At 42.2% G+C, this 243,910-nt stretch overlaps 2 protein-coding genes across 2 annotated transcripts; both read left to right on the top strand.

Annotated features, from left to right (window-relative positions):
• Positions 1-14,373: 14,373 nt before the first annotated feature.
• On the top strand, positions 14,374-43,022 carry CERS3 (ceramide synthase 3; the record flags this gene model as incomplete). Its single annotated transcript, XM_080351350.1, has 10 exons — positions 14,374-14,570; positions 16,153-16,270; positions 18,651-18,769; positions 22,449-22,506; positions 23,382-23,432; positions 24,599-24,691; positions 24,975-25,103; positions 26,838-26,944; positions 28,357-28,513; positions 42,891-43,022. Exons 1-10 carry the CDS (start codon positions 14,389-14,391, stop codon positions 43,020-43,022), a joined length of 1,146 nt encoding a protein of 381 aa, XP_080207476.1. The 5' UTR covers positions 14,374-14,388.
• Positions 43,023-59,324: 16,302 nt separating this feature from the next.
• Positions 59,325-232,778, top strand: ADAMTS17 (ADAM metallopeptidase with thrombospondin type 1 motif 17; the record flags this gene model as incomplete). The annotated part of the gene is made up of 24 exons (XM_080350967.1): positions 59,325-59,394; positions 60,070-60,434; positions 69,091-69,256; positions 85,332-85,504; positions 95,827-95,910; positions 96,489-96,646; positions 103,580-103,623; positions 128,664-128,769; positions 147,262-147,402; positions 148,694-148,844; positions 160,606-160,707; positions 162,395-162,540; positions 167,601-167,767; positions 168,186-168,313; positions 177,756-177,876; positions 180,363-180,437; positions 185,879-185,959; positions 192,168-192,325; positions 196,480-196,639; positions 198,548-198,683; positions 210,608-210,812; positions 214,804-214,956; positions 229,390-229,567; positions 232,533-232,778. 24 exons carry the CDS (start codon positions 59,325-59,327, stop codon positions 232,682-232,684), a joined length of 3,420 nt encoding a protein of 1,139 aa, XP_080207093.1. The 3' UTR covers positions 232,685-232,778.
• Positions 232,779-243,910: the final 11,132 nt, after the last annotated feature.

The raw sequence follows: 243,910 nt of genomic DNA, 5'->3' as shown, positions 1-243,910 counted from the left end.
TGTCGGTGAAATCCTTTCCATTTTCCTCAATTTTCTCATCTAGCCTTTGCTGACTGGTTTATTTTGAGTAACTTCATTGTTTTCACTGAACAGAGTACTTAGCATTTCTTGGTCTATGCTTTGCCAGTTGGAAATATCTAATTTGCAACAGTATTTCTGAGACAGTGATGTTTCCAACCAGGGTTAGAAAGGTAGAATGGGGAGATAGTTTGGGTTTTCTTAAGTGCTAGTCATCTTGTTTGTCAGTGATTACTGCAACTAGAAAAAAACAGCTTTGTTAAAGTAATAGTTTAGACATCTCAGTGTGTAGAATTTATCAAGAAATGTAGAAGCCATAACTTTTGATTTTTGAATACAGCAAATCCAATTGCAGTCCAACCGTATTTAATTCTTACAGGCATGAAGTTGATTGTGCGCCCAGCTGGTTATTAGTAGTGATCATTCCCACATGTTTCACTTCTCAGAAAGCCATTGTTTTAATTTTCAGAATGTTTTAGTGGTAAAAATGGGTAAATGTGGTTTGTATCTGGCAACTAGATACCTTAATGTGTTGATATTTTACTATTTATGAACTGTAGGACCTCAGATGAAGTAAAACTGATGTGAATCAACTGGGTTTTTTTGGACACAAAATGAGTGTGAGCAGTGAAGGTAGGTGGTAGTTCTATGGCTATATTCAAAAATACTGGCACAAAGAAAACACCTTACAAAAGACTTCGGATTTTAATCCATTGGCTTGTTTGATTTTGAGTAGTTTTTGGCTTGAATTTTTACTATCTAAAATTTTTAGGTAGAGCTGTTATTCTATTTAACGTGCTAGAGCAAATTAACTCAGCTGCAGAGAGGTTTATGTGCCTCTCCTTTTGATATTGATATCTAACAGCTTTGCTTGCATTATTTCAAAGCAAGACACAACAAATTAGGTGACCTGTCTTGAGACGATTTTCAGTCTGAGGACTTATCCTCAAAGGTCTGCAGTCTCCATTTTCTGTCTGTGCAGTTGTTTTGAGGAGTTTACCTTCAACATCAGTAGAATAAATTATGCTTTAATGAGGTAAGCAGTTAGCACTACAAGTTGCTTGCAGGATTTGCTTTTTAAAAAGAATATGTTTGACCTTGCATATTTGTAGAGCTCAATTGCAGTTACAGCTGAATCCAGGTGCTTCCATGCTTGTGGTTCTTCAGACTGGATTTCCTCCAGTATTTTTATGACTGCTTTCCATTCAAGTTTTAATACTTGCAATACGAGTTTTAATCCTGTAATACAACAATAAAAAACAACCTTGAGAATTTCTATGCATATGGTACTCTTGTAAAGCTGGGAATAAGGAGCCTTGGTTGTTCCCTGGTTTATCACTGTGGGATAATTATTGTTTGTACTTCCAAAGTCAATGTGGGATGGTATCTGAAGTCAGTATCAAGTATTTATCACTGGTTCTCAGTGTCAGTAGGAGTGAAAATACTGTGGTCGTTAGTTTTACTTCCATGTATTTTCCTTTAGAGAGTTGTCGAAACTAATTCATAAATTCTTGTTGTATTTTGTACAACTGTTTTAGGCTACCTGGTTCACTATGAAATCTTGTTAGAAGCCAATTGCATGTGTCAGAATGAACGATCGACAATCTTTAACTGTCACTAGCCCAACAGCAGGTGTGGACTTGGACTTGGTTGAGAAACATCTGGGGATTTAAGCTTTTCCAAGTCATTATCTCTTTAAATGTTGTGCAAATGAGTTTTTTGCTGATAACTGTCAGAGAAACTCTTTAGTAGACAAGCTAGCTTGCTGCTGGTTTACATACAGCAAGGAGGGAAGGAATACAACAACATAAGTAATAGCCATGCAAAAAACAATGGGTAAGATTGTGAAGCCTATTTTGCAAAATGTGTACTGATTAAGTAAAAAATATTTCCTGTTAAATGACAAAATCCTTTGTGCTTATGTCTACATTCACAATGTTAATCCTTTGCCTGCTAGCTTTACTGTCAAATGTAATCCTAAAGTAACTTTGTTGCTACAGACCTTTTATAGCTATTTCATGTAGGGATTTAACTGAAACAGAAATTATTGCTTTCTGGAAACTTAGCTCCAGTACTTGGCGTCTTTGGTAGTATTTATATTCTTCAAGAAAATCATGTGTCAGATGGTGTTCTCTTTCTGCTGATACCACTACAGCTGCTGTGAGAATTAGGCAAAGATCCATTATGCAGCACATGTAAAACGAACCTGTTGGGGCTTTTAAAAATGATTTATCTCCTCAAGGGAGAACCTAGTACTTGGTCATCTTGAAGAGAACATCAGTTCATCTACAGGAGTGTTTCTTCACCTAAGCTAAAAATATTGACTAGTGTGATATCAGTGTTTTTGATAAGTATGGACAAGGTGATGCTAAATCCAGGGGAAACAAATCTCACCAAGGCGAACTTAAAGACAAAACAGCCTGGGCTGCATAAAGAATGCTGAGCAAACTAATAAACTAATTCTTCACTAAGTCACCCCATATCTCTGTGCCTCTGGATATAAGAACATTCTTAATTGCTGTCCTGGAGGCTTATTGATACACTGTATGTTCAGTATTTAAATGAAATACAGCCCAGAGTTTGTGACAACTTGAAAGAGATAACAATTGAGGGATATAAATACCACAATCATGCTAAGTGTGCGAGAGAAATTGGTTGGAAAGTGGTCCCCAGGTAGCGTCAATGTCTTTTCCTGGAGCCTTTCTCCTAATATATATTTGAAGCCTGTTAATAATCCTGTTCTCTGCATTGTAGTGAAGCAATGGCAGTTTGGGTCAGCAGTAGAGCATATTAGTGTTCCCTCATTTCTCTCCACTCTCTTTTATTCTTCCTGTATTGCTACTGACATCCCCTTTTTATCCAATTGTTATTTCCTTCTTGTTATTAAGGCCCAGATTGTCAAAGTATTGAGTTTTAAAATTCTTATTAAAATTCACAGGAACCAACTTCTGAAGCAATAAGGTTTCAGGCTGTGTGTTGAAATTGTGTGTATTCCTGATTTAGTCCTGCAGTAGCATTCATGTATGATAAGTGCTTATTATGTTAATGCTTGCTTTGATCAAAATGAGGTATCTAGTCTTCAGTTATGACAGATGGCATCATCAATTAATTAGAAATTAATTTCTCCCTGCTTAAACCCCTGTATGGATTATGAATGAGGTCACACTTCCTAGTAAGAAAGGCCATGAGGAGAAAGATTTCAAGAGATTGTAAATGGACAACTTCATCCTTTCTGTAGGGGAAGGTTGGTATATTAGAAGACAGGAATACATGCGAAGAAGAGGAGCATGGCTTTTAAACTACAGATTGTAAGATGATGAGTTATGATATTTATGTCCTTGAATATGTGACTCAGAATGATTAATTTTCAGATATTTGTTGATTCTTGAGAAGCAGGAAGTATAGGAATATAAATTTTACCTTATTCTTGAAGGAGAGCCAGATGGCAAGCAGGTGGATTTCACTGGTGGTGAAAAGATAATTCAGAGTCCAAATTATTATTACTAGATCAAATTGATCATATTGATTCCTACTTTTTCTCAGCTCTGATTTTAGAAGTTTAAGATTTAATACAGTCTTAAAGATTTGCCGAGAGGGTTTTCTGTACTGAGAAAGTTAACTAATACTACAGTCTTTCTTATGTAACTGCTTAGAAGCTCAGATGACAGCTCACATACAACTCACTGTAGTTTAATCTGTATACTTAAGTGTCTAGAAAATGGAAATAAGTGATTTTTTTTTTTTTACTACTTCTTGTTTTGCTCTATTTTTTTTTTCACTGAAGACTTATACATAATTTTCAGTGATATGTGAAATAATTATTTGAGTCACATACATGCCTCCATTATCTAGTTATGTTTAATTGTCATATGATTGAGTAGGTGTTATGCTGCAAGTAAGGAGTAGTAACACTTAGTTGTGTATTTTGTTTTTTCTTTCTCAGTGAGACCTACAGACTAAGGTGGGGGTTTTTTGTTTAGCTTTCTCTTTTCCAGCATTCAAGTTTAAGATACCTAAAGGATAAGTACCATGAAAGTGCAGCAATAACTGAAAGGTCAGTGGGCAGCTTTGATGAAGAGGGCACGGTGAGCTTGTTATTTACCACGCAATATCTTTAATCTTTTAATAGAGTCCTGTGTAGGTGGTGAGTGCTACCGAACAAACACTCCTCAAAAAACATGTTAAAAGTATTTTCCCATTTTATTGTTTGTAGCAGCCCCACATCAGCTCCAGTCAAGTAAATGTGTTTTTTGCAATTTAGTGTAACAGTGAAGAAATCATGGATTGAGGCATAAAAAACAGGTGTTTCTGCCCAATTACTTATTACGTTACTGGCACAGTATTAGCCAAGTGATATATGAATCAGCTTGCCCTGGGCTTTCCTAATTGGCAAAGCATTCCTAAATTTTCTTCTTGGTTCATATTGGTTCAGATGTGGGAAAGTACGGAGATAATTGAAAGCAACAGCAAAGCCCTAACACTACCTTTCTGAAAAAGTCCTTTGTGTTTAATATTTCTTGGGTGCATCAGTTTACTGAATACTGCTCCTAGTTTTATGGAAGGATTGAAGACTTGAAATAGCTTCAAAATACAATACCTTAAAGCTGTATGAACAAAACCGAACTTTTCAGTCAGAATCACTTCAGGGAGGAATAAATGAACAGAATCCAAATACTGCCTGGTTCATATGTTTTATTGCAGTCTTATGGATTATGATGAAAGGTTTAATACACTCAGAAGGAGTTGTGGAAATGAAGATGGGGGAGGAAAAACCATACCAGTATTATTTATATAGACACCATCTGGGGTTTAGGAAATCTATGAGCCCCAAACTACTGAAGGCTGGGGTGTCATCAGTTACTATTTTGTGTTTATTCTGTTCTCGTATTCTTCCGTAGCCATCTGCTATTAGCTTCCTTCAGAGCCAGTACACCGGGTGAGGTGAAATGTCGCTTCCATTTTGACATGTCTGTTCCTATTTTGTGGGCTGCTGTTTGCTGGCTGCAGGCAGGCAGAGGGCTAATGAGAGGTTGTCTCCTTCCCTTCCAACAACATTAGGGTGTCCTGCCCACCAGAATGCCAAGTAATTGCCAACACTTGTGAATGCTGTTACTTATTACTTGAAACTGGGGAAAGCCAGCGAGGAATGACTTTCAGCCTTCTTCCTTAGTCATGGGATTGAAAACAAAAATCAGGTAGGGTTAAGTCAAATTGACATGTTTGTATGGTATGTCTAACAAAACATACATTCAATGTATGTTTCCTTCTGCTTGAGGAATTTCAAAAATTCCACTTTATATCTTCTGCAGAACTACAATGTAAAACATTTAATTCATTGAGGTTGGAAGTATTCCTGAGGCTGGTCAAAAGGAGCAGGCACCTTTCTCTAACTTTATTTTAAAACCCACAGCTCATCTAATAAGACAACTAAAAATGTCAGTGTGAGGTGATGTATTTGGGGGCTCCTTTTCTGCACAATCAGCAGGTGCAGCATCCTCTGTGCATGTACGGACCCATATAAATTGAGACAAATTCTCATTGTACAACAAAATACCATGTGACTTTGAACATTTCTTCATCTGCGATGTTGAAACAAGCGCAAGGAAGGCACTTGGCATTGCTGCTCCCGAGTTTCAGCAGGTAGATACATATGACATCAGGATTGCCTTCAGTCAGAAATCTTGAAGTGCAGCTTTGCTGGGTGGGTCTCTGAAGAATTTGAAAGGGTTCTCTAGATAGGGCGTGTTTACCTGTGTCAAAGTAGGGAGCGTGATGCCTCTTCCCTGCTAATGTGCTTATGTTCCCTTTGACAGCAACATCGTAAAGGTAAGAATTTATTTTTCTTTCTATTTTTTTTTTACCTCCCTACATCAGACTACGGTGTGAATCGTTAACATGTGATCACGTTGTTATCATGTGCCATATTGTCTCTTTTGTAAGGGAAAATTAGAGTAACACGATACTCTTTAGATAAAGAATAGAATAGGTCTTAATGAGATTTTATATGTTGTCACTAAGTATTCCAACCTATAAGAGCTGCTTTTTATTTTAGAGAAAAGTAGTACAGGTGACAGTAGTAGTTTTGCTTTTCTACATCTTGTATCATTATAAGTGCTTATAAAAGCACTTATTTCTGAACTGGAAGGGAGGAAAATTTATTAACAGGAAAAATAATGTTAGCTAATGCTGTAAATATGATTGGACAAAAAATGTTGATTTTAAGTTGATTGAAAAAAGCTAGTTGTAATTTTATTGTGTAAAATGTTAAGAAAAATGTCTTCTGTAAGAAATTTAGTTTAACAGATTTTTGTAAGACTTACCTATTGAAGATCTGAAGAAGCTAGTGCATAAATAACACATTTAAAGAAGCTACCGGAAAGAGTTCTTCCATAGTAATACTGTAACATTCAGATGGAGGAACCACGTGCATTTTCCCCCTCTCAGTTTTTGTAATGTACACCTATTTTTAGCCAGCTTCCCAGCTGGGGTCAGATCTTCAGCTGGAGTGCCGCTGTAGCTGAAGAGGCTTTGCTGGTGCACGTTCAGCTGAAAATCTCTCTTGCATTTGTTAGGACATGAAGAGGATGACGAAGAGTGGCTGGAATAATGAAATACCAGTCATGGTCTGGCTCCTCCTCCCGTTGGCTTTGTGGGTGGAGGATGTCTGGGCAGGTTAAACTGCAAAGGAGGGGGTAACCAACAGCAGAACAGTGCAGCGCAACAGACTTGGTTTAGTTGCTGGTTCAGGGTGGTGTCAGAGATCATTAAAGCCAACAGACAAACTTGAGCTACGTGTGCACCTGATGGTTACAGACCCTGTTTCAGGGAGCTGCAAATAGAACAGTTTTCCAGAGTGCAAAGGCGCCAGCCCTGTCCCTTTCCCTGCCTCCCAAGGGCTCATTTAAAACCTTGAGTCATCCACTGCAAAGGTGGAGAAGCTGACACATTTCGCCTCTGCACGCTCAGGTCCTCCCTCGAGTTCTTTACTTTTCTGCTGTCCTCACATATTTTGTGGTGCTGTTGTGCTTCCCATAACATGCTTATCGTGACCACTGTGTACCCCATGCTGCTCTGTTCTCTGCCCTTAACCCTTATGTTCAATAAGTGACCAAGAAGGCTCACAACTCAGGGAAAATCTCCATTGCATAACTTAGCATTTTAAGTTAGACTTCAGGTTTTTTATTTCAAATGAAATTTTGGTAACCTACAAAAAAAAAAAAAAAATTGCATCTTTCCCCAATAGTAACAATTTGAAGAGAAGTGGCATAGTTAAAGATTTTTCCTTACATTCTGACAAGTGTTACTAACATTCTTGAAGCAACTGGTTTTGTCCCTGTAGATCTGTTCAAACTTTTTATGAATTAAGCATCTACTAAGAGCCTGTAGGTTGGATAGGGCCCCCCCCCCTTTTTTTTTGTCCAGATAACTATTTTTTTACCTCAAAATTATTGCAGATATTTGAGTGATTCCGTAGCTCTTTATCCGCCGCTATCAATGTTATTAATTTTTAAAGCTTAAAAGCAGACATAGTTTGCACTGTAACTGTACAGTGTGAGAACTTTCCTCAGCTGCCTGTGATCAGCTAAAACCGTTTTAGCTGCTCAAAAATTATTTACCTCTAAGTAGAGAGAGCACGGTAATGTTCACCTAGGAAATTAATTCTTTCAAATAGTTCTGGTTCTCTTTTTCTCCAGAGAACAGGGAAAAACATAATAAAACTCACTTGACACCTTAATTGAGATTTATTCAAAGTGCTATTTTAACCTGATACAATATAGTAACTGAGTTACAAGGCAATGTGATAGAATAGTTAAAGAAGTAAATACTCTAATTGCCCTATAACCAGGCATTTGAACTGTTTACAGTTGAAATTTGTACAAGCTAGGGAGTAAATTTGAAGTTAAAGGTCTCATAGCAATCTTAAGTCATCTGGTTTATGTGTACAGAGTATTTCAGTGTTTCACCATAAGAACCTCTAAGTCTGACAGCTCTTTGTTCTGTACTGCCACTGGTTTTGGTAAGATGTCATTCATGCCGTGGCTCAGGTTGTGTGGAATTTAGCTGGAATTATATTTTCCCATTTGGACAAACAAAATGAGAAAATGCAAGATGCAAAGGGATGGTAGCATTAACCTAATACCTATCATTCAGTTCATTCCTCCACAAACCATCATTTAAACCCTTTATGCCAATTAGGGACAAAACACTAATCAAATGCAAAAGACTGTGCTAAGAAGCAGGAACAAACAAAGTCTCCAACTAGCAGATACCATCAACTGATGCCCGAACGAATGTGTTTGTGTGGAAGAAAGAGTGGAGGTCAGGGTTGCTCTTACTGCCTTGTGGACTAATAGGTTTTTCAGCATAAAAATGATCAGTGGAGAAGCTGATTTGGCATCACATCCTGTGATTTCTCAAATTTAGAAGTTGCAGCTGAGTCCAGAAGATGTACGAAGCAGCTGCTGTACATCTGAAAGGCTGTATGGCGCAATAGCCACTATCAACATTTGCACGAATACTGAATGTAGTGAGTTTTAATAAAATAACCTGCACAAGTACAAACAATAACTGGTGGAGGTTTTTTTAATTAAAACTCACTGTTCTGTGCTACTGGGATTTTTGTAAAAGTACCTGTCTTAGGTACCTCCATACTGTCCTTCAGTAGGAAAAAGGCTACATAACTGTAGGCAACAAAATGCAGGTCCTGTATTTTTTCACCCTTAATGGTGGTGATTGCAGTTGGGATTCTTTAAGCAGCGTGCTGGTTTTAGCAGAACACAAATCTGTTGTTGAAATGTGTGTGCTATTGGTTGCATGTATTGCGTAGTCTTAAGCAAAAACAAAACCGGTGGTATAGTGGATCCTATATATTTTTTTTCCTTTAGACCACTTTAAGCCTGGAACAGCTTTTCTATCTCTTTTGATATCTGGGAGATTTGATTTTTCCCAAAAGTCACTGCAGCAGTTTTATCAGTTCTACGAAATGATGAGAGAAATAGGAGAATTATGTTATTCTTGCTTTTTGCTGATTCTTTCCCTGTTACACCTTCAAATTCACACTGAGTAGACAGTCTAATAAGATGCGTAGTGAAATTAAGGCTTCTTCCACTTGAGTGTTTGTGTTAGTGAATTTTGGGTTTTCTAGTTTATCTGGTAAATAAAAATATGAAATCCTCCCAACACGTCCTTCAAACCTGGATACCCCCTTCTCTTCGTTCTGATCTTGGAAATTCAACTTCTGCAAGCAAGAGCTTTTGTGCAGAGAACACAAAGCTTTGCCTCTGTTTTCTTTTTATTCATTCCCCAGACTGCAGCAGACAGAAATTCCACTTCAAAGCAGCTCCTGAATTTGTTTTGCAAAATGTAGCCACACAGCTTTTGTCAAACCAAAATTTGCCCCTTTTTTAATTTTTTGCTTAATGACATTAAAAATGAGAGATTTTTTAAATTGAGTATATCAAGGATCCAAGGCACAGAGCTTTGACAGGAATTTCACATTGGTACTTCCCTACTGTGTAGGCTTTCCTTTAATTATAAAGATGCAGTTCCTGAAGTAATCATTCCTGATTTTCCTGTTTTGCACAAGCCCATTTAAAACCAGATTAGGCTACAGAGGAGATCCTTCCTTAGCAAGGACGTGATTAGATGTCTTTATTTGGAGTATTTCATTTCCAAGATGCAGGGGAAGTTTCCAGTTTTCTAAAATACTTTTCTTGTTAAACTGACTTTTAGGTCCTTCTAGAGCAAGGGCAATGATGCCATTTTTGTCAATGAAAATAATATTGATGGTGCTGGTGTATGGGTAGGAATCTGGGAAGAAGAGGAAGTTTTGTCACCCTAGGTTGGGCAGAATTTGGGTCGCTCAGCTGTTGTCATTTCTCATTCCTGCTTGCTTGGTGCTGTTAGAAGCTGTAAGGAAAAAAATAATCTCAGAGGTCAGCACTCTTAGCAATAAGAGGTTCAGGCTGGGTAGGCTTTAAAGTTTCTTATCAGAGCTGGTCCTAAATCAGGATGAGCTTGGCTTTTACATCTTCTGCCCGTTCTTTGGAAGCCGTATGTGTGTGATGGGAGAATAGCAACTTGTGACAGTTTATACTACCTAGAAACATGAGCTGCCTTTGAAATTCAGGACCCATAGCCTGATCCCAGCACTGGGACTGGTTACCACTGCTTGTGGTTATACTGGAACACATGCGTTTGTGTGGTAACAAGCTCCTGACAAAATAAGTGTCCTCTGGTTTTATGCTGATGTACCAGGGAAACAGACCTGATTATTGAGAACTGCAAAATGCACTCCACTCACCCAAATGATAAGAAACTGGTTCTTCTGTTTTCCCACCTGGATTTTGGGCACTATGTGAGGGAATGCCCATCACTGTTCATAGCCCCTGGGTGGCAGAAGGGACATCTTAAAGTCTTCTACACGTTTACTAGTCCAACAAGAGGACCTGTGGTGGGTGCCTTCCCTTTCCCAGCACTTGGGAGAGGTGTTTTCAGTGTAAGATTGTAAGGCCAAAGCATTACTGGTATTCCTGACCTGTCAGGGTTTAAGAAGCTGCCAAAAATCTTTGGGTTAGAACCAAAACTAAACAGTATAGACAATATAGTTTGAAATACATGCAAATACTTGAGGTTGGTCTACATGTAATATGCTAGAACAATAGCCCTTGTGGGGAAAACCCCTTTTTTTCCCCTGAAAAAGTAGCATGCAAACAATAATGGGAAATTTTCTTTCCTATGGCACTGGGAATGTGGCTGTAACCTGATGTGGCCTGAAAGCAGAGTTTGCTCTCTGGCCATTCCATTTCTGCCTGGTGAATTGACCCAGATGTGGGATTAAGGGCTCTGAGAAGTCCCTCAGCCACAATTGTCCCAGGCAGCTGGTAATTGGAAGCAGCAGAGGTGAGCAAATGGCAGCTCTGGTTTTTCTAAGAGATGAATGACCTGTGTGCTTTCTGTCTGTCTCCTCCATCCTCTGGCCTCTTCTTTCACAATTTACGTAGTCTTTGTTTAGGGTCAAAAGGATTCAAAGTAAATAATTTAGAATGAAGTGGTCAAGTCATAATGTGGAGAAAGCTGGTAATGAGGATTAACATTTGGGACCGTGGTTGCTGTAGATATGGTGAGTAAACCACAGAGCTGGATTGTTTGTATCTGTGGTGCTGTGGGACTATTGAAAGAACAGTTTTGGCAGAGGGGATGGGAAAATAGATGGGTTCATCTTTAAGAGTGTAATTGGGTTCCGATACTAATTTTAGTTGCGGTTTCTTAGGACATTCTATGATTCTAGGAAGTAATAAGTATGTATTTGTGGAGAAGGAGATGATAAATAAAGCTGTTTATTCCTGGTTAGATGGCTTTGACTGGTGCTTCCTGAGATGGAGATTCCTGTCAGGTGGCAGCTTACTTTTCCTACAGAAAAACATACAAAGTACATGAGGGTTTCATGAGAGATTTCTCAGCAAGCTGAAAGGGCTACAGCTTGTTTTTAGCACAGGAGAGGAGAACCTTGCTTGTATATGATGTATGCCACAAAGCAGTATTTATGGAGTTCCTATGTGTTTCAGGATCTCCATGATTTAAGGAGAGATAAAACTACTTAAGCACATAGCCACAGCTGTCAGCCATTAAAGAGCAAAGAGGGCACAAAGAGACACTAAAATGCTCAGGTCCCTGCTGCCCAGGTGTGTTTGGAAGCACTTCCTCACCTTCCAGGTGCTCCAGGCACATCATGATGAGAACTGAACCTGAAGGAGACAGGAAAACAGCCCAGCTGCTTAAGCACATGCTATTAGGAAGATGGAAATCTTCAAGCCTGCCCAGGGAATGGCCTGATTTGCTGAGGTGAAAACATAGGTTGGATGTGGGGTGAACATCCAATTTAAGGCTAATGAAATGTAAGAATAGGCTGCGGACATGTGGAAATCTCATCAACAGTTTTCTAAGAATTACTTAGACAACATTCATCAGGATGGTCAAATCCCCTGTGTGCCAGGCAAGACCTGGTACAAGTACAGGGGACTACAGAAGAAAGTTGCAGTGAACCCACCTTTCTATGACTCTATTTTGTGTTTGTGGGGAAGAATTTCCACTGTAATTTGACCTCAAATCCCAGAATTCTCTTAAGTTTTGAGATTAAGCCTGTGCTTATGAGCTTAGTTTAGTGGAGGTGTATTAACTAGTTTAAGCCCTGAAAAAGTGATCATATGGTGAGGCATCCACGTGTGGAAGGAAAACAAGAATTAGCGAGATCTGAAAAATCCACTATGAAAATGTGCACTACCGGGTTTTCCAAGGGTTTAAGTGTTTTGGGTGCCTATTCAGTCACAACCTGTCTTGCTATAATCCAACTGTTAGGGCTCTTTCCACTGTGTTATAGTAGACTGACCTGTTTTTATTACAGTTAGTTTGTGATAGTTTGCAGTACACAATCTAGTTTAAAAATATATTGGGAAGCAGAACTGTGTAATGAGTCTCTGCCTTGGTCTAGGGCAGTTTGCCTGCAAGCCTTTCTGTCTGACCTAAAATGTCGTGTTTCAAAGCCCTGCTTCATTATCATGGCGCCTGGTAGCTGTAGTTAAGGGTCTGTTAGCAGCCCCGTTATAAATCCCTACTTCCAGGAGTTTATAATTCAGCAGTAAAAAAATTGCTCTAGGCTGAAAGTTGGCATATAAAGTCTCAGCACAGGAACAATTGTGATTTCTCCCTCCTTTATTTTTGCCTTTGCTTATACACACACAATTCATTCAGCAGGTTTTTACTGTCCCCTTTCGGCATTTAAAAAGATTAAGTGGCTGGGTTATTAATATTTCAATACTGGCTACTGTGCCTGGTCAGTAAATAGATTCACAGTGTCTGTTAACCCCGCTCTGCTTGATGGAGACAAGTCGCTGTTTCATAAACCTGCTGCAAGGCTTGAGCTTAGTCAGAACAGCCCAGTGTGCATCATAGAACCATGGAATGGGTTGGGTTGGAAGAGATCTTAAAGATCATCCAGTTCCAACCACTTTCCACCAGACCAGGTTGTTCAAAGCCCCATCCAGCCCGGCCTTGAACACTGCCAGGGATGGGGCATCCACAGCTTCTCTGTCTCAGCACCTCGTCCTATACAAACGTGTCCCTGTGAGATCTTCAGATGGGATGTCTGATGCCATGAGGAGACTTGGCTGAAATTCTCCCAGCTCAACTGTTTCCTCATCAAAACTATGACTCAGTGAAATCAGCTCTTTCCTCATTTTTTACTCAGGTTTACAGGAAATTTTAGAATGGAAGAAGTTATTTAAATTTATCACTCCTAAAAATTATAGAAAAAAAAAAACTTATTTCAGCCTTATGGAAAACATCATAGTAAGTTACGGTTTTAATCTATTTTAGGATGTTTTAATAGGATATATAGCATATTTGTGCTGTAAAGTCTTTACAACTAAATGAGGGATAACAGAAATTTCAAAATATAGAATGCAGAATGCAAAGCTTGAAAATTAGACTTCTAAACGAATGAAATGTTTTGGTTTAAGTGTTTTGTTGGTTGATTGGGGTTGTCGTCAAGAACTGATTTTAGGCATTTTGTTCTGATCTAGGATTTGGTCACAATTAAATCATTTCTTGCAAATCCCCAAGCTTGCTGTGCACTGTAATTTTTATACTTAGCCCTGTGCACAGGTGTTTGCAAAATCGTGATCAAGGCATATATTGCCATTAGCGTATTAAGCAGCAGTAATTCAGTAGCGAAATGTCTTCATTATTACAGAACTGAGTCACCCCCTGGACTTTCTCATTTCTTTTTCCACCCTTTTACCCACTTACGTTTGATTTACGAAAGCAGACTAGGTAAGATCGGTTGTCTGTACTATCGTTTGTGAATTGCTACAATAGAATATAAATTATTATTGTAAAAGATTTGACCAGGTACTAAACAATCTGGTGTGAATGATTGAAGTGAGACAGCAGATTAACACACTGCTCCACCTTGCAGGTGTCAAAGGCTTTGCACTGATTTATACCAGCTCAAAATTTATTTCATCTTCTGATGGATTATAATTTCACCTGCATGTTCTAAACCAAGGGGTTTTCAACTGGTTGTAACTGACTTTTTTCCTTTTTTATTCTGAGAAAACTGACACAATTTCACACTTGACTGACCAGGTCTGTTCGCTGTAGATTTGCCTGGTGCAGGCTCTGCAGAGTGTCTCTGTTAGACAGCAGATTCTTCCAGGCCTCATCTGCTATTTTCTTGTACCTTAATTTTAGGAAATGTCCTGCCAGCTGGGCACCACTCTTCTATGCAACAAGGTTTAATATGTTTTATTTCATGCATTTTCTTTTTAATACATCAGGAATAGTTTTTAATTCTCTCTTTATTTGCTTAGCATGGCACACATATTGAAGACACTCAACAGCTGGTTCTGGTGGGAAAATATCTGGATGCCTATTAATTGCACGTGGGCAGATTTTGTAGACCGTGATGGACTTGTCTTTCCAAAACCACAACAATTATATGCTACAATACCATATGCTTTTGTATTGCTGTTTATCCGATTCTTCAGTGAAAGGTAAGAAATATAAACGCAATTTTATACTAATGTTGATCTTCATTAATGCTAAAAATGTTTGAAAAATATGTTTTTAGATCAATGTTCTTTCTGTGTTTATAAAAGAAGATTAGTTAGTGGTTGACTAGAAAGATCTAGTCCAGATAATATGGCAGGTGAAAAACTGGGAAATATTTTCACTCTGAGGAACATGCAGCTGTGGTCCCATGTAGAAGGAAAATATCTCTTATCTAGCTTTTCTAGAGCAGCGTTTAGATAACTCTTATCTCTTTTCGCTAGAGATAAAACTAATCCAAACCCATTTGGGTTTCTTTTTGCTTTGTCCTCTTTGGTGGAGAGGTAGATGTATTTGTCCGCCAAACCAAATCTCTCCTTTCGTTTGGTCCTTCTCCAGAACGTTTGTGTGAGGCCGATAGATCCCGGGTGTCTTGCTGTAGCAAAATTAAGCAGACTGGAGGGATCTCGAGCTCACACGTCAACATTTTATGCAGATCTAGTAATGCTGATTCCTTTTTTTCCCTCACTTTGGCACTGAAGGTGAATTGCTCCTGCAGCTGGAATCTTATGGGACAGGCAGAGGTTGGCTCCACAGAGGAAATCTACAAATGAATTAAGATTTGCAGTGCTTTGACTTATTTATGCGGGTTTTTTTTTTTGCTTGACTTTCTTTTTTTGCTCTGAAGAATGTGATTAGTAGGTTTTTATGATTATTTCAGGCTAGAATGAGGAAATTTGGGATGTCGTAAGTTGGATAGACTTAAAACAGAGCCAGATAAGATCATTCGTGTTAAGAGATCAAAAGTAATTTGGATCATATGTTTATAACCATTCACAGTGTCTCCTGAGTAAATACTTGCCCAACTGTCTCTCACTATTGGAAATCGCTTGTGTGAATAATTAGCCCACACATCTGGCCTGCGGTGAATCTGCCCATGAATGAGGAGAAGTGACCGCTGCTATGAGTAATGAGGAATCAATTGCTGATATCAGCAGGAGCAAGGGATATTTTTCAGTAAAGCCTACCCAAGTAGAAGAGCGAAGCATTTAGCGTGCTCTGCAGCAGTTTGTATTGGAGAATGGAAGAGAAAGAGAAGCCTTTAGTCTGTGGGGGAGTTTCTGTGCGCCACAAGCTACAGACCATGAGGACAACCCAGTGTCTTGGGCAGTGGTGGAGCGATGTGCTAACTGACCATCTGCCGCTGGAAGTATCGCAGGAGCAATCTTTCAAACCACATTGGGAGAGCATCTCTTGTTGTTTCACTCTCCCTTAACTGTTGCTTAACTCAAATATGCCTCCGAAAAACACAAGGACACAAAAAATCAGGTTCTTTCCTCTAGTTTCGTATTATTTCACAACCACAAACTTCAGCCCGTGGGTCTGCTCTTTTGCGTAACTGCTAATATGCTGTGGTTCTCCCTTGGGATTAGCTAGAGGGAGGTTTGTTTTTCTCACAGTGCACTGTTGTATTTTATGGCAGATTAAATTGCTTCAGACTGATTTTCTTCATATCCTGGCATGAGAAGAGCCATGGTCTTGTAACTGTGCTGTATTTTTAAAGTTTTTCACGGTATGTCTTTTCAGATACATTGCTATACCTCTAGCAAAAGCCTTAGGTATAAAGAATGTAAGACGTGTGAAGCCACAACCTAATCCTGTTTTAGAGAGTTATTTCCGGGAGTGCTCAAAACATCCATCCCAAGTAAGGATTCTCATTCTTTTAAACAAGTTTTGGGTTTGGAAAATCCCAAGTCTTACTGTTTCAATCAGCTATCAGCAATGACATCATGGGATGAGTTCCAGCTGATTGACAGATGACTTAATTTATTTGGGTTTTTGTTGCTGTTCTGCTGACAAGGGTGTATGGCATCCAAAACAGAAAATATGTTTAAGATGTTTAATTTTCTAGCATGCTGTTCTAGGTTAGGCTGTTAATAACATTTCCAGTGAAGATCAGTGTTCCATCTTTAACTCATTCTGCCTGGAGAAAACATCAGCTGACATCTGTTATTGGAAAGTGGTATCATATTTATTGCAAGCAATAATATTGGAACGCTGGCATGGAAGCTTTTTGATCCGTTATATTGCTGCATACTTAACCCTGGCTTATGTGAGAAAGAAAAGCAATCTTTCTGTTGCTTTGCTGTTTGTTTTTAAAATTGAACAAGAAAAAAATAATAACCAATGTTTACCATCTCAAAAAGGCAACTTTATGGGAAACAGGCACTTTGCTGTGAATGCAGCCTCAGAAAGTTCACTTAACTAGAGTTACCAAACAATTGCATTGTTCCTACACTGGGTTTTGAAAAGAAATATGTGCTTTCTTGTAATGAGGGATATTGATAATTACTGATGCATGGAACTTCACTTTTTGATCCCTAACTCTGCTATTTTCTTACTGTGTGTTTTGCCTGATATCATCAGGAATAGATGTATTTGTGTTCACATCTGAGCTCTTCTCTATCTGGGCAAGTATCCTGATCTCTGTGTTTCATACCTTCCTTCTGCATGAGTACAGTTTGATTAATCTCTGAAAGGAAGCACAGCATTTTTATACTTGTGAGGACACAGGAAAGATTCAGGCTCCTTCCTTTAGGTGTCCAGCTTGGGGACCAGTCCTGGCTGTGAAATGCAGGCTCCTGGGCTCTGTTGTCAAAGCCAAGTGGCTATTCCTGTGTGGCAGGCAGGAGCTCCCCAGCCAGCCCGGCGGGCCGGACACAGAGGCTGTTTGCACCCCTGCCCTCCCGGCAGCCGAGCTGCCTTCAGAGCTTTCTCCAGGGGGTGAGACCAACTGAACTGGACTTACCTTGGGTGGAGGCAGCATGAGTGCTACCCACTATTTGCATACCAGCCCTGCAGGGAAGGAGCTTCCCGAGGGATGAGTGGAATGCTGCTGTCTTTTCTGCAGCAGCCCCAGGAGAGGTCATAGAATCATAGAATGTCCTGAATTGGAAGGGACCCACAAGAATCATCGAGTCCAAGCCCTGTCCCTGCACAGGACAACCCCACAGTTCACACTGTGTGTCTGGGGACATTGTCTGGTCCCTTCTTGAACGCTGTCAGGCTTGGGGATGTGACACCTCCCTGGGGAGCCTGTTCCAGTGTCCACCACCCTCTGAGTGAAGAACCTTTTCCTAATGTCCGACCTGAACCTCCCCTGGCACATCTTCCTGCCATTCCCTTGGGTCCTGTCACTGATCACCAAGGAGTTTGGCACCTTCCCTTCCTCCTCCCCTTGTGAGGAAGCTGTAACCGCGATGAGGTCTCCCCTTAGTCTCCTCTTTTCCAGGCTGAGCCAGCCAAGTGACTTTAGCCATTCCTCATACAGCTTCCTCTCCAAACCCTTCACACACCTTCATGCTTTGGCACAGAGGAGAGGGAAGAAGCCTACAGGCTGCTGCATGTGGGGCACGGAGCACCCAAAAATGGAAGATTCACCCTGCCTTGTTCTTAGCACACCACTAGTGTGGCTGCCCCTTCAGAACATGCATAAAGCAGAGACCTGACCCTTGCACTTGAATGTCTGGATGCACTTCTAGGCACCGCTCTAGTCATAATTGACTTTTAGGTGTCAAAAGGCAGTCTGAATTTTGCTCAGTAAGATTAACTGACTTGCCCTGTACCACAGTACATTGGATTTGAGAACAGAGCTCAGGTCACCTTAATTCCAGGCCTGCATCTCACCTGTGAGACTCGATTATCATCTAATAGTTATAGTTACATAAGATATTAGATACAACATCCACATGTGTTCATTCATGGCACCAGCCCAACCTCTTGTTTAGCAGTAGAAGTTGCATCTTTGAAACTATCTGAAGCCACTAGAAAGACAATAACACAGTTTGTGGATGTGTGTTTCATGCCAGCTTTATTTATGTAAATTACTGTCTTGAAAATCCAAGGTTTCTGTGAACATCACTCAAACCGGGAAGCCTGCAAGGTAAACTGCCGTAGACAGTTAATGTTAGTAATATTTTTAAGTTAAGACCTTACAATCACGGAAAGCCAATCTGTGAACTACAAAATAAATTAAAATGACATTGGAGTATACCTTGTTTCTAACGTTATTCTGGTTTTTACAGTCAGAGGTTCAAGGCCTTGCCAAAAAGTGCAACTGTACAGTCCGTTTGGTGGAAAAGTGGTTTAGGAGACGGCGAAACCTTGAGATCCCAACAGTGCTTCGGAAATTCCAGGAAGCTTTGTAAGAAAAGACAATGCTTTTGATTATTATGGCTTTTACTCTTTTGAAAAGAAACAGTTGAGGTCCTTAGGTACTCTTTTGGGGGGACTAATTAACAGAAAGCTGGGTCTGTCTGATCAGGGTTTTGGTTTGTGCATACACAAACAATTTGAAAGGATCTGGTAGCATTTCTCCAAATGGTGTGACTTTAAAAGATTAGGTTAACAGTTTGTCCTGAAAAAAGAAATCTCAAAAATATTTTACACTTTTCTTCATTGTGTAATAATGGATTTATTTGTGGGCTCCTGCTACCTGCTGCTTAATGAAAACATGCAGCGAACAGGAAAATATTTTTTCCATCTGCCAGTAATCATAGGGGAGCACAAATGTTTTCTGTCTTGTGTATGAATGTACCCGTGCTGTCATTTTTGGGATGCTATTTTGTGTACAGAGCCAGTTCAAGAGCAGGAATCACAGCATCCTACTGAAATGAGAAGTGTCACAGCTTGAACGTGGGGTACTGTGTAAAACATGAGCTCAGATACGCTGATGAGTGACAGTAATGAACATCTAAAAAGTTTGAAACCTCCTGCATATGATTGAAAACTAGAAAAGCATTAGAGAGTCTGATTTTTCACAAATGCGTGAGAACTTCCCCATACCAAAACATTTTACTATTTAACTATTCCGGTGTTATCCAAAATCTCATACAAATTGCAAATCCCCAAATGGGCATGGCTTTACTTACAGAGCTCGTTCCTTTTGGATACTGAAATCACTTGCACCAGTGTAAAACACTTTCCTAATGTCTCATGTATTTGAATTTTGACTAGCATACACATTGGCAAAAATTCACATGATTATAATACCTAACCCCTTTTAGTGTATATTAGCTTAAGGAGTAGGGGTTAAAAGTACAGCTACAAAGTTCAAAGCTGAGTACTTTATCAAGGTTATTTTCAGTGTGAATCAATATGATAACAATTTGATGTTCTCTGTTGGGCATAAATCCAGTTGATAGACAGATGTTTTGTTCTGAAGCCTGAATTGAGGAAACTGTCCTGTCAAACTGACATCCGTGGTTTATTTCTGCTGTTGTTTTGTGGATCAGTTAACTTTGTTTTACAAGTGACAAAGAATTTTCCTGCTATTGATAAAAGACCTACTTGCCATGGGTGCACATCTCAAGTAATACCCAGCCACAGGCTGAAATTAAAACTTGGCAGCTTGAGTGAGAATGAAGCAAACAGGTTTCTCTTGTGCAATTTTGTGAACCTTGTTCTGCTCTTTGTCAGTGAATTTAATTTGATATAATTCTCAAGACAACAAATGAGGAACAGGGTTATTCCATGTTAACAGTCGGTGTTACGAGCATTATGAAATTTTTGAAAGTGTGAGATGTCCGGGCTCATTTTTCTGAATCACAGGAAAAATCCGATGAGCCAGATCTAAACCATACTTAAGCTATTAATGCTCTCAGTTAAGCAACACTGGAGTTTGGAAAGCCCTTTGCACGAAACCTTCTCTGCCTTAAGAGACTTACCAGCCTTCAACTTTACCTACTAAATTCTTTTTTGTTAGACTCAATTGAAGAGAAAAGAAAGAGAAGAGGAAATTCTTGAAGTTAAATAAGAAAATCCCTCTGCACCGCCGTTGTTCGGTGTTTTCTCTGGTGGCCAGGTTCAGAGCTTAAAAAGCACGTGTTGGGTAAAATTTGGTGAATTTGGATAAATTTTGCTTTAGGTTTTGTTCACCAAATTCATAACAAGGCTTGGCTAGATGCAAAATGAGGTAGTGCTCTGGCAATCTTGCGTGTATCATGAGTTCATCTGAAGCACTGAGTGTTTATTGCCAAGTGCATTCAATATATATTTGTAGGGCTGGGGACTAATGGCACAGCCTTGTTAGGTGCTCTGTGCTTTGGATCCGGTTCAGAAAACCGCTCACACTTTACACTCAGCGCAGAATCAGCCCCGCTATATCCACTGTCCCATGGCACAGTGGTGTTTTTCATAGTTATCTCTTGGTTAACTCTGAGCCAGGTATTACTGTCAGTTCCACCCTCTTCCATTTGCTCTCCTAATTTCCACCATGTACCTTTAAATTTTTCTGCCTGCTCAGTGGGTGTTCTGAAGTATTATTTTCAAACCACCCGAGGAAAGATGATTTAAATTTGAAAAGTGGAACAATGGTTTATTACCAGTGGCAATTTTATAACTGTTTCCTTCACTTCTTCCGCAGGCATGAGACTTATTATCTTGTCTAATCTCCACCATTGCACGTCCTCATCTCTTGTTTGTTTGTGTTTCTTGTGAAATGCTGGCTCAGGCTTTGAACTCATTCTTTCAGCTGTAGTATCAGCTTCCAGGTACCACAGGGCTCAGAAAGGAGGGGCTGCTTTAACCAGAGAGCTTCCCATCATCTTCTCTCATATGGCACTTTGTTAATGTTTGCCAAAGAGCGCAATCTCTTTTTTTATACATTTCTCAATCCATTGGTACTGTGTTCTTCTTGAGTTTCTCTCTCTTTTTAGCAAATTCAGGATTTCTGGGAGGATGTTTGCTGCTCTCCTCCAGGATACCTCTTGTTCTATAAAACGTTCTCACCGGGTTTGGGGCCCTGTGCCTGTCTGTGATCTTGACTTTTCTCAGCACGTGAAGTCCTGCGATGTTTTCCTGCTGAACTTGGCAAGCTGCTCTGGGAAAGGTCAGGCTTATTCCTGCCAAGGAGGAGCGTGGAAAGGAAGTACTTTTCCATCACCTGTGGAGGTGGGAGTGGGAATGCTCAGGCTGGGCCTCCAGCCGCACCCGTCCCAGGGACAACACCTCCCACGCAGGCTCCAGGGTCATTACCACGCTGATTGCTGGCTCCAAATCACAGCATCCTCTGACATATATAAGCAAGAGCATAAGTTTAGTTTGCTAAGATAAACAGGAACTTCTTTTTTTTCCCCCTTTGTTGACTTACCAGATCAGTGATGAAAACCTGCAAGTTTTTCTGCCTTGATGGATATCCATTTAAGCCACAAAGAAGCTTAGATCAGGCTAAATGCTGGCAAACCTAGTAGAAGATTGAGGTTTATAGTTAATTCAGATCTCTTTAGTAAGACACAGCATAATCCAGTAGTTGTTGTTAAAGTTTCATAGGGCTCCCCTGTTTTCAACAACTGGTATTAAGAGAGATCAAAAGAAATTAACTCAGCAATTAAAAAAAGTCACTCTTGGTGCTTACAGCATCTGATCAGATTGAAGAGTAAGTGCCATGCGGCTGGAAAACCTTCTGAAGTCAGGGAGCTGGAGATGTTCTTAGTCTAGTGTGAATATTCTAGAGGGATTGATGCAGCAGGAAACATTGATGTTATCAAACAGTTTTTAGGGAATTCATTACATTTGCTGTGACTGTTCTCTTGATCAGCTCCTGCCTGTCTGGGTAATTACTGCTCTAATCACAATCAATATATATATATATATATATATAGTGATAATGTAAAATAATACACTGCTTTAGCAATTGGTCAAAGCATAAGTATTTAAATATTAATAATTCACATATAGTTAATACGTGACAACTGTTAATATAGAGTGAGGGCATGTTTATGGGAAGATTATCTGTAATACACAATTATTTGCAGTAATTCTTGCTCAGGATATCTATAAATATGTAATTCTTTGTTCTCATTTTTTTCATTTTAATTTTGCAGCTGGCGATTTTCATTCTATCTTACGTCCTCCATTGTTGGATTTATATTTCTGTACGATGTAAGTTGATTTTTTGAAGGACTGATATTCTTTTTACAAAATAAAGACTGATTTCTAGAGCTTTTTGAAGCCCATTGTAAGACTCGCTTTGGGTTCAGATTTTTGATGTATGTAATCTAGACGATAGGCTACAATGTGCACTGAGGTTTTATTTAATTTTTAAATTATCTTTTGAACTTTTATGATAAAATACTTCTTGAGCAATCAGTACTTTTAAGGAGAGTTTTAAGAAGTCCCGCAGGTGATTTTACAACCTGCCTTGTTAACACCTACAAATGCATCCCATAGCCATGGTTTTCTCAAAGGAGGCCATAAGCCTTTTCTGGCAGCACTTTTGGGGGTCACAACAATGGTGTATTGCACGGCTATTTATTGAGGGGTTGCTGCCAAGTCAGAAGTTGGGAATAACAGTGGAGAGGGCTGCTTGTAACTAGATGAGCACTTCCTGGGGTGTCATTGATGCTTCTCCTGAGCAGCAGAACAGTTCTTACCATGTCTACGTTCATCTGGCTCTTCTCCCCAAACAATGTTTATTGTCATGAACCAGTGATGCGTGTGGCTGGTAAACACAACAAAATCTAATCACTGTGGCAACATATCTTGAGTAATTGCAGTAATGAAATACACACCCACTGCTTTGGATGATGAAATGATGAACTGGAACGTTTCAGGTGTCCTGAAAAGAAACCAAAGAGCTGGGACCAATATAATAAATTAGAGATGTAAGATCACTTTAGAAATTGGTGGAAAATAGTTATTGAGACTGTAGCATCTTAGCCTGCTACTCTTGGAGAAATTTTAAGTATTTAAGATATTGCATTAAGACAGCTTATTGTTGCTCAGCTGATCAGTCTCTGAATCATCTGTCTTCCCAGAAACCTTGGTTTTACGACATATGGCAGACGTGGGTTGGCTACCCGTTTCAGGTGAGCTTTTTGGCTTTGGGCCATCGGCCCAGGTATTTCCCGATGGGAAGGGCTAATCTGCAGAAGCTCTTCTCCCTCCCAATGGGCACCACCTTGAGAGGTGCGGCACCAAAGAGCCTTTTGCCCTTCCACGGTACCTCTGGGTGGCTGTTGCAGGATTCCCCTGTGATCTGCCCATGCTGCAGCTCAGCCCTCCAGCCAGACTGCTGGGATTTCCACCCATCCCAGGTTACCAGTTGCGCCTGGTAGATTCTATCTGCATCACAGGTTTCAGTGCCGAACCTTTCAGCTTGCATCAGCGCTGATGGTGCTTCAAGGCGCTGCAGAACAGTGTTACACCAAGTGCTGTGTGTCTCCTGGGCCCGATTGCTCCGTGGAGGGAGTGCTGTGGTGATTTGGTTTGGCGCAATCAAGTCCCTCCTCCGGGGATCTCTGCTTAACACTCTGGTTGTTCCCAAGTGTCACAATGCTCTTATTTCTTCCGAAAATATTTTACTAACAGTCCCATAACAGATGACTCCAAGCAAACTGCCTTCTTGCCCACCTGCCAGAGGTTCTTTTTCGCCCCCCACTCCTATTTTTATAAATCTGTGGCCCATCACACTGCTTTCTTGTTCTTGTCCTTCTCAGGGATCAACACAAAAAGAATTCCCAGCTTCTCTTACTTGTGGGACCTGATGACCACATCTGCTTCCTGCCACCTGGGAAATGATTGAACCAAGGGAGCAGCCAAGCCCAGCATTGAGCCTTAAGCAGATGCATAGGATTTTAGCATAAATAGCTGACATTTTAGTCATGGGATGTGTGAATGTTTAAAATGCTAATTGTTCACCAAGATGGAAGGCTTCATTTATTTGCAGTTGTTTGTAATTAAAGGCAGAAGCGTGGAGTTCTCTGACAAAAACATAGGAAAAAAATATGCTAAAATTTGGAGGTAGGGGAGGAACTGCAGAAACTGAGAGTATGGTCTGAGTAAAGGTTAAAATATTTGGCTCTCAGAACATCCTTCTTAATGAAGCCCAGAACAGGGATTTAGCTTAGTTCAATTTTTTTAAGCAAGACTCAGCAGAGGAGCAAAAGAAGCGAGGAAAGGAAAAAAGTAGTAATTTCACTTGGCATTCACTTTTTGCTATTCTCAGAGTTAACTGTGTTTTTCTTTGTTACAGACTGTGCTGCCATCCCAGTATTGGTACTACATGATGGAGATTGGTTTTTACTGGTCTCTCTTATTTACACTCGGGATTGACAACAGAAGGAAGGCGAGTGATGGTGCTTGTTTGTAGCTAGAACCTGTATTTCTGTGAGCTGGGGGGTGGGACTGGGGGAAGTATTTATAAGGAAAAGCACTGTCCTGATAGTGGATTTGGTGCAGCCACATGAGGGCAGCATCAGTCCATCCCTGGCACACCTGCACACGTCTGTGCTCTGGCTGCCAGGGCATCTCTGTGTGTGTGACAAGTGTGGCTTGTCACCTCATCTGCACAGAGACCCTCAGGGGCTGCACTGACTTGGCTCTACCTTTGTTTCTTCTCTCCTTCACAGGATTTTCTAGCTCACGTCGTTCATCACTTGGCAGCCATTGGGTTGATGAGCGGCTCTTGGTGTGGCAATTACGTGCGTGTTGGAACGCTGGTGATGTTTGTGCACGACACTGCAGATTTCTGGCTTGAGGTAACCCTGATCTCCATCTCTGGCTTTTGTTTTGGCTTTTTTTGTTGGTGTTTTTGGAGTTTGTGGTTTTGGAGGGTTTTCTGTTTCAGTTTGGTTTTTTTTTTGATTGTTGCCCAGGTTATGTTCAGTGACACTTTAATCTTTTTGCCACGAGTTTCATATGATCCCTTCCTGTCCACACAGAGACATGGCTTCACAGATTCATAAACTGTAAGATAATAAGAAGCATCTAGATAATCTAAGCTGATAGTCTGTTACAGAATCCATTATGAGAAAAGAACAGAAGAAAAATTCTTCAGTACAGTGCAGGGACTGAGAATACAGCTGCCACTGTGGATTATTCTTGGTTTGCTGTTAAAATTAGGCCAAGTTGGCTAGCCTCTGAACAGCTTGTAATGATACCAATTCTCGAGCAAATTTAGCAGCCAAAATTTTGGCTACTTCTCCAAAATTCTTAATTTTGTTGTCATTCACACCCCTGTGTTGATTCAAGAGTACATCTACATTATACATGTTTGGCTGGAGACATTCAGGCTGGCCCTGAACAAGATATCACAGGTATCTCCTGGCAGAAGAAAGGTTTCTCTCCCTGGGCTGAAGGGGAAATCCCTTCCCTGAACTAAATCACAATGTTTAGAAACGTTTAAGGTTAAGAAGTGTCTGGTTCTGCACTGTGGTCATGGACACTTACTACTGGGTTTCCTGGAAAACAAGTGTACACTGGATTTCTTTCCATGGGGTTATCCTGGTTTTCTAACGCCAAGATTCAGAGAATAGTTTCATCACCTCTTTTGGTGGCAGTGCCAGTGTAAGCAGTGCTTACAGGCTGCTGTTTGTCACCGTCCTGATACTCTGTTGTATTCAAACAACTAATTGTAGGCAGTTGGGATTGGCGCACATTAAACTCACACATACAGGTTTTGCTGGGTTACTTTTAATCCTGAACTGCTCTGTGGTCCAGTTAGCTGTGTGACCTTACCAAGAGTTGAGCTGACAACTGGTAGGACAGCACTGAGATGGAAACTGGAGTTGGGTACCAGAGTAACTTCATTTAGCCCTGCTGCTCAGAAGTTCATCAAACTGCTGTTTCAAACTTCACCTTGGGACCTGAAGCTTTGCTCACACTTGAGAACGGCCATTTCATTCAATGGTGCCCAGGGTGATTCCTAAATGGAGCACAGAGAGTTGTGCAGGTCAGCTAGAGGAGAAGCAGTAACTATAATCTTTATTAGTGAGATAGAGAACAACAGTAGAATCTCCAGCACTCGAAAAGGAGAAAACGGCAGCTGTGTTTGGTGCAGAGAGGTGCCATTAACACTCATACCTCAGAATGCCTGTGTATAAGGGGTCGCTGCCGTTCTGAGCATGCAGATATGGCCAGCAGCTTGTCTTGGATTCAGCCTGTTTTGAATCTGGTACAGGAATGAGGGATTACCTCTGTTTTTTAGAGCACATTTTGATTTCGTAAGACTTTTATATTCTGATCAGAGAGCTGTTCTTTTAGGTCTTTGATACTGAGTCCTTTCCTTTGAGATGAAAGGAGAAATATAAACAAAGAATCTGTTTTTACGTTGCTTTATTAGGTATCAGTAAAATGACTGGTTTACGTGTCAAACAGCGAGGAAATTTTTCTTCCTGCTTAGGTGGAAGATGAGTCTTTGTTTATGAAAATGCAGAAAGGAACTTATCTCGGAGAATATTTGTAATATATTTGATGGTTTTTATTCAATGCAGGCAGCCAAAATGTTTAATTACGCTCACTGGGAGAAAACCTGCAATACGCTCTTTATCATCTTTTCTATCGCATTCTTCATCACAAGAATCATCCTGTTCCCCCTCTGGTAAGCGCTATTTAATGTACTCATAGGCTTTTATTTCATTCCCCTTCCCATTGAGAGGTCAGTATTGGTTATGATGGAAAAAGGAAAGGAATGGATTGTACTTCGAAGAGCAGCAGCAGAACTTTCATTATTGTTTTATACTAATGGTCAGGAAAAACTGTTGACAAAAACTGTCATTTTCTTTAAAAATTGAATTTAATTAAATAGTGTTTTTTAATGAACCTCTTGAAAATATGCTAACCTACATAAAGGCTTTTACCTATTACTTATTTTCATAAATTGTAGTTAAATGCTATGAGCGCCTACATTTTTGAGAGGGTTGAGCTATTTAAATAGGACAAATAATTTTCCCATTCATTCCATCTCTCCGTTTGTAGCTGCAAAGTCAGAGTACAGTGTAATTCCTGTACGACTGTAGTTAATTTTTGTAGAGCCTTCTTTTTGCTACCTAGTTCTTGGGTAGTACCTCACTCACATGAGGAGCATTCAATGAAGTTAAGGGGAACCGATTAGTTTACAAAGTCAGTGCAAATAAATCATAACTTGCTAAATACTCAGGTGACTTCAGGGCGCTGTGATTTAACCTGCTTTGGGGTATCCACACGGGTGCTTAGTGTGCTTAATGCTTAACATGTTTAGCTTTTAAAAAGCGTTTAATGTGTTTCACATTCACGGTTTCGTTAACTTGCTCTAGTTTGCCTTCATGCCCCTCCCTGCATGTGGACAAACCCTTAGAGACTCAAGCTGGTTAAATTAATAGTTCTGAATGTTGATCAACACGAGGTTTTAATTTCCTGGAGTATTTTCTTACAGAAATGCTGATGTCTCTCTCTTGTTATTTTTTGATTAACTGTACAAGTGATCTCCAATCATTTTGTTTTGCTGAATTTCTCGTTCTTGAGTTTGGAAGCAAAACAGGGTGAGATTAAAGGAAGAAAGCCCCAAATGATATAGAAGTAGTGAAGTCTCAAGATGGACAAAACATATGTTAATTAACAAAAAGCCCTGTTGTAAAGCCTGTAGGATTTGCTCTGGAGTGTGGATTTCAGATTAGAAAGATTTTTGCATTAAAAAAAGGCACAGACAAGCTCTGTGTTTCATAGTATCTAGACCACACAGAGCTCAAGATTTAGAATAATGGGATTTTTTTTCTACTAACTTTATTTATAATACTTACGTGCAAGACTCAAATTTCTCATCTTCTGAAGTCTGTATTTCAATGGAGATGCATAATCTAGTTAAGACAGGGCTTGTTAATTAATCTGTCATCTTTGCAGAGCTTTTTAATATTTTGTGGAAATACTTAATCAGTTTGGAATGTGAAATTAGAAATAGTTGTAAATAGTGTAGAGAAGAAATCTTGTACCATAACAGTCACCTTTCTTTTTTGTTTGTTTGGTTTTTGTTTTTAGGATTCTGCGTGCCACGTTGTATCAGCCCACATACTACTCCACGACTCCTGTCATAGCATATTTTTTTTTCAATGGGCAGCTATTGATCCTTCAAGGCTTGCATTTATATTGGGGTTCCTTAATTTTCAAGATTTTGAAAAGGTTCATTTTCTTAAAGGTAAGCAATTTTGTTTCTCCAACAAGACGTGTGAAGTATCAAACAGATGCTAATACCTCCAATAGATTTACTTGGAATTTTATCTTGTTTTCCTGAACTTCATTTTAGAACTTTTGATAGGAATCTACCAAGTATAGAGATGTTCAAATGTGGTTTCTTACTTTTATTGTCACACCTAAGGTCTGAGATCAGAATATCAAAGCTTCAGCTAAAACCTTTTCTTTTGCCTGTGTATGGTGATTTGTTCAGATAGCAAATGAGAAATGTGCTCTCCAAAAAACTGAAGCCCTAAGATTACTCAGAACTCTTTAGAAATTCCTGTGTTCCAAGTGAAGGCAAACTTTTCTCATTGGGCTTTTTAGGAACATACCAAAAAATGAGAGGAGAGGTGAGTGGTGAGATGTTTAAATACTGCTGAAAACTTGTAGTCAAAGTTCTATGAGTTTGTCTGAATCTGAGGTCAGCTATACTTGAACACCACGTTTGGATTCAGAAAACCGTATGAAGCTGGTCTGGTATTAGAATATGCCGCAGTGAAATACTGTGATATTCAACTGGAGTAGAGAAACAGAGCAAGGCTGGTGCTGCCATAATCTGCTTTTGCCTTGCAGAGAAAACTCTTATGGGAAAAACTTATGAAGAAAACTTTGCTGCCATGTAGGTCTTGTTTGGTTGCCTGAAGTAGGAACATTTTTACAAGGTCTCTTGTCATGAAGTCTGCAGTGTAGATAAAACATTTAGCAAAAAGCATTTAGAAAAAGACTTTGGAGAACATGTGTCTAGTTTTGGCATGAGCATTGACAGGTGTGTTTTGCTCATGGAGGTGAAACTGAAGTTGTGCTATTGAAAAATGGTATTTATTTTGAGAATCAGGATGCAAAAACTTAATTGAGCTGATTCTGCCCTTTTATCTGAAGCAGTTAATGCTGTGAAGCATCTTAAGGAAATAGAAATATTCATTTCTACCCATATTGAGTTGCTGTTTGATAACAAGAATCATCCTATGACTATTGGATTCCTTCAAATCTTACACAGATAGACAGCTGGATATCATTGGCAGACCCAGTGTTTTCCCTGGAAGAAAAGTGCAGTTACAAACTCAACCCTTGTTAGGCAGCAAACAGCTGTACATAAGGGACAAATCTGTGGAAGAAATGGCTTGTGTTGTTCTGCCTCTAAAACATGCTTCTGTGTTCCCTTAGACGCTGAAAAGCTTGTCTGTCTTGCCTGTCACTTACCTCTGTTAGATTAATTACAACATTATTTATGGCCTGGCTTACTGAGTGTTAAAGTGGTTGAGTTCTTCTCACTTTCTTTTCGATTTTGGCCTGGTCTCTGTGCTGTTCTCACATAACTCCTCTGATGAAATCAATAGAGACATCCCTCTGCTGTCCAGCCGAGGAAGAGGAAGGCTTTGGCATAGTTGTCCATCTGCATTGGTGGAGTTTATGGGAGTACAATGCAAGGTCTTCAGATACAGTTGTGAAGAGGACATTCCTAGGCCAGCTATATTAGGCCATTCTGCCCTGCCTGCTTATATGCCTTTGTAAGGGGCAGAAATGTTTTATTTTGAGATAAGAGCCTTTTTTTTTTTTGTATTAGTCATTGCTTAAAAATGAGAAAACATCGAGCCTTCATCCCTCCTATGAATTTTTGATTCCTTATACAGCTCTCTGAGAAGACGGTTTCCAAATAACATTTTTACGGTGGTAGCAGCAGCAGCCCTTGCCCTTTTCGGTCGCTATGACTTCAGCTGGCTTGCATGTGCGGCCTGTTTTCCATAGCGGTGGCAAACTTGGCTGTGAAAGCAGCCAGGGCCTCCAGAGCTGGAAAGGCAACGTTGAAAAGAATGGTGTTTGCAAGGCAGCATTTTTATACTGACATATTTGTTATAGACATACTCCACACAAATAGCCGTTGCTATTTTAGTGAAATACCAGTAAACCATTATCCTTGTATTAGAAGAATCGTGTTTCTCTGCCCAAGGCTTTTAAGTTTTCATTCAGAAAACAGGCGATTTTTGACATTTTTCTTGAAGCAGCAGTTAGCTACTTCAGATGGAAAAATGAAGTCATGGTGTAACTGGGAACAGGGACTGATGTTGTCGTTTAACTGAAGGAAGCTCTGAGCATTGCGAGGGTGTAAGGAATTTTTTCGGTGCACTCTGTGCCTTGAGCCACCCCATGTTGGTGGGAGCAGCAATGAAAACCACTGTAATGCAGCAGTTAGCAGCTCCTCGCATCTGGCCAGGGCAGGTGGGTACCTTCCTTGTACCCTTCAGGACCATGTCATTGCACCATCTGAAAGTCAGTGGGCTTGAATGTATTTATTCTTACTGGGAAGTGCTGTTGTCTCTTGTTAAAGGACTTGTCTGGGTCAGACATGAAAGGTGGGAACATGAACAGGAGGGCGCAGGTTGCCAGGATGTCACCTAGCCATCGAGTCCCCTTTGCTGTTATTTGAAGGGTCACACTTTGCCGTGTCACATCATGCTTAGAGCTGTGGATCCAGAGTCAATACTCGTATCTCCAGGCTGTGGCAGGAGGGTTTGTTAAAGACAGGAATGAATACAGAGTTGATATTGAGTACTGCAGCCTGGTGAGCTGGTAGCTTCTTCTGTGCTTTACTCTTCAAATCCAAGACTGTTCTTCCTGCTGGAAAATATAAAAATACCCAAAAGGAACCCAAACATTCTTTCTTAGAGGACATTTTATAACCCATGCGTAAGGCATACACATGTGAGAAAAGCCCTTCGAGGCCAGACCTGTACCATGTATCTTAGATCAGTTCTGTGAGGGAAAGAGGGACATTCTCCGGTGTGATTTCTTTTCAGGTTAGGTCAGACAATTGCAATGTTCGCTGCTGACTGCCATCTTGATGTCCAAGGCCTTTTGTTGCTAGGAAACTCCGTGTGTTTCTGTAATATTGTTCAATTACATGGTTAAATTACCCACTTGTATCAAGTTTCAAGCACCACTGAAACATGTCTAGTCATCATGTCTGCACATATGAGAATATTTTAGGAAAATTGAAAAAACATATAGAGAAGTATGTACATATGCACTGATTTAAAATATCTCGCCAGGAAAGTCCCGTGGAGATTAAACATTTTATTTCCAAGGTCAGAAAAAGGGAGCGAATGACAGCAGCTTATAGCCACATTATTATGGCAAATTAAGACGTAAAATATATGTTAAAACCATTACACGCCAAGTTAAGGTTTTGAGACTACAGTGCTTTAAATCTTGAAAGAGATGTGTAAGTTGTAGGAAACGAGCATGATGTCCACATGACTCAGATACTTCAGGGCTGATGCAAAGTCCATCAATGGCAGAAGGTTTTTAACAGACTGTAATGTGACCAGAAATATGTTTTCTTTCTCTTTTCATTGTTTTGTCACCATCAGATTGCCTTCAAGTAACACATTGAGCTTCTTACTAATGGTCATTATTATTTAGGAGTCATTGGCTGCAGTTTTATTTGATTCACTGCAGTACTTTCCTGTTCCTGAGGCAGAGAAGCCCCCGTACCGCTGTGCAACAGGCTTTTGGACTTGCCGCTCTTTAAAAAAACTAGCTGGTACCACATATGTATCTTCACTATTCCTTTGGTATTTTGGACTCAGTAAGCAGGCTTTTTAATGATTTTGCTTGGCTGTATCCTTTTCCATGTTTTTGTGTTGTTCTTTTTAATTCTTTATTTGGTCCAAATTCCCCAGGGAACAGTGAGAGTTAGTGTTCAAAGAATGACTAATGACAGAGTAGCAGTAGCTGGAAATTATAAGAAAATATCATTTTGGGGTTGAAATGAGAGCTGTGAAATACTCGTTAGGATATTTTTGCTGTTTCCAGCAATCGTTCTTCTACTTCAGCATTTTGTTTAGCCCGACGATTGCGCCCCTATTGAGAAAACTCTGCCAGTTTGAGTCAGCATTCTTTCTTATATACAGATACTGGGATACCAGTAGAGTCCTTGCCATGAAAAGTGATTAACCATATAAAAACTCCTTAAATCAGTCACTCCCTTATCTGTACTACGAAAATTATATCCCTAAAAACATGACCATGGACTCAAATACTTAATATGTTTTAATACTTATGTGTCAGCAAGGCCTGAAAGTCCTTTGGAACACAGATGTAATATGATTGTATAAATGTGCCCTTGCTACTTCTATTGAAGAATAATGATTCTTTACCCCAGCAGAGGTGCTGGCCTATATTACTTTCTGTCTTTCTTGTTGTGAGTTTATCTCTTTAGAGACTTGCTATAACCCTTTGTGTAAGTTTTTAAATTAAACCGTACAGTTCCCAGAGGCCGTTCTACCTGCTCCTGGCAAACACCTTCAGCTGAGTTTAGTCTGAGGCTATTCAGACTTTCCTCAGCCTCTGCACAACTTTCCTTCCCTGAGATCCTTTTATTATTTTTCCTCCTTTTTTTTTGTACCTGATCTGTCTGCATCAAATATAACTATTATTTTTAATAATTCATTTCAATCTTGTATTTATTTTGCAACCACATGGGTCCTGGGAATATGGAATTTCAGTGCTGAACTTGGGTGAGAATTTTCTTGTTCATGAAACACAGTCCCACAGCACGTTCTTTAAAGCAATGGTGGGGCTTTTTTTATTTGCAAGTCCTTGAACATTTACCCATGGAAGTACAGACTTCTGTATGACAAATTTAAACCCCTAGCACTTGCTTTGCTTTCCTTACTGTTACCTTTAGAATCAGGCCTATGTCCTCTAGAATTAGACCACAGTGGTTAAAAACTACTGGGTTAGCTTTATTAAGCAAGAGTCGCTCCTCAGCCCCTGCTCACCCCAGAGTGCAGTGGCTGTGAACACTTAAGCTGAGGCAGCATTGACTTTCTCATCGAACATTGCACAATATGAGATACTTAACCCTAAAGAGAAATGTTATTTTTAAAATTACAGAGAGGAAAAAGCTCTATGTAATGTGAAATTAGAAATGGCCTCTAAAGAGATTACATTTAAAATCTCTATTGTGGCAAATAGAATGGGATCCGATGTTCACGTGCTGAAGCTGCTCGGGGTGCACCAGCCACATGGTGGGTGAGCTGAGCCCAACTGCTCCCAGCTAATAAACCCGGACTTTGAACCTGAGCTGCGAAGGGTCGTCACATGCGCAACAGTGCTGCACTGCTGCACTCCCTGCAATTACTGGGAGGTGAAAATGAAGCATGACATGAAACATATATTCAGTTTGGGCACGCACAGCAGTTTATTGGTCTCCTAAAGAGTCAGATTTTCAGCCCATTGTTTTTTTTCTTCTTACTGAAGCAGTAAAAAAAATTAAAAAAAAAAAAAATCTATCTATTTTCAGGACATTTATAATAGGAAAATGAAATTTAATGAGAATTAACACATTCAGTGAGAAGTAATTTATTTCAGGAAAATGTTATTCTGCAGGAGTTAAACAGAGGACAGAGTTTAGTTTCCTAAGTGAGAGGCATATAAGTTTTATTTACTTTACTTTTGTATTTTGTTAAGGCTGTACTGTGCCAGTGGCTATCAGGGTGCTGATTAAAGGGACCAAGAAGTGTGTTTGCCTTAATTCCAAGTAGTCATTTGAAAAGCAGTAATGTATATATGTGTATATATATGTGTATATATATATGTGTATTTATATAAAATATATGATAATCTCGTTAGTTACAATTTCATGACTCTGTGGGATTGGGAAGCTGTGGAAATGCTTTCACTGGAGATATTGTGGTTACTTTCTAGACTGAGAAGGGCCAGTACACACTGATGCCCCCATATGGATTTTGAGGTCCGTGAGTGAAGGTTTAGCACAAGCACAAGACAGATGGAAGTAGATTAGTAGGGGCTGACTTCTCCCCATTTTAAGGGAAAATGTGTTATGGCGAAGTTGAATTTGTTGATTCTCCACAGATATGTATTTATAGCAGGTTTTCTCAAGAGGATAGCTTATTAGGGGCAAAAATAGAACAAGTGAAGGTTTTCCCTCTTCTAGATGAAAACCAGTCTATCTGGGAACCTTCCCGGTTGATTTAAACGATTGCCTTTGGGACATGGGGTTTTTACTAGCCTGGAGAGGGGAGGTAGCCAGCCAGGTCAGCAGCGTGAAGCCTCGTACCCCAGTAAAGGGAAATTGCTTCCTGTTCTGACTTTCTTTCATCTGCATATTTCCCATTCTGCTACAGCGATCTCGTTAAGCCCAAAGCCTGGCTACATGTCTCACTTCATGCTGCCAAATTCATTGGAGGGAGGAGGGGGGAGAGGCAGGCAGAAGACAGCATAAAAGAGTGAGGAGTTTGCTGGCTGGTATTTACGATGATAGGCAAAAAGGAGAAAAGCCGCTGTGTGCACACTGAGGAGCTCTGGGGTCCTGTCCTTGCTGGGGATTTGAAGTCAGGGCTGACCTCAGTAGTGTGTGTTGTCGAAGTGTGTAACTCAGCAGAGCCCGTGGAAGAGGAAAAGCCACCAGATCTTTAACACGCAAATGCTACGTGTCGATCCCAGGGCGCTGTCTGGTCTCCTTTGCTTCATCCGGTGCATCGCCTGGCACTGTGAGTTAAAAGGCAGGTTGCTATTTAAGCCTCTGCTTTTTACTCCAGACTATGAAAGGGGATCAGCAGCTGAGCAATGACTTTCCAGGGAAGTCTGTTACACTATATGCTCAAACACACTTCTCAGATTTCAAAACAGCAACAATGGTCTTTGCTGAAATGTTGATTTTAAATAAATAAATAAATAAGCTCTGTTTAGAATGCCCATAATTCCACACCACCTTTCACTTGAATATTATATAAAAATCAGGTAAAGTTTAGAAAGCATAAGGACTCTTAGGACCATTATGGAGGAATGAACTAACAAGAAACTGAAGAAAATCACTTCTTATTGTTTGATTGGAATAGATAGGCTGTGAAGGTGCGCTGGGGTGGGACTGTTAGGACAAAGTACCCGTCCACAGCCCTGCTGTGCACACAGGAGACTGTGCAAGGGCAGAGTCAGACCCGTGGCCACAGTCCAACAAAAACTGGGTGTGTGGGTGCTCCCTGTGCCCCTCCTGCATGAGCTGGGCTGTAAATGGGGCCATGCAAGTCCCTTCTGTGCTGCAATAAAAGTCAAATGGTTCCAGAGTCACTGAGTTTGACATGAGGAGGAGCTGCAGATGACCGCAGCCTCTAAGAACAGAAAATCACAGCTATTAATGTGTGTAATTCTGAAAGCAGAGCTGCCTGCCCAGGCGCTGCAGCAGAAGTTGTTGATCCAGAGCCAGGTTCTCAGCTGGTAGAAATGAGTTTGACTTGAAGTCAGTGGGATCGTGTTTGTTTTCACCAGCAACGGATCTGGCCAAACAAGCACCCCCGCCCCTCTCTCTGCACGTATGTCTGGCACAAGGCAGCTCCACTTCTAGCAGATTCCCTCATCTAAATGACTCTTTTTTTTTATGCAAAAGTTCCCAATTCAGATTAGAGACAAATGTTGGTGAAGTTTTTGCTTTATAATTTATTGATTTACCTTGTTGTTCACAGAAGGGCATTTGCTGACAGTTGTTCTGACTTCCCTTGTTAACTGCTCATATCTTTTAGCTTTCTAGCAGGATATTTATTGAATGTTCCATTTGTTGCTAGTTTTATACATGTGCACCTACATAAAAACTATACATGTGTAATAGCGTGCATATGTATTTATTTTTTCAATTGCCAAAAACCAATTCACAGAGCAAACCTAGGCCTTCTGCAGAACTTCTGATGCCTTCATTTACTATTTTTAATATATGCTGCAGAGGTTTGAATTGTGACTTTGTTATGAGGTGAGTAATTCTCATACTTTCAGAGGGGTTCACAGTACTGCTGAACTGATTTAAAAAAAAATACCTTGAAAAAAAAGCTAGTTAGTGATAGAGCGATTTCCTTTCTTAATTGATATTACTCTGCTATTTGAAGAAAGTGTTTTCCTAGGAGTGCTCCATAATCCTTATTACATGCAAAGGAGGGAGGAAATCTGAACAGGAGCAGTCTCACCTCCAAGACACAATTCTAAGAACAGCACACGCCAAGTTCACACATTATCCAGGGACACCCTTTTCTCTTTCTGTTCATTATAGAGCTGTCAGAGATGAAAAAATCAGAGCAGATGCCCCACTCTCAGAATGCGGAACTTCAGAGGAGTAAATCCCCCACCGGGCCTCTTAAGCACGGAAGTCTTAGGGACTTTTAATGCTATTTAAGAAACTTTGTTCCTTAGGTACTTCTTAAAGTATTCTATATCCAGCCTGGAGCTCAGGGTGTTTAGAAATACTGTATTGAAATGATTTTAGGTATTGCGATATGAATGTCAAATGAAAAGATATTACTTGTTAGGCATGTGACTTGAAAAGTAGATTGATAATGTTTAAGTATGAAGATAACCTTTAGATCCATCCCGAAAGGAACAGAATGCATCCTAACAATGAAAATAGAGAAATTAGCACCTTATAGCACCCATTAGGTAGAAGTGCCCATCAGTTACATGGTTGGACACTGTGGTTTCAGGTTAGTTTAACAGAGCTAGAAGGCTTCTGTAGGAATAATCTTTAGCAGCTGTGTTATTTCAAAACATTCATCTTAAGCGCAGTATCATACCTCACCGAGAAAAGCGTGAGTGTCTGATCAGCTGTTTTGAAGCCAAAAAGGCATTTATAAGGAATAAAAGTGCATGTTCTGATACAAGTTCGTACCACTGAACTGCTTGGCTTAATGCAAGTTCTGTCCTAGGGTAAAAAAAAGTTCACTATAGAGAACAGCATCAAATGCCTATTATATTGTTCTTTGTTTCTTTGCCAACTGTGGATTTAAAATTGGAATAATTCAAAAAGCAGTGGGACATTATGACTCACTCAGTACCTCCTGGGCTTTTGACATTATCGTAAAGCCACATACACTTGAGCGCAAGGTTTAGTTAGTGGATTTCAATAACACAGCCAGCAGACCTTATGTGAAACCACAGAGTACCTGATTAACTGTAAACAGTGATTTATTTCTTCTGCACAGTCAGGGTATTACAGCTCCAGTTACAGGTGTGTTATGCTGAGTGACAACTCAAAGGGTATTTTTCTGAGGTTAAATGTATTCCTTCAGTCAAAATCAGGGACATATTCTAGTAGTAACATCCAGTTTTATGAGACTATTCTTTTTGATATTTGTTGAATTGGTGTAACTTTTAGTTTGTTTTTAACACGTTGTCTTTGATTTCTCTCTGTAATCCCCCAGTGTGAAGCTTGGGGAATGGGTATTACATGGAAGAGAGAGTTTTAATAAGGGGAGTTTGGGCCACACGGTGTCCAGTACAATTAATCTAGAAAGTCTGTATCTTCATTTAAAAACTGTAGAAAGCGGAGTCCAACAGTGCATCTTCCATGGAACATCAACGTTATTTACATTGCCTAGTGTGTATAAGCTGAAAAGGGAAATATATTTTCCAATAAAATCTTCCAGGCTGGAAATATAGAACAGTTTGTTTGAATCCAAATGTATATTGCTTAGTCTCTGCAGGAAAGTAAAGGCATATTAAGTCATATGTCAGCTGAGTTGAATTATTGATGTTGAATTAAACATGTTGAACTCAGAAATTCATCAACTTTATAGTATTATTTGTTAGAAAAGTACCCCCTTCTATCTGTTTGGACTGACTTTTTATTCTCTCTCTTGTTTATTATCTCTTTTATTTGAGTCAGTGGTTGCTGACCTGACTAATAGCTTTCATCTTTGTACTGCAAGCTATTTCCATATGTGCAGGTGCTGTGGAATTTATTGTCTTTACATTGAAAAATCAAGATCTAGTCAATATGTTTGTAGATATTTAGATGAAAATGCTCTTAAGGTAGAATTAAGGTATAAGATTTAGGGCATTCTGATTTCAATATAAGATACATTTAAGAGTCAGGAAATTCCAACTGAAGGGTAAGAATAAATACTTGAAAATCCAAAAAAAGTTCTAAATTTCACCAAATTGGAAAACACGTAATTAAAATTCTGGAATTAGCTGTGAATTGCTTTTATATATCTGTACTTGGTAGAAGAAATCCAGTTAACTGCATGGACATAAATTATGCTTAACCTTAAAAACCAATTGGTTGTAGTCTTGTCCAGTCAGGGCCAAAACTGGAATCCCTTTATGCTGCTGAGAAACCTCGAGCCAGTGTTGATCCCCTCAGTCTGTTAGACCTGAGAGCTCTCTCAGCCCCACACGGCCACGGCCACACCAGCGAGGAGGAGGATGAACCCTCTGGACTGATCTCGGCCGCTTTGTGCTGCGGTGAGGCACAGCAAGCCTGCATCATCCTCCAGGGTTCCTCACTGTTGATGGGATCAATCCATGTTGCTACAATATTCTTTGGTCTTTTTTTTCTTTTTACACTGCTCAGCAATGTCTTTCCCTCTGCTCTTACACTTCCCGCTGTAACCACCGTGTCCTTCTCCCCATGGAGCGCCAAGAGCTTCTCAACAGGGAAGAGATTTCCCAGCGCTTTATCAAGATACAAACTTGCTCAATTAGGAGGAAATTCTCTGTTAGTTTAGGTGAAGGTTTGACCAATGTCTGCTTACGAGAGGCTGGGAAGTGGCCCATGGAGTTTGCTAATTTCTTAATTTTCAGAAGTCTTTTCCCTCAGTGAAGTCTCTTGGAAGGTCCTTTCCTATTCATATAATCAGATGCAGCACTTGAATGATATGTGTTCTAACAGCAGCGAAACACAAGAAGCCAAAACAACCTTAATAAATACGGTTCATTTAACTGAAAGAGGCAGACTGAGCAGCAGGTGGAAGGGTTAAACAAAAGGAAAAAAAGATTATAAAAGTTTGCGGCTTTGGCTTCACTACAAATGGTTCTTTTGCAGACTTTATAGCATTAGTGTTGCTTCTCATAAACCTTGAAACCATTCATCCATTTAGAAAGATTAAATTGGTTAGTCATCCAGAACATAAAATACACACATCCATTTTGTCTGTTACCCTAAACCATCTGAAGTATAATAAATGCAGCTGATGCCATTAAACCAAAGCTTTGAGTATTAATGATGGTCTCAGTTGCGGTATTTACAGTTTGCCAGCTCGTGTTTCTGATAGTACATTCATCTGTTGTTGCTCAGGGACAGTAAGAGCAGAGTCTTTGAGTTGGAAAACACAATTATAATATATGATGTGAGGGGCTCAGAGAAAACATCTTGGTATTAAAGCAGGGGAAATCCAAGAAACGTTATATTTTTTGTTATTCTCAGAAGGTCAAAGTTCAGAGGCACAAACTTCACTTATGATATCTTAATATATTTATAATGGTCTGTTAAACAGTTTGCCAAGACAGGATTGTTTGGTTTTCTAGTTACAGATGAAGGTATTACTATTTAAAGTTCTGTTCTGTCACTTAAGCTACCCAAGAACGGCCAGACTCTGCTAAAGCCAGAATTTGTAGGGTCACTCAGTCAGGATGCAGGTTCATGATTAAAAATATCATAAGATTTCAGATTTGATTTGGCAGCATTCTTTCTTGGTTAGTATCAGGATTTTTTAAGTGGTATTCTTTCCCAGAATTAAGAAAACTTGCGATAGTTGCTTCAGACTACATAGAAATTTAATTCCTGGTGCTTGGAAATTTGTAGGACTATCTCAAACACAGGGATCTGCAGTGCGCTGGAAAAAAAACACAACACATTTACATGTTTTTTAATTACTACATATAGTGCCTTTAATCAAAGCATCTGGCTTGACAGCATTAAAGCTGAGAAGCAAATGGTGTTTCCAGTTCAACACTGGAAATGCCAGCCCGTTCCTATAGGAGACAGGAGCGGATGTCACATATCAGCTGTCAGTGAGGGCAGAGCAGGTTGCCAGCTATTCCGAAGCCTGTGCCTGAGTAACAGCAGCATCTCTACTTAAGTTTAGTTTCTATTTTTTCCTGAAACTTTTCAGGTGGCAAAAAAAGCAACAAGGCTCCCCCCACACCCTCAACATTTGTCTTTTACTGCAGATACAAGTTGCAAAACTGCCAGGAGCGAGAGAGGTGATCTGAAGGAGGCAGAACCTCATAAATTGTTTGTGTGGGAAAGGCTGTCTTTCCTTTTCTCTAACTGATGGCATGCCAAGTTTATTTTACAGTATTTACAGTAAGATTTGTTTGTTTTGATGCCCTTTATATGTTGTTAGGGAAAAGGCAAAAGAAAATCTCCAGGAAGTTTATAGTTTTGGATGAGACAGAGTTTAGGCTTTAATTTTCTTTCTAGTCCAATACATTTTTCTGGAAGTGTAATATATAAAGGGATATGAGATTACAATTGGATGAGTTATTACTGAGCTGTCATTGATTTTTCTCTGTATGCATTAGGTGCTTAAGAAAGACCTCAGAGGAGCAAGCTGAGAAAGTGAAATTGTTCGTTCATTCCAAGAGCAGACACAGGTTGGGCAGGAATTTCTGTATCTCATCTCTGCCCCTGGCACATCACTCCAGGAGCAGGAAGAATGTGCAGTCTGTGCCTGTTTAGTTGAGGTGCCGACAGGTGACAAGGAGACCAGATTTAGGAGAGAAGCCTCAGGTCTCCTTCACCAGAGTCCTGCAGGCCAAACACCCACATGTTACAAAAAGACCCCATGACACCTGCAGTCCTCAATACTTGAACATTGATGCCACCGATCAGCTGGCTGTTAAATCTGGGGAGTTCCCATTAACAAACTAGATACCCTGGTGCTAGTAGGTCACAGCCACAGCGTGAGGAGCCACGTTTTGATCCTCAGCTACAAGGAAATTGGGTTTAAGTGGTCCATTAGATCATACGATGCTGGAGAGGGGATGACTTCCCCATCTCTTCCAATACAAGAACTAGAAGGTCTACCAGGCACCTTCCAAGTAACTGGAAGAGACAACTGGTGGCAGCTGCTAATCACACAGGAAACTGCTGGAGATGGAAGAAATTTCGTAGGTGCCTACTTTGATCTCCTTTCCATTCTTAGTCAGTGCTGAGGCACAAGGAGGAGTTTACCTGGTTTACAGCATCTTGAATGAGAGCATCCTGCCCTGGGTCCGCAGACCAGGGCCGCGCTTGGTGTGGAAGGTCCTTCCAGGGAGGCAGGTGCTGCTCTTGAGAGCTTCTTGCACTGAATGCGAAATAAAGGTGTTTGGTTTTAATGCCAAAGCCTTCATTGTTTGAACCAAACTTCTAAACACGTTGTAGAATCTTGGGTTATAGTAGGACTTGAGAAACAGGAGACTAATGGTATATTTTATGTGCTGTGACAAATAGCACGGAAGTGTCTTACCTCTAACCTTTGCTGTGAAATGCTGGGCAGACACAATGTCTTTTCTCTGCGTGGCAGAAACATTAAGCAGCAAGTGCCATGTTTGACTGTCTGGGGACGAAGCGTGATTGCCAAAGGGTAGAAGTTGTTCCTATAGCACTGGGAAGGGATTTTTGTAAGGGCAGATTCTCTCACTGACCCCCTTTCATCCCTGCTAACGGAGCAGCCGCCTCCTCCTCCCTGGCAACTCCCTGAGCAGGGTGATATACCCGAGGTGTATATGATAGCTGTGTATAGACGTGACCTTTGCAATTGTTGATGTGATGTATACACCATCAAGCAGGGGAGAATATTTTAGGGTCAGTAAGTCTCTCTGGGTAAAGTTAATACCAGGAGATGCTGGCACAAGTGGTCACTGTTTAGTTTACACCTGTCAGAAGCAGGCAGCCTCTCGACTCCTGTGTTTGGGTGAGTGTATTCACTATATTAAGCTTTTATACAATATTCTTTTCATCTTCACTGCACTTCATGATGGTTAATTAATCCCATGGCACCCAGGGATTACTAGTAACACTTTACAAAGGAAAGCGAAAACAAGCAAGAAAAGGTCAAATGACTGGGCCAAGGTCACGGAAGAAATTTTGTCAGAAGAACATTAGGTTCTGCAAGATTAAAGTGTTGTTAGCTGGCCTCTCCTTGGATATCAGCTTCCATGTTGGGGGAAGGGGTGTTTCTGGGAGTAGTTTTGATACTGTCTAGTGTATGTAGAGATCCCCTTTCATTTGTTCCATGTAGCACATTTTCTTTTGCTGAGGCGAATGGAAGGGAGGAGAAGGGGAAATTCAAAGAAAGGAGTTCATTTTCTGTAACTTCTGTGCATCATCTTTTCATCTTGCAATTACAAATGAGGGCATCTAACTAATGACATTAACTGGCTGTTTTTTCAGAGCAATTGCAAAAGTCCAGATACCCACTTCACATTAAAAATAAATGACTTGCCTGTCTAGGACCTGTAGGTATTTTTGGAGGGTCCATACTGCACTGATAATAGCAAACTAGTAACTTATTAGACAGTAAACACTGCAAGTATGGAATATGCTCACAGTGCTTTCTTCTCCCTAGGACTTGAAAGATGACCGGAGTGATGAAGAAGAGGAAGATTCTGTTACAGATAATGAAGAGGAGTCCGTAAAGAATGTCAGCAAGAATGGCTGTGGGTCAAGCAAACATCTCCTAAACAGCAGTCACCACTAGCCCCCTCCTGCCTCGCCTCCTGCAGTGATTTCTGCTGGTTTTTACCCAACCTACAGGATAGAATTCAAGTCAAAAGGCTTATGAGAGACTGTGATTGATTTATTGTTGGCTACCGGACCTGGAAAAAAGCCCAGTTTAGCGGGGAAGGGAATATTGCATAACATGACAAAATGTGTTAATGACCCACTTTCTGGATCATTGCGAAGTGTTTGGACACACTGGCTGTTCCACTCTGACAGTGCTCAACAAGGTCAAAGCTCAAGAGTGTCTGATCATTTAGTGTCCCATTGATTCTAATATTGGTTTTCAATCTGATATAAGATATATTTCACCAAGCAGTTTAACTTTGTGGTAGGTAAATAGTGTGAACTCAATTAGGAACCAGAATCGCTCAATGTGGGAAAAAATTGACAGTGATGCACAGTGACTGGCGTTTTAGTCTTTACTTGGCAGTTTAAACCTTCATCAAAATGGCTGGTTTCGTGAGTTAGGTTCCGTGTCCTGGTGGCCAATGGAAGGTAAAATGAAGGAAGTCAAATTATTTGCATGTGAAGAGCCGACTTCACTGCAGAAATCGTCTTTCTCCAAAATACGCTGTATGATAAGTAGCTCATATATTGTGTTCTCAGATATACCTGACAAGAGAGTCACTGTTCAAAGAGCAGAACTCAGCCCAAATTCTCTGTTGAGCTTCAGGTTTCACAGACATCTTTCCTCTCAGTCATTGTGGCCCAGTGTTAGAACAGAAGGCACAATGGGAAGGGAAGATGGTGAAGTAAAATTGGGTCTTCTCACAGTTCTTTCACACTTCTTATTTGTCTTCAAAACTGCTGAACACCCCTTGCTCCTGGCACGTCTACAGCCCAGCAGATTAAAAATAAATGTCATCCATTCCTTTCTTGTGAGCTTGTCTCCCACAGCACTGTTGGGTGACCGTCTTCTCAGGTGGGGCCCTGCTCAATTCTGTTCTCTGGTTCCTGTGTGTTCGCTGCACGTACCTGAGCACTGGGAGAGCATGGGGCGAACCAGGAATGTCACATCCTTAGTGCTGTGTATTCATTTGAGATCAAGACCTGTATCTCCATCTCTGCTCGTATTGAAAATAAGGAATCGCATCAGCTGGAGCCAAACTCAAATGTGAGTGTGTGAGTTAAGCAACACAGTTCTTTGTGCTGTAACAAATGGAAGAACCGTGGTGGTTTTATCAGCTCTTCTTGCCAAAAGTGCCTCTCCTGAATTTGCACTTATTTTTTCTAATGCCCATGCAATGTGCTGCGGTGTTTTCAGTCCCAGGGCTTTCCAGAGAGAGCCTGAGCCTTTTAAACAGGGTGGTACCAGTCTCATTTCCAGATGCCTTTAGCTCACAAGGCCGTAAATGATTTGTGTCACATGTTTTAGAGGTGAGAGGCTCTCCATGTGCTTCTACAGTAGCTGAGATCATCTGGTGAACTAAAACCAGTAGCTTGACAGAGACCAGGAGAGCACTGCTGAAACAGCCCCAGGGCTGAGCTTTTGGGTCGAGAAGGCTTTTTTCCCTTTAAAGCTGCTCCGGCAGGAACCTGGTGACCTACAGGAAGTGCTATGTGACTTGACTTGTTTTCTCAAGATTTCCTTGGCAAAGGGGGATACAGTTCGTTGACTAAAGCATTTGAAAGAATGGGAAATGTTTGGGAGCTTAGATATGAAGGAAGAATTGTTTTTCTGTGCAGTTACAAGAAACTGTAGGAGTAGTTTGTTCTAGAGACTGGTAACATGAAAATATCTAGGTATGGTCTGTGCTTTATTTTTACTCGTATCTTGTACTGTGTAATATCCTGAATGTTTGTGTTTTGCCACAAAGACAATTACACTGAGACAGGAGCGTGGCCTACAGCTTCTGGGAAGGATGGAAACGCACGGTGGTGGGACAGGACTCCTGAGCCCATAGTTGCACTCGGTGAAGCTGAAGGCAGAATTCCCTCCATAGTTGTTGTACAGCAGCGGGTTTCCTTACACAGCTGTGGAGAATACCTTAAATACTGCACTGTGGGTTTATTGGAAGTGTAAGTACTTATTACATCATCTAAAGCAACTAGTGAGTTTGGCAGGGTCACAGTTGCTTATCAGGGCCTGTTTATTGCCTACATGAAAAGAACTGGCCTTTCCTAACAAAATGTAGGAACCCGCCGTCTGGGAGGCTTTACACTCCCTTTGAGAGCAGTGGAGACAACGATGCTTTCTACAAGCCATAATGGGGTTTTGGGAGTTGGCCAGGGTATTATCATTTAATTTTGGTGCCAGAAAGCTTTCCTTCTATGACTAGGAAAGGAATTTGGGAAAGGAAGCGCAAGGAATGATGTTGTCAGAGGAACGAGCCTCTTAACGGCTACTGAGTTTTAAACTGGAATTTATAGTCTCGAGGCCAACTCTTGCCCTTCCTACTCGGACAAGTCTCCCACTGAAGCCAATTAAGTCCGTTGGAGTTTTGCCTAGGAACAATTTTGGATTGCAGTTATCCAACCTAATTACCAGACCTGTTGTTTTAAATCAGTGTGAAACCAGGGTCTTAAAGGAAGCGAACAAGGTAGATAAATACATTCAAACATTAAAATGTTGAGGCAAATTTGAGGTGAGCACAGTAGAATATGGAAGAAAATAAAGTCCTGAAGGTGAAGATTAAATCCAAGCACAGTAAACAACCAAATAACTACATCACCTGGCAGTCAGGGGGTGGAATCAGCGGGACCATGAAGGCCATTCCAAGGCCAAAGTGATGAAACCTAAAAATTCTGAAGGTAAACCAGTAGGTATTGGGAACAAATAACCACAGCACAGGGAGAAGTGGGAATGGATTTTCACAGTGGGACTGGACACTTGTCCTGTTAACATCAGGTGTGTCATTCCTGAGGTGACACGTGTTGCATTTTCCACTTTTTACTGATAGAAACTTGGAAACAAGAAGCTAAAGTAATGTGGAACACAATTCATGCTAAAGAAATTCATGTCATGGTGCTTCCAGATTTTCAGACTATTCAATGCACTTAACCTTTTTATTTTTGTTCATGTTATCCTAAAGGTCTCAAAATGCAAGAGCAGAACAATCGCAGGTGATGGGTATGAGCACAGATGACAGATTCTAATGTCTTATTTTGACCAGTTCACAAAATGGGTCCTGGTTTAATGCTTGGGACTGTGCATCTGGTTTTGCTGTGTCACTTTGACCATGAAAAAGTATAGTAGAATAAAAATGAAATTTAGTTCATTAGGATCAGTAGAAACTCTTCTGTTCCATTTAATTCCTCTGAGTTTTGTTCAGGTCCTTCTGTCTGTGTGTACTCTGCTGTTCCTGTGCTTATTTACTACATAGAGTTATCAGTTTACTATGGATTTGATATACAGACCTCATTTACTCCACAGAATTCATTTTGTCAATTTGTATTATTGAGTATCATCATCTGTTTTTTGTTCTTAATGCCACTGAATTTGTCTGGTCAGTTGTGCTACACACTATGAATAAATATTTTTTGAAAACAGGTATTGATGGAAGGATTTCCTTGGTTTCCCTGCCGTGCAGTATCCTCCTCTCTGCCTTCCGTTCCCTCCCAGCTTCCCAGTGAAGGCCCATTCTGGAACTAATTCCTGACTCTTCCAAGTTCTTCCCTCACCTGGAGAAGGCTGGATGACCCACCCCCTTCTTAAGAGGTAACAGCAGTTGTTGTAAATGAACTTTTCTTTTCCTGGACAATTCATGAATGGAGAGGAAGCAAATTTAATGGGTGCATCATCTATCATTTGTGTTATTCAAGATTTATGCATTGACTAAAGTACCTGACAGTGATGCTATGTACCCTAGGAGCTACTCACTCTAGAATGCCAACGCGGTTTTGTATCTTTACTCAGTTGTTTTTTGTTGTGCGTATTACGGCTGCTGTCACGTGTATTTGAGGAATGTTAGAATAATGTGCAAATACAGGGAATATTTCTTATTCTTTCCATTTCTGCTTCCCTAGTCGGGAAGCTCACAGAGGTTCTGACTTACTGTCTCTTCCTGTGGGCAAACAAACATAAGGGAAGGTGTTTAGCCCAAATAATGAACTGCAGCAGAATACTTTGGTTTTATTATCTGAACTCATGTTTTTAAGCTTATGACTGAGAATAGAGTAGGTGGAAAACAGATCAAATAGGAATATGTGAGTTCTGGCTACAACCAACTTGCAAACTGTGAAGAATTAAAAAAAAAAAACCAAAATAAATCTTGCTGATTTAGAAATAAAAACACATCTCTGCAGGCACTTCCCCCAGCTGTGAGTTTGAAGAACAACAGATAACCAGTGGGCAGAAATGAAAGTCTGTGCTGAGAATAAGAACACAGCGCAGCTGTGAAGTCGCTGAGGAGCTGGTTTGGTGGCTGTGAGCTGCCCAAGAGCCGAGGAGCCTTTTGTGTGGGGCAGTGAAGGAGCCAGGAATGCACCTCTGAGCTGGTGCTGGTCTATCCAAAATTACTGAAAACCTCTATTCCCAGAGTCTCGCAGTTGGTTTTATGGGCTCCCTCCTGCTCTGGCTGTGCCACACAGAGTTGGGGTTTTGTTTCTTAAGAAGTTTGAACTTTGGCTGCCCAAGGTGTGGACCAGGTATCGAGATAGAATACCGCTGATTTGTTGAAGGTCACACAGAACATCCGTATTCCCACTGAAAATGTGATTTCTGCTTACAAAATTCATTAATTCTACCTGATGCCCACACTTGGGAGACAGAAAGTAACCAAGGTGTGTCAGTAATGTGGCACTGAGTGACCAGCACCATAGCAAGGGAGTTGACCTTCCCTGAGCGGAGCTTCATGAGTGAGGAGAAGAAAAGTCAGCAGAGGGCTTGGCCAACTCATCACACAGGTTTTTCTTGCGGATGTAGGTGTCAAAGACTCATTTAAAGGCTGCTTCCTCCAGCTCTTTAGAGGGGAGTGTTTTCTCTCTGTCTCCATATTTCTGCGTGATGCTACTTGGTTTATAGAAGTTGCCGAAGAAGGTCAGAGCCTCATCAGCAGAGGTTCCCTATGCCCCTTCTCTGCTCCAACCTGTAGTAGCAGCAGTGTTTGCACGTGCTGCTAAGGTAGCACACCTGCCCACTGAAGTGAGAGCTGTTTGGTATATTACACCAGAGAGGAAACTTCACAAAGGTTTGGGACATAAGGTAGGAGGGGGGAAGTCACTGGCCAGAAAACCAGGACTCCTGCAGGAATGACTCCTGTCATCCATGTGTGTTAAGATCTTCAACAGCAGCGAGGAGTTAAAGCCCTGATGTTAATCCCTTGTCAAAGAATGGGAATTCCCAGTTGAGGAGTTAGAGGTGATCAAAGCAATGTAATCTTCACCCGAGCTGACTGCAGAGAACTTCAAGTTGGGCTCTGACAGTTTATTTAACTGAAGTACCCTCTGTGGGATTACTTGGAGTTTCTAGCTAATAGAAGACAAGGCTGAAAGCACAGGTGTAAGCTTCAACATGTGACTCTGCAAATACAAAGTCATAACAACCCATGTAGGATAATGTTGATATTCCAATAGCCCAAAGATTTATGAAAATATCTTCTATTTACTCAGCTGGAAAGAGTACTGTTCTTCTGGAGTTTTGTTACCCCATAAAGCATTCAAAGGAGACCCCATAATCATTTCAAAGTCAGAAACATTAAGTGGAATTACAAGTATAAACCAAATCCTCAGTGACTTTAAAGTACAAGAAGCTTGTCCTTGGAGCCATTGAATATTACTCTGCTGTGAGCTGAGGTAGGACCAAACAGCTCCCGGGCAGTTGTTTCAGGTAGTGAAAAGTCCATATTTTTCCTACCACAAAAGAAGCTGCTCTAAAAAATAAGTTGTGAAAGAGGTGATTAAGTTCCCACTGAAATTCACAGGAGCTTTTCCTGTGATGCTGATGAGAACTGGATCCAGATCTGAAGCGACTAGATAAAATGAGGAGGGCAGTGTGGCACTGGAGCAGGACACAGCTCTGGTGTTTCCTCCTCCTATAGCCCAGGACAAAATCTCCCTGGAAAACGAAATGTTCTGTCTGCAGGACACTCAGCTGAACACAGCTCTGCCCAAACTGGGCACGTATCTCTTGAAAGATGTCCTGGGTAAGCAATCCCTCCCTTTTCAAGCAAAAAACTTCCCTTCCAGCCAGCAGTCTGCCTCCTGTTCTCCATGCTGTCCAAATCTCTGCAAAGACGGGGTCGCTGATGTTAAAACCTGCAATCCAGGGCCAAATTTATCAGCAAGAGGCAAATGAGGAGTTGTGGTTATCACAGCCACCTTTGGGTGTGAGGGGGCTGCTGAGCCAGAGGAGAAGAGGGAACAGAGAAAGAAACTGGAGCAAAATGGCCTGGGACAGCACAGCAGCAGTTTAAACACAGAACTGACATCACCAAGAATCACAAAGTGGTAACAAGGCTGGGAAGAAAAGAAGCCCCAAGAGAAGAAGGAGGAGGGAAAACACCGTAGTTCGGTAATAGTGAGGATGAGCGCTGTCCAAGCAGCGCGGCCGGCTCTGCCTGGGCTCCGAGGTGAACTCTGCAGCCACGACAACTCCTTTTCCCCGAGCACCAGACGTTCCAGATTGAGCCCAGCTGATGAGTTCCCAAGGCAAAGGCAGCAGGATCTGGGAAATGCTCCTTTAGAAAGTTCCCAGTATGTGTGTGAGGGGACTGGGCTGGGGCTGGGCTGGGGCTGGGCCAGGGTAGCCACAAGCAGAGGCCAGTGGCCCTGCAGCTGTGGCAATGATCCTGAGGTTCACCTCCAGTTGCCGGGCAAGACCGACTGCCCCCTGAATATCAGCGCTGGTTTTGTGCTTTTCCTGGCCAAGACACCTGGAGAGTCCTAGAAGAGCTCCTAGAAGATTTGTATGTTTCCTACAACAAAGAGCAGAAGAGAGCTGCTAAAAGGCCTTTCCAGTGCTGGCACGTATGGGTAGTTTCTTGGTTATGTCATGGGCTCCATACAATGCAGGAGAAGTCCTAGTATTTCAGGAGAAGAATCTGTGGGAAGCGGGACCTAAATTGTATCAGGTTCTGCTAAATTTTATCAGGCTATGCAAATCATACCTAGTTCCTTTGCTATTTTAAAGGAGGAATTATTCAGCAACCAAAGAAAGTTTCATATATTTCCCTATTGCAAGGGGCAGTGAGGTCAGATAGCGCTGTATGTTTGGAGGTTGTTTTTTTTCCCCCCTTTGAATGCTTTGGATCCTGCACGAATGGCACAACGGCACATGAGCAGAGAACAGGACACTGTAGCAACAGCCCCTGGTCTGTACGTGCTGCTGGGCTGTACGTGCTGCTGGGCTGTACGTGCTGCGCGCAGTGACGGGCAAGAAAGCTCGGGCACCTGTGCCATTAAAACCCATGTATTGTTACCTGGTCATTGCTGCAAGGGCCCACGAGGTGGCAATAGCAGGACACCGTGGCTCCCATGGAGCATTTCTGACCATCTTTTTGCCCTTTAAAACAAAGAGTTTCTATTGCAGATTGGGATGCAAAAGTGTTTCTTGCAACTGGTAATTTCCACTTGATTGGTCTCCCAATTTCACAAGTGTGAAACAAGTGTCTGGTACATTGCTGGTAAAGAAACATGGACATTTTTACCAAGAATGAGTGCTTGATACCAGCCCAGAGGACGAGTGTGCTGGTGTACCAAGGGTTGGCATCTGTCTGGGTGTCACCAGTGACCCTTTTCCTGCTCTATTGCTGCCCCCCTGGCACCAGAGCTGTACCTGGTGTATCTGGGGGTAAGGGCTGGGGAAGAAAGGACATTAAATCTTCTCTGACTCTGCTTTACTGCTCGTACTTTTTTTTTGGTATTGTCTGTTTAAACAACGTATTTGTCAAGCCACAGAGTCTGCAGCCACTAGTAAGTGAAGCTCCATTCTTACCTAGATCTTTAATGTCTGTAGTGCAATAAGGATGATAAATGTCTCAGAATAACCAGGGTTATGCTGCCATTCCACCTTAGGAGACACTCTCCACCTCAAGTGTATGAGGTGCTCTGTGTTTTGCAGCATTGCCAACAATAACGCGAAGCTCTAAGGATAGAAGGGTTTAGGCCAGGCTCAGTGTGTGCATGTGCAAGGGAGGGAGCAGGGGGACATCACCTCCCAAACACAAAAGGAGATGGAGACTGAGGAACAGATGCGTCTCCAACCTCTTTAATCCATCAGGGGCTGAGCATTCTGGCTAGAGCAACCTAAGGATTTGGGAATGCCAAGAAGTATCTTTGTATAAGAAAAAAACCCCTGTGAGCTGAGTAGGTTGGCTGGAGAGAGGGGGAATGGCTGGGGATCCTCAGCTGAGGCTGTGAACAGCCCACCTGGCATCACCTGGCACCATCTCCCCACCAACAGCTTTTACAAGGGTAGAAGGATGAATTAATTGCGTGCTGGCTGTGTGGTGGAAAGGGTACAAGGCAAGCTGCTCAGTGAACAGGGGCTACATTGCCCTGACGGCTTTGGGTTTTGTGCTCCAAGGACATTGTCCTAAAACATCCCAAAAAATGCCACAGTGCACTGGCAGGAGGCACCATGGAAAGTACTCCCTATAGAAAGCCTTTCCGAAACTTCTTTAATGAGGCTTTCTATAAATGCAAAGCAGAGACACAAACAACTGAGCCCGAAATCTAGCAGCTCTAGGAGTTTTTCCCCTAGACCCCAGGGCGGAGAGGCACAGTGCCTTCCTTCTCCCTTATGCTGCTGTGGCTGGTTCCTGCCAGGAGGATGGCTTGGGCTCCACTAAAGGTTTCCCTCAAGTGTCAGCAGGAAAAAGGGATCTGTTGGTGTAAACAAGCTTTTTTAATCCTTGTGGTCAGGCTGCTCTCAGCTATGACTGCGTAGAGAGCTGGGAAGTGATTTGTTTTGATAGTGGGGTGAAGTGTTTCCTTCATCTCTCACCGCGCGTGGCTGTGGATGAGCAGGAGGTGCTCGGAAGCTGCAGACTGTGGGTGGCAGCTTCCGTGGTTCCCATCTGACCCCAGCTCTTCTCTAGGCTTCTCTTTCGGAGCCAGGAGGCAGCTGGATTTGATTTGACTGTCCCGGCAGAGGTCGAAGCTCCAAGGTTGCCTCTCTGGCACTCGTCGTGCGTGGGCTTTGCCATGGGCTGGTACCCAGCTGTTGGCGCGGTTTCCCCATCGCAGCCGGTGCCGGTGAGACTCCTCGTTGCCAGCAGGTTCACTGAAACGCATCTCCTCTTATTCCTTGTGAGTGTCCAGCCCAGAAAGCCTGAAAGCAGGCAGTTACGAGTCCTAGAGTGACACTCATATTTTGCTTTTATGAACAAATACTTGCAATTGAGCCAAAGTCAATTGCCAGCTCTGTTGGGAGAGAGGATCCAGCATGAGAGGAGGATCCCGATTCTGTTCTTGGTTCACTGTACAACCTTGCAAATAATGACAATATTGGCCCCAAATGGATGCGGATGAGGTATTGGTGGCTGTTGCTGATTAAAGAGCAGGATGTGTTTCAGACTCCAGAAGGGTTGCTCCCTCCAGACCTCTCACTGGCCCTGCGTCTGGCCGCTTCTTACCTAGTGACTCCGAGCATACTTTGCTGATGTGGGCAGTTGGGTTTCCTCGCTGGCTCTGGAGGAAAAGGCAGCCCTTGCTGTCGCTGAGCAGAGTCTGACCCGCACAAGTTCTATCGAAGTGTCCGGCATTACAGACGTGGCCATGCAATGGTCACAGCACGTCCCGCATGCCCTCCTCCTTTGTCCACTGAGAACACAGATGCTTTTGCTGCTTCAGGTCAGCTCAAGAGCCTGAAATATGGGGGTCTTTCCCCAAGTCGGTGCTCCAAGTGACCCCTAGACTAGACAACTTGCATAGATATGTATCATCAGTTGACCAAATGTCCCAGTTTGCATCTCCAGGCTGTGGAGCTCATCCTAAAGGCTGTGGGATGGCAAGTGTTGGAGCTCAGTGCCCACAGCTCCGTCCCTGCCGGGGGTGTTTGTCCTCCTGGGACGGCGCTGGGGAATTTGCTGACTGAGTTGGGGTGACGGGTGGGGGGCAAAGGCTGGGTGGTCCGGAGGAAGGGAACTGCAGAGCAGCGGAGGCTGGGGAGAAGGCTGGCAAAACTGCACTGTTAGTTTTTAAAAGCTCCAGGCATTCAGAGTTGGGCTGTGAACTCTGCGCAGCTTCTGACAGCAGCATTATAGTAACGCTGCTGCACGTTTCCGCATCCAAAATGGGAGCAACCAGGAAAATTTGCACAAACTTGAGTAAAGGGTTGGTCCTGGAGGGGAAAGTAACTGAATGCTGTTGTGGTGTTAGTCCTGTCACTGCTCATGGATAAGAGGGGGAGGTTTTTGATTTGTGAATTTGTGCAAAACTTAGTTCAAACTGTTTGACAAAGCTTTGAGGGCAACTTGGGAGCAGTTTGAATGTGCGATAAAAGAAGAAGGGTTAGACAACAAAAGCCCAGAGAAACGATTACCTGAGCATGTGTGCCTGGGGCTATTTCACTTCCAGAAGAGAAAAGGGATGTTTTACAGACCCATGCAGGGGAGCCAGCAGGGCTTGGCCTGGGGACACGGTCCTTCCTCAGCTCTGTGCCACCTTCCAGTGGTGCTTGTGCTCCAAGGGCAGCTCTGGCCACCTCGGCGTATCCCCCAGCTCCTGGCCCTGCGGCTCTGGTGGGGCGTGAGGGGGGGACCCCGGTCTTGCAGGGCCTGGTTGTGGGGTCTCCCCCCTATCTGGGGATGGGAAAGGGCCTTGCTGGCTGGAGGGGAGCAGGATCTAGTGCCATGACCACCTTGTCACAGCACTTGGCGAGGGTCCCTGACTCCCGGTAATCCCTGCTTGTGGGGGTATTGAGTTTTCTGTTTGCTTTGCAAGTGTAATTGGCCAAGACGCTGTGAAGGGAGGAGAGAGTGCTCAAGGGAGAGGTGTTAAAGAAATAGGAAAACATTATTAAGAGTGTTTTAAGTTGGCAGTTTTCCTTATTAGTGCATTCATGATGGGAAGAAGTCACTTAGGTCTGTGCAGTTGCACTGGACCACCATGTCCAGGTCCCTGCGGACATCCACGCAGAGGCTGTGCTGGCTTGTGCATCTCCTCAGCATCACCTCTGCCCCTGTTCTGAGCTCCACACCACCTCTTGGATTACAAACCTCCTCCTCTGGATTCTTGTGCCTTCCTGGAAGGATAATGCAGAGGAGGAGCCTTGTATGAAATATTATCTTTGGGGGGGAATGATCATTATCCACAGCAGGTGCTGGTCACAAAGGGAGATGTTTGAGAGGAGAACAACACCAAGTGTGGGATATGACCAGGTGAAGGACAGTGCCAGGCAAAGAGGGCGGTGGTGCCTCCATGAGGGCTCTGCTCTTGTCAGAAAATCTGCCTCCACACCAAAAAAGAAATCAATAGCACAGTTTTTTGAGAAAGGGTTGTTTTAAACAATCCTATGGTTGGGAACCTCCTCATTTGCTCCCAGGTAATAAATCTCTCTGCTACTTGCAGTTCACATTTCCCAGCCTGTCATGAGGTCAAACATGGACTGATGGAGTTAAATGAGAAATCAGTCTCGTGATTGCAGGAGCCCAAGGCTGGAGAGGAAAAACTCAAACAAACCATATAACAGAACAAAAGAAAGTGCCAGCTATTCCCAGGTTCCTGATAACATCATCAGAGGTGGCAACACTGGACTTCATAAAAAGCCTGGCTGAACTTTAGGGTCAGGCTCAAACAACGGCAGCTCTTTCCTTTGTCCATTTGTTCCCGCATGCCTGGGGAGTGACGTGTGGCTGGTGATTATTGATGGCTATCTCTGCGCAGCCCTCAGATGCCAAACAGATCCTCGACCAGCCTTGTCTGTGTTTAAAAATCACGGCAGGAACTGGATAGAGGTGGTGACACGCTTCGATTTCTGATCTCTCAACACGAAGTGATGCCTGTACTGGAGAGAGCGGGTTCTCCTGGCACCTCACAGCTGTCTTATTCAATTGGGAGCGTGTTCTTTTATATTCCTGGCTTTTCTTGCCCACAGTGCCATGTGTGCAATGTTATTTTCTGCTCCCAACAGTGTTGCACCCTGATCCTTCCAAACCAAGGTAGCAAGACGCCCTGGAGGGTTTTGTGCAGACAGGGGTGGCACCAGCGTGGGGATGTAGCCAGATCTCCACTCCCATGGGGGCAGTTGTGAAGCAACCTGAGATTTCAGGACTTCATTTCTCAGCCTCTGTCCCACAAGAGCATTTTTCACTCTTTTCTCTGTATTCCATGGAAATAGGATGTTTTTCCCCATTGCAGCTGAGCAAAGCTGTGAGGCCCCTGGAGACGGGCGGAAGGGAAGTGGAGGGAAGATCTCCAGGGAAAACCTCATGCAATGCACACACTGTTTGTGAGACAGATGCATCTCAACCAAAGCAAACTCCCTCTGACAAAAGAGAACCCTTGTCAGCTCAGGAATAAAGCTCCCTGCTAGGAGAAAGAATGGGACAGGTCTCCTGCCGTGGACTTACTGTAACTGAAGGAGGGTTCGTGGTCCCGTGAAGACACAGATGCCAGGGGCTCAGCTCTGTCCATGGACGTCTCCAGTATCACAGTCGCTTTTCTTTCTGCTCCTTATACCCAGGAGCTCAGGAACTGGCTGTCTGTTTTCAGCCAGACTTGACAGAGGTGTCCCAGAAGGAGTTCTTCTCTCGCAGGCTTGGGAGAATTCAAGCTGCTGGAAGGAAAAACCTCGTAAGCGCCTCTGCTGAAGGCCACCTCAATGGTTCTAGATGCTGGAGATTCCATGTGAAGGAGCAAACCCTTAAACACCCTCTATCCAGAGAAGAAGCTTTTGTCAAAGCTCTGGCTCACTGCAAAAGACCAGTCGGTAGGGAACCCGCTTTTGGCACCTATAGAAATACCTATATATTTGATTGTTTTTAATCACAAAAGACCTTTTCTTGGTTCCTACCTGTCGTTACACTATCTCTGTGTTCTTTGGGAGGCATTTGCATGGGTAACAGCAGATCCGCTGGGTCTGCACCCAACCAGTCCGGCCGAACTCCGCAGTGTGAGGGCAGGTGCAGCCGCAGCAGGAATGGAAATCCCGCTGCCCAGGGGTGGCTGAGGAGCTGTGGGGAGAGCGGGACAGACATCAGAGTGTCCTGGACAGGGAAGCATTGCCCATGATGTCGGGACTGCCCACTGAGGACCAGGACAGAAAGGGTTTGGAGAAGGGTGGCTGGAGAGAAGGCTGAGTAATGGCCAAGTTAACCCCTTGCATGCTGGCATTTTCCAGGCAGCAAGCCAAATGACTGCTCGGGAAGATGTATATAACATATGTCTGCAGTCTCCAAAGGGTTATTAACCGTGCAATAATGGCCATGAAACTTGGCTTTCTTGACGTACATTTAAAATTGCAAAAAAATAAAACAGGAGTTTCAGAGGGAGAGAGGGCTTGTTTCCTAGAAACTGCGGGGCCAAATCCACTCTCGCTGGTGGTGAGAGGAGGAGAAACACCAACCCCCCCCAGCCCCGGGCTGGTGGCAGGGGAGAAAATGCAATCACCACCACAGGACCACAGCCCCCTCCTGCCACACACATTATCCTTATCAATAACAATTTAAAGACATTTCTGAAAAGCTTGTGGTGTTAAATTAATAAAGCAAGTCTGTGTCTCGCTGGAGCTTTGGGATTTGGATTCAATAAAATCACCGCTGCTCCTAAGACAGTTTCCTATTTTATTGTGGGGGTACCTCTGCGGGGGTTGTGCACTTGCTTCTGGCCAACACCAAGGCCTGTCTGTGATATTGTCCCTGTTGGGGGGTGTTGCAGCCTCTTTGGCCCCTGCCTAGACACTCTGCAACCCTATGATGCTCGGAGGGCACTGGCTGTACCCCAATGCGGTCTGTGCCGCCAGCCCATCCGCTGAGCAAGTCCTTCCATGCAGTAAGTTACAGACTCCTCTTTATTAGTGACCTTCTTCCCCTGCACTGTTACATTTATTCTTTCTCTGTATTGTTGTTATTATTTTGGCAGAGGACTTTGGAAGGTGGGAGAAAGGAACTTCTAAAAACCCAAGCAAATCTAAGCCCCCTCATCAAACCCTTGTGAGGGAAGAGACGAGGCACTAGCATCGGTCCCGTAGCAAATGAAGACGGCTGGTGGTCTGGGTTTAAACATGACTATTTGGGGCTCAGGCCAGATTTGGCAGCTCACAAATCACTTGGTTCTCGGGAGGGGAGCATTGCCACGGGTGGAAGAGCTGCGGGCTCTGCTGCCCAGAGCTGCTGTGCCAGCCGGGGCCTGGGTCTTGAAAGGAGGAATTGAAATTGTTGGTTCACAATGGGTCAGGAGAGAAATTCAGTCTCTGAGGTTTTGTTTTAACCTTGTTACATTACACTATTGACATACAGCAAGGCAGCCCCAAACCGAGCTTTTGTCTCACTCGAATGGGTCCTGAGGCAGTAATTTGCTTTGGTAATTTCTTGTTACAGAGCAGAATGAGCCTTGAAAGAGACAGGAAAACGCAGAGCTATTAAATCTCACCTGACCTCATGTTTAGAAAGTAAATTTGGGCCATGGGTCCTGGCTGTGTGCAGCTTTTGTCTGCTGGGAGCTGGTTGCAGGCCCTCAGTTTCGCTCCTGCTGCTGATGGCTGGTGATGTCCTCCAAGTGCCACCGTGCTGGGGAGACGAGGAGCTTCCTGAGACAGCAGCAGGAGGTGGGACATCAGTGTGCACCCGTGTCCGTATGGTGCTGCAGAGGCCCCACACGGGCATGTCTTGCCGGGGTGCTGTGCCAGCCCCTTGTGTGCTGCCGCGTGTCCCTGGGCGCTCAGGAGAGCATCTTTAGGATTGCAGGTCCCAAACAGCCTCTCTGCTCATCACAGGGGCAGATCTCAAAGAAAACATGGTTTTCTTATGGTCCAATATCTGAAAGAGAGAAAACAGCGTTAACCTGCTCACCTCACTTACCAGTCCTTTTCCTAGATTCACGCAGCCCTGTTAGCGCTGCCCCAGCTGCCTGCCCTCGCAGGGATGAGCATCCAAATCGAATTCCCTTCCCTCGTGACTCAGAGCCATTACCACTGTCAGTACAACTCTGGACAGTTCTTGTGTAACTGCTGCACAGAGATCTGCCAGAGTCATTCGCACTCTTTTATGGGTCTTCCTTCGAATTCTTCTACGATTTCAGTAACAAAGTTGCATATTTTTGCAGAAGTTTAAACTCCAGGAGGCTTCTCTGCTGGGCCACAGCAGTTTAAAGCTGCTAACATGTTGGGTCTTTAACGCTTTCCGTGACTCGGCCATGCCAGGAGCACAGAACCCGATCCAAAGCCCACCGAACGCGGCGGAAATCTTTTTACTCTTGGAAATCAGCGCAGTGCTTTCAGCAGCCCCTGGACCAAGTTGACTTCTCCTGCCCCTGGGCAGCTGAGGACACGCAGGACATGGCCCAACCATCAGGTAGAAAGGAGCTCTTGTGGCTGCAGGGTCTCAGCAAAAACAGGAATTGATGTAACTGGGTGAGGATGTGAATGTCCCCCACATGGAGTGATGAAGGGAGCTGGCAGGTGGTTTCCTCCTCTTCTTCCTCTCCCAAACTGTCCTCTTAACCACCTCGAAGAACACGAGCTCCTTGGTTTGAATTAGTGACCCCTTCTTCTCCACTACTCCAGAAGTTAATCTTGTATCACCTGAGCTTTGTACATTATGTTTCTTATTTTCTTCCAGGAGTGTGTAAGATCACCACCTAAAATCTTTGTGTGCTCATTTATTGCCAGCCTCATTTTCTCCTGGTTTCCTAGAGTCCTGGGATCAATATTTCAGATGGTGGTGGACAAGGCTGCAGAAATGAAAGAGCAGGTGAATTTTTCAAGAGTGCTTCTATATCAGTGTCTAAATTATTTTAACAATGAAGGAAAGGACATGCAGAAAACGTGACAGAGGAAACCTCTTCGTGCCTCTTGCGAGGGTGTCCCCAGCGGCCCAACGGGCACCAGACCAGTTTCAGGACTGGGAGCACTGGAGGGGCGACACGACACCCGCGGGTCCTGGGGCAGGAGAGGGCGCCCCCTGCCGGCCGCCCCCACCCACGTGCACCCCCCTCCCCACTCAGCCCGCCCCTCCGCCCAGCGCCTTCAGCCCGCAGCCAATGGGGGAGCGCGGGGCGTGGCCCAGGGGGCACCCGCGCCAATGAGAGCGCGGGGCCGCGGGGAGGGGCGTGGCCGGGCGCCCACCACGCCGGGGCTGTCGGCGCCGATTACTTTTTCCGAGGGCGGGGAGGGCTCAGTCCGCCCGGGCTCCCGCCGCCGCCGCCTCCGCTCCGCGCTGGGCCCCGCCGCTGCCATAAAATGTTTGACGGCTGCTTCTTGCCTCTCGTGTTTCCCTGCCTGCTGCTTTGGGGACTGGACGCCGGCACAGGTAGCGCTACCCTCCCTTGGCTCCCCGCGCCGGCATCCCCTTCCCCGGCGGCGCTGACGCCCTGGCCCGCGGGGCCGGTGGGGCGGGCGGTGGGCGCCGGCCCCGGGCGGCAGCGGGCAGGCGCGAACCGCAGGGCATGCACCGGATCCCCTGCGTGGCGGCGGTCCCAGTCTGCAGGATGAATTGCTCCAGGCTTTTGTATTTTCTTTTCCTGTCCTCTCGCTGCTGCTGCTGTAACGTTTCATGTGGAAAGCTGCTGACTGTCCTTGGCTGCGGCTTCGGCTTGCTCTGCTTTTCCCCTTCTCCCTGCAGATTTTTATTGGGGTTGGTGAAATGCGATGCTTGTGTCTGAGCTATATATTTCTTTTTTAATGATACAAGTAGCCTTAGCATTTGCTTTATTTCTCTCTTCCTTGCACATTTTTGTCTCTAATATATGTGTGTGTATATATATATAGAGAGAGAAATAAATGTCTTTCCTCCGCTGGCTCCATTGTCTCTGCAGCCTGTTCACACTTTGCAGTGCATGAGACTCGAGTACAGGGCTGTCCTCGCCCCGGCAGGACGGGGTGTTCCCGCGGGGAGGTGGGGGGGACACCGGCGGGGCACGGAGCCCTGGGCCGCCCCGTCGGGCCGCGGGATCAGCGCCTGAGCCTCTCTCCTTCTCGCCTGCAGCTGGCGGAGCGGAGCTGGAAGTGGTGATCCCGGAGCGAGTGGCGCTGGAGAAGATCCACCTGCTGCCGCCCGCCGTGCGAGGGGATCGCGGCGGCCCCCGGCGCCGGCGGGCGCTGCCGCGGCCACGGGCGGCGGAGGAGGGGGCTCTGCTGCTCCGCCTGCCCGCCGCCGGCGCCGAGCTCTACCTGCACCTCCGCCGCGACCTGCGCTTCCTCGCCCGGGGCTTCGTGGTGGAGCAGCGGCCCGGGCAGGCGCGGCGGGCGCCCGGCCCCCGGCGGCCCCCGGAGGAGCGGCTCTGCTTCTACACGGGACGCGTGCTGAACCGCAGCGACTCCTTCGCCTCCCTCAGCACCTGCGCCGGGCTGGTACTGCCCCCGACCCACCTCTCCTCAGCGCGGGCTGCCCTTCCGACCGCCCCTGCTCCGGGCTGCGGGGAGCCCCTCCGCCGTCCCGGAGAGGCTTTTCCTGCCAGCCCGGGGGCAGCCCGAGCCCCCACCCCGCGCCCGGCGAGGGCGGGAAGCGGCCGTTGGGCCAGGCCCGCACCTCACCTCAGTACCGTGCACCTCACCTCAGTACCGTGCACCTCACCTCAGTACCGTGCACGTCCTGCCCGCCCCCTCACCTCCCCCGGCCCTGGCGAGCATGGCCACTGGCCCACTGTGGGTTTTCTGCCTTCTCGGGCTCTCTGCTGTGGGAGCTGCCTCACCTTCACCCGTGTCTGGGAGGCTGAGGACCTCAGCCGCAGCGTGGGTAGCCTGGGGTGCTGTAGAGGAGCATCCTGGCTGATGGACACTCCTCTTGTCACTATACCCCTGCACTCTGGGTCCCGCTATGGGGGACTGGGTCGCCTTGCCAGCAGCACAGCCTGGGATAACACACTCAGCTCTTCATCCAGCCCCTTCCACCTGCTCGTGTAATCGGTGCTGGTGTGGGAGGTGTGGTGTAGAGACACCAGGTACTCTGGCATGGTCGGGAGGAACCATCCTGCTCAGGGTTGCTTTTCCCACCTCAAGTGTTAGGATTTCTCTACCTGAGGCTATAGTGTTTTCAGGTTCTCTCTCACTGGGTTCTCCTCCGAGTGTCCTGATAAGAAGGGGTGATCTTGTGTGGGATGGCCTTTTTGTTTATCAGTAGTGAAGACTTAGATACTTAAGACAATTGCTAGTGTGCAATTACTGGTGCTAGTGTAAAAGTACTTCAGAAAGTCACCGGGTTGTTAAGTATAGATTCCTAGTACATGGTCCAGGGAGGTGTGCTTAACTTCTCAGTATGGACCTGTTGATGGAGATTCAGTCTTAAACTTTGCAGTATTAAGTACTTCGTGTGTTCTGCACTTGAGGTTTGGGCCTTTGGTCCTGAACCATATGAGGGCGCTGTGCCTCAGGGCTAAAAAAAAATAATAAAGTGCCTCTGAGATGCTGAGTATTTGAGTGACACTGTAAATTGAGCTCTATACAACTGAGAGCTTTCTCAGAGTTTAAAACTAATATCTCTAGTTCAAGCTTTAAATCACGAACAGCTCTTTTGTCACCAGGCACGTTTTGTTAACCCTGTTCATGAAGTGCTGGGCTTCCAAAGCTACCTGTTCTAGCAGAGCTGAAAAGCACAGACAAGCAGAGAAGGAACCTTTTTAAAAAGAGGAATGTAGTTGTAGGCAGAGTATTAACTGCCTGAGATCAGGGAATGGAGGAGGGGGAGTGAAAAAGATTGGCAATATTCCCAGTAGAAAAGTTGGAAATAGAACAAGACTAGTTAGTCTTTGTTCATTACTCTGCAAATATGAGCTATGATATTGCAATATCTGTTTGTATCATGAATTCTAAACAATTACTTAGCTGACATAACTGAGCTAGATGAGCTTGGCATCAAAATGTGATCGTTGTCAAAGGTGCCCATTTGTGGATACTCCTTTCTGCTGAGAAGAATTCAAATTCAGGTGATCCAAATTCAGGTGATCACCAGGAGCTGGAGAAGGGCTAAAACCAGGTGTGTGATAACATGAGTGAGTTAAGGTTTATAACACCCTTGTGAACTGAAAACTAGAGAACAGAAAACTCAAGTATCTTAAGGGTGAACCTAAACTGAAGGTTAATGTCATTAACTTTTGAAATGGTTTCATTAAATTGATGCACATTGCCGGGTAGATATACCTTATTCTAGCTAAATGGACCTTATTGCTTCTTAAGTCTATTCTCAATCATGAAACATGTCAGATTTTAGCCTGCTTTTAGTGTTTATGCAGCCTTTTGCAATGGCCACACTAAATGAGTGTACCTGCAGTGAAAGCTGTGCCATTTAGTATTAAGATGTTTTCTGGGATCAGAGGAATTAAGAGTTTTTCTCAAATTATCTAGGAAGTGTTGAATCTGCCACGAGTGGAACTGAGATCAGGTGACTCTAGAGCTCAACATTTTTTTGCCTCCTAGTTCAACAATTGGAAATACCAAGAGCATCACTACAGTGGTTTGTGAATTTTCCCTTGCTTCCTTAAGCCCTCTTTGCAGCAGAAGGAATGAAACTTTGCCCTCGGCAGCAGCGCGGCCGCACAGGTTGGGGTATGGACAGGGCCTGCAGGCTGGGATAGAAGAAAGACCTTGGTGGTGGAAACCTCGCAGACTGTTGATCCTGGTATTTGCCTTCTAAGCATTGCTACTGCTGCAATGGGAGATTTCCTGAAAACTCCACTGTTGGACTTGAATCAAGTGATCAGGGCATCTCATTCAGAAAAGCTGGTTGCTGAGAAGCAGAGTGGGTAATAATACTGTATCCTGATCTCCAGCTGGCTCAGACGTTGTAATCTTATTCTTCAACCATGCCATAAATCACACGAAAAGTGATATAAAATGATCAGGGCAAGTGGAGTTCTAATAAAAACAAAATCGTTGACACAGTGACATGAAACTGAGTTCCCTGGTAATGATATCAGATTGCCAGTGTGGCATCTAAGAGTCGTGTTTTGGTTTTTAAACACTGCTTGCAGATGCTGCTGCTAACCAGGATGTGATGTGTTGTAGTTTCCTGGTACAGCTTGCAACTTTTCAAGAAGGGTGGCTGTACTATTGCAGCTGTGTTAGGCTATAGCATGCTTAGGACTGCTGTACCTAAGGTCTCATCTGTGTGGTTAAAGTACTGTATGCAAGGATACTTCAGCACTCCTGTTCATCTTGGCAAGCTCGTAACTGTGGCATAGACAAGAGGTACTATGTTCCTGAAAAGCACCTTAACTTGGCAGGACTGCGTCCTGTCTGGGGAATGCAGTTGTGGCATGGGCAGAGTCCAACTGTTTACACAGGACTGAACTGCATTTCCCTGGTGCTGGGGAGATGCCGGCAGGAGCAAAGTTCTGCAGCTCGTCTGACCAGCAACAGCAGGCAGTACAGCGAATTGCCTTTCTTTTGGGAAGTTCTAGCTGTGTAAGGTCACGGTGCATGTTACCTTGAGTTGAGTTGTGCAGTGGCAGTGGATTAAAGTCTCTGCTTCTGAGCTCAGTTCCTAGAGGATGTATGTTTGGTCTCTCCAGCAAGGAGATTCCAGTTTGCTCGATACATCTCTGGACTTCTCATCCACTGCTTTCAGGTGCAATTTCACAGTTACGTTTTGACTGTTGCTCTCTGTGTGCTGCCCTTACCCTCTCTAGCAATGTTTGGCAGATCAGTGTTACCTTCTGTGGAGCTTTTTTGATTGAAGCCTGGAGAGCACAGTAGAGAAGGCCCTTTCAACACCACATATTTGTACTGCAGTGAGTCCCAGCAGGGCTTACCAGTCGTGCGACCCAAGGTAAGAGAGATAGGCAGGCTCCTCTGCCTTTTGGAGAGACTTATTCTCCAGCTGTACATTGCAGAGTGCTGCCTCAAGCTATCTGCAAATGTGGGATTCCCAAAGACTTCATTTGATATATTTATTTTTTACTGTTTTTTCACACTAGGGTCGCTTTCAGATGCTGAGGTACTGGACTGCTGTGCAGTGTGTTGGGCTGCAGTGTCTGTACCAGTACATCTGGTGTACCAAGTTGTACTAGTGTTACAAGTACTGTTTGGATGCATGGCTTCTTCTAGGGTCTCTGAACTCCCATGGGTTTACAAGTGGGTGTAAGTGCCCATGCAGGAACTGGATGTCTCAGTGTGGTTTTGGATGTGATATGGAAGGCCAGTCAGGGAAAAGAGAACTGAATAGGCTGGACTGCAGGCTCCAGGTAATGAGCAGTAACTCAAAGGACTCCTGATGAAATGGTAAATTGTCTATATCCTTGTGAAGCAGAGGAAGAAGAATACAGAAGAAGCCGCAGTCTGTTGGCTTTAAGCCTGACTTTGGTTATCAAGGGGAGAGTGAGTGATAAAGACATTTGGCATTTCCAAAGAGCACTTAAGAAACAGGACAAACTGTTCTGTTAGGTACTTTAGGTTGGTGAATTGTCACTTTGGAGGTGTTTGCTGTTCTTTATTGACTTTGGAGCAGAAGTCTGAAGCTCGGTGAGCTCAGTCCTTGTCTGGTGGTGTGTGGTGCTGCCCTTCAGGTGATGCAGGAGCCTCTGCTGTTGTGAGGAGCAGGGCAGCACAGGCGAGCCAGGATCATAGCATGATACAATTTCCCCTGAGGAAACACATTCAGCTCTGCTGAATTCTCTTGTCTGGGAGAGGAGCTGTCTGGCGTTCATCCATAGCTGGTCCACAAGCTGAAAAGTTAAACCTCTTAAAATTACAATGCTGGGATTTTTATTTTTTCCTCCCTTCCACTGTGGACAAAAGGGAGAGCATGTTGTGGTTTCCTTGTTTAGCAGACCTGGAGTCTGGAACAGAGGAGCTATCAGGTATTCCTGGGTATTATCTGCTCTTGTGACTGTGTGTAAAGCTGAAGTGACTCTCGAGCAAGACCTAATTTAAAGCTCTTGTTTTAAATTTGCTTGAATTGCACTTGTAAACAACAACTAACCTAAAGCTGAAGCATGGTTATTGAGGACAGGGCTAAAAGCCAGTGAAGTTTATTAAACTGTATTTGTGTTGTATTTTTTTGTTCTTAACTTTAAATATTAACTTCCTTTTAACTTTAAGGAAATGGTTAAACTAAGATTTACAGTGTAGCAGTTGAGAAATTGAGAAGGGGATGGAATTTGTCAGATGTTTAGAACTGTTCTCTTTTCAGCATGTTCATATGTATGTAACTAATGAACACTAAGGAGCGAAAGAAAAATCTGTTAAAGATTCAGCATTTCACAGATCTTGTTCAAAGATGCTGTGAAAATAAAAAGGGCTGCAAAACCAGTCTAACTGCTGGAGAGTATTGATGTATGAGAAGGTCCAGAACCATGTGCAGAGAACACGGAAGGCTTGGATTCCTGTCCCGAGTTAACCCTCGAGCTGTTGTAGCACCACGAGAGCTGCCAAGGGACAGAGACAGAACAGGGAAGCCCGTGAAGTGGGGCGATGTGGTTGCAAATACTATTTGAGTGCCAACACTAACAGTCCTGTTGTAATTTCAGTGATACGGTGTGAGGACCTTCCTGCTTTCCCTGCTGTCATTTAGCCTGGGAAAAGCTCCAGTGGCAAGGAAGATAATGAGTAGAAGAGTGAACTACTGGTAGTATAAGAGTAGAGAGTGAGTAGATTGCTTGAGTGACCAATGTATTTATAAAACTCCGGATCAGAACATCGGAGAATATTTTGGTGGTTTAGAGAACAGAACCTCTTTTACTAGTGAGCAATGTGGAGCTGACTTCTAAATTAAGGATATGAAATATCCTTAATATGAAAGGTGTAGCCACTGTTAAGCACAGTGCTGAGTGGGGCCATACTGCTAAGTGTGGATTATTGTTTATTTTAATCAACTCGCCAGTTTGGTTGCCTGCTTTTTTGAGGCTGAAATAATCCCAGCCCTTCCTGTCAGCTGAGCTGCCTGATCCTGTCAGCTGCATGGTCTTGTCCTACTAACTGCAAAATCCAGGTTAAATTAATAACACAGATGATGATGAACTTCTGTACCTGTCTTAATTTTGGGGCTCCTGACGGCTCCTGTGTCTCGGGTGCTCTGGGATGGTGCGACTGGGCAGCAGCTGCTTTCCCAGGCACTGGGCGATACTGGGGCAGATCCTGCTCATATGGGCTCTCACAGCGGAGGACGAGAGGGAGCATCCCAGCTTTTGATACACATCTCCCCAGGCAAACAGGAATTGGGAGATCCAAAGCATCTTATTTAATTGGAATGATTTCCAGAGATGTAGGAAAAATAGCTCAGACAGTTATGTGGTCTTCTGTTTTACTTCTTTATCTTCAAAATCCAGCTTTCTACACTCTGAACATCACACAGCCTAGAGAAGAAAAGCCATGAGTATTTGTCTAGTTCTGATATCTGATATCTCATGCTGAGATTAGCGCAGTATAATATTTGGTAGTTGGACGATTTGAGGAAGGCAACATGAGGAATGCATTTCTTATGGAAAAAGCAAAATAATGACCAGAGTATTCAAGTTACCGGGTCCAAAAGATCTCATGTGGGCCAACAGGTTTGAGGACTCTTTAGAACCCAACTGGCAAGTTTGGGGAAAATTTTAACTCCCTAGGAGTACTTTACAGGCCTGATCCTGCAAATGCTTCCTACTCGAAACTCTATTTGGCTTGTCAGATTAAACTTGAGATTGCTTCTTAACCTATTCCAGGGTGAAGACACATGGCTCTTTCCCTCCATAGGTTTCATAATTCCAAAGCAAATGTGAAACATAAGTCCTTTCCAATGGTTTAAATTATTTTCACACTTGATGCCAGAAAGTTGGGATAATGTCGGGTGGTGATGAAACTGACTTCTTCTTACATATTTTTGGCACCAACAAAAATGGTTGGCAGCCTTTCAGGAGCTCTGGTGTGGCTTTTAGTACCATGGCACCAGATTTACAACTCTTCTTCTAAATAATTAAAACCTATATTAAAAAAAAGGAGGCTGGGGCTGCCTCCCAGCTGGAAGATTGGAACAAGGAGGGGAAGTAGTGGAGGGCATTGTAAAGGAGGCTGGAAGAATAAGTCACCAGAGCTTTTGCTGCCTCTGAAACAATTCTGACAAACCAAGTTCAGCTTGTAATTTAAATGAAGAGGCAGCCCCTTTGAAAACTCCAGGGCAGAGTGGGTATTGTAAACTGGTGTGCATTCTGTAGGGCCAAGAAATAATGTCAATTTTTCTTTGTAAATGGGAGCCCTTCTGGGAGGTGTCAAGGCATTTTATACTTAATAAGTGACCTTGTCCTTGGGTCAAGGTCTCTTTTGAAAGACCATCTCCTTTATCTTTTGAGGCAGGGGACTAATTGTTACCACCGTGCTTTGCAGCTGTGGCAAATAGAGACACTGATTTTTATTATGTGTTTTTCTTTTTCGCCAAGTGCACTTTTGAAATTAGCGACCCTTTTTGGGAGATCCTGGTTTGCCCTGAGAGCTCTTCACTTAGCACTGCTGTCAAAAGAGGAGAGCTCTCATTTCTGCTAGCAGAAAATTCCTCTTGCTGGAAACACTAGGCCAAAGGGATTTCCTGGGTGTACGTGAGGACTGAATTTGGCAGGGCGGTGTGGAAATGTACAATATACAGTATGTATGTAATGTATATTATAAATCATATTAGTACAGTCAGCTGTTGAATATATAATATTCGCATGTACGTGCAGAGCATTTATTTGGATGGTTGCCTGGCTGGCACAGAATGCAGTGGGGAGGCAAAAAAAAAGTCTGGTGTCTCTGTATGTATAGGATGGGTGTTATAGGCATGTGGCCTAGCAGGACCCCTTTGTAAGCTTTTCTACCCTATGCAGTTGTACCGTATGCAAAATCTGATGTCTCCTGGCAGGCCAGATGAAACCTTCTGTTGCAAGCAGGAGAGGTTGGCTCTGGCCTAGAAATTTCTCTCAAAGGGTAGATGGCAAAGACCTGTATTTCGAGAGTTTTAATTGCAATACAAATAATCTTTGGATTAGTATAATGAAAAGTAAGTAGGAAACCCACAGTGTACATATTCACTTTCTCCAATGTGTTATAACCTCAGCGTTGATTACTAAACCCAGAGGCTTTGTAAAGTTTTAAGGTGATCTCTTTGCTTTCACTCTGTCCTTTTTATGCCAGAAAAAGAGTGGAAAAGGCACAAAAGAACCTTACAAACTCGGGGTTGCAAGTGGAGGAGGGGTCTCCTGGGGTAGAAGCCGCCTTCCAAAGACGTTCTTGCCAGCCCTGGTGTAAGGTCTGGACTTGGTGCAAGGAAGGCAGAGGTTTAGTGCTCTGACCTGTAGCCTATGGAGCCTGCTGCTGTTTAGACGTGGTCTTTGCCTTCCTTATGTCACTTATTCCAGGGACGGTGGAAGATCTTGTAATTGGGAAGGTACAACAGTCTGTTCCTGGTTTGACCCCTGAAACCCAACCCCAGACTTGCAGGGGCAGCAGTGCTCGCTGTGTGGCCATTCTTGTAGTCAAGAACAGGTATTTGGTTCCCATACAAAAAAGTGTGGGAGGCTCTGCAAGTCATAATTAGGACATCACTTCATTACACCCAGTGTTGTCTCTAAGAGTGACATTTGCAGGTGGTCTCCCCTTTGCAGCCAACCTTACCTCTTTGCTCTGCTGAGATGGTAAATGCCATTTATTAGCAGTGCAATTCTAGCTGGCGATTAGGTGCTTATGAAAGGATTCCTGTTAATAGGATTTATTTGTCCTCACGTGAGCTGAGCATCTCACAGGACATAGATATTTGTGCTTCCAGCTAGAGTGGTGTGCCAGCTGGAGGCAGAACGGGAAGGAAAGGTGTTGACAAGAACCCTACATCTTTTTTGAGCATGTACAGCATCTTGCATGATGATGTTTTTAAATAGTGCCCAGTGATATAAAAAGTAGATGAAGTTCTTTAGTCCGTATTACGCAGGCCGAACACAATCATAATAACTTTTCATTTCCCTGCCTTGTAAATAACAACTGCAGTGAAATAGTCTTGGTTCAGACTGTGGCAGACAAGGCTAGGAGACCAAACTGTCTGATGAGGTTCTGTGTTCTCTTTTGTGGGCAGGTTGGCTATATCCAGATTGGATCAGAGCAAATGCTAATACAACCAGTGAACACATCAGAGACCTCCTTTAGTGGAAAAGAACACTTCATCAGGCGCAGGCGATCCACAAAATCAAGTCATCCCGTGAAGTCACGCATTCCTGATGAGCACTGCAAGGTTGTAGCAGGTGAGCATGAAGTGGCTCAAGTATGCATGGCCATGAGTATGCAATTATGTTTTTAACTGTTGTTCTGCCATATATGTCTGTATTTTGTAATTCAAGTGTTCAGGCAGCTGGAGCTAGTGAGAAATGGTATGAGTTAATGAATCCTGTTGCTACCGCAGGCAGGAGTCACATCACAAATGTAAAAATTGTTAGGACATATGCTGTAGCATTCAGTTGGTGAGAAGATAAACTTTATGATGGATCAGAGTAAACTTGTGCTTTAACCATGCAAGATGACCACCGCTCAGAAAGGTATTCACAATGTTTTTAGCAAAGTCCCAAGTTCTGAAATTAAAGTCTGTGGTGAGGGGTGCTCTTTTGCCTCATCTTTCCGCCGCAGTTGTGCCAAGTAGCATGGGTAGAGTGGTGATCCTTGCATTTCAGAATGCGGAAAGCGTCACTTCAGATACTTTAATTTAATTTGATAGGAAGTATCATCTGTGGAGTCCAGCTCCAGGAATCCAGCTCATAACAGGACGAAAAGATGTATGGAGAGGGGAAGAGATGCACAGTTTCATTTGTAAAACAATCATCTACTTTCTTTTTCATCTTCTCACACATAATAATTTTTAATTGTGTCTAGCAGAGCACACCATCCATAATAATGTATATCAGGGTACATGGTCAACTGGGCAGCCTTAATTTTGTTTTGTTTTTTATTGTTTCTATATAGGCTGCATTTGAAGCTGCCTGATGTAGAGAACAAGGTATTTTTTCTAACTAGGAACTTGATTTTGCTTTTTCTTTCTGGTGTTTGACTCTTCAGACAAGGTCTGGCTCTCGTGCTATAGGACTTTTTATTTCTTTGAGTGGCAACGTTTAAATTGTTTGCTTTAAGATTTTGTGAGAAACCTTTTTTTTCCCCCCCTCTTGCCTTGTGTTTGAGGGAATGAGCTTATAGAGACAGCAAATAAACTTTTAAGGTCTTTAGCTTTCCTTGGGGATCTGTGAACCCAGACTTGAGGTCTGAGAGTCCAAAATGTAGTAACAGCTCATACAGATATCCCTGGGCTGATGTTAATCTAGTCAGATTGAGTATTGAAGGAGCTAGAGCTGTGACAGCAGGGATGCTGGTGGCAGGGTGCTTGAGCAGTTTTTGTCTGCCATCCTGCTATGCTGGCTGCAGACACAGTAGCAGCCGAAATGCAGATGTGTCTCTTGTGTGTGAAGCTGTTCTGGCCCAAACAACCTCCCAAGCAATTTTTAGTGCTTTTCTCCTTAAATAGTTTAGCAATGTGAGGTATATTGTTTCACAGAATCACAGAGTGGTTGGGGTTGGAAGGGACCTCTGGAGATCATCTTGTCCAACCCACCTGCTAACACAGGGTCACCAGAGCAGATCGCACAGGAATGTGTCCAGGTGGGTCTGAACATCTCCAGAGAAGGCGACTCCACACCCGCTCTGAGCAGCCTCTTCCAGGGCTCTGGCACACCCAAAATAAAGAAGTTTCTCCTCATGTTCAGACGGAACCTCCTGTGCTTCAGTCTGTGCCTATTGCCCCTCATCCTGTCATTGGGCACCACTGAATGGAGCCTGGTCCACCCACCCGTCAGATATTTATAAACATAGATGAGGTCACTCTCAGCTTCTGTTCTCCAGGCTGAGCAGACTCAGTGAGGTTTCTGTAGTATAACAAGGATTGGAAGGTGAAACAGCTTCCTGAGAAATGGCAGTGATTTAGATTTTAGTTGTGTGTCTAGCAGTTAATAAACATTCTGTAATGCTCCGGATTCAGTTTCCAGTGTCATGCTGATACACCTTACCCTTGTTAGGATCCTGGACTTAAACTCTGTGGGTCTCCATGGGTATGTGAAGTGCTGGTCAGGTGTTCCAAATCATCAGTCTTCAGTTGTGACCCAGTGTGACATTGTTAAAGTTGTTTCTTAAATTAAAAAAAAAAGTGATGATGTTGATCTGATTTTTAAGCCCCAGAGTCTGTATTGGAATGGGAAACTAATAGTAAGGAGATCCATTTTTTTTGTTGACAATCCTCCTGCCAATATCTTTCTCCTGTTCTTCACCTTCTTCCAGTCAAGGCACCACAGAAGGTCAGTGCTTTACCATAGTTCTGTGCTTAAAAGTGTGTGCCTGTGAGCTGCTGGTGTTCTAATGCTTAGCAGCTGAAACCCTGAAAAGTTGCAGCTGTTTTGCACCCTTTTAATTTGGGTGGGTTTCCTTTGTTTGGTGTTAATAATAAACCAGCTGTTGATGTTATTATTTCCTTTAATTTTTCAAGAGAAAATAGCTAACTCTATTCACTGATTATATCCTGTCTTCTCCCATTTTTAAAGCCAAACAGTCAGATTGTCAGCTAGTATAAACTGATCCAGTTTTTGGCTTCTAAAAGTATAAATTCTATTGAATTTTATACTTTCCGGAAATCTGTCTGGGTGGGTTGCTTAGAGGGTATTTTTTACGAACTCTGCGAAATCTCTTTAGGTTTCAGTATGTGCCTATATATTCTGTTCCTTTTATTCCTCTCCTGCCTCATTACCTCTCCAATATTTCAGCCTCTGCCTTCTACGACTGGGCTGCAGTGGGTCAGGACATCTGTGCCGTCTTCTACTGCATTCTCAAAGGGACAAAATGGGAAACAGGACTGGAAGGTTTAATGGGTACAGGAGTGAGACCCACTGGTACAGGAACAGTGGTCAGGAACAAGTGCTGGTTTTGGACACAAAGGGACATGGCAGCAGCCAGAGGCACAACATTTTTCCTTGTTGGGAACAGTGGTGGAAGGTCTGAAGGAACTGACTGAAACAGGCAACCGTGAATTTAGTTTGCCTGTATCTCTTGGGTTTTGTGTTTCACCAAGCCTGTTCACCAGCAGAGATGACCTGTGCTTGCTCATAAGATTGCCTCCTAGCTGGCACTGCTTTTTGGTAAATCCTGTGGCCAGGAACTTTATTTGGTCAGGCGTGGAGTTGAAATCTTAGTAGTTCAGTAGGTTTATCATTCTCATGGGTTCAGACTAAGCCAGTCTTCTTTTTGATTGTCTGAATATAAGGTCTTGGTTCTGGTTAGAGTTACAGATCTCTTATGTCTCTTTTTAGAGGAATCACCAGAATTCAGAACCACTCTGATTTCCCAGCCAAGTATGTAGGTGCTGCAGCACTGTATTCATAGAAAATGCATTATAAAATTCTTACACTGTAAAATAAGACGGCCATTAGTTGAAAACTGAACTGAACTAAAATCAGTCCAGGAAATTTGCCTCCTCCTTCTGCCACTGAACCTTCTGACCTCCTGCCCAGGGCCAGGGTGCTGCGGGTCCCTAGCAGAACTGAGATTTCTTCCCTGAGAAGAGAGAAAGGAGACAGGGGAGGCACTGGGTAAATATACAGGATAAAAAATAGAAAGAGTGAGTGAGAACCAAGGTATCAGAACTGTGAAAATAAGACACTAAAAGGGGACACGAAAACATTTGTTCCCAGTAGCACCCACTGTTTCCTGAAGGCTTCTGGGGACCCACCACATGATGTTGTTCTCTGTTTTGTCCAAAAGGGAATGTGAAGAGATCCCAGAGTTGCTGGGACCCTTCCTGCAAGCTTTGTCCTCTTCACGTTGGCCCAGGGTGACTGAGAGGCAGGTCCTGAGCTTGGGAGACCTCATGGCATGGGCTGGGGGGACCCTTGGTCTGACATGATGTAATAACATAATGATTGCACTTAATTCTGTGTGTCAGCAAAATTAATTACATAGGATCATAGGATGTCCTGAGTTGGAAGGGACCCACAAGGATCATTGAGTCCAACTCCTGTCCCATATCTGCTGGTTTCTAATTCATAGGCAGCCTGAGGAACTAGAATTCTCTACTGCAAGCAAAATTGTTGAAGTTGTTCCTATTTGTTGGGCTAAGAGCACACATGAGCTGGTGGCCAGGCCCCATGGCCTGAGTGTGTGTCTGAGTTCTGAGACAGAGGGAGATTGATAGTCTGATGTAAAATTTATTTAAGGCAATGGATCTTGTGCTGTGACTGGATTTTTTTTTTCCCTACCTGGTGCTGATTAAGGGGCTGATCTAGGACTGGATTTGGGGAGAGCGTGAGCTTCTCTGACTCTCGTATGATACCAGGATAGTGTTAGTCCTTCCCTCAGCATCTAGGTGAGGAAAATCTGGGACTGTGCGATTCCCTGCCCCAGCATCACACAAGGGTTTGCAAAACAGCTGGGAACAGAATTCATAAGCTTTGGATGCTGGTTCTTTGACTGCAGGCTGGCTGTGCAAAAAAGGGAGCAAAGCACCCGGCTGCTGCACAGTGCAAACAGCACCGCTTCAAGTAGCCGTGTCATAAAATAATGGAATTGCTCATGGGTTTTGCCACTTAAAGGCAGACTCCTGAATGCTTTTCATTGTTGCGGGAAAGAAATGTAAGTCATGGCTGTTAATAGGCTTAGCACCTTAATGACCTAATTGACTCCTGTCTGGTTTGGATTAACTTTTGTGTGCAAGGAGTTTAGAAACAAAAAAATTAATCCTCTCTGTCACACAAAAGGTCCATTCCTAATGAAATTGTGTGAAAATGATGATCTAGGGGCATGCTTCCAGAGTCTCTCCTGGGAAAAGGCCTCTTTACTATGGCACCAACATTGGCAGAGTGAAGGACTCAGATTTGTACTAGAGGGTTTTTTTCACTGGCTTATGATTTGGCTCACCCAGGCTAAAACTTGGCAGGAAAGAATGGAGGTTGTAAATACTTAGGAATTATTCACATGCTAGACATTTAACATACATGTCCTGTATTGTGGAACAACATAGACAGAAAACTGCATGTTTGTGTAAACACAATATAAAACAAGTATTTTTTTCAAAGCTACAGAATTGCCATGCTTGAGTGTTTTCCAGTCCTTTGCTATTCTTGTGTTTTCTGAACAGACAAGAATGACTTCTAAAGAAATTTTCTTCTCAAAATTTTGTAATTCAGCAGTACCTGGGCTTCAAATTTGGCTTCAAATACAATACAAAGCATTAGATGCTGAGTTTTTAATGGTATTTATTGATCATGTCATAAGAATTCAAACAATTGATTCAATGGTGATGTAATGACTTGTGTGAGTGTTTGTAGGGGGAGGAGAAAAACATTTTAAGAAAGCAAAATGAACTTATTCAGAAGTGTCAGTGCTACTGAGGGGATAGAGAGCACAGGGTATTTATTTCACTTGTACCAGATTCCTGGGTGAAACACTTTCCTTGCAGACTCTAGCCATGGGAGAGGGAAACTGAGCTGAACAGATCCTAAAAGTCTGGTTTGATAAGTAGTTGTTAAAATCTCTAAAACAACTCCTTTAGTCTAAGTGGCACAACATGTCATACAGCACTCCAAATTATTTTTAGAGCTACAGGAGAACTTTGTGGGAGCTAAATTTCTCTTAGAATAATCTGCATAAGAGGATTAATCTGGCTGTAGTTGGGAGTGGGAGAGCACTTAGGGTCGTGCATGACTGGATCTTGAAGCCTTGAATCTGGAAGTGCCTCCTAATGGGTTAAAAAAAAAAAAATCCCAGGTCTGTGGGTTCAGGGCTGATGTTTTAATTCTTTTGTTTAAATTCTCCAGCAGCAAAGGGCTGATCCCATCACCATGGGCCAGGTGCTATTGTTAGTCATATGATATGTGTATATGTATTATTTTTATCACCTGTCATCCACCAGGAGAAAGAGTTCAAGTCAGAATGCACATTTCTGCTCAGGCATGAACATGAGCCCCTGTGAGGCAAACAGAAAACCTATTAAAAGGTTTCCAGGTGCATATGTGTGAGGGGGAAGGAAGGAAAGGTTGGGTTTCATTTTCTCTGAAGCATGGCGTCATTAGGAACATGGGAAATAGCTTCACACCAGTGATGTGAAACCCTTCTTTGGTTCTTGTCTCTAGACACTGGGCTGCATCTGGGGTACTAATCTGCCATCACAGTGTTCTGATCTTAAAGAAGTTGTTTGACAACTCTCTTGTCAAAGGTCCTGGACTAGCCTTTCTGGAGAGAGAATGGACTCATAGAGAGGTTTTTTGTAGGTATTAATACAAATAAGTAAGAATTTACCTACAGATGAGGCAGGTGGGGAGAGAAAGTGGTCTCTTTTAATGCATCATTTTTGCAGTGCCTTCTGATTCAGCCTAGATCCCCACAAATAGACTTCTTGATTTATTTGTGGGGATGAAAGGTTGCTGGAGGGCTGATATGTGGGTGCTGGAGGGCTGTTGTGTGTTTTGGCAGTATCTGTGATTCTCACTGACCCCTGACCATGTATGAAGAGCTCATGGCAGAGGGGAAATGATTAGACCAGAGATGACTACAGGGAGCTGTACCATCTCCTGTAGCTAAGAATGGGGGTAGAAAACACCTGAGATAAGGCTTCTTCCATTGCCCTGTCTCTCTGTGACCTTGTAATATATACAATAAAGTTGCTTCCACGTGACAATACACATCATACCCTCAGCTGCAGTAAATGGATATAGTTATATTAACTACAATAGTAGTTTAACTAATTTGCTAAGATCTGGTCACATATTTTGCATGTTTGCTAAGCCAAAGTCTTCAGATGGGAAAAATGTTTAATTTTTTCTTGGTGAGAGAAAATATCAATGTTTAAGACAGAATCAAGCTATGTTATGAAAGCACAGGGATCTCTTCTAACCATGTCATAAACCTTTCTGTTCTTTTGGAAGAGCTAAGTTCTGTTACAACTTTGACAAAGGTCTCCAGTGGTGTATTAAAGTCTCCTTACATAGAAGGGATTTGATATAAAGTACAGTCCAGAAGCATGAGAGAGAGCAGCTTGTCTTTGGAGGGAAGGTTGTTATTTCATGTTTATGATATAGACCTCATAAATCACTCTTAAATGCGGGTTTGCTTTAAACCCTTTTGTCAGTTTAAATGAACCACTTTTCATTTAATGCAGAAAAAAAAGCAGATAGTGAAAAAACAGGAAGGTCAACATTTTAATTCACAAAATAACTATGCGTTGCTTCTCTACTCAGTTACTTCTCAACCTGTTTTAACAATTGATCAAATCTGGTAATAATTTAAAGAAGCGCTAGCATGCAGGTATCGAATGCAGGGAATGCTTTCCCTGAACAGGTATAAATCCTACACACATGTTACTGCTACATTGGACTTCCCCATTTCTAATCATTGTCTCTTAGCTGCATTTTCTCTGTAGGTTTGACTTGGCCTGAAGTAGCAGTTGTTATGGCCAAAAAACATGTGCACTAAAAATAGAGAGATGTAATGCAACCTGTATTAGTCCATATTAGGAAGCATCTGTTGAAGAATTAAAGCAAGGATTTCAACAATGAGCTATACAGAAGATGTAACGTGATTAAGTGTTTGCAAGCACAGAATATTCCCTGTTCCTGAAATTCAGCACTTTGCCCATGGGAATGTGTCTCACTTGTGTGGATAAATCCCTTGGTTTCTCCAGGTCCCTGGTCTTCCGAACAGGGAGTCTGGATTTTCCCTGTAAGTGTGTGATTGTTTCCTTATGGCTGATAAACAGCAGCCTTTTAGAGCAGTTTACCTTTCAGAAGTGTCCTTTTCCATTGCATGTGGCAAGTGAAGTTTTATTGCCGGTCTGTTCTGGATGAAGACCTCAATGTGGATAATGTGGAGCAGGAGGGACTCCAGTTTCTTCTTCCTCTACTGTCAAGGTGCAAAAGAGACAATAAAAAAAAGACGACACGCAAATATGTGTAGCGTATGGATTTCTTCCCCTCCCAGAGCAGCTGCACGCAGAAGAGCTGTCCTGCTCCTTCACTTGGTTCCTAATAAAACTCAGTGCTAGTTTCCACTGGAACATAACGAAACCCAAACTGGCAGGTGGCAATAAACTAGGTTGTCTAGTGCATGCCATCCTTGTCTTGGGATTTTCACAGGTATTCCAGTGGTTGTTCTGGCTAGAAAGGCAGACAGGTGGCCCCAAGGAGACTAAGGCCCATCATGTACCTTTTAGGTGTCTTTGTTTTTTCTATATTGTCATAAAACATAGCACAGGGTTAGAGCCAAGAATTGGGGATTGGGACTTTGGCCTGAACTCCTAAGGTTGTTTGACCTTTGATTGTCAGCAGATCACTTGGGACCTTACTTACAAAAGCTACCGAGTGTTGTGCAGCTACATGTTTGTATGGCCAAGATGGGAACACTTTGGGGCAGGTTTTGCCACTATTGAAAAGCTCTAAGCTTTCTTTGAGGTAGTTTGTAATTACGAGTGATCAGTCATAGGTGTCCCAAAATGTGAACCTGAGACTGAAGGTGCAGAAAAATAGAGATCATTTAGACTATAACCTCTAACTCTCAAACATTTGCTTTGTTTGCAAATAAGGGCTACTAAGTCTGAGCTGGCAGTGGTACCGAGAGCCTTTGGATCTGAAAGTTGCTCTTTACACTGCCCATTTATTTCTTGGCTGATCTGTTCCCTGTGTAGTTTGACACATCTGTATACATTAGGGATTAAAAATAACTATTACACTACTTCTTACTTCAATTTGACCTGCTGAGCCAACACCATCATGGGAGATGAACCTATATTCTTTACCGGCTTTGGAAACCACCAGAAGTAGATTGGCTGGTTTCAAGGTGTGTGCCACCACTCTTAAGGTACAGGTGTCATGGTGAGGCCAGACCGCAGGTGGGGAGCCCCTGGTTTGGTGGCTCCCTGAGCTCTCCCAAGCCCAGCAGAAGCAACTGGAGTTCAGCTGCCAAAGCCCAGGATGAGTTGGGCAGGCTGGCAGTTGTAAAAACGTTCTTTGCGAACTAAGCACCTTCATTAAAGATTCATTAAAATAAAATAAACCTGGAGGCCAATGATGCCAGTTTTCAACTGCAGCCAAGCGTTTTGTAGTCTCTAAAGCTCTGAAGCAGATTAGAACTGTGCTTTGTGATTGGTCTCAGATCAGCGGAGTTTAAGCAGTTAAAACTGAGGAGTCTGAGTTCAGAGTCTTGTATCATTCCTTATCACTTGGACATAATTGTATTGGTGTTACAGGGTCTTCTCCCATGGCCCCAGGCAAGGTGAAACCTTTTTGTGTCTATCACAAAGAAAATAATTCAATTCTCATTCAGAGAATTTACAGCTAGTAATAGGGCAAATCAAATATAGGATGAGAAACTGAGGCACAGAGGCTAAGAGGGAGTGGCAGAGCAGGTATTTCCATTCCCACTTTAACAGTCTTACCATTAAGCTGTACTCACTGTCCCTGCTTTCTGTACCATTAAATTGCCTTCTCTGTCTCACCTATGTGAGTCCTTTTTTGTAGCTTGACGGAAAGCCTACAATGAAGGTGACCTTTAAAAAGAAGACGATCAGTGCACATAGTTGAGGAGCTGGCAGTCTTTGAAATCCTGCCGCCAAAGTGAACCAGTGAGTGGACAGAGAATCATAGTGCTAATCCTGCGGTGTCTCGCAGGCCTGCCATTTAAGACAAAGTTCTGATGTGTTATGTTGATGACCGAGTGTGTTTTGCAGGAGAATAAGTTTTTAACTATGTGTCCAAGCCACAGACTAACTTGGATAACAATCCTTGCAATAAAATCTCTGTGGTGTTTTGAGATGCAGGAAAGAGTTCATGACTTTGGTCTCAAGTTCTTGTTTGCTGCTGTGCCAGACAAATAGTCATGAACTTGTGATTTGGTATGAAAGTGGCCATGTGAAAAAATAAATAACACTTTTGGGAGGTGGATTAGGGAGCAATGGATCATTCTGCTATGCAGTGATTTTTACTACATTCTGCACGATTCTGTCTGCCATTCCAGTCAGAAAGAAATTGGAGGTACATAACCATTTTGTAGAACAAGGCTTTAAAAATGAGAAAACACTTCTCAGCCTGTAGTCGGGTGTGATTTGAATGAGCAAGCATTTTTAATCCCTGAGCTTCAGGCTACCCACTGGCAGCAGCTGGTGGTGGTAAATCTGAAATCCCAAGCTTTTGATGGGAGTGTAAAAGTCCAGTGCACAGGGACGATTTTGTGCAGTGTCCTGAGAGAGGTGAAGGGGGCTACATGTTCCCGTGGCTGGAAACAGGTTGGGAAGTTCTGGATGTGGCAGCAGCTCCAATAGTGTCTGTTGTTCTTAGTTTCTTTTTTCAATCCTTGCTTGTGTCTGCTCTGAGAAGAACCTCTCTGTTGTATGGATGAAAGCTGCAGCTGCAAGGTAACCAATGCACAGAGCTGTGGATGTAAAGCACACAGGAGGCAGTGAAGGGTTGTTTCTGGTGTGTCCATTAATTTTGAACTGGACTTTTTTATGTGCCTCTGGTGATCTTGCAGCTCTGAGCTGTCCTGTGATCTCTGGTTGCTCCTTTAGCTCAGGTTGTGTTAGCATATGTCCTCATCCTGGAAGTCTCAGAGCTCTAAACCTGTTCGAATTTGTCTTGCAACTTCTAACCATGAGCAACTTGATCCCCAGGCTGAGCAAACGAGGCTGCTGACCTGTATGGTTTGTGGGCATCCGCTGTGTTGGTGCTGTCTGTGCAGTCAGTCTTTTGAAAGATGGTGTTCAATAAACAGTTTGGAAGGAGCTCTGCTGTCAGATCCAAACATGAGTAAACTGATTTAACCATAGCATGTTTCTCTTGATGTGTTTTTAAATAATAAGCACTCTCCATGTTTCAACCCACCATCCCTTGATCTTAATTTAAACTAAGAAGGAAGCCTGCCTGTATTCTGTTCAGGTTTTGCTTTTGCTCTCATCCTGGAATGTAGATGCTGCTGGTTAACTTCCACTTGCTGTTTTGCTTCCTTCCTGGTCTCTGCCTTACACCTCGCCTTTTTGATTTGACATGAAATCAAGCCATTAAAATAGATTTGATTTATTTTTCTTTTTAATTAGTGCAGTTTTTAGATTAAGTAGCAATGATTTTCTAGATTAAACAGCAATGGGTAAGAGATATTGCTACAGTAATCTGATTGTTCAAACACAGAACCGTTAGCCTTTTGAGAGGCATTTGTATCTTACATCTAGTACCACAGTAACTTTGTGGGATCTTGTCCCTCTAATAATGCAGCAAACTAGCCCTTCATATGGTTGACATATGGTTTCAGGTTAACTAGTAAGCATACACCTCAAGAAATTCTGTTCTTTAATTTCCAGGCTTGGTTTGTGTGCAGAATCTCCTTTGTCTTTTGCTTTGCAGAGGTGATGATTTTTATTTTTAATTGAAACTGATGAAACCCACCTGATGGGAATGCCAGTGAAAGATTCTCTAGAAACTCCTGGGGCACAGGGAAAACTAATGTTGGCTGTTTGCCCCAATTGCATCCTCCCTCCTTTTTTTCAAGATGCTGAGGTAACAGTATAAAGGAAAATAGAGTCAGTGCTCTATGTGAGGGTATATAGAGATGTTAAAGGGGTCATGGGTGAAGTTAGCAAAGGGCTTCTGAGGAGGAACCAGAGAGGATTTTTAAGGCAGCAATAGAACAGAGCTTCTAGGGAGAAATCTGGCCTTGCATAAAGGATTCAGCAATATTAATTTTATTTGTGGCTTTCATTGAACTACATCCAAGAACTTTCAGTAGATTTAACTAGAATGAGGTAGCTAAAGTTACAAAGGGAAAGATTAGGGAGGAAAAAAAGTGGAGGGCTAAAGAAGAAGAGGTTGCTTTTCGGATGAGTCTGGGAAATACTGTTGGAAGGGAAGGGAGGAGGAGCAGGAAGGGACTCTGCAGTTACAGCAAGAATGTGCCAAAAAGCAGACAGTGCTAGACGGGGCTTTTGGTGTGTAATAGGAAAAGGTCATTTGGGGCGGTTGCTTTGGAATTGTACATCTGTTGAGCTGCCATAAAAAGCACTGAACATCAAGAGTTTTCTACTGAGGCTTCAGAAGAGCTCTGTTGTGCTTCTGATGGCAGCACGGACTGTATTTTTTTGCCATTGTCAGGAAGATTGCAAAGACTGCTGGACTGCAGAATGTGATGTGAGGATCTGTGGGTGTACCAGCCTTCTCCTGTCACCTAATAGTCCTAAATTTTGTGGAATTTTTGGCCAGGTAGACTGTGTAACACACTGGTAAAAGAGTAATGTCCCTTGCACCTAGTCACCCCCAGCATATACGTGCTGTGTTGTAGACTGACTGTTTCAGCTCGTATTTCACATGAAATTGTCTGACCTCTTAAGCGGGGAACACCTGACTCCTAAAATAGCGTGCAGTTTGGTTATGTATGTTCCCCACAATGTAAACTCTTATGACAGGCTCCTGCCCATGTTTTATGGCCTCTCATGCCTTCACACTAACACTTAACATCTGCACCACAAAATTTGTAACATCAGTTTGTTCAAATAAAGAATCCACCAAGCATTTAATCCTTGTTTTAATGGCCGATGTTTATTTTAGTTTGGAGTTTCATGCACTCGTGGAGGGATTCTCTGCCCATAGTCCATAAATCACATGAGGCAGGAGTGAGACTTCTCTGTGCTGGCTTGTTTCTGAAGTGAGGCTCTAGAAATGGGGGCGGTTTTTGATACCTCCATAAAGTTGACTCACCTCAGGTGTGAGCTGCAGATGCGGTTAATGAGGATTTTTGCTGATGGTTTTGGATCTTTTTCTCTGCTTCGTCAAATGTCTATGATACGGGATGTGTGTATTTCTTCTGTTCTGCTTGCGATGGTTCATCCATGTAAATGACTAGTTTTGTATTTTCTCTATGTGCTTGATTATGCTGGAAAATTGTGTGTGTGGTAGGTAGGAAGGTGCAAATAGAGACCACCCTAAGTATCCCTCTGCAAGGACAAAAAGAATAAAGTAGAGTTACCCTGTAGAGGAGCTACCAACATAAAAAGGGAAAGGAGAAGAAAGGAGGAGGAGGAGGACTCATGACACTTGTGTTCAGGTAGTTTGCGTTGCTCTCCCTTCTGTTGTGTTTCACTGGTGACCACCTGAGCTCTTTGTAGGCTCCCTTGAGTCCATTACATGTTGCCTGTTTAGAGTGCTCGGTAAGTTTACACTTGGAGAATGTGAGGGAGAGGATGAGAGCAGTGAGGTCACTTTGGCCGTGTTTCTAGGCAGGCCTGTGGGGTGGTGGTTTTCCACACACAACCTCTCATCCCCACCACCCAGTGGAAAGCAGCCAGTCCACAGCTTCACATAAAGCTTATGGAGGGATGGGAGTCAGAGGCTTCGTGTGAACCAAGACTACCCAGCAATTTGCCAGGAGTCCCTTTACACTGCTGCTCTCCAGAAATCACACCTTTTAGAGTTTTGTACAGCTGCCTTCTGCAAAGAGGCACTGAGTGGAATGGGCAAAGCCTCGCCAGGTCCTTCATCTGCCTCCGGAGCAGGGACCACACCAGGCAATCTTATGGCAAGTGAGCCTCTTCTCCACAAAGTGCAAGGTACAGTCTGGCATAGTGGGTGACTCCTCTGACACAAGCGGCTTCTTTTCTACCAAAACTGAGATTTTTTTGAAGTGAAAACCCAGAGTACACTGAATTTATTTTCTTCTACTTAAACCTGTTTACACAGCTCATTCAATGCCAGACCCAGACTTCTCTGATTCAGGCCTAGCCCCCCAATAAAAGCAATTCCTCTATAGGTAGGAGACTGCTACCAACTGGAATCTTTTAATTTATTAGGGAATTACCCAAATAGGAATTTGTTGGGCAAGTGCTGTAACTTGCAGGGAGGTTCTGATTGCTAGCAGCAAGACCCAAAAGATCCATGTTCTTTCTGAAATAATTTGCCTTCACTTCCTTTTTCTCTGATTTTCTTTTTTTTTTCCCCCCTGGTATTTAAATAATAACCTTGAAAGCACAGCAGCTAAAGATGGATGGCTGTGCGGAGGGAGGGATGGGTGGATGAATGGAATAAAGTGAATAAACAAACAAACATGCGAGCTTTTTCACAAACGTTTGAAGTCACTTCCATTTCATAGTTGGCAAATCGAAGGTGCATTCATCTTTCCTTCTTTCTGCCGTAGTCTCTCCATTTTATTTTATTGCCTTTCCACAGCACTTAAAAGCATACAGATGTGGTCTGAGGCAGCTTTGTCATGATTGTGCACTTTTTTGTAGCTGTCCTGAAGTCCTTGTGAAAACAAGCCTTGAAATTTGGTTATTTTCATCTCTGCTGCTGGTGCTTACCTTCCATTATTTATGAGCACCCCAGGTTTTCATTTTTTGCTTGTCCATAGGCCCCTGTCTGTCTTTTTAGACCCAGGGGCGGATAGTTCCAAAATCTTTTTTTAAAGATTCAAATCGAATTTCATGGTTGTTTTCTCAGTTTAGAATATGTACCCAGTGTTGACAGTTGATGCCTTGGGCAGAAAAGGGTGTGCAGAGCCATACTGGATGACTGCTGGACTACTCAGAACGGGGATATGGGATGGACATGTGCAAATGTGCATATTGACAAGACAGAAAATGTGGGAATGAGCAGAAGGCAGGGACTCCATTTCAGGTGGGCTTTGGGGCCTTAGAGCTGGTAGAGTTTATCACCCTGAGTTGAATGCAAGAGAGTTGGTCAGGGAAAACTGATGATCTGGATGAGTGTATTTATCAGCCTGGGAAAGAAGGGCAATTCAAGCTGAATTATGTTAAAGGAGCTGGTAGACAGCTGTGGAAAAACAGGATCAGTGAACACTAACTCAGATCTGCCTGCTGCAGAACAGTGCTTTGCTAAGACAGGGTCTCAGGTTAATTCTATAGAAAATTAAAAAGGGATTCTCTGCTCTGGGAAATGCTCATGTGTAATGTGACATAAGAGGTAACTGTGATCATCCATTATGGTCTGTCCCATGTCACTTTAGCACTGAATGTTGTGCTTATGCTGTTTCAAGGCCTATTGTGTATTCTGTTCCCTTTTTCATGGGAAGAAATGGGCATTAATACCAGTGTCAGTATCTTAGTGTCAGTATATTGTAGGCTGAGCAGTAGGCAGATGTAATTTCAGTGAACCTTGGCCGTTCGTTTCTTATTGCAAAATAAATTTGTTTTAATGACTTAATTTGCTTTGCTTTTATTTTACAATTGAAAACATAAATATATATTTTTGTGACTGCAAAGAAGTGAGTAGATTCAGTTTCAGATCCGAACTTAATTTCTCCTTTGTTCATGTGTCAGCTGCTTTGCACATCTGCCTTTGAGCTGTGAAACACGTTTCACCTTTCAGTTTAGCAGAGTACAAATTAGTCTCTTAGTTTGGAGTAAGGGAGGTTTAATGTGTGTGGTTTAATTTTTGTGTTAATCCTAGCCGAATGCTGTTTCATTTTGTAGTCCTCAGAATGGGTCCTTTCCACAGGTTCTTGTAACTTGGGTTCATTAAGGATCAGCTGGTCGAGGGAGTCCCCTGCTTTTGCTCTACATACCACAGTAACGAGGCATGTGAGCTCTGCACGTAGGTGGCCGGTGACTGCAGCTGCTGGTGCTGGTGCTCATGCCAACAGCAATAAATGAGCAAAGAAAGCTTGAGAAGGTCTTATCTAGCCTGACCTTCTGGGTTTTGTCCAGAGACTTCTGCAGTTGGCCAGTAATGCATGTTCCAAAACAATCTGACTTAATTTTAAAAAGTTGAGGCTCTATCTTGTGTTCTGTTACATTGCCCTAGTAATGCTGGTAGCAATTAAAAATGCAACCGATGGAAATACTGACTCCAGGAATATCTTACAGCTTCTCTGGCTAAGGAGAACCTGCAGACTCTAGAGTGTATGCTGTATCCCAAAGGACAGTCTTCAATCCTAAAGTTTTCTTGAGCAGATTTTTTTTAGTTGGCACTTGTTCCATTATAATGGGATGTTATGCTTTTCACAAGCAGGACTTACAATTTCTCAAATTTTTGCAAGAGCATGACTTCTCTGTTTGAATTGCAGCTAATCCTTTACTGTTCTGGACTTCTCTTTTCCCTTTCATATTTGGATGTAATCTGGTGGTCTCATAGAGATCTGCACACAGAGGTACAGATGTACTTGCAATGGAACCTCTTGGTTGCTTCTTTTAATCAGAAAAGGACACTTTAATAAAGGTCAAAAATCTGAATTTGCACAAGAATATTTGCTTCAAGGAGTATAAATGTTTTATTATGATCTTCCAGCCTTAATAAGTATTTTGACTTGTAGAAAAGAAGAGACACAAGAAAATGAAATCAACCAGTGACTGGAGGGAGAGACGAAACGCCATCCGACTGACCAATGAGTACACAGTAGAAACTCTGGTGGTGGCAGATGCTGATATGGTCCAATACCACGGTGCAGAGGCTGCCCAGAGATTCATCCTCACAGTTATGAATATGGTAAGTGGGCACTTTACTTTTAAAAGAAGAAGCAAGAGTAAACAGATCATATCCAGGGTAGGTTAAAGCTGGATTCCTTGGCAGCAGAACTCGGTAGTTGTTTTGACCTTGAGGTATTAGGAAGGGTTTTGGTTTTTTGTTATGTGCCTCTTCTCTCCCATCTGTGTGATTCCCTGTTTTCGCCCAAGGACATCACAATATAAAACTTTTTTTAAACTGAAAATTTGCAAGTTTTCAGTTAGGACATAATTGTTTAGGAGTTGTATTTTCCCACCATGGTTTTTGTACTGCTGTGGTTTACCTTAGAAGAGAGGATCCCAGAGTGGATAGATTGTCTTGTCTGACATGATGTCTTTTTTAAAAGATATTTTCTAGCGGGTAGTCAAAGTGTTATTGAAACTGGCAGTTATATTGATTTCCAGCAGAAAACCTGGATTTAAGTCAGTTAGAAACACTTTTGATCTCTGATTTTTCCATAATGAAAATGGTTGCTGTAGAAAACATGGCAAACTTCTCACCAAACTGCCCCTGATCCCATTCTCTTTACCCCAGGACCTCTTGTGCTATGTGAAGTGGGGCTGATCCTACCTCTGAATAGTTGATGGAGGTGGGCTTTAGAAGCATTCTAGAAATTCTGCAGAGAATCTGCCAGGTTTGCCTTTTGAAATTGCAAGTTTGTATGAGGTGTGTGTGTTCATTTGTTAGCTGTTCTAGCAGCTAAGCCTTCTGTCTCTGTTGATAAGGGAACACAAAGCCTCCCACCATGAGTGCTCGCTTACTCACTTGTTGGCAGTCCTAATAAAGAGATAATGGCTAAATTGTGTGTGGACGCTGGAGACTCTGGTCAGAGCTGGCAGGGGTCCTTCCAGAAGTACTTGCACAAGGAAGTTTTGGAGGAAGTTTGTGTTCCTGTGCCCATGCTATTGTAACATCCAGGAAGAGTTCATTCTCCTGACTACTGCTCCATTGTTGTTCATGAGCAGCAAATGGGCTTGCAAAAAAAAAAAATAACAGTTCTTAATAGTAATTGACTGGTCATGCCTCCCGGTGGAGAGCTGAGTGATGGATGCTCAGTCTGTAATCCGGCTACGGGACAACAGCTTTTGAAGAGCTCTTGTATTCCTTTATCAAGCACTGGGGTGAGGGAGCCCTCCTGTAGTGAAATGCTTTGCTGATTAAGCAGGGAGTTTGTTTAACTAGTCTTTTCCACTAACAAGAGGCTTTTCTGTGTCTGTCTACCTTTTACTTGCCTTCTGGCATGCTGTGGCAAGAGTCACTTAATAGGGCTTTATTGTGTCTGTACATCTATTTGGATGGGTTTGTAGGAAATGTCGTCTTGCAACAAATCTGTTTGTGCCACCATCATTTCAGAGTCTACTTACTGGCTTTCTTGCAGTTGAGGATGTGTTTGCTGGGGGTACAAGAACCTTCTTCTTCTCAAAGCCATGGTTCTGTGCCTTTACATTCACATACCAGATCTGCAGTGAGCAGGCAGAACGTAAGTTCAGCTCTGAACAAACCTGCTTCTCGAGTCATTTTTTTGATCTAACAAAAATGCATATTCACATGTAGAGTATGTGTCAAGGCTGAGTTTCTTCCTTATGTCAGATGCTTGGGACCTCTAGAGGGGTGATGGATGTGTTTGGTATTTTTTTTTTTCAGTGGCAGCCCAGGTGTCCTCCTAAAATCTGTTCTGCACTGATTCATCAGTGAGATAATAAAAATCTGCCATTGTGCCCAACAGTTCTGCTGGGGCTGGGACAGGGTGTTATGGCTGTGAGAGTTCTTAAAACATGTGTCTAATCATCTGTCTTGATGATCCATGTACCAAAAGGTGAATTATTTCAGAGTAGCCACTAGTGCATCTCTGCGTTGTGTAGCTTTTTCAGCCTGTGAAGATTGGTAGGGTTAAGTACACTGACAAACCAAGTCCTTAACAGAAGATGGACATGACCACTGTTGTCTGTCTAGGCTGAGGGGCACTGCAGAAGATCTCAGTAGCATCAGCTTGCCAGGTGTGAATATATATGTATGGAGAGGTACTGATAGATAAGGTTGCGTTCTATACACCCGTTTATTATGCAAACATTGAAGCTTAGTTTCCAATGGATTTAGCTGATGGAGTTTTAAGCTAGATTCTGATGCTGTAGTGTGAGCTCACCTCTTTATTAGACACTAGAGAGTGCACATGGAAGAGGAGTCTTGGCTGAGGAACACATTTATCTGACATCTCCTAAGGTGCAAAGTCCAGCTGAAATGCTTCCCACTGTTAAGTCATTACTCCTACAGGCTCACCCATGCGATTTTTCTGATGTCTGATGGGATCTGAATTTGTGTTTCAACTTTTCAGCCTTCACAGGAGCACTGACAGAGTGTCTCTCCTTTGTTTGGCCACCTACATTCCCAGACTTGTAGGAATGTAGTGTCTTTCAGGCATCTACCTCCCTGAGGAAACTGGTTGAGTGGCTGGCAAGATCGGAAGATACTGAGGAAAAATAATAGGCAAACACATAGGTATCATTGCATAGATCCTTCATTCTGAGGCTATAAAAGGGAATTTTAACATTCCATTTGCCATAATGGAAGCTGATTTTCATCCTAGCAAAAGAGGCTGAAGAATAATTCAGAAAATGTATAATATTTCAGGAAGAGAGATAAGGTAGCTTTGTGGTTTAGGCAGGCCTTAGCTGAACCTCGCTCAGCCACACTCTTTGGGCAGTGCCTGAAGCAGGCACGATCAATCTTTGTGTGGCAGTTTCTCATCTGTAAAACTTTGATATGAGGAACAGCACAGCCCCAGCTCCTTAGGGCAACATCTGTTACATCCTTCTCTGGTGCAGGGTCAGTTGTGCTCCACGTAACCACACCAATGAGTGTCTCCTGCCCGCTGGGGATCTTTTTCTCCTGCCTCAATGTGACCGCTGTCAGCGTCCTGTGAGTCTTAGCTGGGGGACAGGATTTGCCCCGTGAAATTAGGCAGTGCTTATTCAGCTCCACTGCAGGATGGCGGGCTGCCTCTAAAAGAAACCAGAATGTTAATTTTGGCTTGAATGCTTGCATTTAAGCAAATAGAACATTACTGGTCAGGGCTATATTAACTTAACTCCTCTCTGTAAGCTATTACGTTTACTGTCAAACCACAAAACAAGCATTAAGAGGTCTTATTAATGCATTTTATATTTATAGACATTTTAAATAAAGTGATCTGCCTTAAAGTATTTAATGTTTATTTGTGTTACAAGAATTTTTGAAGGGAAAAAAAAAAGTCGGCATTCCAAAATACTGTTTTATTGCTCCTTTGGTAAATGAGAATCTTGGGGGGAAGAAAACCAAACCACCACCCTTCTCTAGAATAACATCTAAGAAACACAGCAAACCCCTTTTGCAACCCAGAAATAACAGGTAGTACTTCATATAGCAAATGTTGTATTTTTAACAATATTCTCAAGTTCTGACTGTCCCTCTGAGAAGATAATAGATTCACATTAAAGGTACTTTTTTTTTTCTTCATGTCATTTTAGAGGTGCAGGCTCTTCCATTTACTAAACTAATATTTGAAGTTTTAAGACAGATTTTTCTAAGATCACAGAAGAATTTCCCTCTAAGGGACTCGGTAATGTATGAGTAGGAACAAGCATGGCTCCAGGGCTTCGAGTTGACATTTTGTAAATGACCACCTTGAAAATTAAATCTTTTCTTGTTTCTGGCAAGGTATTTTATTCAGCATGATTTTCCTAATGGGAGATATCTGATGGCTTTGTGATAATGTTAAATAAGCTGATAAAGAAGTTGTCAAATGTTACCACGTACATGCGGCAGCCTCAGTGAGGCAGTGAGTTCATGGGCCTGCTGAATATCAGGACGTGGACAGAGAGGGACATTAGAAGAATTATAGAAATGCAAAACCAGTTACTTAAACATAGGTGCCAATTTACTTTTCTAAGTTAAACTCCCTTGTTATTGAGCTTTGCACAGTGTTGCAGTGTTTGCATTTCAGTTCTTGCCTCTTCTTTGCATCCTTTGGCTTGAGGACATTGCCCGTTTGTGCCTTTCTTCAGTAGCCACCAGCGTTTAGAAGTTCCTCTGAATTCCAAACCGACATCCCTTTGTGGTAAAACACACTTATTTTGCTCACCCTTTCTGTTAGTCTTAATCTGGCAGCTATAATTCATTATTGCATTTCATCCGTGTCGAGGCTGTTTGGATGGATGTTCTGTTTCTTATGAAGTCCCGTGTTGTTCTTGTGACACTTCATGGCTTCATCTAAACTGAACTTCAGATTTCTCAGCCAGCAACTGGAAGACAGTGCATTGGCCTTCTCTTTGCCTCTCCCCTGCGTTTCTGTGTATCTGCTTACAACATCTGCCATTTTTGGGCTTGGTTCACATCACAAGCAGGTTCTGAAGCATGAGGCATGCGCTGCTTTCTTGCAGGAATTTTATGCTTTTGTTTCATAAAACCATAGAATCATAGAACTGTTTTGGTTGGAAAAGACCTTTAAGATCATTGAGTCCAACCGTTAACCTAGCACTGCCAAGTCCACCTCTTACACCACCTCCTCTTGTGTTTTCTTTTCATCTGAGTGAAATGGTCAGCAAGGCAAAAAGGAAATTCTCTGTCCTCATAGACAGGCAAACTGCACTGACCGCTGTTGTGGCTGGTCTTTGTGACTTATGCCTTCAGCTTCCCGGAGAAAACTCTGATTCAAATGATTCCGAAGCACATGATGAATGAGGTATGAGACCCTTTGGAAAGTTCTGTCCGTGGCCATAGTGTTTTGAACAATGAGGTTTCATAGTGACTGGTTTCAGCTAGTACCTGAACAGCAAGTTGTGAATGCTGGCTCCCCGTGAGAGTGCAGAGCTTACTTTGAAAACCAACTACTCAGACTGACCCTCTGAGCGTTTGGAGACAAAGATGTCTGAATTTCCAACACACAAGATAGTAATTTAAAAGCTGCTTTCTGTGGTTTGAAAACCTAAAAAAAAAAAGAATTTTATTTTTTTTCTCCTTCTCCCCTAAGTGCATTTTTTGGAATAAATTACAACTGTGGCTTTGTTTTGAGCTAGTCTTTCTGTGAGAGAATACAACACGCAGGAGTAAGTTACTGTAATATGTGTTAGTTCTCCTGCAGCTGTTGCTAAGCCATGCGATTAGCATGCAGCAAGCAGTAACTTGAAGTTAGTCATCTTTTGGATGTCATTAAGTGGGAACATTTTTATGTTTTTCTTTAGGAATAATACTGGTTTGCTCTCTGAAGCTTTATTTTACACTCTGCAGATCATTTTTCATTTTGGATTTCCCCCCTGAGAATTTTTTTCTTCTATGTTGAAGGAGCAGATAAAATCATTTTTATCGTGCATGCATTGATGGATTTATATCTCTGTGCTCTTGAGGGCTGGTACATAAGGGCTCCAGAGCTGCCACTGATAATCGGCTCCCTTACTGTGATCTGGAATTTTCATGATGGGAACAGGGATGTAAAGGAAAAGGATATTTGATCACTGTCTACTGATTTCTTTTTGCTCCAGCAGCCCAAGGAGAAAGAGTTATGTCAACTGTATCTTATAAAGAGCCATGAACATGTTCTCTTTCATAATGTTTAATGGGATAATATGAAAACTTGGCTTTAGGTGGGTGTTAGAAATACTTTAGCACTTTTCAAAACAAGTGAAAGACAGCCTCAGTAACCTGACTAATGCTTCTGCTGTCCAAATGTCATCCAGCAGCCGAGGCAATGGGGAGGCTCTTGCTTGAGTGCAACACTTAGGGAAGAAAGAAGAAAAAAAGTCAATTTACCCTCAGGGTTGCTGTTCTGAACTTCAAAACATCTGAAACACACACATCTCCCTCCCACCATCCACCTGCAGAGGAAACTCTCGAGAATTAAAAAAAAATTAAACTAATGTAGTTTAGTTCCTCTTTTAGCCCAATTCCTTATGTCTAGGTTGTGCTTTGTGCATGCTGGGGCAGGCCTAGAGAGCTCATGGCAAAGCTGCATTTATTCTGTCCCTTCCATGTCGAAGCTATCATGAGAAAGAAAGGCAGGAGGAATGCAAACAGGAGGAGAAGGATGGTTCAGACTTCAAGACTTTGTTTTCTCTAGAACATTCTGTGCAGTAAAGCTCTGTTGGGGAAAGGTAGATGAAGGAGGGGGATGCTGGAGATGGGCTTTATTCTTTTTCTTGGTTTTCTGTACTTCCCCTTCCATTGTTCTGTCAGTTTTATATGACTTTACCATACCTCTTTCTGTTTCCAAAGCTCACTCTTTACTTTTGATGACTCCTCACAGAATGGAAGTCAATACAGTGTAGAAGTTCACCTGCAACAGGGCAACCAGTGACCATGACCATGCTTTCAGTCACCTTGACAACTTTCACATCCCTTCCCTTCAGCCCAGTGACCTAGAACCTCCACTGCTCTTCTCTGACACTGTGGTGATGTCCTGAAAAATTAACCTTTGCATTCTGTTCCACGGCAGCGTGTTAGTGGGTTTCATGCAGCTAACACACTCCCAGCTGCCTTATTTTATTAAAAAGCTCTAAAATACCCTAAATATTTTTACTTTTCCCTTGTTGGAAGTGGTCACAGCAGCCTCAAGGGTGTGATACAGTTGCAGGCTTGAGGGAAGGTGGCCCAGAGCATTGCAAATGGGAGGGAGGTGTCTGTGAGTCTGTCTATCTGTGGATGCACACTGTCTGCACAGCAGGAGATCTTGAGCACCTCTGCACTGGGAAATCCCATTCCTCCTGCCCTGCTCCCAGTTATCTCGGCCACCTCCCTGGGCACCATTAGCTCACAAGTTGGACATGGCGTCTGAACATCTTTGACACAGGGTCCGTGGATGGTGGTTTACTGGTAGGCTGGGTGAGAAGGGCAGAAGGTGGTCACAGCCATGATGGAATCTGATTCCTAGCAGGAAAGATCTATGAATTTGAATTATTTTATTTAAAAGACGCCCAGATTTCATGATAATGCTTCCTTTAGGCACAACCTACCTTGCACGGCCTGGTTTAACAGTGGCTGTGTAAAATGGCTGTGAATAACCTGTGCTGAACTCTGTCTTGTATTTTTTCAAGTAATTTAGTATCTGGTTTTCTTCTCACTGGGATTCCTTCTACCCTTAACCACTGTGATTTGAAGCAGTTTGGATTTTAGTTTAGGAGGATAGTGTGTATTGGGCGCAGCTGGCTGAGGGGAGCTGGGGATGCTCTCTGAGGAGAGACCTGGCGCTGCCCCGCGCTGGACACAGCCGGTTCCAGCCGGTTCTGGTGGCTCCTCAGTGGCCGCACCACAGCACACTGCGGAGCCCATCAGCAAAGCAACTGGCGCCTCTGTGACAACAGATTCCAAAAAGGACAAAAGGCTGCATAGGCAGTGTGAGGGAAAATCCGTGTGAGCACCCCCAGAGCAGGAGGAGGACGAGGTGCTCCAGGGGCCGGAGCAGAGGTTGCCCTGCAGCCATGGAGACACCGTGGTGGGGCAGGTGGGTAAATGTGATATTTTGACAGTGTCCTGCAGCTCTGGAACTGGACCATCTTAAGTCACAGTGCTAATTAATACCTTTTTTCAGCTGAACTTATTATGATCATACTTTAAATTCTAAGAAACAGTGTGGAGTTGTGTGAAACAAACAAAGGATTACTCTTCTTCTGGCAACTGGCTATTAATTGCTGAGAAAAAAATTTAAAACTTCACTACAAAATTATTTACCTCAACATGTGGGTATTGTTAGCTATCATACTTTCTAACCTTTTCCCAGTAATAAATCAGATACCTAGAGATTCATCCTTGTAGTTAAACAACCCGTAAACATGGCCGGAAGATGCACTTTTGTTTGCCCCACATCTTCCAAATTCTGTACACTGTCTATCCTAAACCATCTGGAGAAACACTTCTTGCTAACAAACTTGGGTTTGTTTCTCAGTAATAATCAGCATCCTGTCACTACCAGAGTCCCGTAGCCCAGCGCTGCGCTGTCAGACAAGTTACAGAATGTTTATCTGTACACACATTAAAGTACCAATTGCAGCACAAAGGAGCCAGTCTGGCTGCACTGAAGCAAGTGTCTCCTTTTTAATCCAGCCAGAGCTCCTGGACTGAAAGGTCTGGTTCAGTCTGAGGCAGTCGGAGCGGGGGATGGACACAGGTAGCTGGGGCAGATCTCTGACGAGAAAGGGTCTGTCTCTTCTCTAGCCAGGTTGTCTCTGAATGCTTTAGTTGTGCTGCTTGTACCAGTCAAGCTTATTTAGCAGAGGGAAAGGTTGTTGTTCGTACTAGGCAACACAAACTATCATCAATCTGGGGCTTCTTTGGGCTCCATTTAAGAAAATGAGCAAACAAGCTTGAATAAACAAGCAAATTAAAGCTTCTTTTGCATGCCTGCTGTCTTTTTGGTTTAGAATCCATTTGCTGCTACCGTTGGCTAGGTTGAGCTCTTCTGAGCTCACTGATGGATGCAAATAAAGTGCAGTTGAAGTTATTGTTAGGACAGAGAGCACAAGTGAAGAGGAAGAAGGGCTGACAGCCTTCAAAATGACAAGCTAAACTCTGGTTCTTGCTATGCGAGTTTTGCCAGTGAGAACCACCTTTTGAAGTCGGTGATGTTTGGACCTCTCTGTGCTGGCTCTGGAGGCAGCTTGTCTGCTCTGATGGAAGGGCAAGGACCACTATCTGTTAGGCGTAGTGATAAGAACGTGTCCGCTGTACTGTCATTTTATGAGCAGAAACTTTATGGGACGGCCAGAACTAGCAGTGAGCTGGGGAAATCAAAGGCGTCCATCACCGGCAGATGTTTGTTAGCCTCTGTAGTGGTCTGTGAGAGACTGACTTGATCAGCATGATACCCCATTGACCTTCCCTGCTGAATGTCCAGGTCTCTTTTTGCACACAGGTCAACTGTCAGAGCCCTTCTCTGCAAGTGTCAAGTTTATCCCCTCAGGTCTATAGTGAGAGGCTGTAATGACTCCGCCAACACACCCCTGAGCTAAGCAAATAGTATGAGCGCTTGTATGCATTTGTATAGCAGCCACAGGGAAGATAAATGGCTTATTGTGCTCATACTGAAGGTCAGTGGGTCAAATACTGAGTAGCGTCTGTCTTGCAATCTGCGCCTAAATTATAGGAAACATTTATGTGTGTGCTTAAGTCCAACCCCAAACACTGAAGAGCTTTAAGAACGCTCTTACACTGAGCACATTCCTGAGTATTTGCACAAATAGGAAAAATACCAAGCGTTGAAAACATAATATCCAAAATGTGTTCGTGTCTGGGGTTTGTTGTAGGAGGTTAACTGAGCCTGTGATATTCCCAGTCAAATGAGATGTGAGTAAGGAATATAGCTTACCTGAGGCCAAATCCTGCCTCCCATTAGTCAAGAGTCTTTCTTCAGTGGTCTTGGTTTTATTTTTTTGACTGAATAGGGAATACACTACTCATCCAAATGTTATTATGCAGTATTTTACACCTTCTTAAAAGAAACCCCTCCCTCACCTTTTTAATATAATTCAGTTAAAGCATTTGTACACAGAGAAATGAGTGGAATAAAATTCTGGCATCAATTAAGATCTTATGTTCTAACGTATAAAAATGAGGTGAAGTATCTGAGCTGGAATGCAAAATCTGGAGAAAGTACTAAGGTAGTTTCCGGTGCTATTTTTGTATTTCTGAGGCTTGTGTCATTATGTGCAGCCTTATTACTATTCTCTTATATAAGATATGAAAATAACAGAGGGAAATTGCTTTTCCATTCTATTTCCTGAAGTCTAAAACACACCATTATTTCGTCTTGCATTCAGATATCTCTGATGTTTAAATGCTGAAGATCCACGTTAGTTGGATGCTTCATAACGTCTGTCCATGTTCCTGAGACTTCGGTTTATGTTCAGTGTTCCTTTGGAACATTCCTCTCCTTTGTTGCTCCTTTCTCTTGTTTATTCCATTTAAAAGTATTTTTCTTTCTGCAACTAGCTGCTTTTTTTCAAATGTTTTTTGTCCCTGAATGCTGAATCTTGCTCAGATTAGTCTGTGACAAATTGATCAGGTGGTGAAGCCCAGTGTAGTATGGTAGGAGCAAACCTACTGTGGGTTTGCAAGTGCTTTAGCTACAATGTAGTATGTGGAACTGTTAGAATGGTAGAACACAGTAGCTCGTAAAAATTCTTCATTTTATTGAAGGCAGTAACACAACTCATTTGGGTTTGGTTGGGTCAGTTTTTTGAAGGCCAAATGTCTAACTTTAGTCACAATTAGTTCCTTCAGCTATTACTAGGTCTTGACATTGTTACTGATATACTGTGGATGTTTTCTTTGCATTTTGACAGGTATACAACATGTTTCAACATCAAAGTCTCGGAATTAAAGTCAACATTCGAGTCACCAAACTTGTCCTGCTTCGGAGCCGTCCTGTGAGTTCTGACTCATTTTGGCCTTGCTGCCATAATTGCACTGTGGTGGTTTCTCATGCAGAGCAGCATCCCTGTGCGAGAGGGGGATGTGGGGCATGTCAGGCCACGCAATCACAAATTGTGAATAATACCTGCCACGCTTCACCAGGCAGTATGAGAGGTGGGAAATATAGGGAGCTGTGGGATTGAAAGAAGCTGCCATCCTTTTTTTTTATCCTCCCTGGTAAATATTTGTCTGCTTATAGTTGCAAATCAGTTTCAGGAGTTAATTGTTACTAAGACTAAAATCATATGGCTCTGGTATCAAATAAATAACTTCCAGACTTATAAAATATTTGAATATTGTGATATATTAGCTTATGAGTGCTGCCAGCTGATGGAATTTGTTCTGTAGATCGAATGACACATTTCACTGTGGATTCCAAAGCCCACAGTTGACCTGCTCAGATGAAGCTGGTTTTGCACATTTTGTTCTGTTGCATCGGTATCTTTGAGCCTCTGATTATTTATCGGAGGTCTAACGCTTTATGTAAAGACTATGACTGATACTTTTGCATCTCTTTTTTTTTTCCCAAAAGGCAAAGTTATCTATTGGGCATCATGGAGAGAGATCTCTGGAGAGCTTTTGTCAATGGCAAAATGAAGAATATGGTGGGGCAAAATACCTTGGCAATAACCAGGTACCTGGCGCAAGGGATGACACCCCTCCTGTGGATGCTGCTGTTTTTGTAACCAGGTATAGTGAGGTCTGGTTTATCACTGTACTTCAACCAATAATGGCCCATAGTCAATGATGGGGTTATCTGGTTCAGCAGTAATCCAAGAAAAAGATCCGCTTCTGCTGATATATTTGCTATCTAGATGCCATTTGAATGGCTCAGATGAAAGTTATTTGTCTTGTTTCTGTGTGTAATTAACAAGGTTGTGCAAAAGCATCTCTCCTCTTGAACCAGAGTGTTGTGGTAGGGCAAAACATGGCTCTAGCACAGGTGATGATTTTCCTCACACCAGCTGGTATAAGTGGACAAAACAGGTGAGGTTTTGGAGCATAAGCTCTTCTTCCTAGAAGAAAGAAGCTGTGGAGGTGAGAACACAGCTGAGAACAAGTGCTCTGACTGTAATTAGGTATGAATCAGCTGAATGGTCTGAGAGGAAAGACGGTTGGTGCCTGCAGAGGAGACAGTGTGTCAGTTGTGGGGAGGTGGTGAGGGAGTTATCTCCTAAAGAAAATGAGAGATGAATACAATAAACTAAATTAATTTTCTCTCTTTGCCCCACTTTAACACTTCTCCCGTATCACAGCTGAGATAGAGGAGGGCTGTCATTCTTAATTTGTTTGTATGTTTGAAAACCAATGCATCTATTTCAGATGTGAAATAATCTGTGTGTGAATATTTGAGCAAAATTCCTTGCAGCTCACAGCTCTGTAACTATTGATGTATTGAACACATCAGAGTATGGTCCAGATAAAAAAAGCAAAAGGGCAATTGTCCCCACTATCCTGTAGTCTTTTTAACTTCACTACCGGAGCTCAGCCTCACAATACAACGCAAGTCCCAAGTTCCTCATAATCACCATAAATTCTGAGTAGCATATCCACAGTCTTTTAAGTGGATTTAATACTTTAAGGTGTAAATGAAGAATGCGTCATTGTAGGAATAATCTCTGAATCATTAAAGTGAGCATAGAAATATAGTGTAAGAAGAATACTCTGTGTGCTAGAAAAACACTATTTCCTACCCCCTTCCTCTCCAGTTTGAGACAGGAAATGTCTGTACTGCAGTTCAATATAATTCACTTCTTTCACCTTTTTTTCTCTGCCAACAATGCAAGTAGAAATACATGTTTTTGCGTAAACTGCCATTCTGATCATAATAATCTCTTGTCTTAACAGTCACATTGCAAGCTATCCGTGGGATTTTGGTGAGCATTCAGTCAAACAGTCAGTGAGCAGGGCATGGGGCCAGCAAAGTTCCTAAGAATGCACCTTCGCAGACATGCGTGCAATTCCCCCAAATCCTTCTCTCTTCTCTGTATTCAGTGTAGTCCAACCAAGCACTTAAGCAGATACTTAACGGTTTAGACAGGGTGAATAGTTCCTTTGAAGTCAATGGGCTGCACATCCTGGTTATAGTTAAGCATGTGCTTCATTGGATCAGGGCCTAAATAAATAACTAACATTTTTGTTAAACTCATCTGGGCATCCAGTTGTCCTGCATGACAAGCGAGGCATACAGAATCTCTTCTGATGGGCTCTAACCATGGAACAAGGGGAATGAGCAGAACATTTCATCTGTGCAGGCTCTCTGCAGTTTATAAAATTAAATGCATAATGTCAGGCTGAGTTGAACTCAGCCATCTGAGGAGGAATTGCAGGAAGAGTTTGTAGGAAGAATTTTTCAATAAATTTGCAGGGTTTTGCAGCTGAAATAGCTGGAGAAGTACAGTTTCACTTGGGTTAGAGACCAGATTCAGATTTTGTGAGAAAGTTCAGGCCAGGGAGCACATTGCTGTGCAGAAGAGCAGCATTTTTCTTGTTTGATAGGCCAGCAGTGTGTACTTGCAGTCTTTTTCATTCCTTCTTGCTGTGTCTTGTCATCCTTAACCCATCCTGCTCCTGCTGCACAGAAGATGCCGCATTGCTTGGAAGAATTCTGGCCTGGCAGTCTGACTCCTGCATCAGGGAAATGAGGTTTTCTACTCTTGGCTTCGGAAGTGTGTGTGTGTTTGTGTGTGTCCCTGGACCCTCCCCAGACTGTACAGATGGGCCAGTGGTAGAGGATATGGGAGCAACAGCATGTCCAGCACAAACGATAGCGCCAGAAAAAGCAGAAGCTGAATTTTCAGCAGCTGCAGCTGCTTTAGGACTAGAAACAGATTCTTTGGGGTCAACCTCTGAAGTAATCCCTCTGGTTCCAATCTAGCTGTGTTCATATGAAACACCAAGGCACGCTTGCTTTTCCAAACTTTACCTCTAACTGATGTTTGCCATATATTCATTTTTATGCAAAAGTAGATGACCTAGGTGGCAAATATCCCATCTGTGGGGTTTGAATAGTATCCACCTGATTGAGTTCCAGATAAGACACATATTATGCCTGTGAAATAAGATGTACCATTGCCCATCTCAGTAAATAAATGAGACAGTGGGAATAATCTGCTATAGCCCTGAAGGTCTGAGTATAGTGTTGTAGTCTCTGTTAATCATCAGATTTTTCTTGTTCAAATTCTGGTTTTGAACTTGCAGAAATTCAGATCTCTGCTATCTATGGATAATGTACTTCATATTTTAACGGGCAGCTGAGCAGAATAACTTCTGTCTGCAGAATCTGTATCTTGGTGATCTTAGAAGCATGTCTCATTTGAAACACGTCTCCCTCTTGATCTTCTGTCTTTTGCATTCCCTAGGATATCTTCAGACATTCTGATGTCCTCCCACCTCCTGGCGTTTGGGTCACTTGGTAGACTACAGGTGATGTGATAGCAGAGCAGAGAATGACACAACACTGATAGGAACAGAATTCAGAGCTGTCATTAAGCAAAGACTTGTTGTGGTTTTTTTTTTCCTGACATACTGGTATAGTTATTCCATTTGCAGCCTGAGTTTCCCTTCCACATTTCTCCAGCCCTTTGCCTTCCCAAATGAGGCAATTCAACATGCATCGCGGAAACTGGGCATGTAGTGCTACTAAATATATATATGGATGTGCAAAGTTTTTTTTGGCAGGTTTTTCACCATACAGTTTCCTCTGTCCTTTAGCTTTATGACCCTGTGGGTTAAACTGATCAAAAGATGTCATTTGAAGGATGCTGGGAAGTGGCCGTTAAACAGAATACTTCTTATTCATGTTGCACAGTTCAACTACTGTCCTTCTTTCTTACAGGAAGAACTTGAATTGCAGAATTTAGCTTAGCACAGTTAGGTATTTTTTTCCAGTTCATGTGAGCCAGATGGAAGAGTGACTGTAGGAGGAGTTCTGAGCATTTATTTTCTGGCTATTTTTATTGAAAAAACCAACTGACTTCTTGTCATTTAGAATTAAGTCTGATAATGGAAACATTCTGTACAGTACCACAAGTGATAATGACTGAGAATTTCACAGGTCCCTAGAAGATGAGAACATGTCCTGTTGATTCAGTTAGTGGCTAAAAGTGCAGAGTAAATTTGCTTCACAGCTACAGCGTGTGATTTCAGTATAATACCCAAGACTTAGTGTGATAAGGTCGGGTCTTGGATTTGAACTGCAGCTCCTGGACCAAGAATTTTATTCCAGTGTAGCTCCATAAAAGATTCTGCTAACAAAACTATGTCTCTGTGATAAGAGACCTCTGCACATGCAATGAATATATCTTTTTTATATCTTTGTGGCATCATTATAGTATCGTTCATGTCAAGCTCTCACTTAAAAAAAATAGATGCAGTCAGGCTCAAAAATGCTTGAGAGAGACACCTGTGACTGAAACCTTTTTAAAAGCAGATCAGTTTCAGGGCCACCTTAGTTACAGATGTGACTGATCCACAGGTGAGGCAGATCTTCCTTAACGGCTTTTCAGTCTTTTGCTCCCCTGTGGTTGCCAGGAAAGGACTGTAGGAGTTTCAGTATGTGGGTTTTGTGACGGGGTGGTGTGCTGGTTTGACTAAAAATGAGTTAATTTTCTTCATGCAGCTAGAAACCTTTCTTTTTTATAGCTATCACGGTCATTATTTGGACTTAGTTTGAGAACAAGAGAGAACACCCCAGCACAGAGTTAATGTTTTTAATTGCTCTGGTCTGAGAACCAAGGACATTCTGAGTGCTCTGCTCACAGGTGTGAGGCATCGAGGAAGGGGGGCACAGGTGGGGCAGAGCTTGACTGACGTCCAGACTGATCAATAATAGTATTCCATCCCATTAGTGTCATGCTTCATATTTAAGGGGCGGGGTGCATCTTCTGCTCTCTCTCTCTCGGGCATGCTGGCTCTAGCTCTTGGGTGTTTTTTCTTGTGTATGTTTTTTTTTCTTCGCTCTTTTTGACTAGAGCTCGGGGAGTTTTGGTTCGGGATATTTAGTTCGGCCTTTTTGCCGTTTTGCAAAGGCCTCTGAGCCTTTCTGCGTTTTTCCTCTTTTTCTCTGTTTGGGACCAGGATGCCGCTTTCTGGGACTGGCTGCTTAGTGTGGACAGAGTTTCGTGAGGAATTGCCTTGGGTATCTTTTATTTCTGTTTTTTATATATATATATTTACTAGTAGTGTATTAGTGTTTTGTTATTTTATCAAACTGTGCTTATCTCAATCCAAGTTTCTCCCTTCCCTTTTGATTCTCTCCGCTATTGCGGAGGGAAGGGAAGCAGGTGAGAGAGTGGCTATGGTGGTTGTATTGCCAGCTTGGGTTAAACCGTGTCAGGTGGCTGCTTGTGTTTGGAAGAAGACTGAGACCCACCAGGCTCAGGTTTGGATGTGCTTTTCTGTTTGTCCACAGAGTTTTGGGGTAAAACGTTTACAATAGGTCTGGATGACTTCAAGCCTAGCATTTTGGTAGCAGATCTTTGAACAGAAGGATGATGTCTCTTGGACTTGTGTTTATGGCACTTTAAAGGATGGGCTGAGGAGGTTTCATACTTGCAGGCCCACATGCGGTGAACTGAGCAGCTACGTTCCCTTCTTCTTGCTGACCTGTTTCAAATCCTTCCCTGAGCAGACAGCATCCCAGCACTCTCTTTACAGACCAGGATTGTTCGGCCTCTATAGGAGAGTCTGCAAGTTATGCTGGATCATTTATTCTACAAGACCTCTCACTTTATGGCATGGTGGCAATTTCTCCAGGGACCTGCCTGAAAGCGTCAGGCGCCTTTTGGTGCGGAACACAGAGCACAAGGAGCAAATTTGCTTTATTTGCAGAGCTGGCCAGCCCCTGAAGAGAGATGCTTTTCTAGCAATGGCCTCCTGCCATCTACTAATAGTTCAGCTATCTGTTGTCACAAGAAAAGCATCTGTTTGATTTACCAGTTTATATAACATAATAAGTCCTTAAATAAACCTCTGTCGAGCTGGCTCTGGGAACTCAACAGGCGCGCTTGTGCCAGCTCCGTCAGGAGACAGTCATTAGTCTTCTTTGGAAAGGCTGGAATGCCAAGGTGTCGAGACACAGTAAGGCTGCGGTGAAAAATGAAAGCTGGGGCTGGTGTGTGGTCGTAGCTTCTGATTTTGTTTTGTTTCTATCTGATTTTTTAACACTTTGGTTGTTGTGTTTTTTCTGCATTGAAGCATGGTTAGTTTTCAATGTCTGCTTAACAAGGGTTGGTAATAGCTGTTGTTTCTTTTCCTTCCAAGTCCCTGACAGCTTGATTTGTGACTTTCAAGGGAGTTTGGTGTGAAGGGTTTGGGTTCATCAGCCACAGTCCTGGGCCTTAAATCTCCTCTTCTATAAACCCTAATTTCATATTTTTCTTCAAGAAAAAAGTATTTTTAATCTTTCTCTAAGTATTTTTTTTAAGTAGTTATCTTTCTTTAAGTAATTTTAATCTTCCTCCTGCCAAGCTCTTAAAATCCCATCAGGGACTCAGGCATTTTGAATGACACACTCCAAATGTATTAATACGATTCCCTCACTAGCCTCCCCACAGGGTGAGGACAGCCATAATGATAGAGATTATGGTTCCTCGGCTCCCCTTGGGTTAAGGAACTTCTGCAATGGTTTAGCACATGTGATGCTTTTTTTCCTATTCCTCTTCATGGCAGACAGCACTGCAAAGCAGGTCTGCTGAGGATGGCTCCTGAAGTTTAGGTTTAAGTGCTTATTGAAATGTATTCAAACCATTAATGCAGTTATAAAAAAGCTTTTCTTTCCATACTTGTTTTTCTGTCATGAGGAATCTAATTTACAAATCTTCTCACATCACTTAGATGTGAACTTCAAGGCTTTTTAGTCTGTGCCTGTTTAATCCAGCTCTGTGGATCCCTCCTTGATTTGTGGGTGCCAGTGGAATATGTATTATCTATTCTTGCCTTGATGAGATGTGGAGGAGAGAGACCAAATGAAGTCTCTTGAGGCTCTCTGTGTTGGATTCAAATAATAAAATAGCAAATCTGATTGTAGTAAGTTTAGCTGAAGCCAATTCACCATGCAGTTACCTGGCAAATGCTGACATTCTACTTCCATGTCAACATCTGCCTTTCTCTGTTTAGTCTTGCTTCTTTCTTGTCCTTTTCTATTCCAGTGGAAGAACAAAAAAATGGAAGAACTGAGAATTTGAGTGTACATGATCAGTTCTGCGTCTCCAGGCAGTGTCCCCACATTACCTCCTCCTCTCACTTTCGATGGTGCTGTTGCATCATGGGCTGACTGCTCCTTTTTGTTACAGTTCTCTTGTGAAAAGATGATGTTCCAGTTTAATCCAGTTGCTGAAGTCTGACATGATAGAGTGGGGCAGTACTCTTTTACATGCTAAATCTTAAATCTCTTAATTTTGACTGTAGTATATGGAGCTGATTCACACAATTGCTTGTAAGCCTGGAGTAGCAATCAATGCTGTTATCTGTGTTGTCATGGTGTAGACTGCACAGCAGTTTAAAAAAAAAAACCCTAAAGCTCAACACCCGTGATATGTGAGTCATGCATCACTGCTTTTTCCTAGCCTGCAGTCTGGAGGCACAGGATACATTTCACTTCTGTTCTGTTTTTCTTTCTAGGACAGATTTCTGCGTACACAAAGACGAGCCTTGTGACACTGTGGGTAAGTCAAAGAAGTAGGGGAGAGTATTTTGATAGCCAACTCTTTGCCAAGAGGAGTTTTCTGGGCAATCTTTCATTCTTTGGTTTGCTGTAACATTGCTTTTGCTGTTCTGTATACCTCTGTGGTGCAAATATGGATTAGTTGAGCAGCGTATTAACTATAAATAAGCTGTTAAATATCAACCACTTCTAAGCACTGGAGGTCTCTGTGTTCTGGAAGTAATCTTAAGTATTTCTACTTCTTTGGAGCAGGTGTAGAATTAGATAATTGGAGATTAAGAAGCTGTCTTTTGGTGTGTCTGCATAGTGTTCCTTTCAGTGCTCTCTCACCTAAATGAAGAATTTGATAACTAATAAAAGTATTTCTCATTGTAAGAACTGATGTGACACTCCCAGATCAAACAGGCGCTCAGACACCAGAGAATACTTCATTGTAGGAAAGCCAAGCTAAATCTTTTCTGCCTTCTACTTCCTAACCGCTTTTAATCTTATGCAAACCCTGGATACACAGAGTCCTTCCATCCTACACATTGAATACTTTGTCTATTTATTTATTCAACGTAGGTAGTGGTAACCTTCACAGTATCCTCCTGGTATTTTTTTTTTAATCACCACAGTAGCAGCAGTGTTTGGAGGTGTAGCTCAACATCCTCTCTATGATGACTGCATGATTTTTAAGACTTGCCTTAATGTCAAGCAGCCCCTTATCCTACATGCTGTGTAAACTTGGAGTAGATGCTGTTTTTCAGCTGATGTTACGCTCCAGAATTCAGAGAGACACTCACAGACTAGGGCGTGCTGTGCTGACAATAGTGGGTGATAAAGAACATGGGGGAAAGTGCCTTCAGCGGGAGCTCTGATATTACCTGCAGGTCTTTCCCTCTCTGTGTTGTGGAGACTGATCAGGTGAAAGTCCTCTCCAAATCATCAAGGCAGCCTGTGAAAGTGAGAAGCTAGTCCAAAGAGTGACATTGCATTTGGTCTTGACAGTGATGCTGAGGTCATAGAACTCCCCAACGTTCTCTAGAACAGCAACTTGCTTTCATTTCTTGCCTTGTAGTTTGCTTTTATGTATGAACAACATGATCTCAGCAGAGGCATATGTGTTTTTATACCTGCTTATGGATGAATTTGCCATCCTATAAAGGAAGAAGCATCTTTCTGGTGAGCAGGCACTCTTCTAAACTAGGAGACTGAGGCTTCTGCTCTCTGTAAGGCAGAGAATCTGGACTCTAGACTCCTGATTCCCAGCTCTGGCATTGACTCATTGTGTGACATTTGGCAAGTTACAGTCTGAATGCTTCTGTCTGCCTCTATGAAATGAGGAGTTTGAGTGAAAATCTACAGGAGATTGCATGGCTTAAGAAGTCCTTGTATAAAGCAGTGTGATGTCCTTGAGTAGATGATGCAATACAAGTCCAGAATCTAGTGTTGCTTAGTCATGTTTAACAGACTATAAAGAATCTGTTAGATGATGTGTACTGAAATAAGAGCACTCGAGTGCTCTAGGTAATGGGCTTTTTAGTGACAGTGCCTTGATTTTCTTTACAATGTGAGAAATATAGAAGCAAAACTTTCCCTGGTGGAAGTATTGAGGCCCAGCTGCTTTTCGGAAATGGGATTATGAAGTTTAAATGGCTTCTAAGAGGTGTTCATTTGTACTCAAAAAGATCCGTATTGAAAAACCTGTCTGGAATCCTTGCCTGCCATGCAGACACAGAGAGAAAACAGCAGCAGGAGGTTTGTATTTGTATTCTGGCAGGGGCCTCTCACTGAAACCAGTTGCTCTGGGGACTTCATTCCAATTTTCTTGGTCTAGCTGCCAAGGCAGTGTGGAAGGTTACATAATGGCTGAAACAAGCTCAGAAATGGTGAAAATATGTAGGTATGTCTTTGTGGGGTGATATCCCACTGGCTGCATCAAGAAACAGAACCACGTTTGTTTAAGAAATAGATTGTTAATGTTCATTGCCCTGCTTGGTTGTGTAAGTCAGCCCTAAGAACGAATGGATTCAAAAAGAGGTGTGGAGAAGGAAAACAATATTTTTGTGTACAACACATTTGCAACAATTGTGTTTCAGCAACCTCAGTGGTGGGACCTCCAATCTGCTCAGCAGTTTGAGCATGGAAGATTCGCTTTGTGTGACGCAGCCTTGTCACACTACAGTCAAAAAGCTTGCAGGCTGCTGCTGCTTCAGGCTCATCTCCTGTGATGTGAATCTAACCAGATCTGCCATTTCCTGCAGAAAAATCTTTGTTCCAATTGAGCTGCCTCTAAGCCAGCCAAATTGGGAGTTTAATGTCTCACTATTAATATCAGGCTGCAGCTTGGAGACTTGCACGTTGTCAGAATCCAACCTTTCTGTGACATAAGCAGATCGAGAATGCCCCTTTCATTCAATATTTCCACCGTTAGTGCCAAATAAGCAGCTTTACGGTTAGTTAGGAATGATCCTGCATATTTCAAGGCAAAGCTTGTCCTTGATTCCTCAGTGCGCATGTTACCTCAGTTTCAAGCTGAAGCTTCCCTGTATTCAGCTATAATAATGAAAGTGGAGGCAGTGTGGAATTGGGAAATGGAAAATGAGAAATGTGTCTTAAATATCCTTAAATTGCCCTGGTTAAAAAATGTCTTTACCTCTGCTGCAGTCACATGTGCTTTTCTGTGGCTTGATGTCAGGGAAAAGCAAGCAGAGTATAGTGCGTGTACTGCAGACGGGCAAGTTTAGCTGAAGGAAGAGCTGCCTGGAGAAAACCAAGCATCAGAGCAGAGGTGATTGAGAAACGTAGTTTTCCAGACTGTTTGCACAAGTGAATCAATGTTTTGTGAAAAACCGTCTCATCTGCTGGCTGGCTTTAATTAGAGAGCTCAAAGATAACTTACTGAGAATCCCGAAGATTATAAATCCTTCCACAATTTGTGTCTTTTTTTCTTGAGTCTTCCAAATGCTGATGCGTGAATGGGGTTTTGGGTTTGCCCCTGCGCTGCTGGGTGACTGCACAGATGACATCGTTCTGCTGTACCAATGTTTTAAGATCTTAGTCCTTCTTTTAAAAGTATGTAGAGGGCTATGGGTGATAAGTGCTGTCACTGAAAGCTGCATATTATGGTGCTAGCAGCCACTCTCCCTCCCTTTGTAACTATACTCTGCTTTTTCTTATGAGTTTATTGTAGCAAAGTGTTTCAAAATATGCCCAGCTTTTGCAAATGAGATATTGGGTCTATGTCTCCAAGTAGATTTGATCTCTTTTAATTCTGTGTAAACGCCTGAATAACGGACTGCACATTTTTTACCTTTTCCTTGCCTGTTTGCTTGTGCAGTTGGGTGGCCTGACTACAACAAGTAACAGTTCTGATGGATCCTGGCTGTTCTGTGTCCCATTCATTTAAATCTTCCTCCCTTTGTAGTATTGATTCCAGTCCCCTAACAGTGTCACAACAGAGAATGAATCCCCAAGGAAAAGGAAAAGACTAGCTGTTTGCTGTGAGTGGAAAAGAAAAGGAATTCTCACATTAAAAACATTTTCCATAGTGGTTCGTGTTGAATGTTTCTTTATATTCCAGGGCGGGTTTTTATTTGATGCCAGAATAAATAGAAATACCTGCTGCTTAAAACAATTCATTAGAGAAGCAGTGGCTGGCTTTAGCAAAAACCTTGCTGGGATTGTCCTTCAGACCAGAATCAAACACACTTTAATGCATTGAAGTGAACATACTCTAGGTTAAAATGTCCCTTAAAGACACACTGTCAGGTTGATTTGGTGTTTGTGAAAGGGACTTTGTAGCATTGCAGATTTTAATGTCACTTGTAGTTGCGTAGGGCAATGGAGAATCAGGTTGCCGGTTTTATGAACCCAAAGGGAGCCATGGTAGAGTGCAGGAAGGCTTCTTCCCTTGCCTTTTGGTTGCTAGGGAATAAATACTGGGCTATACAGCCCAGACAGTGCAGAACTGAGCTCCTGCATATTCATCGCTACCATCTCTCAGGTCCCACACTACTACCCACAACAGCCTTCCAACTTCTTTTCACCAGCTAGCAATCTCTCCTCTTCCAAATTCCCACTAAAAGTTTGTGTGCCAAGGGAGTGTAATGTAAGATTGCATAAATCTTAATAGAAGCGCTAGGATGAGCCCAGCCACTCAGATAATCAGGAATTCCTGCTCTCGTAACCCTTGCTCTTCCTCACTTCAGTGGCCTGCGGGCGCTTTTCCTTCTGTCTTGTTTCAGGGACGTGGCTTCAGCCAGGCTGCTTCACATGTTCACAGCTGCTCACAGCTAAAGACCAGAGGAAAATCCTGCTTGCCCTGGACTCAGTGAGAGTTGTGTTAGTGATTTCAGTGGGATCAGGATTCTGGTCCTGTTTTTATGTGTTATCTGAGACATGCAAACCTACTCTGGGCTTCTGTCAAAAAACTGCCTGAGTTTTCTTCCGGAGAAACTAGTTGGTTTGGGGTACCTGAGACATCTTCGGAAATCCTGATATCCCGAGAATGGTGCTTTGTATTTTCTGAAAATCAGTTGACATATCTGTTTAAGCTGTCTATTTGAGCATTCAAAATCAATGAAATATTTTAAAATCTTGCAAAGAAACAGTAGTCTGTGAGAACCAGAAAATGAAACCCAATAGAATCCACAGTGAAGCTGACTGGTCTACTTTTGGAAAGGCAAGTAAAAGAGAAAATACAAAGAAAGGCTATATATACACAATCTATTCCCTTCCATCCAGTCTGTGAAAAATAAAAAAGCTGGGGATGCCAGTTTTACCAGACTACATATTTGTAAGTTTTCATATAAATACATCAAAAGTTGATGTATTTAACAACAATGTGTGCAATGTAGTTGGGTAAGTGAAGTACTGATGTTATTTCATAGAGATGTATTTTCTCTTTTTATTGTTACAGAATGTAGAGCATTTGAATTTCATTTGCCTTTGGGTTTGTTTTGCAACTCAGTAGTCTTGTTTAGGTTTGTCTTTATTCGTTCCATATACTAAAGGCAGTGGTGGATTCTTGGTCTCCTTAGATGAAAAATGAATGTCTTTATGGAAGAGGCACAGTAGCCAGACACAAGATACTGTCCTTAGTTTGGAGCTTGTCAGGTCCCATTGCAAAGTAGAAAATAGGTGATTGATCAATCTGTTCTGTTCTTAAAATTTATTAATTTGAGAGTGCTATTGACTGAATTTCTAGTTACCTGAACTTTTCTTCATCTTCTCTCTGTTGTTTCATGTCTTTGGGGCAAGAATTGATTTACATAATTAAAATAAATGAAAGCGTTTAGTGGAGGGAGGGTTAGTGACAGTTTTTCCGTACATTTGTCATTGTTCCTTCTTCCTTGTGTTTCCAGTCCCTAGCTCTGCAGTGTCACAGACGCTCAGTTGCTCATGTAATGAACTCCCTTCTCTTGCATTTTTGCTGAGGATCTATTTGATGGTGGTGGTGGTTCAGAGCTCTTAGAAGCTCTTGCTCAATTTTGTTCCTGCATCTTCTCTTTGTTCAGCTGGGCCTGGACACCAAGAGGCTGCTCTCCCCAGAGAGGCCTGGATGGTCTGTCTTCCATCACGCTAACCGCATGGCTCGCCCACTGAGGTCATGGAATTTCCCTACGTTTACTACACTTTATTCTTCCTAAAACTCCAGCAGTCCTTATTAGTTCTCCTCCATGCATCATTCTCCTTTTGTAGCACCCAAATGTGTTTCAAGCACTTTTATTTTCCAATTATTTATCTGTCTGTCTGTCTTCTTAGTAAGCATCCATCCCATAAGATAAAACAATAGGCCTCACAGTGCTGTTGTGTGTTTGGAACTGGCTTATTCTTAGTAATTTGGAGCTAAACACTGTCAGCGGGGAGGAATAACACACTTCCTGCTCTGTACCTGGCCTTTCATTGCCTCTACCATCAATCTGCTATTGGTAATTAATGTTCATAGATATTTAAGCTGGCTTGCTGAAATACATGCATAGTCTTTGTCAACTGTAAGGCAGCATGTCCAAAGTCTTCTCATCAGCTTACCACCCTGCTTTTGTTTGTTAAGGTATCTTTGCTGATCTTAATTCTTGCTTTTTTTTTTGTTGCTCACTCAAAACCTCCAGTCAGGCTTTTTTATGTTCCTCATTGTGACTCACCCAAAGTTGGTGCAGGACAGTTAAGCTTATCTTAGTTTGAAAACTTCACCTTCTCCTGTGGTTTTATTAATGGTTCATAGTAATGTGTTTTCATAAGTACAAGAGAACAACTGTCAAAAATGCTGTGGAAAGGAACCATAGTATTCATTTACCAGGCAATGTATTTCTGAGTAAAAATCCTTCAGGCTATCACATCTCATCATTGCACAAGGTGGGTGCTGATTACTCTTGGAATGAAAGATATCTTCAGAAAACTCACTGGTTACAATAATTGTGTTATGGTACTTTCCCATCCAGCATCTAGGATTCCAAATCCTAGCCGAGTCTCGAATTGGTGTGTAACTCTGCTCCTGTTGCCTTTATTGAAAGGAGTATGTTGTGAGAGAAAATATTTGCCATCACTTTGTTGATATTTATTCTGATACTCTGACTTTATTCTTTCATTTCAGCCCCATGTCATAACTCACTTCATGCACTAAATCACTGAACAGTTTGACTGGTACGGGTGCAAACATGTACTGCATTCCACTCCAGGGCCATTTATGTCTGTGTGAAATTATATAGACATGTACACAAAGCACCTGGGGATTTCAGTCTCCTAGCTTAAAGGGCAGATACCTGCCTAAGATGTTCTTTTCCCCATCTTTTTACCCCTCGCCCCCTTCCTACATCTGGGGCTTTGACGTGCAATAATTGTGGGGAAAAGTACTCATTATCACTGTTTGTACTAACAGTTCCAAATGAATTTATGCGATAGTGACCCTCAGAAGCAATTCAATAAATTTGCCTGTTAGCATAGAGTAAAAAACAATCAGAAGCATAATCTTTTAATGTTTCTTTTTCTTTTGTACAACAGGTAGTTTTTATGTTTTTGGTTCACCTGAATATACTATGATAGAATTTCTGAATTATAGTTTTATCTCCTAGAAAGTTTTCTGCCTTGATTATTTTCTAGATTAGGGGTGATCTGTGGGACACTGCCTAAGAAGAACCAAGGCTTTGCTTAGGCTAAATACTGTTTAATTGTGACTTAAAGAAATCTCTGAAAGTGGCCATTGTGTTTGCAAACAGACAAGCTGAAGGCAGAAGCCCAAGTGATGTCCAGCTAAGAACACACTGCCAAACTACTGTCAAAAAAAGCTCTGGAACTGCTCCTTGCTACTGTGTATGTGAAGCTGAGAAGCCTTTGAGGCAGACACGAGCAGAGCAATCTCATTATATTCGGTCTGTGGACAGGCCATCTCTGGCTTTTGGGGTTTATAGGGTTTCTGCTGTTGACACTCGCCTCATCCGTATAAAAGGAGACTTGCAGACTGCAGATTTTCTGTGCTTTCTGCACTGCTTCACCAGCTTCACACCACAGCTCCATCACTTTCCCTTGCTGAGGATCCGTTTCTGTAGTGGGTTCTCGCAAGAATGAACGTTAAATAAATAAAATCATTTCTTCTGCTCTCCTAGCTCAACTTGCTTCCTTCTTTCTCTTTTATAATGTCAGGCTTTGGAAAGAGAGATAGTGTTTGTTTTCTGCAGTGTGAAACCTGCTGTCAGTATGCTTTAAATAACCCATCTCTTGCTATTGTTATCTGTGCTAGAAATGCCAACCCAAGATTCTCTGCAGCAGAAAGGTGGATTTTCTGCTATGACACACTTTCATTTCAGGTGGACAGGGAAAAGCATTTGCTCATTGTTTGTTATCCAAGAGCAGCAAACAGATTTTTTCACTTCCTGACTTCCTATCCAGTCCCTTACCCATTAACTCATGGTGCTTCCCTGACAGACCTGTGCTATTAGACAATACACTGAGGTTTTGTTGTTGTGGTTTGTTTTTGTTTTCTTTTTATTGTGTTTGCAAAAAAATAATTTCTTGGGAGGAGATGGAAATGAATTTATAAATAGCACTTTACCAAGGAGATCAGAACTGTTGTCCCCATGGTAGCGCGTGAGGAAACGAACCTAGAGGTGGGAAGGGACACGCCAAAGGACAGAGCTGACTAGGGACTAAGCCACAGCTCCTGAGTCTCAGTGCAGGCCCCTCAGCTGGAGGCAATGCTACCTCTTCCCAGCCCTTCCCAGTGGAAGCTCAGCTTCTTTGGGCAGAAGCCAGTTCTTCAGGTCAGTAAAATAATGATTCAAGTCTTCAACAGGCCAGAAGTTTGTGTTTCTTTTTTCCAGTGCCTGGGTCTTTATTTTTACCTCTGTTTACGCATCCCAGCCTGGTCAGTTTGCTGCAGACTGCAGCCATGTATTGTTTAAGAAAGCTGACACATTTAGAATAGAGAAACCTCTGAGGTTTTTCTTCTTCTCCTGTCAGACATAGATGGCTTTTATCCAGTTGACTGCTTTACAGTGCCTTTATCCTTTGCTGACTTGAAAACATTTCAGATAGTTTCTCTTGTTTTATAGACCCTGTAGCTAAAAAACCAAGCTATGTAAAAACATCTGTACATAGCTGTGCAATAGGCTACAGACATGTAGGGTAATACAGCATGATTGCATTCATTGTAGCATTTGCTCCACTGCATAATCAAATAGAAGCATTCCAGTTGCACACAGGATATGTAAGAGTAAAGGAAGGAAATGAAGGACAGTTGCCTACTGTACTTTTACATTTCTTTTGCCTTACAGCTGCCAAGACTAAATGCAATTTTGAGAGCAAGTTTTAAATAACGTAGAGATGATCTTTTACTAGTGATAACTGAGAAAACAGCACTGGGAAGTGTGCATAAAATTCCCCCCTGCCCCATTCCCAAGAAGGAAGCTTGACCTGCACTGATTTTAATTTGATTTTTTTTTTCTTTTTTTTCAATTTTGGTTAACCATCTGGTAACATGACCTAGTATAATACTTAGCCTATTTTGCAGAGTATCTGGTCCTGGAAGGATTTTGCTACACCAAGTGCATTCAATAGACTAAAGTCAGTTTAAATCCTTGGAATGTTGTTGTTTTTTATTCAACAGTTCTCCCACTTCTACCACCTCAGCACAAGTTCTAAGCCTTTCAGTTGTGATTGTGCTACACATAATGCAAATAGGAATTGGGTGTGTAACAGAACCTTTTCACCACTGAAAAATCTTCCCTGTGTTTACCATCACTCTGAAAATGCAGCAGGAACTGTGCTCCAGCTGTGATCCAGTACATCCAGCTCATGGCTGTAAATGTTAATGGCAAGTGCTGTGGGAGAGGTGATGAAATTTTGAGCTGACCTGAGAATGCACGGACCATGTTTTGGCATCATGTGTTAGAGAGAAACATCTCCGCTTTGACAAAATCAGTATATTATGGGGAATCCCACTTCATAGTTGGATTTGCGCTGTATGCACAGTTCAGCAAAATTGAGGGGCTGACGAAGATGATCTGTGGTCACAGCTGTATTTAAGCATCTAAAAACACAGTCTTATTTTCAGATGTTCTGTCCTGCGCTTGAGTAATGGTTACAGTGCAGCAAAGTGTAAGTGATGTAATTGTATTTAATAGTTCCCTGACCATGGGCTGATCAGCTGTGACTCTTTTGTGCTACAGTTGTGAATGAAAAAGTAGGTAAATGTCGCCTACTTGGAGGTCTCAACAAGGCCATTTAAAGTGGTGCAAATGCTCAGTTACCCATAGTGGAAAAAATAATGAAACCTGAAAAATCATGACATGTAAATAAAACTCCGACCTATTTCAGCATAGTCTCTTTTTAATCCTTTATATTTGGCTGTTGGACAAGGATTCTGTATGTTGACACTGTGAATCCTGTGGTTTATTAGATGGTAGATCATAAAAAGGGAGTGATTGAGGAGCTAAACTTCCTTCAGTAGTTGTTGCTTGTAAAAGTGGAAAAGACATTTAGAGAAGCACCTATTATAGGAAGTTGAGAAAGAAGATGAAGCCAGCATCAGCTGCTCCTCGACAGCAAACTCTGGAGGGCAACAGTGCAGAAAACAGAAATCACGTCAGCCATCTCAGCCTGTTCTTCTACTCTGCAGGAGACTGTGGCTAAAGATGGTAACTTCATAATTTGGTTAGAATTTATGTCTTTAAGGTAAGTTGGGTCATCTTCTGGCCTCAACTTAGAACATCTGGCACGGAAATAACGCTCAGCTAAGGATTCACCTGCTAAATCAGCAAATTCACATTTCTCTGTTTAATGTCCAAAAAATTCGGAACAATTCTTTTAACTTCATTTCTTGGGAAAGTTTGGATGAGTAGAGGTGAACAAACAGGCCTAAGTAATAAAAAAAGATCAAAGAAAGCCAATGTGGTTTCCAGGAAAAGAAGCAAGATCATGGCTTGGTGACTTGTTGGAATTCTTGAAGACTCTTCCTGCCAAACAGACAAGGAGAAGGCAGAAATGCAGTGGACTTCCCATTCCTAGCTCTTTCTAGAAGCTTATGATGGACTTTCATTGCAATAGTTAAGTGTCTGACATTCATGATCGAGGAACATGGGAGATAATTGGCTTCAGTGGCCTGAAGAATAAATAGGAAAAAGTACTGATAAAGTCCTTTATATTTCTGCCAGTTCAAAACTTTTAGTCAGATACTGCAGGGAACAAAGTTTGCCTCTGGCCTTGTGTCTTTTGAGAAAAGGATAGGCTGATGAAGTCAAAAATAAGATTTTTGTGCATCCCAGGAAGGAGTCATTACTAATCAACAGTGCTGGTGTACAGTGAAAGATTTTGATATTGTAGGATCTTTTGGCTTTTCAACTCTCTTGCAGATCGCATGGGCTTCCAGCTGGGAAATTACACTGATCTTCATTAACCCTGAGTGAATACAGCGTGGCACTTGTGGTCAATGGCTCTGATAGGCTTGACTTTTAGTTTTGTGTTTCCCCTGAACAATTATTTATTTTGAAGAGGTATAATCATTCTCTGAGTTGGGATACAGACTAGAGAGAAGCTTGTCCTCTTTCTTTGTTCATTTTTCCTTCCTGATTAGATCAATGCAAAACTATGTGTATGTATCTGTGTGTATGTTTGCAGTTCTGTATCCATCTATGTGAATGTATGTGTCTTCTTTCAATAATGCACATTCTGGAAAAAAAAATGCTGTCTTTAAATTCTTGGTAAAATACTTTGAATTTTACATACCTGAATTTGACCAGATCTTCCTTGCAGAAAATAATGGGGTTTCCTTATCAAGTTCTTGCCAGTTTAGATAGGAAGGTGAATGTAGGACATGGTGCAATTTTAGCCTAATTCTTACTGAGGTGTGTATATCTGTATCTATGTGTGTGTATATGTATATATATATCTATAAACTGTCCTTTGAACCCCTGGAATTTTATATGGGCACCGGCATTCTGCCATAGGCACTTTTTAATTTCAGGTTCAGAATCCTATAACCTGCAAATAGTTTATCTTTTTACCTTTTTGATAAGCTGATAGAATATGTTGAACTTATTAAAATTAAAAAGAAAATCCTAGGCCCGACCCCTCAGCTGTACTCTTTCAGCATGGTTTGTAGAATGCTGAGGATTTCTGTGCTTGCTTAGCTTGGATTTAGCCTTGTGTTTCTACTTTAGTTAGTGGTCATGAGCAGTCAGCAGGTTGAAGATGTTTGTTGGTTTTGCGTAGTTGTGTCACACGTTTTTGTGTAGCCATTTTGCCTGGTCTGTTTGCATTAAGGCTCTGTCTGACCACAATTTGACTGCTGGTACACATTAACATACTACCAAGGATCTGCTCTTTGGTTTTATAATGTCATCCATCAAGCTCTAGCGTGTACAGCAATATTTGTGCTGTTGTAGACAAACAGAGTAAACACTGCAGTTATTTGTAAGAAAATTGGCCGGTAAGTTACGAAACTCCGTGTGGATATTTTCATTTACTGGAAAGTTAAACTGATGCTCTAAAATGAGTCCATCAGTCTAATCAGAATTTGTTGTTGAAATGAGAGAAAAGTAAAAGATTGAAGTTAGATTTCTATTTAGAATTTATATTTTATGTCTCTGTCTAAGAAACCTGTATTTGGGATTCATGTTTTCTATTTTCTATGCCCTAGTTTGTCTGCTATCCTAGTTATACTAGTTGGTCAGAAAGGAAGTATTTTTTCCATCTTGGTCTTGTCTGGGTCCAAGTATGGATGAAGTTCCTGATGACACCTCTCTTGCCCTATATCTTGAGTCCCCATCAGTTCTGGGGAGGTGTTGGTGCTCCTTCCCTTTGATGGCCTCTTCCAAGTGTCTGTTGACTTGGACTCAGCAAAGCATCATTGTCCATTGGAGTTACTCTGTCCTGCCAGATGGTTTTCCCTGTGATTCTTGCCTGACCTTCTGTATCTGGACACAGACTTAAGCAGCAGCTGAAGTAGAGATACTCTCCTGAACCTGGACCTCAGATCCTGCAACATAAAAATATTGCTTAGGACTACTGAAGTCCTAAGCTTTGTAGTTTTCTTTTGGAGGTGTCAGTTGCCTCATGAGAGTCTGGTAACTTAATTATCTTTGTTTTGTGTCTCTTCCTCCCTGTATTTTATTTCATAGAATCACAGAATGGTTTTGGTTGGAAGGGACCTTCCCAGCTCCCCCAGTGCCACCCCTGCCATGAGCAGGGACATCTTCACCAGCTCAGGTTGCTCAGAGCCCTGTCCAGCCTGGCCTGGGATGTCTCCAGGGATGGGGCATCCACCACCTCTCTGGGCACCCTGGGCCAGGGTTTCACTGCCTTCATCGTAAAAAAATTTCTTCCTTACGTCTAGGCTGATTCTCTCCTCTTTTAGTTTCCTTCTTCCATAATCTTCTCTGATTTGCCACAGATTGTTTTTTGTTTTTTGGGTTTTTTTTCAATGTATTGATCTGTCTCCCTTGGATCTTCTCATTTCCCTTCCCCCTCTGGGGAGCAAAGTGAGGAGAAGAGACTCTTGACACAGCTCTCTCTCGCATGTTTGCATTCTTTGTGATGTCTCCCTGAAACAGGAAAGGGAAAGGCTGGGATGCTCCTAGCTTAGAGCAAAGGTCCTGAATTCCCAGAGTGTTTGGTCTTTACCATGATGGGCCCCAACTCTTGACTGCTCTGGTTTGTGTTGCAGTGCAGAGGTGCGTTTGCCGTGATGGCTAGATCCTTGAGATTTTATTGTCTGAATGGCAGATTCAAAAGTGATAACTTTTGAGTGAGTATCTGAGAACAATCCCTCTGTTTTCTGTTTTTATCTCTTCGTTGCTTGTTCCATTTTCAAACATGGGAAGACTCTAGTCCATATTTGTTCAATGAACTGATGTGTTTACAGAGATGCAGAATATTCATGCACCAGTGTCTGTGAGTCACAATATGGTCTAAACACTGAAGAAAATAAAGCTTTTTGGCTTTACACTGAAGTAAAAAAAAAAGACCAGCTTTCTGGGCAGTGAGAACTAAGTAAAAGAAACCAGGAAACAGCTTAATGCACCTTCTCCAAACCCAGTGGTAATACTGGTATTGATTTCAGTGAGATTTTGATCAAGCCCATGGTGATTATGATAGCTGGTACAATGAGATCGGATGTAATACGTATTCACCGTGGTTTTGGTGAATGCCATGAAGCTGTTTATGCTGTCATTAATCAGGTAGCTTTGCTGGGAAATGTGTCTCATTCCATGACAGCTGACAAGAGGCTGCTGGGCACCAAAAAAATACAAAAATAGCCCATCTGCGTAGCTGGGATGTTCAGCTGTTACCGTTGCAAATTCTCTCCACGAGCCACTTACTGAATTGCGCTTGACAGCTGAGAAAACCCCAACGAACCACAGTGCAGACTCAACACAGAGTTTTCAGGCAGGGACACACAGATTTGATTCAAAACTGGGAATGTCACCCAGACAGTGTCCAAGTATTAATACAGAGGAGCTTCTGAACTTCTCAGGGGTGTTTTATTTGGAAGCGCGTGAGACTAGAAGAGGCACTTCTCTCCTTCTTGATAGTTTAGCACAAACACCTAGAGCAATAACATGCACACGTGTGCAGAAGAATGTCCCACTGGCTTCTGCAGGACACTGTGACAGTAAGTTTCTTTAGTTCTGCCTGCAGGTGCAGTCCCCCTGAGCCTCACATGCTGTCATTGCTGATTTCAGACTAGAAAGGCCTCAGGATTGGGACTGTGCCTTGACTTGTGTCTGTGAGGCACCAGGGACTCTTCTGGCTGCTGTCAGTCATCACATAGATCTCAGCACTATTCAGCCAAATTTGTGTTTTCTTTCACAGGAGCTTGAGTTTGAACATGAGAGATTTCTTAAGTGTAGAGAAAAGCTCATGCTGGTCTTTTTCTTAGTGAAGATTTCTCTCTAGCTTGTGTGACTTTAACAGTGACATTTTATTTTTGAGTAATTTAGAGAAAGAGGTACTAAAGAAAGTAGACTCAGGACATACTAAAAATATGTCCAGCTATATTACATCTGAAATTAGACATCTCCTCTGTCAGGCTGGTGCTGTGATGTGTTTATATACAAATATATATATATATATATATAAAATCTGCATAAAGTACCACATGGGTCCTTCCCTTCTGTGGGATGGAAGCCAGAATGGACAGCTCTGTTTGAGAACCCAGAGGAGCGCCCTGTAAATTAATAGTAATTTTAGCCTGATTTGGTGAGTGCATGTTTTATGCGGTTGTTGGTCTACCCCAGTGTTTCCCTAGTAGCTTTTTAACCCGTTGGCCAATTGGATTCCAATTTGAGGATATGTATCTCAGAAATATGAGATTTTTGGAAGTTTTCTGAAAACGAAGAAACTGAGTGGAGAAGAAAGGTCTCTCCCTTTGATGCTGCCACTGAGGGAAAGATGCATCACCCACATTTACATCAGAAACCCCAAGTGGAAGCGCAAACATGGAAGGATCATTTTCACTCCGTACTCCTGGCAGCAGAGATAATAACCAGTGCTGAGGTATTTGGGACCAGCTTCATTCTCTTCCATGATACAAGCTTTTGACCCACGTTCTGACTTCAACATTATCAGGCACAAAACGCAGGTTTGTCGGTTTTCTCAAGTCAGGCAGGCTGTGAGGTTAAATCAGCAGTCAGCAAGGAATTAAAACAGAAGGGCTGAAGCAAGAACCGCTAAATAAGTTTATCAGTGCGTGTGTTGGCTGGCAGCTTGACAAAGTGAAGCCAGGAGCTTAGACAGCCCTGTAAGTCAAGATATAGGAGCTGTAATTGAGAAGTATCACAGAAGCAATTTGGAAAAGCATCTGTTCAAAGTTTGATTACCGTGAATCATCCCATTCTGCTGGCCTGCTCTGCTAGTCGCCTGAGCTGCTCTTATTTTGCCAAGAGAACAGCTTGACATGCATACAGTGCCTAAAAATAAAATACACTTTAAATATTAACATGTTTCAAAAGTATAGATTCATTCACTTTTTGTGAACAACAATTGCTTAGTCATTCTTTAAGAACATGGAAAGAATTTAATTGGGAGCCATGGAAGGATGCCATTCATCAGCAACACAGGTGTTTGGCCATCTCTAAAACTGTCCCCTTCTGCAGACTGCGCTGAAACTCTCCAGACACTCCAACATTGTTCATGATGTGTTCCTGAATATTGTTTAATGAGGGCAAGACTGATCCTTGCTCATGAACCCACCTCTGACCAACACCAGGGCAGACTGAGATAGGCATGGCTCAGTAAAGCTCTTGAAACTGTTAAAAGAATCTTTTCATTTATCTGAATAGCTTCATGAGTTTCTTAGTGTTTGCAATTACAAGACAGAAAAACTGGAACTGAGTGCTGGACCCTGACTGTTAGCTCTTAAAGCAGATGCTGTTTGGTACAGAGACTCCAAATATTTTTTCTGATTTATTGCCAAGTCTGACCTTGACTCTTCATTCTGGAAGGGAGATACTGAGGAATTTGAAGGCTCCAGGATCCCTGCTGCTGAATTCTATGTTCCTCTTTGTTTAGCAGTCTCATTAAAAACTATAATTTGATCTTTTTCTTCATTCCTCTTCGTTCTCTCTGAACTCAGGCCCTCTGTTGAAGCAGATGGCTCAGATGAGTTGCATAAAACAGACAAATTCAAAACTGAAAGCCACAGAGCTCATCTGAAAAAGCAAGATGAAAATAGCCTCAAAGCTGGTTTTGGAACCCTACACAGTTTGCAAAGCTGCAACTATTGCAGGCAATGCCAGGGTTCTTTTTCCATTTCTTGGAAGATTAGGGAACACCTGAGAACAGGGTGGGTGTTAGCAGACTAACATAGGCATGTGGCAGAGTGTGAGCATGGGAAATGGCAGCCCTCAGGCACGTCCATTTCTTTTGGTGACTTATTTATTTCCTGAAAGATGCAGCTTAAGGGACGCTGGATCAATTATTGAATTCAGGCCTATTCCAGCAAATAGGACAGTTCAAAATGAAAACACTGAAATCTTGAAATAATTTTGATTTTTTTAATAACATCTGAGAAGGTGAAGAGTGAGATTCATGAAGGCTATTCAGGGCAGGAACAGGTGGAGCTCTCTCCTCTGTTCAAGCCATCCAGCAGTTGAGAGATGTAGATTCATTTCTGTCCCATGTCCCTCTGCTTCAGCCATTGAAGTGAAAGACAGTTTTTCACACAGCTCTACAAATCCTGAATCCAGTGCTGAGTCCTCCTGTTGCCTTGGCAGTTTGCCTGTCTTGCGTGTTATCATGTCAATATTTGCATACATGTGAGAAGAGAAGATCATGCTGAATTCTACAGCAGCCTGTAGATAAGACCACCATGTTCATCTCTACAGCCACTGAACAAAGTGAGGCCAACAGAAGACATTAATATCCAAATGCCTTTGAGCCCCAGGCCGAGGTGACTTTCAAGGGCCAGAATCCAAATCCCGATTCACAGTTTGGTTTCACAGTTGTTGGTGATGTTTTCTTTGAGTTCACAGTTCCATGATCCTGTAGTCTTTCAAAAGCATCAGATCTCTCCTGACTTCTGCTGAATCTGATTCCTTTTTTGTGTAAGATACCCTTGACTAACCTTGTCCCCCATGCCTGTCTCTTTTTTTTTCATTAGTTTGTGTCTCACTGATTTCTATTGCTTGTTTCTATACCAGTTCTAACATCTGTCTCTTCCTTAAGCTAACTGCCATTTTTTTGCTAAGGCTCAGGCCTCCCTGCCGGAATACTTCCATGTCTTTAGCAGGCCTTATTGCAGTCCAGCTCCTACCTTTCCTTAAGTGAACCCATGATGCCAGAGACATATGACCCAGGGCTGTAGATGCTTTTTTCTCCAGCAGTAAGTACACACAGAAGTTCTGAGAGAGCTCATCTTCCCTTCTGATCTTCTGCCCTCCTTGACCTTTGCCTCCCACAGAAGTGACTCCCTGCTGCTTACGAGATCAAAGTCACGTTTCTTGAAGACTCCTGGAAAACCTATATTATCTCCATTTACTACATTTCTGTCCCTGTCTCTTCTCATCCCCTAATCTCTTCCCATTTGTCTTTCTCCCTGGTTCACTAAATGTGAATTATTCCAGGCTTCTGTGTATTTCCCAGTGCTATGTGTTCCCTCATCCAGCCCATCAGTCCTTCCCCAGCTAGAGTCCTTCTCTCAGATCCACCTTGCTGGCTCTTCCTCTGCCTGTCCTCTTAACAGGAGTACAGCTGTTGTAATTTCTCTTACTTTGAGTAATTAACCCCACATATTTCCATGCACGTGCACAAGCTTAGAGACTTTCAGCACTGTATAATGATATCTATAAAGAGTTGGTGAATTAGGTGCCAGGATTTGGGAATCTACATTCAGGGATGGTGGTCTGATTTGGACTAAATATCCCAAACTTGGTATTTAACTAGAGGAAGAGGAATGCAGAAAGGAACCGTGCTTTGCGTGTTTGAGATCTGCATTCAGCAGCTGCCCAGACTCCTGTCGCTGGGGAGTGTGTGGAGAAGCTCTCTGGAATGCGGCTGTTAGCATATCAAAGGTAGAGTAAACATATAGATGATACCCTGCTTCCTCTGCGCCAGTTAATTAAGCCACTCCTCATGTCACTTTAGATGGAGAGGATTTATTAATATGCTGTCATCTAGGGAAGCAGTGGTTTACCAAAAGGGAGGAGTCATGTTAATAGCATAGAGGATGTCACGCTGAACAAAGAGCAGATGTCAAATAAACAAGGTATTTCTTTTTATCTCCTCCTTTGCTGAGGTCTTAGATCCCAGTGCTTTATTATGAAAGCTTAGAAAATTAGGTCTAGAAAAATCTTCAGGTGGTCTCTTAATGCATTCCTTTGCTCCAAAGCAAGATCAGCAATACACGTGTCACTCCTGATGGATATCTGCTCCGTGAGGCTCACTAGTATACTTGTTACCAGCTTGCTTTGAGTTACTGTGAGTGCCATACGTCTCTTCAGGTATATTCATGCTTGGAAAGGAATGGGGTTTTCAAAGATACCAATGGCAAACCTCTGGGGGTTTCTGAAGGTTGTCTGCTCTTTGCTGGTGTAACACAATGTTAAATGCCTCTCTGGCATGTTTTTGTAGGCCTTGGTTAAAGCGTCTTCTAGGCCAAAAAAGGTGTTAGGACATCTGTCAGCTTTCTTCGTCTCAATGTATTTGGTATATGAAACAACCTTTTATTAGCTTGGGTGAGGACAACTGTCCCTGGAGTCATGAGAGGTCTCCATTTCTAGGGCTTTTCGACTGCCTGAGCAGCCCCTGTGCACTGGGAGAGGTTCTGCCTAAATCGGTGAATTAACACAGCATGAATCCAATGCAAGTAGAATTAGAATAAGGCTCTTGACATCTTGGGGGTTGTCTGTGTGTGGGCAAGTTAGTAAAGGAGCAGATAAGTGATTCATCCATTAAACTAGGGAAACCACAGGAGGGTTTCTAGGAAACATAAAAGCCCTGCAGAAAGACTGAAAGCTAAAGCTGAGTTGGCCACGCTGGGGAAGGGGTTCCACATGTCCCATTAATTGCTGTCCTGCAGGGTAATTAAACAAAGAGAAAAAGAACATAGCAAAAGAGCGCCTTTGAGCTCTAACGATTTGCAGTATCTTGCTTTCTTTGCAGGTTTACAGGCATGAAGAGGTCTAGCCTCACAAAGGCCTTTTTATCAGAAAGGTATAGAGCAAAGCAACTTGCACAGACCCAACCCCGGTTAGATGTCAGCTAATCTGTTTGCGAATGGGTGCAGCGCATTCCTCAGAGATCAGTGTGTGCTGAAGGAGTCAACTGAGAAGTTCTGTTGAGCTTCAGTGGTGCCATCGCTGAGATTTGGCTATATCTGCATGAGTTGCAGTCATTTCACAAAGACTAAAGCGCATGGTGCAATCTGGCTCTCACAGTTTGAATACTGGTCTTGTAAAATGTTATCCGGGGCCAGTCACTAGACCCTTGGGTGCCATAGCAATATTTTACTACCAAATATCTTCCCAGCAGTCAGAAAAGTATCCCCTATAAAAGGTATTGTGTATTTCATTAATTCGTGCTATTAGGACCTTGTGTTCTGAGGAGTATTACATTATCGGCTCTCGAAACATCATAGCTGATACTGTGAATATTGGGGAGAGATTTTATTTGTTAGTCTTTTAGGGTGTGAGTAATGAAGATCAAGAGATTCAGAAAGTAACTATGCTTTGTGTTTCAGCTATTTATTTTTCTTGCTGGGCTTTTGGGATTCTGACAGCACTTGTGTATACTGGAAGTGACAGTGTTTTCAGAGTTACAAGGAAGAAAAGATTTTATTGGGCACTACAGGACAAGACTTGGGCCCACAGGGGAGGTGTCTGGCCACAGGGTACACTGAGTTCTGGGAAAGCGTGTTGCATCCCTGCAGGTCATGCTGGTTTGGAGGCAAGAACAGAGTTTTACAGACGTCATGTTGGAATTTGGCATGAGGTAAATTCTCCAAAGTAAGAAGAGGATTCTGTGATGATGGGCACATTTGCAAAGAGCTGATGAAGTACAGAAAGTCAGGGTCTGATGTATGTTCTCAGAAATAGTGGTGGCTTCTTGTGTAATCTTACCAGTTATTTGAATGCTGTGTCTTAGCTCACTTTTCTGTAAAGTTGCTGTAGTAGTTGCCAGTTTCTCAGTAAGGCAGAGGGGAATATATGGGGACTTGGATACCAGTTTGAAAATCTTGTATTAAAAGAAATGTGTGCTGTAGAGTCAGAGGAGTGAACCTTACGTGCCCTTGGCTAGAGGTTTTCTGGGACTCCCAGGAATCCAGGTCATCTTCTGCCTGCAGAAATTGCATGGGCTTACCAGTGCTCAAAAAACTTAGTGCTAGAAAATACTTCTCCTACTTTACTCCACCAGCTAAAAGTAGGGGAGTTGTAAACACAATATACCTGCCTAGATGGTGTTCTTGGTTAAATTCTGCAGAATTACAAGCTCCTTTTGAGGACTTTTGCTGACTATTCCTTTGTTATCTGAATGCCTCCCCAGTCCTGTGTAGAGGGTTGTATTTGGACCAGTCCTGTGTTGCCTTGTTTCCTTGATATACGGTTCAACCACCTCCCACCCGGTAGGGAATTTAAGCCCTCAGCAGGGAGTGGATGTTCTGCCCCTCAACAAAGTCAAGTGAATTGTGAAGTAATTTCTTCCCCAGACTCATTTTTCTCTCATGTATGGCACCAAGATAATGAGATAGTGAGTTATGTTCTCTGTCCTTTGATTAAGTACAAGCAGAGGAAAATGCTGTCTCCATTGTCCATGTAGATTTCTTTCTCAGGCGCATAGAGATGGAGCTTGTTTCACATTTCACATTCCCTTTAAGGGTAAAGGGATAAGCATGTCGAGGCCTATTTGAAACAGGCTATGACTGACTTCTTCCAGTGTCTGGGTGCCTATTCTGTCAAATGGTCTGTGGCATCAGCAGCTCTTCCAGTATAAATACTTGAGTTCAAAATATTGTGACTTGCACTGGGTAGAGCACTTGGCATGACTGTTAATTGTTTTCATACCTGACTGTAGCTGTTGCTCGTGCATTAGATGGTTGTATAATAATTCCTGTACTTGTGATTCATAATGAGTGTATTGTTTCCAGGGTGGTTTTCATTAAGTACAGTGACAATGAAAATTATTGCTAAGGAAAACAGTTTCCACACATGAATATTAAACTCTAATGGAAACCATGTTGTTACTTCAAGATTAACAGAGATTGGCATCCAGATGACTATCCAGCACTAAGCCACATTAAACTGTGCCACTAAAATTGCTTGTCTGGCTTTGAATTAGCACATTCTCATAGAAGGAAGGACCAGCTCACCCTGTTAGCTTCTTCTGGATGATCACTGCAAACCAAACTTGGGACCTGGGGACTCAGCAGGACAGTGACAGTACCAGCCTTTCCCTCTCTATGTTGTACATGCTGGGAAGTCTCCTTCCATGGAGACTACTCTTATTTCACCTGGATACCGCTGACTTCTTGAGACCTCTGTTTATTCAGCTGTACAACGGGGATTGTGTTATTACCTATCCTGGAGGCAGTTTAGTGGGTACTTCTTTAATGGTTTTTAAATTTTGGAACTTTTTATATGTAGACCTTATAGAGAGGAAAAGTATTTTTCATTTTTAAGTATCATAAGCACTGAAAGATTCCCTTGGTGACTGGCTTGATGTGTAAATACAGGCAGGACATCTCTGTCAAACATATCATTGCAACTGAGCGGAAAGGCAGAGCATGAATCACTTCTAGGCTTTCCTGATTTTACTTATGTAGGATGTTAGGAGAGGATGCAGGAGTGTAATTGATGGCAATGTGTGAGCTGCACAAATTGAAAATCGTGGGAGGATGAGAAAAACATCAGCTCAACACCAGACTAGTGATGGTTGGGAAGGGAAGGCTGCTCTGTGTATGGGGATACGCACGAGTCTCCATCCGTGCCAAGCAGACTTCGGGACTTCAAGTTTGGCTCCCTTCCCAACAGCAAATACACTGGGAAGAGGAAAGCTAGCCAAGTTTTAATCAACTAAAAGTTCTGTATCCAGAGGTGGCTGGCAAAAGGAGAGATTAAAGTATTAGGAGTGCAATGAAAAGAAGACATTAGAGAGTTGAAAGCTGTAGTACCTGGATAAACCACTTGCTGAGTGAATATTCCAGTTGTCAGAAGGAAGCCCTGGGTGTTTCAAATAGGATGAAATGTAAACCCACTCACCAGAACTTGTCTTTTTGCAGCTTTGGCTATCGCTGTGGCAAGTATGTAATATCCTAATGCCTAGCTGAGCTGCTAGGATAAATGTAATCATTCCCCTTGGAGATATTGCTAGCAGAGGGCTCATTAGCTGGCAGAAAGGCCAACAGCTGCGAACTGTTTATCTATGACAACTTTTTGGATAAATCTGAGTTTACACAGTTGCCTGCGTCCTGAGGTTTGCTATGGAAGTGCAGATAACTTTGCATGTTCAAATCCAAGCATAGAAGTTATAGGCAGTAATTATACAATTTCTCATGAGAGAAAGGAAAAAACCCTCACACTTGGTAATTCTAAATACAGTATTTGGCTTTCCCTCTACCACTGATTCTCCTACTTGACCTTTTTTGATATTAAAAATAGATTTGTGGAATTGCTGGCTGTTAGTTGTGTATCTGGGAAGATAAGGACTTTGTGTCCCTGAAGAGAGCTGCTGTGTATTTGAATGAGTACAAGTTAAGTTGTTTGTTGGTTTGGGGTTTTTTGTTAGTTGGTTGGTGTTGTATTTTTTTAGCAACAACAACACAAACAAACAAAACCCCAGACAAACAAACAAAAACTCCAACCAAAGGCAACCAAATAAAAAAACCCACCAAACAAAAGCAAAACCCAGTTCTACTTTTTCCCCCCCGTTTTTCATTTTCACACACCTGTCTCCCAAATGGGGCCAGAAGCAAAGTTAGAGCAATAAGAGAAGTTCCTCTTAGGCTATTCCCAGCCTGGTAGAGCTACAGCTCGCCAGGATTTTCATGAACGTGTCTGAATTCATGAAGTTTCTATTCCAGTTCTGCGAACTTGAAAGGCTCAGATAACAATCTGGAATTTATGAGGCAAACAACAGTTTCCATTCATCTCAGTGAAGAAAATAAATCATATTAATGCAGCTACCAAGGCATTGTACTGCTATCATTGTCGGTTAAAGGTGTATTTTTCTCTGCATGTCAATTATATGGATCATTGTATTGAGTTACAAAAAAGTTGCATTTACCTTAATGTTTCAGATATTTTTACTAAAGAACTGTACTGTTTGCAAATCAATAGCATATTTGCTATTTATGTGAAATATATTGTCCAAAAGAAAATTATAGTCTTAGGAAATAGTTTGATAGAAACTATGTATCTTTCAAAAACATTTTTGAGGCAAGCTTTTCCAAGCTTAAAATGTTATAACAATTTGTTATAACTGGCCTGCTGTTCCAGCATGGCTCTTATTAACAAGCACTCAGCAGTTCATGAGCTGGACTTCTTACCGACTTGATTTCATGTACTGCAAAGTTTTGGGCTGTCTGCTCTTCCAGAATTATAAATTTCCCTGCCTAGTCCACTTCTGTTCCTGTATTGTCTGATCCCTGGGCTCCACTGCAACAGAAGTCTTTAATAATGGTAATAATAAACTCATTTTAGATGTCTACATTTTTAAATTGGTCATTGCTTATGAGCTAGCCACACAGGATTCACATTAAGCACTGAAAATAACTAATAAAAATCATGTGACTAAGAGTCTGTAACTGAGCCAGTCACTTATTTTTCAGCCACTGATAGATGAACAAGTCCTTAATCATTAGTTTTCCACCTTCAAATAATGAGGCTTTTAGCACCGAGCAGTGTTATTGCCAGACAGTTTTAGTGGGGATTAGAACCACTAAACAAAGACTTCAGAAGAATTACTGTTTGAGGTAATGTATTTGACATTTTAATTGATATTTAACCACTTTTAATATATTGACGTAACTCTAGACTATTTTGCTACACCACATCCCCCAAACATAGAAATATTGCCCCCTGCCACCTCCAAGTGACAGCAAACATTGAGTCACTCTCATTTTATGAAATTTATTCGAAGGAAATTAAGGTGAATCATTTCAAGCTAAACTGCCTTGCCTGGTTGAGCACTGAGCTCGAGATGCAATACTGCTTCTCAGCTAAAACCTCACATGTCAAATATAACAGAGATATATTGGCACTGGTTAAATGGAAGAGAAAGGTGGAAAAATCAGGTTTACTAGTAGGAATAAAACACTTTCAGTAAGAATCCTGCTCTGGTCATTGCTGCACCTGAGCTGCTGAAAGGTAACCGAAATACCTTTCCCTATTGGAAGTGTATTTCAGCCAAGTTCATAGAGTCATAGAATCATTTCAGTTGGAAGAGACCCTCAGGATCATTGAGTCCAACCATAACCTAACTCTAGCACTAACCCATGTCCCTAAGAACCTCATCTAAATGCCTTTTATACACCTCCAGGGATGGCGACTCCACCACCTTTTTCACTTCAGCCTACAACCATTTGTGGTACCCACACAAACAAGTCTAGTAGAGCACTGCACAATTGTCTGTGGGATCAAATCCTAAATTCCACTAAGTCAAAGAAGACTCCTGCCACCTACATGAGCTTTGTGACTCACCGTCAGGGTTTTGCCAGCTTTCCTGGCTCTGCCATTCTTGCTTTTTTTAAGTATGAAAATAAGGGAAAATGTAACATCTTTTCAGAGAGTCTCTGTTTATTGCTCTATTCCTTCTCCCCAACTTTATTCTGAAAACAGAAAGAACTCCATTTAAACACAACTTCACTGCATCTTCTAACATTGTAGTAGGGGGCATTAGCAGACAAGATTAGATTAATGTTTGAGTAGGTGAAATGTATTTTCCAGTGAAAGCAGTGAAGGTGAGTGTGTTCAACTTGTTTTCTGTCTGGCAGAATATTTTTGTGTGTGAACAGCCCTGATATCTCACTGGGTGCATCCTTTATCATTTTGGTTGAGTTACTGCTGTTATGTTTTGGGTGAATGAGCTGTTTCACTCATTCTAATGGGAACATTCTCTGTGTTTCTGTTGCAGGAATTGCTTACCTGGGAGGTGTCTGCAGTGCCAAGAGAAAGTGTGTTCTTGCTGAAGACAATGGTCTCAATCTGGCGTTTACAATTGCACATGAACTTGGGCACAAGTAAGAACTTCTTCTGTTTCTGTCTTTTCTGATGCCACTGTAGCATACTTTTCTTTAAAGCCACACAAGTGAAATTACTAGTGTGGCATGTTTGTTAGGATTTCATAAATCTAGCAGATGATAAGGAACTTAGTTTTTAGGAGGCTTATGTAAATATTCATTGCAGCACAAATATTTGACCCTCCCCCATTTTTCACTCTACGTTTTAAGGCCTCATTCTGTTGGGTGATTGATGGTGATAGGTAGAGACAAATTCTGCTGTTGTTCATGCTGTAGAATAGGTCCACAAAAATGACATCTATTTCAAAATCTTTGAACTTGCTAAATTTTCTCTGAAGTTCAGATGTTTATGTCAAGGGTTTTAATAGTTAAATGGTTTGTTGGGTAATGGTTTCATCTCTACATGTGAGGTAATCTACTGTGGCTGAAATTGTAAGCATCAGAATTTTGGAAATGCCCTTGAGCAGTATTATTTGATCAACAGAAAGAAATCACATTACTTGATTTATCAGCTTAATCACAGCTAGCTAACACACTTTGAACACTGACTGGAAAAAACAACAAAGAATGCGATAATTCCTAGTCAGACAGAAATTTGCAGAATGGAATTACTGAGTACTTTCTGCAGGTGACTTTGAAGGCTTTTTAAAGGTGCCTGTAAATATCCCATGGACAGAAGGAAACAAAATTGACTGGAAGAGTCACTTACTGCATCGTCTTAGTGCAGTTAATGAGTTAACCCAAGGGTCAGCATCCACATTCACTGCTTTCCAGGCTAAGTATAATATGCACTTACTAATAGTACTTAGAAGCTTTTTTCCCTTTCCATTGACATCACTCTGGTTGCACTGTGTCATAGTTAGACTGTGGAAGGTAGAGAATTAGACCAGGAACTAATTTATACAGGGGCCAGGGCTGTGCCTATGAGATTTTCAAGCACACCTTCCTTTAGTCTCTTGGGGTGCAAGATAGGAAATCCCACCGTTATTCCTTCAGTAAGAAGCGGTGCGTAAGTTTTGTATGCACCTTTCTGGACTCTTATTTGTGTGTCTGTTGTGTCTTCCTTTCCTACAGTAACAAGTATTTGACAGCTAAGAGCCCAGGTATCATGTTCAGATTCTGGCTAATCTCATTCCATGACAAATAATTATTTTATGGCAATATGTTTCAAAATTGCATGGAGGATATATAGGTTACTACCAAAAATGACAAAATGAAAATGATTCTCCTCTTCACCCTTCAGTGACACCAAAAGCAGCTGAGCCAAACCGAGGGTGGTTTCAGCCAAAATGAAGGACATTTGGTTTTGGTTTTATTTAAATTGCATGCCAAGATGTTAAACTGAGCCTAAATTTAATAAAAAATTAACCTGTGGGTGATGTTAAGGGAAATTCAGCACTCATCTTTGGATGGGCCAAGAGCAGGAGGGAAAAATACTTGAGCTGCAGAAAATCCAGCTGTGTAAAAGAGTGAGACTGGTCTGCCATGGTGTTTGCCAAGTTTCCCAGCAGAGCTGTCAAGCTTCTTTCTAATAATGTCTCGCACAAAATCCACAACATAAATAGGGGATGTAATGCTTTCAGATATAGCTCTCCATCTGTGCAGAAAAGAGCAAACTCCATTTTCTTTTCCGAGTGCAGTTTTGGTGGAAAGATCATAATGTCTTTTCTCTGCTGGTTTTCTTTCTTTACCTCTGACTTGGAAAGCTATTTTGAGAGGTGGCTATGAGATGTCTAAAGGGACTGACAGAGGGTGGCTTGGGTTCAGTACCCTGGAGGATTCAGACAGTGAGTGTGCTCTTGTGCGGGGAATCTACTGCTGGCAGCATTCTGCTGCCATGGCTGTTTTGGGAACAGGTTACCGCGTTTCACAGTGAGTTGCAATTGTCTGTAACACACTGGAGCAAGCCCTCCAGCCCTTTTGGCCCCTCTTGCCTTTCCTAAGCCCAGCCATAAGCAAGCGTAATCAAACCCCAGTGTACCAAATCAAAGAGAGGTGAAAAAACGCTCTCTCTCACCACCCAACGCAAGCATGAAAATCATCCATCTATACTGTCATCCACCAGTGGTCTAGTTAGTTATTTCAGAGTCTGGTTGATTTACTGGTGCCTTTCTGGCCTTGAAGTCAACAAGAGTCTTTTCACTGTCAGGCGTCTCCTTATTCTTCTGTTTTTGAACTGCAACAGGATGCTCTGAGCAGTCCTGTTTCAGCATGTCTTATGCAAATAGAAGGATTCTTTGCAGACTTCACCTACAAACTCATAGTTTTTAAGTGAAGTGAAAGGAAACCCATTGTGGAGATAAAGACAAAGAAGCTGACATGAGATTCAAGTTATAAAATGAAAAGCAAGGAAAACTGGGTGCAGATTTTTTGATTTAAAAAATCCAGTCAAAACTTACATCCCTGTTTGCAAAAATATAAATTTTGGAGAGCTGTAATTGTGAACTTTATTGAAGGCTGATTTCCTTATGAGTGTAGAAAAGCTGAGATTTATTACTTCTTACCCTAAGACTAACAAATGTCTGTGGAGATTACAAGCCCAGTTTGGCATTCACAGATAGTTTCTGATGTAGACTTTGGAAAAAGTGAATGGATTACTAATTGATATGTCAGATTCCTAATCTGCCACTAATGTCATTTGGACTCACTGCAAAAAACACTATTACAGACAGCTGCACTGTTAAAACATGGAAGCATCATTAATTATGTCCATTAGAGTGATGCTTATAGGTCATATAAAGGTTCATCTTCAGGTTTAACCTATAGACTTGTTGTGCTTGATGATGAGGTGACTGATATAACTGTGATCTGTTGTATTTGTATCTTCAAATTTGGAGCAGTAATTTTGGTCCTTAGACACAAAGGGAGCACCCATTTGTATTTAGATGCAATTTTTCCTACAAAGAGTCCAGGAAAAGAATTTTGCTGTTACAAAAAAGTAACAGGCAGGGTAGAGATCACTGAATATGTGATGAGGCTGCAAATTATAAACTTCTTACTATACAAGCAGGAACCCTCAGCAAGTGTTGTCCATTCAGCATGGTCAACAGTGGATGTCTTTTAAAATAATACACTTTAATGTAACCACAGTGAGTTGGGTTTTGTCCAGGGATTGCTGGGTGGAGGACTGTGTTCTGACATACACAAAAGAGAAGGCACAGAGAACACAGCGGTCCCTGAAGTCTTAAAAAGTGTAAGTCAAAGGTCTGGCTATTATAAACAGGTTAATATGCTGAACACTTTCTTACTCTCTTCTTTTGTCAGACTAGCAGGGCAACTCCATCAGTAGGAGCCTGAAAATGCTCTACTGTTGTTGACAAGATCCTGAATGGTGCTTCTCTCCTCCTCCATGAACTGCCCACTGTGAAGCTGATCTGAGATTCATACCCCACGGACCACCCTGAACAACCCTGACTTTTAGAAAACCAGTGCCACTTCCCCCTCCTCTGTTCCCTTTTTGCCTACAGCAGTGACATTGTTACCATTTTCAAGTCCTTCTCCAAAGAAAAAGGCAAATAAGTTTTTTTTTAAACAAAAGCTGGGATTCATCCTTATATCCGTTATTCCCTAAGTGAAGTGGGTGGACTGTAGCCAGTGGTTTTTCAGGACAACAATGCCAGCTTTGTTGCTATTCCTCTTTCTTTCAACAGCCTCGACTTTCCTGTCGTGGGACGGGGGGCGGGCTTGGGTGGGGAGGGAGGATTCCCATTCATGAGCTAGCGGAACCTGGCACTGCCTGGATGCTGAGCGCATAGCCAGAGGTGGTATGGCTGGAAGCCACCCTGTGTTGGATGCCCTCAGGAAAGCGAATCAAAATCAACTCACAATGAGGAAGGTGCAGTCAGTTGCCAACAGTCTGAAACCGCATGGCCTCAAACTTGAAGCTGAAACAGATGAGGACAAAAACGAGTCCAAAGGTAAAAAGCCTATAGTGCACAAACCTAAGAGGCCTGGATTTGGAATTAGCCAAGAGAAGAGTTTAGAACTGACAGGTTTCTGTCCAGTATGATTATTTGCTTTAGATATTAAGTATTGATAGATGTAGCTTGGTTAAAAATACTTTAGGGTGGATAATTATGTGCTGCATACCTAACTGTGGCATTTCTGTTGTGTTTCCAGCAATAGTGGTGTTGCAGGTGAAGGGAAAAGCACTCTCTGGATATTCCTTTTGTGGCCTGATACTTGTGCTATTAGACTTGTGAATAAACTTCCCTCCCTGATCTGTCTAGTGCAGCACACAGCAGAGATTCTGTCATGCAAATAGTTATAAGGCAGAATGTGAAAATATTGCAGGCTGAAGGAGAATGTGTCTTGAGCAGATCCAAAAGTGCAGAATAACGTCCTGTGACAACTTACACTGGTGCAGGCATACAAGCTTCATTCCTAAGAACCAAACAGGAAATTAGCAGTCCCCCTTGTCCTGCACTTTATAAAGATTTGGTCATAATGAATTCTTAAAACTAACAGTTTCACATGGAAGCCAAGGACCACCAGAGTAAGCGGGATGCAGATCTGAGCAGTCAGGTAGTGCTGCGGAGCGCACACTGTGCTGATGTAAAACTGTTTCTGTTTCTTAAGCAGCCTGTTTTGTGATCCCAGTCAGCGCAGCGATGGAGCCAGCCAGCCAAATCGTGGTAGTGGTATGAGAGGAGTGGTTCTGGAAACGATATAAAAATGGAGGGACCTTTACTACAAATTCTCTCATTTTATCCTGGGATTATAACACTGGGGTGCAGGATGTAGGAGCAGAGAAGCTGTTTTGAAAGAAAAAAATCCAAACCAAACAACCCTCTGTGTCTTCTTTAGAGCAGCCCACCATAGTCTAGCCTTGAACACAGCACTCTACCAATGTAGGCAGCTGAGTGTGCTTTATATCCTTGCTGGCTTTAAACATTAACCCTATTTTTCTAAAAAGCTCCCATCTGGACTTCTTTTTCTGCTCTGTGTTGCTCTTTTGACCATCTGCATTGTAATGATGGCAAAGGCAAGGATTTCTTCATAGCATTTGTAAAGAGCTGGTTTTTAGACGTATGAGCAAAGCAACCAGTAGGATCCTAGAGTGTTATGGTGCTGACAGCGAGATCGGTCACAGAAAAGAAAGCAGACCTTGCCACTGCTGTTTGAAGCGTAGCAGAGGCATGAGTTAGTCCCCCATCTATCAGACAGGTTCTGCCTGACCTGAGTTTCTGGGGAATGTTTTTCTTCATTGCTATTGCAAAAGTGCACCAATTAATTGCCAAGAAGCAATCTGTCCCCAGATTACTTCTTACCTCCCGAAAGGCATTAAAAACAACATTACTAAAGTTGCAGAATCAAACATATAGAAGTGCCAAAGTCTCAGTTTCAGGGTTATCTGGACAACTTCAATTCTAACTCTAGTCCTGCTGTCTTGCAAATGAGGCTGAACTTCTACACATAGGGTAGTATTTCAGCATGTAGTTAGAGACTCCAGTTTAACCTGTGTCCACAGGCATCTTATTCACTCCTGTGCAAGCATGTTTCACCAAAGAGAGACCTTGCAAAGAAATGCCCATCTTGTGGACCTGCAGGGCAGTATCCATGTACGTGATGGCTCAGGGATGCAGCCTGTGGCTGAATAAACCTCCCCAGTGGGTGTAGATTCTGTCTTGTGGCAGAGAGCTGTGGCAGTTCCCTCTGTGCCTTTGTAAAAAACCCTTGTGGCTGTTTTGACCCTGTTGCAAAAGACAATGTGTTGGAACTCACACGTCTGCATTTGCAGGGTTTGAAAATCAAGGTCAGCTGGATCCCAGGGAGGACTGGAACCAGAGAGAACCCCATGCAAGCTTTATTCTAGCAAGCTCAAGTATTAGTCACTGTGCTGCTGCACCAAGATTTCCTGAGTAGCCAGGTAGTTAACTGCCCCAGTGATATTCTACTAGTGCCAGCACTCTCCATTTAAAATCTCACAGGAATATGTGGCTGTTCCAGTATATTGCAGTCTCAGGATTACTGGGAGTGACTGACTGCTGTGTAGACGTACCCTGAAGCTGGCCAAAAGCGCTGGCAATGCTCTGTACCCATCCTGGAGCTGCTAATTTTATTTTCTGCCGTTTGTGTTGTAAAGCTGTTGTGGAATGTCTCTCTCTGTTCCCAGGCTCCCTTTTCTTATTCCCCTCCTCCCAGATTTCCTTGTTCTTCCACAGATAATTGCAAGCACATTTTCACAGTTAAGTTGCCCTTCTCTGTACAACTCCAACAGGACATAATGGAACACTGCTTATTTCATCATGAATGTTTGTACATCAGAATTGGGATGATCTAGTCAAAGCAATTATTTAATAAATTATTTTGGTTTTGAGAGAGAACTAGGTATAGACTAAAATTTCAGGAGATGCCTCTTCCACTTTTGGTAACACACTGAGGGGTCTGTGTTAGACAAAAAAAATTATTATGTACATAATAACTTGACATTAGTAGCTTTTTGAAAACTGTGTCCTAAATTAGTCAAAAGTAAGCAGAGATCAAAGACAGATACAGATCTAAACACATGTGAATAGAAAAAAATTCAGTGTATACTTCTGCAAGCATGGGTGGTTGGGTGGTTTGATGGAGCATCACTAGATGGAAGGTATCTCGATGTGTTTGCTCAACATAATACAGTACCTGTGCAAGTTAATTTCAATCTCAGAAGTAGAATATCCCTGTTGTATTAACCTTATCTGGGCAAGTTGTTTTTACATTGACAGTAGGCTATCACATAGAGAAAAATCACGTACAGAAATCACATAGAGAAAAAGAAGATTGGGAAGGAGAAATGGAGAGGTGCGAGTAGTAACATGTGCCAGACTGTGGATACCAGGCCTGGGTTTGGATTTTTTTTTTAGTTTTATGTAAAACTTCAAGATATTTACAGGTGTGGTTCCTGACCCTGCTAAGCCCAGCATGGCGGTGGGTACCTTCCCTCTATCATGTGTGTCTTTTCTCGCTCTTATATCTTCCAAATTTGATATCGTTTATTCACAGTGTTGGAGTGTAACCACATTGGAACTGGGTACGGGAATGTCCACCTCCCTTTGCTTTCTGGGCTCTCGTGGCAAGTGTTAGTGTGGTTCTGGTCATGGGTTTCTATGGTTTTACTGTACGCTTTGTGAAGGATGTCTGCATAATCCCTAGTGAAACAACATTCTCTTGCAGTCCCTCTAATTTCTTTGTTTTGGAGCATCTTGGACAGCTTTACTTAACATAATAAAACTGCACCAAATGGGCAAACAGCAGTCATTTAGAAACTCCCAGACAACACAATTTTCATTTAATTGATAGCTTTGTGGCTTTGCCAGCTACGTCTGTCTTTTTGAAGGCTTATTCTGCTGAGTAAGCCACAGCCATGTTAAATAGCTGGCCTGTAATGATTTGGCAAATCTTGCACATGCTTCCAGCTACATGGGTTCTGGTTTCATACTTCATTGGCTTCGCTGGCAACAGCCCTGTGCATCCAATGACCCAAAACACAGGGACAGTACAAGTCCCCATTGTGCAGCCTCTACAGTACACACCAACACAGGAAATATTAGGTTTGCAAATGCCATTTACCAAATAATCATTTGTTTTTTATACACAGGCAGCAATCTAGCTGAAATATTTACTTTTCCACTAGCAGTTGGGTTCCAATAGCCTGTAACCCACGCTGTCTGCCTGGCCTGCTGAGTTCAACAGGTTCCAGGTGAAAATGACTGCAGAGCTGGGGAAGGTGATAAATCCCAGCCTGTCACTTGGAAAAGCCTTCGGTAGTAACTCAGCAGCAGCAACGCCAGTGGAAATGTTGTTGCCTCTAAAAATGTGGTTCCCTTTAGCACTATGTCAGTGGAAGGCTGCACTGTAGTGGAACGAAGTTCATTGCCTCTTGGGCAACAGTTGTGTTGGGAAGTAAAATTCAGCAAAAAGAGTTTACTAGACAAACGAAATAAACAGGCTTTCTTTGTTCTCACTGGTCCTTTTCCATTTGCAAAATCCTCCTTACATCAGATGCTGGGCCTCTTTCCATTGCTGGATCCAACCCAGCAGGGAGTTTTGTCGTCTGTGTCTTCACTTGAACCTCAGTTTCCAAAAAAGAGAAGAACAATCCACAGCTTTCTGCCTTTGTTTTTGCTTCGGTGAAACAAATCAAAGCAAGAGTGTCATCCTCTCCACTTGGTATATTGTTTTACCTCTTTCTCCATTCGCAGACAACAAGTGGTAAAATGAGAAGAAATGGCCTTAAGTTGCACCAGGGGAGGTTTAGATTGGATATTAGGAAAACTTTCTTCACTAAAAAGGTTATCAGGCACTGGAACAGGCTGCCCAGGCTCATGGTGGAGTCACCATCCCTGGAGGTGTTTAAAAGCTGCGGAGATGAGGTTCTTAGGGACACAGGTTAGAAGTGGACTTGGCAGTGCTGGGTTAACAGTTTGACTCGATGATCTTAAAGGTCTTTTCCAACCTAAATGAGTCTATGATTCTTTTTCATTCAGTTATTGACACTTTTTCAATACTAATCCAGATATGGTCCTAAGGCTTCTCTCAGGACCTAGTTTGTTTTGAAAAATTTATTCATATTTTCTTTTTATACCTTAAGTGTTAAAACACATACCTGCATCTCATTCTGAATTTTTTAGGTGTTCATTGAAGTAACCTTACCAGGTTTGCCAAATGCATTATTGCAGGCAGCACCTCTTAGTATAAGGAACAGAATCTCACGAGAAAAACTCTTATGTGCTTTCCAGAAATCTGTCATCAGTTAAATGACATGAACATTGCACCTCTTATCAGCTAGGGACCCTCTAAAGAGATATGTTCCTGTGAAGTTAACAGACTTTTTTGTTCCTCTGCAATTTGTCTTCACATCAACATGTTCAAGCCAAAGTTATTCAAAGCACTAATATATCTTTTGAGTTGCTTTCTACTTTCTTCTTGTGGCATTCTTAGCCAATATGAAAGCAAACTTGGCTTCATTAGCCTGGAAGTTTGTAGCCAACTAGGCATGCCCACTACCCAAAGAATTCCACTTTGGGATTGGTCTGAACATATCATTCCCAATTGCTTTGATACCAAGCCATGATTTGCAACACTCCTGTTTGATATCAAGTCTCTCCCTGCTCATCAAATGAGTGAGACTAAGTAAGATAGCATGCTGAGCTTTTAATATCATTTATGAACAGCCAAGGCCATATGGTTCTGGGATTATGAATTATCTTCCCACCTGCACCATTATAAAAAATCCCAAGAGTTTAGGGAGCCAATGTATAATAGGAACATTACTGGATATGGAGCGCTCCTGAGTGACAGGAATAGCTGTGATAGGGATACCACTGAAAATGTCATGTCCTTATAGCAAATGTCTTCAGCTGAAGCAAATGGCTTTAACTGAGCTACTGCAGGCTGATCAATTGCTAAATTGTAACTGCAACTAATAGAATTGCATCATACATTTCCTGTGTAACTTTTTTCCTAGACAGTTTTGCAAGCGAAGCGAACACACAGGTTTGTCACTGCCCACTACAGTCATCTGTCATTTTGGTGAATCGATGTAAGAGGGTCACATAGGATGGATTTCTTCTTGGACCAAATCTGTAAGCCCACAGTGATTGGCAACATAGACCAAGAAAGAAGACTAAAAGATTCTGTGAAAAAGGACTTCTGTGGCTCTGGGAACATAAAGCATGTATCCAGTGACTTGTCTGGGAACTTCTGAATTATATATATTACAGTTACTTCACATCTCTGTCTTTTGATGTTGGCCATCTCCCTTTTCCCACCTCCAAGAACGGAGAATCCGCCTCCCACTGTGAGGAAGTCAGGCAGCGTTCCTGACTCCTACAGCTCATTGCCCAGGCTGTCCTGCTCCCCCCAGCACTCAGCAGTGGGTGGCTTCCTGGTGGGGACAGCGTGGGACATCTGTGGTTCCTTGTGTTGCACATATTTGGCAAATTCGCTCCACCATCTCTCCCTTCTCCTTGCATTTCTTTTACAGGTGTCTCAGGTTGCATCTCTTTGTTCAGGTTTGACCCTCAGTCATCAATGAAGTTGACTGGAGGCTTTCACTGGTTTCACAGGAGTTTTGAAGAAGTGTACGCAAGTGATTGCATGCAAGAGCTTCCCCTTAGGTTGCTGACACTATGAGCAACAGACCCGTCTCCTGTTTTCCTGAGCTTTTGTCTTTCTTCCCTAGTGGGTGGGAAATCCCGCCCAGCTATCCCAGGGTTTTGTCTTTTTTCCACCCTACAATTTATATTCCTATTTCATCCTCTGAGGAAATGCATGTCACGTTTTCTGAGGTCTCATTTTCACCCACTTCGGGCAGTGCTGAAAGCAAACAGCTTGTTACCCCTTCAGTATGTTGCTTCTGCGATGCACCAGGGTGCTTTGCGAATAAAGAAGGAGCTACAGATGGAGCACAGCAGCCTCTGCTCACCAGACAAGAGAAATGAACAGTCTGTGTCTGCCCACCACTGTTCCATTCATAGTCACTGTACTCGTTCTGCAACAACACCGTCCTTTCTGAAACCAGACTGAAGCAAGGGAGAGAAGGAACATTTTTTCATGTCCAAGAAGCAGACTAAATCTCCTGGAAGGAAAGGAAGCTGCTCAATGCATACATTTTCATGGGGATGATGCCCTTTGGCTTTCAGATAGCTGTGTTGTTGCTCTAAGGTGATCATGGCAAGTAGCCAGTGTCTCTTCTTTGGTAGCCTGAGAGAAGTGATTCCCAATAAATGGTCACTGATGCATGTTTTACAATAAGTGTTTTTTGGTATATGTTTCACCTTTTCAACAGGGAGGGACTGTTAAAGCAATCCTTGACTCTTGCTAACGTTGTTGTGTCAGAAACCTGTTGCTTCTGTGTGTTGTTGGCATGTATCAAAGCATGTGAAAGAGTTTAGAGATGCTGAGCATCCACTTGGATGGCTGCCCTGGAGATGGGGTAGTGGTCTAGGGATGTGAAGGATGCAGGAATCTACATGCTGTGTGATGTTAAGACTCATAGGGCCAAAAAAGAAAGGCTGAAATTGAAGCCACTGTATGCTCTGATCAACACAAAAAATACTGAAATTGTTACTATAAGCATAAAAGTGCTGAGCTCCTGATGCTGTTGGGCGGATGTGACGGCAGAGAAGGAGCATTTTTAGCCCTGGGCAGTCGTTCCCATGTGACATTTGGCAGTGGTGATGTGATTGGATTCACTGCATGAGCCTTTCCCACATCTCCATTGCCTGCGTGCATTCGGGTGAGTCCCTGCCGCATCAGCAAGAGCAGACTGGACCACTCTGGCTCATTTTGAGTCCTTCTGCAGGAGGGAGCTGGGCTGTTCCAGCCATTACGCGCTCACCCCTACTAACTCAGAGTTGTAGCTTAGTTTGCGTCTTTAAAAGTTTTCCTTCAGGGAGACGGGATTCTGAACATGACAGGACAAAAAGGACAGGACCTTGCCTGTGCTGAGCGCATTAGTACTGAATGGTTTACGCTGTGCTGTGCAATTGCAGTCTTTTACGAGTCTGAATACGTACTGCTAGAGCTATGCCGGTTGACAGCTCTCACGTTTAGAGATTTGTATTAGATACTACATGGGGCTTGGAAAGGAGTGAGCAGTAAGATCTAAAGGAAGAAAGGTGTTTTCCTGAGGTAATGCTACTTTTTCAGTGTGGAGTTCTACCAATTTTTTTTTTGTACATATATCGATCAAGCTTTTTCTAGGATGATATTAGGTGGAGCACTCCTTTTTCTGCCACAAGATACACTACCCTCTGCAGTCTCTGAACCTGCTGATTCCCAGAAACACTGTGAAGTTTTTTAGAAAAAGGTTGCTGTGCTGGGACCACATCCTACAAATTCGATGTGGTGGAGGCAGGCCATGGGAACGGTAGGAGTTCGATTGCATTGCAACTGGATTCCTTTATCTTACCGAACATCTTGGAATACATCAGGTGACACCTGCCCCGAATCAGCCACCATACAAAAGAGGCAAAGGACTCTTGAGAGAGAATCGCGTAAGCGAATGTCCACTGGAAAAGTAGTCAATCTTCTGAGCATGTGATATTATTGCTGGGGAGAAGATCTTAGGATGATTTACCCTCTTCTTCATGGCCTTGGTCTAACTTCAATCAAACCATATAAAAGGACTGTCACTGATGTCAGTGGGGTTTGGCCAGCTCTGTTACAGGTATGTAGGACGACGCGGGCAGTGAACTTTTGGATGAAATGTTTGAGTGAGTAAAAGGCCACACTGCCTATTCCTGAGTGTCAGTCTCTCGTGTGTGCTATCTGTCCCTTGCGGCACAAGCTCATACTTGCTGCCTTCCAGATTCCATGGCAAAAGAACTAATTCTTTTTAAATGAAAACCATATCATAAAGGGCTGGATCTGTCACGCAGCTGAATAAACCACAGCTTTCCATGCTGTTATTCACCATAGGCGTTCATGTGTTCTCACTCGCTGTTGTTGACTTCCTGGCTGTTTGATGAGTAGATAACCATATAAAATATCTGGTTACTTCATTATTAGAGAGTGACATAAACTTGGTTATGAAAACAAGAGTCCAGTAGTCATGGCTGCCTTTAAATGTTGTCTTCCCTAATTAAAAAAAAAGAAAAAGCTCAACACCCATCCTGAACACCCTTGTTCTAGATAGTATTATGTGCATGATGACCATCTTTGATTTCTTCACATGCTTTGAGTCATCTCTCTCTCTCTTCATCACAGCTTCTCAACGTACCTCCTGACAGCTTCTGACATAGCCAAGTTATATTTAAGTGACTGTGTTTACATGTTTGAAAAGCACGAGGTGAAAAAGCCTGTTTTCCATTAAGCCAGTGGTCCCAGTGACTGCTGTTTTTTAAGAAGGTTATGCAAGCTGTTTCATTGCCTCCTCCCAGCTCAGCTCACCTCAGCGTCTCCCCAGCATTTGTTAGTTTGCCCTTCATCCGAGCCTCCCTTGGACTCCCTTCTGACCCCTCCGGCTCTCTCTGCCTCGCTTCAGTTGCTTCCCAGATGCATCACCTTCCTAGGTCACTCTCTTAAAATTCCTGTCCTCATTTTGCACTGCAGCTCCTGTTATCATTCCAGCTCTAATGAGCAACCCTGTTTCACTTCTGTCTCTGTTACGACTTTATTCTCAACTGGTTGGAAACCTCATAACTTGCAAGATATCAGCATATTGAAATGTTAAACATGTTGAACCAGTTCAGAAGTAGGCATCTTTCCAGTGATGCAGCTTCAATTTCAAACGTTAATAAAAATTCCTAACATTGAATTCGATTTGGGACTGGACGGCTCACAAGCTTGATTATGTGATATTCTGTCTCCCACTTCTAAGTTGCTGGTTTAAGTCCAGCCCAAGCAAGTAGCTGCTGAGAACTGTTGATGTACATTCTCTGCTTAGTGACCTATATTGATTTGAGTTTAATGGCCATATTTAACGTTCTCAGCTGTCAGCCATGGAGACTCTATAACCTCCTTCCATATCAGCATCTTCCTTTGTGGTTGACATTGGATGGACTATAGAGCCAGGACTCCCTTCTCAGCCATTCATGGAGACCTGATAGGAAGTGGGAAGGGGGAGGAATTTTGTCCTTCAGATGTGTCCTTCACATGGATAAACAGATGGTGTTTGTGCCCACAGACTGTCTAAATAGCATGTTTTCCATGGGGCAGTGTCATCCTGCCCACACTGAAATGCCAGAGTAAATTATAGCTCCCCTTCTCCCTTCCCTCTCACACTATGTGAGGATGTTGTCCTGCCTGCCCTCCCTTTGCAGTCGTATTTCTCCAGTGCAGTTTAGAAGGAAATCTTGTGTTTAATCTTGGGTCTGCAGTTAATGCAAGATAACCCAGGTGAGTTGTGGCAAGCTGGGTCACAGGGAATAGCTTCTCCTGTATGCTCTTTTGAGAAGGTCACTTGTGACCTACCCTGCTGTGACATGCAGCTCCTGGTACTGCATAGAGCTCTTAGCAATTCACTGTTGTCTTCCAGAAATAGAGCCTTTCAGAGAACATCTGCAGGCTAAGAGCCTTCTGGTACAAACACAGGTAGAGAAAACATGCTTTCCAGCAAACAAGGTTACCCAAGATGTAACAACCTTTGTGGCTCCACTGAGCTTTTCGCTTGGAGTGAGAGGTATCACTGCCTTCTCCCGTCCCACTCTGTATTTGGGACAATGCTGTAGCAGGTCCTTTGCTCAATTCTTTGCATCCATGTTGGCCTGTGGGGCAAGTGGCCCCAAGGATCTCTTCCTTTTCCATGTGTTGCTGAGCTTACGCAGTTGGAGCCATTTCTGACTTGGTTCTTCAGGAAGAGAAAGACCCTCCTGGGGATTTCTCTGTCTGTAGACGATAGAGAGAGGCTGCTGTCCTCGTTTCCTTTTTGGTAGCTGGATAGCCTTGCTGTCCTTTAGAGAAACAGTGACTTTGAGGTTAGTGCTGGTTGTGTGGAGAGCAATCAATTGTGTGTTGTGCAGAAGTTAATTAAGCAGCTGGGGTGGCAGCCAGGTTGCCTTAGGTAGCTTTGCTAGTCCTGAGTGTCATTTCTAAAGTGAACCAGCGTTTGACTCCCCCTGAATTATTTGCAGACAAATGGAATGATTTGGCTTTCACAGGGAGGCTATGGAGAAACTCTTCCTAGCAGCCAGCTGAAGTGCTTATTTGAAACAGAGGGACTGTAGAAGCTCATGGTGTTTCCACTTCTGAGTGTGTTATTTTCAGGCTTCACTTCTTCATAATTCTCTTTCACTTGCTAGCCTTTTTCTGGCTTTTTCTGAAGGAAAACTCTTCTTTTACTGCTGATGGTATTTTCTACCAAACTTGCCTCTTGCCCTCACTTCACAGTCTCTCCCCACCAGAGGGGAAGTTTATGATAATAATCCTGGGGATTTCTCAAGTGCTCTGTTACCAGCCACAAAGTTGCAGCTTTTGAAAAAATTTAAAGCATCTCCTAAATCAGTTTCCCCTAGCTCTTGGCATTATCCTTTAACTCGGATTTGGGGCTTTTAATTGGAAACCTATTGAGAGCCATAGTGGTTCTGATGAAGATTTGTATACATGACCTTAAGAACTTGGAGGTACAACGCACAGTGTATTGAAGGCGGTAGGAAGTTTTCCACAGGCTTTGGTGCTCTTTGGCTCAGGCTTTTAAAGAATAACAGGAAACATCGGAAAACGCACCAAGAGTAAACAGAGCAGTTTAGTTACATTAACTGTCTAGAGGAGAAGCTCTGCTAATGACCGAAACAAACAAAGCAAGTGCATTTATTTAGCATTGCTGTGGGAAAACAAACAGCTGTTAATTGCATTTAGCTAGAGAGGGTTACACAAAGAATTGGCCAGCTCAGGCCCAGAGTGTAATTCTGGCGTCCCGACCCTGTTCTGATTGCTGCGTAGGCTCTGACGGAGAATAGTGTCCTGGAAAGGAGCACAGACTTCAGAGGGGCCAGGGCTTTGAGAGACTGCGTGCTATTTTTTATTCACAGCAATGCTACTTTAAAGCATCAAAGGGATCTGTTGTTGCTGCCTCCCTGTGATTCCTGATAAAATTTGCCTTGCTGTGATTATGTTAACAGTCAGAACTCAAACTGGTCAGTCAGCTTGTTTCTGGATTCTCATATGATGAGCAGCAATAAATATGCTGCAGGACTCCTTTGGTGATGCCGTAGTGTCTTTGACTGATAACCAATGCGTTATTTATATTAGAAAAGAGACTGCAGTGTGAAACCGGAGTCCCCTTGCGCTTACTCTGAATAAACATAGAATGAAAGGAGTTCAAAGGCTGACAGTCTAAGCTGTTCTTGCTTCCCTTTGTGGAATTTCCTTGTCTTTGGGAGGGGAATGTGATGAACCAAAGGCTAAAATTTGCCCTGTACTTAGAATGGAACTGGTGACTGTGGTAGTATCCGCACAAAGGGAAATCGAGTCCTGCTCATCTGTAATGGCTCTGCTGGCTTTGCTGCGTAAAGAATAATGTGCAGCCTGTGTTTGTTGCTCCTGATAAAATGGATAGTTTTGACTTGGAGAGCACAGAGGGCAGAGGGTTTGCAGGGTAATGTGGTGCCATTTTGACATTCCTGCTTCTAATCTAAGAGCCATTCTTACCAGCTCTTTTTTCAAGATCTGTTCATGTAAGAATAGAGCTCCTTCCCATAGCAGAATATTTCAAGAGACTGATTATCTGCTTCTCATTCCATGTGAACTTCTGAATAGCAGGTAAGATTAGATGATCACAAAGAAAATGCAAAGTATGGAATCAGCGCTCACTCTGCTGTTTAGTACAAACACGTAATTCTCTGTCTGATTTATCTCTGTTGACAGGAAGGGGACTATAAGTTAGTGAATAGAATCAGCATGGTATTACATTTACTATGTGTTTAGGAAAAACTGATCCCTTTGATGTAGCTGGAGACCCATGAACTTCAGAAAAGAATGTGTTAGCATGCTAGGGTATGCCTTAGTCCTGCACGTCATTTAATCCTTTCCTCAAGTGAGTCATTGTAAGGTAAAGTAGATGCTGGGAAAAGTTCTGTATTGCCAATTAAAACAGGCTCCAAAGGTGTTGCTGGTTTCATTCTACCAGAAACTCATCACAGAGAGGCCAGTGGAAGTTGCCTCTGTACCTCAAGGCCAGATCCCAAGGAGAACTGGCCTGGTTCTTTGGGCTTAGCACAGCTCCTTTGCTTTATACCAATAGCTCAGGCTCAACTTCTTCATGTTTATGACTTTTTAAAGAATTTCTGCTAAGGATTCAGGAATTATTCAGAAAGTTGTTGGTTTCCTCACAGGTAAGAATTGATTGAATTTCAGAAGAAGTCTGTAAATAACTCTGAGATGTGAGTTCTGACTCAGTCTTTATAGAGAATAAGTTCTCTCTGCCTCAAACACCCCTGCAAAATCAAAGCTGAGTAATGACCGTGACCCTAAGCATTTCTCCTAGGCAGACATCTTTCATGAGGTCAGGTTTAAAATAAAGTTGAGGACAGGAATGTCCTAATTAGTAACCATTGCCCTTGTTGTTTGCCAACAAAAAAATCCCGTTTTCAACAAATCTAATAAAGAATAAATGAAGTTAATCAGAAAGGTAAGGCATTTCTTAATTAACAGCTCTAGACCAAACACTAGTCTTTTGTGGAAGAGATAAAATCGGGGAGCCTAAAACACTTGGAACATCAGGAAGATGGTTTGTTTTCACCCTTTTCAAGTGGAACAGCTGAGGTGCCGACCAGGAGGCCATTCAGGGAGCTACCAGATTGAGGGTGCTGCTGAGTCCCATCCACAGAGCCCTGACGGAGAAACCTGAAGGACCCAACTTGGAGTCCCAGCACCGTGGCAGTCACAAGGCAGGGGAGCTGACAGAAACCTTGGGAACCTGCCTCCTTCCCGTTAGAAAAAAGTTAACATGATTGCTGCATGCCCGCAAGCCTTCTAAACTGGCATTTTTTGGCAAACTTTCCTCTGAAATATGTCCAGCAAGCTTGCATGCCTTGCTTCGCTGTACTTAAATCTTCCTTTCCTGACTTTTAGGAACATGAACTGTAGATCGGCTTATTTGCATTGGAGGAATACTGCTGGAACTTTCTTCCTAGCATGTGAAGAGTTCTCTCTGTGTGTAGAAACAACGTGGGTAAAATATTTGGAGTGAATTCCAGGCTCCATTGAAGTCAATGGCAAAACTCCCATTCACTTCAGTGGAGCAGTAATTTCACTCTTTACTGTTTTGAAGTTAGAGTTACTAATAGACTGTTAAATTATTCCTGCGTGCATCAAACAAAATGTGCTTGATGTTAATGTTTCTGCTGTGTTCAAAACCCACAAAGGTTTAAAAACAAAAATAACTATAGACTTCTGAGTCTAAAAATTATGTTAAATGTAGTTTTGCTAGAAATAATAATGTCCCTGGAGATAAACCTAAAATAATAGACTCCACCGTATAACCTTCACTTTAAGCTAAAAATAGCATAGATGGCGGTTTAATCTAAGCCATAATTATCAAACTGCTGAAGCTGGTTTTGGTTCATTTCAACTAGAAATATGTGTGGTGTTTAGGCATTGAACAGTTGAGTCTCAAAACTGGACAGAAGCAAAGCCAAGAGCATAGTCAGAAAGCAAACAGGAGCCTCTGATTTGTAGAGAAATAACATGGATTAAAGGGTCCAACACCATATTTAAAGCGACTGCTTCTGGCTCGCTCAGTCCAGCCAGGTGGAGACCTAGTGAGTTTCTATTAATCTGTGGTTTTAGCCCCAAGTTGGTGGCTGTCATTTGGGTAGAAGGTGACTCTGGCCATACAAGACACCTTTCATCTGAAAGCCATTTTCCATTTCATGTTTCAATTGAAAGAAGAGGGTTAACCTTTCAAGATGTGTCCAGAGCAGTAGGTGAATGATTCTGTGTTATTAGTATAGCCCGTTTTTGACTTTTTAATTGCTAAGAGTGTCGTTACTGAGTTCAATGGGAAATGAGAAACTCACATCTTAACCTGATAGGTTTTTTTTGTCTTGTTTTGTTTTAATCAAGCAGCATGGGAATGAGCCATGACGATGATCATCAACCCTGCGCAGGGAGGTCTCATATTATGTCTGGAGAATGGGTGAAGGGCAGGAACCCAAGTGACCTTTCCTGGTCTTCATGCAGCCGCGATGACCTTGAAAACTTCCTAAAGTAAGGATTGTGCTGATTATCAAAAATCTTATCAGGCAAGAATCCAATGTGTTATTTCAAAGTGGAAATCTAAACCATTTTCCTTTAAAAAAAAGTGTGTGTATGTGTCACTAGGGTGTGCAAGCTTGAATCTTTCTCCTTTACAGTAACCTCTCTGAAACTGAGGTTTGCAGAGAGGCAGAAGAATTATGTGCATTTGTCAATGGACTGACTGCTTCTTAAAAACAACCTCAGATCACCATCATTTTATAAAAAATGGCCTTCATATTTGCCATGACAGAAATCTGCATGTAGGTGGCCTGAAGAAATCTCCACCGAAGGATGCTGCCAGCGTTGTTCTGTGGCTTTTACTGTCATCATTGCTATTACGTAGCTTTTATTTAAAGGAAACTTTACTTTGCCTGGAGGTAATTCTGATGTGTTTTCTCACTCCTCAGTGAGCGTAGGTCTTAAATAGTTCACTATAAAATTCTTTCCCACTGCATCCGTATTTCAGTTCATCATATTCAACAGTTCAGGAAGGATTTCTGTCCTGCTGCTTGTTAATACTCATGTACCATAGCAAGCACTGGAATTGTCTGAACTCTGTAATTGTGGTCTTAAACCTACAGTGCAGCTCTCTGACGAACAGTATCCGGCAGAGTGGCCAGTGCTTTTGTTCCTAGAAATGGGTTCAGCGTGGAAAATTCTCCACTCTGGGGATTAGAGGTGAGAAAGTAAAATAATTAAAGAAAATGGGATATCTACTGTTACATTAAAGGCATGAAGTTGAAAAAGAAGTTGCATCTGAACACACTCTGATCCCTGATAGAGGGGAGATGACAAAGTGATATTCCAATTTGTAAAAGATTGTTGTGAAGGCAAAGGGAAACATCTTTCCTTTATGTCTGTGATGGATAAGAAAAGAAGTCAAGAGCTTAAAATTCAGCTAGGGGGATTCAGGTGAGACATGATAGAGGACTTTCTAGCTGTTAATCTAAGGCCTGAGGGCAGAACTGATGCTCCATCAGATTTTTAGGAATATTTTAGACAAATCTTTAACCCAGAATGATAGTTGATTCTGCATTGAGATCTGGGTCCAGGGGTGAGTTCCCAAGGACATTTCTATCCATAGTTTTCAATGATTTAGAACGTTTCCAGATATATACTGGGAAAAATCACTACTCTTTCACAAGAGGTCATCAGATTCCCTGTTAAAAAAGAGGACAACAGCTTCTCTACTGCACTGATCTAACACTCCAGTTCAAAGGTGCTTTCCCTTAAAGGCTTATTTAATTCTTACACTCCACAGGTCCAAGGTCAGCACCTGTTTGCTGGTAACAGACCCCCGAAGCCAGTACACAGTGCGGCTCCCTCACAAGCTGCCTGGAATGCACTACAGTGCCGATGAACAGTGCCAGATACTTTTTGGGACCAACGCTACGTTCTGTAAGAATATGGAGGTAAGAGCTCACAGGGTGTACCTGGAAACAAGGTGGGAAGTGGAGATAAAGCTGTCAAGTACTGGGGAAGAAAAGGAGTCTGTACTTTTCTTGGAACTACTTAAAGGGATTTGCAGTGTGTTCAGCACTGCTGCTACAAAATCAGTAATCAAACTGCCCTTGACCTTCATGTCAACAGCACACACTTAGGCAGTCCTTCTCCTTTCCCCACACTGGTCTTGTTAATCTCCTAGAGCAGACTCAGAAAAATTTCTCTTTGTACTTGGTCTTAATTTTGGGGCAGTTCCCTTTTGACGCTGTGTTGCCGCCGTACTCAGTAGAGATCATTTTGCTGGAAGTTCAGCTGAGGTGAAAGTCTCTTCTCACAGGAGCACTTGCTGGCTTCCACGCAGGCAGCTTAGATGATTGTCTGCATGGTTCAGTAGACTCCACCGTCAGACTGCTACAAAGCTCAGTCTAACTCTGTGCCGAGGAAATAATAATCACTGCTTGTTTGATGAGGCCATTGAGGGATTTGTGCAGAATTAGGCCGTGTTTCTTCAAGCAACGTGATGTTTAGTCAGGATTTGGGTGCAAAATGGCTTGTCTCACGTGGTTGCTCGGCGAAATGGAAACACTGATTTTTGGTGTCTCTGGAAGTAGGTCACATTTGAGATGAGGTTGCCTGAGTTGTCCTGTGGAATTTAGACAGCTGAACTTTTCCTAAGGTCTTGCACAGAGGTTGTCTGCATCCCACTTTAGATAGAGACTGAAGAAATGTTCACTTCCAGTTTGGCCTCAGAGATATCCAGAAGAAAGTCATGAGGTACTGTGTCCTGTCACCAGCACCAGTTGGCAGCGTTCTGTCCTATAGAGACAGGCATGAAGCTGCCTGGTGTCTTGCTTTCATTAACTAACCGTTTGTATTTTTTACTTGTCTCTTATTCCCATTCTGAACGATCTTGGGATGTTAAATCAGTGTTAACAAAGAAAATAAGAATCAGTGATAACTGAGGTTTCTAAGTGCCAAATTACTAAAACTGTTGAACACATGAAAGTCCTGGGAACATTCTCTCGGTTTCACATTTGCTGTTTTATTTATTTTGGATTTGGAAACTAGCTAATATAAAACAATAAGAAAAGAATCTGGGTAGGTTGTATTTTCCAGCTCCATCAAGAAAATGCAGACCACCAGGACTACTGTACTGGAAACAAGGTATTAGAATATAGGTCTGTAAAGAAAACCCCAGATCTACCCAGAATGTTTAAAGTTCTTCCACTTGTGTGGGTGTCACCCAGCCCGACTGCTGTTGGAACAGATATTTGCTATTTCCCTTGTTACGATAAAAAACATTCTGTTTCTGGATAGCCCAGTGCCTAATGAGAATGTCAGGTAGGTGGTCAAGCGTTTCTCAGGCAGAAATTGCATGTCCAGTCTGGAATTGCTTCAGGGACAAGTTGCTTGCCAGAATAACGAGCCAACAGGCACCGTTCTTCTCTTTAAGATACAGAGAGCAGGTGTTTGTGTGTCCCAGGATTTTTCACCAGTCTTATTACTTGACTTCTTTACAACACAATGAAAACTGTGCTCTTTTCCTCCATAATTCCTTTAATATCTCCCCCAAAAAAAGCATATTTTTGAGGACTTGAGCACTTTCTAATGAAAAGCCTTGTAGAACTCTAGCAGATTGAAACCAGTTTGCGCTCACTTATTTAGAAATATTTTCCTGTTACAGATACGTGTTCAGAGTTAGCATTCACACTGTGAAGCTTTGGATCATTTATGTCACACGCCATTAATTTAAGTAAATATACGCATCCTGTTATGCTACCCTGAACTGGTGTTTGAAGGCAATGAAAGGAAATTCTTTAGAGGAAATGATCAGCTTTAATTTTTAAACCTCCAAAGTTTGTGTTCTTTTCACCTTTGTGTTTCTCATGCCCCATCTGCAGAATGCTTGTATCCTAAGTCTCAAAGCTGTCTACGAAAATATGAACCAAAAAAAAAATTGGCACTAGTCATTGGCATTAGCTGTAGAAATTATTGGCAAATATAGCTGTCTCCTCTTTTAGCCAATGGTAATGTGGTATTTTTAATTCAATAAAGTATTAAAAAAATCCAAATGTAAAAATAATAAACATTTGACAGTAAATATTTGTTACAAAAAGGAAATAAACTTCAGGAAATGAGCCTGCTCAATCTTTTTATGATTACATATGTCTACTGTCTATTTTCTAACTTAATAAAATAGTTACATTATAATATTTCATAGCTGAGCTACATAACCGTATCAGGCAAACTCGAGGACCTATATTCAAAAATGCTGTACAACTTGGTTGTAGAGCAAATTTCAGAGATTAGATGAATCCAAACTTTCTACATTTTTGAGAAACTGCAGAAACTTTCTGTGCAGTAAACTGTTTCCCTTAAAGGCATCAAAGCCCAGATTTTTAAAGGAATAAAATCTCATTTGCCTTCACGGAGAGTCAGGTGTCTAAATGCTTGGCACCGTCTGGACCTCAGACACTGGTCCAAAGAGATAGTTTATCCGTGAATATCCCACCTTATCTGGGATATTTCAGATGGCATCTCCAAAATTATTCTTCTGTGTTTGTCTTTAATGATAACTCAGATGCCCTAGTACAAAAGAATAGCTCTTGGAATTAGAAGTTTGCCAAACCAGCCATCTTGCAGCTATTCTGCTCCAAATTTGCAGAAAAAAATCATAACGTATGAAGTAGGCTCAGCGTTACATGTAGTATACCTCTTGATGTTCCTTTTTAATTTGCTTGGACATTGCATCTGCATTTTAATATACTAAAATTTCATAAAATGAACTGATTAACACCATGGGTATATGATAATCAATTCAATCATAGCTTGTTTGTAATCTACGGCCTCCACTATGTATAATTTGTTATCTGGTTCTGTAATGTTGATGTTAGGTAAGATTTGCTAGTGTGTGTCACATCTTTAAGGAGCTGTAGAATCAGACTTTTAGGTGGCGTGATTGTTAGGCAGGGAACAATCAATTTCTATTTATTTGAAAAGCACCATTTCTATTATGATACCATATGAATAATAAATATCACTATTACCCGCCAGCTCCTCGAGAGAGTTCAAGTTCATTTTGGTGTGTGCTCTGCTTATAATTGTATTGGTTTGAGATACATCCAGGTGGCTGGTTTTGCATTCACTTTAACCTGAGTATTAGGTGGCTGAGTCCTTGCTCATCGTCATGAAAATAAAAGCTTTCATGGCTTCATGAAGAATTAGCTTTGATCTGAGGAACTGAATAAGGAAATAGAAATTAGCAGTTCTCAAGTGAGATGAATTCACAAGTGATAATCGGTATCTCAAGACGCTTCAGTGGTTCCCCCTTCACATCCAAGTTACGTAGTTTTCTCCAGTAATATGCAAAGGCATCAGAAGTGCTTTCACATGGTGCTTTCTGGTAATCATTCCTATTGCAAGGGTTAGGCATTGTCTGATCAAGGTGAACGCTTTTCTAGCAGGACAGACAAATGTGCTTCTACCACTAGTTTTCACAGTCATGGCCCTTGCAGTGCTAGAAGAGCTTCTGGCCCACCTAAGAGTTTGCATAATGATCTCTATGTTGAGGGAGATTAGTTGCTTTTAGCAGAAATTAAGTAGATGATGGTATCATTCTCAAGCACTGAGGAAGATAACGATATGAGTTGTGTAAAAAGCAGCAACGCACCTTTGGCACTGCATAGTGCATTTCCCCAAACGCAGAGATCTCTTGGAATTCTGGTGCTAAAAGTTGATGTGAGTCAATCTGTCTGATTGTGAGTCAATCTGTTCTTCAGATCCACACTGCGCTATGAAGCAGGTGTTGTAACTTCATTGGACTTCTATGCAAGAGGAAGCAAAAAGCTTCAACCCCACTCAAGCAGTGAAGGCTTCTGCCGTTAACTCTTCACTGTCCATGAGAGGGAAAGCGCAAATGGTTGATGTTGAATCTCTCACGGAGCAGAGCTGGTGTTTCTCCACCAGAAATGCGTAAAAGCGCATTGTTCGTAACCTCACAGGAAAATATGCTGTGTATTTAATCAGAATACTGGTTTATTTTTCAGACTGGCATGTCTACTAAGAGAGGTTTTTGCACTGAAATTATATTTATGGAAAAAAATGTGATTTCTATCTCTTGTATCCAATGTTTGGCTTTTTGTTTTGTATGCCTTTTGGCTTATTTATTATTAACACATTTTTGCGGGTTTTTACATAACCATTATCTTTCAGTATTGTTTTGAGTCAAAACTGTGCTTAGGCTAAAATGGCAAGTGAAAAGAGATTAGCGTTGCTACGAAGATGTTTTTCTGAAGAAAGGACACTGTAAACTTGGATGTAACTGGAAGTGGATTTTGACATGCCACTGGTTATAGAAAAATTGAACCAGCTAGAATTGGCTCCACTGTTTCTTCTTAAGTTGAAGGGGTTTTTTTTAACAAATACAGGAATCTCCCTGTATCTATAAGCCACAGAACAAGAAGGCAAAGTTGATTGCAAACCGATCAAGTAAACTAGATTTCTGTGCTAAAATGGAAAAGGAGAGGAACAAAAAACAAATGCGACAGTTATAATAACCACATGAATTTTACGTATCCCTTCAGTTTTAATATTCTGTGGTATGGTGGTGAGTATAATTCAGCATTTGTGGGTCTCTCCATGGTCTTGATCTTGCAAATAGACTGTCAGAGTTGGCTCCTGGACTCCATGCATGGATATCAATGGGCCTCTGTCTTTTTTATCTTTGCAGAGTCATTTGCAAATTCCAGATGATGAAAGTAAACCCTGTTATTTAGTAATGTATAGAATATTTACAAGAACATGGTAATTAGAATGAGAGCTGATTTATCCTGAAAATAATAGGTTGCATTGTCATTTTCTGTACAACCAGGGACCTTTTCTAAGTTTCCATTACATACTTTAGCTTCCGTGTAAATAAAATAATAATCTAGAATAGGATGGGTTTGGTTTTCTTGAGGCTTGCACGACAGAAGCCTGGCAATTCTAAAACACAGAGAAGATTTTATTTTTTAGAAGTAAAGGTAACAATTTACTTAATTGCTATACTATATTTTATAGTTTTCCTAATGTAGGTGGTTAAAATTCAGACTATTTTCACATCGCCTGTTTCACACAAAACTGAAGTGTCCTATTTCATTCCTTCTGTATGTTGCAAAAAGACCTTTTTCTCTTTATTTTCAGTGGAAATACTTTTTGTTTAAGAGAGAGAAAGAAAGAGAGAGAAGCAGAGTTCCTGCCTGGGCAGCACAGCCCAGTTTACAATTATTGGAATGCTTCAGAAATTTTTGTACATGTTTCAGTTTGGAAGATGGTCAAAACACATTCTGGTGCAGTGGTTTAAAGGAAAGTAAAAAGAGAGGGGAACTAAAATAAAATTATAAAAATACAATGTGGAAATTTAAGAATATAAAAATAATAAGCTCTTCAAAATCATACGGAGTGCCTATTAAGAATCAAGCACTTCAACTTGGAAATCCTACATTTCTTATTAAGACACAAGGGGAGAGAGAAAGAATTCTTGTAGCCTTGTGATGTGGCATCTACAGCTGAAGTTTGAACTTAACAAAATTAGCCAAAATACAATTGAGTATCAGCCTGAAAATAGCATAGAACAAGCTTGAAGGGCATTCAGACCTCTCCTGTTGGCCTTCTGGGAGCTTCTCATCTGCAAAACACTTCAGGAGAAAACTCCAGCATGGCACCCTTCATGTTTGCTGGGTTCCGCTTTTTTTGTTTTCTCTCATACAGAACATTAACAAATCTCGGACACGACTTTAATTTTTTGTACTATTCTACAAGGAGAAGAGTAGTACTGGAAAGCAGCTAACTCTCAAGTTCTTTAACTGTCAAGGGCCATTTCCTCAAGAGGTAAAACAATCTCGTTGATTTTATCCACTTGGGTCTGACATTGGTGACTTTCCACTCACACAAGTTTTGCCGAAGAGGCCGTTCATTGAGTTAGTGGAGTTACATTGATGAGAAAAAACTAATGTAAAGGAGAATCAACTCTGAATTTGTTTGTTGGCTCCAAGCAGGCAGGTTATTGGTCCTGTTATCCAAAGAACATAATGTGTGCATCAGTTTCCCCATGTTCTGAAGAAATAAGGTGATCACTGGGTAGTGAAAATAGGGAAATGTTTTTTTAAGAAACCTTTTCTAGTTGCATCTAAGAAGATTATATGGTTGGTTTTTTATAATACAGTTTGAGATGCTTTCTGTCCAACAGTAAAGAGATCACTCATTATGAATTTATTGGATCATTGCCTGGTTTTGTTAAAATTAGAAGTTAGTGGATATTGACCATTGCCTGAATATTCTAGTATAGTCCTTGTGATTCTTTTTCAAGCCTTCCCTTGACTTTTGGATCAGGTCTGTCGTTTGGACAGATGATTCCACTATCATTCCTTGGAATGTCAGCTCCAGTGAGAGCTCAGCAATTGGCCACCGGTACGTGTGTCTGGGCTGCTCAGTTATCTTGTCTGTGTAGCACATGACTCCTTTTGAAAACTGCCTTCCAACTCTACAGGATTCTGATTCTGAGCACTTTTCATCTAGTTTTCAACAGCAAGAAGCTCCGTCTAATCGCAGCGGCAAACAGTAGCGCTCGCATCCCTCGTGATCCATTTTAGACTGTCAGTTGATTATGCACCCAAAATTAAGGACAGCGACGGTGTAGAAATGGGGGGAATTGCTTTTCGCACCTTGTTGTGTAAAGAATTCCTCCTCAGAAAGATGCTGTGCGGCTTCAAGAACATATACATAGTGTTTTGAGCAGGAGAGCATTTGTAAATGTTGTGGTTATTGTACTAAATAGGTGTTAATTTGGATTCTGCTTATAAGGTTGTTTTCTCTCACAGTTAGCTATGTGCCGAGCCAAAACCTTGGCAAAAGAAAAGACACCTGATACTTCATTGAAAGCAAACCTATTTATAAGAGTGCCTGTGTTACGTGGTCTTTTGCTCCTCTTTCTTCAGGATATTTACTCTAAGTCTTTCTTCATAATCCCCTCGTTTTGACAGCAAAATTGGTTCCATGATGGTTTAATTCTGCTGCTAGAAATAAGAGGTTCCTCTTTCCAGTGGGCAGTAGGCAGCAGGAACAAATTCATTCTCAGGAGAAATGAGTGTTTCTGGTTTTGGATGAATCCAAGGTGAGGGAGTGAATGTGGAGGGAAAGAAGCAGCTTCTGTAGAATTGTTCCCTGATGGGTAGGACATCTTTCTTCGTTGGATTCTCTTTATTCTTTGGAGATTTGGAAGGTCCCCCTTCTAGGTGATAATGTGAGTTTTTGGGACGGCAGAGTATTGTGAGCCCTTTCTTCTCACAGAAACCACAAGAGGTCATTGAGCAGAATCTTGCTGATTTTAGTAAAAACAATGATGCAATAGCTAACCCAGAAATGGGCAGACTCTAGACTTACTGCCTGTGGGCAAATTGCTGGCTGAATTCTGGCTTCTCCTTGTTTCCAACTGCAGCACTGAGTTAAAGAACCTGAAATAGATTATTTCCTAGAGCCGTATATGAGCGGTTGTAGAGCTTCACATGCTGCCAGTTGTGCTGGCACACGTGTGGGATGGAGTTACATGGAAGGTGAACACCGTATGTGTTGTGCAAAAGTAGGGAAAGGTGGGAAGGCCCCGAGCCAGACATGTTCCTGGGAGTATCCCAGGAGCAGTTTCTGGTTTTACGCGGAGGTTTAGTTTAGGCAGAGCAGGCAGCATGAACCTATGGCTGTGACACTGAGCAGGGGGTTGCAGAGCTCTGAGCAGCGGTTCTCCTTGTCTCTGACTACCAGCAAGACATCTAGTCCCTTTTTATTCCTTATCTTCCCACCTATAACAGAGGGATAAAGCTTCCTTTATGTCCAAGCTCCTGGGAGTCTGTTTACATTGCAAGTTCTCTGAGGAAGAGAAAACACCTGGCACAGTAAGGCCCCTTTCTCAAATAGATGCCATTGTAATACCTGTAATTGGAAGCGTCGTTCACCTGCCAAGCAGGTATCTCCCAGCTGGGGAGTTTCTGGACTGTGACCTCTCTCGGGACTGGTTTCTAACAGCTGTGCAGACACGTTTTCCTGTCTGCCAGGAGTTTTTGAGGGTCTCAAATTTGCACCTTTATAAAACTCCCAGTATTTTATTTTCTGTCTGTATAAATTCTGCAAGGGTTCAGTTGAACAAGCATTTAATTCGAAAGATTAAAAATATATATATATATTGAAATATTACTTTTCAACAACCATCTCACTTTTAAAAATCTTATTTTGCTTTTGGAAATATGTCAGACTGGGAGCTGATGCAAAGATGACCTTTCCTAACAGACGGTTTCAACAAATCAATAATTTTTAAGTGAAAAATATAATTGGAAAACCCTGATTGGCAATTTTTGAACTATGTGAGGAAGACTTCACAGGCAGAGACCTGCCGTCTAAAAGCTATTTGCTGAATTTACAATTAGCAATAATACAGCTCTTTTGATGGCTTCTTCTGTATTGGTGTAAGGTCTGAACTGCCTGTCATATGCAGGCAACTTTTTTTCAAGTCCTGCCATTTCTCACTTTGGTATTTCCCCACAAAGCTGGCTATTTAACTACTAAAAAGTCAGCCACTGTGACTGGTTTGCTATAGGACTGTTTAACAGGGATTTTTGTTTGGGTTTCTATTGTAGCTGAGGACATATGATCTCTTTTGAAATGAGCTATTAACATGATAAAACATCTTGGGAACATACTATACCAAAGCTGATGGTTTAATCTTTGCAGGGGTATCCGAATGCTGTATTAAATACGGAGGACTGCGCTAATGAGTGTTTGAGCTTTGTAGTGGTATGGCACTAGAACACAGAGCTGAAGCGCAGTTACCAGATTTTTCTATAACTGTTTCCTGAAATATGCTTTGCATTTAGTATTCTGAATGAAACACAGGGATACTATAAAAACCCTATGTTTTCCATACCTCAAAGATGGGAAATTTCAGAAATGTTAGTGTTGCTAAGAGAGATTTTTCCTTTCTTTATCTCCCTATAAATGTACGTGTGCATATGTATGTATACATATATATATATATATATGCACATATGTATATATGTCACCGTCCCTTAGGTTATGATTGAACTTGATGATCTTGAGGGTCTCTTCTAACAAAACTGATTCTATGATTCTATATACACGTATATATGAGGATTTGCACTCACTGCATCCATAGGCTGGGCTCAGTTCTGCTTTCAGGTTATTTGTGCCTGTGGCTCATACCGGGGCGCATCAGCTGCCATTATCACCTTCCACCTTCTTGTGGGCTGTGGAGAAATTCTGATTCGCAACCAAAGTTGTACAAAAAGCTGCTTCATTTTTACAACTTTTGTTTCTACCACCCCCTTTCTCCTCTCAGTTTTATGTCAAAGAGGAGATTTTAACCCTGACTAATTTACATGCAGCTTACAATCCAGGGACTTAAAGCTGAGGCTTAACAAATACTGGCCTTGCATAATTCACAGATATTTAGCAATGATGCTCATATGTGTCTAGAACAACTGCTTTAGGGATGCAGTAAATTCCATTGCATCTTCAGCTAGGTTATCTTTCTGTCAGAAGCAAGGGTTTCCTTCTGGAACCACAAGGCAAAATTTCTGTTTGGGTCATCCAGGAGATCAGGCTGGGGGTTTCTCATCACATTCTACTCTGAAGGTTTGTGATTATATGCAAGAGAGGGGCTGAAGCCTAGAAAAGTGGAAATGTTGCTATCTGCACCCTTAATCTCTGAGGTTTCCCTTCATTTGATGTAGCGATATTCCTCAACCACAGTGTGAAAGGTGACATTGCGGGTAGAGCTTTCACCAAATCACTGTCCACTATTATCAAGGGAGAAGAGAGAGTCCAGATTGCCAATTAATTCCTGAACTTGGCTTAACAGTAGCAACATTTATAGGTCATCAGTACAATTATTTATAATGGCAAAGAAGCTGTTAGAGTTCAGCAAGTCTGTCATGTTCATAGACTGCATTTCATTGTGTCTTGTAGCTGCACGTAGCATGTCCTGTCACTGTGCTTAGAACCTCCTGTGATACTTTCCTCTTAGCTCTGTGACATGCTTTTAATGTATCCTAACTGATTTTGAATCCCTTGTAATCATTAATTTCTGTAGTCTTAATGTAAAGAATAATTCATCACCTTTAGATCCCCGTGAGTTAAACCAGATGCGAAGCTGCTGTAGCTTTACAACAGGAAAACAAGCATCCTCTCAGATCTGTACATTTGGCATTTTGGGGAAAAGCTTTTTCAGTTTATATGGTTTATTGCCTAGATTAGTGCTCTTTCTGCAACACTTGTGAACAGTTAATTGATGTACTTTTTGATTTTAGTTCTCCACAGAGAAGGCGAGTTTTGAGAATCAGGGAGTTGTGGCGTGGAACAATTGATTTCTCCATAAGCTTTGAAATCTCTGGCTTGTTAATTCTTCTGCCTCAGTATACTTATCTGTAAAACAGTATGTGATGTCCTTATGGCTAATTAGTACTTAAGTGCTTTCAGAGCTGTGGGCAAACCACTAATTAGTCACAGTTATTTAGTCAAAATTACTGAAGTCGGATATTTTCCCATATATGCTCTATTAGTTTGGGGAAAATGTCTTGAAAATTCATTGATTTAGGCTTCCCTGGTGTATGTGCTGCTGTTTGTTTGTTTGAGTTTGACTTTCTGCATTGTGGTTAATACAGATGTTGCTGAATTGTGCTGTCTGCTTCTAGTTTTTTGTGAATGTTCTTTTGGTTTAAATAGTGCAAAATCCTCTTTCCAGAAAGAAATGTGGAAATAAAACAGGATGCAGATACTGCTGCGATAACTATTTTGTTTCAGTATGTTCTACATCATCACTCTTGGTACTGGGATTTATCTCGTCTGCAGTCTCTGCGTACAGATCTACTTTATACAGACATACCAACATACATGTACACAAAACACACATTCACCCACAATCTCTTGCATTACATTGTGAAAGAACAGTAAGGTTGAAGCACATTGAGTCAACTATTTAATGAGGTGCAATAAATCTTGACAAGACCAGCTGGCACTGGAGTCAGGCTTCTCATCTTTTTACCATTACATTGAAACGTGAACAATAGCGGAAAGAAATATAACTCTTCTTTTTCTTTTTTTGGTACTCAGATCTGTAACGCTGTATTGAAATAATCCACTTTCATGGAACGCAAAGCACGGCAGATACTGTGGAAAATGTTAATGATGTAAAGGCTCCTTTTCCTGGTTCTTTTTCTCAAATTCTGAAAATGTTATTGATCTGACAGATCACGCGAGTGTGTTCAGCATTAATATCCCTGCAACACGCATTGGCTGGGCAGAGCAGCGATGCTGAGTGATGATACCCAGAATGTGTGTTTAAGTCCGGTAGCGAGATGTGCTGTACCCCTTGGTGCTCTTGCCCTCACATCTCACTTTTCTCCTTCTCTAGCACATTGGTCTCTAGCAGCTACTTCTCAGCACCAAGAAATCTCTTTAAATAATGCATTTCTTGATTTGGTTGGGTTTTGTTCCTGGCAATAACATCCGTCAATCTCACGTTTCCAGCCCCATCACTTAATGCCAATCTATCCTTAAAATATAATTGTTCCCGACCATCTAGATGTCTCTGGATTCACTTGAGTGCCTGACCTTTGCAGTGTATCCCATAATAATAGGTGACATCTCCAAAAGTAATAACTGCACCTCATTGCTTTGTGATTACAGCATTTGATGTGTGCTGGGCTCTGGTGCCTGGTGGAAGGAGATACATCCTGTAAGACAAAGTTGGACCCCCCACTGGATGGCACTGAATGTGGCGCAGACAAGGTAATCGACATGCTCAGTAGCCGTCAGTTTGTTTTTTCCAGCATTGTCTATGTAATAATGTTTCCAAGATGTTCAGTATTTACCTTAAACCCATATTTTTTTACTGATTCTGTTACAGAAACTGCTCAATTAACAGCTGAGTTGGGTTAGGTCTTTCTGATTTTCTGTTATGCATATTCCAGTAGCCTCTGGAGACCTCAGTAGTCAAATTTTTGTGGTCTCAGGCACTCTACAAACACTGCAGGAAAACCCCATCCCTCAGTCTAAGTGCATACCCTGAGTATCCTGTGAGTCACGTTGGTTCATAGCTCGCTCCCGTCACGTCTGTTCATTGCTGCTGGTGGCGTTTCCTGAGTGAGGTGTTTTCCAGTGTAAGCCAAGGTAGTTGTGTTCTTGGCTATATTTGAAGTAGAAAGTGTGGAGAGCATTTAGGCTGTGATTTGGAGAGTGGAGAAAGACAGAAAGAAAAAGAGGCTGCTTAAAAATTTCCTAGTGTCTAAAAGTAGCTCAAGATGTGCTGAGCTCCAATTCAGTGCTCTTCACTTATTTGTGAAGTATCATTTGTTGTACTGTATGTATATACTCAGATGACTAAAGCATATATGGACTTTGCAGAATCCACATTGATGTAGAAAATTGTTACAAGAAATGCAAAATAATCTCTTGGATTAGTGGATCTCCCTCCAGTGAAAATCAAAATTCCAGTAACTGGCTTCAGTGCCATAAGAGTGGGAGTTACCGAGACTTAGCTGCTGCTTCCAGCTGAGCTGCTGTGCATACAGGAGTTGGCTGAAGTGAACGTGTTTAACCTCTGAAATGGGCTGTGCTGGGTGCTGTGTGGTTCATAAATGTATGTGGTTGATTCTCCCAGTCGGGTTGCTAACTTGTGAGGCTACAAAGGAGCTTGACTGGTTTGGGAACGGTCAGCTCCCTACTTACTTGTTTTGGATTCTAATATTTTTTTATTATTATTTTGTATGGTTGGGGAGGTAATAAAGGGTAAAATTTTTAAAAATGTTGCTAAAATCAAAAGTTAGAGACCTTTTCTTTGTTTGCAAATAAACGATGACAAGAAAAGCTGGGTCCTGGAAAGCATGACAAGGAAACTGAGACAAAAGATGTTTAGATGTATGTTTTTGTAACTACAGGAGTCCAAGTGATTCTTTCGTAAGACTGCTTAGCAATGCTCACCGTATCGTATCCTGCACAGAGCAGGAGAACAGGCCAAGTTTGCTGCTTGGTCAGGAGCCAGCACAACCTATTAGAATCAATGGTTGTTAGCCAAGTTAGGTCCAAAATACTTCAATTATTTTGTACATACTGGGAGTATTGCTAATGAAGACATTGCTTTGGGGTATAATTTCTTGGACTCTGTTTCTCTGAAGATTGTGGCTTTATGTCTTAGCACTTAGATAATTATCTGCTTTATAAAGCAAGGGGCTCAATTCTGTGATTATTTTTTTTAAATGACGGAACTCCCTTCAGGGGTTTGTTGAGGGTGACACATTTCTCTGTTTCACCTCCTCCCTTTCTCCTTCTCCCACCTCCATCTCACTGAAGCCTTGACTCTTTAAAAACTTAAAAGTTGCCTTGTAATTTCTCACACATCCTTTTAAGTCCACCTGTGTAGGAATGTTTGCAAGATCAGGGCTTCTTTCCAGCCTGTGCTAATGCAATTGCATTTCAGTGGTGCCGAGCTGGGGAGTGCGTCAGTAAAACTCCCATCCCGGAGCATGTGGATGGAGACTGGAGCATGTGGAGTCAGTGGAGCATGTGCAGCCGGACGTGTGGCACTGGAGTGCGATTCAGACAGCGAAAATGCGACAATCCCCCGTAAGTCGTCACATCATGCTTGATTTCTTTTTGCATGCAGTACTTAGACAATCTTTACTGCAAGTGTGCAAAGAAGAAATGGACAGGAGAGCTGTGCAGGGGACAGGAGAGATTTCTTGGTCACAAGCAGTGAGGACCAGATCGAAATCCTGGAGGGACTCAGTAGGTTCTGTGGAAGTAGCTTAAAGTGTTACCGTTGGAAGTGGCCCATCACAATTATTCAGACATAAATACAATTGAATTAAAGACCTGCAGTTTGGCAGAAAAAATGATACTGTGTTTCCTCTCCAGCACTGCAGTGAATGAGGAGGGGTTGCTCTGAACTGCAGACCAAACTGAGCCAATATGTCCTAAAGATCAGTTTAGTGGGGAGTGCCGGCTCCAGGCTTGGGAAGCGACAGAGTGGCTGACAAAGGCCATACTGTCATAGAGCTGTGTTGGTAAAGCACCTCAAGATATTTGGCACATTGGGATGTGCTGCATAGAAAAGGAAAGTTTCCACGCATACAAAGTGCAGTGGGTGCTGTTTAGCACCTGCACAGTGACTGCAATAAGCCAATGCTCTCTGCTTGGACTGGCTCTCTTTCTGATTCAGGAAGAAATGTAAGTGATATTATCTCACATATGCCAACCTCCATCCCTCAAGTCAACTGAGGTAGATCTGGAAATCTCTTTCTTACAGCAGGCCTGAACAGGTTACCTTGGTGGCCATTTAACTGACCACCCCGTTTGTGTGCTTTGTAACTTCCAAGACGAATGACAGTGCTCACAATCTTGAGAGCAGCCCTCCAAGTTGTGTATCTCTAGTTGTATTGATATTTTAAGGTTTTCTCTCCAGAAAAAGCACAGGAAACTTTTATTTTTGAATAGGGGCTGAATTTCTGGCTAGCAACATAGTCACTTTGAAGACATGCCTGGGTGATGGAAGAGCACACACTGTCTGCTGCAGAGCTGTATTCATGAGAAATGGATATTTTTATTTGTTCCTTTCCTTAAATAATGCTGAACTGCAACTGAATGTCTGTAATGGCCAGGCTTGATTTTTACCAGCTCCTTTTCCTGAACAAGGGACTGAGCTGGTTTCTTTGCTGTCAGCTCCAAAAAGTCTCTTTTAACCACAGTGCTGACCAAACCTAAATCCATTCATCATCTTCCTTAAATTACAGGAAATGCTCCCTCCCAGATTGCACGCTGATTTTGAAATTCTCTTGGTCATATACATTCTTGGCTGGCGATACACACGTGATCTTCTTTTGCTTCAAATTCCTGGCATAAGCCCACTTCTTCTGCAGCTGGTTTATTCACTGTCCAAAAATATTGGCTAAGGGATTTATCTTTTATTTTATATATATTTGGTCTTGAGATTTTTTTTTTTTTAACTGGAATCACTACTCCTGCCAGCTGACTTTTGAGCCTGTGGGACTATTAGTATTTTTAAACCAGTTGCTTCACTATTTGATTTGATTTGATTTTTCCTTTCTGTAATTTCTGTGAGGATTTGCATACATTGCCTCCAAATGGTTGTAAGGCAAGTGGGTCATGAGCCAATTTGCACATGCAGACTTTTGGGTTGTACCGCCTTGTGTTCTTGTCTAGGCTTTGGACTATTGTCATACAGTGGGATTGAAGAGAAAACCACTGGCTTAAACAGAACATCAGATTGAGATCTCCACCCTTTCTTCAGTCCCCTCATCCTGTTAAAGGGTCACAGTACTATAAATGGGCTTTGATTTCTTCAGTTCCATTAGTGAGATGATTCCTCTTGGCACAAATACGATGGAAGATGGCCGTGAAGTTGTCTACCAGGACATCTCATGCAGTCACTGTTTCAGGCCAACGTCAGGCTAGGCTTGAATTATGCTATTTACTGGAAATCCCGGGTGGTGCTGGAGCCCGCATTATACAGGGCTTGGGACCTAGGATTACAGGGATCTTTCCCTTCAGATTATTTTGCAGAATCTGGTAGAGATGATGCCCAAAGTCTTGGCCTCAGCATTTGGAAAGGTAGAAGGGACACAAAGATGAAGCTACAAAAATGGAGAAAAGCAGGAAAAGTATATGAAGAAGTGCCAGGTAACCATTTGTGGGAGACCAGAGAGTGACTGTGATTGTTTTTCTTCATCTTGCATGATGAAAACCCTCACTATCCTGTTGTATGGGGTCAAGAGGCCTGTAATAATGAAATACTATTACAGAGGGCAGTTAAGTAAAAGATTACCGTCAGTAATTCTTTGTTCCCTACCCGAAGACTAACAGAGCAGCATGGCAGAGCTATGTCTTGTCCCTTTGTGTGACTGCCTGTCCATGTCTGCTTATCTGTTTGTCCCTGAACCCCTTGAACAGATGCTGTATTTTCTACCAGTGTTTTACTAGAGTTTGTCTAGTAGAATGCAGCAAATCCTACCAAATAAAGTATTATGCTGTTGGACAGAGGGGAACTGAGGTGGGAAGGTCATGTTGGGTATATTATTTTTTATTAGATTACTGGGAAGAGAAACATTCCCCAGATCTGTAGGATGCTCTGTTGTTTTGTGCTTCATGAGATGAGTGCATCCAGTTCTTCAGTTTTGAGATAAACTACATCAGAAGGATGTTATTCCGTAGTTAGAAAGGGAAGACAGGTCAGGCTGCTGAAGGGCTGAGCAGAGGAGTTCAACCAAAAGGCGCAATGTTCCTGCAGCTCCCGATGATGGAGGATGGTGGTGCTCAAGAAATCTCTGTCTCCTAATAGCTTTGGCTTTCACGTTATTACTGCCAGTGACCATTATTACCAACAGTGCCAGCTGCTTCCTTCTGGTCTACATTGGCAAACTCATAGAAAGACCCTCACAAGTTAATAACACCTTATGATTAAAGCCAAAGACTGTGCTGATGAGCACAGTAAATAGTCCTGCTGTGTCTCCTGCTCCATGGCCATCAGATTGATACCTCCTGTTATTCTTTGGGTATTCTGACTGCCTTTTTTAAAAATTATTTTTTTATTGAAGGAGTGGGGGTGGTTTTGTGTTGCTGTTGTTGTTTTTTTCCTGTGCATGTACACACAAACATGCACAGACTCACATTCAGTGGCTACGTCGCTTTTGCTGTAGCCAAAGAGATGGTGCTGAAACCAAAGTTCATGTATGTGACATCTTTATGCGAGCGCAGGGTTCATGTGAGAAGAAGCCTCCATCATGCTGCCAGTCAGCTGGACTGTCTGCCTCATCCTAAGACAGCAGGACAATCCTCCCAGAATATTTCTGCATCAGTCTCAGCACATCTGCTGCTTTGCACGTGTCCATGGCAGAAAAGAAACGTTAGCCGTGCAAGCAGGCGTTTGTTCAGGCTGTTCTTCTGGTGACTCTCCGTGATGTTACAGTGTCATTGGAGGTTAGCGATTCCATTTCAAAAACCCCAAAACACTCTTTCTGGGATTAATGGAACTACTGTAAAAAATTTGATATAGGCTGAGATTCAGCATAAAGCTCTTCTGTGCAGAATGCTGCTGCACCAAATGCTGAATTCATCAAATCCTGCACAGCAAGGAAATCAAAGACCCAGCCCTACAGCCAGTGAGTAAATGAACAGGGCAACCCTTGCTAGGACCACTGACACGAATAAATGTTATACAGTGAGGGCCTTGGTTTCTAATTAGCTGAGTGATATAACCTGATGTTCATTGCTCTCCTGGGACGGAGCAGGGAAGAAACTTTTGGAATAAACTGCCCTACTACTAAAAACTGGAATTTGGCTGGAGTTTGTTTTTATAGCCATCTGTTAAAGAGAAGTAAGAACATGACTTTATCCATCTTTGTTGATTACAGCTGGGGAGACAGGTATGCGACAAATTCAGGAGAGTATCAGCGAGTAGCCAAAGAAATTATCTGTTAGGACGGCTAAGTCTTTTGCTTACTTGGGTTTTTTATTTGTGTTTTATTTTGTTTTGTAAAGAAAATACAGGCTCTTTTTGAGAGTTTGAGTTTTCCTTCTTCTCTGGGGAATCATAAGTAAGAATACATAGATTTTTGCAGGTGTTTAATCCTGATATTGGATTCATGGCCTTTCCTGCATGTCTAAAAAACAAATGTGTAAAATGGCATGGTTTTCATGGATGGAGATTATCTACTGCACATATTTGTTTCTACATACCCTACTTACAATACGAGTTATAGCTACTTCTGTGTTATTTTTGTTTCAAACTGCTGAAGACAGAAACTTAGAGGACGTGAGTATTTGGTGTGATCCTGGGCACAGTAATGGCATCTTGGTGTCTCTAGGTCCCCCATTAAGAATAAAAATACTTAACTTTGGTATTTGTGATAGAAACACAAATTCTCTTCTGAACTGCCTATGCAAACATAAATAATTCTTAAACTTTAGGTGTCATGCTCAGTACACCTTCCAAGGCCTGACCCTCACTAGTCACCACCAGTTAAGAAATTTGTCCCAAGTCATAGGAAAGTTAGAGCTCAGGCCTGATGTCACAGCAGAACCCAAAGTTTGGGAGTGCCTTGCTTCAAGTCCTGTTCTGAAACTGCTCACGCACACACACGCATTCTCTCCAGTCTTTCTCAATCGTTTACCTGCTCCATCTGAAAATAGGTTAGAACAGGAATAAATTGCTGTTGAAGTCAAAGAAGAAATTGAGGTCAGCAGTGCAAAATTAGTCACATCCCCCTTGGTTTGTGGCCAGAATACAAACAGTTAAACACTATATCTTCTAAGAAAGCAGCTTAATGCCCACTGCTGAATGGCATTTTGGATTACCTCTTATCTGAGCTGTGCAGTGTGTAGGCAGCTCCTGTTTGTTGATCTGCATATGGGATACTACAAAAGAACATACTTCTGAAGTACGCCAGAGCATCTGTTATGATGAGCCAATTTTAGACCCAGAATGGAGCTTCAATAATTTTCTGTGAGAGCCACTGAAAGCAGGATTTGCTGTCCAAGAAGGAAAACCTGAGACAAGCGATCCTTCCTGCTGTTTCAAGAGTTGCCTTGGACAGGGGAGCATAGGTGAAGGTGTGTCTGTGAGAAGCTGTGCTGTTCCTGCTGACCCTGGTTTGTCTTTCCCACCACAGCCCAGGGCCAGGTGGGAAGAACTGCCGGGGAGCCAGCGTGGAACACACTGTGTGTGAGAACCTACCCTGCCCTAAAGGTGTGCCGAGCTTCAGGGACCAGCAGTGCCAGGCTCATGACAGGTACACCAACAAGAAGAAAAGCCTCCTGACAGCTGTCGTTGTTGATGGTAAGATTTTTTGTCTTGCTCTGTAATTCCCTGCTGTTGTTTTACTTCAGCTTCTCGAGCCATCTTGATTTCATCTGCAAGATTCCCATTTGTTGGTGAGAAGGCTGCAGTATGTTCCCCTTAGCTACTGCTGAAAGACTAATTACAATCAGTTGTTCTTGGTGCTGCCCTGCTGTTCTTTTAGCCTTTTGAACAGAAGATAGAGAGCTGTCAGTTCTTCACTTGTCTTTTTGCAATGAGTGAAGTGCCTTAACTTGATTCTCAGCCTGAACAGGCAGGTATTTAGGAATGGGAGTTTAAACATTAGAAAGTTCAAATTAATTTGGAACTGAAAAAGAGAAGGATTCCCTGGGACATCTTTGATGTGTGTCAATCCTGCTATTCCTAAAGCTGGTTACTTTTGTATTTCTTTTTCCAGATAAGCCATGTGAGCTCTTCTGCTCTCCCCTGGGGAAGGATTCCCCAGTGCTGGTGACAGACAGAGTCCTTGATGGTACTCCCTGTGGGCCTTACGAGACTGACCTCTGTGTACATGGCAAGTGCCAGGTGGAGTAACTTTCTCTTGCTTTATTTCTAGTATTATGCATATCCTAGAAGAACAGGCATCCATGTGGGTGGCTGGGAGGCTGACTCTGAGCTGAGAGGGCAACTCTATTTTATAAGACCTATTGCAAGCGTTTCACAACCCTGTGTCTTGGTCTGAGAATTATGATAAATGCCCAAGATATGAGATTATTACTGAACAGCTGGAAATGTTCAATGATCACATTTGCTTGTGTGTAGTCATCAGATGACTTGGGTGGGAAGGGACTTCTGTGAGGGGAGCAGATGGGAGTGGAAATCTGGCTTGCTTAGCTGCTCCATTTTGGCTGTTAGAGGAATCACTGAAAAAACACTGATGCTGCAAACTGGATTACGAATTGTCACTAGCCTGTTATACAAGTGTTGTATTTCCAGTGTCATGATGCTTTTCAGGTCTACCTGATTCCTGCCTAGAAATACTGAGAAAGCTTTTCATTGCCATTTTCTCCTTGATTTTTGCAGCTGCATGAGCCAGTAGCTTTCCCTCTGTGATTTCTGTTGGCTGTATTACTATATAATACCAAAGTGATTTACTGTAGGGGCCCATCAAAACTGTTTGAAAGGCGTGTTTCCCTTGCAGTAAGAAACAGGTTCACTTCCTCCCGCAGACTAGGTTTTAAAGCTCCAGGCAATAGAGAATATAGGTTTAAAGGAGCGGATTCTGCAGTCCAGAGCACAGCCTAGCCAGTTCTCTTTTGCCTCTCATCTGCATGGTCTTGCTTGGGTCAGATAAAGCGCGAACCAGAAAGAATGTAGGGTAGGCTTCCTTCTGCTGGATCACAATGGGACAATCACTGTCCCCTTGGTTGTCCATGGATGGATGGCCAAACCCGAATATGCTTGTTTTCTTCTCTCTCTGGTCAGGTAAGTCAAGAACAGAAAGGAAGAGGACTCTGTTCAAGAGTCTTTGGATTTGATTCCCTTTTCCTGGAGTGAAGGTGTGATGGCCTATAACTATTGCAATGATGATTGTTTCTCTCTAGCCAAATTACATATGAAACCAAAATTAGGTGTGGGAGGTCTTTGTAATACAGCTCTTCATGGTTTACTGGGCAGTGAGGCAGTTTGTAATGCAGCACATTGAACGCTCAGGGAGGCCATCTCTTAGAGCTGGTATTTCAAATTCCTTGCAAATTTAATGGAGTTGTGTAGACCTGTACTAACTGGAGATTTAAGTTTTGGACAAGGGAAGGAAGAGAAGAAAATGTTTATTTAGAGATCATAAATTGCAGGAAGTAATTTGGAATGAGTGGCCTTGGAATGTGTTGGAGTTGAATTTGTCATTTACCACAGACACTATGGCGGGGAAGACACTTAGTGTTTTTTCTCACCTCAGTCATGTAGCATGTTTTCAAAGTTTGCTGCACACACGTTAGTGATGTGCACAACAGTTGAGTCAGCTACTGCAACCTTGCCAGCACTGGATTCTTCCTGGCAGTTCTTACTCTAAGTTTATCCTTATCTAGATTTGTATCCTATGGTAGAAGTTCCTCTTTTTGTTATTAACCAGCCTGTTGTATCCACCAGAACAGCTTTCTTGCATCACCCTTTACTTCTGACTTCACTGGAGATTTGCTGGTTTGCCCTATGGGCACAGGGCACACCAAATTTGGCATTATTTCTGATTTCTGTGAGCAGTATTAGGAACTATTGATTTTTATTGCTTTGAGCCTTCTAGGCAGGGAGACAGATGAACATGATATTCATGTGGGTGTAAGAGAGGCTTTGGGGGCATAATGCAGCTTTACTAACAGCGATGCAAGAAGATGAGCGAAAAATCTTTGGATTGAATTTTGCATGTTTGCAGGAGATGCTTCTCACTCTTTCCTGCAGAATACTGCTGAAGAGGTGTTTTTAATTCAATACTTCTAATTTATTCAGATGTAGAATCTGAACAAGATGCTGGGGAGCCAGCACAAGTATAATTCTTTATATGCTCTTTAATACAAAGTGCTTTGCATAGAGGGAGGTTCATGATGCATCCCAAGTTACATAATTTTTCCCTGTTTTCAGCTGTATCGGAAAAAAATCTAAAAAATCCATTAATAACCTTTTGTAGTCAGGCCAGATGTGCACCTTCAGCTGTGTGCCATTGACCGTTCTGCTGGGCTGGCCAGCTTTACGGTTCCAAACCTTTAGATCAGCCACAAATGGTAAATCAGACATTATGGTGATGTACGTTTTCCTCTTCCAGTGAGAAGCAGTAGCCAGCTCCCCTCCAGATACAAACCTTTATGAGCACAGAGCTTTGGAGGTACATCATGAAAAGCAAATTGCGCTCTAAGTCGGGGGCAACTGCCTTTAACTGCGCAGAGAGGCGATGACAGCTGCAGAACATTCAGTCCATTTGCAGCTGGCTGAGAGAAAATGCAAAACGATCAACTCAAGCCGAGCAGATTTGAAAGCCTTGTGAACTCATTTGTAATGCTCTTCTGCCTTATATGCAGTTTGGTGCTGAGAATTGCCATATGTGACTGTGTACCCTGTTTGCCACAGATACTTGTCTAACTAGCTGCCTGTTAAACCAATTTAATCAGCATATTTATTTAATTACTCTTCTCCTTATTTCCTTACCCACTGTAGACAAAGACTGGCAACAAGCATTGCAGGGGGCCTGGAGAAGAGAATAAGTGCTGAAATCAGAGGGTGGTATTACTGTTATTTATTTTCTTGTGTAATCCTTCTAGTTAAAAGCTCTCAAAGGCAGGAATGACACATTACCAGTGTAACAGACAAATTAGCAGTTACCATTGCCTGTGAACATCTCGTCCAGGAAATGTAATAGCTCTTTTCCCTTCGGCGGTAGATGATCCTGAGCGAAACTCATGCATCGTTGTTGCATGATGAACAAATGCCGATGAACATGGCAAAGAAAATGTTCTTGCAAGAAGGGGCCTGGGTTGATAAAGAAAGCAGGAACCGATTGTTTGAAGCCTCAAAATACTCTTAACTGTGTTTGGGCATTAAAGGAGGAGAGTTTTCCTTCAGTTGTACTTTGTGAACTTACTACGGTTTCATTTTAAAGCCGCGAGCTGAGCACCAATTTAAACAGTGTGAATGAAGCCTTCTGCTGTCAGCCTCACTATTCCTGAAGCAAAATCATCATAAGCAGCTGTATTTATCCCTTATACCTGAAGGCAGCTGGATTGAGTAAACTGGATTAATAACTTTAGTCATGCATAGAAACACCAGAGAACAAAGTCAGCCCTAAATTTAACATACGGGTTCCTAAGTCACCTAGACCTTTTATAATCTTACTCCTTGTCTTTGAGACAAATCACAAGGTCTTCAGGCAATTTTGTCCCATCCTTGTTTATTAAAGTTAGTTTTGAGGCTGAACATTTCATCCTTGATAGTGAGAGAAGTTTTCCAGAATGAGGACAAAATAAATTCCGTGTAAAGAGGTTCAGGAGTTGGTCTCAAAAACTGAAGGGCATATTATGAAGTTATGCCTTTAGAAGAAACATTGTAGAGTATCAACAAATGCACTTATCCTTACCATCTTCTGAGCAAGCTAGATGCCTTGTTGAATGGGGTTGTAGGTCTTTGACCTTTTCTTCTTGAAATGTGCAGAGTTTTCTAGCAAGGAGAATTTCTCCTGAGATGTTCAGAGGCAGAAAACATGTAGCAGGCTGGAGGGCAAGAGCAGTCTGATGCATCTGAGGAGGAGAAGGGTGAGTGCTCATCTCTCTCTCTCACCCGCTTCCACAGGTCGCTTTCTCTAGCATGGCCATCACAGTCATGGTAGTTGTGGGTCGCGAGTAGTGCAGTGCAACCTGCAGCTCAGATTGCTTTTATCTACTCATCTTTCTCTTCAAGCAACAAGTGGCTTTCAGATGAAGATTCCGTGAGGGTTTTGTTGTTCCTGAAGACTGTTGGGTGTATGTTTCGTGAGTCCACATTCATGGAAGCAGTGCACTTTCTAACCTCTTACAGTTTTTTACTCTGCGCTACTGATGTTAACAGAAAACTGCTGGCAGAAGTAGAGCTAAAAGAGGTGTCAGATGTCACACAGCAACGGTGTGGGGAGAAGACAAGCTGCTCAGCCAACTGTTATGACGCACATGACTTTGTGCTGGCTTTTCTCAAAGGAGGATTAGTCTGAGACTCATGATAGCACGAGAACTTTCCCATGGGGACTATGGATTGTACTTCAGGATGTAATAGAAGGTCCCTTTGAAAAGAGAGACCTCCTGTATAGCAGAACTGGGCTAGAGATAAGGGCAGTCTTTGCTGTGATTTAGCGTTTAAGAGGTGAGGATGCTTTGGCTTTATCTACACTTTTCTCATGAATGTTTTCTCGTGTCATATCTACTTTCAACCTGCTAATGAATCCACAGATCATTCAATGACGACAAGCCACACTTTATGCTGTCCTGGCACAACAAAATCATTATAGAATTACTTTCTTCCAAAAAGCAATTGTCATACAGTATGAAAGGGGAGCACAAATTTGAAAATGGACAAATTTTCAAAAATAGTTTTTGCAGATTGGATATGCAGGTTGTCAGGAGAGGTGCAGAAGTTAAACTGCAGTTGTCTACTGGATCTGTTGCTGGCAAACAGTTTTCTATATACTCAGTACCCACTTTTTGCATTTGATTGATGCTTGCAGCTCTGGCTTTGCCTCCTCACTCGAGTATTTTCCATATATTATTCATATTCCTGCATTACGAACTGTGGTACAAGATGTTCCAGACTGGGTAGCTTGTCTCCATGCAACAACTTGGCTTAGCACTGTACTTTGATAAATTATTTAGTGTATGTGCAGAAAATTCAGAAGGATTGTTTGAACTACAGAAACCTGTTGTATAATTGCCTTTTTTTAATTTCTGGGTCTGTAGCAATGTAATCTGAGGCCTAAAAGGAGTATTGGTGCTTTTGGTGAGTTAAGCATAATGAGAAAAAAACAGGACTTTGTTGATATCTTACTATTTTTTTAGTGTAATTTACAGTGGAATATGAAAAAAAAAATCATGCTGTTTCCCCTTATTTTTCTTCTGCGTTAACCCAGAGAGTGTATAATAGACAATTCATTGTGTTGTCTACCTTGAAGGCTTCAGATTTTGCTTGTGGCTTGAACAGCCAAGAACTGAGTGGAAGGGAGGCTGCAGATATATCATGTACTGATAAATATATATTATTTTCAAATCCAGAATCGGCATGATAGATGCCTCTTTTAAAGAACAGGCACTTGATATAAAATTCTGTGGTATCTGCCACTTGTTGGTATTTGTACAAACCGGGGCAGAGGCAGCGTGGAATCAGATCAGAGATGTCAATTCAGATGAAGCTGGTTTGGAAGGATCAGAAAGGGGCAGCTACAGAAAGCGACCAAAGAACAGAAGCAAAGTTGTTCTTGGGATGTGAAAAGGCTTTGCATTATTTGCATGTTCACCCGCATAGCCTGCTCTGCTGCCAGAAGAGAGAGGTTTTGACACAAAACCTTCAAGCTCTATATGTGAAAAAATGGTTATCAAGAATAATTGTGTCTAACATCCCATGAACTGCTAAGGGATCTAAACACAAAGTCAATGAGCAAATGTGATTGCGTATCTAATGCAGATAAGATAATGCTAATTTAAAATAGGCAGTGCGTATCTCCTGTTCCAGCAGAGCTGCTCTGATTCAGATGAAATCTCAGGGCTTGGGAAATGACAGGAGGATATTTGCTGAACTTCTACATGGACTCCAATCCATCACACAGGATTTGTTATGGAACAGAAATAGAATTAACTTACAGATGAACTGCTTGATGAGGAATCTAGACTCACCCTCCTGTACAAACCCTGACAGACACCCATAATCCTCAAAAAGGGCAGTTGTGTTTAAAACAAAGAAAAAAGAACTCTCTTCCCCTCAGATTGAGTGTTGGTTGTTCACATATGTACATTCCTGTTTCATGTGGTCCATCCCTGGAGGTATCAGTGGACACTGGATATTACGGACAAAAAACTGGCAGTGTAGATGAATCTGTCATAACAAGCATGCTTTGTACATGATTAATTTGTAACATGGCACATGCTCCATCAATATTTATACTTGATCTATTGAGACAGCTAGTTCGTTCAGCATGTGGGAAGCATTACCATTTTGTGAGCCTACAGTGTCATTCTTACACAGGGTGGGTGTATATAACAAAAGTAATTGTGTTTATGTAGCAAAACATACACAGGCTGTATCAATTGCACAGCCATTGAAAATACAAATAAAAATAACATTAAAAAATATCCAAACAATAGAGAAAATAGTTCACACAGAAAAATCCAAATGATGTGAATTCAGAAGAGAAGAGGAGTTTTCCTATGCTGGAGCCAGCGATGACTGAGGCTGGAAATACCACCCAATGAGCAGTATTTTCAGATGTTTAATTATAAAAATGAGAAGATGGGGGAGGGAGAGAAAGAAGGGTGGACTGGGATATCAGCTCAGAGAGAATAAATGTCAGGCCTTTGGCTCAGCAAACGTGCAGTTACCTGCCACTTTAAAGGTCAGGGGACAGTTCCAAAACATGGTGTCAGAGCAGGAGACTGCCTGGGCTAAAGACCATCAAGAAGCCTGTAGATATAGTTGTGACTGTCCATGCTGAGGACCTGAAGCCCCAAAAGACTATCTTTAGTTTTCTTGCCAGCACTCCCATGGCTGGCTTTGGTTAAAAAAGGATCTGAGTGACCAAGGTGTGTTTCTAAATGACTTTGCAGCTTTTGGAATCCATTGTTATATCTTAACAAAAGTTGTTTCATTATCTACTGTTATTAAATACACTTTTACCTTGGAAATTATTGGAAGGCTTGGGGGTGGGGAAATGGGCTATAATGCTTATGTAGACAAAAGTTAAGTGCTCCTAAGGTATTTTTCCCCCATGAAGTAGCAAGAACACAGCAATTTTCAACTTGAAGCCAAGAAAGAAAACTGATTTATTCTCTTAAAGATTTTCCTTTTCAAGAAGCCATTTTTCTGGCCCAAATCTGGTGGGGGCTTTAATCCTCCAGGCCTGGGCTGAAGGGATGTTGCCCTTGAAGGGAAGCTGCAAGGGCCATTCCCAGTTCTTCCACCCACAGGGAATTACAGTGAAGATGGAAAGTAAAAAACAGCAAAGGTTTTGAGAGTCTGTGGATTCAACAAGTGCTCTATTCCATGCCTTTAGAGAGGGTCTCTCAAGTTAAAGTGTGTCACTGAATAGTAAATATGTAAATAGTAAATATGGGAGGAAAAGGTTTGTTTTGAACCCCAGTGTCAGGAGAGGGGGGACTTATTCTTTCCAAAGCTTTGCTGCGTTGTGCTGCTTTACATTATCTGGGAAACTACAGTGTAAATGCAAAGCATGTGATTGCTGACTCCCCATTCTTTGCCTGCCTCCCTTATAGTCCTACAGACTCCTCATGTAATACTGGGAATAAGTGTGGTTCAACACTCATTATATTCCCTTTATTCATTTGTGTGCTCACATAGTGCTAATAACAATGCAGTACAATAAAAGATAGCACTAGAGTCTTAAATTAAATGCAGCCTTTCCAGTATCTCAGCAGGGTGGCAGGCAGGCATATATTTCCAGCTGCCTTTCAGCAACCCCATCAATAAATCATATTTATTTTCCTGGAAGGAGAACTGCTGGGACATCCTTCTGTTTTGGGGGCAGAATCACACTCAATATCCCAAAACTATTTGTTGGACATGGGTGTAAAGTTTAGACTTGAGAATTGCAACTGCCAGAAATTCCGTGATCTTCTTCCTACCTTCCTTTAACTCCCTTTTATACATTTTTTTTTCCTGCAGTTCTTGTCCACCAACTCACATGCTGTTCTAGTTAATGGGCAGCGTTTCCCTTGTATGTGTTTAGGATGATCATCCCCTCTCAGCATGTGTCTGTCTCTAATGATTTACCCAGACAAACACGGGATCAGAACACGTCTGAATGCTGGCAATCTTTGATCCCTGTAACACATCTGGACTTAGGCAGTGGCCAGTGTCTTCTGAAACAAGAGGAACGTTTGAGTTCAGCTCCAAATCACATTGCTCACACGCAGACAGCCTCAGATAAACAGCCCAAGTTCTCTTAATGTTTTCCTGCTTACCCTATTTTTCAAAATGTTTGTTGTTTTGATTGTTCCCTAAGAGATCTGTCCAACTTTCCTCTGGCTTTATTATAAGAAGGCAAAGAAGGGAGAGACCCGGCAGCCTTATTCAAATCAGTATTATTAGTGACAGTCCTGCTACCTCATTTGCCAAGAAACTGTTTATCTACAGAAAATAGATCTTAACCTTTAATAGTTGAATCTCTGCTCATAACTTGCATAATGACAACTCTTATTTCAGTAGAAATTGATGCTTTAAGAGTGAATTGCTGTTTATTTTGAGGGTCTTACATGGGTGGAAAACAGTTTACATAGACTAATGACAATAGTCTTATCAGCCTCAAGATCTACACATCTGATGTTTACCATCCTAACCTATAAATGGTTTGTGAATAAGGAAGATTACCATGACGTTCTTGATCTCTACAGAGAGAATACTGTGACTATTCTAGCAATACGTGTCTGTGGAAACAAAGCTGCAGACTTCTGTTGGGAAAATGTTTATGCAGGTACAGAAAATTATGAAAAATACCTTTAAAAACCAAGCTTTAGATTAAATTGTTTTTTTGTTTGTTTTGTTTTTTACAATTGAATGTCTAACCTTAATACAGTGCAAGCATACACAAAATTTTGTAATTGTGTAAGCAATCTTATGGTATGGATTAGTCAGATATGAACCTGACCTGCTTCCTTTGAATACTTTTGCATTGCAGGTATGTTGAGCCATCTGATTAATGAGGTATTTTTTCAGGTTTTGTGAAACGGTAATCAGAACTGAATGTTCCAGTCCCTATTAAGATCCCAATCTGAAGCAGAGCTCGTTCAGTGAGCAGCACACTGGAACTTGTAACAGCACTCTGAGTTTTGTGTGGTGAAGGGCTATGACCAGGATTCTGGTTATTTGGGTTAATTTTAATTTAAGGAAATCACATTTTTCTCTTCTCTAAACTAAGTACCACTCTAGTGGTCCATTTCTCTGGGATGTCTTTGAGCTCCTCAGCTGGAAATTGCTATACAAACATGAAATATTGTTTTAATCTGTGGTGTTTGAAGGAAGTTAGAGTGGGTTAGTATGAAATCTGTATCTGGAATAACCATTGTTTATGAAATTCCCTTCAGTTAAATCTTCTGAATCAAAGTTCTTGCTCTTACAGTTAGAGAAGGGGATTGCTGAATAACCGACACAACACCATTGCAAAGGAGTGATCCACGGGGTCCTCTTCCCGTTCAGGTTTTCAGGCAGATGTCTCTCTTAGTCTTGAGCGCAATGTTTAGAGATACTTTTTAACCTTGCAAACAAAATAATGGGGACCTCTGGTTGTTGTCATTAGAAAATTGGCTGCGATGGAATCATTGGCTCAGCTGCCAAAGAGGATCGCTGTGGAATCTGCAGTGGTGATGGCAAAACCTGTAAAGTGGTGAAAGGCGACTTCAACCACACCAAGGGGATGGGTGAGTAACCCTCGGCAGCATTGTAGTGGAGTGGTGGTTCTCTTAACTGCTGGAGGAGAGTTAAAGAGTGGTAGTAGTAGCTCTTCTTGGCTAGCATTGGACTCATCTGCTCTAGTAAACACCTAAGAAACACAAAACAATACCCAACTCCATTCAAATGTGATATTCTGTTTGCATCTTACTCAGTTGCCCAAGTAGCAGCCACTGCCTGTCTGAAATACAGAATGAAGTTGTGTTTCTCTTTCTGAATGCTACTGGTGCTGTTGATTTTAAGTAAGACAAAATCACAGTATCTTTTCCAATGAGAGGAAAGTCTGATTTCAGCACCATCTTTGAGCTCTTTGAGAGCTCGGTGATGCATGTTGCATGTTCCAGATGATTCATGTTATAATCAGGATATCTCAGCTAAATGAAAGAGCACTCCCCTCTGAATATTTTTACCAATTCCTTGCCAGCAATAGGATCCAGTATAGGATACAAGAACTTCTGGTCAAACTTAAGACTTTCCCCTCTCTTGTTAAACATTAATGTGTATATGGCTTGGTTTGAATTAGTCTTTGTTCCGGAGTTTCTGTATTGCACTTTCTGAGAAACCTGTTATCATGCACCCTAATCAGGCAAAGGGAGGGAAAGCCAGATTCAGAACTTGTAAGCTGCTGCAAGAGGAAGGAATTGTCCAGAAAAAAATATTCCACATCCAGTGAAGACAGAATTACCATTTCTGTATGGAGCAATGCATTCAACACATGCTACACCAGCACTGAGTTCAGCAAAGTACCTAAAGATTCCCTTTAAGCACACGCTTCAGTTCTGCTCAGTTATTAAAGCAGCACCAGTGCTGAGCAGCTTCCTTGAATCAAGGTCTCGGCACTGAAGTCTGAGGCTCTGCTTTTGTTCATTGACCTCTCCCTTGGCACCCTTCTCCTTATCCATGGAGCCAGCTGTGATCTGTCACCTCCTCTGAAGTGCCACCTCCACCACGTCTTTCTGGAGCACATCTGTGCTGTTGCATTGCTAGGCCAACCTGTCGAATGATTTCCTGCATTATTGCCTTTGACTCTTTTGTCCCAGGTTTTTTTCCTCCTGTGTATGCCAAGGTGTTTGCATTTGATGCAAATGGTGGGAAAAGTTTCTCGTTTCCATTGGGGGGAAAAAAAAAAAGCGCTATTCTCCATTTCTGCAGTAGATTTTATAGCTGTTCATTAACTTCTTAATTGCTTCTGAAGAGTAACCATCTTTTATCTTTTCCAACGAGACTACAAAACATCTTGTGCAGATAAATAAGAAATTTCTGGGTCACTGCCAGGAGGCTGCACCCGTTTCCAACTAGACAGACTGCTGGAGGGTGGTAACTTTACAAGGCTGTAGGAACAGAACAGTTCCAGCCTCAATTGGTTGTCTGGCTGCCAGGACACCTCAGGAGTCCCAGCACCCTGCATCCCAGTCCGAAGAGATGACTGACTGAATCATGGTCAGTGTTCACGCATTTGTTGATCCTTAGCCGACAATCTCAGAAGTGCAAACCTGTCAAAATGTTGCTTTGTCAGTGCAATATTTCCACCGTTAGCCATCTGACATAATTTACAAGACAATTATTTTACCAATTATAATCTCATAAACATTTATTAGATGTTTTGATTTATTAATTTTAAAGGGAATTTAAATTTTATGTGGGAGTAGTTTTAAAAAGTTCCATCCACGATATGCCAAACCTTCTTCTTCTAGATTGAAAATCATCTTTGCTTGTTATTTTTTTTCAAATTATGCTCTTTTAATGAGCATCCTAGCCTACTAAAATGCAAAGAGTATTTACAGTCTTTTAATTGTTCATTCTTCATGTTTTCCTGCTTTTGAATTTCTTTTATGTTAGACAGTGAAAACAGACTTGTTGGTTTCACTTACAATTCCCAGCCCCTATTCTGCAAACATTTTACGCGTTGTGACTTACTCCCATCAATTTCCATTCATATACTGCTGGTTTGCAGTATCAGCTCCTCAGATCAACTCGCTGAATCTCACAAAGCAGTGTTGAGTCTGAGGTATCATAAGTGAACATGAGGTTACTCAAGAAAAAAATGGGCATTTTTTTCTTTTAATTGATGATTAAACAAATATGTACAAAAATCTGACAAAAGTTGGGGCAAAGGAGGATACACGATATGGCAACGGTAAGAGATTCAGGGTTTGGATGTGTAAATGATTGCACAGGTCAGTGGCAAATCCCCACAAACTTGCTGCGATCCAAGTCAAGGCCAACACACCAAGTCAAGTACCCTGATTTATTATTTCAGGAGAGAACAGACTTCAAATATTTAAGACATTTATTGTTTTGGGAATTGCAGCTGCAACCTTTGGGCCAGATCCTCAGCTGCTCTGCATGTGGGACTCTGCTAATGGCAGGATTGGTCCCTACATGTCCTGTGATTGCAAATTATGTTGTCAAGCCCTATTAACTAAATCCATGCCAACTCCTTTCTGTTTCTTAGTAACCAATAGTCATTGTAAGAAGGTTTCCACATGTGTGATGGCAAAGGCAAAGGCTGTTCCCAAGTGTTTCTCGTGTAAGATACTTGAATGCTGTTTGCAGTGTCAGTGGGTGCTGGTGAAATCCTTTGGTGTTGGTTCTTTGTCTTCTTTTTGTTGGATTAGATGGGGAGATTGGTATCAAAAGCCATGGATAAACTTCAACTCCTTTTACTATTTAGCTTAGTTTGTGAAAAATATCAAGCACAGATCCTTCCCTTTTAGAAAACTTATTTACATGAAAGACAGCCAAATTTTCATTAATCAAATAAAAACAACCAGGCTTATTTCTTTTTTTTTTCCAACCTTAGTTTCACAGCTAATGTTCTCCCACTCTGGTGGGCCATGATGGTGGAATATTCAACTTGCCTCACAGGAGGTCCAGCAGTTCAGATCTTGCCACCCGTGACCCAGGGTGATCCAGCTGTAAATGGATTCCATTTCTCTTTTGGGGAGCAGGTCAAAAGCCTTTATTTGTGAGGCTAAATATCACATACACTTGTGTGCAGCTGGCTGTCTTCAGTAGGCCAACTGAGTGCACTGTGTAGGCTAAGATTTCCTTTTGAGTGGCAGCATGCCCTGTACCTATTTCTTCAAAATAGTTTTTCAAAACCAAACACAGACTTGTTCTGAAGTCCATCTTTGTTTCCCTGCCACTGTACAGAGGGCCTAGAAATCAAGGACACCTCTTTGGATCGTATCTGTTGGGTGGCTGATTTATCACTAACTTCTTCTGTCCAAACTCTAAGGCTGTGCCTGTAAAGCTCAGAGACCTGCATTGAGAATGAGACCTGCATCTGTCTCGTTTTTTTTCTCAGCCATATCAAGATTTTTATTGCTGCTCTTTGCTTGTGATCCAGAAGAAGGACCACAGATATTTAGATTTTTTTTAATGGCAGAACATAATAAGCTGAGATATGCCAATTGTTGTAACTACCATTTTGGGAAATGAAGAATGTATCATTGTTAGAAATTTTTCTTTTTCAGATAGTGAAAAAGCAGACTTTTTTTTGTGTACATTACTTATCCAGCACATATTTAAAAAAAACCAGAAAGGGTATTTGAACAGTAGTGCTGTAGTGCTGGCTAGGAGCATCTTTAGCCAATACAAGAAACTCTTTTGTCAATGGGACGTACTTCTAAATTATGAGAAAACAGAGCCCTAGGACTAACTCTGGGTGTCTTGTAAGGGTTTAAGGAGAACATGCAAGTTAGAAATCCCACCAACGAACTTGACAGCAATAGTAGGAGGCTTTGAAATCTATCCATGGCTTCTCAGTGAAATGATCTTCTTCCAAATGAGCTATCCCATGGCTGGAAGCGGACAAGTACCGATGGAGGAATTACTCTCAAGTTAATAGCAAATGAGAATCATCACAACTATTCGGAAAATAGACGTGTAGTTACCACTGAACATATGTCCACTCCACTGCAACAGTGAACACTCGACAAAAGGTGCGAGGTGAGAAGGGTCATGGAAGTTAGTGCTTAACCCTAAAATATTAAGGAATCTGCAGTGGCCATGACTAGCAGGTAGGCAGAGCGGTCTGATTTTCTTGGCTTCTACCCCGAGATCTTTGTTCAAAGCACTTTTAGGAAGTTTGATAATGGGATGAGCACAGTTGACTTTCTCACACCTAATTTTCATGTGTGTACAGGGATAAGACACGAAAGTACAGTGCCTAGGGATCGGTACTTTCAGCCATGGGATAATTTTTCCTTTTCCTCGGAGTCCATCTTTCATTGCAATGTGAACCAGGAGAACAGTTTTTAGTAGATCAGAGACATTCTGGAGTTCACACTAAACTTTCTGTTCTTTCTGGGAATAATAACAATGGCTAACAATGGATTTTCCTGTGTGAGCTGCTTTCCTCCTGCAAATCTCTCCAGCATTTAAATGAAGATACAGTAGCCACTGTTCACAAATTAATCTCCTTGATGACAAAGCCACCTCTTTGTTCTGGTGTCTCTCCTAATACATTTGTATCTAGGATTTGTTTCAATCACAGTCTTACATTCCTGAGACGCTGATGTAATGCAGATTATCCAGAAAGATTGGTGCGTGCCAAAGTAACTGTTCCCAAGGTGGAGTATACTACATACAGCAGTATAAATTATCAAATAATGAAGTTCTCCTGTTGTACTTTCAAAGCTTCATCTTAACAGGCTGATTTATGGGTGAAATTACTAGAAATATTGCCCGATAGTTGCCAAATCTCATCAGTCTTTAACCAGTTCCTCATTTAAAGCAGAACTTTAAGCCCAACCTTGTAAACCCCTGCGTTGCAGACAATTATCCTAAGACCTGACAGATCTCTGAGAGTCCTTGACTCACGGCCAACTCAGAGACTTTTTTTTGGTTTTACTGGCTGACACTTGATAATCTTTCTGGCAATCTGCAGTTACAGTTTGCTTAAGAAAGTGTGCCTGGAAAAAAATGGAGGTGTTTTCTGGTGCAGTTATCTCCAAGATCAGGAATATTCTGTGACCAGAAGCCTCACTTCAGCTCTAAGGACCAGACTGGAGTGGTGGTAGTGATCGGAGTTTTTACCTGTGGGAAATTTGCATGGGTGTTATATAGTCTGTTTGCAATAGGATTTGACCACTAACTCACACAATAATGCTGGAAATAATGAATGAGAGTGTCAAAATGCTCCCAGTGGGACATGCCCAAGAATTCTCTGAAAGGACAGGTCAGATCTGTACAACCGCAAAGGGGTTTGCAGTTCGCTAACAGAAGAGTGAGGTTGGGTTTGTGCCATGCGATCTCGGTGAGTTAGCACAGTGTGTTTCTTCTTATTCAGGAGCTGTGAATACAACCCCCCAAAGCCATCAATCAGGATTAGAAATTACATGAGGAGAAAAATCTGGTGTAAAACCAAACTAAACAGTCTCCAGAGCTAATATGCTATTAATAGCTTACACTCCACTGTTTACCATTGTAAAAAGTAACATAAAAGTCAACTTTTCCATGTAGTGTTTCTCTCATGGCACAGTGATGAAAAGAGGGTGTATTTATGGCCCTACCTGACCCCTCCAACGCAGCTCCACAGCTCGCTCACCTCCAAAGCACTGGGACACCCTCCTGGCTGCTGCTGGCCCAGGGGACGGATCCAGAGTTCACTGAAGTTAGTGACCGGCTTTCCACTAAATTCAGTGTCACTTGGTATCCAGCCTCTGTGTGATTTAGCTCTGGGCATTTGTATCTGGCATGAAATTTAAAAAATAAACAGGTAAATAGTTCCCCAGTAGGCAGATTAAATTACCTGAACCTTGGGCATGTTCCAAACTGGCTTCCTAACAGAGGTGTTCAGGTGTGTCATAGGGCCTGTTTCCCCGTGACGGACTGTCACTAATCACACCTTCGCTGTGGGCTCATCTCTGGTGGTGACTGTTGGTCGGGTTTATATGCAGATGCATGGGGTGCGGCGAGGATGTTTGATTTCTGAAACACTCTGTTTTGACAGTAATTTGGTATCTCAGCTGATGAAAAATCAACTCCTGGCAGTGTCTAGAATAAAACCCAACATCTGTTTGCTTTGATTTCATAACAAATTTCAGTATTGCCTTTAAAAAATTGACCCTGGAAGTCGTGACTTTTCCCAGTGAAACAGCAGATGGGAGAGCCGCTGCCCTGGCTTCTGCACACAGAGGCGGTTTGCAGCTCTACTGTCCCTCTTTCTATTTTTCCTGCAAAATATTACTCTTTCTGAGATATGCTGAGTAATCATACAAGTGCAAAAAAAAATGAGCTGAAAGATCAAGTGGAAAGTGCAGTTCAGATACAATGATCAGGGAAAGAGAAAGTGTCTAGCGCCGATCAGCCTTCCACCCAGTGCTCCTTGTGAAAGCCAAGAACTCAAGCCCTGTTCATAGCACAGCAAAGGGGCCGGGTGCTCTGCTGGTTCAGATAGGTAGAAATGAATCCATAACCTGAGACCCAGAATCTCCCTCTGTCTCACTCCATGTCACAGTGGTAACAGAATCACTTAGTCCTGAGATACATGAGGCTGCCAGCATCCTCCTTCAAGGCCCTGCCCTATCAGGGTAGCAGAAGCACCATCATTCAGCCTCACCCCTGAAATAGCTCCCCAAACATTGCTGGATGCTGGAGAAGTAACTGTTCCTTGCCCCAACCCATTGCTCTAGACTACCCCTGATTTCTGTAAGGGCAGGGCTGACCCAGAACAGTTTCACACAGCCCTTCAAAGCAAAAAAAAAAAAAAAGGAATGAGGGAACATACAGGATAAGGTACTTAACATTTAAAAGAAAGGGGAGAGCAATAACCTAAAAGAGGTGACAAGTTATACACTGCAAAGTAAACTGGGTGGCCAATTACAAGGAATCAAATCATGGTTGTGATGAGATTAGTGTCATTTACAGGAGCCCGATTCAGAGTCCAATGAAGCCGGTGGAAAACCTCTGCCTGGCTCTCAGACCTTTGAAATGGCCCCTAATGTTCCTCAGCTTTATATATAAAGACACCACTTTCACCCCATGGAATAAGTCTGTAATTCCACATGGCTCCGTGGTGGTGGAAAATAGGCTACATTTCCTTGTGTCTCCTAATTATTCTTACCTTTACTCTGTTAGTTAAAGGTGGTGTCATTGTGTTGTATTGCTCATTGTTGAAGGAAGAACGAAAATGACAGGAGAGTTTCAGGAAGATAAAATCAAGAGAATTCTATAACAATATGAGAGGGCATTGTAAAAACCTCCCTACTGTGTCAGGTGCTCAGATGGTCTAATTTGACATGTGCATCTGCTGGCAGCCATTAGAGGAGAATGATGGTCAGCCCCTGAGAAACCTTCAGCTCTGTTGCTACATTAAATCTGAGCTGTGAAATTCTGTTTAGCAGCTGTATGCAAGGAGACCGTTATCCTTTATATGCAGAATTCTTGTATAAAGCTGAAATGCAAATGGAAACTTTTTTTTTCCCCTCCCCTGAGCTGTCCCACTAATTCCTGCTGTTTTGTTTTAGCATCACCAAAATGTTTTGTGGAAGTGAATCCTTTCTAATACTAATCACAGCCTTGAGCAGGGTTTTTTGGGGAGCAGAAAGCAGGAGCATCTGTTGGGAAACTTCATTCCAAATCACAGATTTCTGTTCTGTGCGGTGTTGCTCCTGACAGTGACACTTTCCATCAGCTCGGTCCCCATGCATCCCTATCAGTACCTCAGGAGAGCCAGGGTGATTCAAAGGGAGCAAATCTAATTAGGCCCAAGCACAAGCCTTAAGTCACAACTAGGCAACACACGTGCATTTCTCTCCCTCTTCTCAGGCTGAAATGTTAGTCACAGCCATGCGTGTCACAGCAGTGAAACTTGGCTGCCAATGCAGGGATCTCATTTGAAGTGTTTCCCACCTGTTCCCCAACCTGAGCAGGAGTTGATTTTTTCATGGTGAGATGCTGAATGATTGATGCCTCTGGCTACCTGTGGCTCATTCTCATCCCCCTGCCCTTCTCTTACCACAGGTTACATCGAAGCAGCTGTGATCCCTGCAGGTGCCCGGCGGATCAGAGTGGTTGAGGATAAACCTGCTCACAGTTTTCTGGGTAAAAATACAAAGGAAAAAAATGTTTTGGTTCAAAATTCAGCTCTGTTTTTGGTTAAAATGACCCTTCTCTGAATGATCTTTAAGATGATAGATTTGTTGTTGTCAGAAGGAGGTTATTGATTTCATTCTTGTTTTAGTCTCTCTCTGCTTTTCTCGCTTGGTTTCATGACGTTTGCTTGATGTGATAGTATGTGACACTTACAAGCCCTGTGCAACCTGAAGGGACCAGAAAATACTTTTATATAGACAGAGGAGTCCCTGAACAGAACTTGGCACTGGGTTGAACTGAGCTACCAGGATCACACAGCACTTTGGGAGGGAGTGAGAAAAAGAACAGTGCCTTTAGAGAAAGAAATGACAGAAATACTGATAGGAAGGCACCCAGTTCACGCTGAAGCAGAGGCAGGACAGGGCAGCTGATATCCCTCGGTAACCTGACCGTAGCATTGTCTGTGCCATTTCCTGCAGCAATAGGATTGCACTTGATGCTGTACCCAAGCCCTGATGCTGCACTCTGAGATGGGGTAGCTGCAGCCTCTAGTCACTTGCCTCTCTTTTCTCAGGTCAATTTGTTCAGTCTTGTCTCATTTCTACTTCTGCATTCCTTTTGAGGAGAACAGACTTTTTCACTGTTGCAAACAAAGATTTGGGCAGGGGTGATGGGTCAGATTTGTATGTGAGGTGGTTGTACAGTAGAGCCTGTCAACAAATTTCTTGTCCAGTTACTAATTACTTAGATCAGGGGTAACATTTGTAACATTTGTAACATTAAATGTAACATTTGTAACTCCTACATTTATACAGTCCTAGAATTACATTAGGCCATTTGAAGGCAACCGCAAGGCTGATGTGGCCCCTACTGAAAATGAGTTTGATATCCCTGCCTTAGACTAAAGGTTGGAAGGGCATTTGTAAAGTGCAACCAGTGATCTACAATACACATCTGCCAGTCTGGCCTTCTGCCTCTTCTCTCCAATGGTAGGGATATTTCTTTTCATCTTGGCACTGTGCAGCTTTATCTCCCATCTACTTCTAGAGAGACCAAGTAATAGAAATTTTCATGCCCCATTGCCCTGAATCACACAGGAAGCCAGTGGCAGAGCAGGGAGTTGAAGGAAAATTGTCCAAGGCCCAAAAGAACACCCAGCACTTTGAAATGTCTTTTGCACACTCAGAGCTATATGGCCATGCATAAATGGGGAAATCCTTCTGTCTCTCTAAAGCTCTTTATGCTGTGGAGCTATGTGTGGGAACACAAAAGTATAAGAGAAAATTGCTGCAAACTTCCCCCTTTGTTTTGAAGCTTACAGGTCCCTGCATTGTCAAACTTAAGCTCTTTGTGTTGTTGATCGGCTCAGTAACACAAGATTTTTGTCCTTCCCTGTCAAACAATGTTTCAGCCATTCCACATGCTGATATTCTCATTGAAGTGGTTGGAACACATTTACATATTGATTGTGTCTTAGGATTTCAGGTGTAGTGCCACTGGTTTTCTGTCTTGAGATGCTACCAAAGCTGGCAATATCACTGGGAAAGATGCTTTTGTTCTCTTTCATTCCAGATTCGGGGGATAGAAGGAGGGCAGCTCAGGTCATTCAGCTGCCCTTAGGTCCAAAGCATTGGCATTTGTGCCACTTCTTGGTAGGAAGCACATATCACTGCTGCTGGTATTTCCACTAATGCTGCAGCCAGCTTGCTGGGAGAGGATTACGCCTACACGTAAGATGTTTGACATAGCAAAGTGCTGGTGGAACAATGAGAGCCACTGTTTCCTTGGGTTTTGCAAATACTCTGCCTTCTGGAAGCCAGCCTTTTTGTTTGTCTTGGTGGGATTTGCACAGGGTATTTGTCAGGGCCTTGGGTTTGGCAGATAACTGCAGCACTGAGAGTCTTCTGTGGAGCTAGTGACTGCCCTTCGCTGCTACCACATAAACTTGACTAAAGCGGGTATTTCCCCACTGGGTGGTGAAGATGAGGACTGTGTATATTTGAGAGCAGGACTTGGCCCTGTGTGCATGACATAAATACAGATAAAAAGTCTTCTGTGGTCCTTAGACCAAAAACTGAATCAACTAAGTGGTAATCTGGCTATTTTAAAGCTTCTGAATGCTTTCAGCTCTTTGGTTCATGGTCAGGAGCCAGGAGAACCTCTCTAAGCCTTCCAGGGTTTTCTCTTTCAAGGAACACTGAACACAAAGAAAAGATGCCCCATGTCTTGCTAACCTAAGCTGAAGAACAGCAGCAGGAATGTCCCAATAGGACAAAAAAGATGATCAAGAAAACAAAATCCAATCACTCTGTTACACCTCACAATGCATTGCAAATCCAGTTCTGAGTATGGAAGGACTTTCTATTTCAAATACACTGACAACATGGAGTCCAATCGGGCCCTATTTCCACTCAGAACCGGGTACAGCACTTTGGAAGTAAGCCCAGTGTAATTTGGAATCATTATTCCATGTGCTGGGAGCGGTGCCTGAAGAATTTCCCTCCACCTACAGGCAACCCACGCTGACTGCCTTGGCTGGCTGCAACGCTGAAAAAACACCTTGAACAGGAAACGCCTCGGCAGTTTGTGTCCACAGACTGGGAAGCAAGCTGGAGGGACCCAAGGTGGAAATAAAGATCTGAGTAGTTGCCAGGTTTAGAAATAGATTGGTCAGATCCTGTCTTCCAGCCAAAAAGAAAAAAAAAAAAGTTATGGGTTGTTGCTGGAGTTCCTTTTTCTTTTGCTCTTCTACTGTACAACTTTGAGCCAGAAACAGCTTAGAGATGTAAGGGTGGATTCTTGCTGCTGCCTAAATGTGCCCACAGTGGGGAGAAGAGCAAGAGCTGTGCTTCACTGTCCTGGTTGAGGCTTTGGGTCCCAGGAGAACTGCAGCTGGCTCTCCAAGGCAGAATAAGTCCTGTGGGTGCTAGCTTAAGTCTGCTTGGCAAAAAGGGCTCACAACTGCTCTCTTGTTTGGGCTTTTCCACCACAGTCAGACAAGTTTTGTCAGAGAAGACTCTCTGTGTCCTGGTCCCCTCAGATTTTGCCACTGAACTCTCAGGGAGGTTGGGCAAGTGCTCTTTGGTGCCTGCTTTGCTTATTCTCTCAACAGCAGTGAAGATACTTGCTGTCTTGCAAAGTGCTTCCACGATGTTTGCATGAAAAGCACAGCATTCAATAAGAGCAAAAGGCACTTTTCACCCCAGTAAATTTAGAACTATCACCTCTGGGTAGGCAGAGCCAGGTCTGCAATCACTGTGTGTCACAAAAGCCATTGGAGAAAGAGCAGCACCTTGTGTCTAAGAGACACGGAGGTTTTATAGCCGCAGCATTGATCCCTACTGATGGGGCTCTTTCGTGCAATGAAGACAAACAGTGACAAAAATACTGGCTAAAATACTTTGCCGAGTCTCCAGAGTAGTTGCTGAAATCCTCAAGGAACACCTTTGGGAACAGGGCTGTTTCCAAACTTTCCATCTCCTCAGTTACAAAGGGAGCAGTGCCTGCAGCAACCAAAATCAAACCTTTCCCAGAAGAGAGGTCCACAAGATTAAATGTTTTGTTTTCCATCAGCGAGTTATCTTCCTTTGATGATGAGCTGGAACCAAAGCGTAGTTTAAGTCATTCAAGTTCTTATACACGGGTTTGAGCATGTGCCTTGATATCTTTACTAGTCAGCCATACTGCATGGAGATAGTTTTATCTCATCCACAGCTTTGACTAGTCATGTTCACGGCTCCTCAAGGGCGGTGTCGTGGCTGCTTTGATCTGCCTGGAAGCCACTGGGCTTTGGCAGAGGAAAGCGATCCTGCTTCAGAACTCTGTCTGAAGTTTGCAGAAGGTACTTTTTAGATCAAGGAACAAAGCAGGGACAGAAGTAAGCCACAAACAGAGTTATGTTGCTGTAGGATGCAAATCCCAGGACATCATACCCCTATTCTATGTGCCAAAGGGAACTTTCCTCAGAAAAAAACATTCACCCCTACACATCCCACTCCTCCTGGGGAAACCAGACCTGGAGTTTCCCTTCACCCTGATTTTGGAGCCTTTAATGGGGCCACGGGAGCTGTCAGGAAGGTTGTGTGCCGCAGGACAGAAGGTTGTTCCACCTTTCTCCAGTACCTGCCCAGGATCCTCAGAAAGGCACATACAGACACAGAGAACATTGCAACCTCTACACACTCCAGACTTCCCCAGAACTTAGACACTATGGATGGTGCATATAGGTTCCTGACAAGATAAGCATGATCCTACAGCATCTGACCTTCTGCAGGTGTGTCCAGCTCAGGGTGGCTGTGGCAGGCTGCTCTTTGCCTGCTGATGGCTTTTATTTGTGGCCTTGTTTCCATGAAACCCAGAGGTAGATAGTGTCTCACCTGCTTCTGCCTTCTGAGAAGCAAAGAAGGCATCAGGGAGTATCATGACTGTAAGTTCTACTTATTGCTGGAACTGGCAGGAAAAAAAAAGCCTCTGGAGTAATTTAGAACAGCCTAAGGACCACTCTAAAATCGGGCCTGTAGCTGGTGCTTGCAGGTTGGAATGTTCTGCCCTCCAGGCCTGAGCACGAGGGAGTATAAAGCTGATCTGCCAAGTTCATGTTCTGCCCACTGACCGGTCTCTGCCTTGTAACTTGGCTTCTCCTTAAAACCGTGACAGCTGAATGTTAACTTGTTCAATGTTTGCGTCATGGAGCACACACAAACTCAGGAAGTGTTTTATTTTGCGTTTTCACATGTGTATCAACACAGAGATTTGATTGATCATTTTCTCTAGGAAAGTTTATGAAAATACAATTTCAAAAGTCAGTTCTGTTTGGAAACTAGAAAACAAAACAAAACAAAACAGAGTTTTCTAGTTTTCTTGCTGCATTTGGAAGGAGAGTTTAGAGATAAATGATGTATTAATTTTTTGTTAATACTTGAAGATCAGAATAGGTTTCCCTGTGTACTGTCTGAATGAGAATCTTTGAACCCAACTGCTTCCAGACTTCAGTCAGTCTACATAATAATGCACAGGTCTTGCCTTGCAAACCAGACTTTGGTTTACAACCATGGGTATGCTACACTATTTCAGCCCAAGTACCAGTTTTAATAACTGTAACACTGCAAGTATGTAAGTGTTTTACCAGAAGTATCTTCAGCTCATTCTCTAACAGCTGCTCTGTGGTATTAGATTCTTACATCCTGTCTGCCAAGTTGGTTTATGTGTCCAAATTTATGGTACCATCCATTTCTCTAAGATTAAAATCTAAATTGTTAGGTTTGAGAATAATCCTTAAAATGAACTAAGTGTTAATTTACAATATACCAGACACGGGTATGTTCACTTTACATACATGCCCACATGTTTCCTGTGTAACTTCTGACAAATAATATTGAGATTATTCCAGGACAAGTTATGGCTCTAACTGATTGGTCTCTAATTATGCTCTCTGTTTACAACCTGCACTCTGCTCATTTTGGATAAAGAAAACAGGTTAGGAAGTTTTGCACTTGTGCTTTGTGGTCCTTGCTTGTTAGCACAATGCTGTAGTATTTTAGTATAACTTTTAAATCCAAATTAAGTCTCTTTTCGCTGAAGGTCAAAGAAAAACATCTCAGCTGTGCAGGCTTTCCTTTGCAAAAGCAGAACTATATGCAGAGCAGAATTCAACAGCAGCCATGAATACATGTGGCTTTTAGACATACTCTTGAAATAGGTCAAACTGTGGAAGTGTGCTACCATTTCCTCCTAAATTAGTAGTATTTTTTCATGGACATTTGGTAGTTATCTTTTCTTCCTTTTACTTCCTTTGTAACTTCTCCTGCCTACCCTTTTTTTCTTCCCTTTACATTTTCTGGCAGTGGAATGGCACAGAGAATGCCTCGAAGTTTGGAAACTGGAGAGCCTTGCTTATTCTGAAAGCAAAACCTAATAGCTTTAGGTAGTAAAACCTTAGCAAGACCAGTGTATATGACATTATTTGTACTCAACAGCAATGTTAATGTAAGTACAAATGCCTTCATCAACTGAAATGCAGCATATGCCCAAATTAGAAACATTATGACAAGTCAGCTATAATTATACTGTAATTATACTTTTTTTTTCTTTTACATTCATGTCTGTTACAAGGCTACTGCATCTTGTACTTCAGGTGGGCTGATACAGAAGCTCAGTATTCTATATTGTAATTACAAATTTGCTTACATTTCATTCCATGGTGTTTGATTCATTCCAGCTTTAAAAGATTCCAGTAAGAGATCCATTAACAGCGACTGGAAAATTGAGCTTCCTGGTGAGTTTCAGATCGCAGGCACTACTGTCCGGTACGTGCGAAGGGGTCTGTGGGAGAAAATCTCTGCCAAAGGACCAACTAAAATACCACTGCACTTGATGGTAACTTTATATCCTTTGTTTGTGTTTCTTAAGTGATGCAACAGCTAGGGTTTATATTCTAGCTGAAAGTTAATTTTGACTGTTTGCTTCCTCACCAGTTTTTTAAAGGTATGCTGTAGTGCCTCTCTTTGCATTCTTTTACAGCATTGCATAGGCTGGAGAAACCCAGCTCCCTACTTAAAATTAAATGATGTTTTCATAGAATAGAGAATGATGCTTTATTCTGGGAGAACATACAGAGTCCCAGGAGACTTGTGTCCAGTACAGGATAATCCTATAATGTGTCACAGGCAGTGTGACAGGTCCATTCTAGAGGACGTAGATTTTCAGAGGCCTTGTTCATTTCATGGACATACCTGCTCACACACCTGAAAGGATATTTGAGAAAACATCTTCTCAGCTTACGCCAGAACTTATTCTGCATTTAAACACACTGTTGCTCTAACAGAAGAGGTGCAGATTTGGCATGTACAGATGACACACGTGAATTTGAGCCTCCATAGTGACTTAGTTACACGCATAAATGTTTCTTGTTTTCTTTACGGTTTTTTGTTTGTTGTTTTTTTTTTTTTTTCATTTTTAAGGTGTTTTTGAAAGTTTTTCCTATTGTTCAACACAGTCCTTCTGCTAACCAGGCACATAATTTTATAAATAGTCATATGGCGGCTGTATGAGAACATGCGTGACAAGAAGAACAGGATCATAGTCCCAGTCTTGTCACTAATGGGCGATGTGACTCATGAGCCAGTCCCCTAATGTTGGTGGTAACCTTAATGTTTCTCTCTGTAAAATAGCTGTAATAATGCCTGTCTCATATGTGCGTTACTAGTAGAAAGTCTGTAAAAGGCTTTACAGTTTCCATAGTGAGGTTTGCGTACAAACATAGGGTATTTTAATGTATGCATTGTTTCCTGTAACTTTTTTATCCAATCGCATTTTTCTGTGTGCTGTTTCTTTTCCTTATGACTTTTTGCTATGGAAGGCTGTCTGTAAGTACTGCTAAAAATCAGGTGTCTCTCCCTTTCCTCACCTGAACTTTTTGGCTTGCTGGTGTTCATTGTGCAACATTTCATGGCCCAGTTTGAAAAGCTCAAAATTTTCTTGAGCTTTTCGTACACATACAAAATAATCACAATACTCCACTTTGTCAGTGCTTTGTGTCAAAATATTGGCTTCCTGACTCAGCCATGTAAGTCAGGGTCTGCCCACACAAGTGAGGTGTATACAGGAGCCTTCTTCATCATCAGAAAAATCACCTTTTGCTTGACTTTAGCCTTAAGATAAGTCTTCCCTCCTGAAACTAGGACTCTGGCAAAGTATCTTGTACTACCAAGGTCTTCCTAATGTCACGTAAGAAAAAGGGGTTGCACAGGTGCCATTTGTGAAGGTGCTGTGCAGGGTTCCTTTGCCAGCTCTTGGAACCTTCCAGGGTGTTACTTGGTTGAGTTGTACTGCAGTCACATCTGGCACCAGCATTTTGCAGACTTCAGCATTAGTAGAGATTTGTTTATAAAGAAATACTCATTTCCCCTTCATTAAGGAGTAAGTAACTAACATAGGAAGCTAGTAATTATGAGGTTCTCCATGAGTATCCCTTCCAGGTACAGAGGAGGAAATTTTCCTTCTTCACCTTCCTCCCCAGAAATGATTAAAAAGGATGAAAGTAAAGGTTACCAAACCATTAAAAAAACTTGTGGCTTAAAATCACCGCCAGTCATAAACAAAGCACACGTTAAGTCTTTTCTTCAAATCAGATATTAATCTTTTCCTTGATACAGGGTACTGGGTTTCATTCTTTCAACGCAGGAAAGGGAGGATGGTTACCAGTTACCTCTAAATAGAAAACTGTTGTTCAAACAGTGGTGAAATACACTGGACTGACAAAGAGCCAGAAGCTTCAGTCAGTCCGTTGTGACCTGCATTTGAAACCAATTATGCACACGCACACATACACCCCAATTATATATGGCTACAAAATTGCATGAAATTGGTTTCATATGGGCCTTCAGATTCACTAGTCTTGCACCCATATTGAGATAATAAGGATTTCTTTTTAGCTGCTTTTTAATACTTGAGGCATTTCTCCAAGTGCATTGGTGTAAGTATATTTCTTGGAGAACTTGATGTGTGTGTAACTAGGGCTGTGCTAGACCTCCTCCTGGCAACAGAGGACAACCAAACGCTCCCAGAGCATAAAGATGCTTCATACAAAGCTGATTGATCGGTTCTGTAGAACAAGCTGTTTGTGTCTCATGCACTTAAAGAACGCCAGAGCGGGACTTGCATTCTCTGCCTCTGACTGCCTGGTATTTTGAATTGTGTTAAAACAAAAAGAAAAAACATTCATCTTTGAAACTGTAATGATGACTGGCTAGTTTCAGCCTTGGGATTCAGTTCTGGTAGTAAGGCTCCATATGTAGCTGAAGCAAAATCATATTTTTCTCCCCACATTTTCTGGAAGGCACGTTCCTGCCCAAGGTTATGCACTGTGCAGAGCAACTCAGGGATGCTAAGTTTGTGTAGCCCCAATGTTCACTGCACAGACCACCAGGACATCGATGCCTGCAAGCTGGACCCCTTCCTTCTGCACATGTGGTTATTTTTCTGGTTAAATGAGCTTATGACAGCTTTAGTGACATTATTGGTTAAGTAGGAGCGATTTCTGCCAATCTGATGGGAAACAATTATTGTCAAGAGAAAACAGGACTTGCAAATTTGCCTTTTTTAATTGAGGAGCTGCTTGCTTCACTCATGATAGCTCTGCTTAAAGTATCTTCTTTGATAAGGTGCTGCTCCTATTTCAGCAGGTGACAAGAGCCAGCAGAATTCACCTGTCTAATGCTGCTGAGATTATGGGATAATAGCTATAAGTGAGGCTAAAGCCACATGATCAACATTACAGTAGTGCTTCTATGGCATCTGTTAATAGTGTGGTAACTCGGATTCCATGGGCCTCCTATTCCATTCGATGTCTTTTAATCACTTCTGACTCAAGGCAGTGAAAGGGAGAGCCAAACAAAGGCCAAAATGTAAATCAAAACATAATGAGAATTGTCATCAACCTATAGTGAAAAATTAATCATTTTCTCTGTTCCTCTGCCTTTTTTAATAGTCAGCGAGTTTTGGAGTAATAACGCTAGAGACATCACATATGCCTCCATAGGAAATAATCAGCCTGCTGTTGGAAGCAGGTTTCACCTTCCTCTAGAAATACTCAGAGTATGAAAATATATACGTTGCCAGCAGCTGTATGATATGGCTCTTCCTTGTCAACCTCAGGTTTCTGAGACAATAAAATCCTGTTCCTACAGCTTGTCAGCAGGAATAGACATCAGCAGGAACAGACATGCTCGGTTTGAGTGCCACATTTCCCAGGAGGCATGTGACTTCTTTTTTTGCATTAGTTGTTTTTACTTTGAGAAGGATCACCTTGTTCCTCCAAATGTGTCAGAAACATTTCTGCCTCCAAGCCAGGGGCTGCTGCAGCCCAGCGCAAACGCAACTGTAAGTGCTGCAGCTCACAGAATCACACAATGGTTGAAGTCGAAAGGAACTTCTGAAGATTCTCTTGTCCAAACGCCCTGCTCAAGCAGGGTGGCGTAGAGCAGGCTGCCCAGGACCATCATCCATAAACAGTACAGAGTTAACCCGGATTTTCCCCATTCTCTACAAAGGTGCTCAGCCATAAGCATGAGTCTCTACATGAGGTTTGCAGACAACTTGCTTTCTAGAAAACAAGGGCAGGACAGGTATGATGAATGACGTTTTAACTCTAGATGCTTATTAAAATAGTTATTATGTGAAAACTGCTGACTTATTGCTTCCTGTTGTCTTACTATTTCTCTTTAGATAGCCAGTGGCCTGCTGATCACATTTGAGACTTAACTTTATGCACTGAATTCCAGGTTCAGACATCTCCGTGGCTGTTTTAAATGTTCACAAATCATAAGCAGTTATTGCTCCCGCAGATGCCCTGTTTTACCAATACCACTGTAATTTCAGGTTTCTAGATAAAGATTTGGTTGCCTTTCACAAGGTACTCGTATTTTAGAAATATTGGCCCGAGACAGCATTTCCAGCATTACTGTCTCTGCAGTCTTGGCTTTCCCAGTACACAGTGTGTTGTAACAGCTTTCCTTTTCCTGCCGAACCAGGTGCTGCTATTTCATGACCAGAATTATGGAATTCATTATGAATACACTATTCCTGTAAACTATACTGCTGAAAACAGAAGCGAGCCAGAAAAGCAACAGGATTCTCTGTACATCTGGACGCACAGCGGATGGGAAGGCTGCAGCGTGCAGTGTGGAGGAGGTAAGGCCATTTGGAAGCTTGGTGGGACTTGCAGGCCGGTGTTTGCAGACAGCAGCCGTTAGAGAGATGCCTGCAGAAGACAGTGTTGCCAAAGCATGAAGAAAATGAGGCATGTGAATGGATGTTGCCATAATGACCTCAAAGAAGAGCTCCTTCTCACCAGCTCTCCCAGCTATCATCCACGTCCCCACAGTTAATTTTCACCCAGCATTTTGGCAGGGATGTAGCTTTGTCGGCTCATTACCGTAGACTGGATCTGCACCTGGATCAGTGCTCCACGAATGGCTTAAGGCACCGTGCGCAGCCCCATATCTCAAATCTCCGTCACATTTTTGGAGCAGAATTTTCGCAGGTGTTCAGGCATGTTCACCCAAAGACACTTCCTTCCCCAAGGATGAAATGGGGGCAGCACTGCTGTGACAGCTCCTGGAGATTGCATCAGATGCTCTGAATGTGGGATGGACTTTCTGGAAATACATGAGCACATTGCAAATCATGCTGTTCAGATGATCACTGGGATGTGCTGAGACAGATTTGCTGAAACCCTGGGGGGACTGACGCCTGTGAAACCAGACACTGGTTTGTCAGCCACTGTCCATTGAATTTTCAGTGTGGGATAAAGCAGGTTTTTCCCTGAGGAAAACGGATCATTTCCATGCATTCTGGCCAGTCTTTCTTCACCAGTGGACCCACTTTATTTATCATATTATGTGACACAAGGAGAGAGTGCTCATCTTGACATTTGCAGGCTCACTGCCCTAATTTCTTAGAGCCATTAAACTTTCACAGGAATTAGCAGGGAAATTGTGGCTCTTTTGATTTGTGTTGCAAGGTTGCCACATCTTTGAATCAAATCAGTACCTGGCAATATGGCTCCCACAAGTAGTAGCTTGGATGACAATTGATCTCAAATACTTTGGTTGTCAGATGCTTTTACTACTTATCTGAGCTGGGAAGAGCCTTTTTCCTTCCAGGTAGACTTTTACAAAATTTTTATTAACAGAATTTGAGTTATTTTTTATTATCTACTGCAGATAATGAATGAACTCAATTTGATGTAGACTCAGGGTTAAGAAGAAGAGCTGAGGAACCAAAATAATTAGCAGTAAGGCAAAGTCACATGGTGCAGAGATGGCATTTTCCTTGTCACATCTGGTCACTGTCATGCTGTCCTGCAGCACAGCTTTCCTGAACCCTGGGGGCCACACTGCTGCCCTGAAAATCCTGACGCACAGAGAAGTGAGAAACGCTGACCACTCCTGAGATGTCTCCTGTTGGCAGCGTTTTTAAAGTACTATGTCTGGAGGACCAGAAGATAGGAAAAAAAAATATTTTGGTGGCTTAATTAATTTCAGCTCTTGGTGAAACACACACAAGCCCAGTTTATCACTCTTGAACTCGGTCACTCCTTTTCAACCTGTCTCTTCCTGACTGCGGAGCAGCAGGAGGCAGCTGTCCTGTCATCATCAGTCACGGAGTGGTAGGTGTTTGTGTGGCTTCAGGTTACACAGCTGGAACATCTGTCCAAGGTGATTACAGGGCACAGCTACATGTGGAGGAGGAACCAGAAATGAAAGCAAATTGTTTTCAAGCTTGTTTCCACCGTAAACACTAGAAAGAGAAAGCCCAATGTGTTGTTCCTGTGAAGCACACAATCTCACAATTATTGGGGAAAGATTTGTAGCTTTTCTGAAAAAAAAAAACAACGAAACCGAACAAAACCCAACAGAACAGTACTGAGATAAGACAGAAGTGGGAAGTAAGTTTGCTTGCAGAGATGGTAGGTCTGTGTAGATCACATCTTGTAGACATAACAGGGAGCTTTTGAGTTTCGGTTAACTGGTTGACATGGTTTTGTTCTTAGCCACTGATTACCTTTTTCAGAGTTATTTTTTATTTGACTTGCAGGTGAACGGAAAACCATTGTGTCCTGTACTCGAATTATTAACAAGACCATGACACTGGTGAATGACAGTGACTGCCAACGAGTGAATCGCCCCGAGCCCCAGGTCAGGAAATGTAACACACATCCCTGCCAGTCACGGTAAGGAGTTAAAAAATAAAACCCAATATCCTTTTTCTTCACAAATTGCCCATTTCCAAAGCTGCCATCTGGTGAACATGATGGAAATGTCTAAAAGTATTGGGACATATTGTTAGCCATGGTAACCAGCTGTAATATTCATTTCCTTTTGTTAAGCAGGTCAGATTTTCATTACCTCAGAGTCCATTTAATTTGTGGCCAGTAAGGCCAGATTCCACACAAGCTGTCTTCCCATATTGTTTGGGGATGGTTTTCTTTTACCCTTGGCTGCCTCCTGGGTGATGGAGCAGCTTGCAATATAAGACTAGAGTGCAGTGACTGCATATCTAACCTTTTTTTGATTTTGAATCAGCACAGAGTAAGGTCTGATTAATTATCAAACAATGCTACAAAAAAACCCTGCGAACAACTCCCAGCCTTCAAGCTGCTATAGCTGACCTGCTGTGTTGTGTGCCTGATCTGTATTGGCATCGTTCAGACTGGGAGTCTCTAGGCAACAAGTGTCTCTTCTTTGTATGAACTTTATACAGTATCTGGAAACACCTGCATAGTTTTGGAAACATACTTAAATGTTGCTGTAGTCAAGAAGTTATGATGAAGCTCATTTTAGATGCTTTCCTCACTACTTTGCTTTTCTGCATCAGCAGGAGTAACTAGAGATCTAATAGTAATAAGTTCTAAAAATAATAAAAAGCTCTCTTTTTAGTTTAGCAAGCACTTTTAGCTGAATTAATTGTGATCTGCAATGTATCTGTATTAAAAAAAAAAAAAAAAAGATATTTCTGGCCAAAATGACAAAACACAGGAAGGCAGATTAATTTGTTCGGTTTGTCTGCTAACAAAAAGTTCACTCTCTCTCTGCAGTAATGTTTAGCATTGTGGAGTAGTGTAGATGCTCCACTTTTAATAGTAGTTAGAACACAAAATCAATATAGGATAAAGCTCAACAATATCTAAAAAAGCATATTCAAAACAACCTTCTATCTGTTGCATCTTGTATAATAAGATATAAGCTACTCCTGCTGGCAGAAACAACAGGGAAAATGAGAAACAGCACAATTCCTTCTAATTAGACCTGCACTCTGATTAAAGTGCCCTGAAGCAGGAAAATCCGGTGTCAGGTAATCCATCAATAAGGCCGGGCCGTTCCAGGTTTCATTTTCTGTCTGCACTGCCTCTTATTGCTGCTGCACCATATTGTGGCCACACTGCTCTCAGTGCTACTGAAAGGTATAACAAGATACCTGTGTGCTTCTGGGTGTGTAAGGAGAGCCAGGCTCTCAATGACTTCAAGGAAACAGCTGTCATTTCCATGAGGAAGTTTCCTAAATGCAGCAATGCTCGGATTTCTGTCATGCCTTTCTCTCAGAAAGGCTGAAACAACGAGCATCAGCATGATATTTCTTGTAGACCTTTTGTGAAACCAATAGGAGGAGACTGGAGTGAGCCCAGGCAGGTGTATGGAGGGGTTCTGGGTGGTAGGGATGAAGAAAAGCAGCTTACAAATCTCTGGAAGAAGTAGTCAGCTTCCACCTCTGCTAGCTGAGGCAACAAAGGGAAGTCTATCAGTGCCGTGAGACCCACCGTGCTGTTTCTCAACGGGTTCTCCATGACCCTCGGCCCCTGGTGAAGTCTCCTCTTTGTTGCACACTTTCATCATGACCTTGCTGCCTGTCCAGGCAGTGACAGTGGCTTAGGTTAAATCACACAAAACCTCCTGAGAAAAGAATGCTCTGTTCCTGTATCCAGACTGTGTTATTTTGTGGATTCCAAGATATCTCTTCTATATGGAGTTACCAGGCAATTTATAGACACAATTTAGCACAGTTGTCCCCAGGAGCAATTAGCACTGTCACAGTGGTACTCTCATTGGTCCATGTTTTGTCAGAGCAATGACAGTGAACACCAAATGTGCTTAGTACCCGTAAAGGCTACAAAATCCTTGCTGATGATCTGATAGACCACACTGTCTCACTCCCTCTGTGTAGACCACACTTTCACACTTAAAATGCTTTTGACTGGAAACATTTTCAGAAGCACATTCCCTGTGCCTCTGTAGAATTTAAATTTCCACTTGCGTTTGCCCACCCAGATATTAGAAATGCATGCTTAGCATATTCTCTGACCAAGAACATCTTAAAGAAACCATTCTCTTTCACCATGTCAATGCTTTTTTTATAAGCCCTGAATTTGTTTTAGGGTTTCAAGTAAAATTATTGTAGCATCTTGTTACAATAAGGTCCTTTCCCATTTCCACTCAGGCCTAAGCCCTTTACCTGAGTGCAGAAGAAGGAACAATGTGTTCCTTTCTGTAGTATACCTGCTCTGTTTGGGGCATTTTGATCTACATTTACACTTTTACTCAAAACGTAAAAGAATCACCTTACAGAGAATTTAGGGGAGAACCTTGTGGCAAGCACAGCACTGGGTCATAGGACATTCAGTCTGTGTTTCTCTTTCGGATGTGCTGTGTGACTTTAATTCTCTCTCCCACACCGTCCCTTTGCTTCCTCGCTCAGTCCATATATAATCTGGGTTGCATAGTCCTTGGGATGGAGTGAGATCATGTTGTATAAATGTAAGAAGAGGAGGAGCCTATTGCTGTTTGAGATTGTAATAAAAATAAAAAAACAATAACCCATGTTACATATGTAAAGTGATCTGGAGAAAAAAAAAATAGTACGATATTAATAACAGTGTCTTTCTTCCTGCACGATCCCAAAGTGCTTTGCAAATTATATATCCCTTTGAACTTCAGCCACCTCTTGGGAGAGCCAAATAGCGCAGGGGACAGTAGTTTCGTGAGGCCAAGGAGAAGATTAGAGCTCTGCAACTCCAACCCAGCATCTGAAAAAAACATAACAGGTTTGAAAAAAGGATTGGATACGCTGACATGTTTTAAAATTAAACGTCAGAGAACAGAATTTTCTTGAGGGTTGTGTTGAAACTGGCAAAAATAAAAGAATCTTTCATTCTTTATTATTGTTACTCTTTCACCTTTTAAAAAAATGCCTCTTTTTCTTCCTATTTTATTTTTTATGTTCCTTGACCCTCTTTTTCCATTAAATTCTTTACAGCTTCCTTTCCTGTCCCAACTGCACCCTATTAGCACCTCTTTATTCTAATCCTTTGCCTAGCTCTTTAGATATTTTTTACAAAACCCTGCTGTAACCAGATGGAATCTGGATTCTTGCATGCGGTGCGTATGGGTTGTTTCCAGCACACTGAACACCAACCCAAATATATAGGCAAGCCCAGCACTCATGTTGGCACAAGACTCAGAAATCACAGATCACATCAGCTGTTATTACTGAAAACATAGGTCGGCCAGTGGCCACACACTTCAACATGCCTGGTTGGGTCTATGAATATGAAGTTGCTCCCCTCTAATGCAGGAAAAGAACCAAAAACACACAAAATTTCCCAACTGTTAGACTTGTAATGGTGTATGCAAACACCATTATTTTCTCTCCTCTTTGTTGTAATAGATTTGAATAGAGGTTGAGTTCTTTCAAAGACCTGCTGAGTATGTGGTGTTCCTACAGAGATGCTTAACAGCAGCATAAAAGCCAGAAATCCCTGCCTTCATCTACAGAAAACCGCAGGAGACCCAAGTCCTTATTTTTACCATTCAGGACTTGAAAGTATCTCCTGAATCCAAGGGTTAGTTTTCTGCTGCTACCAGCAGCAATTCATAAACTCCTTTCTGATTTTGCTCCACAGTCTCCTTCCCTCACTGGAAGGCTCCTTTCAGTTTTCTTCTTTTTGTGCCAAGGTTGTTAATGAACATACTAAATTAGATCAAATGCAAGACATCTTTCAGGAAATCCACCGGTAACGAATCTGGATTCCTTTGATACCTGATATTTCTTTACAGCATTACACTGTGGCCTGCTCTCACCTGCCATATGATTTACACATTGATATCCATGTTTCCTAGCATATCACCAGTTTTTCTAACTTACATGTGCATTTCCAGCGCAGCAAAAAGGAGTTCTTTACTGATAACCAAATAGATTAAATCTACCACTCTTCCTTTGCCTGGAAAAGTTGTTATTTTAATCAAAGAAATACAGCCAATGAGTTTTACCTGGAGGATACCTATGTTGCATCCATTTACCACTATGTCCTTGATGATTGTTTCCCTCCAAATCCGCTCTAAAAACTGGCACGCTGCTGGGGTCAGGTCTGTGGTTGTGTGGATCTCTTATCCTCTCCTTCTCTTCCCTTCTCTCTTCCTCTCCTCCTCTTCTCCTCCTCTTCTGTTCCTCTTCCATTCTTCCTCCGTTCTTCCTCTCTTCTTCCTCTTTCACTTTTCCATCCATGGACTGGAATCCAACATCATTCTCTCCAAGAGCTTATGTATCACAGTGATTCCTGCTGGGGAAAAAATGAAGCCAGTTCAGGGTCAGCCAAGGCGCCAGCTGGCTCAGCACCACAACCACCTGCCCAAAAGGATGGTGACCTCTCAAAGCACAGTGCCTCAGTGTCTGATGGTTGATAGTGCCCATTGCTCTGCTTCCTGGACTGATTTAAGCTCATGGTTCTGATCTGTATGATCCCTACTGTCTGAGAGTCCACCTCTCCCTTTAGAGCCCACCATATACCTCTGACAGTGCCCTGGTTAACAGCCCAAGAATACAGAAATCGGTCAGTGTCCCTGATTCTGGTCTGTTTGCACCATATTTATTTGTGTTGTCATCCAGGGAAATGGGGAGCAGAACAGTTTTGAGTTTATTTTGTGAGGTGAAAATCTTGCAAATAATAGAATTGGTGGGGGGGAGCAGTATGATGGAAAACTCCTTGAGAATGTTAGCAAATTACTTGCAGGGCTGTATGGAAATTATACTAAATTGGAGGGACATATTGGGAGTGTCTGTTAACTGAAGGGACTGAGCTAGACATTTAATGCTTCCAAATGGTTATGTTCTTTCATTAGTGCAGTCGGATTCTTTTGGAACCTGTACAAATGTTTATCATCCATAAAGTCCAGTGGCAATGAGTTCAAAACCTTATCTGTGCTTTGTGCTAAGAAACATCTCCTTTGGTGTGTTTTGAATTTGGTTACATGAAAAAAGAAAAGAAGGAACAGCCATGGGGAGGGTTTCAAATCATTTTAGCCTGGAAATCTGGCATAAACAGTAATGTTAGCACCCTCTGATCCAAGGAGGCACCACGTAAGAGCTCATTTTGAAGTATTTCCCAAAACTGGAGTTGGGATCTCTAGAATCTGTTTGAGCTTAATGAATTTGCCAGGACTGTGCTGGACACTGTGCGAGCCACGGTGGCTGCAGGCGGCTGAGCGAGCGGGAGATGCTGCGCCCTGGTGGCAGCTCTTCAGGGAACCCGGACGGGGCTGCTGGCCACGGGCAGTGCTGAGGGTCTTCCTCACTCAGGTCTTGCAGGAGTAGAAGCCAAATCCTGTAGACCAGAAAGTCTGAGACACTTCTGGATACCTTCATGAGTGAGTAGCTGCTGTCTTGTCATGGGCACATCTGGTTATCACCATCCACTAGAAGGAGACAAAATCACTTGTGTTCCAGGTTGTAGGTGGTTCATCGAGTACAGCAATGGACAATCAGTAGGTAATTAGCTACTGAAAGACAAAAAGACTTTTTTAAGCAAATCCAGAAATCCAACTAAATGAAGCAATTCTGGAAGAAAAGTAAGAGAATGCTTGGGAACAGAGACTAGAATGAGGGCTTATTGGCTGCTGCTGAATGCATTTAAATCAAATAATTCAAGGTGACTTGCTAGAGCAGAAACTAATTTGGCGTCAGTTTTAACATGGAGTCAAAAGAGAGGTTTCATAGCTTTGGTGTAAACCCCCACGCTGGCTTACATCACAGTTTTCCTGTTATAATGTTTGACTTAACCACCTTATGGTTAAACATTTCCTTGTTTTAAAATGTTAAATGTGTTGCTTTGGTTTGAGGCTCTTTAGGCCAAATGTAGTCTTTACCCACAAAGTAGGATTAGCAGGATAATCTAGCAAAATATTTAATTGTGAAATTCACTCCTACTGCTGCCTGCTGTGGTGCTCTTCACACTGTTTTCATCCTTTGGTATGAGCTAAGGAAAAGGCACCGCCTTCCTGGAAAGGCAGGGAATGGAGCTGGACACCAGTTGTCCCATCAAAGATAGACCAGCCATGGATCAGGGTAGGGATAACTCGCTGCAAAAGGGCTCTGAAAATGTTGATTTCTGCGCCTTGATGTAGTGAGGCAGCTACCAGCAAGGATACCTTCTCACACCAACGCCACGGCGAGTCCTCAGAAACTGAGTTACGGTGATTTGCATGTAAATTATAAAACATTATCCTGTGGCTGATCTTATAATTGGTGGGAAATTTTCAAAAATAAAGCTGTCAAAATGATAATCACTAAAGAAAAAAAAAGAAACCTGTGTGAGTGAAAGTTGGCAAGTCTGTTAGCAGGATGACTACTGTACTGGAAAATTACTGAGCACTGTTTATAAAGGCAATCAGACAGGAATGTTAGTCTTGGAGTCCTACTTTCGACATCAGCAGCTGTATTATTCTACTAGATTCCTTGTACTTTTTTCCAAAAAAACCCCAAACCTTCTAGTGACTGGGTGTAGCACAACCTGTTCCCAAAAGTCAAGATTCACCTGATTATTTTGACCCCAGTACGGCAGAGAAATGGTGGAAAGTTTCAGAACTGTGTAGGGAGAGAAAGATACAATAGAAGATTGTGCATATTTCCTGGAAATTATGACTCCATTTGTAAACAGAGTTTTCTTGCTTCTACATATTCAAGCATGAATTTAGTTTGATAGCTGTAAGCAAAAAATATCTGTCAGTTCCATGTGACTGATTCTCAGAAATCTTTTCCAGTTCTCCTTGCTAAAATTATCCAATGTGAAATCCTGGCTCCACTGCAAATGGGTCTGAGTTTTGCCCAACATCAATAGAGCCACAGTTTCACCCAGGTACCTCGGAAAACTAAGAGCGAATTTGACGTGATTTTGCATCACAAGCTGGCGCTAAAGACAACCAGTGCTAACTAGACCTGGAGTTATCCTCACCTATACATTAGTGCAACAGCGTATGTTAAACCAAAATGCATGCAATAAAATCTATTAGAAATAGGACCCTCAGATTAGTCTGCTTTAGATTTAGGATGAGGGGTGATGGCTTTAAAATGAAAAAGAGGAGATTTATATTAGATATGAGAAATTCTTCCCCATGAGGGTGGTGAGGTGCTGGAACAGGCTGCCCAGAGAAAGCACCAGTTTTCCGGAGATCTCGAGACAGAAATAACCAGGTGAAATGTAATGGGCTGCAGTATTTACCCTAGAACATGTAATGGCTTTGTGTTATAAAAGGCTACAAATCTCTTGAGAAGTGACCTCACATCTTTAGATCGCACTCCTCCACCCTGTCCTTCAGCCTTGACCCGTTTTATCTTCATAGCATTTTTTCCCAAATCCTTAGCTACAAGTCTTCATTTGCAGACATTCATCTCCCCTGAGTTTATGTACATAGTGCTGTAGACAATTTATTTCCTAGAAAATGTGGGAGTCTTAAGCAAGTAGGTAGAGTGGATAATTCAAGGTTAATGACTAATCCAGAAAGATCAAATGATGAACTGAACCTCCAAAATATATTTCAAGTTTGCCTCAGGGGCCTGCCAGATGAGTGTTGCCAAAGCAGATTAGAAGAAAAACTCCCAATTTCTCTGCAGAGATACTGAGAGGTCAGAGGCTGAGGAAGACTCAGAAGACAAAGATTTAAAACAGCCATCTCAGATTGCACATCCTGCCCATCCCAGCTTTTTGAGGCTGTAGAAAAACACACCTTTCTGGACATTTTTTAGCTAGAAAGATAGCCACTGACTGGATCAAAAAATCTGTGCTTAAAAGCTTCCTAAATCTCACCACTAGCAGGGATCGCCTAGCTCTTGAATCTTCTACAGAGATAAGACTACAAACAAATACTACAGGTAAAGCCATCCCTGTGGTTGAGAGAAAGATGAGTGTGTTTGTCCCATAAATCAGGACTTGTTGAAAAAATGAGATACTCTCCAGAGACTCCAACTCGAGCACTCACATGGGCCAGCAGGAGACAGGTTATAACCGGGAGGGAAAGACCAAACGGAAAAGAGCTGTGGTGTCAAAGCAATCCCTAAGATCAGTTTACAGGCTTAAAATCTACCTGGAAGACAAATGCTCTGTATGATATACACAGAACTTAGTGTGCAGCAGTTAGTTGACTTATGTACTAATACAGAGCAAATTTGGTGTTTTGAGTTAGAATACTGGAACTATTTTTTAGGTTGCCATGAGAAAAATATTTACCGTTTTTAGAAAAATAAAAAGTTATTCTTAAACATATCCAGGTGTGTCCAAAGTGTGTAATGACAGTGCAGAGAGGAAACTCCTTCTATAGTGTAATTTAATAGTAACCATAATGTGATACTATTTGTTCATCATATTTTGCTTCCCTTTGTGTATATTACTTGCAGATAGAAATCATGCTAATACCTTGCTGCACATTCCTTTACCAAATATGAAACTGGCAGGATTTTTCATATTTAATCACTTTATCCATAAATCCCTTGTCTTTCCACTATAGTTGTGAATGATGTTGTTGAAATATAGTTGCAGTGATTCCGTGTCATATAGACAAGGTTCTTAGGTACATAGTTTAATGCTAGATTTAGGTATGGTTGGACTCGATGACCTTAATCATCTCTTCCAACCAAAATGATTTTATGGTTCTACAATTCTACAGGCACTAAAATTATATTTTCAGCTGCCTGTGAACGGGGCTTCAGGAGAACTGTGGGGGAAGCTCAGGGCACTGCCAGTACTGCACATAGGACTCGCATCTACTTGCTTGCCAGATCATTTTTACAAGCCGTTGAACCAAGCAGAGTTTCCACTGAGAAGATAAAGTTTTGTGGTCAAAGCAATCACCCCCTTGATGCCTTTGAATACAGCCCACTTTACTGATATTACTATTATTCAAACATTTTATCTGTCACTGGTCTCTTGGATGTGAAACGAAACCCATCACTTTAAAATAGCCTTAAATTTCTAAGCATTTTGATTCCATGTTAGCAGCAGTTGTCACCAGTACAAGGGAGTGGGCTGTGAGGTTTCAAAGGTCCCTGACAGTGCAGAGTCACTTTATTTGTAACTATTGGGCTTGGATCAGGGATGGACGTCGTGGATCGGTAGCTGAAACTGGCCATGCAGCTGCCACAAAAAAGCTGGAGGTTGTGTTTTCACCACAGGCACAGCTTTGTATTGATTCCCTGGGTTTTCACTCATGCCCTGTTCAGTCGTTCCTCTCATGATTATGATAATATTTGTTTTTTCTGTGCCAGTTTTCCTGTTACATTCTGTGCTAGAGCGGCACTAACTAGAGAACACCGAACAGGGTAGAAACAAGGTGATTTCTCCCCTCCACAAAAGCAACAACAACAAAAAGGAATTTTCCTTCCTGAAAGGAAAGTCATAACCTTACTTCTTAAGGCATCTTGGAAATAGTTGGTACACTGCGCGCTGCCCATCCTGAATGCAAGCTCACAGACAGCCTCTGCCAAGAATGCATTTTTATCTTTCTCCTTTGCTTTCAGTCCCTTTCCCTTTTTCTTTTGCCAGTGGCTGTAGATCACAGCGAGAGAGCACAGTGCTGAAGTGAATATTAGTTTGGTGGAGCCTGTACAGAAACTGTGACTCACATTCAGCTCATAAAGCAAAGTCACTCGTCCCCCTCTGTGCCCTTGCTGAGTGGTTCCTTCACCCAGATAGATAACTCGCTCCACATTTGCTGTGACAGGGCTGATATCAAGGGAGCCTGGCTATTAATTTTCATGAACACTGGTTTCTGCACTTCAAAGCTATTTTTGTCAGTCTTTCAGCCCTCGTATTCAATTACCCAGCTGGCATTTTCCCATTCCGTAAGCAAAATACTAAGCACTCAGCCACAGAGATGCACCAAAACTGCTGTCTAGAGAAACACGTTTGGTGTCTTGCCAGCTGTTTTAGCCAACGCAAATTCGCAGATGTGTCAACTGCTTTAATGCACAGAAACATCTGAGTGGGGCCCTATTCCACAAGAGACAGGTGGCCAGCCTGCCCAACCCCGTCCTGCCCAAACCAAATGGCTTCTGCCGTCACTGTCAACGCAGTCATCAGTGCTGTCACACCGGGTCATCAGTCACTGCATTTGGGAAACGAATTCATGAGAATCACACCAGTGAAGATGTTTCTACAAACTGTGCTGAACTGATTTTTCCCTATTCAGAAATGGGAAGATGGGAAACAGTTGATTGATTGAGGAGAAGTTACGTAGCCACTTCAAAAGAAATGTGGTTAATAAGCTGGTACATACAGTGCTCTACCTGGACTATGGGATCCTTTGGGAAAATGAAGTAGTGTTTCTGAGCAGACTTGGTTTTGAGAATTCTTATTTGAGCCACTTACAATCAACAATCCAGGATTGAGTGACAAGTAAAAGATTCATGGTATGAGGATACTAATCTAGATGACAATCCTAAATAACAGGCTAGAAGGTCAATTACCTGGTGAGAAAGGCACGATAGCTTTCCGGTGCAGGGTTATTGTTCCAGCCTTTCACTTCATACAGGAATTCCTGTAATTACAGAGAACATTGACAGATTGCAGGAAGTGTAAAGATTGATGCTGCTTATTTTTAGGAAAAAAATCCTCCTGCCCTACATACCTCCTAATTCAGATTCTTCTTAGACATTTTATTCATCACTGAGCTGGAAGACAGAGGGGTGAGGATTCCTCATTTCCCATGCATACCCATGCTGGTGACCGCTCACAGCAGCAACACCTTCCTTCCCTGGGAGGAAGCCCAACACCTCACAACTTTGTGCTGGGTGTTTGCCAAAAGCTTTTAAAGACACATAGCAAAGCAAACAACACACACACACACACGAAAAAAAAAGCCATGTATTTGTTCCCAGCACTCTGATCAAAGGGGAAGGAAATGGCAACTGAAATGCGCTTACAAAGTAAATGAATCCCAAAGGCTCAGCAAAATGATGGGTATAGAGAAATACCCCCTGACCTCACCCAGACTGGGTTATGGCACATCCTTGTGAGCCACAGCAGCTTTTGAACAATCTTGTAGGATCCTTTCCGTAGGGAAAATGTTATCTTTTTAAGTACTCCTTGAGCCTTGGCAGTTAAGTACAATTCACATTTTCTAAGAATGAACATGGCCAGTTATTCTCCATTTTTGTGGCCCCTAAACCATGAACTTCAAACAGATGAGATTTCAATTAAACATCCTGGCAAGCCCAACTATGAAAAGCGAAATCTCTACCAGCGGCTGTGAGAGGGTGAACTGAAAGTGAAGCAGGACTTGTCTTTGCATTGTAATGGTCTGGGTTGTAGAGAATCTGTATGCTTTGAGGTCGTATAACGTAGGACTAGAGAATCTGATTCTGCTAATGGATACAGAAAAGCTGTGTTGGGCTGTGGCACCATCCCAGTTTGTACCCAGTCAGTCCAGGTTCTCAGCACAGCTCCACTGCCCAGAAAAAGACGTACATGCAGATATAGCAGTGGTTTTCCCAGGTACCTCTCAAAGGCAACATTATTTGTGGGGTATGATGGTCTGCAGACAAGTCTGGCTTTATCTGGGGGAAAAATGCAGCCTCACTGTAGAATCTGGAGGTTAAAGGGCACTATGCAGAGTTTGTGTTTCTGTCTAGCATGGAGACAGGAGTGGATATTAATTTATATACCGATGCTTTTCTGCTTTACGCACTTGAGCTCCCAAAGGCTGGGGGATCTCAGTGTGACAGCAACACAGCACCATCAAAGAACCCACGAATCTAGGAAGAGCTCTCTGTTTTTAAGTGAAGCATAGTGTTTTATCCCACCAGTTTTTTAACATTCCATCTCTGGCTCCTTCCCAGGTGGGTCACTGGCCATTGGAGTCCCTGCTCTGCTACTTGTGAGAAAGGTGTCCAGCACCGGGAAGTGACCTGTGTTTATCAGTTGCAAAATGGCACCTACGTTAACACAAGAGACCTCTACTGCCTTGGCAACAAACCAGCAACAGTACAAAACTGTGAAGGACGGGACTGCCTTTCTATCTGGGAAGCATCAGAGTGGTCAAAGGTAGGAATCTGTTTCGAGAAAGGAGCCAGACTGCACACAGCTCTGGATACGCCGGCCCTGATCCAGCTTAAGGGCTTAAAAATAAGTGTGTTCTTATGGTCAGCATGCTCAGCAGCTCACAATATTGGGTCACTGAGCAGGACTGTCATTTGCTGAGATGATCAGTTTGGAGCTGAGGTTTGTATTCCATACCAAATGAGTTATTTAGGCAAGTTTTAGTTATCATGCTATACTAGCTGTATCTTTCCATCTGAAAATTCTGACCAGTAAGCAAAACCATTTCACTGACCTGTAGCCAGACGTGTAGTAACCCACGAGGCCTTCTGGCTCCATTTAAGTGCAGTATGAAACTAATACCAGATTTATCAAGCATCTGCATGTTACAGAGAATGTACAACCTTTAGACCTTATCCAACCTTGTTATTTCAGTGGGAAAGATCTTCCCTTGTTAATCTCTATTTTGAAACAGTGAGCTCCTGTTTAAAACATTGTCAAAGAGCTTTTGCAAAATTTTATTGTTAAAAATGTGCTTAAAAGTCACAGAAGCTCAGGATACAAGGGATCTTGCACTGAGGAACAGCGTCTGTTAACAAACACAATGTGATTCCATTGTCCACCTTTTGAACAGGAAATCTTTGTTCGGCAAGTGAGATGATTGATAGTTAAGCGAGAGTAGCGTTTCCTTTCAGTAGGACACTATCTGTTCCTAATGCATGAGGTTCATTTTCTTCCTGAGTTCTTTAATTTCAAAAGATGTGGAGAAACACACCAAAGTTTTAATAAGTTGTCTGATAGTTGTCAGATGATGCCCTCTTTATTTCTTAGAGCTGAACCAGCTCCAGTTTATAGCTGAGAATATTCTTATGGCTCAGTTCCTACTTGTTTTACATGGGGAATTTTTACATGAGTCTTTTGTTAACAGTCCGAGGTACTTCTCTCTCCTTTTTATGAAGTCAAGTTACAGAAGACTTTTTGCAGAGTGCTAATCTTCCCTGGTTCTGATCACGTAACTCATTTGCAAATACATAGTTTTTTAGGTATCTTTTTCAATAACTGGTTTACTTTTCCTTTGATAAATTTATTTACCTTTTGTTGTGTCTGTAATTGTCCACTCATGATTTTAAATCCATTCTTGTTCTGGCACATTTCTGCTGTTATGTAGCACAGTTGACTCCAGGACACGTTTCATGCTCTGCCAGTTTGAACACTTCTCATAACTAGGGCTTTCTTGAGTGGTAATCACTTTAATCCTTAAAATTTTAATCTGATGTTATGGCATAAATATCCTGGTAGTGGTATCATTTTATAAAACAATTTCCTCATGTATGTTTTTGAACTTTTTGGTTATAAAACAAAAAAACAGTTGACCACATTGATATCTGGTCCCCAGTCAAAAATGTGTGTTTTCAAAGCAAATTCCAATGCAATCTTCATTGTGGAAAAAATTAAGTTCCCCTTTTATTGCCAAACACTTGAGATTGTTTTGGACGAAGTGCTGCTCAACCCATTTTTAATGGCAAAAATAGAGACTCTCACAAAAAGGTGAATGTTTCTACCGTTAGGGAAGTAGAGTAGAGTAGAAAAAAATATGTATTTCCTTCATATAAAGGAGCTGTGTTTAAACTGCAAAGATGTGTTGCTTCTTTACAAAGCCTCATGGGATTTGACTAAGTATTTTTTTAGTAAAATAAGACCTCGTGATCTCAGCTGGATGCTCGGGGACTGTGCATATTAATTTGTAGGCTGCTCTGTTGTGGAATCTCTATAAAATCTGTATGTGAAGAAATTCCTCATGAAAACAGAGGACTTGAGGAAAGAAAAAAAAAACTCTTAAAGAGGGTGATTTATATGTGACCACCAAAGATCTGTTGGAAACCTTTTGCAAATGCTGTTTTGTCTAGGAAAGTATATGCAGTATTAATCTGTGAATGACTTAAAAGCTGTGGGAAGAACAAACAGTTGGTGTTTTTCCCAGACTTGCTTGTAAAACCCACCTAGAGATTTCTCCTACTGCGAAAAATACTCCCTTTTCAGTTTGATTTACTTTGAGTAAATTGAATCATTTGAAAGATTTTTATATATTGTGCTTTGTAGTTTGAGATGAACGAGTGCAGCCCTGAGGAGTCCACTCTGAGGACTGAGCAAAATGATATTTAATTGAGAAAGTCTATACAACCTGGGGCAAATTCGTGGCTTTAAGGTACCGTTTAGGGGAGCTCCAGCCTGGGATCTCTGGCAAGTCTTGCGCTCTGAGGAGTCCAGCAAAGCAGTTTCTGGAATTCTGCAAAGCCTGGAAAAATTCATCCCCGTATCTAGCAGAACTATATAATTGTGCTTGTTACAAAGATGTTGCATCCATAAGGAGGTCACGCCATGAGCAGCACATAGTAAATTAAGTGGAAGGTTTCCTAGATATTCAAGAAGTCACTTTGTAGTGCTCTGAAGTATTTAAAGGCATGTCTGTTTGCTTGCCAGCTCATAAACGCTTGCCATTCATGTCCTTAACAAGGCCAGCAGGTCAGAACTGCCTGGATTGTATTTTTAAGACGGTTAGACAGGCATGCTGAGATTTGTCCATTTGATGTAATTTATATCAAGCTGACGCTTGTTTCCAGCATAGACCCCCTGGATGGAGAAGCCTCTTGGAATACGTTCAAAAGACCTCACAGAATATCTCATATCTTCACTATTTATTCAGTGTCAAATCAACTGTCTTTTCCATGCTGGTCCCCTGAAGGGGAGAACTTGACATGCTGGAGGGGGTTAGTTTTTATCTCAGCTGGTACATATATCATTTTTCCACCCACCTGTCCCCAGTGGCTCTTCAAGGAAATTTCTCACTCTTAACCACTGCAGCGGCATGAAAATGAAGAGCAGAGACAGGCTGTGCTGCTTTGCAGTGACACGCACTGCGATGGCTGTGACAGCATCAACAGATCTCTCTGTTACTGAACTGGTTATTTAAAATTCTCAGTTTCAGTTCATGCCAGTGTTCTTTTCCCACCCAGTACAGTCAATGAAATCAAGACAAATTCTCCAGTAAAACAGAATTTCCAGCCAGCCATTGGCAGAGGTAACAAATGGGTGGCCAGCTATCCCTGCTCTTTAGAAGCCACCTTCATAGTGCCCAAGCACAAAAATATTTGTGGACAATTTGTGCTCACTCACATGAACTTTTGTTAGAGTTCCCCAAACACTTGAATCGCATCTTCCTTCAGCAGCTGATTCTGGCAGCTCTAGTAGGCTGCTGCTTTCTCGGAGGACTTCAAACAGTCCCTGCTTTTGCTTTTGGTGTTGATAAGTCTGTCTGTCAGCCCAGCTGGTTTCTCTGGCTAGCTTGCTGGCCATGCTTGAAAGCTGATCACAACACTGTGGCTCACTGAATAGTCCTGATCCACCCCCTTTGTACATTTGAAGTTCTGCAGAACTAACGTAGTAATGAGGATATGGCAAAGAAAGAGTGAGGGTCATGTATGTGTTTCACGTGAGAACATGTGTGAGAGCTGTGACTTTGCCGTGGTATGTACAAACTACTGCAGAAATGTCTTTGTGGTCTCGTGCTACTGTGAGTTCAAAATGCATTAATCACCATCATTTTACTCCCATGATACCTCAAGGCATGCGGCAGCTCTGTGTTGTAAATCTCAGTGTGTCATTTTTCAGTATGAATGATGAGCTCTTAATCTCAAGATTTAGTGGGTTTTTCCTCTCTAACACCAATTCTAGCAAAATGCCAGCTGATATTTTCAAAGAAGGTTGATTTTCAGAGTTGCCATTTTTTGTAAGTAAAATATTTCACAGGCAGATATCGTGCTTTTCAAATTACTCTTTTATGTTTGAAAAGGGCTTAGATTATTGGGAGAAAATCTTAGGGTTATCAGTTTTTCTCTGTGTTCGTAAAATCCACTTTTCCTTGTAGCTCTGTTACCAAGACTGAAGTTATCATTTCTAGGCATCATGTAACAGAAAACAAATACCTGTTGTTTTGCAGTGCTCTGCAGATTGTGGCAAGGGGATTCAGAAAAGAACAGTGACGTGCACAAATTCTCAAGGAAAATGTGATGCAGCCACCAGGCCGAGAGATGAGGAAGAGTGTGAGGATCACACAGGCTGTTACGAATGGAAAACAGGAGATTGGTCTAAGGTAACAGTGAACTCTACATGGTATTTTCTTCCCAAGTGCAAAGATGTTCAGAGTGCTATGCCTCCGCCTGCTGTCTGTGTTAATTTGCAGTTTAAATATTTGGAAAGGAAGGGCTTAACTGGTTTTGACTGGAGTTTTTGCTGTGTTTTGCACTTTTCCCTTATGCAATTTATGACCCAAATGTTGCAACGTGGCCTTATGGATATGGTCCAGCAATTTTAGAGAAGGGCATTCCAAATAGGATAGAAATGAATATTAATTGACAGCTTAACCATCCAAAAGCAAAACCTACACAAGATCCCCACTGCAGGTGGACTCTTGTCAAAAAGCTACTTTATAAGCAATGCTGAAACTGCGTTCCATATTTCAAAAAGCAAAATCTGAACAGTTCTGGCTAGCAAGTTGAATTCTACAGAAAGGAGTTCATTAGCAGTATCTTCCAGGAGTGCAGGGAGCTAAGGAGATGTCCCATGCCCAGCCTGGGCAAGCTGAAAAGAAAATAGCAGAAGTTGGTTTCCTTGAGCATAAATATGCTAAAAATTTGTACTTTGAACTAGGAACCTGCTCACTGAGAAAAAGGGAAATCCTGTGAGGGGGCTGTGCTGAAAGTTTTGCATCCCTCAAAGCATCAGTGTGGAGCTGAGAAGAAAGTTGGACCTTAGTCTTCTTAGCCCACAGGTGATAAATCTGAAGGTTTGGGATAACTGTTTTTAAATTGAATACTATGGGGGAGAGTGCAGGGAAACTCTAGCAGACTCACACAGAAAGAGAAGGCAACTGAGAGCACTCACAGCTGAATTCTGTTCCTTTGCCTCATGCAGGTCCCACATGCAGAGTCAGACCATACACTATTTTATTCCAAGACTAGAGCTGTACATCTGAATTTCATGCTTGTCTGAAACCTGCACAGCTTAGTTCAGTCCTACATGTATTCCAACTACCTGAAATGAAAGAAAGCCATGAATTCAAAGGCAGAGCCAAAACCATCAGTCCCTTCCTCAGGGCTGGATTTTACCTTCACTTAGGCCTGTCTGAACTTAGTTTCTCCAGTGACATCAGTGGAATTAATTCCCAAGTGCAGTGGATTGAACCAGAGCAGGGTCTGCTCTGTATTTGCATTCTGATCTTAAAGTAACAGGTAGTTCTGCTTGGGAAGGAGGCCCGACAGTGTGAGAAACCCAGTCTTTGCCAGTGTTGCACATAAAGCATCCTTTACATTACTGACTTCATGTTTGCATAAAGAAATAAAATTTCCCAGGAATATTATATTCCAGTTTGGTTTTATCTTATCTTTGTAACTGTACTATTCCTTAAACAGAAACCTGCTTTGTGTTCTGGAATGTACGGCATGTGCAGAAACCACTGGAATACAGTAGTTGCATTTTGCTTTCCAAAAACCCAAACTCCTGCAAGCAAAATCCAGTGAAACAGAGGCCCATGATGGGCAAATTGGCTTATCTGTGATTGCATTTTTTTTTACATTGTGTTTAGGAATTACAAATATTTATAGATATACTCTGTCATGGATACATGAATTTAATGGTGTCAGTGCTGGAGAATGCATTAAGAACCTGCCACATACAAAAGGTCTGTATTTATGCTGAGCCAGGAATTTGTATCACAGAATGTTTAGAGTATTGAACATTATTTTTTTCATAACCTGGCACACACAGTCCATGCAAGCTGGCCAAAACAAACAGTTCCCGTGTGTTAACAGGTGAAATAACATTATTTATTTATTTGTGGAATTTTAAAACATTTTGGCATGCAAATTGACCCGGATTCTCTTTACAGGGAGGAATATGAAATAATTGTGTATTCACTGATTACATGGACTGGAAGTTCAGTATTGTATGAATGGTTCCAATCTGATAAAGATGTTGGCTCGGTGCTAGAAAGGCTGCAATCACACATGGGTCACAGTGAATAGTGTTGTTGATGGATTTAGTCTCTGCATGTGAGCAGGACAGGATCAGTGCAAAATCACTTGTTATTTGCAATTCTGAACTCAGGATCAGGATCCTCCCTGTGCAGAAGGGCACAAAAGCTCATGTGCTGCCGATGTGACCTGCTTCTGTGCCAGCTCTCTGCTTCCCTGGAATTTCACCCCGTGTGAGTCCAGCAGGATGTTCTTGGACTTAGATTTGGTTTATAATGAGCATTTAAAATTCTAGACATATTGGTTAATTCTGACTGGATACTTAGATCACAGAATTAGATTCTTATTCTGTGAGTAGAGGGATAAACAAAAGGCAAGACTGGATTGCTGGAAAAGGGTATGGGTAGATACACTTCTTTGAAGAAAATGTATTATCCCAGAAACCCAGATAACTGAGATGCTTGGTGTGGAATTCAGTTCTTTGCAAATCCTGGGCGAGGGATTTTCATAATGAGGATCCAGAAGCTTTAATCCAGGGCTTAGACTTAGGAGGAGAGCCTTTACAGCTATCAGCAAACTCCTCTTTGGTGTTGTCTGGCTTAAACAGTTCCTTCTTCAAGGAAACACAAAGTCTGCGGCAGTTAGATTATAGTGAACTCTTTAAAATTCATACTTTCAGGGCAAAATTCTGTTGTAAAACATTTGTTGCTTGTGCTGTAAAAATCACTGTGTGAGAGCTTTGTGCTGACTGAGAGGGGAAACTTCTTCTGTTAATACAAATTGATATCAGAACAAGCAACAACTTTTTTGCAATTAATGCATGGTGCATATGTTACTTATTAAGAATCATCAGGGAAGCAAGATTTATCTAACAGTAGTAATAATCAGATATTAAAATAAGGGGCTTTGATGCTTTATGTGCAAACAGCTTGCATGATGACTTGGCCTCCAATCCTTAATTTCCCCAAACAAGATCTTTTAAAGATACCAGGAAGTAATGTAAGAAAGAGGCAAAACCTCATTTAAAAAGTCAAGTCTAAATACAGCTTGTAAATAGAACAGGCTGTTTGGGTGGTAATGGCAGACTGTTATTTTTATATTATTAGTAGTAGTATTTCTAGAATACATGGACTCTGTGCATGAGAAGACAGATAACTTCCCTAAGGTCCTCCCAGCCCTATATACATAACTCACCTTGAGTCTCACAACAATAGATGTGGTTATCCTATATAAGATCTTGGATCCTCTTGCATTCAGAAGCTGCAAGAGTGGGCAGATGTAAAATCTCCAAATCTATGCCAGACGAGTTGTGGGTTTATGTTCTCAGACCCTGGATCCACTTCTGTGTAGCAGAGGTAAGGGCTGGAGACATGGCCGTGCTGATCTTTAATTTGCACCTGCCATCCAAAACCTTGTCCACTGGCCTTAGTAATGGCTCTGCAGCTCTGTCCACGCTCTGAAGAAGAGGAATTTTATTCCATTTTCTGTCAGATTTATTTGCAGATGGTCCTTACTGTGTATATATGTATATTGTGTATAATTTATATATTACATATACATATATATATACAATATATATACAATATATTGTGCATACTGTGTGTATATATGTATACTGTGTATAATACTGTGTATTATAGCTGTGGAAAGCATTTGGCACTAATTGAACAGATTCAGCAAGCAGTCTTGGCTGTGATATTTGTATATTCCCAATGCATTTGCAGCATATTTCAAGTGTTGCATGAGGAACTAATATATCTAGTTCACTTTGCAAGCACATAGGACCAGCTCTGTAAAGTCATTTTAATGTCTTTGAGGTTACCTTTGTTAGTCAGTGCTTGAGCCTGTGTACTGTAATCTAAAGAGACAGTATTGTTCTGGTGCTAGTAACCATGTGTAACCTCCATTACCACTGCTATTCAACTTGCAACTTTGCAGCACTACTGCAGCTTCTCTTTTAAACCCCTTATCTTAAAGGGATGTAAGTATTATTTGTAGCATTTCATTAGCACCAACACAGCATTGTTATTATGAGTCATGTAACAACTCTGTTCCTGGCCTGAAAGTCTTTGAACCTAGTAGAAAGATAAGAGACCCGCTGAAGGTGTTAACCTGAAATCTTTTTTCATTGTTGCCTGGATTCTTCAGAATTACAATTCATTATATCATTCTTTTTTATATATGATGCAATATACAAACAGGAATCCAGCCACATCCCATTCAATCATTTCTTCCAAAAGGAAATTCCACATCCAGTTTGCATTCAGTTAAAGAAACAAACATCTCACACACTCTTTGTATTTTGAAATAGTTCCTTCTTGTTTGAAATCTGAGCTGTTAAATGTTCAAACACTGGAAGCATTTTTACATTTTTGTTGTGGCTGAAAAGAACAAACATAGGTTTCTCAGTTTCCCAACACTTGCCTCAGACTCCTTGGCTGCTGAAAATATGTTTCTCGATGCTTTAGCAAGACAGTAGTTCATTCTTTCATGATGAATTGCATTTTGCTGACAAACTTTATGTCAAGGATTACATTCTTGTGAAGAATGCAGGCAGCTAGTGAAGAGAATGTGTCTTTATGCACGTGGCTCTCTGGGAGGGTCTGTACCATTCTTCTGCTTTCAACTGCACTTGAAGGGACCAGCTGTGGGATTTGGGCTTTGCACTGGAGCCTGACGTGACTCGCACATTGGAAAACATCTGTCCAAAAAATCACGGAACCGTAGAATAGTTTGGGTTGGAAGGGACCTTCCAAGCTCATCCAGTGCCACCCCTGCCATGAGCAGGGATATCTTCACCAGCTCAGGTTGCTCAGAGCCCCGTCCAGCCTGGCCTGGGGTGTCTTCAGGGATGGGGCATCCACCACCTCTCTGGGCAACCTGGGCCAGGCTCTCACCGCCCTCAGGGGCAACAATTTCTTCCTCATGTCTAACCTGAATCCTCCCCTCTTTTAGTTTAAAACCATCATGCCTTGTCCTATCACAACAGGCCCTGCTAAAATGTCTGTCCCCATCTTTCTTGTCTTTCCCTTTTGAGTACAGAAAGGCCACAATAAGGTCTCCCCAGTGACTGTTTGGTACTTGTGCCACCAAACAGGTCCTCAGCTCTCTCCCCTTCTGCTCTGATAATAATGAAGCAGGGAAAGCACTAAGGTGCAAATGTAGAGTTAGAATTACAAGCAAGATACACTAGCTCCATCCTTAGTGCTGACTTCCACAAGGATGCATTTTCAGCTTTGTGGGTAGAAGTTTAAACATGCAGCTTGGGTCCCTCAGGCAACAATTTAGCTCATTAACCTATTATATTACATAGCCCAATGAAAAGATTTTTAGAAGAAGAAAGATACATAGAAGCCTTGTAGTATATTGGCTTTGCCATATTTTTTCATTGCAGTTACAGTAGGTCCTCTGTAAATACTAAGGCCTGTATTAATATTGGATAACCCAATGTAAATCCAGGGTAACTGTCTTTCATTCTTCCCTACAACCCGTTGGCCACAAGCCACGGATCTCACTCAGCACTGTGGGTCAGATATCGGTCTCTATTACATTAGTGTAAATCCAGATTAATTCAACCACTTAAGTTAATACAGGCTTATGCCAATGCCCTGCAGATCAGAATCTGACCTGACAGATTGTGCAAGATCTTTGGGTTTTGCATAGGAACGATCACAGGTTCATGCTCTCAGGTGAAAACAGAAATCTATGACATATCAAACCAGGCGTCAGCCAGGAGAGGAAGTGGAGGAGAAGTCTTTTTCTATCACTTCACATCTCATATGAGCACCTGGCACAACTTCCACTGGATTCAGAAAGATTGTACACCCCAGAAACTGGAAAGCACTAGTAAGGATCAGCTTGGCAAAGTGTGACGTTAAACAATATTCTTGCTGCTAAATAGTGTCCACAGTGATGAAGCACATCTGAAAAATTACCTATAGCCACCTGCCCTCCTTGGACATCAATAGTTGCCAACTGCTTTACACTATTTGCTCAGTCAATGAAACACAGGTTGTAGGTTCTCATCCCAAGAGGATACTAACAAAAGGGAGGAAAAAAATTCTAATTTCCTGTAAGAAAAATACTGGTTTTGTGCCAGACATTGAGGTGTTTCATACTGAAGATCAGCAGTCATTCATCACAGTGGGTGGTAACAAGGATTTTGTAATTGCAAATTAATTGTTTTGGCAGGGTTACAGTAGATTGTATTCTCTAAGAGATAAAACCTCTAGACTTATAGTACACCAAAGACGTGTTGGGGTTGGGTTTTGGTTTTTGTTGGGGGCTTTTGGTTGTTTTTTGTGTGCGTGTTTGTTTTTTAGGGGTTTTTTTTAATTAAAAAGAAAAAAAATACAATCTTCCAGTGCTGGGAAGGCTTGTGTTCTGAGTTCCAAATGTTTGGGAACATCAACAAAATCCTGTATAGGCCTCACTTTTAATGATTAATTCACATTACATGATAAGAAGAGTAAATCAAGGACAGCTGTGGTTTGAGAGGTATATCCAAAGCTGTTATAAATATAGAAGCAAACTGTCCTTTGTTCTAACATTCATTACAAATTCATGGCTTGACCTGCCATCTGTTTATGATAAACTATGGACAACTTGTTAATTCTTCATAAAGGTCATAACTAAGTTCATCCTCTTCTACCTTGGAGAAAATAACTTTTCTTGTTGAATTGAGAGAAAACTGCGTGGGAGGGATGGTCACTTAAAACTGCAGTCACACATCACAGCTGACAGACCCTTTCCTGCCTCTTACTCACTTTGGCTCAGCAAATGACTTCACGATTGACGGTTCCTCATGTACATTCAGCACCACAGCTAGAAACCGATGTTGGAAGATTGTCTACAGGCCTCACCAATGCAAATCAGTTGTTCTTCAGAAGGTGGTAGAGCTGGATATGACAGGAGAGGACTCAACAAGCTTTAGTATTCAAACCCTCTGCTTCTCTGGTCCTGAGCATGACAAGAAGCCAGAGCATCAGTGTCCTAAACATACCTGCTGCCCCTATGGACTGCTCCAAGTTGTACTACTAGTTGTGGTTCCCCATGGTTTGTTCCTCTGGCGTGTGATCAGGTAGTAGTTTTATCTCCTTTCCTTAGTAAAGGCTGAGTTGCCCTTTGATGTGGTGATCTCTGCTGACTGCAAAGAGAATGTGAACAGACCTAGTTCAGTAAGATGAATCCCACCTTTGTCCCCCTGTCTGTGAAACATTTAGCCATGGTCAGAGGTTTAAAATGTTGTGTAATGGCACTAAAACAAGGTTGAACATCTATCTAGATGTGTGCTAACAACCAGCCTTGGTCGATGCAGCTGTAGTTGGAAACCTTGGCATGGAAAGTGAAGAGATGCTGACTGCAGTGCGGGATGGCCGTGTCATCCCCCTGGTGACAGCTACAGAAGCCAAGTCCTGCTCATGCCTTTGAGGCAGTGGCTGCTCCTTGTTTGTACAATAATTTGCACAGCTCATCTTTGCTGGAGTTTCTGGGAACATCCACAGTACAAATTGTTTTGATGGTTCCTCAGTAAAAGAGAATGTGCTGCAAAAAGATCCTATTCATCAGTGTTTTGTTTGAAGTAGAGCATGTTCTGTCACAGCCTCCAGTGATCTTATTAATTGAAAGAGTAACTTTTCCTTTTTGATAATTTATATTTAAATGCCTAGTTCATGAAGTGCATGTTTTTGATGGAGAATTGAAGCCTCCCAACCAAGATCAGTGGATTGGAAATGGAATTCCACCATGACTACTTTAGTCTTTTTTTTAACATGAAAAAGAAGAAAGCATGAAAGACAAGCCTATTTACTTATCGGCATTCATTTACTCTGAGTTACTCTGAGATGTTACAGCGTGTTTTTAAAAATATGAACAATAGGTAATACACTATTTAAAGTTTGTACGACTCATCTGAACAGGTCTTTGCCCCTTAAATCCTTGCAGCACTCAATATGTATCACTAGCAGTGATTGCAATCATTTTGCAGTCTTTCCAACAACCTTTTGAGATTTATGATGACTGAGGCATTAAGGTGACAATCTTCCAGAACATCTTTAAAGAGCAATTAATATCAGCCTGCTGGTGATCCCTTGTTTGACTGTGCAAAGAGATGAAATGCCGTGTTAGTTCAGCATCATACATTTCAAAGCTGAGCAGCTCCCTGTCTAGAAAACTCTCAGGCAGGACTGAGATGAGAGAGATAAGCAGCCTCTTGCTGAAGTTAAGTAATCCCAAGGGAGTCCTGAGTTTAATTACTTTTTAAAAATAAATTGCATTTAGGTAGCATTGGTCATTAACTGATGAATCACTAAAATACGCTTTCAGTGGAGTTTTGGTTCCCAAGACATTCTTTCAGGCTAACACCTGTGACAGAAGTCGATGTGAGAGTGTAGCTCATGTAGCCCATAAAAGCATCGCTCAGCGGCAGCAGCACACGTTGCTGAGGAGCAGGGTAAATTCTCAAGCAGTCAGCCTGACTTTTGTGTTGTCCCTTACTATCTGGCATATTTAAAATTAGCTTGATTATGACTTTTAGTTAAGGTGTTTTTCAGCATCACTTCCTTGCAGTTTTTCAGGTGGAATAAGCTATGGAGTATTTCACTTTGTACCTGCCACAAATCAAAGCACTGCACACGTGCTGTAGGTGTCATGCTATAATATGGCACCCTGTAGGCATTACCTTATTATTTCACATCTCTGCTTGATCCTGTTCTTGAAATCCAGTTTGAAAGCTTATGAGAAGTAAATTCCGTCTGATTGGTATAATGAATTAAATGACATCTCCTCATTAACATCCACCTGGGCTGCATTGCACAAGTACTTAGGGGCACTGTCACTACCCAGAATATTCATGCATTCAGTTCTTAATCTCTGAACTCTCTGCACACAATGGAGCTTTTCAGAATAGCAAAGTCAAGCTTAATTATGAAGTGAGACATGCTGGATGTACTGGTCAGGTCTTGTTCCTTAGGGTCATGCCATTTGAAAGCGCAGCTGTAGGCAGTTTGCAAAGATTGCTTCTTTCTTTTCCTTCTAAGATACTGTCACATCAGCCATGAGCATTTTCTGCTGTAATTTATTGTTTCTTCACATACTGAATCAGAAGGGTATGCATTTTTTCTTGGCTAAATTAAACAAATCAGTCATTTTACAAAAGTTTCTAAATGAAAGATTGTTGCAAGCAAGACCAGATATGTTCTCTTTACAGATCTGGGGTTCAAAAAGAAGGTAAAAAAAAAGAAAAGAAAATAACAAGGAAGCTTGAAAAACAGCTTACAGTTAGCTTTGGGCTAATTAGATCTTATCAGTGAAAAGACAGAAATCTCTTTCTTTAGCATGATGCCATGGTGAAAATTGACCTGGTGTTTATGAAAGCACATTGCATGCTGCTTTTCATAAAAAGCCTGATGTTAAGGTGTGTGGAGCACTGGCATTCAGAGCACACACATGTATACTATTAAGGTCTCAGGAAGGGAGCAATTACAGGACATTTGTCCTTCATCTCAGATGCTGTGTTAGAATGTTATTAATAGGAACTTGTCTTGCTTTCTTTCTGACTTTCATAGAGGCAAGAAATAAGACCCCTAGGGGAAAGAAACACTCTACCCTATCTTAACGCCTTGAAATACTTGAACTCTGAAGTCAGTAAAGTGTGACTCTATCTCTGAATATTAGAGCTTTAGCCATAGTGTTATCCTTGGCTTCAGCAACTTTCAGCAAGTTGGGGACAAACCAGTATCTTTAAATATCAGATGACTGCAGAATTATTAATAAAGAAAAAAAAAATCTTGCTTTCAGCTTAGTTATGACAGTCATCTTGAACTGTATCTCCCTCCAACAGATCAGCTTTCTACATATTGGAGTATGTTCAGGATTGACTGAAGGGATGCTATGACCTTCTGCTGGAAAAAGCAAGTCTCTTCTTACAAAAAAGACTAGCATCTATCTCTTAGCGCTTAGAAAAGTGGTAGTTTTAAAAGTGACACATGGTCTGAACGCATCCCTGCCTACCCAGCAGCCCTCAGCTAAGGCATAAGCAGTGGTTCCTTATCCTGTTCAAACCTCAGCAGATCACAGCCTGTCCTCTGTTGTGGTAAATCTGGACCTTCTACTGTCCCCTTAATTAAGCCTCAACACAGGGGTTCTTTGCACTGGTCTCTCCTGTGTGTTCCTCCAGCTGCCCAACAGCAGCCCTGCCCTGGCTACATTCATTCTTATTCCTCTCTCTTTCTCTCCGTATCCTTTGTAGATCAGGAGTTGATGAAGTCCCTGACATATCTCAGCACTTACTGTAAATTCATTCTGGTTTAATACCTAATATTCTCCTGAGGCATTTGCTTTCAAAGCAATTAGACATCTGTCAGCACCTTTGCTAGAGTTCAAGCTTTCATATCAGTATCCTAAGGTGGAAATAGCATTCCAGTTGAAAAATCATAGCTTAGTCTTAAGGTTGGAGTTTTTCAGTGAGTAAATCTTCTTTAAGCTGATGAATGCAGCTGCTGCCTTGACAATTTGTGAGTTTATTTCCTTCTGGATATCCCCACTGGCTTGCTTGTTACTGCCAAAGAATGTGAATGGAGGCATTTTTGTATTCCTTGTGCCTTCTCAAGCGGTGTTTGAACTGGGAGTTACAAGGGCTCTCATTAGGTTCCCTTTTTGTAACTGTTCATTAACCCTCTTTTTTTTGCAGTGCTGAACAATCCTTTGATCTTTGCATGTGGGTGGATTTCCAGTTTACAATGACTATATTGTCAGTTCAGTGCATTATGGTTAAACTACATGAATTCTGCGTATGCATTTTTCTGATGGTGATATCACTGGCAATACATGGTGGAAGGAAAAAAACACTTCTTTGTTTGACATCAGCATCTCTATTCAACCACTTGTCCAAGTCCCCAGCTTCCCAGGGCAGGCAAGTTCCTTGTGGGTTTTTCTCTCTGTACTCGTGTAGCAGCTCAGGTGGCAGGTGGAGACCCACGCAGCTCCAAAACAGGTTCCAGAACGAGTCTTTCACACTCACAGATCACTTTATTTCATCATGGCATCAAAACATGTCTGTTTCTTTAGAGTTACATCAATGCTTAGAAAGGCTTTTCTGATTTTCAGGCCATGCTTGTTAATAGCAATGTAAGAACTCAATATTTGCCCCCAAAAGTCCAGTGTCCATCAACAGCATTTTCAATATGACCAGTGCAGTTTCAGCGTGCAGCACTGGAGCCTCCCAGCATTCCCAACTCAAACTCCTCATAACCTGTGTCCAAGCCTGAGGTTTCTATATCAGACGGCACAGAGTGAATCTAACCCTGAAAATTGTTCTGTGGATATGCTTATTGCTCCATAAATATTTAGGAATAGGGAGACCATAGCAGTGTGTTTAGCTGTCCAGAGTAGGAGGGAAGGTGTTTATGGGAATTTGCTATGCAGTTGGTGTTTGATTTTTATGCCACTTTTAATGATGTCCTCTTTTCATAGTGCAGCATGAGTAACAATCACCCCTTTGTATGTATTTTGTATCTATTCCTATTTCCTATTGAAATTCCTAGGAAAGAGACCATCCAAGTACAGAGTTGAAAATTTTGTCTTAAAATATGCCAGATGTCCAACCTTCCTTTAGCTGCCAAGCCCAAAAGAGCTCAAGAAAGATGTTAAAATCTGTCTTCCTGGCTGTGAAAAGCTAATTGCATAGCATAGGTGATGATCCCAGTCTCTCAGGAGAAGGAATAAAACTGCTTCAGGCAAAAACTCTGCTGTTTGTCTAAGGATTGGAGTTGGCAGTGTCTGTGGAAAAATTTTCATTGCTTGCCCTCCTTGCTGGTTAACAAGTGCAGAGACAGGAACATAGGCAAAGGTGGGCGAGTGTTTGTATGTTGGTATCTGAAAACCTTATTCACCTTACGAGGAAAATTATTTTTCCTTTGTTTCCTTCTTTCTTTTATTCCCCATCTCTTAAGAGCATTGGTTAGCACAGGGAGTGCCTAAAAGCCAGAGGCTGAGGTTTCAGACTCACTATAATACAATCATGTGAAGGAACCCCATGGTCTGGATGTGTTATTTTTATGCCTGTGTGGTAACAGCTATTCTGTTTGTAAAATGGATGTACAATTCACTCCCCTTGCAAAGAGTTTTGTGAGGATTAGTAAAGCTCTCAGAAGACTGAAAGTGCCATTGAAATCCTGAGGATTAGAGGTTGCATATGATTAGTGAAGTGGAAGGGCCTAATAGTTGTGTTTATCAGGATAAAAAATGTTAACTTTAAATCCAAACGCAATGGCCATGCCTGACTGGTTTCCAGACTGGTAGAAGTCACTGAGGTTACACAGTGCTGGGAAGAGCAGAGGGACACCCAACACTAATGAAATGCCTGCATCTCACCGCAGAAACTCACATTATGAAGGGGTTTTAAATAAGGGACCATAATGATTGCTCTTGGAATAGCTCACTGTAGGGCATATGAGGGAAGGGCTTGTTCAGCATAATCCTAAATACCATAACCATTGTTGAGGTATTAATAGACAGTGACAAAGGTCTGATGTAAATTCAACATCTGAAAGTCTAAGTGTAAAAAAATCTGTTGTAACCTAGTGTGTTGATCCTAAATTAAAATAAGAAGGTAAAGAAAAGGGGAAACAAATAAACACAACAACAACAAACAGAAGTTCCAAAATACATGTAAAATTTCAGTAAAGCACAACTGCTACCTTCATAATACAATAATCAGGTCCTGGAGGGGGCTGCCGAGCTGGAAACACAGAGGTAAGCTGCACACCAGGGTGGCCCAGTGACAAAGTCAAGAGGGGATCTGCACCAGAATAGAGAAATTCAGTCCCAGAGAAATGAACTGAGACAAAGAATAGCAATAAAGAGCAGGTGGAATATAGGGGGAAAATTAAGAGAAGAGCAAATACAAATTTGATGAGTACACTAAATACAAGAAGCCTGTTTAGTTAACAGTCATTAATATGAGTGACTAAAGAAGAAAATTAGATAGAGAATGTGTTATTTTTGACAACGGGATTCACTGATCCTGCAGCCCCTCTTACCTAGAAATAAACTCTTGGCATTGTGTAAAGTTATTTCTGCACAGGGTTGTCTGAAGCGGGACTGCATCAGTTCTGTTCTACATGGTCCTGTGCATCTGAGGTGATTTTTTCTCAGGCCTTTCAGTGATTCACCCAGGAAGGAAAAGTTCCCTGTGCTCCACCCCAAGCAAAGCTGTGCTGCTTCTGTCAGATGGTCTTTGGGAAGCAGCAGGAGTTTCTTGTGACACTAACAGAACAAAATGACAGCAGCTCTCCTGTACTTCCCGTAGATGGGAAAGGTGCAGGCCTACACGTGTTCTTTTACCCCTGAGTCCCAGTCTTATGTTGCGTACACATCCTTCGTACTTGAATTTCTGTCCATCCTCAATGGTGCTCATCTTTTGAGCTTTTTCATGCCCTTTTTAAGAGTTACTGCTCTGAGGTGATGGTGTTTTTCAGTGAGAGAGCTGACTTTGTTCAGCAAACAAGATCTTTTTTACATCATCCTAATTCTATCTCCTGAGTTTTCCCTCACCTCCTCCTCTCTCCCATCATTTCCTTGTGTGTGGCTTTCGCAGAAACAGGAATCTTACCAAAGTTCTGCAACCCATTGTTTCTTTATTTTAAATACAGGGTTCTTTTATTAACTCCAGCTGGTGCACCTCACTGTGCTCACTGTGTTTGCTTTACTAAAATGGAACAGTGTGCAAGTAGGACATTGTAAATCACAAGTGACTGGGCCAAAGGAAGAGGGAGGCAGAGGTAGGGACTCCAGTCGTATGACAACAAGGAGCATATAAACAGGCTGGGCTTCCTGGCTAATAGAAGCCAAAACTCATGGAATACAATTTGCAATTGCTTCCAGGAAGACAGACAAGTGCCAGACGGTTAGTAAGGATAGATGAGATACTTGAATACCTGATGTGTTCTCTTGTATACTAAGCTTCTCTAGAGATCTGTGCATGCAGTAGCAGCAGCCTGCCTCTGCTGTAATCCTTGGTTTTATCTTATATCAGTACCTGGCAATGATCATCTTGTCGGTGGAGGAAGCCTTGCTAGACCATCCAAGTCTTGGAGAGGGCTTTTAAACCAAGACAACCAGCACTACTGGGTCCCTCATACAGAGGGAGATGGAAGCTGCTGGTCCATAATTAAGCAGTAAACATTTTCCAGCTTTGCCTCTTTGTGGCTGGTGGAGTGAATTGCATCTCTGTCTGCTTGAACCGTATGGGCATCCACAGGGACAGTTGGTGTAGGTGGACTCAGAGCGAGGCCACACAGAAAGACAACAGCTTTTTTCCCTGTGCCAGGACCGTTCCTCTGCTTACAGCACTCCCTGAAGCTGCAAAATTGTTATGGACAAACGTAACAGCAGCATGAAGGGTCCCTGGCTGACACGATGCCCCTGTGGTTGAGTCCTCAGCGCCATAGTGACCTGCACACTTCAGCTCTGGCAGTGATTTTTCTGCTGTATGTGTGTATGTGATTTTGAAGCTACTTTTCTTGGGCCATATCTCAGTGCCTTCTCTCCTCCAGTGCTCCTCAACCTGTGGGAAGGGCCTCCAGTCACGAGTGGTCCAGTGTATGCACAAGGTCACCGGGCGCCACGGCAATGAGTGCCCTGTCCTGTCCAAGCCAGCGGCCTACAGGCAGTGCCACCAAGAGGTCTGCAATGAGAAGATAAACGTCAACACAATTACCTCGCCCAGACTTGGTGAGTGAGGGGTGTTCGGGGGAAGATGCTACCTGCAAAGGACCAGACAAAGTCCAGGGTCCCAGTGTGTCCAGTGTGATAGAAGCGGGGCTTCAGAGGATTGCTCAGGGACAGAAGTTAGAACAGGGCTCCCCGTCAGACTCTAGACTAAAGGTCTAGTGTGATAGGTCCTCTCTTATCCATCGATCCCTGCCCCACACTTGGCCCAAGCTGGACCACTCAGTAGTGGTCCTGAGAGACTAGCAGGAGCACACAAATGGTGGGTGATTGATTGACTGATCGCAGAGGTGAGGAAGCTGACAGGCATGTCTTTCTCTTCATAAACACCGTCAAACCCTGGTTTTGCTGTGGTGAGTGTAAAGTATGATAATTTATTCACCTGTGCCCCAAGAAAAGTACATGACCTTGACAAGTAAGAGCATTGCTGGTTTTTTTCCTTTTCACTTGCTGCCAAGAATGTGGTTTCATGAATTAATTCACCCAGGGAGGCAAGAGAGCATCCAGCCTCTTTCTGTGAACCCTTTGATTTTCTGTCACTGCCCTCACCCTCTCTGCAACCCCATGTACCTGGCTGAGATGAGAATATGGTGATAAGTCATCTGTTTCCCGAAACACCTTAACACTGTGTTTAAGAAATGGCTCTAGTTAAGAACGCTCGTGTTATTAAAAAAATGTGGGAATCCATGATTTTCCACTTCATATTTTCTCAGTTTAGAAGGGGATGAAAATATATACTTCCAAACTTTAAGCCCTGTGTGTTCAACCACAGCACCAAGAACCAAACTGATTTCTTCACATTTCACACATCATCACCAGTAAGATGAAGCTAAACTCAGCCATCACCTACACTGACACAGCCGCATCGGTGCTTGCCATTACTTCTCCGTACAAGAGGCTGGGTTGTAAACAAGGCTGCAAAGAGTTGACCAAAAAAACCAACCTCCACTCTCTCAGCAGAGCCATCTTGTAGGCTGAGAAGCCTCTGATACACATGAAGAGCAAGAGCTGCTAAGTAACAGTGAACCATTTTCTAATAATGCTGTCCAGTATTAAACAACACTTAAACTAGGACTGGACTTGAAGCTTCTGAACTGAAATGTGTTTCCTAAAAGTTTAACAGATGTTTAAAAGAACATGGGAAATGTTTTTCTTGCAAATGTAGTCATACTGAGGAACTTCAAACCCCTTTTCTTTAAGAACATATGAGAATACTTCCCAGATATTTTAGCATTAAGAATATAGTGGAAGTGAAACATTTAATTTGAGAAGTAAGCCCTTGATACACTGATGAGACAAGAAATGCATCTTAATTCACATTTTAGGACAAAGCAATAAAAAGCTCATGTGCTCAAAAGACTGAGGAGGTTCAAGTCCCTGCTGAAAATAATCTGCAAGTAATTTGGGATTGAATCACTATTTGATATTAGCAGAAAGATATATCAAGTGTTTTGTTCTTCCTGCTTCTAAACAAGTTCTCATTGGATTATCTTTAAACAAAATTTTCTATTTGCTGCAATGGAAACCTCACAAAAATTACACAGAAACAAACGCCGGTTGTCTACAAAACCCGTATTGCCTTGTCCCGACTCCAGAATGTTTTTCATTCCACGTAGCATTTTCAGAAGTATCTAAGTTCACCTCACCTGACTTTTACATCTGTGTCCAGTGTCCCTCAGTGAAGACACATTCAGCGGGGGTTTCATTCTGTCCCTCAGAACCTGACCCATGTCAATTCCTGGACATGGTTCCTGTCTTACTTCACAATGCACGAGGAACCTTGGACCTCTAAACTATGAGAGCCCTAACCTTGTTTGTGACTCAGTGTCTTTCTATTATAAAATCTCTCGTCTCAGATTCATAAGATATATCTCAGATGTTCTTGCAAGATGTATAATTTATTCAGCTACATCACGTTTTCTGAACACTCTGCCTGGTTGGACCCGTAGCTAGTGGGGAGTGCTGCAGATCTGACCCCCGTGAAAAGCCCCTCCACTGCTGGCAGGCTCAGAAATGTAGTAATTCTACCCTCACTCTGTTTAGGATGGTAACTTCCACTCAGGTTTTTTTTTTTCTCACAATCGGTTGTTTGGGTTCTTTTGTAATTGGTTTCATGTTCCTTTTTTTCTGGGACAGCTCAACTTCATTTCATCAGATTCTGTCAAACTTTTGCATCTTTTCCAACTGAATGAAGCTTCAGGGATAAACATTCCTACCCATTTTGCTGCCATCATTTTCTGGTGCTTGGCGCTCAGACTCAAAGCTAATCTCTTTCTGCAGAGATTAGGTCTTTAATTTGACCATTTTTTCCCAACCTTGGAGAACACAATACTCATTTAGAAGATTTTCCAATTATCACAGCATTTGTAAGAACACTACATACAATTTATAAATGACATGCCATAAAAAGCACTCACTACATACATGAATTTTTGTCAAGTTTTTGCCATCCAAACCCCCATCCCAATAGCTAACTGTTGTCCTACTGGTTTTGCTACAGTGAGAACTATTAGTTTAGTTCCTATTAATTTAGCTTTATATCCATCAAACGGGGTTTGATTTTGCTGCTCTGTAGAAGTATTTTCCACCCAGAGGACGATGGCTGCTCCTGACAGCGCGCCTTGGCAAAGCACCCTTCCTGGGAGCACACAGCTTCCCACTGACCACTGTGGGGTGTTCAGGGGCTTAATCTATGCCAGCGCTTTAGATGGTTTGTTCATCCAGGCCTATTTGTCACTGAGACGAAACAGGGACAATGTGAGGAGGCCTGTGCTCCTGCAGTCATGTCCAGCTACACCCTTGGCAGTGAGCGCTCCCAAAAGCCTGGTATTTCGGTAGAACCATCATCTGATCCAGTGCTGACAGCGAGATAGGCCCTTTCTTTCCTCATGTGCAGTGATTTTGATCACACCCGCAACGCTGTTCTCTGGCTAATCTGCTAGTTTCTCCTCTCTTTTCTTGTCCAAAGCTGCTCTCACGTACAAGTGCACAGGCGACCAGTGGACAGTGTACTGCAGGGTGATCCGCGAGAAGAACCTGTGCCAAGACATGCGGTGGTATCAGCGCTGTTGCCAGACTTGCAGAGACTTTTATGCAAACAAGATGCAGCAGAAGAGTTAATGAACCTGTGCTACTTCTTAGGGTGTTACACCTATTTGTATGTAAATCACGGACTAGTAGGTCTGAGTACTGGAACTTCATGAGTTGCTACAATGTGGTGGATTCCAAAGCATACCTAATAAGACTTGAAACTGATTCTACAGACTGGATACCAAAGTAATCCACTCGTCCACCTTAAAAAAAAACAAAACAGAAAAAGGCATCTCGAGAAGCCAATCATTTTATCATAATTTGACATCCTTACATTTTTCATTAATGCTTTTTACTTTAATATATTAAATCACCAGCCACTGGATGGCTTGCTACCATTAAAGAAAAGGACAAGAGTTGCAAAGTGATTACCTTGACTAAGGTTATGGGTACCTCCATGGAGGAAGGCCTCTGGCAAAGTAATTCTGCGAAGGTAGAGACATTACTTAATCTTTTAATCTTGGCTTTCATCTGATGTTTTCAATTCCCAACAGTTATCCCACTGCGGAGTGGGCTTGGAGGGACACACATAAATGAAAGGCTTAATTTAAAGAGAGGATTTGCTGTAAAAGCTTGTGAAAACTGATAGCAGAGGATGAACATCTCTGAAATTCCTGCAGAAAACTCAGTATAATTATGTCCAACATTCCAAGTCATGTTTTTTAGAGCAACTAATAGAGACTGATCTTCTTTCTAATTTTAAAGAACAATCCTCTCTCTCTTTCCCCCAGAATAATATAGTTTCTTTTACGAAACCTAATTTTAGTCTGAGCTTAATGAAATGGAAGCTTTTTAACAGCAGTAGATATTTTTAACAAGACCCATTTTCATGAGATGGGAGGAACCAGAAATCATTTCATCCAGTAGAGCTTGCTGAGGGATTGCTTGGTCTAATCTCCCTCCAGTTCTTAGAAGTCAATCAGATAATGAGACTGAATGGTTTTTTGTTTTGGTTGTTTTTTGGGTTTTTTTTACTTGTAAGAGCACCATGAAACTGGATAGGGTTGGTACAGAAACAGGATTTGGAAGAAACTTTGTGTGAAGGATGGAGTGGAGAGCAGGACTCCTGTATACATCTGAGGTTATGCAGCCTCTTGAGTCAAAAGTAGTCAGGGATACAAGACACTCCATCTTGAGCTTGCTGAAGCCGTCAGGGTAAAAATGCCATTGTTTTCAGTCAGAGTTAGGGTTTTACTCACTGTATTTTAGTGCTTCCTGTCTTTTGTGGTGCTATCAGGTTTGGTGCTATCAGACTGGTGCTATCAGAGCACTTAGCGAGTGCTGCGTACACGATACTCTCTTGCATCTCTCTGCACTTTAAACCCAACTCCTCTCTGAGATGTCAGACTTGAAACAGGAGCTCTACCCAGGGCAGAGGTTGTCCCCACCATTAGCCCTACAGATCCATGTCTCTCCATCATATCTTGCTCCAACACAGATCATTTCCCTTGCCAGGGTCCAAGACCAGTGGTTAAATTACAGCCCACTCTTCACCATATGAACAGAGCTGTTTGGATGAATTGCAGCTTTGTACTCGCTCTAGAACTCATGTTACTGTTTTACTCTTTGGAGATGAGTGCAGAACTAAGCCCAGCTCCTGCCCCCAGCCCTGGGCCAGTCTGGATTGCAGCTCACACCCGTCCTCAAGTTGTCTTTATTGCTGTTGTCTCCTTTTTTCAATGCAAGGAGGTATAAAGATTCTTAGGACCTAACATACATTTAAAGTGATTTTTTTCTTCCTTTTAAAAGCCTTTCAATATCCAGGACTTCACTGGAATTACTTAGTAGCATTTTATTAAGGGCTAAGTTTTACAAGCACATAATGCTCATGAAGAGACTAATACTATGTGGGATTCACATTCACATCTGTGCTAATTAGTGCAAACGAGCCTGCGTGCACACCAGGGCTGGCCTGTATGCACAAAGGCACTTTTGCACACAATTTTTTCTCAAGTGCCTGCCTCAAACAGATCTGCTTTCCAATGCCCCAGATGATTTTCTCTATTAGGGAAATGATTCCAACTTGTTTTTTATTATACTGGATGTTCTTTTGGCATCTTACAGTCAGGATCAAACCTCCTTCTTCTGTTAATCCCACCCTGTAGCCCAAACACAAAGGATGTGTAACTACTTAGCAAGTAGTCGGTGGAAAATGTTGCTGGCAGGGGTGCCAGGGAAGTTTTAGGCAATACCATGGTGATCTTCAATTTAGGCAAATTAACAGGCAGATGAGCTGCTAATGAGAAAGTTCCAAGAGATTAGACAAAGCCCAGAGGACCTGATTTATCGCAGTGCTGCCTCCCTGCCACCACAGCAGTTTGGCCGAGATGGGTCCCTTTACATCCTCATCCTTCCCTTGCTTTGGAGTTGGCTGGTTTTCTTTTAATGAGCAACATTTGCCCATGGAGTGGCCTGGCCCCATGCAACGCCATCCCCCTTGCAGATCATTTTTGGCATTCCTAATACTCATGTTGGGCTGTTGAAGGATTTGCCACCAGGCTTTTTTTTTTTTTTTTAAATCTTGGAAGAATAATGTGTGCGTTTTTTATTAATAGGAATCAAAGGTGCTTTTAAATAGCAGGGGTAATTTTTTCTTCTGGTGCTCATCTGTCACCCTCTCTAGGCAAAAGGTGGGCTCCTAGAAGGGTGCATAGGAGAGACAGGTTTTTAATTCTTACGTTTTTCACTAAAAATTCACTACTGTCCACTGTCTAGAACAAGATGCTAGGCTAGTTAGACCTGTGACCTGTCCCAATATACAAGGTCCTGGACTTCAAAGGACATTTTGGTCCAAGTTCTGGGTCCTACCTAAGAAATTCACAAAGAATGCTTTTGAATGTCTGAGCACTGAAAAAGAAACACCTTACTTGCTCTCCCCAGCCCATAGGTTAGCATGCATCACCCTTTTTTTCAATGATCAGAAACCAACATGAATTAAAAACCGATGGCACAGCACAGCTCCATTTTATTACATTCTCTTACTTCATGTGATGACAGCCGTCCCATTGTATAACAGCCAAAAAAAAAATAATAGTAATAAAAAGGTTTAATTCTGTTCAATACTCCTGCACTTCTGTTTTGTATCATTTTGTAGGAGCTTTACTATGAATTTACAGCTCTGCTCTGCCCTCAGTTACTACATACTGATGAAAAGAAAGCTGTTTGTTTCAGTGTATCTATGACAATACTTTTTTTTAGTTGTTCTTGAGAGACTGACGCTCTTTTGATTACAGTGGTGGTATTTCCATATTGTAAACAATACTCTGTACTGTTACTAAAGTACTGTACATTTCTAGTTGCACAGTTGTGTTATTGAGTATAGATTCTCACTATCTCATGTATGGTGCTATTTTTTGTCGGTGGGAAAGAATCTTAGCAGTCAATTATTGCTTGATATTTTATTATAATACAGGGATATATTCTCCATGGCAATAATATCATTTAAGTTTTTCATTACAGAGTGAAATGTATATATTTTTCCATTAGCTAATTTGCATATGTACTGTATCCATGGTAATTTTCTTTTTGGTGCTGGTTATAAATAGAAAAGATAAAAACGGTCAAACGGAATGGAACCAGTTGTAAATGCAAATCAAAAAAAGAAAATAGGATCATTCCATTTTGAAAAAATTGAGTCTGTTGAATAATAAATTTATTTTTTTCCATAACAACTTTAATAAGGTTTTTGAACTGAAAAAAAAAATACAAAGAAACCAAACAGCTAGCAGGAAAATTAAGAGAAGGGAATGAAGCTGTAATTAGTACATTATGCATCCGTCTATCCTGGACTGAGACTGGGATTTATTTGAGTCAAGGCCAACTGTTTGATAGCTGGGGTAGGTGTAAAAGGTGATTTGTCACAAAAATTCTGGCATCTCAGAGTTCCCAGTGTGCTAACAAATCAAGAAACGACGGGTCTTGTCGCGGTTGGGTTGCAAAATAAAGCACAGGGAATGTTAATACCTGATGAATGCCTTGCGAGGTCTGTGGTCGGTGACATAGATGTAGAAAATGCCTGTCTGGAAAGAGCGAGGCAGGCTCTGGGGTATCTCTGTGGACACTTGCGCAGGCTGCGGGGAAGCCAAAGCTCATACATGGGGGCAGAAACATTTTGGGAGTGCTTTTGAGAAAGATGGCTTTCGATGTATGTTGGAGCTGAGATGAAGTGGAAGCTTGTTGTGTGTTTAATGGTAGCTGCTCCGCAGGGGCAACCTGCTAATGCCGGCTGCTGAGCATGTGGAAATTTATACTGGAGCAAAACTATCCCATCCGTTGGAAGGGATCTGCATAACCGAGCTGCACACTTCCCTGGTGTCAAATAAACAGAATTACTTAAGTGCCAAGTGTTTTGGATGTCTTTGTTGTAGGCACTAGCCAGAATCTTTGTATTATTTAATTCCCCCCCTCCGCATGCTGAAGGTATTTTTGGCAGATAGCTGCCCACAGATATGCCTGGAGGATCCTCTCCCATCCTGTCTTACAAAGGTGCCATCACCCATATCCTATTCCAGCTCAATTCTTGTTAAAAGGACATTTCTTGGAGATGGGAGCAGCACCTTTCTAAAGCAGCCTGAAAAACAAGCCAAAGTACAGTTGGTGTGAGAGTCCTCCTCCCAAAATGATTTCCAGAAATTGAATTTATACTTATATTAAAAATAGAGCTCATTTACTGACCTCACGCTGGCTTCTTGGTAATGGCACAACACTGATAGGCTCCCTGGTTTTCAGAGGTAGGAGATACCAGTCCAGCTGGGATCTTACATGTGACTGTTAACAGCAGCAAAATTGTAGAAACTCCATCCAAGTGTTGCTGTATATTAACACATCATTGTGTTTGTGTATTGCCTGGAGTCAAGATACGATTGCAATTGTTGACCTGTTTAAACAATAAAAAATAGCTATGAGCCTTTGGAAGCCAAAAGGCTTTACATTAAGCTGGGATATGGCAGTGGCTGGGAGGAGTGTAAGGAATGGTGTCATATATTTGGCCTGAAATTTTCCTGGTACGTGCCAACATCTCTTCTATAAATCCAGTAGGCTTATATGCTTAGTTTGCCTATTTTGCATGTAGCAGTTTGCTGGTTTTCTCTTACTCCTAATCCCCAACTTCTAACCAAGAAACCAGATGATTTGAAGCCAATTGTCCTTCCCTGTGATCTCAGCTGTCTTTTTATTTAAGACATTTCAGCCAAGATCAGGTTGGGTTCAGACAGCTCTCGTGCTCTGGCATAAAAGTACCAGGAGGAAAGTATAATCTCTCTTCAGCTTCTTGGAGTTCAGTTCTGCCTCTGTCAGCTCCACCTGCTTCCTTGACTGTCTTGTGAGTCCTGCTGTACACGGCAGCCTCAGCTGTCACTTGGTCCCTTGCAGCAAGCTGGGGGGAACCTGCTTTCTCTGGAAGACATTTCTTTTCCCCTGGCATCAGCGCCACGCATCACCCAGGGAACTGCTGTTGGAGGACCTTGCTCTGTTGGTGGAGTGAAAACCTCATGTTCCTGTGTGCTTTCCCCAACACCACATGGTCCATTGAGAAAGGTATGTTTTCTTCCTGTCGAAGAGTGTCGGCGCAAACACCATTATGCTGTGGAGTTCCAGGCAGAGAAGAACCATGCCAGCTGCGCTGACGTTCAACGCGCTCACACTTCTGACGGTGTAAGAGAAGAAACCCTGGTAACCTACTTACTGCCAAGTTACTCGCCACACTTGTCCTGCTGCTGTATGAATATAGCGTGCCTAGAAACAGGCAGACTGTGGGAACTGCTCCTGAACAGCATTTCTTTTTCAAGTACCTGGACATGTGCTGAACATTTTTGATAATACGTCTCCATACAACTTGCACTCCAGCATTCTTCTGTTTTATCTTGATTTGGAGGCAGGTCAGTAGGAAGACAGAAGTTCCACAAATGCTACTAATGGACAAAGACCAGTTATCTTTTCTGTGTGTGGGGTTTTTTTGTCCTTTTACCATGTCTCTGGCTTCTCTTCACACTCTTTAGAAATGGGCTGGTTTTCCTGGAGAGAGACTTTCCAATAGCATCACTGCCTTGGACAAGCAGGACTGAAGCATCTTCACTTTGGATGGGAAAAACTGTCTGCTTATAAAAGGAAAGCTTAAACAAGAGAGAATATAAGCAGAGATGGACCACAAACTCCCCTTAGCAGTAACTACCCAGAAAGGAATCCGTGAGTCTCCAAAGCTGACCTCCATGTGTCTTGCATCACCTCGTCTCCTTTAATGCCACTTTCATGTGACAGACCCCACCAAGAACGCCTAGAGGCTGCACTTCACCACACTGCTTATTTTGTCAGAACTGCTGTGACTGCCAAATGGTGGCCAGGCACTCAGACAGACTTTCCCAGTTAGCAGAGTCCTGCAGCTGATGTCTGGGCCTTGCAAATGTGTTCCCTGTGTGCTGCCACAGCCGAGATGCTGGCCGGGTCCTCGTGGCCTGGGGTAAGTATCTGCCTCAGCCGCTGAGAGAAGCAGCCGGGCTTTCTTGAAAATTGTGGTTTCCCTCAGCTCCTCTTGTTTGGCTGTGAAAAGCTCCTGTTTTGGTGTTTCATTCTTTCATCCCTCTGTGGCCTGGGTGGAGCTGGAGCCTTCAGTGTGACTTGTCTGGGTCACACCACAGCCCTTGGCGGCGTCCTCGACCTCAGGAGAGAGCGACTCTGCACGCTCGCCATGGTGGAACCCACGGGGCGTCTGTGTGTGGGGCCGGCTCCTGGCACAACTTGCTCTCCAGGTGAACCCTTGCATCCTTCCAGCCTCTCCCAAGCCTCAGGGAATTCTGGCGGTCCCAGTGTAACTCCAGAGATGCTTGCCTTGTCCTTCCTCCTCTGTTCCCCCCAGACACGCTTCGTGGCCTTGCATGATCATTGGCCTTTTCCCCTCTTGCTCTGTTTGCAGCTGCCTTGCCCCCCACAAACATGCTTTGCACCCAGCAGAAACTTCACCTTTGCAGTCTACAAAATACCTTCCCTCGTCTACTCAAGTGCATTTAATCTCCTCCCTCAGCCCTCTGAAGAAAACTATTTTTCTCATTGTACTCCTGTCTTACGTCTCCCTTCACTGTTGCTTTTGTTCTGAGGCCTTTTGTAATGATTCTTTGTTCTTTGTGCAGTGGCAATTAGAAGCTACAACCAGACCTGTGGATGCTGGAAGGCCAAGCACAAAGAAATGGTGCTTCTCTCAAGATCTTACAGACTGCAGGTGGTCCTGAGGAAAAGGCAGATTCCCCAAGCAGCTCCATGGGGTTCTTGGCAGCAGCAATCTGGAAAGCCATGGAGATGAGCATAGGCTGCTTCTGAATTGAGTGAGTGAGCCTGTACTGCGGTTACTGCACTGGCAGGGGAGGGAAAGGGATATTCCCCACTGGTTTTATATCCTCAGACACATTTTTTTGTTATTGGAAGTAGCAAAGGGTAAAATTCACATCACTTCAGAGATGCCCCTTACAGAAACTGGGCTGTAAGATCCAGCCCCAAGCCTGGATGCTGCTTAAAATGTGGGCTGGCAGAGAGGGAAATGCTCATTTGTTTAGCAGGAGGAGAGCGCTGGTAGCACGCCAGTCTGTATGGCTGGCTCCACTACTCCAAAAGGCATCAGCTGTTGAAAAATCACTGACAGTTTCTGTAAGGTCACTCTGTAGTACAACATCACTGTGCAGCCATCCTGGAGACAGGCAGTGAAACTATTCAGTCGATGAATCGTTGAAAAGGGGGTATCCTCTAACGGGATCTTCAGGTTCCACAAAGATCAGCACAAACATGGCCTGGTCAGCAAAGCCAGACAAACCATTCATAGTTTTTTTTCATTTTCTTGGAAAATACATTATTTGAACATTTTGCAGCTTCTATTTATTTCCCCAGCTCTGTATTTTTCCCCTTGATTTTGTCTCTAACGGCAAAAAGACCCAACCAGACTGCAGCTTTGTTTGGCACCAATCTTTCCTCCTGAGATGATCACACAAGAAGCCTTTTATCACTTTGGCGGCTCAGAGCCAGAGCTGCTTGTGGTGGAAGTCGCCGGGACTGTAACCCCGGGCTGTCGTGGGACGAGAGTCAAGCTCGGGCTGTCAGCAAGGCGAGTTGCAGCCGTCGGAGCCCCTGCCAGGACACGTCAGTACTTCTGAGCGTGCTTCCCCCAGTGCTGCTCTCATTAAGGAAAAGGTATGAAATCCACATCTAGACTGAATTAGTCCTTTAAAAAAAATTAAGTGTTGTTTAAAATAGAAATCCTGTCCAGAATCATGGTCTAATTCCTTAGAAAATCGCTATAAATCAAACCTCCCCTGCTCCCCGCTGCCTAATAGCAACATGTCTTGTCTTAGTTTTCTCACAGAGCTGATTCACTGTCTGTGCCACTTGTGCTGCGTTGGCTTCGGCACTGTCACCTCTGCTTTATGCCCAGGTTTGTGCCAAGGAAGGACAGTCCTGCTGAACTACCAGGCTGCCGGTCCCTGCAGCCGTTCACAACACTGGCCAACAATATCTTGAGGAGGGGACTGTGACACTGAGCCCAAGAAACACCGTCAGTCGCGTTTCCTGGAGGGTAAGGAAGATTCCGGCCTTTTTTTTTTCAATTTTCCCCCAACTATGTTTTGCTGAAGAAACAATTTTAAAGGGGAAAAAAAGAAAAACCACATTATTGTGTAAGCAAGATAGAAAACAGCTTTCTGCGGTTCCCAGGTATTTATGTGCCATCGTCTCTGCAATGTTCTTAGCAACAACACTGCCTGTGGCTGGCTGACTATTAAGTACTGGTTGTTTTGCAACAGCTGTGCGCACAGTACCTTCCTTCGCAAGCAGTGCCCTTTCCCTGGCTGCCCCCATGGCTCGATTTATTTGTATGCAAAGCAACTGTGAGGTTATCAAGGCTTTCGATCAGCTGTACAAACTCACAGCAGAATCAGCTCTGTGTGTGTGTGTCTCTTTCTGAGAATTATAGGTTTTGGGTAGTAGACTCTTGGGCAGCTCCTATGAGACATCTGATCTTTCTTATGTATCTCTCTAGGAGAACTGTGGCCTATGCTTATACAATAAGCTATGGAGTATCTATAGCCATATGTGTAAGAATGAAAAAGCATGTTTACTTGTTTGTTTTCCAGCCTCCCTGCAGAATGGTTCTAAAAGCAGAAGTTCTTGCACTATGGAAAAAATTGACAAAAACATCCTCGTATTTGTCAAAATTTTCTTAGATGTTTTTTAGGGTATTGCTAAGACCTGCCAGGCTCCTCCCCTGCATTGCCCCAGATATTTCCATTTTTGGCTAAAAAATCTCAAGTTTGGGATTTTTTTGACCAACAGTATCAGCCAGAACCCAGGCTCTTTTCTCTAATTTTTCCACTTAATTTTTAAACTATCTTCTGGCAAAACAGAAATATTGTTTTGATGGAAAATTTTCAACCAGCTCGGCTCATTAGTTTCTGCCAGCAGTCAAACAGGCAAAGCAGTGCATCTTCCAGGAGAGGATACTGTCCGAAGGGCCGAACACGAGGCAGGCGATGACTAACACTTCTCTCCCCACCTCTGTGCCCCAGCCAGCACTGTGCTCTTTCACAGGCCTCAGCCCTTAATGCGAGCCATCTTTCTAGAGATCTTTCCAGCCTAAATCTCTTGGCAAGTCAGCTTAGTAATTCGAGTGCTTTGCCAGGTTAAAGGAAGATGTGGGTGGCATGGAAGGATCTTCTCTGGCTGAAGGGCCATGGGACTCAGAAGAGCCATATTGTGCATCTCTCGTCCACGTTGACTAATATTTGGAGCCCTCCAGGCAAGTACCGGTTGGCAAGGAAGGCCGGGGAGATGGGGTTGCTCCAGCTCTCTTCCAAAGCAAGCTTCAGTGTGCTGTTGTTAAATGGAGACGTTTGGATACACCAGCAGCTGAGCCACGCACAGCCATGAGCAGTCTCCATGTGACCCTGAGCCCCTCCAGGGACAAGATCATAAAGTGGCTGAGGGGCTGAAATGACACCAGTCACATCACTGCTGTGTATTGATTACCCATCTGTCCATGGGGAAGGGGTTTTTCACACTGAATCTGGAGCCTGAATTCAAGGGGAACTGAGCTCCTCTTGTTTCCTGAGTTCCTGTGATGAACTGGGAGACTAAAAAGGAAGATGTTCTTGCAGAGCAGGGCAGAAGCCAAATTTCAGTGTTTGGCCTCTGTAGCCAAAGGAGCATCTGCCTATTGGCTACATGAGCAGTCTCCTCAGGGGACAGACATCCCTCAGCAGTCCCTAATATTTGCAAAGTTCTCTGAGATCTCTCATTGAAAGACCTTTTAGATGTGCAAAAGTTTATAGCCCTTCTCTGACCATTGCTGATTTGAGAGGGTTAAGTTAGGAAAAGGAAATACAGCGACTAAAGGAAAGCCATTAATATTACATTCAACCATTTGCCCGATAGTCTTGTGTTATCTTTGCTCTTTCATGAGATATTTTCCAATTTTCCTTGCAGGGCATTCTTTTACAGGGGTAGCAACTGAGGAGATGTAACTTGGCACATCTCCACCTGCTTTTCTGTAGCAGTGCACATTTGTGCTCAGGGATTTGAAGAATTTCCTCTGCCTCTAGAATTGATATGCAAACAGTCAGCTGTACAGACATCAATCTGTCCAGTAGACATGCCGCATGACCTAAGAAATAATACAGGTGGTCAGCACCATGCTGGTGATTCCTCTATTTCTGAAGCAGACTCATTTTACGATGTCCAGAAGATGGGAGGTCCTGTATACACCCTCCAGTAATGTAATCTGCTGTGCTTGACTGATCACAAAACACCCACCAAGAGTTCCCTAACAAAATTATTGACTTCTGCCAAGGAAAGCAAAGATTTGCAGGAAATGAGAGCTGTGACCTTTCCACCTCACAAATAGCTTGGAGATCTCAAGATGCTCATCTCAGCAGAGAGGTGCTTGTGCCAGAGCAAACGTGGAGCCCTGTGTGGTCGGTGCACAGCCCTTCCAGCATCCCTCGCTTTACCGCCTCCAGCAGACATCAATTCTGTTGTGATAAAAACAGAAATGGGCCAACTTAGCCTTCCCCTGCCTGTTTGCTCTGTTGCTGTAAGTCATACTATGTATAGGTTCTGCTATGTCAGCAGGTATGGAATGAGGGATGTTAAGTCTGGGAGAGATGAGTGTTGCTGGCTGCGTAACCCAGCTCATACCATCTGTCCCACTAGTGATTTCATCACAGCCAAAAGCTGCATGCTTGAGCTGCTCTGCACCCTGTGGGCAGCTGAAGCCTAAGGGAAAAA

The sequence above is a fragment of the Nesoenas mayeri genome (genome assembly GCF_963082525.1).
Source record: "Nesoenas mayeri genome assembly, chromosome: 11".
Taxonomy (NCBI): domain Eukaryota; kingdom Metazoa; phylum Chordata; class Aves; order Columbiformes; family Columbidae; genus Nesoenas; species Nesoenas mayeri.
This window is presented reverse-complemented; position numbering and strand designations above follow the sequence as displayed.